General features: G+C 45.9%; 6 protein-coding genes, 1 long non-coding RNA gene, 1 other non-coding gene and 1 pseudogene across 23 annotated transcripts; 6 read left to right on the top strand and 3 right to left on the bottom strand.

Moving 5' to 3' along the window:
• Window positions 1-47,009: 47,009 nt before the first annotated feature.
• LOC131834737 (protein numb homolog) lies at window positions 47,010-47,838 on the top strand (annotated as a pseudogene).
• A 4,133-nt stretch (window positions 47,839-51,971) lies between these two features.
• Window positions 51,972-66,530, top strand: C6H6orf62 (chromosome 6 C6orf62 homolog). 2 transcript variants are annotated; one of them, XM_059179483.1, is made up of 5 exons: window positions 51,972-52,166; window positions 55,763-55,939; window positions 57,420-57,542; window positions 61,939-62,073; window positions 65,120-66,530. In XM_059179483.1, the coding sequence occupies exons 1-5, from the start codon at window positions 52,125-52,127 to the stop codon at window positions 65,243-65,245; spliced, it is 603 nt and encodes a 200-aa protein (XP_059035466.1). In that variant the 5' UTR covers window positions 51,972-52,124; the 3' UTR covers window positions 65,246-66,530. The 2 variants fall into 2 exon arrangements, with proteins under 2 accessions (XP_059035466.1, XP_059035465.1); XM_059179482.1 differs by lacking the exon at window positions 51,972-52,166 and adding an exon at window positions 52,187-53,548.
• A 1,974-nt stretch (window positions 66,531-68,504) lies between these two features.
• ACOT13 (acyl-CoA thioesterase 13) lies at window positions 68,505-82,840 on the bottom strand. Its single transcript, XM_059179484.1, has 3 exons — window positions 82,524-82,840; window positions 71,013-71,197; window positions 68,505-68,761 (listed from the first exon to the last, which is right to left on the bottom strand). The coding sequence occupies exons 1-3, from the start codon at window positions 82,602-82,604 to the stop codon at window positions 68,569-68,571; spliced, it is 459 nt and encodes a 152-aa protein (XP_059035467.1). The 5' UTR covers window positions 82,605-82,840; the 3' UTR covers window positions 68,505-68,568.
• Window positions 82,841-82,958: 118 nt separating this feature from the next.
• On the top strand, window positions 82,959-97,466 carry TDP2 (tyrosyl-DNA phosphodiesterase 2). The gene is made up of 7 exons (XM_059179481.1): window positions 82,959-83,177; window positions 83,259-83,344; window positions 86,817-86,990; window positions 87,681-87,772; window positions 89,190-89,308; window positions 90,810-90,980; window positions 96,400-97,466. The coding sequence occupies exons 1-7, from the start codon at window positions 83,025-83,027 to the stop codon at window positions 96,679-96,681; spliced, it is 1,077 nt and encodes a 358-aa protein (XP_059035464.1). The 5' UTR covers window positions 82,959-83,024; the 3' UTR covers window positions 96,682-97,466.
• A 3,580-nt stretch (window positions 97,467-101,046) lies between these two features.
• Window positions 101,047-195,364, top strand: KIAA0319 (KIAA0319 ortholog). Of its 8 annotated transcripts, none has more exons than XM_059179466.1 (20): window positions 101,047-101,152; window positions 101,189-101,218; window positions 140,093-140,252; window positions 144,521-145,437; window positions 149,055-149,247; window positions 151,925-152,023; window positions 153,164-153,261; window positions 154,339-154,426; window positions 155,953-156,045; window positions 157,988-158,120; window positions 168,682-168,910; window positions 172,776-172,860; window positions 179,048-179,199; window positions 180,987-181,125; window positions 181,752-181,911; window positions 185,128-185,270; window positions 187,019-187,141; window positions 188,298-188,385; window positions 190,260-190,351; window positions 194,135-195,364. In XM_059179466.1, the coding sequence occupies exons 3-20, from the start codon at window positions 140,198-140,200 to the stop codon at window positions 194,311-194,313; spliced, it is 3,066 nt and encodes a 1,021-aa protein (XP_059035449.1). In that variant the 5' UTR covers window positions 101,047-101,152; window positions 101,189-101,218; window positions 140,093-140,197; the 3' UTR covers window positions 194,314-195,364. The 8 variants fall into 8 exon arrangements, with proteins under 8 accessions (XP_059035449.1, XP_059035443.1, XP_059035450.1 ...); XM_059179460.1 differs by having other exon boundaries at window positions 172,737-172,860; XM_059179468.1 differs by having other exon boundaries at window positions 101,050-101,152; window positions 144,521-144,702; window positions 172,737-172,860.
• Window positions 122,147-122,254, top strand: LOC131834970 (U6 spliceosomal RNA). Its single transcript, XR_009355056.1, has one exon. It is a non-coding gene; the product is annotated as a U6 spliceosomal RNA (small nuclear RNA).
• On the bottom strand, window positions 173,482-179,307 carry LOC131834820 (uncharacterized). Of its 2 annotated transcripts, none has more exons than XR_009354960.1 (3): window positions 179,164-179,307; window positions 173,826-173,884; window positions 173,482-173,725 (listed from the first exon to the last, which is right to left on the bottom strand). It is a non-coding gene; the product is annotated as an uncharacterized LOC131834820 (long non-coding RNA). The 2 variants fall into 2 exon arrangements; XR_009354959.1 differs by having other exon boundaries at window positions 173,853-173,884.
• Window positions 195,365-200,070: 4,706 nt separating the features above from the next.
• On the bottom strand, window positions 200,071-225,968 carry ALDH5A1 (aldehyde dehydrogenase 5 family member A1). Of its 2 annotated transcripts, XM_059179476.1 has the most exons (10): window positions 225,594-225,963; window positions 222,048-222,131; window positions 220,883-221,053; window positions 219,392-219,508; window positions 215,606-215,749; window positions 214,228-214,371; window positions 212,051-212,209; window positions 207,866-208,035; window positions 204,639-204,697; window positions 200,071-203,386 (listed from the first exon to the last, which is right to left on the bottom strand). In XM_059179476.1, exons 1-10 carry the CDS (start codon window positions 225,936-225,938, stop codon window positions 203,181-203,183), a joined length of 1,599 nt encoding a protein of 532 aa, XP_059035459.1. In that variant the 5' UTR covers window positions 225,939-225,963; the 3' UTR covers window positions 200,071-203,180. The 2 variants fall into 2 exon arrangements, with proteins under 2 accessions (XP_059035459.1, XP_059035460.1); XM_059179477.1 differs by lacking the exon at window positions 219,392-219,508 and having other exon boundaries at window positions 225,594-225,968.
• Window positions 225,969-226,057: 89 nt separating this feature from the next.
• GPLD1 (glycosylphosphatidylinositol specific phospholipase D1) lies at window positions 226,058-280,815 on the top strand. 6 transcript variants are annotated; one of them, XM_059179470.1, is made up of 28 exons: window positions 226,058-226,210; window positions 228,529-228,717; window positions 228,811-228,900; window positions 229,116-229,198; window positions 233,057-233,112; window positions 245,494-245,572; window positions 247,388-247,485; window positions 247,881-247,991; window positions 248,985-249,033; window positions 249,969-250,023; window positions 259,957-260,064; window positions 260,282-260,309; window positions 260,406-260,545; window positions 262,953-263,039; window positions 264,749-264,869; window positions 266,781-266,920; window positions 268,323-268,509; window positions 270,992-271,102; window positions 272,329-272,403; window positions 272,501-272,657; window positions 273,113-273,254; window positions 273,953-274,058; window positions 274,142-274,235; window positions 276,866-277,042; window positions 277,413-277,573; window positions 278,920-278,946; window positions 279,038-279,088; window positions 280,711-280,815. In XM_059179470.1, exons 2-28 carry the CDS (start codon window positions 228,623-228,625, stop codon window positions 280,795-280,797), a joined length of 2,715 nt encoding a protein of 904 aa, XP_059035453.1. In that variant the 5' UTR covers window positions 226,058-226,210; window positions 228,529-228,622; the 3' UTR covers window positions 280,798-280,815. The 6 variants fall into 6 exon arrangements, with proteins under 6 accessions (XP_059035453.1, XP_059035452.1, XP_059035455.1 ...); XM_059179469.1 differs by having other exon boundaries at window positions 264,746-264,869; XM_059179472.1 differs by lacking the exon at window positions 280,711-280,815 and adding an exon at window positions 279,866-280,674 and having other exon boundaries at window positions 264,746-264,869.
• Window positions 280,816-283,861: the final 3,046 nt, after the last annotated feature.

Here is a 283,861-nt window from a genome sequence, read left to right as displayed (position 1 = left end):
CATCTTGTTCTTCATGAAAGGAATACATTTTTTTAGTTTTTTTTCACTGTAATATTTATTTTTTAATTGTTATGATTATTTCTTTTTTAAAGTTAACATATAATGTATGATTGGTTTCAGAGGTAGAGGTCAGTGATTCATCCATTTTATATAATACCCAGTGCTCATTACATCACATGGCCTCCTTAACGCCCATCCCCCAATTACCCCAACCCCCCTCCCTTCCAGCAACCCTCAGTTTGTTTCCTATGACTAAAGTCTCATAGTTTGTCCCCCTCTCTGATTTCATCTTGTTTTATTTTTTTCTCTCTTCCCCTATGCTCCTCTGTTTTGTTTCTTAAATTCCATGTATCAGTGAGCTCATTTGATAATTATCCTTCTCTAACTTATTTTACTTAGCATAATACCCTCTAATTCCATCTACATCATTGAAAATGGCAAGATTTCATTTTTGATGGCTGACTAGTATTCCATCGTATATCTATTCCTCTTCTTCTTTTTCTTCTTCTTCTTCTTCTTCTTCTTTTAAGATTTTATTTATTTATTTGAGAGAAGGCATGGGGTGGGTGGGAAGGTCAGAGGGAGAAGCAGACCGCTGAGAAAGAAGCCTGATATGGGACTCAATCCTGGGATCCTGACCTGAGCCAAAGGAAGACCTGAACCACTCAGACACCCTATACCACATCTTATTTAACCATTCATCTGTTAATGGACATCTGGGCGCTTTCCATAGTTTGGCTATTGTGGACATTGCTGCTATGAACATTGGGTAGTGTGTGTCCCTTCAGATCACTACGTTTATATCTTTGGGGTAAATACCCAGTAGTGCAATTGCTGGGTCATAGGTTAGCTCTATTTTCAACTTTTTGAGGAACCTCCATGCTGTTTTCCCAGATTGGTTATACCAGTTTGCATTCCCACCAACAGTGTAGGAGGGCTCCCCTTTCTCCACATCCTTGCCACATCTGCCAACATTTTAGCCATTCTGATTGGTGTGAGGTGGGATCTCAGTGTGGTTTTGATTTGTATTTCCCTGATGCCAAGTGATGTGGAGCATTTTTTCATGTGTCTGTTGACCATTTTAGGTCTTCTTGGAGAAATGTCTCTTCATGCCTTTGCCCATTTATTGACTGAATTTTTTTGGTTTTGGGTGTTGAGTTTGGTAAGTTCTTTATAGATTTTGGATACTAGCCCTTTATCTGATAAGACATTTGCAAATATCTTCTCCCATTCTGCCCGTTGTCTTATGGTTTTGCCTACTGTTTCCTTTGTGGGGCAAAAGCTTTTTATCTTGATGAAATCCCAATAGTTCATTTTTGCCTTTTTTTCCCCTTGCCTTTGGAGACATGTCTAGCAAGAAGTTGCCGCGGCCAAGGTGGAAGAGGTTGCTGCCTGTGTGCTCCTCTAAGGTTTTGATGGATTCCTGTCTCATATGTAGGTCTTTCATCCATTTTGAGTCTGTCTTTGTGTGTGGTGTAAGAGTTCAGTTTTTTGTGTATAGTTCAGTTTCATTCTTATGCATGTAGCTGTCATGGCATTTTCCCGACAGCATTTATTGAAGAGACTGTCTTTTTTCTATTGGACATTCCTGCTTTGTCAAAGATTAGTTGACCATAGAGCTGAGGATCCATTTCTGGGTTTTCTCTTCTGTTCATTGATCTGTGTGCCTGTTTTTGTGTCAGTACCATACTGTCTTGATGATTATAGCTTTGTAATAGAGCTTCAAGCTCTATTACAGAACTGTGATGCCACTAGGCTTTGCTTTTCTTTCTCAAGAATGCTTTGGCTATTTGAGGTCTTTTCTGGCTCCATACAAATTTTAGGATTCTTTGTTCCTGCTCTGTGAAAAAAAAGTTGATGGCATTTTGATTGCCTTGAGTGTATAGATTGCTCTAGGTAGCATAGACATTTTCACAATATTTGTTCTTCCAATTCATGAGCATGGAACGTTTTTCCATTTCTTTGTGCCTTCCTGAATTTCTTTCATGAGTGTTCTATAGTTTTCTCAGTACAGATCCTTTTCCTCTGGTTAGGTTTATTCCTAGGTATCTTATAGTTTGGGGAACAGCTGTAAATAAGATTGACTTCTTAATTTTTCTTTCTTCTTGCTCATTGTTAGTGTATAGGAATGCAACTGATTTCTGTGCATTGATTTTATATCCTGCCACTTTGCTGAATTCCTGTATGAGTTCTAACAGTTTTGGAGTGGAGTCTTTTGGGTTTTCCACATAGAGTATCATGTCATCTGTGGAGAGTGAGAGTTTAACTTCTTCTTTGCTAATTCAGATGTCTTTTATCTCCTTTTGTTGTCTGATTGCTGAGGCTAGAACTTCTAGTACTATGTTGAATAGCAGTGGTGATAGTGGACATCCCTGCCATGTTCCTTACCTTAGGGGAAAAGCTCTCAGGTTTTTCCCATTGAGGATGATATTTGCTGTGCGTTTTTCATAGATGGCTTTGATGGTATTGAGTGTGTACCCTTTATCCCTACACTGTGAAGAGTTTTGATCAAGAAAGGGTGCTGTACTTTGTCAAATGCTTTTCTAGCATCTATTGAGAGGATCCTATGGTTCTTGTCCTTTCTTTTATTAATGTATTATATCACATTGATTGATTTGTGGATGTTGAACCACTATTACAGCCCAGGAGTAAATCCAGTTGGTCGTGGTGAATCATCCTTTTAATGTATTGTTGGATCCTGTTGGCTGGTATTTTGATGACAATTTTTGCATTCATGTTCATCAGAGATATTGGTCTGTAATTCTCCTTTTTGGTGGGGTGTTGGTCTGGTTTTGGGATCAAGGTAGTGCTGACCTCATAGGAAGTGTTTGGAAGTTTTCCTTCCATTTCTATTTTTTGAAACAGCTTCAGAAGAACAGGTATTTCTTCTTTTTTTAAATATTTGGAAGAATTCTCCTGGGAAGCCCTCTGGCCCTGGGCTCTTGTTTGTTGGGACATTTTTTTTTTTTAAAGATTTTATTTATTTACCTGACAGACAGAGATCACAAGTAGGCAGAGAGGCAGGCAGAGAGAGAGCGCGGGAAGCTGGCCTCCCGCTGAGCAGAGAGCCTGATGCGGGATTCGATCCCAGGACCCAAGCCAATCATGACCCAAGTCAAAGGCAGAGGCTTTAACCCACTGAGCCACCCAGGCTCCCTGTTGGGACATTTTTGATTACTGCTTAGATTTCCTTGCTGGTGATGGGTCTGTTCAGGTTTTCTATTTCTTACCATTTCAGTTTTGGTAGTTTATATGTCCCTAGGAATGTGTCCATTTCTTCCAGATTGTCAAATTTGTTAGCATATAGTTGCTCATAATATGTTCTTATAATTGTATTTCCATGGTGTTGGTCATGATCTCTCCACTTTCATTCATGATTTTATTTATTTGGGCCCTTTTTCTTTTATTTTTGATAAGTCTGGCCAGGGGTTTATTTCTCTTACTAATTTTTTCAAAGAACTAGTGCCTAGTTTTGTTGATCTGTTCTACTGTCCTTTTGAATTCTATTTCATTGATTTCTGCTCTGATGTTTGTCATTTCTCTTCTCCTCCTTGGTATAGGCTTTATTTGCTATTCTTTTTCCAGCTCCTATAGTGTAAGATTAGGTTGTGAATTTGAGACACTTGTTGTTTCTTGAGAAGGGCTTGTATTGCTATATACTTCCCTTTTAGGACCTCCTTTGCTGCATTGCAAAGGTTTTGAACAGTTGTGTTTTCATTTTCATTTGTTTCCATAAATTTTTAAAATTCTTCCTTAATTTCCTGGTTGACCCATTCATTCTCTAGTAGGATGCTCTTTAGCCTCCATGTATTTGAGTTCTTTCCAAATTTCCTCTCATGATTGAGTTCCAGTTCCAAAGCATTGTGGTCCAAAAATACGCAGGGAATGATCTCAGTTTTTTGGTACTGGTTGAGACCTGATGTGATCTATTCTGGAGAATAGTTCCATGTGAGAAGGTTAATAATTCCAATAGAGAAGAATATATGTATATATACAAAAATAAAATTAAATACAGTGAAAGGATAGATTGTAATGGTAAAATGAAAATTAAAAGACAAGAAAAAACAAAAGAGGAAAAACAACAACAACAAAAAGGAAGGGATATAAACAGACAGGTGAATAGAACAAAGCAATATACTAATTCCTGAGTGTATTTGGGTCAGCTTGTTAGAGAAAACTACATCTCAAAAAATTTTTTAAAGATTTTTATTTATTTATTTGACAGACAGAGATCACAAGTAGGCAGAGAGGCAGGCAGAGAGAGAGGGAAGCAGGCTCCCCACTGAGCAGAGAGCCCAATGTGGGGCTCAATCCCAGGACCCTGAGATCATGACCTGGGCCGAAGGCAGAGGCTTTAACCCACTGAGCCACCCAGGCACCCTACATCTCAAAACTGTAAAGAAAGGAAAACTTACATATATACAAAAATAAAACTAAACACATTGAAAAGGTAAGATGTAACTCTAAAGATGAAAATTAAGACTTTAACCAAAAAAAAAAAAAAAAAGGAAGAAGGTAAAAAGAAAAAAACCCAATATGATCAGGTATGATCAGGCAGGTGAATAGAAGAGAGCCATAGATTTTGGGTGTATTTTGGTCTGTTAGAAGAAATTGCATTCAGGGCGCCTGGGTGGCTCAGTGGGTTAAGCCACTGCCTTCGGCTCAGGTCGTGATCTCAGGGTCCTGGGATCGAGTCCCGCATCGGGCTCTCTGCTCGGCAGGGAACCTGCTTCCCTTTCTCTCTGCCTGCCTCTCTGCCTACTTATGATCTCTTTCTGTCAAATAAATAAATAAATAAAAATCTTTAAAAAAAAAAAAAAAGAAGAAGAAGAAGCTGCATTCCAAAATTGTACAGAAAGAAAAACTTTTGTATATACAAAAATAAAATCAAATACAATGGAGGGAAACTAAGGTCTCCTACTCCCCCACCATCTTGGACTCTTCCGTCAATGTTTATTTATTTACTTATTTTCACAGTCTCTGCACCCAACATGGAGCATGAACTCTTGACCCTGGGATCAAGAGTTGCACTCTGAGTGAGCCAGCCAGGTGCCCCGAAAGAATAATTTTTGAGCAAGTTTTGAAGAGGAGGTCAGAATTTCAGCTTTTGACATCCTACCTCACCAGTCTCAGGAAGTTCTGACTCCTGTGGTAACATGTTTGTGAACACACAACACGACGTGTCCCCGTAACAGGCCTGTCAGAAAATTTGGGGTAAATAAATGTAAACATAATACAGGAGGTACAGGATTTTATTCATGGACACTAGGAAAAAGTGGGAGGCTTATGAAAGATGAATGAAAATAATAGCATATATGAAAAAAAAAAGCAATAAAAATTTTGAGGGAAAGCTTAGGACTAGCTCAAAGGGAAATGGCCAGACTTGAGTTTAGAAGAGGGAAGGAGACCTTCTGGGTGCACAGCTTTCCCAGTGCAGGAACAGGCGTGGTCAATAAACCATATTACATTTCCCAGTTTCCGTATAGCTCTTGGGACTAGGCTTCCAGCAGCAGTGAGAGAACAATTCTAGTCTTTTTGGAGAATTACATCCATTATTATAGGTTTTAGCGTAGTAGAATATCTCAGGCTGCACGTAGCAGACATAAACTGGTTAACTTCAGGATAAGGGGGAGGTGCTGAGATGAGAAGGGAAGAAACTATGGCGGGAGGGGGGACGACTTTAGGGGCTGGACAGCAGGAGTCCTTACCTGTGTCTCCAGGATCCTGCCGTCCATGTGATGATAGTCTCTGCGTCCCGGTGAGGGCTCCTTCAGGCGTTAAGAAATAGAGCACAATCACAAAACCTCACCACCCTTACGGGCCGGAGGGGAAATGGCTATGAATAAACTTAGAGTGCACCTTTTAGTTGAGCCAGGGAAAGATTCTTCAGTCACTGAGCACTAAACCTGTCCGTTCCTTCTCGTCTGCAAAGTAGGATGAGAATAGAGCTGTTTCTCAGGAAGGTGGAACATGGTGACCAGCCCAGAAAGTGAGCCCAGAGTACTGAAAGTGGAAAATGCAGGGATATAATTCAGGTTCTCAGAAGTAGTTGAGGCCAAGGATGCTTTTTGAGGGTCAAGGAGATGTTCTGTGTCTTGACCATGGTGGTGTCTTGATGCGACTCTGTGTAATTACCCAAACTCATAAACTGTGCACTTAAAACAGGTGATTCTATCGTGTGTAAGTTATATTGCAGTAAAGCTAGAAATTGAAGATGCTGCAGTAATAAAGACGCTGCTCTGGTAGGCAGGTCCCTAGGAGAGACACCGCCTGGATGCTGGGGAGAATGTGCATAGAAGGCCCGCACCCAGGGAAGGTTAGGGCCGCCGAGTGTCTCTGCGTTGGAGGATAACAGCCTGGAAGGCAAACAGAGCTTGGCTGAGGGACTGTCAGGTGGCCCAGAGCCCAAGAAAAGTCAGCAAAGTTGGCCTCAGAACACCTGAAACCAAGGAAAGGCATCCTTAAAGCCACATCATTTCATTTCATTGCCGTATAACTTTAATCCCATCTTAACGTCTGTGTCTTTTATGACACATTCCATATATGCCATTTCACTTTAATCAGCACAAAGCCTGCGAGGTGACCAGTGCACTTGCAACCAGAGGGACCGAGAGCAGGGGAGCTGCTGTCAGGACATGTGCCGGGCACCAACTGATCGCCTCGTGGCTCCGGATTCACTGTCCGGTCCCAGAGGGAAGATTTCCAAGTTCCTGGATGACTTCTGCTAATGTCACTCCCCTACTGGTGAGGTCTGGATCCCAGAGAGGAGGAAAATCCCGAGGCACTCTTCCTCGGCACCCACGGAAGCAAAGAGAACGCCAGGGCTGCAGCAGAAGGAGCAGCTCTCACCCCGCTCGTGGAAACACGTTCAGGGCAGACCCGCCTGTGCTGAGATCTGGACCTTGCTGGAGAGGGCATGCCAGAGTCAGAGAAGTCCTGTGGTGCTTCGCCCAAGGAACTTGCTGGAAATCCCTGTGGGCTTGCCTGAAAGCCACCCTCGAGGGCACCAGACGAAGCTGCCCACTGGAAGGTGCCTCCCCGAGGCCAGAGCCATTGTATTGCAATAGTGCCCTGGGGGCGGCCGGGAGGGGACAGGGAACCTTTGGCTGCTGGGTGCCGAGCAGCTCTGTCTGCAGCCGTCCCTCACCAGCACCACCCAGTATCAACAGGAAAACTGGGAATGTAGCATGTAGTTTACTCAGCAAAATTTCCTTCTACATATCAACTACCAGGACCACTGCTGTGCTGACGAGTTGCCTCTCCAGTGACCTCGGGGAGTGCCAGTGTCTGTGCACCTGTGTGCTCACGCAGAGAGATACTTTATCTCCTTTAGAACTCGGTTCTGACTGAGCCCTTCCCTCCAAGAAGTAGGATGAGTCGCTCGTTTTAAATCAGATTGTCTTTGGGGCACCCGGGTGGCTCAGTGGCTTAAGCCTCTGCCTTCGGCTCAGGTCATGATCTCAGGGTTCTGGGATCGAGTCCCACATCGGGCTCTCTGCTCATGGAGAGCCTGCTTCCTCCTCTCTCTCTCTCTGCCTGCCTCTCTGCCTACTTGTGATCTCTCTCTGTCAAATAAATAAATAAAATCTTGAAATAAATAAATAAATCAGATTGTCTTTTCGGTCTCCCTAGAGTGCAGTTTATTGTGTATGACTTATTATGCCCAAGAAACTCGATCCACAAGGCCCAGAGGCTGTCAGGAAACTAGAAGTCCGTCTCAGTCCCCAATAATCTCACTTAGGCACTAGGCGGCTAGTAGGGACATGGCGTGGGACTCCGTAGGCTTGGGGAAGGCCCCAGAAGGTCATCACCCTCGCTGAAACTGCCATCTGAGGAAACGGTGCGGAGTGTGGACTTATCGCATTCTCTCTGCTCCTAAATTTCCTAATATGAGAATGTTGGGAGTTCAGAGTTGATTTTCCAGATCGCCAGGGTTATACTTTAGAAATGAAGATTCACTGGCTTGGTCCCGGAAATCTCTTTAAAGGGAAAGGTACCACCTATGAAGTATTCTTGTTCTGATATTGAATCTGAATTGGAAATCCATTGCCAGTTTAAGGAAATACTGAAGATAGAGAATTATGTTAAACACCATGGGGATGCCATCCACAAAATCCAAAGTGTAGGAAATTCTATAGGACATATAACCTATTGTTTTCCCAACATTTAAATAACAAGATTAAAACAAAAAAAGTAGCAGGAAGGATTTGTAGAGTATAAGAAAAAATATTAACAAATGCAACTTGTGGATCTTGTTTGAATTAACCAACTACAAAAAAGTAATAAGGGAAATCGGAACACTCTGATGATGTTAGGATATTAGGTATAACAGGTATTGTGGGTATCACTCTAATGGTTTTTATCTGTAAATAGTACTTAAAGATTAATGGTCTGATACTCGCTTTGACATAAATCAATGTAGGCAGGAAGGATAAATGTATAAATCAGGAATTCTTAACATGGATACCATGGACATTTGGGGCCAGATAACCCCTTACTGTGGAGCGTCTCTGGCCTCTACTCACTTGATGCCAGGAGCTCCCCTCAGTGGCGAGGAGCAGAAATGCAGACACTGAGCGGCACCTAGCCTGTTCCCTCTACAGAGGGCGAGACTCTTGATCTTGGGGCTGTTAAGTTCTGGCCTGTGTTGAGTACAGAGATTACTTTAAAATTTTAAAAATCTTTATTTTTTTTTTTAAGATTTTGTTAATTTGGGGGCACCTGGGTGGCTCAGTCGTTAAGCATCTGCCTTCGGCTCCGGTCATGATCCCAGGGTCCTGGGATTGAGCCCAGCATGGGGGTCCCTGTTTAGCGTGAAGCCTGCTTCTCCCTTTCCCTCTCCCCCTGCTTGTGTTCCCTCTCTCGCTGTCTCTTTGTTAAATAAATAAATAAAGTCTTTAAAATTTTTAAAGCCTGACCCCACCTCAGGGCTCCATCCCAGGACCCCAAGATCGTGACCTGAGCTGAAGGCAGACGTTCAGCCAGCTGAGTCACCCAGGCAGGCCCAAAATAAAAAATCTTAAAAAAAAATGCAGACATAGACTAATAACCCCTATGGGGAAAATCACAGTTAAGAGCCGTCAGTCTAAATATAACAGTATTGACCTTGTGTTGATAGCCATTGAGTAAATTATGGCATATCCACACAATATTACACACAAAGAATTAGGGAGATCTCTGAAATGGAGAATTCCCACGATATGCCATTAAATGAAAAGAGTGGAATGAGAGTATATATAGCATTCTACCTTTATTGAAGTAAGCAATGAGAATATACATCCGTACTTTTATCTTCATAAAAAAGAAACACAGAAAGGCTCAATCAGGAGCTAATGGAAATGGAATATGGTTATTTAGTGGGAGCGAGGAGGGATGCCTGTGTGACTCAGTCATCTTAAATGTCTGCCTTGGCTCAGGTCATGATCCCAGGGTCCTAGGATCGAGTCCCACGTCGGGCTCATTGCTCAGTGGAGAGCCTGCTTCTTCTGCCTGCCACTCCCTCTGCTTGGGTGCTCGAGCTCTCTCTCTATCTGACAGATAAAAATAAAATGTTAAAAAAATAATAATGATGGGGGAGCGGGGGAGGAGTGAGACTTTTGAACATCGATTTCTGTACTCTTGAACTCTGTAAATATTTCACAAATGGGAAAAATAGACAAAAACTGTATTAGTGATATGGGTATTGAAGTTTTTAGAGGGAAATAAGCCAATATCTGCAGTTTATTTTAAAAATTCTCTCTGCTCAGGGGGGAGCCTGCTTCTCCCTCTCCATCTCCCCATGACGGCTGCTCTGCCTGCTGCTTGTGCTCTCTCTTTATGTCAAATAAATAATATATTTTAAAAATGCTTCAAAACCATAAAATAAGTAGATGGATATGGGGATGTTTAGATGAATGTGGTGAAGCAAATAGAGTAAAATGCTAATGGTGGACTCTAGGGAGTGGGTGTACAGATGCTTCCTGTAAAACCTTTTTCAGCTTACCTGTTTGAAAATTTTATAATAAAATGTTGGAAAAGATGAATGTGGTGAAGCAAATAGAGTAAAATGCTAATGGTGGACTCTAGGGAGTGGGTGTACAGATGCTTCCTGTAAAACCTTTTTCAGCTTACCTGTTTGAAAATTTTATAATAAAATGTTGGAAAAAATTAAGTGAAAAAGAATGAACAAAAGCAAACCCTGAAACAATCCTGTGTGTTAAGTTGGTAACGTAACCACAGAGAAAAGAATTAATTCAATGACATTTTGAACACAGTACTCTGTGGACTCGATGTTTTGTTTCGTTTTGTTTTTTGGGAGAGAATGAGCAGTGGGGTGGGGCCGAGGGAGAGAGAGAAGCCAACACCCTGAGCAGGGAGTCCAATGTGGGGCGCGATCCCAGGACCCAGAGAACATGAGCCGAAGGCAGTCAATTAACCCATTGAGCTACTGAGGTACCCGAGTGGAATGTATTTTAAAGACAAAAAGTTTCAAAGAAGTCTTGGACTTTCTGTATTAGAAATTTCCATTGACTTCATGATAAGCAGATCAGTCAGCTCTCCTGAGTCACGACAAATACCAGGCCAACAGAGTTCTTCCTGAAAGAGCTGTTTGGGTTCAGTTTCCCAATGTTAATAACCTTATTCTCAATAATTTACTGCGTAGTCCTGGCATGTAGGTCCGGAAAGAATTCTTGTATCGCCCACTAGGTGACAGTACTGTCTAACATAACTGAAACAGAAACGCTCTTGCTTCTGACCCGCTGAATACTGTATTGATTTTCTCACCTACTGACGAACTATACTTTCATTAATATCTCTGCAAAGTGCTGTTCTTTAGAATTTGAGCAACAAAAGTAATAGATCCTACTTCTGAATTCAGAATCACTGGATGGGTAGGGACCTCCTGAGGTCAGCCCGTCCATTTACCTCCAAATGTACCCCCCTACTCTACTTTTTCTCTGCCCCAGAAATAGGACGTTTCTCGAAGTTCTGTTCCAACATTTAGCATAAAGTCAAGTGGTTCATTCAGTGATGTTTCCATTCATTCTTCAAAGAGCAAACACTGTCAGAGTAATGACCGTGTTGGCGCTCAGCTGTAGCACTCAGCGTCGTGGCCGGGACGGTTCCTGCAGACACAGTCCTGCTGGCCTCGGGGAGCTTATTGTCCCTCACCCAAAACAGAGGAGTTGCTGTGGCTCCTAGTAGCATGGCTCGCCCTGTACCGCTCCGCTCGAGCAGAGGAACGACCTTACAACCAGAAGACGTGGAGGCCCCAGTGGGGAAGAAAAGACAAGGGAGCTTCACGAGGCGTAGTGAGAGATGCACGGCAGTCAGTAGTCAGCGCTGTGAGGCCCACAGCTAGTGGGTCAGAGTAGTCCCCGTCTCAGATGAAGGGACACTTTCAACTGAGACCTGAAGCTCATGGACCCAGTGGAATGGGGCAGCGGAGGGGATGGAGTGGGGTGCGAAGGGAGGGGCTCTGCAGGTTGCACAAGCTGGAGGCGGAGGGGTACCATCCTACTCTGATCCGTGTCGCCGACACACTCTGGCACAGTTGACTTAAACACCTCCCTCAATCTAATGTTGTCACACGATGTGACCTTGAATCTTCCCACTTCTTTGGGTCTAGGTGTCCTCACTCTGAAGGTAACTGAGCTCCCTCGGGGACATTGTGGGGCGGGAGATGTAAGGATCTCAGGGTCTCAGCTGAGGACCTCTGATCTGTAAGACACAGGCCAAGGAGAGAGCAGCCCAAGAGGCAGGAGAAAGCAGGCGAGCACGGGCTCTAAGAGATGGGTACAGCGGTCACACTGCAGTGGCTTGAGGACAGAGGAGCAGGTGAACCCGTGGAACCAGCAAGCACAGACAACTCTAGAGGAATCCAGCAGGGGAGGGAAGACAAGGGAGAGGGAGAGGCCTGAGCATGTTTACCTGCTGCTAGAGAGGAGCGAGGAGACAGGGAGAGGGTGCAGCGGGCAAGGGAAAGACAGACAAGGCTGGGAAGCCAGTGCGGCAGCTGTGACGGCCGGAGAGCCTGGGAGCTGAACACGGGGACTGGTGGGGGATGCCCAAAGGTGCACTGAGCTCATTAAACACCCAGACTGGATTTTTTTTTTTAAGGGTTTTTTTTGTTTTGTTTTTTGTTTTGTTTTGTTTTGTTTTTTGAGAGAGAGGAAAAGAACAGAGGGAGAGGGAGAAGCAGACTTCTCCCTGAACACAGATCCAGATGTGGGGCTCGATCCCAGGATCCTGAGATCGTGACCTGAGCCGAAGGCAGACACTCAACTGAATGAGCCACCCAGATGCCCCTGGATTTTTTTTTTAAAGACTTTATTTTTTAGAGCAATTTTGAGTTCACAGCAAAATTGGCCGCAGGTACAGACTTTTCCCTAATGCCCTCTCCTCCCATTCCCCGTTGTCAGCATCCAGGATGGGAGTGGTACGTTTGTTACGATTCATGAGGCTACTTTGGTGCATCTTTATCACCCAAAGTCCATAGTTTGTTCACCTGGGGCTTTCCTCGTGGTGGCGTACATTCTCGGGTTTGGACCAATGAGCAGTGATGTGTGTACGTCACACCATACAGAGTATTTTCACTGCCCTAACAGGCTTCTGTGCCCCGCCTGTTCATCACTCCCTTTCCACACCCCCTGGCAACCACTCACCCTTTTGCTGTCTCCATAGCTTGGCCTTTTCCACAGCGTCACTCAGTTGGAAGCAAACAATACGTAGCCTTTTCAGATTGGCTTCTTTCAGTTAGTAATAAGCATTTAAGTTTCCTCCCTGTCTCTTCATGACTCATTTCTTCTCAGTCCTGAATAATATTCCATTGTCTGGATGTGCCAGTTTACTTAGAGTGGGTCTTTTTTAATGAATGTTATTTTTAGGAATCATGAAGTGAAGCAAATAGTGACCAGGTGACCAGAAAGTAAACGCAGAAAGTGCAAATGTTCTGCTTTGAACTTTGTACATACCTGAATAAGAAAAAAAATTGATAAAAAAAATTACAGTACAAAAAAATGTGGGAAAAGTAATACTTTGATACTTTTGTATTGCATGCAAAACATACAATTTAGGAGAAAATATTAAATGGTGCGACTGGGTATGTTCTTTTTTTTTTTTTAAAGGAGGGGCAGGGCAGAGAGGGAGAGAAAGAATCTTGAGCAGGCTCCACAGCCAGCGAGTGGCCCTGTGGGGCTTAATCTCAGGACCTGAGATCACAGTCTAAGCTGAAACCAAGAGCCGGACGCTCAACCTGAGCCCCCCCAGGTGCCCCAGACTGGTTATGAGTCACTTTCCAGTTTTAATCAATTAATTAAAAAAGAAGAAAGGCCAACTTTATTTTTCTTTTTTAGGAAATGTCAGCTTTAAAGATTTTACTCAAATTCAGTAAAATGATGCAAGTATGCACTAAAATTTGTACTTACCAAACACATTTATCACACTTCTCCATTTGCACTATTTGACAGTTTTGAGTTTGAAACACAGATAAAAAAATCCAGGTAGTCCCCCAAAATGACAGAATTGAAGTTGCTCAAATTCTCTCTCCATATATATATATATATATATATATATATATATTTTTTTTTTTTTTTTAAGATTTTTATTTTTTTGAGAGAGAGCACAAGCAAGGGGAGTAGCAGGCAGAGGGAGAAGCAGGCTCCCTGCTGAGCAGGGAGCCTGATGCAGGACTCGATCCTAGGACCTGGGATCATGCATGACCTAAGCCAAAGGCAGACGCTTAACTGACTGAGCCACACAGGTGCCTATATTTATAATTACTGTGCTATCATTTTTTTCCCTCAATTTAGTATTTAAAAGCAAAAATACAATACAGCAAGGGCTGGAGACAGGCACTGTACCCAAAGTGAACTGTGATTCCCCTGGGCACGCGCTCTCCAAACCAGCCGTGTGTGGCTGCGGTGCGTGTGTGTGATGCCAGCCATGTAACTGGGGAGTTCTCTGAATACCCGCTTGGAGAAGACAGTGGTTATTAAAGGAATAATAAGAAGTGCTCATTTCAAGTTTATACATATATTAGGAAACCCCAAGGGTGACTGCTACAGTTGTTTGGAACTAACCAGCGAAAGATTGTTCTGGGGGTGGGTGATATTTTATGTGATGCTGTTTAGAATCGCCAGCCCACGGTGGGGTTCAAAGACCAGCTACCCGGTTTGGACAGCTATGCAGTCCGCTCAGGTGCAGGAGCGGGGGTGTCCTGTAATACCATCCTGTTGCCCTAGGTCGGCCGGGCGGACATGCTTCCCTGGGGCAGAAGGAAAGGCCGAAACGAGGCTTAGCAAGGGGCAGGCTTGCTACGGAGGAGAGGAGAGGTGGGTAGGAGCGATACCCCCTGGGAGAGAGGGGAAACTGATGCAGACTTGTCCCCGTGGGGAACACTTAAGACTCACATACACTGCGAGGAAAGACACATGTGGCGGTACGTGGCACAGAGTTGCAGGAGCCCCCCTCAGCCGCTGACCAGCTGCTCTGGGCCTCAGCACTTCCAAAGCTGAGATTAGAAACAGGCCTCTGAGAACTGAGTGAATAACCCGAGGGGGGTTATTTTTAAATTTTAGTTTTAAGTGATTTCTACCCGCAATGTTGAGTTTGAACTCACGACCCTGAGACCAAGAGTCGCACGCTCCACCGCTCGACTGACTGAGCCAGCCAGGTGGCCCAAATAAGCTGAGTTTCTGAGGCTCTTCTGAGTACACCTAAGCATGGGTGGGCCCTAGAGAGGGGAGCTCCTGACGGGGTGGGTCTACCAGTGTTCCCCGGCGTGAGCCTCCCCACTGGGAAGAGAGTCACTATACCCTCCTCTTGGAGGTTCTCCCTCTGCCCCGGCTGCCTTGGGCTCCTGCCCGGACAGCAGGGCTGGCTTCTGGCAGAGAGCACAAACCACACACATTTTATGTAGAAACTTTGTGTTTGGGATGACTTTCCTCAGAAAGGTCTAGGGATTTGCCAAGAGCCTAGAGCCCCATGAAATGCTCTTAGGGACAATAGAAATGGTTAGAGTTTTTGTGCAGAGAAGAGAGAGGAAGCATGGGATTCAGGACCCGGTGGAGGCTGAAGATTGCTTTTGCCAAAGCTTCCGGTTGCTTTTCTGTTGACTTCCGTGGAGAAGGAAGACACATTGTTACCTTTCTCCAAGTCCAGGTTGGAACGTTTTTCTCTACAGGGATAGATACTAAACATTTTAGGCTTTCTTTATTGCATCCTGTTTGTTTGTTTTTACCACCTTTAAGAAAAGGAAAATCATTCTAAGTCTCAGGCAAGGCAAAAACAGGCCATGACTATGTTTTGCTGACCTTCAGATAGTTGGCACATTTTTTTTCTTTTGTAAGATATTTATTTATTTATTTACTTGACAGATCACAAGTAGGCAGAGAGGCAGGCAGAGAGAGAGGAGGAAGCAGGCTCCCTGCTGAGCAGAGAGCCCGATGCGGGGCTCGATCCCAGGACCCTGAGATCATGACCCGAGCTGAAGGCAGAGGCTTTAACTCACTGAGCCACCCAGGTGCCCTAGTTGGCACATTCTTAAACTGAAGAGAAATCACAAGGAATGAATCTATCAGAGAGAGCAAAGCTACTTCCTAACCTCCCGAGAAAGGCGGTTTTCTTGCAGGAGACTTGATGAAAATTTGAAAAGGTGTGTGAAGGAATCACTTTCTTCCTGCAGGAGTGAAAAAGAAAAGAGAGTTGTCGCGGCAAGCCAGGTACATCTGAGCAGGCGTATGAGACACGAGAAGAGCCACTGCCAGGCTACCCTCCGTGGAGAGGAGAAGCAGGGGACAGGTGTGTCTTATTTGTTTCAGAGATTTGCTAATGCAACTTTTTCCCTTTGGGGAATGTATGGGTTAGATATGAAAGAGATGTATGGAAAACAGGCTGAAAAAGAAATCCAGTGAAAAGAAACCGCATATATCCCCAACTAATGTTTATGTCGGGCTCGAGACCTCGGAGTGTTTAAGAAAATGAGGAACATCAGCGCCAGTCCCCATCGTCTGTGAAGACGGAAAGAGGAGGGAGGCGTCTGAAGGACCAGTGTTGAGTCCAGAGTTTTCTCAGCTCAGGAATTCAAAAGGTGTGGAGGAAAGAGAACGGGGGAGAACCTTCCTCAGAATGAATGCAGTGTGAGAAGACTCGGCGCTGTGCCGTGGGACGAGAACAGGGTTCTCTCCTCCCGCTCGGAAGCCGAAGCTCGCTGATGGGAGCAGCGAGGGCTGGGTCAGGACGGGCGGCATCCTGTGGGCCGGGCCACGGCCAGATGCTCACGGGAGTCCCCGTGTTCTAGAACATTGCTCCTAACTTCAGGATGGTACGGGCAGTGTAAAAACTGAGCACAGGGCCACTCGGAGCAGCTGCTGGGGGCCTCGTTCATGAAGCAGGTCCTGGAGGAGGCCCCGGGGCCGCCACACCTCAGCCCGACCGTCTCTGCTCCTTGTAGGTTCTCAGCACGAGTCAACTGCGTGTGGCAACTAGTACCAGCTCCGTTTCACCCGCACGCGGTTCCCGCAATGGCCTTTGCAGCTCTCTGCTCGGGGTTGCAGGACACAGTTCAGGCTCAGGACCTTTCTGCCAAGCAGGAGCTCAGACGGCCTGAGGTTCTCTGCAAACAGAGAAGAGAGAAATAGCAATGTCAGACCTGCCTGGAGGGTACCGGGGCAGCAGGAGCCGAGGCGTGCCCCGGGGGAGCTGTCTGATGAGCAGAGTACCCCAGGCCGCTAGTCTCGGCTCCTCTAGGTGGACAGCAGGGTGGAGGTGACAGCAGGGAGACTCCGTCCAGGCCTCCCACCCCACCCGGAGTGAAAGGGCTGGTAAAAGCATATTTGGCTTTAAAAAGAAACAGGAAGAGCAGTATTCTCTGCTGCTCTGATCAAATTAGCCTAAATGCTGAGAGACAGCAATAAGCCAGAAAAACAGCCCAGTATGTCTCTTCACCTCCCTGGTAAAGCAACATTTATAGTAATTGCCAAGTTTTAACAAAGGAAAGAACCAAAGCCCGGTAAGAGTGTGTAAGAGCATCAGATGGTAACACAGGGGTTTAAAATGCATCCAAGTGTCTAGAACTATACAAAATAGGATAACATGGGAATTGGCCCAAATCCTCTGAGGCGTCGTGATTAGTCCTTGAGAAATCAGAGGCCACACGAGGAGAAACAAAGGCTGGGCAAAGAAACAGATCTCAAATTTTAGGGGAAAAAAGAAAAAGAAAGTTTAATTCTCAAAATATGAACTCGTATTTGAAATTTAAATTGTTGGTCATATTGTGAGCACAGCACTCCACGAATGGTTCCCAGAGTCGTCTGTAAGAATGACATGGGGACGGAAGGCCACCGTGTCCTGTGAACAGGTCCCTTCAAGCCAGACCGTCTTTAAAAAGGGGGTCGTTGGGACGCCTGGGTGACTCAGTTGGTTAAGCGGCTGCCTTCGGCTCAGGTCATGATCCCGGCGTCCTGGGATCGAGTCCCACATCGGCCTCCTTGCTCGGCAGGGAGCCTGCTTCTCCCTCTGCCTCTAGCCTGCCACTCTGTCTGCCTGTGCTTGCGCTCTGTATCTCTCTTTCTAACAAATAAATAAAATCTAATAAATAAATAAATAAAATAAAATAAAATAAAAAGGGGGTCGTGACGGAGACGCAATTAGAGTGCGACATCAATGGAATAAAACCCATAATTCCAGCAAAGTGATGAGCAAAACCTAGCGTGTTGTCCTTGGGGGCAGGATAAAGAAATGGGGACAGATGAATCAGCAGTCGAAACCATACAAACTGTGTTGTCGGCCTGTCCAGGTGGTGTCTCGTCTCACACATCTGCCCATCATGCACCGTGCGGCGTAGCAACTTCGTCAGGAATTTCCACGTTGGCACAGGAGCTGTGCTCATCATGCTAAAGGTCAGCCTCCAGCTGGGAAGGGGTTCCAGCCCTGTAGACTCACCGCTGTCCCTACAGGCTGCAGTCCCGATGCTGAACCAACGGTTGACATTCTAACTAGAACACATGTGAAGAGATGTTTTTAGGTTTGGGGTTGTTGTTGTCGTTGTTTTAAGATTTTTTATTTATTTGACAGAGAGATAGAGCGAGAGAGGGAAGGGAACACAAGCAGGGGGAGTAGGAGAGGGAGAAGCAGGCTCCCAGCTGAGCAGGGACCTTGCTGCAGAGCTTGATGACCTGAGGAGAAGGCAGATGCTTAATAGCTGAGCCAACAGGTACCCCCAAGATGTTTTTAGGTTAAAAATTTTTTTGTAACAACAACAACAGTTGTTGGAGTGCCCGGGTGGTTCAGTGGGTAGAGCATGTGACTCTTAATTTCAGGGTTGTGGGTTTGAGCCCCAGGTTGGGTGCAGAGATTGCTTAAGAATAAATATCTTTTAAAAAGAGATCACTGAGATTAGAAATAAATAAAAAAGATTTTGTACAAATACAAGAAGGAGGAGACCAGCCTTGGTAGCAACCCATGAAGCAAACAGAAAATGTAGAAGATTGCTTATGCACTATATGAACTAGTTCTGTAGCTCTACAGTGTAATTTTTTAAAAAAGATTTTATTTATTTATTTGAGTTAGGGTTAGGGGTGCCCCCCAGGCACCCCTAAATGTTTTTTTTAAGGTTTTATTTATTTATTTGAGAGAGAGCAGAGTAGAGTGAGTGAACAAGAGATAAGCAGAGTTTCGGCTGAGCAGGGAGCCCTACCTGGGGCTCCATCCCAGGACCCTGGGATCACAGCCTGAGCCAAACACAGATGCTTACCTGAGCCACTAATCTAAAGGCGCCCCTAATCTAAAGGTTTTATACATATTATCTCTGAATATTCAAAAGAACCCGATTAAATGGATATTACTATTACCCTCATTTTTAAAAGGGAGGAACAGAGGAACATGGATACAAAGAGATTAAGGTATTTGTCCAAGGTCACCCAAAGCAGCAAAGCTAGGATTTGTACACTAGTTCACCGTCGAGCTTGAGAGCCAGGGCTCTCATTCTAACTTCTTAATAAATGATCACTTTTGTTTCTGATAATTTGGCTTAACACATTAGCTTTCTAACAATTACACTGTAGGGGCGCCTGGGTGGCTCAGTGGGTTAAAGCCTCTGCCTTCCACTCAGGTCAGGATCCTGGAGTCCTGGAATTGAGCCCTGCATCCAGCTCTCTGCTCAGCAGGGAGCCTGCTTCTCCATTTCTCTCTGCCTGCCTCTCTGCCTACTTGTGATCTCTCTCTCTGTCAAATAAATAAATAAATAAAATCTTAAAAAAAAACCCCAAACATTTAGATTAGTGTTCTATTAATGTTCCCCATCATTGTTCAGTTTGGGACACTGTACTTGTTTCCCTGTGTGTGTGCCTTTTTATTCAATCACATATTTATTGAAAAATAACACCTATATTAAAATCACATATTTATTAAAAATCATATGTATATGAAAATACAGAACTAAAAGACGTAACCAGAAGATAACCCTTGTTCAGTTTCCTTCATAACTTCCATGTATATGTACCAGTGGGCACAATGTTCTGCACCTTTGGTTCCCCCCACCCCGCCCCTGCACGATGTATCTTTCCATAGCAGCACCTGTAGATGTGCTCTATTCATCTTTAAGCCACATGGTATTTCGTTGTGTAGATGTACCCTAATTGATGAGCTTGTCTCCACATCCCACTGAGGTTGTATTCAGGCTTTTGCTTTAGCAGACAATGCTGTCCTGGATTTCCTTAGAGCTCGGACTCCCAGGTTGGACTGACTGCGGTGAAGTCCGGGTACTGTCACTGATTAGCTGTGTGGCCCTGTCTTAGCTTCTCGGAACTATAATCTCCTTAAGTGTAAAATGGCAGTAGTAATTGTGCGGAACTCGTGGGGTTCTTGGGAGGATGAGATGAAATACATCTGGCTCGGTCCCTCATACACGGCAAGCTCTCGACAAAGACAAAATACTGGTATTTTAAAATTTTCCAACTTGATTTACGTTTGAGATTTTCTGCAAGGTGAGTTCTGGGAGTAAAATTGCTAGATCCAAAGGTGTTTATTTAAAACCAGTAGATGGCTCAGCCGGGTAAGGGTCACGATCTAGGGTCTTGGGATCAAGCCCCGTATCGGGCTCTCATCTGAGCCGGGAGCCTGCTTCTCCATGATGTCCCACTCCCCCTGCTGTGTGCTCTTTCGCTCTCTGTCAAATAAATGAATGGAATCTTTAAAAATTAATGAATAAAAATAAAACTGGTTGATAGCACTGCTTTGCCTCCGTGTCAGGTCCTCTGCTTGCCCCTCTAGACAGATACACACCCCCTGTCTCCGCTCTGCTCTGTGCCTTCGGAGGCCGACCTCTGCAGAGCTGCGTCCGTGTCTTCACCAACCGACTTCCAGTCTGGCTTCCTGTGGGAAACAGGTGCGGGATGGCAGAGTGGGGGAAAGGAGCCCCAGGCTTGCTCCCGGACCCTCATGCCTTGTTTCAATCAGACCCCGTCCCCCAGCTCCGCGAGGGTCGCAGCAGCCACTTCCGCTGCCGCTCGGCCTTGGAGCTTCACCAGCCCTCGCAGGGGCCCAGCTCTGAGCACGTCTGTAAACCGTCCATCCTTCCCTGGGACTTCCTTCAGTTACTCTCTCAATGCGCCATCTGGGTGGCGCACTGACCGATCTGCATGCCTGCGAATAAGCTACGACAATACTTGTTTTACCCTTCTTTTGCCAATATTGTCACATATTTTTTAAGATTTTACCTAAAACTCTGCCTTGTTTATTCTCTTCTGCGCACCAGTGCTATTACTTATCTTTTATCACAACCCTTCCTGTTGAACTTCAACTTGAGGAGTACGAATAAAGATTTATTTGTTTATTGGACCGGGAGAGGAGAGAGCACATGCATGTGGGTGGGGCAGGGACAGGGAGAGAGAATCCCAAGCGGACCCCATGCCGAGTGTGGAGCCCCAGCGGGCTCAGCCCCACAACCCTGAAATCCTGACACAAGCCAAAACCATGCCAGACACTCAACTGACTTGGTCACCCAGCCACCCCTAAAGATCGCATGTTTTAAAGTAATCTCTATACCCATCACGGGGCTTGAATTTTCAACACTGAGATCAAGAGTCACGCACTCTATTAACGGAGCCAGCGAGGGGCCTTTGAACTCCAGTTTCTTAAAGGCCGGTCGTGAGTCTTATCTCACTGTACTTCAGCCTGCTGGAGCAGAACGCCACAGACTGGGTGGCTTATACAGATGGAAATTCACTTCTCAGGGACTCAGAGGGTGGCAAGCCCAAGATCAAGTGCAGGCACATTTGGTGTCTGCTGAGAACCTGCTTCCTAATTCATGTGCATCTTCACAAGCTGGAGGGGGCCAAGGGAGCTCTCCGGGCCTGCTGTGGCTGTGGCTGTTGTGATTTAGTGTGGGGGCCTGGCTGACTCCATCAGAAGAGCCTGTGACTCTTGATCTTGGCGTCATCAATTTGGGCCTTGCGTTGGGTGTGGATATTACTAAAAATAAATACTTTACCCAAAAAAAGTATTCAGGGATGCCTAGGTGGCTTGGTCATTAGGTGTCTGCCTTCAGCTCAAGTCATGGTCCCTGGGTCCTGGGATAGAGCCCGGTGTCAGGCTCCCTGCTCAGTGGGGAGTCTCCTTCTTCCTCTGCCTCTGCCCTTACCCGGCTTGTGTTCTCTTACTCACTCTTTCTCTCAAAAATAAATAAACAAATGAATAAGTATTCGTAGATGATTAAAAAAAAAAGTAAGTTCTATACCCAACATGGGCTCAAACATGACCCCAAGATCAAGAGTCCCAACTGGGACTACCAACTGGGCCATTTACCAACTACCAACTGGGCCAACCAGGTGCCCCTCTGGGATCTTTTTATAAGGCATCAGTCACATTCATGGGGACTCCACCCTCATGACCCCATCACCTCCCAAAAGCTGTACCTCCAGATACCATCACTTGGGGGATTAGGTTTCAACATATGAATTTCTGGGGATGCAAACATTCACCCCATAGCAAATATAAACATTTATTTCTTCAGTATTTTATTAGTTCAGTCTTTAGAAGGCCAATTAAGAATATAAGAAAATTCAACCAAAACTGTATTGAAAATTATTGGGAACTTAATACTTTACTCCAAAATATATGCTATTAGGGAGTCACTATATACATTTAGTTAGGAGTGATGGTGACACTGTTGGCGTATTTTTAAAAAAGAAAAAGCCCTTATCTTCAGAGAGTATCCTTATACTTATAAATGAGATGATACGATGTGTATCTAGATTTACTTTAAAACGCTCCAGAAGAAGAAATAACACAATGTGGGGAGCACATGGAACAGGCTCAGGAAATATTGGTAATTGTTTGAAAGCGGATGAGGGGTAGGTGGTGTTTTATATACCCATTCTTTTCCTCTCTTTACCCATTCATTATCTCTGCTGTCCAGTTTCTTTGAAGATTTCCAAAATAAGTAAACAAACAAAATCAAAGGCAACCACAAACAGACAGCTAAAAAATTCAAGTAGGGAGAGGATGGCTAGCGAGATGCACAGTGGGCCTGACCCAGCCTGGCCCCCCCTCAGCATCCACAAGGTCAGCCCTGCCCCACCTAGCAGTGATCAGGACCACCCTCATTTTCAACAACCCTGGGAAGCCGTGGCTCTCCGCATATTATCTGCCCCACTGTGAAGACTCACAATAGCAAAAAATCAGGGAGACTTTCCATTTGGTCCCCAAGAAAGGTGAAAGTATTTGTAATCCTCCTAGGGAGGATCTGACACCGAACTGACTTCCTGGGCGTGACACACAGCGTTATGTTTTGTCTTGCATGTGGACCCTTCGGAGAGCCCACCCACTTCAGCCGGTGATATTTTAGATCTAAAACAGGTATTCTTAGAAATATTTGACAAGTATTTTTGAAAATTTCTGAACTGGATTTAATTCTCCTTGTAGACAAGGTTGACACTATTTTGCAGAAATGGTACGGTGGAGGGGATGGTTTTGGCGACCGCCATGAGTTGAGACTATTACAGACATCGGTGCACGAAATACTGTAAAGAAATCTGAGGTTGGCCTGCAGGGCTCCAGCCCCTGCTGGATCAGCTGTAAAGAATATGAATCCTGGGGCTCCTGGGTGGCTCAGTTGGTTAAGCGTCTGCCTTTAGCTCAGGTCATGGTCTCAGGGTCCTGGGATGGAGCCCCGCATCAAGTTCCTCGCTTAGCAGAGAGTCTGCTTCTCTCTGTCCCTCTCCCCCTCATCCCTGCTTGTGCACACACACACACTCTCTCTCTCTCTCGACAAATAAATAAAATCTTAAAAAAAAAAGAATATGAATCTGGGGCGCCTGGGTGGCTCAGTGGGTTAAGCCGCTGCCTTCGGCGCGGGTCATGATCTCAGGGTCCTGGGATCGAGTCCCGCATCGGGCTCTCTGCTTGGCAGGGAGCCTGCTTCCTCCTCTCTCTCTCTCTGCCTGCCTCTCCATCTACTTGTGATTTCTCTCTGTCAAATAAATAAATAAAATCTTTAAAAAAAAAAAAAAGAATATGAATCGACCTGAAATTCCAATAAATACTACATCAATGACATACGTATTAAAGTGCTAAGCCTGCCTTCTCTTAGATAAAAAATTAGAAAGGCTAAAAAAAAATTAGACTATTCTCAGGTAAAAAAAAAAAAAAAAAAAAAAAGGGAAAGGTCATTTAAGGGTTGCATGCGTTGTTCATCAAAAATAGGAGAGTGTGTTAATTTTTCTCCTTGGATTTAAGTCAAGGTGCCATAGAGAAGTTGTGTAACATTGAGTAGTTCTTTGTGTTTCTGTTTTTTTTTCTAATCTGCATTCCTGTGCCCACCAAAGGCCTCCTCTCCATACTGGCTACTACATTATTTCAGAAATTGATTTAGACATTTCTTTAATTATGTACAACCCCAAATGTTGGTGTTTCAAAGGGATTACACATGTGGCATTCTTTAATTCTTTCTGCTACTTGTCACAGTTGTTATTTGAAGAACCAAGTTTGTATTGCATGAAAACATTATGACCTTTTTCTCTTGGCTAATAGAAGCACCAAATCAACTGGGACAAAAACCATTGATGATCTGCTTTCCCTTTGGTATGACTATGAACATTTAGTCATGACGTTTCAGTTGTGATTTTATGTTCACTTCATATTTGGAAATCTCCCAATATTTATTTGTTTATTTAGAGAGTTGGGGGAGGGGCAGAGGGGGAGAGAATGAATCTGAAGCAGACTCCACGCCCAGTGAGGAGCTCACCGTGGGGCTCGATCCCACCAGCCTGAGACCATGACCTCGATCCCACCAGCCTGAGACCATGACCTGAGCCCAAATCAAGTCAGACACTTAGCCGACTGAACCACCCAGGTGCCCCCTCCCTATATTTTTAAAAGAAAAATGTCAAACTTATATGGCCTACCTACATATTTCTCACATCATTTTTATTTTGAAAAATTATGTATGTACACGAAGATTGAAAGCATAATACTGTGAAAGCCTGCATGCCCATTACCTAGATGCAGCAACTGTCAACATCTTGCCATGTCTGTCTCTGTGCGGGTACTTTTTCTTTTTAACGACCCATGTGTAAGTGTTCGTGACACTTTTGCTCTTTCTGTGCCTTCCTCCTCTGCCTGGCCCTGCTCAGAACCCTTCACCAACCCCCCCCCCCTTTTTTTAAAGACTTCTTTTTAGAGGCACCTGGGTGGCTCAGTGGGTTAAAGCCTCTGCCTTTGACTCAGGTCATGGTCCTGGGGTCCTGGGATCGAGCCCCACATGGGGCTCTCTGCTCAGCGGGGAGCCTGCTTCCTCCTCTCTTTCTGCCTGCCTCTCTGCCTACTTGTGATCTCTCTGTCTGTTGAGTAAATGAATAGAATCTTTTAAAAAAAAAAAAAAAAGATTTTTTTAAAAAAAGTTATTTGAGAGAGAGAGATCACAAGTAGGCAGAGAGGCAGGCAGAGAAAGTGGGGGAAACAGGCTCCCCGCTGAGCAGAGAGCCTAATGCGGGGCTTGATCCCAGGACCCTGAGATCATGACCAGAGCCGAAGGCAGAGGCTTAACCCACTGAGCCACCCAGGTGCCCCGAACTTCCCTTTCTGCTTGGCCCTTGAACATGGGCATTCTAAATGGCCCCAGCTCCTTCATCTCAAACTAAGAACCAGGACATTTTGTCTCAGGCCTATCAGGCACCAGAAGATGGAGAGAAATTGCTTCCTGTGGGAGAACCCATGAGACTGTCTGGCTCATTAACTGCTCACTACTCCTTCCTTCTGTCCTTCCAGTCTTATGTCTTCTGGCCTTCGCATGTTTACTGAGAAACTATACCCAGAACTATTCAGAGGAAGGAATGCAGGTAAAAAGCAAAAGTTATTTTGTGTGTTCGAGGCATAGGGGAAAGATTTGGTGGAGATTACAGCAGAACAAATACAGTCTTTCTTGATTACAAAGTTGCAGGATGTCATTGGTCCATGATAGAGTTCTGTCTCCCTGCCACCCCCAACAGATAATTCAAAGTTGACAATTCGAAACCCCATTAACAGATTAAATACACACAGTGCACATGGATTTTGGTCTTAACGCTTCACAGAGCTAATGAATCTGTTTTGCTCCAAAGGACTGCACCTAATCCTCTTAGCATCAAAAGGGAAAAGCTTGTTCAACTAACTCCCTCTGTTACCCTGAATGAGAGGCCAATGTTCCCTTCCGAACTTCTTTGCCGTTGAGGACTGAAGGTGCAGTTGTACTGAGAAGGAAGCCCTGCAGAGGGGACGTGGCCTTGAGAGTGGGAGAGAGAGGCAGCAGTATGCGGCACTGATGCCTCCATTATAAGGGACAAGAGAGGAGGCCTGCTGAGCCCTGCACTGGGGCGTTTGTTTGTTTGTTTGTTTTTTGTTTTTTGTTTTAAGTAGAATAAGAAATATGGATGTTTAAATCAACAAAATGCAGAAAATAAACTAGCATGTAAGATGACCCTTAATAAGCAATATATGTTTATTATTGGAAAAGACAAGCTTAAAAAAAGGAACTAGCTTAAAAAGCAAGATAGTTTCCTTTTTCATTTTCTGTTATTTCCCAAATATGGCAAAACTGTGGCCGCTGCAGATTTAACAGAAGTAAAACAGCTGATGTTAATAGGAAGTCACAAATGCTTTGGTTTTGGTCTTGGTTGGCTTTTTAAAATAAAACCATTGCCTTTTAAATTTTCCATTCCCTTTTATGTATAGAATACTCTCAAATATCTAGCTTAAGAATCCCATTCGGACCTTTTTAATAATAAAATAATCTTGACCAGGCCGCTTTCTTTTGAATTCACTAAAACAGTTAAGAGGAAGGAATAGTTTAAAAAGGTATATATCCTGGGATTATAATATACTTTTAGTATAACTAAAGACTAAACTAGTTATTAACCTATTATTATAAAATGATAGCACCATTGTAATAATTTATTTCGGTTTGATTATCAAAAGTGTAGCACACAAACGCCTGGGTGGCTCAGTTAGCTCAGTGTCTGTCTTCAGCTGAGGTCATGATCCTAGAGTCCTGGGATCCATTCTCATATTGGGCCCCGTGCTTGGTGGAGAGTCTGCTTCTCCCTCTGCGTGACACTCCCCTGCTTATACTCTCTCTCTCTCTGGCAAATAAATAAATAAAATCTTAAAAAAAAAAAAAAAAGAAAGTCTAGCACAGGTGAAGTCTGAAAAGAAGCCTAGAGTTTAATGATAATATACCAGTGTTGGTTTCTCATATTGGCAGCTGTAGTATAGTAATGTGAAATGTTAACATTGGGGGAAAGTGGATGAGAATTAGTAGGAATTCTATAATCTTTGTGACTTTTTGTAACTATAAAAGTATGCTAAAATAAGCTTATTTAAAAAAAAAATGCCTGATGTGTGATGTTGAGTAAAACAATGGACGTATGGCTAATGATCTGCTCGATATCATCCCAGTGATTACTATAATCATGAAAATTATATCTTAAAAAAGCTTGTTAATTAAAGATTTGACAATTTCCAAGTAAAATCTGTGTTAAAATATTCAGCTCAATTTTTTATTCTAAACTAGCAAGGAACAAATCAAACACAATCAGACTAAGAACAGTTCTCTAATATTTTGGGTACTTAGGACACCAGAAATACTGTCTTTCTTCAGGCTGAAGTAGGTTAGATGAGGCTATTTGAACAAAAGAAGGCTGTTATCTGCCAGTCTCTCCTGTGTTTCTGGTTAATTTGGAAAGAAAAACAAAGAACTGTGGGGAATTGGATGTCCACGTGTTCCTTCTTTTTCCATTTTCCAGTGTTTAGATATTACTGAACTTAGGGCAGTGGTAAGATCCCATTGAGATACAGGACTCTTTCAATAAATAATTCTGTAGCTAGAGCTCTTTGAGGATATCACATGCCTTCTCATTAAATAAACAGAACCACAGAACCCGTGTCCGTTAGGATTCTCATTGGTCCCAGCTCCGTGTTTGACATTCAGTCTCATAGACCAGACAGTGGCAAAGAATGGCCTGTGGGCCACGTCTGGCCTGTTGTCTTTTTTTTTTAATAGTTCATGAGTTCAGAATGGTTTTTACTTTTTTTTTTTAACCTTTCTTAAATGATGGAAGATAAAATGACCAAAAGGACAATATTTCATGACACATGAAATGAAATTCAAACTTCAGCGTCTGTAAATGAAGTTTTATTGGAAGCAGGATGGCCGCTTTCCTCCTGCAAAGCAGAACTGAGTGCCTCTGACAGAGACCGCATGGCTTGCAAAGTCTCAACTATTTACTCTCTGAGACTTTCGAGAAAAAGTGTGTCCATTAGTTGTAGACAACTTCCTCCATGCATGCACACACTCTTCCTCCTTGGTTTTCCAAGCAGTGTTCCCATTTTTTGACTTTCCAACGGAGTGCCTGTGTGGGATCGAAGCAGCAATGGGGCAGGATTGGTCCAGTGAGGAGAGGCCAGAGAGGGTGGCTATCTAGGAGGGGACTGGTAGACACAAACAGGCACGAAGGTAAGAGGTCAAGTACCAGAAGGGCTAATATATGGCCAAAGAGGCTAGGCAGGTCCTGGTGATGTGACGGGAAAGGAGATGCCATGTTAGGAAGTCAACTGAGGAAGAGGAGACATAAGGTATGAGTGGTCTAGGCAAGTCCAGAAGGTCAGAGTTTGCAGGAGCTGCATGAACAAGATCCAAATCCAAGATCTAATCTTAGGGCCATGGGACTGCCCCATTTTACATAGCTCTCTGGGGTTGGACAGCCTTAGGTCCCAAACTACTAGAAACATTCAGAAGAAAGTCTGTGTTTAAAAACACACACCTGAAGAGTGCCTGGGTGTCTCAGTTGGTTGAGCATCTGACTCTTGATCTCAGCTCAGGTCTTGATCACAGGGTGGTGAGTTTAAGCCCCATGTTGGGCTCCACACTGAGTGTGGGCCTACTTACAGACACGGATCTGAGGGCAACTGCACCTTCATACAGATGAAGTCCTTTGATGGATGCTGGATACTAGACTCTGCTGCTAGACTTTTCTTAATATTTAGTCCCACACACTACTGACCATAAGATGCCGACACTTGTATGTGCCAGCACGATGACCGTGAGCCCGAGGCCAGTCCTTCCTTCACTAGGCCATGTATCTAGTTCTGTATCAAAGTGAAAAGCCATCTTTTCACCAATCTCCCAGGCAAGAAAATCTCCCTTGTATGTCACTAGAAGTTCCAAGTGCCTATATTCCAACTCCCATTTAACGAGACAGAAAGTATGCAGTGAACGATTCCAGGGAGAGGAAAAGTGACAGAAAGAAGAAGGTCATTTAAGTTGTGCGGATTCAATCATTCTTCATAGCCAGTGATAACAATAGATCATTTAAAACTGACAAATCAAGTATTATAGAATAAGTATATTTAAAAAATATAAAGATAAATGCTAAAAAGAGCAGAAGGAGGGAAGTCATGTTAATATATTAATTAATATACGAATTTCACTAGTAAGGAGTCATTCATCCTGTCTTAAGGAATAGAGGAGGGTCACCTGGGTGGCTCAGTCAGTAAAGCCTCTGCCTTCAGCTCAGGTCGTGATCCCACAGTCCTGGGATTGAGCCCCGCATCGGGCTCCTTGCTCTGCAGGGCGCCTGCCTCTCTCTCTCCCTCTGCCTCTGCCTCTGATCATGCGCTTTCTTATCATCTCTCTTTCTCTCAAATAAACAAAATCTTTTTTTTAAAAAAGATTTTATTTATTTATTTGACAGACAGAGATCACAAGCAGGCAGAGAGGCAGGCAGAGAGAGAGGGCGGGAAGCAGGCTCCCTGCTGAGCAGAGAGTCAGAGCAGGACCCTGGGATCATGACCTGAGCTGAAGGCAGAGGCTTAACCCACGGAGCCAGCGAGGTGCCCCTCAAATAAATAAAATCTTAAAAAGAAAAAAAAAAAAAAAGAAATGGAGGAATACATGTAATGTAAGTAAATATGTATGTATGTAAATGTATGTAAAATATGAATTCATATTTATAAAAGTAATGACTAAAAACAAAAATACAGATGGGTATTTCCTCATACTTTATTAGGAAAAACACCCACCTACAATACATTCACACCCATACAAGAAAATAAAGTCCATGGAGTGAAAGATTTTAAAAGTTATAAAAAAAACAAACAAAAACACCCCAAACCCCAGAAAACATATACAAAATCTGATGCAGAATCAAGACCAACCGTTTATGTGTATGGGCTAGATTCTCTGTGACAGAGTTACCTGCCACCCTGCTTTCGTGTGGGGGGTATCCCCACCCCTTGGGATAAGTCACTAGTGGCCAGGCCTTTGTCAGCCTCCCTTACCCTAAGAGTAGCCAGGCCTGTGGTCTGTCTGCATGGCCAGTGAGATCTGAGGGCACAGCCGCTGCAGGGCTACTGGGAAATAATATTTTTTCCCCTGATGAGAGGAGCGCCAGGAGGACAAAGGCTTTTACGCCAACTGTTTTCTCCCTTTGAATGTAGCTGAGAGGTTGGGCGCCACAGGAGCCATTTTGAGCTCATGAATCAGCCAGAACGAGGACTGGCAGAGCAGCAGGAAGGAGCCCACGTGCTGAGGCCACCGCTGAGCCGTTGAGGACCTGCCAGCCGCCAAGATGCAGTGACTCATATCTTCACTTCCAACACTCATCTCTTTCTGCGCCTGCCATGCGTGGAGGTCTCCGTTAATGTTGCTTAGCAGAATGTTCCTCTGCAAAGCTTTTAGCCGGTGGCCTTTTGCAGACCACTTAGATCCTTCGTTTGGAGCAGAGGCTAGTGGATTTTGTACTAAAAATCTTCCCAGCAGGGCCTCTGCCAGGCGTTGGAGTATATAAATGGCCCTCCGCTTGTGGGATGGAATCCCAGAACACTGGAAATGGCAGTGCAGGCACAGAAAATGATTCAGGAAGGAGCTTCTTGAGGTCACAGGAAGATCACGTAAACTGCTCCGGACAGCCGAGAATTCTTGATTCTTAGAAGTGCGTAAGCTCCGCAGTCACGGGGTGTTCCGACGGCTAGAGGTCTCTTACTGATTTCTTGTTGACTTCTATTAAATTCATAATCTCTCTAACAGACTCTTTTCCTTCCCCCAGGCCTCTCCTCCCTCCCTGACCCTCACAGTTCTTGACTTCTTAATCAGTCTCAAGCTCCCGCAATTATCCGGACCCCTAGTTCCCAAGATCTCTACACCCTCCCCCTCCGAGCTCCCTGGGAGACTCACCCTCCCTCCTTTCTAAAACACACCGGTTCCTTCTGCTCCTTCCGACACCACCTTGGGGGACTTCCCTTCTTCCCCTCCCTTTCCAACCCCGTTGGGTCCTTCCCTGTTTAGCCGCAAGGGGTCCTTGGATAGCCCCCCATCACCCCCACCGTGCTGCTTCTCCCCCGGGGGCCTCTCTGACCTCGGTGCTCCCTCTCTGTCCAGAGCCTCAACCCACTGCATACTTGGCAATCCGGTTTCCTTCCCCACAGCTACACTGAAACTGTTCTCTTAAAGGTCAACAATGACTTCTTTTTAGCTAAATCCATTATTCTTTTCTGGTTTCTCAATCTCTTGACCTCTCTGGTGCATTTAAAAAAAAAAAAAGAAGATTTTTTTCCTACGTCAACTGCTCTGTTCTTGGCTTCCATCCTGCTAGCTCGGCCGCCGTTCCTTCTCTTTGTATGGCTTCTCCCCGCGTTGCCCTTCCTCTACTGGGTACTCCCTTTTTGCAGCCCTGGGGCCCCAGCCTCTCTTTGCTCTTTCACTCCAAATTCCCATCTTCCCTACAGCTGGTACCTCTGTGCCAGAAAGGACTGTGCCCTTGCTCACTTGGGCATTAGCCCCTCGCTGCTTCCTGTGGGTAAACCCGTGGCGAGCTCACTTGTACTATAATTTGACAGTATCTCTCTTCCCAAACTCCCTCCTCCTTTCCATCGTCCTGCCTTAGGTCATGGCAAGGCCATTTTCTTAGTCTCTGTATTAGTTTGACAGGGTTTCCATAGCAAAACCCCACAGAAACAACAGAGGATGAAGGTAGCTTACAGGACAGAAATGTACTTCCTACAGTTCTAGGGGCTAGAAATCCAAGATCAAGGTGCTGGCAGGTTTGGTTTCTCCTGAGACCTCTCCTTGGTGTGCAGATGGCTGCCTTCTTGCTGTGTCCACACACAGGCTGGTGCTCTCCCTGCTCATAGAAGGGCACCACTCAGGCTGGATTAGAGCCACCCCGGTGACCTCAGTTCACCTTAATTGTGCCTTTAGGGCCTTACTCCAAATGCAGGCACAATCTGGAGTACTGGATGGAGGACTTTAACACACACATAGGGGCACCGATCCCAACCATTACAGGCCCCCCAAGCCAAAAAATGCTACTGTCCTCTGTACTGACCTCTGTCATCTTCTACCCAGACGTTTGGTCTAATGGGCTTTTTCTATGAAATGGTAAGTCCTTCTCTTTGCTACCAGTCACAGTGCTGTCATCAGGCGTAAATCTAGTATAAATTTCCTCACCTAGTCTTTATAAGGCAATCTATCATCGGATCTACCTCACCTTTGATTTCACATTTTTAAAAAAAGATTTATTTATTTATTCTAGAGAGAGCGCACGAGCAGGGGGAGGGGCAGAGGGAGAAGGGGAGAGAGAAGCATCCCCAAGCAGACTCCCCACTGAGTGTGGAGCCTGACGTGGGGCTTGATGGCTTGGTCTCAGGATCCCAAAATCATGACCTGAGCCGAAATCAAGAGTCAGATGCTCAATCAACTAAGCCACTCAGGTGATCCTCTTTTGGCCTTTTTATCAAAGCCATTCAGGTACATAAAAAATAGAAATGATAATATTTTTTTAAAAAAGAAACAAACAAACAGACAAACTCCTCCCCTAACCCCAGGCCCATTGCCCAGATGTAGGCTTCATGTAGTTTCCTTGATCTAGAATATGCTCGAGGAAATCACTCTTCACCGTATCTCTTTTTTCTTGTCTTGCTGGGTACTCCATAGTTCTAAATAATAATATTACACATGCATTTTTAAGCAGCATGCATGTACTCATTTATCATACATTTAGACATCCTGTTCTTTATGAAACATAAGAGTTAGGCTCAGAAACACTGCCCCCGTATCACCTTGCCTCATTCTGCCTCCCAGATTTGATATAGCTACAAATTATTTTTAGGCCTGAACTTTTTTGCTTGCTATCAACATTTGGGAGTATTTCTTAATTCCTTACAAAGTAAAATGAGATGACTAGTTCCCTTGCTCTTCCATTTCTCTTTCTCCTTCTGCTTTTTCACTTTTGTTTAAAGAATTTTTTTGGGGCACCTGGGTAGTTCCGTTGGTTGGGTGTCTGACTCTTGATCTCAGCTTGGGGCTTGGTCTTGGGGTCATGAGTTCAGGCCCTGCAGTGGGCTCCACACTGGGCATGGAGCCTACTTTAAAAAAAAAAAAAAGAAGAAGGAGAAGAAGAAATTTTTTTAAATTATAGTAATTTTATAATTTATTATTATTATTTTAAGTAAACTCTATACCAACATGGGGCTCAAACTCATGGCCCTGGGATCAAGAGTCACGTGCTCCAACGATAGTTTTTATCAGGTAGATCTTTAGCTTCACATTGTCAAGAATGATGACATTTATAATCTGTGTGTGACAGTGTTTAAGAGCTACATATTTATGGGTTTATTCTGAAAGTGTGATGTCAATACACAGGCCTTACAATATTATGACTATGTGAGTATTTGTCCACAATAGAGCCAAATATTGTGCTGGGACTGAATTTTCCCCCCCTAAGATCCATTGTTAACCATCCCTGGACCATTCAAAACACTGTGCTCTTTTTTTTTTTTTTTTTTTTTTTAAGATTTTATTTATTTGACAGAGACACAGCGAGAGAGGGAACACAAGCAGGAGGAAGTGGGAGAGGGAGAAGCAGACTTCCCGCTGAGCAGGGAGCCTGATGCAGGGCTCCATCCTAGGCCACTGGGACCATGACCTGAGTTGAAGGCAGACGCTTAACGACTGAGCCACCCAGGTGCCCCAAAACATTATGCTCTTAACGTCTGCACAAATACATCCTCTTTTCTTTCATTCTACCAATTGCTCAAAAATCTTGCCACATTTTAGTTTGCTTCACATTTGGACATTTTGCTCTTAGCGTTTCTAATTTTTTTTTTCCTTGTTGAGAGGTATGTTTGTTTCCTGGTGATAACAGAGTAGGTGGTTTAAGGCAACATAAGTTTATTTTCCTACAGTTCTGGAAGCCTAAAGTCACAGCATGGGCAGGGCCATGCTCTGTCTGGGCTCTGGGAAGAATCCTTCCTTCTTTCTGGCCTCCAGTGGCTCTGGCAGTCCTGGCATTCCTTGTCTTGCAGCTTCAATGCCCTAGTCCCTGCCTCCCTCTTCACATGGCCTTCTTCCCTGTGACTCTGTGTGTGTCCTCTCTTCTTCATAGAAGGACCACCCTCAATCCAAGATGCCTTCATCTCCAGGTCCTTAACTAGTTCTATCTGCCAAGACCCCATGCTTAAATACTGTCACATTTTGAGGTTCCACGTGGACATGAATTTTACGGGGGTACTGTTCAACTCACGACAAGGGGAAAATAAAATTTTCTCACTATATTATTAATATTTTTGGAGCTCCTGGATGGCTCAGTTGTTTGGATGTCTCACTCTTGGTTTTGGTTCAGGTCATGATTTCATGGGTGGTGGTGGAATCAGTCCTGCCTTGGACTCTGCACTCAGTGAAGAGTCTGCTTGATATTCTCTCCCTCTGCCCCTCTCCCTGCTCATGCATGTGTGCTCTCTCTCCAAAGCAAATAGATATTAAAAAAAAAATACACAGTAACCAAAATATGGGAAGAGCGCAGGTGTCCATGGGCTGATGAATGGATAAAGAAGATGTGATATATATATAGAGATTATATATATACTACACACACACACACACACATGCACACATACAATGGACTATTACTCAGCCACCAAAAAGAATTAAATCTTGCCATTTGCAACAACATGGATGGAGCTAGAGTATAATGCTAAGTGAAATAAGTCAGAGAAAGGCAAATACCATATGATCTCCCTCATATGTGAAATTTAAGAAACAAAAAAGATGAACCTAAAGGAAGGGAAGAAAAAATAAGTTAAGATAAAAATACAAAAGGAGGCAAACCATAAGAGACTCTTAATTGTAGGGAACTAGACTGAGGGTTGCTGGAGGGGCGGTGGGTGGGGGATGGGGTGACTGGGGGATGGGCATTAAGGAGAGCGCTTGAGAGAATGAGCATGGGTGTTCTATGATGAATCACTAAATTCTACCTCTGAAAAACTAATAATACACTATATGTTAACTAATTTGAATTTAAATAAAATCTATAAATAAATAAATAAATAAACAAAAGATATTTTCTGCACCGTGATTTAAGGAAAGAGAAAATTTTGATCCAAAATAAATCCAGGACTTCAAACACAGTCATTGTTTCTTGCCTTGTTTCTTCCTCTCTGTGCTTTGCCTTTGTTTCCTTCCAGACCAGCTTCACGCTCAAGCAAGCTGGCATCTCGTGCTGGCAAGGATGGGTCCCAGCATCTCTCCACATTCATGTCTTCTTCACAGGCTGTGATCCTAGCAGAAATAAAAGTACTGTACTGACAGTTCCAATAAAATACCTGAGGAAGTCTCTCTCTTTTTTTTTTAAGATTTTATTTATTTATTTGACAGAGAGAAATCACAAGTAGATGAAGAGGCAGGCAGAGAGAGAGAGAGAGGGAAGCAGGTTCCCTGCTGAGCAGAGAGCCCGATGTGGGACTCTGAGATCATGACCTGAGCTGAAGGCAGCGGGTCAACCCACTGAGCCCCCAGGCACCCCCTGAGGAAGTCTCTTAACAGACCTTGCTTGGTTCATGTCTGAACAATCCCTGTGGCCCAGGGCATGAAGTGAGCTTACTTGGCCAAACCTGGCTCACCTGCCCACCCCTAAAGCTGAGAGGTAGGATGGCCCTACCCCATGGATGAGGAAAGGATAGTGTCCTAAGAGATTCTGGGTAGGCACAAAAAAACACATGATCCCTTGCAAAGCGGAGAAGAGCTTTATCAATAGCTTGATAGTTCAGCTGTACGTAAAATTCTAGGTTTATAATTTTCTTCCAAAAGGTTGAAAGTAATATTTCATTGTTTTCTTTTATCCCTACATTATGAAAAAAATTTGAAAGTGCAGAAAAATTGGAAGAATTCTATATTGAGCGCCCATATATCTAATCATTGAGATTCTACCATTGACATTGTATTTACTTTATTAAATATCCTTTTATCCATCCCTCTGTTTATCTGTTGATCCATCTTATTTTGTCAGAATTTCCAAATAAGTCACAGACGTCCCTCCTCTTGACTCTCAGACGCTTCAGCATGCATGCATATCATTACCTAGAGTTTAATATTTGTTTACAATTTTTTTCATTTGGGCTAAAATTTATAGACCACAAAATGCAAATATTTGAAGTGTGCCATTCATTGAGTTTTGACAAACCCATATCAAGGTGCAGAACATGACAACTTCCCTCCTGGCCCTTCCCAGTAGAGGTAACCATTGTTCTGATTTTTTCCAACATGGATTCACTATGCTTTCATGTAGATGGACTCATACAGTAGTCACACTTTCGTGTAAGGATTCTTTCATTCAGCATCACGTTTTTGATACTCATCCGTGTTGTAGTCTCTATCCATCCCACTATATGAATGCACAACCACTTATCCATTTTTCTACTGACAGACACATGGGGACTGTTTCCAGTTTTCAGCTATTGTGAAGAAAGCTGCTACACACATTCTTGCACACATCTTTTGGTAGGCATAGTTCCCATTTTTCTTGGACAGATCGCTGGGAGTGGACTTGTAAAGTCGGAGTGCTTTCATTTTATGAGGACCTTCAGATCTTCTGCCAAAACAGTCCTCCTGTTTTAGAGTTCCACCAGCAAAGTATGAGAGTTCCGGTAGCTCCACAACCCTTGCCAACGTTTGTTGTCCGTCTTCCCAATTTCAGCCATATTGTGCATTTCATTTTGATTTTAGTTTTTAGTTCCTAATTTCTAACCATTTCAAGCAGTTTTTCATGTGTGATGTGCTTATTTACCTTTAGGTAGTATCTAATTAAATCTTTCACTCATTTAAAAATGTAGATTATCTGAGGCACCTGGGTGGCTCAGTCGGTTAAGCATCAGACTCTTGGTTATGGCTCAAGTCATGATATCAAGGTTGTGAATTTGAGCCCCACAGAGTCTACTTTCTCTCCCTCTCCCTCTGCTCTTCCCCCCAATCTCTCTCTCTCTCTCTCACACACACACACACTAAATAAATTAATAAATAAAATCTTTAAAGATAAATAAAAAATGAAAACATGGATTATCTTTTTTGAATTGTAGGTCTCTTTTACTTTTTCTTTCTTTTTAAAATATTATATTTATTTGATACAGAGAGATCACAAGTAGGCAGAGAGGCAGGCAGAGAGAGAGGAGGAAGCAGGCCCCCCACTGAGCAGAGAGCCTGATGCAGGACTCGGTCCCAGGACCCTGGGATCATGACCTGAGCTGACCCACTGAGCCACCAGGTACCCCTCTTTAATTTTTTCTTGCAGGGTTCTTTATATATTATGGATTTTAGAACTTGGTCAAGTATATTTTGGAAATTTTTTCCCCCAATCTGTCATTTGACTACTCATTTTCTTAGCAATATCTTTTGATGAACAGAAGTTTTAAAACTGATGAATTTATCAATTCATCCTTTTATGGCTTTTGCTTTCAGTGTTCTTCCTACCCCCAAGTCATGAAGATAGATATTTTCCCATGTTTTCATCCATCTTTTTGTTATAGTTATTATGTTTAGTCAAGAATTCATTCCAGTTTACATGTATGATTTGAGGCAGGGCTCAGGTTTCTTCTTTTTCATCTATATGGATATCCAGTTGTTTTAATATATCTTAAAAATTTTTTTAGTGTTTTCTGATGTCTAATAGTTGCAGATAGCCTGTTACTAGTTTGATTTTTATTCCTTTGAGGCTGACTGATTTCTTCCCTCTTTCAGTGTTCTTCGGATCTTCTTTTTTCCTTGGTACTTCTAATATTACCCTGCCAATCTTTCAGTATCCTCCTTCAATCTGAAGATTCATGGTATCTTAGCTTTGGTAGATTTTCTTCAATGATTTCTATGATAGTTTCTATCCTTGCATTTTCTCCAGGCTCTCTTTCTGAAACATATACTGGTTGTGTTGAGGACTTGGATCAGGCCTCCAGTTCTTTTATATATATATATTTTTTTCCCCACTTTTTGTCTTTCTCTTTTTTTCTCATGTTGTATTTCCACCTTTCTAGAAAAAAATTAAAGTTTAGCAAGCCAATTTTTAATTTCCAAGTACTCTTTCTTGTTCCCTAATTGTTCCTTATTTACGGCATCTTGTTTTTACTTTAGGTATTGTATCTAGAATATCTCCAAAAATATTAATTTGAGGTTTGGAAAATTATTTCTCGGTTACTCAGATTGGTCGCTGTGAGGTCAGCCTTCACGTTTGCTCTTCTGTTTTGTTTTGTTTATTTTTTATGTAGCTGATTTCCCTCCTGTGCCCAGTGATGTGGGGGTGTTTTTTATTTTAAAAAAAGAGAAAATAAGCTGATTTTTTTAGATGTGTTTCCTGTACTATGGCATATAGAGCTGTTTTCCTGCTAGCTAATTACCCAGAAAGCAGAAGAGCCTGACAGGAAGTTCTGTGATCATGAGCAGAGCTTGCTACACAGGGAGGCTTCCTGTTACAGTGAAAAAAGTGGGGAGCCAGAGAGGGTTTTGCTGGGCTGCTGTGCTCACCCCCCAACATCAGCCCATCAGTATTATATAAAAGCTATTGTCTCCTGATTGCCCTTTTCACATTTCTTCCAGCTGTTATAGCTTTTTTCATTAAAAATATTATTTGCTATTCTTTTTAATTGTGTATTGTAAGGGAGGGGAGACAAATGACTGCCTTTAGAACTATGTGTTGACTAAATTATTTCCTGCTCTAAGTTGGCATCTGTCATTGGATTTGGATGGATATCTTTACTCTCCCATGGCTGTGCCAGACTCACGTCCACTTTCATGCCTTCGCTTAATGTGTTCCTTTATTTTTTTTTTTAAGATTTTATTTATTTGACAGACAGAGATCACAAGTAGGCAGAGGCAGGCAGAGAGAGAGGAAGGGAAGCAGGCTCTCTGCTCAGCAAGAATCAAAGAGCAGAGAGCCCGATGCAGGGCTCGATCCCAGGACCCTGAGATCATGACCTGAGCTGAAGGCAGAGGCTTAACCCACTGAGCCACCCAGGCGCCCCTAATGTGTTCCTTTATCCAGAAACTTCCTTCTTCTCTCCCTTTCTCTCCCACCTTCACCTAGTGAAATTCTTCCCATCTTTTGAAGTGAACTTGAGCATATTCCTGATGAATCCCATCTATTTAATTCATCTTTCATTTGCCTCCCTTTTATCTTGTACTATTATCCATGAAATGCCTATTGTTCACAATTCATCTCTTAATTATTCAGTCCAGTATTGTACACTCTCATGTCAAATGTTTTTTTATTATTATGTTGGTAACTATTAAAAAGTCTTTGGGGACAAGAATTTATTTTTTCTGTCCTTCAAAACACATAGCACAATATGCATATATAATAGGTATTCAGTAAGTATTTGTAAGTGGTTAACTTCCCTGCTATTTGCAAGAAAGAAATTACCTAATAGCTTATATTTCTTTCTGCTGGAAACTGTAAAACACATATTTTAATTGAAGGCTGAATTACAGATGCTCCACTTCAGGCAAAAGAAATACTGATTTTTCTCCACTAAGGAAAAAAAATTAAGTTATAAAGCATAAATGTCTGCTGAAATCCATGGCAATAGACAGATCCACTAGAACTGAAGCAGTTGACCTAAGAGTGGTTTGGGAAAAGCAAAATAGCAAAATCTGACTTAAAAATAGACTTTATAAGTTTTACAATTTCCATAATATTGCTAACAGTGTCATCTTCAGGTGAAAAGGAAAGAGGTCTAGTGGTAGAACAAGAACAAATAATAAACAATAATATGCTTCTGGGGGCGCCTGCATAGCAGAGTTGGTTGAGCGTCCAACTCTTGGTTTTGACTCAGGTTGTGATCTCAGGGCTGTGACATTGAGCCCTGTTTTGGACTCTGTGCTCAGTGGGAGTCTGCTTGGGTTTCTCTCTTTCTCCCCCTCTGCTCCCCCTGCCCCACCCCCAATCTGCAAACTCATTCTCTCTCTCTCTCAAATAAATAAACCTTTAAAAAAAAGAAAGGAAGGAAGGAAAGAATGAAAAAAAGAAAGAAAGAATCAAAGAGCAAGTTTCTGATAGTAATTTCTGCTGTTCACCAAATATATCAGCTTCCTCTCCGCGGGGCACATGGTGTGGTCATACTGCCTTGATCCAGGGAAATTAGGGGGAGCAGTGTGACTTGCTTTGACCAAAGAAATGAGAATGGGAGTGATGTCACTTTCAGGTGGAAGACTTCAAAGCCTGTGAGGGAGACGCCATATTCCTGTTTTCTGCTTCTGTGGCAGTGGAAGCATGTGGTATTCCATAATTCTGAATTTCTTAAAGTCCATACTGAACAGTCTTCCTACAGACCTGTTTTGGAAATAGTGTGACTGATAAATCTTTGTGGTTTAAACCACAGAGTATAAATTATTATTGCTGTTCAGGGTCAGTAAAGTCCCGCCTGTGGGCCCGCTGCCTGTTTTGGTGAGATTTGATTGGAACCCAGACATGCGTATTTGCTTATGTCTTGCCTCTGGGTGCTTTCTCGCTGCTCCTGAATTGTCTAATTATGAGACCATACAGCCTGCCAGCTGCATGTAGTTACTACTGCTATTTAAGGAAAAGTGTGTTGACCTTTGGCCTAGTCTATCCTAACTATGGTAGAACTGGAGGTCTTTGGTAAGTTCCCTCATCTGTTTCGTACACAACACAAAAGGTATTGATAGTAGCCAGCCTCCAAGATGGCACCAGTGATCCCCAACTCTGAACACAAGGGTATTCGTGTGTACTTCCTTCCCACCCAATAAAGCTGACTTATGGAGCCATGTGGGAGTCATGGAGGGTGACTTCCAAGTTTGGGTCATAAAAGATAGTGTGGCTTTCATCTCTCTCTCTCTGAGATGACTCACTCTGGGACAAGGCACTCCCATGTCCTGAGGGCACTCAAGAAGTCCTGTGGAAAACCCCACATGGCGAGAACCTGAGCCTCCTGCCAACAGTTCATGAGTCAAGTCCTCAGATGATCGCAGCCTTGACCAGCGTCTTGACAACAACCTCAAGTGTGACCCTGAGCCCAGATCACCCAATGAAGGTACTCCTGAATTCCTGACTCACAGAAATTATGAGATCATAAATGTTTGTAGTTTTAAACCACGAAGTCTGGGGGTGATTTGTTATGCAGAAATAGATCATTATTGCGCTGTTCAAATGAAAAAGGGTACTAGTCTTCCATGCTTATACATAGTATATATTTGCATGTGGAATTTTACACCCACACACACATGCATTATTTATTATTTTATTACTGGACAAAGAATTTGTGGACTTCCGTAATTAGGGTCTGTTGTGTGAATACAGATAAGGTTCCCTTACCTGTGGAAGAAGCTATTACACATGTATATATCTTTTCCATTTCCTTCTCGACACCTGATCTTTGTGGAATAGAAAGTGAAATGTATTCTGAGAAGGAAGGAAAAAGAACTCCTAGGGGCACCTGGGTGGCTCAGTGGGTTATGCCTCTGCCTTTGGCTCAGGTCATACATGATCCCAGGGGTCCTGGGATTGAGCCCCGCATCAGGCTCTCTGCTCAGCAGGGGGCTTGCTTCCCCCCTCTCTCTGCCTGCCTCTCTGCCTGCTTGTGATCTCTCTCTCTCTCTGCCAGGTAAATAAGTAAACTCTTAAAAAAAAAAAAAAAAACAAACTCCTAAAACTACATATTTCTTGATATGGTAGCTGCTCAGATTTGCCTTAAGTTCTTTGTATGTAAGAATAGAGTGGGATAGGGGCGCCTGGGTGGCTCAGTGGGTTAAGCCGCTGCCTTCGGCTCGGGTCATGATCTCGGGGTCCTGGGATGGAGTCCCGCATCGGGCTCTCTGCTCGGCAGAGGTCCTGCTTCCCTCTCTCTCTCTCTCTGCCTGCCTCTCTGCCTACTTGTGATCTCCCTCTGTCAAATAAATAAATAAAATCTTTAAAAAAAAAAAAGGCTTGGTTTATAAAAAAAAACGTAATTTTAAAAAAAAAAGAATAGAGTGGGATAAATGGAGCAAACTCTTCATAGTATTTTACCGTTTTATTTCTAAGGTGATGATACAGAAGTGTCAGAAGCCACATTTTTCCAGTTAACCGCTATAACTTTATATATGCTCCAAACGGAATAGTTCATAATAACACCTGGAATTGTAGGAGTGACATATGGAATGATAGCCAAGGGGCAAACGTCAGTAGGAATCAGGGTTAAAGAAAAACTAAATAAATTTCTTCTCAAGTGGTATTAGCAGATTTGTTTGGAGATCAGTTTGCACATATTTTAAGCCAACATATAAACAAGTGAGCTAAGTAGTATCTTCGGGTAATACTGGTAGGCATAAAGCACAAGAAGTAGAAAATAAAAAACAAAAGCTAGAGAGAGAGAAAGGGAGTGGGTAAAAGATAAAATCTGTGGTGTGGTGTGAGTACTTACAAGCATGTTCCTTGGATTCTCAACCATGGCCCCAATTTGGCAACAATGCTGGTACCCTGGCCTAATCTCGTTTTCCAAGCCTCTGTCTTGCTCTGTCCTTCAGGAAACAAACAGTGCACTCCCAGCCTGCAAACCGGTACTGAGCTCCACAGCTCAGCCTGCGGGGAAATTAGGCTCAGACTAGAGGAGAAATTAAAAGACTTCCTGCTCCCCCACCCCTCCTGCCCCAGCAAAGGCCTCAAAACATAGTTTCTTTTTCCTTTTTATATCATTTTTGTTTAGCAACCTTGTGACTGTTGTGGATGGGAAGGCTGTATGTGCTAGAGGGTTCTCTGCGACTAAGCCCTGTTGGACTGTGCGGTTTTGTTAGTCCTTATTATCATAGTTGTCTTAAGTGATAAACCCATAGGGTTGAAATTGGGAGACCAGGTCGCTGGTGCTGCTGCTTCTAGGACACACAGTGGGGTATCAGAGAGCGTTTTCCAGGCCTGCCTCGTTTAAGCATCGACTTGTCCTGTATCGTGCATATTAATCTTTGTATCATAAATACGGCCAAAAGTCAAGACCATGTCTCATAAACTTAATAGCACTAATGAAGGGACATAATATCTGAGAAGTCCTGAAAAGTCTAGCATGCTTGTTGGTTATAAATACAAGAGGAGATGTTGAGAAAACCAGATCTTTTTCTAAGACAAAGGAAGGTGCGTGCAGACAAGGTGTATTTTAAGGGAAAATCCTCTGGTTCTTTTTAGAAGAGTGAAGAACAGCTGTTAAATTCTTCATTGGCTTTTTTATTGTCCTATATGTAGGTTACATAAGCCTACACTTGAGTAATCACTTCCTGACTTGGAATGAACCCAGGAGGTGAGCCCTTGCCTAGAGGTCAGGAGGTTAGCCTTGGGGCACTCTGGATGCAGGGAGGAAGCTAGCACATAATCTTCATAAACTGTGGTCTTATTCAAAATGTAACCTGCGGTGGTACCTACTTTTCAACTAAAAAAATGTTACACAGTGTATCTAATGGTTCAATGCAAACCCTCCATGGGGAAAATGAAGAAGATATTTTTAATCAAGTTGCCACCGTCATCATCCCACAAATCCCACTCTTTGAAGCAGCCTAACTCAAAGAAGCCATTTCTAACATGATTGAGTGGTTTTTCCATCATTAACGAAGCTAAATTTTAACTGAGTTCTCCTTGACTTTTATCTGAATTTCATCAGAACATTACAGTCATGGCTTTTTAAAAATTTATTTCCTTTGATTATCCTTTGCATTTTACAGCCCTTCTAAATCATAGAGAAGATTGAGCTAGAAGTGTTTTCTTCCTCTGGGACACATTGCTGATATGACATGGCTCATCTCACTGAGACCTGACACAGACCCCCAGCACAGTGTCATAAGAGTCATTTAGCTGTGACCGAGAACCTCCAGTTGTGTCTCATAGTAGCTGATATGGAAAACCTCAATTTTTACGTTGATGTCTGCTCCATCCTGTGTTTTCATGATTCATGATTTCAGCAGCACAAAAACCTTTCAGTGGTTTCTTAGATGAGACACCACAGGCATAAGCAACGACAAAAGAATAAGTAGACAAATTGGACTTCGTCAAACTTTAAAACTTTTGTGCTCCAAAGAACAGCACCGAGAAAGTGAAACAGAGCCCACAGAATGGGAGCAGGTACTTGAAATCATATATCTGATAAGGGGCTTATATGTACAGTGATGAACTCTTGTACCTCAATAATAAAAAGACAACCCAACTTAAAAAAAAATGGGCAAAAATCTCTGAATAGAGGAAAGGACAGATGTTGGCGAGGATGTGGAGAAAGGGGAACTTCCTACACTGTTGGTGGGAACACAAGCTGGTGCAGCCTCTCTGGAAAATAGTGTGGAGATTCCTCAAAAAGTTAAAAATATAGAGCTACTGTATGACCCAACAATTGCACTGCTAGGAATTTACCCAATGTTCATAGCAGCATTATCAACAATAGCCAAATTATGGAAAGAGCCCAGATGTCCATCGACACATGAATAGATAAAGATGTGGTGTATATAAATAATGGAATATTACTCAGCCATCAAAAAATTAAATCTTGCCATTTACAATGAGGTGGATGGAACGTGGAGGGTATTATGCTAAGTAAAATAAGTCGGAGAAAGATAATTATCATATGATCACATTGATATGTGGAATTTGAGAAACAAAAGAGGATCATAGAGGAAGAGAGGAAAAAATAAAACAAGATGAAACCAGAGAGGGAGACAAACCATAAGAGATTGTCAATTATAGGAAACAAACTGAGGGTTGCTGGAGGGGAATAGGGTGTGGGGAGGGGGTAACTGGGTATGGACATTAGGGAGGGCATGTGATGGAATGAGTACTGGGTGTTATGTAAGACGGATCACTGACCTCTACCTCTGAAACCAATAATATATTATATGTTAATTCATTGAATTTAAATTAAAAAATAAATTTAAGGGGCGCCTGGGTGGCTCAGTGGGTTAAAGCCTCTGCCTTCGGCTCAGATCATGATCCCAGGGTCCTGGGATCGAGCCCCACATCAGGCTCTCTGCTCAGTGGGGAGTCTGCTTCCCTTCCTCTCTCTGCCTGCCTCTCTGTCCACTTGTAATCTCTGTCTGTCAAATAAATAAATAAATAAAATTTTTAAAAAAATAAAAAAAGAAGAAATTTCTCCAAAGAAAATAGAAAAATGGCCAACAGCACATGAAAGGATACTTACATCCTCAATCTTTAGGGAAAGGCAAATCAAAACCACCATGAAATACCACTTCGCATATCCCAGGATAGCTAGAATCAAAAAGAGGGATAATAACAAGGGTGTGGAGAAATTGGAGTCCCCGTACGCCACTGGTAGGAATGTAAAATGGTGCCATCACTTTGGAAAACGGTCTGGCAGTTTCTCAAATAGTTAAAGATAGAGTTAACATTTGCCCCAGTAATTTCACTGCTGTCAATTCATTTCTCCCTGAAGAGAACTGGAAACATATGTCTCCACAAAAACTTTTATATAAATATTCACAGCAATATCATTCTTTGTGGCCAAAAAGCAGAGGGAAAAAAGCCTTAAATATCCATCAGCTGGTGAATGGGCAAATGAAAGATGAGTTATCTGAAGAATATGAAAGCACTACTTGGAAAAGATATATGCACCCTATGTTCTTGGCAGCTTTGTTTGCAGTAGCCAGGCTAGCGAGGCAGTCCCAAGCATCCATCCGCGAGTGGATGGACAGAGAGGATGTGGTGTCTGGGATGCCGGGGTGGGTGGCTCAGTCGGCTGAGTGTCTCCCTTTAGCTTGGGTCATGATCTCAGGGTCCTGGGATGGAGCCCCATGTTAAGATCCCTACTTAGCAGGGAGCCTGCTTCTCCCTCTACCTCTACCCCTCCCTCTGCGTGTGCTTTTTCCCTCTCTGTCTCTTTCTCTCTCAAATAAATTAATTAAAAGAAGAAAGTTGTAGTGTATCAATACAGTAGAATACAATTCGGCCTTAATAAAAAGAGAGGTAATCTACCATTGCAGCGACGTTAAGTAAAATGCTCAGATGGAGAAGGACAAATTCTGTATGATTTCACTTATAGGTGAAACAAAGGAACCAACAAAGGGGAAACAAACTCATAGATACAGAGAACAGAGCGGTGGTTTTCAGAAAGGAAGAGGGTTGGGGGCCGGGCGGAATGGGTGGAGGGGCTCAGCTGTATGGTGATGGGTAGACTAGCCTCACGGTGGTGATCGCGTTGTAGTGTCCACAAATATCGAATTACAGTGCTGTACACCTGATTACGTCATGTCGTACACCAGTTTACCTCCACAAAAAAACACGAACTGTCCCGTGGACTCCTACTGGGCATTACAGAGAAATCAAGGGCTGACGTCCGCTACAGCACAACATGCAGGAACCGCTACGCTCAGACGCCAGTCACAAAGGAACACACCCTGTGTGAGTCCGTTCATATGAAATGTGGGAGAAAGCCAGTCTACAGGGACAGAACCCGGACTAGTGGTTGCCTAAGACTGAGGGAGAGGGAGGAGAGCAGTACCTGCTGATGGGCACAGGGTTCCGTGTTTGGGTGATGAAAACGTCCTAAAATTGCGGTGATGATTGGACTACTCTGAAAATACTAAAAACCACCACATTGTACACTTTAAATGGATAAAGTTTATGGTGTGTAAATTATACTTGTAATGTAGCTGTTATTAAAAAAAAAAACACAAAAAACAAAAAACAAAACGTGGGGCGCCTGGGTGGCTCACTGGGTTAAGCCTCTGCCTTCGGCTCAGGTCATGATCTCAGGGTCCTGGGATCGAGCCCCGCATCGGGCGCTCTGCTCAACCGGGAGCCTGCTTCCTCCTCTCTCTCTGCCTGCCTCTCTGCCTGCCCGTGATCTCTGTCTGTCAAATAAATAAAATCTTTAAAAAACAAAACAAAACTCTTGTATAGAGATGACATGGGTCCAAATCAGGGCCAGATCAAGAGGCATGAACCAGGGACCAGTTGTCATGGGGGAGGTGGTAGCACCTGGTGATGATTGGCCGCCAACGAGTGGCGTTGGCTCTGGAGTTGGTTGCAGGGGTCAGACTTGGGGCTTCAGCAGCTTCCCAGAAAGGAGGGTCAGCACAGCTGCTGTCGTGACCCAAGATCCTGCTTCACATCCCTAGATTGGAATATGGCGTACCAGCCACCCTCAGACACCTCACTGAGGACTGAAGAGGAACCCGAGGCTTGGGGACATTATGAAACTTGTCCAGAGTCACACGGCCTATAAAGGGCACAGCCAAGACTCAGAGCCAGCTTGGAGAAATGAAAATGAACAAACTATGGCAAAGTTTTAGGAGAAAGAAAGACGTTTCAGTTCCAGATGCCAGTCATCCATGTCAGGGGCAGACAGACGCAGAAGGGGTTCGTACTGGAAAATGTCCCTTCCCAGCGAAGGACCGTGGCCTGCAGAAGTTGATGAGTCAAGAGGAAGGCACATGGGTGAAGATACTGTGGCAAGACTGAGAGCTGAAAGGCGGTTCTTCCAAGGCTTCTTCAGAACAACTGGAAAGAGAGCAGGGAAGGCGGTCGCGCGGGTATGAGCAGGAGGACCCAGAGTTTTGAATGAAGAAACTACAGACCTCACAGTTGAGCAGACGATAGAAACAGTTTCTCCTGTGTCCCAGATGGGATCTCTGAGAGAGCCTTTGCTGACATGAGTTGAGACAGTACTGCTGGGCGCTGGCTCTGTCCTCGCTTCCTGGCTGTCAAGGACTGGACAGAGGGCTGAGCCCGGCAGTCGGCTCTGCCTTTGCAGCCTGTTTAGGACTGAAGCAGAAGTGGGAGAAGGAATATGGAGTGACTGCTACTTTTGATGCCAGGTACAAGAGAAGGGTCATTCCGTGTCACAGCAGCCACTGAGCAAGTGGTAAGAGAGGAGGAGATTATGAAACAAATCCAAGATGCCAAGAAAGTGCCAGAAGTAGGAGGGGAAGCAGAGAGTACTAGCTCCCCGTGCTCATGGATCCCTACGGCCTTCAGCATGCCCTCCCAGGAGCCCTTCTCTGCCCCAAGGACAGAACCTGTCACAGGGGTAGCATCGCAATCTCTTGCCTTTCAAGCCAGGACACTGACCCAGCCTCCACGTGCCTGCTGCTAAGCTAATCCAAGCAGCATACTAACCCCTAACCCCTCTCCCACCAACCCTTTCACTAGGGACTTACAGAGGACGTTTGAAATTGAGCTTTAAGCAGTCTCTATGGTTTCTGTATTTTGTCTGCACTTAGGCAAGGGCAGGGGCAGGGGTCCAAGGAGCAAAAGGAACTTTGTGTTCCCAATCGTTCTACTTTTCACTAATCCCAAAGGTCCCAAAGAGCATGTCCAGGCAGAATTCTTTGGGAGGTGATTTTGAGAATGGGAAAAAAACCCATTCCTAGAGAAGAGCTGTTTTGCAGTTAGGCTAAAGAAGTCAAGGAAATGTTGTCCTCTATTCCCTTCTGACTCCCGTAGCCCGTTCGAAATCTCTGACAACAGGGAGGCAGAAGTATCTGAACTGGAATCTGTATTCGAAGCATATTTACTGGAATGTAAAACAGTATGGGAAGCAAAATGATCTCCCTTTGTTTTTCAAGCCATTGACCTGCCACTTCTCAGTACTGGCCTGTCTTAGAGGTCAAGAACATGGTGGCCTGTGCTTGGGTTGGGGACAAGGTGCAGGCTATGCAAAATTCCCAGGAGGGCAAACTGTAGCCCAGCAGAGCTACATTTGAGGGGTAAAGTTGAGCTTCCACTTTGAGTAAGAATAAATATTAAGAATATTTATCAAAAAAGCCCAAATCCTTATTTTTATGCGTTAAGAATATTTTAGTTTGCAATAGTAAAATGTTGTAGGAGTTGTAAGTACTCTTGCTAAAGGTAAAAGGGTTAGCCATAAGGAATTGTCCATAAGATTGATTTATCAAAGATGCCTACTGATGGGGCGCCTGGGTGGCTCAGTGGATTAAGCTGCTGCCTTCAGCTCAGGTCATGATCAAGCCCCGCATTGGGCTCTCTGCTCAGCAGGGAGCCTGCTTCCCTTCCTCTCTCTCTCTGCCTACTTGTGATCTCTCTCTCTGTGTCAAATAAATAAATAAAATCTTAAAAAAAAAAAAAAGATGCCTACTGAAGTAAGAAAGGCTGGGTCTTGGAGATGGGATTCCTAGCTTATTTGGAATCATTCATTTTAAGTAGCACACTGCAGCAACAATCATGCCTATGGCCAAAAAAGCCACGAGGTTGGAGTTTCAAAGAAAATCAGGGGCGCCTGTTTGGCGAAGTTGGTTGACCAGCTGCCTCTTGGTTTCTGTTCAGGTTGTGACCTCAGGGTGGTGAGATTGAGCCCCATGTTAGGCTCCATGTTCAGTGTGGAGTCTGCTTGATATTCTTTCTCACTCTTCCTCTGCCCCTCCCACTTATGCACTCTTTAAAATCTTAAAAAGAAGAAGAAAAACAAAAAAAAAAAAAAAAAAGAAAGAAAGAAAGAAAGAAAGAAAGAAAATCAAAGAGCAGTATTATCCTGGTTTTAAAACCTGGGATGAAATTCTGATATCGTTATTTGAACAGAATCAATCCGTAGAGAATATGTATTTTCCTTATATACTGCTGCAGTTTCCTTCTGTTAATCCTCTAACACTGAGATGACAAGGACAATCAGTAGATTGGAGAGCAGATTACTGTTGGATTGTCATGTGAGTCTTGGTAGGTTTTTGCTTTGCCCTTCGGATTTTGTCCCCACAAGTTTTGTGAGGATGGAGATTCTAGTTTTATTAGCTGCGTGTGCATCCATCCCCTGACTTGTGGAGAACAGAACATCGTCTTGCCAGTTGCAGCCCCTGGACCTCTGCTAACTGGAGATCCCATCTCGTTTTTACTTTTGAATCTTGGTCTTACAAGCAAATGTAACCTATATATATTTCTACTGATGAGAATTTATAATCTGCTAGGACAGAAACAAATGTTTGTGGTAGAAAAAAAGACATGAACCAGTGTTAATTTTTTTTAAAATCTTTTTTGGGGGGTAACCAAATGTTAAAAACAAGTCTTCATTTGTGATAATCTACAATTATCATCAGGATGTGACTGCGAAAGTTGACCAGGGAGCCTCTAGCAAAATGTTAGCTTCATCTTTTCAAGATTAGCCGTAATTTGGAAACCGCAGGAATTTCATCCTTCGATTCGGGACAAGAATTTATATCGGAGAGTGGCTCCCAATTATTCTTTTGGCTCACGGGTGTAAAAAAAAAAAAAAAAAAAAAAAAAAAAAGGTTATTGCAGGTAATCTATTTTGATTTTTCCAAGGGAATGGCAGTAATTGGAGGACCCAACAGACTTCTAAATTTGACGGCCGTGAGTAGTTCGTAGCGGAGCACAGCTTTGCTTCTGTCGAGTATTGACCTTGGCTGGTCGTTGACCTACAGCTGCGTTATCAGCGCACCAGGGCTCCAGGGCCTCCCGAGCCAAGGGCGTGCGAGTCAGCGAGCCGCAAACGCGCAGAGGTAGCCGGTCCGTCTCCTCCTAAGACGGTGAGCCACACAGGGGGCCGGGTCTGAGGTCCCGGCGGATCCCAACGGAAACCGCCTCCCGACCCAGGGGGCGCATTCGCGGGTCCCAGCGGCCGCGCGCGCTCCGACGGCCTCGCTGACCTTCCGCAGAGCCGGCGGCCCGCCCGCCCTGCCAGCGCACGTGGCGAGGTGGGGACAGAGCCCCGTGGGACCAGCGCAGGACCCTCCCGGCAGCAGCACGCTGCTGACACCCCAGGCGCTGGAGGTCACCCGTCAGCCGGTCGCGGCAAGATCCTGCGGGCGGTTAAACGTCTAGCGCAGAGGGTGACGCAGAAGGCCCCCCGACCTTCCCACGTGCGCTTTCTCTCGCCCCCCCACCCCCCACCCCGCCCCCGCCTTCGCCTACTCCCCGCCCGCCAGCTCTGCGCGGTCTTCAAGCCAGCCCTATCCGCGGGAACGGCTCAGACCCCGGAAGAGCGACTCCATCCGGGTGCTTTGTCCGAGAGCGAGGGGGGCGTGGCTTTGTGACGAAGGCGCGGGGAGGAGCGAAGAGCCAACTCCCGAGCTGGGACAGCCTGCGGGAGGGGGCGGCGGGCGTACGGGCTGTCCCTTGCCACGCCCCGTGGGCGCCCCGTACTGCCCGAGAGGGGAGTCTCTGGCTTCAAACTGCCTTCTGAGGCGGGAGTTTCAACGAAGACGTCTGGTGTCTAAGGCTCCCCCTTTTCTAAGTCTCTCCATACGCTCTCCCCCTGCCCGTCTCTCCTCTCTGCTTGAACTGGCACGAAACACTCGCCGTCTCCAGCCTCCCCTCCCCCTCGCTGGGCGCAGGTGGTGGCGGCCCGCGCGCCGCGCAGCCGCAGACAGCACTGGGCGGTGCCGCGGAGGGGCGTGTGACGCAGCGGCCGTCGCTGCCATTTTAAGTTGTTTGTTCTTGCTTCCCTTCCCAAACACGACTCTGCCCCGGACCCGGGAGGCGCCCGAGGCCGCCGCCGTTTCCGCAGCCAGCGGTTGGTGGGAACGAGGCTGTGCCGCCGCGGACGCTCACCCTCCGCTTCGGCTTTTGCCCCTCCGGGTCTCCTCGACCTACCTTCCTGAGAGCCGGAACCCGACCGCGGGGGGAAGAGAGACTCGAGAGCAGATGCTTGAACTGAAATAACTTTATTTTGGGGGGTTTGCTTCGCTGACAGACCCCTTAGCGCAGGGCTCCCCTCCCTTCCCTCCCCTCCCCCTCCGCCGCCAGTACCAATCCTACCCCTCTTTCTCCTCCTCCTCTCTCTCTCGCGTCCGCCGCCGCCTCCGCGTCCTTCCCTCCGCCGCCGCCCGGGGCGCCGAGCCAGACTATGGGTCCCAGGTGGGGGCTGAGCGGCGGCAGCAGCGCGGGCGGCCCGGTCACAGTGCGCACTGCAGCGGGGATGGAGGGGCTCAGTTGGCTGGTGGTTTTCTCTTGACATGGCTCCTGCCCGTGCTGCGAGCAGCGCCCCCGCCGCCGCCTCCTTTTCTGCCGCCGCCACCGCTCCGCCCGCCGGCTGCGGCTAGAGGGCCCGCACCCCGCCCGAGAGTCGGTCCGTGAGTCCCGGTCTCCGCGGGGACAGGGAGGGGAGTTCCCCGTCACCCGCCCCCGCCGCCTCAGTTCCATCCCCTGCCCCCTCGGGAAGCACACTAATGACCCCACCCTAAACTATCCAAACTCGGGAAACATGGTCTGTTCAACGTGAGAGCGAGCTAATCCGGAATCCGGGAACTTAAGGGTCTTTTTTTTTTTTTTTTTTTTGGGAGGGGGTGGGCTGGGCATACTTTCAAAAAAGTAATTAATATTAACACAACTATTTTCTTTTCTTCCTACTGGTCCTTCCCATTTACCCTCTCCCGCCTCCTCTACCCGGGCGGGAATGGTTTCCACGATGAAATGAGTGAAAACCCGAGTGATCCTGTGTCTCCCGTGGTGCGAGTGAGTCGCTGCCGCTGAAGGCAAAGGGTGGGGGTGGGACCTGGGGGGGTGGAAGGCAGGTGGTCCCTGGGCACTGCCTGGGATCCGGGAGAAGAACCCGCCACCTTTGCCTCAGCAATGCTCGCAGGAAGATAAGTCGCACTCCCCACGATCTTGAACGGGGGCAGATTCCTAGGGAAGGCTCCCTTGGGGAATGTAGGACTCACTGCAGGGCTGAGGGTGTTGGGATCCCGGGCATTAATCAGGTCTAACCACAGAGCCGGAATAATAATTCTATCGTATTCTATACCCCCTTTCTCTCTGCCATCATGATTTTCCATGGCAGCAGCATTAGCAGCCGCCTGAGGGTGAAAATGTGGGTGATGGGGAAGTTGGTAATGACTCCGCTGTTTTTTCTCATGGCTCCTTTGGGCAACAGCTGTCCGCCCCCGGTATACACTGTAGTTGATTGCAGGGAAACCCTGTACCTCTCCCCTTCCTTCTCTACCGATTTTGCACTTTTCTCTTTGCTCACCACCAAGTGTAATCAATAACAAGCACTGACAGTTCATAGCAATAGTGAAATCTGAAATAACTTAAGAATTAATTAGGTACTACGGCCATGGATCTGGCTGGGTAAAATCCAATTGGATATTTCAGTTTCATTCACCTGCCCTGTTTTGGTGTTTTTTGGGGGGGGGTTTGGGGGTTTTCCTTTTTCCCTTTTTCTTTATAATTTTTTTTTTTTTTTTTAAATTTTGGTATTTGGAAAGCAGGGATCATCACACTTTGCCTTCCCCGTTCCTTCTCATAATCCCTTCTCTAAAGAGGGGTGGGGGTAAATCCATATGGATTTTAAGGATTGGACTGGTGTTAGCTGTGTTTTATTGCACACCTAAATCCTGATAATAGGCTTTTCATTTCCCCCCAAAGCCTTTATTTTGGCATTTAAGCCAGATGTGTTTTCCAAAAAGTTAGTTCCAAGTATTTTCTCCTCTCTTTCTTTCCTTCCTCCCCTTCCTTTTTCCCATAACCCCAAACGTTATTGTCCAAACATGACTGGACAGCAGCTTTTGTTTCTTGACCCTGTAATATGACAGTCTGCTAATATTGCCAGGAGGTGCAGTTTTTGGGTTAACAGTCGTGATTTTTAGCTATTCAATCATATTAGCAGGAAAAAAAATGACTTGTTTCTGTTGTACTTGAGTCTTAAGAAAAAGTGCCCATAGTTTAGTGACAATTTCCAAAGGCTTTAGTACCACCTGTATTTCAAAATGGGGGACCCAAACTCCCGGAAGAAACAAGCTCTGAACAGACTACGTGCTCAGCTTAGAAAGAAAAAAGAATCTCTAGCTGACCAGTTTGACTTCAAGATGTATATTGCCTTTGTATTCAAGGAGAAGGTAATTTAAAATTCTTAATGTGAATTAGCACAAGTGATTTTTGTAAGTGTATATTAAGTTATTTGTTACCCGTAAAATAACTGCTTATTAGGTTAAAGAGTGGTTGACAGAAGTCTACATGTGTGCTTTAACCTGAACCTTCCCGGGTAGTTCTCTGCATGTGTAGTTGTGGTATGACTGCGAAGGGAATGCTCGAGTGCTCCTTGGTTTGGAAATCCTCTGTAAAGCTCGGTAGGGTCCCTTTTTAGGTGACCTGGGGTGAGCAACATTGTAAAACTTCTCATGTAATGTTTCACAAGAAGTTTCATTTATGTGGAGTTACATAGAGAACATAAAGCTGAATTTAAAGACTGTTTATAAAGTGGGATATTTGAAAGTGGTGAATTAGAATCAAAATGTTCACATGCTAAAAGTAAATAGTCTGTTCAGCTTCATGCTAAAAGTACCTTTTCCCGTGGTACATTAGATGAAATACAGTACTGTTAATTTTTAGGAACAGTTACATACTGAAATGGTTTATTTGTGTTTAGAAGTGCAATTTATTAAAATTCAAAAGGACCTGAAGGGGAAATTTAAATTTTGAGGGGGGCTGGCGAACATAATCAGAATTAATTCCACGATTAAATAGCAAGTAATGAGTTGTGAGTAGTCACAGAGGACATGATAAAAGCAGTATATTTCAGCGATCTTTGACGTGAGATTAGGTTATGAATATAAGGAAATACTACTTTGATTTTTGCACCTAAGTTGTGAGCTAATTTCAGGATAGACATACATTCTTGGTGTGGTATGTACTTAATGTTTGGAAGTTTTCCAAGTATTTATCCCACTCTTAACTCTTCTAGAGGTTATTAGTACAGGCATACCTCGGTTTTACTGTGCTTCACCGTATTGTGTGTGCTCTGTGGATATTTTGGTTTTTTACAAATTGAAGGTTTGTGGCAACCCTGGGTTGATTTAAGTCCATCAGTGTCATTTTCCAACAGCATTTGCTCAGTTTATGTCTCTCTGTCACATTTTGGTAATTCTTGAAATGTTTTAGACTTTTTATTGATGTATTTGTGACAGTGACCTATGATCAGTTACTACAACTTACTGAAATCATGGTGGTTAACATTTCTTAGCATTATTTTTCAGTTAAGATATGTATATCATTTTTTTGGACATAATGCTTATTGCACACTTAATAAACTACAGTGTAGGGTAAACATACTTTCTATATGCAAAAGATTAATTCAGCTTCCTATGAGACTGACTTTATTGCTGTGGTCTGGAACTGAATTTGTGGTATCTCCAGGGTATGCCTGTATCTAAGAATGCTCTTAGCAGCTTGAGTATAGCATTGTAAAGGGGTTTCAGACTGGTTTGTATTAAAGTCATTGTTCCAAGATTGGGTAGTACAGGGAATTTATTTCTCCATTTTGTCGTCTTGTTAATATGTTAACTGCAGGAGTGATACGATCAGGTTTTAATTGAAGATATTAGAATGTAAGTTCACTAGAAATCCAAGACCGAGGTGGTGAGATGAGTTCTTTACATTTATATTAAATACCCCAAGTTGTACTGTCTAGTTCTTTTAACACTGTAAAACCCAGTTTTTACTCCATGAATGGACAGTATGCAGACAATTGTCCTGAGTAGTTCATGAGTTTTATAACATAAATTGATGAGCACTTGGTCACAAGTAAATTTGAAACTCAATTTGGTAGACTTTTTTTTTCTTGTTTCATGTATTGACAGTTATTATATAGTATCTAAAAGGAGTAAAGAAACTTGACCCTTTTAAGGAGTTAAAAAATGTTTAATTTATAAAGCTTTGTTAACTGCTGAGATTTTAATTTAGCTGCATATAGAATCAGTTAAATGAAAGTACATCAAGAGTAAGTCCCTTTTTTTTTAGACATTAGGTATGTCTGGTGTTTGTTTCTCATAGTGTTTAAGAAACATTGTTCATAATAAGTTACCTGTTACGGATACCATAATACTATAAAACCATGCAGTAAAACATTCTGATAATAGCCTGTTTGTGTGTGGTTGGGGTAATGGGGCTCAGGGAAGTAAGAGGATCCACCTATTTGAAAATCTATACAAAAATTAACTTGGTTAATAATTTTGCTGAGTTAGTATAAAAGTACCTGATGTTGTAAAGTAAACTGGGTGTTAAAAGACAATGTGCTATTGGTGGGTTAATACACCTTTTCCCCCCCCTTTTAGAAGAAAAAATCAGCACTTTTTGAAGTGTCTGAGGTTATACCAGTTATGACAAATAATTACGAAGAAAATATCCTGAAAGGTGTGCGAGACTCCAGCTACTCCTTGGAAAGTTCCGTAGAGCTTTTACAGAAGGACGTGGTACAGCTCCATGCTCCTCGATACCAGTCTATGAGAAGGGTAAGTTCCGTTTTTCAGTCTCAATTTGGTAAGTTTTTGTGAGTTAAACTTGCTCCCCCCGCCCCCCAAGTATGCATACTTGGTCACAAGTCTCTTGTTGACTTCAAAATCTTGGGGTGCCTGGGTGTCCCAGCAGGTTAAGCCTCTGCCTTCGGCGGTCATGATCTCAGGGTTCTGGGATCGAGTCCCGCATCAGGCTCTCTGCTCAGCGGGGAGCCTGCTTCCCCCTCTTTTCTCTGCCTGTCTCTCTCCCTCTTGTGATCTCTGTCTGTCAAATAAATAAATAAAAAATCTTTAAAAAGTTGACTTCAAAATCTTAAAAAAAAGAAAAAAAAAGTTGGCTTCAGGGGCACCTGGTGGCTCAGTCTGTTAAGCAGCTGCCTTCAGCTCAGGTCTAAAATCTTTTTTCTAAAAAAAAGAAAAAGTTGACTTCAGGGGCGCCTGGGTGGCTCAGTGGGTTAAGCCTCTGCCTTCGGCTCAGGTCATGGTCTCAGCATCCTGGGATCAAGCCCCATATCAGGCTTTCTGCTCAGCAGGGAGCCTGCTTCCTCCTTTCTCTCTGCCTGCCTCTCTGCCTGCTTGTGATTTCTCTCTCTTTGTGTCAAATAAATAAATAAAATCTTTAAAAAAAAAAAAAAAGTTGACTTCAGATAAAACATGGATAAGTTTTCCTCTGTGGTATTAATGCTGATAATGGTGTTTGTTATTGCTGGGAATAATATTTTATATTACTCTTCATTAGATTTTTCTTTTGTGGGGAGAGAACTAACATCATGCTTGTTATAAAAAAGAAGCTTAAAGTAGAAGGAATTATTGTTCCCAGCTTTATAAACTTCTGTAACTCATTGAAAGTTAAAATGAACATACTTGAACAAGACATCCCCATAATTACTGGGATTGGGAAAGGCTGAAGATAACTGTGTACTGGTGTGAAAGAGGTTTATTAACCTTTGAAAATTAATACACTGGACTAGGGTAATAAGGAATAAGAGTGGAAAAATAATTTTCTGTATTAATAAAAATAGCAATTCAGCTGTAATAAGAATGTGAGTAGTAGAAGACCCCTTTGCTTAAATATTAACTAGGTTCTGATTTCGAAAAATGGAAATAAAAATACAGGGACTTCACAAGAAAAAAAAATGAGCTTTCGTTGTAGTTTTCACCATGTGCTGATTAATTTAGGTCGTACTGTGAGGAATATTGGACTGGTTGACTGGGTGGACCCTACAGGATAAAAATTAGAATCAGACCATGAGCTATTCAGGAGATATATATATATATATATATATATGTATATGTATATATATATATGTATATGTATATATACAGTCCTATTACGTTTTGGTATATAAAATGGTGCATAGTGGACCTTTCGTACTTTTGAAATGTTTCTATAGTCAGACCTATAATTCGTGACATGTCTTGTTACAGCTTTGTTTCTTTGAAAGTAATTTTTTTTTTCTTTTTTATCTTTTTGTAGGATGTAATTGGCTGTACTCAGGAGATGGATTTCATTCTTTGGCCTCGGAATGATATTGAAAAAATTGTCTGTCTCCTGTTTTCTAGGTGGAAGGAATCTGATGAGCCTTTTAGGCCTGTTCAGGTATTTTATTCTAAGTGTGGTATGCACTAAGTGAGTAAAAACTCCTGGGATAAAAGCAAACAAATAACTCCTGGGATAGGGCCTAACATAAGAAAAATTTTGGGAATGTGCATTATACTAATCAGTTTTTACTTCATGAGTTACTCCCATCTGTTTGACTATTGTGCTGCAAGAGGAGAAGGCATTGGGGGACAGAATCTCTTGAGAATGAGTGTGTCTTTAAAATAATGGCCAGAGAAAATATTTCAGGGTAGATGTTTGTTGATGTGTAGAAGGGCCTATGAATGAAATTGAGAAGATCTCTCCCCTGTACCATACACACTCCCGAAATAATATATGTAACCATCCGGCTCTCAGAGGAGTCTAGTCTAAGGAATGGCTTAAGAAACCCTTTTCTGGGAGCACCAGGGTGGCGCAGTCACTTAAGGTTGTGATCCCCCAGGGTCCTGGGATCGAGTTCTGCATGGGACTCCCTGTTTAGCAAGGAGTCTGCTTCAGACCCTCCCCACATTCGTGTTCATTCTCTCTCTTGGCTCTCAAATAAAATCTTCAAAAAAAGAAAGAAATAAGGAAAGAAACCCTTTTCCAGGGGTGCCTGGGTGGCTCAGTCGGCTAAGTGTCTGCTTCTTCCTCTCCTTCTACCCCTCCCCCATTCATTCTCTCCCCCCCCCCCCCCAAATAAAGTCTTTTAAAAAATAATTTTCCAAAAGTAGATTTGTGTATAAAACTATACAGGAGAGAAGTAAATCTGGTAGTGGTTCTTAAGTAATCTTCCTTCACATTGACTTCTGACTTGACATTTGATGTATTAGTTTCTAGTTTTTAAGAGCATACGCCCAATATGTATGGGCGTATGCTCTTAAAGTGATCCTAAATTTATTTATAATACTTTATTTGTATAGGAGAGAGTACTGTAATATCCACCAAAATGTTAGTTGTGGTTAGTTCTAGGTCAGGTGTAGCTCATTTTTCTTTTTTGTTCTGTGCATATGTAGGTATGTACATCTATATTTCATAACTCTACAATGATGATACTTTGGTTTATAATCAGAAACCTAAATAAAGACATTTAAAGATCACTTTAAGCATACTATACTACATATTAGAATGCCTGTTTTAGGCTAATTGCTTAGAAACACGAAAGTTAGGGGCGCCTGGGTGGCTCAGTGGGTTAAGCCATTGCCTTTGGCTCAGGTCATGATCTCAGGGTCCTGGGATCGAGTCCCGCATCGATCGGGCTCTCTGCTCAGCGGGGAGCCTTCTTCCCTCTCTCTGCCTGCCTCTGCCTACTTGTGATATCTCTCTGTCAAATAAATAAAATCGTTAAAAAAAAAAAAAGAAATACGAAAGTTATTGAAAAAATTTTGTGTTCATCTGTTACCATGAACCATCTTTATGGTGTTTTTGTGTATGACAGACAAGTTGGTATACTCCCCATGGTAATGTTCCTGCACATCGCTCAAATTACTGTTCCTCCTCCTAAGACTCACTTGACAGAAATAAGTTCTAAAGATAACATATAGCCTAAATAGAGGTTGAAAGTATTATATATTTATATCTGTCTTCAATGGGCACCATCTGGCTCATGTGAACATGCTGGAGAAGGGAAGTTGGATATAAAAAAGCAAGAAGGCAGGAATGGTAAGGAATGTTTATAGCTGCCAGCACACGTATTGCATCTCAACTGTAACTGCTCTCCAGAGGCACTCTTAGGATTTTTATTATTATTATTTTTTAATTCCGAAATCTTCATTGGAAAAATTTTGGTCCATCACTCGTTGTATTTTTTAAAATTTCTAATACTCTATCTTTCCTTCTGAGACATTTGGGATAGTATAATAGTATAATAGTCTTGTCTCAAGTTAAGTTCTAACTTTTGAAATCATGGCTGCTTATTGAGTGTTGCCTGTGCTAGGCTATCTCCTGAATACTTTATATACATTTAATCTTAGTCCTTATAAGAGTTATGTAGATAGGAAGCTCCTTTTCCAAAGGAAGAAACTGAGGCAGAGTTTAGGTAAATAGCCCAAGGTCATGCAGGTAAGTGGCAGTCAAGACATAACTCCTGTAAAGCTTGTGCTCTTAATTTGCTACTCTCTTTGTATTATGAAAGCCTTAAATTACGGGCAGAATGTAAGCACTATGTAGGATAGAGGTAATATGGTGTAATTTTAGAGTCCAGCTATAGGAAAGAAGTACAGTGTAAAAGATGAATTTATTTCCCCAGTAATTTAAAATAAATGAATATCCTGAATGAGAGGCTTGAAATATAAATAATTTAGTTCATAAGGCAAGTGAGAAAAGGAAAAGTAAACTTGAAAACTTTTTTTTTGGTGTTGAAGTATGTGAAATGAGATTTAGTAAGAACCACAGTAAAGGTTGTTTTTCAATAATGAGTTTGTGCTATATTCAGGGTATTAGGGAGTACTGGGAGGTATTAAAATATCTCTTATTTCCTCTGTATCCCTAAATGCTCTTGGCTACAAATTAGTTTTTCATCACACTATTCAAATATTTTGTTATTCTGGGCATTGCTTTCATGCCACTTGAATTAAGAGTTTTCTTTTTGGTGTACTATTCCTTCCCGAATCTTTGTATTTTCACTAGGGAGACAGAGTAGGAGCCAGGGCGGAGAATGAGGGACAAGTAGATTAACCGATGAGCACAGAGCAGAGCCCAACACTGGGGCTAGATCCCAAGACCCTGAGATCGTGATCTGAGCCAAAGTCAGATCCTTAACCAACAGAGCCACCCCTGCAGTATTTTGACTTTGACACAGTAGTGTTTATGTTGGTTCTGTTCCAGGAATGACATTTCCCAAATTACCTTTTCTTAGTGTTTTCCCCAGGGAAAATTACTGTCTTCTTTCAAGGCCTAATCCAAAATCACATGCTAATACTGTCCATAGTGTCCACTGTGTTTGTTATTTCTCCCTTCTTCACATAGCACTTTGAAAATACCGCATTTCAGGGTTTTACAAATGATGACATCTTATTCTAGGAACGATCCGAATCAAGTTAGGTTTTATATTTGCATGTGCTTGTCCTTTTGGCCAATATAAGAGCCCCTTAAGGGTGGAATAACCTTATTCATATTTTTTATTTAGTTCCTTTCATATACAAAGAGTGCAATAAATATTTGTGCAAAGGTACAATTGAATATTATTTACACAATTATATGTAGGGATAGTGTATCTTACGGCTTACAAGAAAAGTTGGGTGTTAAAATTCTAGATAGCAGGAACTGATGAATTTTCTGTTAGTATTTACTGTGGTTTTTGAAATAATGGGAGAATAAAAATGGAGTCAAATGGACAGTTGTTTTTTTTTTTTTATGGTTCAACAATTCTTAAAGAATTGTTGATTCTTTAAGAGTTGTTCCCTGAATTCCCCAGTAGTCTAGTCATTTCACCCAGCATTTGGTCTCTGCAGACATTTTGTGGGAGGATAGAGTTGATCTTCCTACGTTAAGAGTAGAAGAGTGTTCTGATTTGGTAATAGTTCTTCATAACTTAATTTTTTTAGCCTGAGAAATGTGCATAACATTTTAAAAAAATTCGAGGGGTTCATATATCCTCCACCCCATCTCTGTGAGGACTGGAACTGTATTTCAGGTGTGGGCTTTAAAGCCCACTGTTGCATTCATTAACTATTCTGATGGGTTATAACCCATTTATTTTACTGGAGAGGAAGCTGAAGTTTAGAAAAGTTAGGGGATATGTACAAGGTCACATAAGTAGTAAGATGGACAGCTAAGATCCATGATGGGTGTTCTTTGTAAATAGAAAGGAAGCGGATGTTACTGGCTTAAAGTACTAAGTTGGGAGTCTCGAGCCAAATAGGCTTGAAAAGTCTGGTTTTAGGGACGTCTGGGTGTCTCAGTTGGTTAATCATTCAACCCTTTATTTCAGCTCAAGATATTCATCTTGGGGTCCTGAGATTGGACTCTGCAGGGAGTTTGCTTGAGATCTTCTCTCCCTCCCTCGCTCCCTATCCCCCCAATCTTCTCCCCCACCTCCATATGTGCACTCTGTCTCCTTCTCTAAAACAAAAACATTTTACAGAATGGCGTAAAATCATTGAGAATTAGGGTCGAGTCACTCTGATGAAGTTTTTCTTGGTCAAATTCTATAATGAAGTGGTATCCAGTAGAACATTCTGTGATGAAGGAATACATCTCAATATTGACTGTTAAGAATGGTGGCCACTGGCCACATGGGATTATTGAGCATTTGAAATATGGCTAGAGTTACTGAAGAATTCAATTTTAAATTAACGTTTAGTGAATTAAATTTCTGTAGGCACAGTTGACTCCCATGTTGGACAACATAAGGATGCAAGATGTTTCAGGTGGGATAAGGTCTTTGTAGTTACATGTAAATGTATTTCTGCCTTAGGCCAAATTTGAGTTTCATCACGGTGACTATGAAAAACAGTTTCTGCATGTACTGAGCCGCAAGGACAAGACTGGAATTGTTGTCAACAACCCTAACCAGTCGGTGTTTCTCTTCATTGACAGACAGCACTTGCAGGTAAGCCTTGATTAACTACTTAACAACTTGTTTGAAAAGCTTACTTGTTAGCAAACTGTTAACAATTTGTTAATTGTTAACAAATTAACAATATGTTAATTGTGTTTTGCCACTTCAGCACTGCATTAATTTAGAAGTTATTTGAAAACCAAATAGATATCCTGGGCATCACCCTAGAACAGTGGTTCCCAAGTTTTGCTGCATAGTAGAACTACCCGGGAGCTTTTAAATGTCATAATTCTAATAAGCAATAGAGTTCTAAAAATGCCCCTGTAGAGCTTTTCTGATGTACAGTATGGTCAGCAGATCATAACAACAGATTCTTAAATAGGTAGACTCTCGTGCCCTACTCCAGTCCTGGTTGGTCAGAGAATCAGTGTTTCGAACAAAATCCTTAGATAGGTAGTAGCACATTATATTTTGAGAAGGTTTGGCCCTAGACCTTTTAAATAGGAAAATCTAAAGGAGCAAGGTATGTCTGTGTTTAGAAGATCCACGTGTGTTTTAAGTAAGCACTTCCAGTTTAAGCAACCCAGGCATTCCAGATTATTTTTTATTCTCAAGAACGTTTTTTCATTATTATAAACTTGAATATCCTCACTTGGAATTTATAACAGATACCTTGTTACTTAACCTTAAAAATAGCATTTTAATTATCATTCATTCAACAAAGGAGTGCCTACTTACTGTGCCTGGCGCTGTACAACAGTGAAGAAGACAGAAATCCTGTCCACGTGGATTCCTACTCCATTGTGGGGGAGGCAGTAGGGCAGAACAGTATGTAATCGGTGAGCGCTCAGAGGAAATGGGTGCGGGGTTGTAAGCTGTTGTGTGGGAACCCTGATGGTGCCAGCAGAGGAGGCCTCTATGAAGAGGAGTTGAAGTAAAGGCTTTTAGAAGAGTATGTGTGGTGCTAATTTTGCCCCCCCCCCCTTTTTAAAGATTGTATTTATTTGTTTGAAAGAGAGCAAGAACAGGGAGAAGGGCAGAGGGAGGAACAAACTCCCCACTGAGCTGGGGCCTGACATGGGTGGGGGTTGATCCCAGGACCCTGAGATCATGACCTGAGTCAAAGGCAGATAGATGCTTAACCAACTGAGCCACCCAGGTGTCCTTAATTTTGCATTTTAGAGCATGGGTTTCTTTTTACTTAGAGTATGTAAGGCAGTAAGAAAACACAAAGGTGAATCATACTATTGTGTTCAAGGGGCTGAGGACCACTGGGCAAGATTACACACTGACTTTATCTTGTATCTTGCAAGACTGAATCTTGTAAGAAAATGTTAAGTAAATATGTTATAGGTACAAATAAGAGCTGTGGGAATTACAGAAGAAAGTTGACTTCAGTTCGGGGCATTTCATAAAACAGAAAAACCATGACGTGGTTGAGTTTGGGGGTTCTCTTTTCCATTTCTTCTTTACCTTAGCTTTCTTAGTGGTGGATATTTTTAAGTGGCTTTGTTTTTCATTTATAACTACTTGTGTAATTTGAGTAAATTTATTGAGAGAATACTGTATAGCTGGCTATTGACTTATATTATGGAATCCACAGCAAAGACTTTGAGTCTTAGAAGATTTAATAATGACTGTATACTAATGTAGACTTCATTTTCCTACAGATACCTAGATCAATAATATATAGAAATGACAGGTGACTTGAAGGAGTTACTTTGTTTAAATAAGTAGTAAGTTGTCTTCTGTTTATATCTAGGTCAGATGTTTTCTGTGCTTTATGAAGCAAATAGCTTCAGTCCTTTTAATGAAAAGAAAATTGTAAGCTCATAAACTAAATTTGCATTGTAGGTAGGGTGACCAGCAGTCTTTCTGTCTAGAATGCCCTGGTTTTTGCACTGATGTCCCAAGTTCTAAAAACCTCAATCCCCAGGGCAAAGTGGGATGGCTGGTGTCACTTTCATTGTAGATGGATTTGGTCTTCAGTGCTCTTAGGTCCCCCTTCTTTCAGGTTCCTCTCTTGATCTTCGTAAACCGGAGATGTTGCTGTATTTGTGCTATATAGAAGGAGGGAACTGATAGAGTGGCCAGCCCAGAGCCTGCTACGTACCTGAGGCAAAGAGCTTTACAAGTAGGAGCTCACTTAATCCTCACAACATGTGAGCTGTAGGTTTTATTACTCCCTGTTTCATAGGTGAGGAAATCAGGAAACTAAAGAACCTGATCTAGATCATCTAGCAGAGATCTCGTGCCCTTTATTGTAACACAAGATGTGCGAAGAGAGCTAGACCAAATAATTTTGGTGGGCACGTGGGTAGACAGGCACATTGCTGGAGTCTGGATTCTAATCCACATGCAGCCTTCTACTGGCTCTGAAATCTAGGATCAGTAACTTCTGTGAGCATGTTCTTTGTTGAGTAAATGATATGTAAGGTTGTCGGAACATTGAAAATGAAAAAAAAAATGCATCATGTATCAATTCATTACATATATAGACTGCTTTTGCCTTTTTTTAAAGAGGTGTTGTGGTGGAAAGAAGTACTTCGAAGGCGGATCTGGGGATAGCTTCCATTTACTAGCATTCTTTGCCATAAGTCAGATGTGAAATAGTAATGTTGTATCTTTGCTTTCTTCAAGTCCTTTACTCCAGGTTATGCTTCAGTTTTTTCTTTGCTACCTGTTTCATACTGTTTCGTTCACTTCTACCCTGACCACATTTGTTGTCTTTTCTGTAAATAAACATCACTTCACACCTCTTTTTGGATCAGTCTCTGTGAAATGCCTTTAAACCTTTCTTTCCATTAGCAAGTTGTCCATGGTTGACTTTCAGGACCTTAAATTTTTTATTTAGAATAAATTCTCTAAACATTTACTTAGTTTATAATGTTTATTCTTTCTGTATTTTATATGGCAAGGTTTTGTCTTCCTGACCAGATTGAGATCCCTGTGGGAACAGACCATAATTTATTTCCTTATTCTATATGCTTTGTTACTGTGTTCTTAAGTGCTTAATATAATTGTGGGAGATTGATTTATGTGACAGTTGATCACTTATGTTAAAGCCTTATTAAGATTAAAATTATTCCCCTTTCAGACTCCAAAAAACAAAGCTACAATCTTCAAGTTATGCAGCATCTGCCTCTACCTGCCACAGGAACAGCTTACCCACTGGGCAGTTGGCACCATAGAGGACCACCTCCATCCTTATATGCCAGAATAGAGTGCTGACCAGCAAAATGGACAAGATCACAGAGTGCAGCAGCATTTTTTTTCTTGTTTTCTTACACTTTATTCTTTCAGAGTTTAAAGAAAATGGACTCATGCACAGAATACTATGCATTTTGAAACTTGTTCATCCTGGATTTTTTTTTAATTTTTTTTTTTAATTGTGTCTCAGAACTTAAAAAAAAATTAGGTGTCTTCTGCACGGACTGTGTGAAAGAAGATGCTTTGCATATTTGCTGCACTGCATCAGCGTCTTACTAAAATGTGAAATGAAAGGACTCTTGTACACTGAAATGCTTAAAATGTATCTGAAAGCACAAGGTGATACTCATTTTTGATGGTCTTTCCATTTGTGCTGGTTTTTGCCTCTTTGACATCTGTCCTCAGTATTTAGAAGGTGAGAGGTGATGGTAAAAGGTATAAATAACATTTGAAAAAACTTAGCTTTGCTGTAATCACCGTCGTTCCAGAGCACTGTCAGATTCATTCTAATGACCAGAAGTGGTTGTTTAAAAAAAATACGTATAGATACACAACCACGGGAAAGAAATCTTTAAAAAAAAAAAAAAAAAGCAAGCATCTCATTGTAGGCATTCTTGCCTCATGTTTTACTGGGCCATGTTTGTTTCCTGGTACTCATAAATGTATGTATTTTATTTCCAGATCTCTTTCCCCAAGTTACTGTTATAAGAGTATTCTGCTGAATGTGGATACAGTTTATGCTCATTGAGGCAGATCTGGAGTCTGAAGTAGCTAAAGCAGCTATGAAAGTGAGAAACACACTCATAGCTGCAGACACCGTGATAGGTAGAGGACTTGTTTTTTTTTTTGTTTTTTTTTTGTTTTGTTTTGTTTTAAAGAGGAGATTTTTTATTACAAAGAAAATCCAGTGAATTGTGCAGAAATACTGGTTTCTACACCATCCTAAAGGAAAACTTATGAGGGTTTTTGGAGTAGAAAAAAGTTACTAAAGTTGGGATCTTAAATTGTTTAAAAACCATTGAGTGTCAAAGCTCTAAAAGCAGAACTCATATTGTGCAATGAACATAAGGAAAGACTACTGTATAGTTTTTTTTGGTTTTTTTCTTTTTAATGAAGAAAAGCTTTGCTTAAGGGTTGCATACTTTTATGGAGTAAATCTGAATGATCCTACTCCTTTGGAGTAAAACTTAGTGCTTACTGGTTTCCAATTGTATTTAGCTTCTGGTTGGAATTTGAAAAAATGAAAACCTAAATAAAATAGGTGAAAGTTCCCTGACTATTCAGGTGAATACACAAAACTTGAAGTGGTAACTTTTTTTTTCCCAAGTCAATGGGTAGGTGTTACTGATGACCTTGGGGGTTATTTTAGAGTCCACAGCTAAATGGCAAATTCAGAAGGACAGAAATGGCAGGTGGGTTTGTAATTTCAGGACTAAGAATCAAAGACATTTTGTCAGCTTTAACAGTTAGCGGGTTGGCCTTGTTCCTTGCCTCACTGAAGAGAAAATTAAATTTTAAAGTAGGCTCTACACCCAACGTGGGGCTCGAACTCATGACCCCAAAGTCAAGAATCACAGGCTTCACTGAGCCAGCTAGGAGCCCTAGAAAAAAATATTCTTTATTTCAAAGGACTCACGTGTTTTCTCCTCAATTGAAAATTAGAATCTGTTTGAAGCAGTGTCTCTGAATGTTTATTATGGGCAGGTCCTGTTCAAAGCTCTGTTCTTAACAACCGTATGTGGAAAGAGCCACAGATGTTTAGTAACTTGCCCAAGCTCACATCCAGGGTTGGGAAGGATTTAGGACCAGGCTGGCTGGCTCTGCAGAATGCAGGCTTTTAACTGTTCTACTGTATTGTCTTATACATGTTACAAGTCAGGCACTTAAGCAGCCCTTGGTTTTTAAGTTTTTTAGAATAAATTTAGAAAAGATGTAATAGAAAGCTCCTGTATAACCTTTACCCAAGTCTTAGCCACATTTTTTTCCCCACTGTTTTTCTACATATATTTATACATCGCTTCTGAATCATTTGAGAATTTGGTACATCATGCATACATCTTTACTCCTTACCCTCTAGTACTTAGCATATGTCCCAAGTGCAAGGATATTCTTGCATAACCACAATAAAGTTACCAAATTCAGGCAGTTTAATTCTGATAAACCTTTATCTGTTGTCCATTTTCCAGTTCTGTTAATCGTCCTAATACCTCAGGTCGTATCATTCACTATGGGACCCTTGCTGTTGTCAAATCTCTAGCTTCTGTTTGTTTAATGACCTTGACATTTTTGAAGAGTAGGCTAATGTTTAAAAATAGAAAGTGTTCCTCATTTTGCATTTGAATGTTTCTTCAGAGTTAAATTTGGGATTACACAATCTGGCCAGTACCCAATTCAAGTGACCTCACTCCCTTCTCCAGTTAATATCCAGAAATGCACTGTCACTTTGCTCTTGGTTGATGTTAATTTTGATTGGTCAAGGTCGTGTACTGTTTCTGCATTGTATTGTTACTATTTTTCTCCTTGTGACTAGTAGGAATGTAGGCAGCATGGACATGCCCTGCTCTTTTTCAGAGCACCACTGATGATTTTTGATTTTTGCTTAACCAGTCTTTACCGTGATAGCTGCAAAATCGTAATTATCTACCTCTCCCCTCCACACTGAGCAGCATTCTGTCATAAGGAGGAGCTCTCCTGTCTCTGCCACATATTATCTCCCTAAATGATACTTCCTTTGGTTACAATTACAAATTACAAAAAAATTTTTTTCCTTCAATGCTCAGTTTGTTTTCTTGAACACATGCTTACTTTCAAGCACAAGACACCTTAAGGTCAATTTCCCTATCTCATCCTTGCAGTCCTGAAATCAGCCATTTTCTCCAAGCCGCCCAGGTTCCTTTTAGAGGGAAATACTAGAACTTAAGAACTGGGTGCCCACGTTGTGTGCTCACTGCTCCTGGGAAGTCTCTGTCCTTTGAGCAGACAGCAGACAAAGGATAAGCCAGCCTTTAACTGTGGATAGTGTTTCCAAATTCAAGTTGCTTCCTAGATTTCTACTGGGCTTTAGTTTTAAAGTAATCTCATCTCAAAATGGCTTTGCTGTCTTCTTTGCTTTACCTAAGTTTTCAGAAACCCTTTCAGCTAAGAATTTTTTTTGTCCAAGTATCATCTATATAAGATTACAAATAAACCAGAGGTTTAAAATGAAAAATAGAGACCGTCCCGTCCTATGTTCCACTTGGTTCCTATGTCATTTTCCCCAAAGAAAAGAACTATTTCTGGTTGTGCTAGTTTATTTTGAAAGTTACATTTGTTACAAGTCAGCTTTACACTTGGTCTTCATTGTTTGGTGTCTTTGAAGTCAGCCTGCAGGCCTTGGTTTCCCAGGTGTTTAGTGTGTCTGCCTTGTGCCACTAGTTTCCCCGTGGTCTTGTTCATCAGCTCCACAGAGGCAAATGCAAGTGTTTTGCCTTGCTTCAGAACATGCGCTGTTATCACGATGTCTTCTCCTATTTTAGCAGGCGACATGTATCTTGAAGGGAAACAAATTTAAATATAGTTAACAGCAAATAATTTTACTTTTTGAATGTTAAAAAAATTTTAACAGCAATTTTTTATGAGGGGAAATTGTGTGCATCTCTTACACAGCCTTCTTACGTGTTATTTTCCTCTACCAAGTAGTTTAGGAATACTATCGTAAGCTTTCTGTTCTATCAAATGTGGATGGCTGGTCCTGACCAAATTCATCTTCCCCATTCTATAGCCACACAAGTTTTCTTCCATAAATAGGGAAGGCACCCCCCCCTCCCCCCCGCGGCCAAGTTTCCCATCTCATATTTATTTGGGGCTGGTGAAGCCAGCTTTTATTTAGTCTACTTAACTTCCCCAGGTGAAGTATTGCCTGGGCCCTGTACTGTAGGTTCCCCCTTACCTGTGGTCCAGAAGGAAGTAGATGGTCCTCCTGATCTATTTTCACAAGGTCAACAGTAACCTAACACTGCACCCCTGCCTGTCTCTCTCCTCACTTCATCACGTGGGCATTGCATGTCCCGTCCTCACTAGAAGGCTGTGCACAGTGCAAGGGAGTTTGAGAGACCGCACTCATACAGCACCACAGTATATAACACTTGTTCTATTTTATTATCGTTTATCTGTGCCTGGCTTACAAACTTGATCATAGGTATGTGTGTATAGGGAAGAACATATATATGTATATGTTTTGTATATATATTATATAAATATATATAATAGGTTTGGTACTATCTGTGGTTTTGGGCATCCCGGGGGGTCTTGGAATGTAGCCCTGTGGGTAAGAAGGGGACTATTTTATCTGGTCATAACAGTATTTGGGATTCACTCAACTGTACTGGAGTAAATTCTGCACTTTACTGCACTCAAAAACGATTGAATGTAAGAACTATGAGAATTGATAGAGGCCCTTAAACCCTGGTGATGAGCTGCATGTATTTTTTAAGAGACACTTGCCTACCTACCTTAATCGTAAGTTGTCATTTATTTTGGAAATATCAAGAGTAAATCTCTGAGACTGTTTCCCCATTCAAATGAGCCCATTTTTGAAGCTCAGGCACTTCTTGACTGTGACCCGTATCTGACCACACGTGCGTGGAAACTGTGTGTGACTTACTACAAATTCTTCAGGCTCGCGAGAGCAGCAGTAGATCTCAGAAGATCATGCGGTGCCGCGCTCAGCTGGAAGACCTCTGCTCTCAACAGAGGCTCCTGAGGCAAAGTGGAGTCGGCAGCGGGCCTCGCCCCTCACCACCACGGGGACTAAGGTAAGGACTGCAGACCGAGCTCACTCACAATAAGCAGAACCTTTGAGGATCTTAGTTTCAAGAGCATTTCCCTTGCCCTGTGATCTGCTTGTTGCACCTCCATTTATTCCTATGGTAAAGAAGGGCTGAATTTTCTTATGGTCACCTGATGAAAGGCTGAGACTGTATAAAACTCTCATAACTGACGTAATTTCCGTTGCCCTCATGTTGTGTAATACTGGCTTTCCCACCCTGATCCCTGCCCTTCCCCCCAACAAAAGTCATTGTTCCGCTGTGTCCTTGGAAAAAGCAGTTGTCGTGAAAGTGAACCCCTGGGCCTGTGCCCTCTATTGATGGGAGCAGCAGTGGTACTAGTTAATGCTCAAAATGAGTTTTATTACACTTGAAAACAGGTGACCCCTGCAGGTATTTTCAGGGTGGTGAGTGACAGCCTGGCCTCTGGGGGCCTGCTTCCCGATCTCCTAGTTCATGTCTGCAGAGCGTGTTGGCGGTTGCAAGGAGAGAGACAGGATTGCAAAACTGGACATTTGTGTTCGCCTTGTTACAAGGCAATGGCAATGTAGACTTGATGAAAGTTTATCCAGCTTCCCTTTGAATTTTATTCAGGCTTTTTTCTAGGCACTCAGTACAACCCTCATGACGCCTGTACGAGTGGCAGTTGCAAGGCAGTTGTGGACCACATCTGGGCCGTGAGTCTGTGATGCCCCACCCCCACCCTGCCCCTCCGGTGTACAGAATAGGAGCTGAGTGTTTGCTGTTTGGAATGTTTAGGTCATGGCCCCTTTATTCCTGATGCGGCACTTAGCTCCTCTAGTCCTAGATTCTATGGCTGTAGGATCTTTCAGGGCACCTCTATAGCTATACTTCAGGATGACCAGCTCAGGGCATATCCAATTTTATTTATGTTATAAAGGTATTTAGTCTCAGTTGTTTGAAGTGCGTTTTTACATTTAAAAAAGTCACTTGTAGTACCGTCTGGATACGTACGTTATGTTCATATCCACGCTGACTCCCGGCGCTCCCCTTTCAGTGCACAGCAGAGCTATTGTGGATATGTTGTCCACTAAGGTGGCTGTCATACCACCGTGCAGAGTGCCTAATCTGTTGGTGTGGGCGTCTTCTACTTTCATTTCACAAATCACTTTCCCAGGGACAGCAGAGACAAGAGTCACCTAAGTGTAAAAAAAAATTTTTTTCAACATTCTTTGGTATTAAGAAACCCAAACAGCCCATCAAGAATTATCACTGGAGGGGCACCTGGGTGGCTCAGTGGGTTGGAGCCTCTGCCTTCGGCTCAGGTCATGATCTCACGGTCCTGGAATGGAGTCCCGTGTCGGGCTCTCTGCTTAGCGGGAAGCCTGTTTCCTTCTCTCTCTCTGCCTGCCTCTCTGCCTACTTCTCATCTCTCTGTCAAATAAATGAGTGGAATCTTAAAAAAAAAAAAAAAAAAAAGAATTATCACTGGATTAAATGGAGTCACTCCAGGGGCGCCTGGCACGTCTCTTGATCTCTTGGGGTTGTAAGTTCAAGCCCCATGCTGGGTGTAGAAACTGCTTAAAAATAAAATCTTAAATCATCCCAAAAAAGTTAACTAGAGGGACGCCTGGGTGGCTCAGTTGGTTAAGTGGCTGCCTTCGGCTCAGGTCATGATCCCAGCGTCCTGGGATCTAGTCCCACATCGGGCTCCTTGCTCGGCAGGGAGCCTGCTTCTCCCTCTGCCTCTAGCCTGCCACTCTGTCTGCTTGTGCTTGCGCTCTGTATCTCTCTCTCTCTCTGTAACAACAACAAAAAAAAGTTAACTAGAAATTCAAGTAAGTTACAGATATTAGAAATAGCAAGTAAGTTACAAATGATAGACATTAACCCCTATAGAAATTGTTCTTAAAGAAAAAGGAATACTGGGATGCCTGGGTGGCTCAGTCGTTCAGCATCTGCCTTTAGCTCAGGTCATGATCACAGGGTCCTGGGACCGAGCCCACTCTCCTGCTGTGTTCCCTCTCTCACTGTATTTCTCTCTGTCAAATAAATAAAATCTAAAAAAAAAAAAAAAAGACAAGAAAAAGGAATATTTAGGGAAAGAGTAGTTCTGGTTAATCTCCACTCTGCAGAAATTTTGGACCCACAAAGCTGGCGGGTCTATTAACCCATGACAGGTTTAACTTGGATGTTCCCTAGTTGTTGGAGAGTAATTTTTATGATTTTGTAATGAATGGTTTTAACAATTTAAAAAACAGACGAAGAAATTCAGTAATTCAGTGAGTTACTAGAATCAACAAACTTAAACCATAAACCCATTTTTTAATATAAGCTCAACAATAGAATCCGACAGAGGTGAACTGCAGCTTTCAAGGTCCTGCCCGTTTATAGTACTGTAAGGAAAAAGAATTATATGAGTGTCTGGAGCATTAAATGGTTCGAGTCTACCTAACTGCTACCTTAGCATCTTCCTACGCTAGGTGCTGAGCCAGGCCCTAACGTGCGCTACACAATAAGGAAGGGATAATTTCCGTCTCGTAAGTAACTTAAATTCAGAGTGGTTTGTTGTCAGGGTCACCTATGGTGTGGCAGAACTGACAGAACTCTAGGTCTGTCTTCGAGTCTCCCTCAGCAGTAACCGTGAAGTGTCTGGATATGCAGTGTTCTCTAGGCTCCTACCAGGAAGACACCTGAGAATTTCACAAGCCACAACTTCAGCGGTTTTGCTGCGGTTTATCCCCGAGAAGTAAAATGGAACAGAGCCAAACAATATAAATCATCCTGAACAATTTTATGTCCTGTTTTGCTTAATGTACATCAGTGCCAAGTAAATATTAGAACAGGATCAAGTGTATTCATACAATGAATGATCTAACCACAAGATGTCCTCATAAACTAATGGACTTATCAAGCAGGACCAAGGTGTAAGCTCCCCATACTTGGGCACTGAGTACGACAAACGCTGGCCATGTGAAGAATGAAATCCAATCCCTGCTCGTCAGGGCTTCACAACCTGAAGGGAGAGGCGAGCACACGGAGCAGGGACTTCCTAGAGACAGAACAGATCCAAGTCACTAGAAGGGTATCTAATGGAAGTATGTCTTCAGAGAACAGACATTAGGAAGGGCTTCTTGGGGATCGGCAACCAAATCGTGAAGGACTGAGTAAGCCAAGTGAAAATGGGGAAGGCAGCCAGGCAGGGCAGGGGAGAGAACGAAATCGAGCCTCACAGACACCAGAGGCAGTTTGGTGCCATGTAAGCGTGGGGTGTGTTTAGTAGAGGTTAGTTGTTCAAGTCCCGTTGGATTCTCTGACTTCAGCTGGGATGGGTGACAGGAGGAAATACAAACGTTGACTTTCCACTGCAGAATACAGTTTTTGTTTTGTTTTGTTTTAAAGATTTTATTTATTTGACACAGAAAGAGAGATCACAAGCAGGCAGAGAGGCAGGCAGAGAGAGAGAGAGAGAGGGAAGCAGGCTCCCTGCCAAGCAGAGAGCCTGATGCGGGACTCGATCCCAGGACCCTGAGATCATGACCTGAGCCAAAGGCAGAGGCCTTAACCCACTGAGCCACCCAGGCGTCCCCAGAATAGTTTTTAATTCTTTTTCTTTCTCCCAACTTGAAAGGTCAAAGGACACACAAGTATACAAGAGTGGTTTAAAATATACATTGGAAGAGAGAGTGTTTTGACAGTCAGCCTGACATGGCAAGAGAAATGCTTTTATGTGTGGCCATTTCTCATCTCCCTAGATGAAGGGATTCAGCCAGTGGGAGCTAACAAAGGAATGTCCCAGTCATCTGCCCAAAGCTAGTAAGTGATCTTGTTGGGGAAGAAGCCAATGGAGAGCTGACCTCTGTTTGATGAAAAAAAAAAAAAAATTTAAAAAAAAAACTCCGTTTCCATTAAGATAGAGGCTGTAGGGGACACAGTTGTTATTAACTGTGTCATTAACTATGGCCGACTTGGAGTTAGGGATGGCACTCAGCCGCCCCAGGTGTGTGGTCTCCATCCTCACATCTCAGACGTGGACACTTGGATCCTCCTTCAACTCCGACATCTCCGGTTCAACCCCTGTGCAAAATCACCTCCCTTCACACCTCGCCTGGACTGCTGCAGACAACTAGGTCCTGCTCCATTCGGTCTTGTGGGAGGATGTCCGGAAAGCCTTTTGTGATGCAGTGGTTCAGGAATATATTTGCTGTGGCCCCAATGATACAGAGAATTAACTGCCCAGATACTTGCATTCCCGGGATCCCATGGGTCGGGCAGCTGCAGGAGGCTGGCAAGAACCTTTATGGCTCAGCCCAGTCTGACGCATGGGCTCTGTGGTTTATCGCAGAAATTAGATATGTGCACAGACAACCATCCATCCCTTTTCTAGATGGCTTGCAGTGAACTGTGTCTTTCGCGTTCCTCGTGCAGTCAGGGGAGTCTGTGTGACTCGTGCGGCATGCCGCCCTCCTCTCCTCGCCCAAACACCTAAATTCCATCACACGGAACGTACTTGAGGTGAGTCTCCCCCTTCCTCCCCTACCTTTTCAGTAAAGACGGAAGGGATGCCCAGAACCGACAGCAGTGAAGGAGATGGTCCCTAGTAGGAGGTCTGAATGCGCCTGGCACAGAGTCAGTGCTCAAATGTTTGCTCCGTGAGGGACTACGGTCCAACCGGAAGGGCACTGCAGGAGCAGTCCGTGACAAAATGCACGACAAGGGGCGGTACCGGCACCTGACTGACCGGACCGCAGGGGGGAGGAGTCTCTTCTCGGAAGAGCCACCCTGCTGGGCCCCTGGCGGGAGGCACTGACACACGCTTCTGAGCCTCTACTATGGACTTGCCCCCAAGTAGGGAAATCAACAGACGCTCTTGCAGGATCCGCAATAGGCCCCACAGCAAACAGCGTGCACAGTGGAGCCGAGAAAGACAGCAAGCGATGCTGGGGACAGAGGTGGTGGAGGAGCCAAACTAAGATGTCCAAGTCCTCAGGAAGGTAACAAGCCAGCAGAGCTTGTAAGAGAAGGCCAGAAATAAGAGATGTTAGCAAACGACTGCCACGAGAGGCACAACGAAGCCCAAGGAAGAGCGAAGGGGGCTTGAACGAAACAGTGAATGGAATTCAGCCGGCGGAAGTAACATCAGTTCCCTGGAGTGGTGGGGACAGTGACCGATGGGCTAGGAAGGAACATGAACCACCACTAGTTTTTCACAACGGCTGGTAAATGGCAGGTTTTACTGAATCATTCTAAAATATCTATAAATACGGACACTATGAAGACCTCACATTAGTAAGCTTTCTGCCCTACACGTGTGCTCTGCTGCCTTGAGCCTGGAAAAGGGGCTAATGGAGAAGGACCATCCCTATCCCATAGACATTGAGGACCGGGGCAATGTCTGTTCCCATTTCCTGATCTCCTCGCCAGCGCGGGGGGACATACAAACTCCGTAGAATTGTTGCAGGTGATCTAGTTTGGAATCTAGCATTTGAAATATGGAGCCATTTGCAGGAAGGGACGGTGCCTTGCAGGTAAGTAAATATGGTGAGTCAAGGCCCAGCACACAGCTTTGTTGTCCTAGGACAGTGCCATGAATCAAACAGCAACAAAGAAGTTTTAAGTAACCTCTCTTCACTGAGGAACAGCATTCCAGAAATTCCTGCAAGTCCTAGCCCGGTTGAGTAAATGTTATACTGCCTTTATTTTTTTTATAGTGTTCTGTGCTGAATTTTAAAAATATATATATTTAACTTCTATCAAAGCTCTCAGTCACTTTCTGAGATCTTCAGAAAACAGAGGACTTGAATAAAAGGGCTTCTTAGACAAGTGGCAGAACATTTCAGCAGCAGCCATTTCCAAGTGTGCACGGAGTCCTAAACCCTGACTATCTTCCATGGTGGAAGAAATGTAAATTCACCATTTCTTTCAACTGGACCTCCATTCACCACTGCTAAAAGTATTAATGTTCCAGAATATTTACAGTTGCTCTGAACTGATGCCAAATCCCTTTCCCCTATAGTATCAGCAACTTCTGACTTGAGTCCATAATTTCACCAATTATATCTTGACTCCTTAAATCTTAGCATCTAAACCGCCATGTTCCTTCTCTTCATTAGATTTTTAATGACAACAATCATTCATTTTATATGAATTCATTATAATAAACAGTGTAGGGTTGCATTCCCTACCTAGCACTCCTTCACTACTCTGTGTCATTCACTGGCATTCTCCAGTGAATGACATGTATAAATATTCAAATATTTATACATATATAGGGTTTCCCCCTTTTCTTTTTATAAAATTACAAAAACGGGATCACATTCTACATATTACTTTGCAGCTTCCGTTTTTTTCTTCCTAGTAAATCACAACCATGCCTGTAGTTCCAGTCCCAGAACTCTCTCAATGGCTTTGTGCTCTGCCCTACTATTGAATATATTAGATTTATTAAACTCTTGCTTGACATGTGTGTTCTTGCCATATTTTTTACCATTACAAAGTTACTTTTATTTGTAGAAGATCAATCACCAGAATTAGATAGCTGGGGAAAAGGTATGTAAATTTTTAACAAATCTGCCAGATTCCTTTTCAAAAGCAGTAAGAGTGCTTCATTCCCTAATTCCTCATCAATAATGTATATTATTACTCTGAGTTACTCTTTTTACAATGTGATAGGCAAAATAATGTTATCTCACAGTTTAAATGTGTATTAACCAGATTACGAGCCAGGAAGCATGCTTAGTGCCTGACTTTCATGCTTATTGTCTGACACTACATCTCTTGTGTAAACAGCCGGCTGATACACTTTGGCCCACTTACCAAACTTTTTATAGCTCTTCTTACCATATCTGATTTTTAGCTCCTATTCATAGAGAAATCCTTTTCCAGATAATTCTATTTTGACTTTTATTGGGTTTTTCTTTTCCATGAAGAGTTCGTATTAGTAAAGTGCAGAGTGCCTGACACACAGTACATGCTATGAAAATTTCAAGATAAAAATTTCCAATTTTATAAGGTCATCCACATCATTTTGTGACATGCTTCTATGATAATACGTCATTTTTTAAACTGTGACTCCTTTACATGGAGCTACGAGTGATTTCTTTTACCAGTTCCTCTGTAGCTGAACATTTAAGTTATTTCACATGTCTGATATCACGAATAATGTTACAACCAGTATTTTTGTATTTAAGTCTTTGAACAAAGCTTGCTTTATTATTTTCTTGTGCATTTCTTAGACCTAGATGATTTTAATGGCCAATAATGAATTTGGAAATAATCTGTTGTTCTGTCATTGTTGACAAATTTTCTAAATAATAGAAATAATTGTGCTTTTGTGGTCAGTTCAAAGCCTCATGGTTCTTCTAGTAAGTATAAGGTTGGTTTGGTTGTTTGTTTTAAAGATTTTATTTCACAGAGAGAAAGCAAGACGGGGAGGAGTACAAGCAGGGGAAGGGGCAGAGAGAGAGAGAGAAGCAGGCTCCCTGATGAGTAGGGAGCCCGATGCAGGACTCGATCCCAGGACCCCAGGATCAGGACCTGAGCCAAAGGCAGTTGTTTGGCCAACTGAGCCACCCAGGCGCCCAGTATAAGGTTTGTTCTTACCTTCTTACCCATTCCTGTAGTCTCTGAGATTCTAAACCTTAATGAAGGTTTAACTAAAATTAAATCCTAAACCTTAATGCTTCTCTTTAGTCTGTGTTCTTCCTCTTGGGACATCTCATTTCCTTATACATCATCTCGTTTCTGTAAGGATGACTACGCAATTTTACCTCGCTTCACAACTCCACTCCCTTATTTCTGCGTTGGACTCTACATAGCCTTTCCAGACCCTCGCACGGTGCCTCTCACTTGAGCTTCCCAAGATATGTTCCTCCACATGTGTTACTGTGGGACTTAAACATGATAAAGTGAAGCATGTTTACTTATGGCAGAATTAGTCAATGTTTTAATGTATAAAAAGGCTAGATCATCTCCACTTACGTGAAGTACGTAGAGTACTCAAATTCAGAGAGACAGACAGTACATGGTGTTGCCATGGCTGGAGGAAAAGGGAATGGAGTTACTGTTTCATGAAGACGGAGTTCCAGTTTTGCAAGCCGAAGAGTTCTGGAGGCGGATGGTAGTGACAGTCGCACAACAGTATGAATGCAGTTAATACCGAATCGTATACTTTAACATGGTTAAAACGGCAAATTTAATGTTATGTATATTTTGTCGCAATTTTTGTTTTTAAAAAGAGGGGATACGACATCAATGTTTCCTGAACTTTTTTATTCATGGGACTCTCTTTCTCAGGGAACATCTGATGGCACCATGTTCCCTGGATCCCACTTTCCTTCTCTCCTAGGTAATAAACTCCTCGAAGGCAAGGGACTGTGGCTGGTATTTCATGATCTCACAGTACTTGGTTTGTTGACTGATTTAAGGCGATCTAAGAGCAGGACATCTGACTGTTCTAATATATTAGTGTTTTATAAAAGATAGGTTTTGTGGGTGTTTATAAACACTGAGAAACTGGAGATTTTTTGTTTTGTTTTTTTTTTTTGTTTTACAAAGGACAGCCTTAAAATAATAAAGATGTTCTAAGTTAAGATCTTGTGCATTAATTTGACACCCGAAGCAGGACTGAGTGCAAAGTGCCTTCTTCAACAGATCAGTTTTGGAGGAATAGAAAGTCATCATCATTTAGCAGATTTTATATGCTGGTTCTAAACATCTGTCCAAGACCCAAAGCTCCATGGGAATATTATGAACATTTCAAGTGTTATCTTAATTCATTGACTTAAAAAAAAATTTTTTTTTAAATGGGGCACCTGTGTGGCTCAGTCAGCTGAGTGTCTGACTCCTGGTTTTGGTTCAGGTTGTGATCTCAGGGTTGTGGGATCGTGTCCCAGGTTGGGCTCCATGTCTCAGTGTGGAGTCTGCTTAGACTCTCTCCTCTCCCTCTGCCCCTCCCTGCTCCTCAAAAGACAAAAACAAAACAGAACAAAAAGACCTTCAAAAGAATCAGAGGTTAGCACTCAGGACAGAATTGTCTTTTGTATATAATCAAGAAAAAAACAGCACCTCTCTTTTGGCGAGCTGGTTGTCTCTACTGGGGTAGTTAGTAAGGCCACTGTAGGCCTGGATAATGGGGCAGACTTAAAGTGATAGTACTACACAGCTCACTTGCTTCTTACACTCAGTAATAAGAAGAGGGTCACCTAGGTGGCCCAGTCCGTGGAGTGTCTGACTTTTGATCTCAGCCCAGCTCTTGACCTCAAGGTCATGAATTCAGGCCCTACACTAGCCATGGAGCCTACTTAAAAAGAAAAAGGAGAAACATTATTGCTTCTGACTTTTGCAAAGTAGTGATAAGAGCACAGGTGTGTCTGAAAAAGATCATGTATACCCTTATTCCAATTTAGTTTTAACAACATGCTTGCATTAAATGCTTAAAAATAAACATTCTTATCTTGAAAAATCTCTAGTTTCCCATTTAAATAACCAAAGGGACAACTATTTGACATAAAATAATTTCATCAATCAAGGACCGGTGAGGCAACAAACAACACGCTAGTTATTTTAACAGAGAATATAAGTAATTGTTAGAGATTTAGAAAAAAACTCATTTTATCCCATACCAAGACGAAGGGGATAAGAGGAAGTTCCATGATCTGAACAGCCGAAGTTCAGCACAAAGACATGGTTTATACTATGCTATTTATTTAGTTTTAACCCAGGACAGAGAGAATGATTAAAAAGGTTTTTCAATGTCAGCACTGTTGACATGTGCACTGGATGGCTCATTATTGTGGGGAGTCGAGGGCAAGGAGCCTGCGCACGGGAGGACAGTATCTGTGGCCTCACCTAGTAGATGCCCCCCATAGTGCCCTTTCCATCACACTCCAGTCGTCTGCAAACAGATGTCCCACAGGGAACAAAATTACCCCTAGTTGAGAAACACTGGTTTAGGTCATGTTACATTTAAGTTTACAATAGTAGGAAAGGAACCAAATTCACAACTAGCTTTATGCATCACCATAAATATATATTCTAGCCCAAGCAACTGTGCCCACACAAGACACAAACACAGATCCTATTATAGATCAAATTAATACAGAACACCTACAGAGGTACTGACCTGTGCAGTTAGTATGGTAGCCACTAGCCTGATGTCAGTATTGAGCACTTGAAACGGCCAGTATGACTGGGATGTGCTGTTAAGTTTAAAATTCACACTGGAATTCAAGGTTGAAGTCCCCCAAACAAGATACTCTTGTGTGGGTTACATGCTAAAATAATATAATTTCAAATATAATGAGTTGCTTAAAATGTATTAATAAAATTAATTTTACTTCTTTTTGCCTTTTTTATAGTTATATATATGTGTATATATGTACATATACATATATAAATAAAATGATATGTGTGGCTTGCATATGTAGCTTGTGCTACATCTCTACTGGACACTGCTGGGTCTAGAATCACAGGTACCTCTATTCAATCTTACTACAACTTCTGAGAAACTCTGTACATCAGGTTTAACAGGCATATCCTCTTGGAAGACTTGGACCACCAAAGCCAACTCCGGCATAAGTGAAGTTTATGATTGTTAAAGTGAGACTGTTCAAGGTATGAGATTTTTCTCAGACTACTCAAAGGCAAATCCAACTCGCAGCAAGATTATCAGGGGAGGACACACCCAAAATTTGGTTGTTGGAAGTTTAGTAATGAAAATGGCTATTGATGTTTTTAGGGAATTCAGTCTTCCCCTTAGTTCAATACTTCTTTTGTTGCATGTATCTCTCTCAAAAATTACTGTTAAAAAGTAGCATATCCTTGGATTTTACAGTGTTTGCTATTTGAAAACACTGAATACATTTGAGCATGATTTCCTATGTTTTTCACAAAAGCCCTTGGCTATAATGATTGAAATACTGAAAATGTAGCCCAAATGTTGTTTCCAGGAGGAGGACTTTGGTCCAATGGTCTACATTCTTCTTACAAGTGATAGCAGTTGGTCTGTTTAAACTCCACTTTTAAATTATGTATTTGCACAGTTCCCAATACTCTTTCCTAATCAGAAGGAAAACAGGCAAGAGCGCCTGGGTGGCTCTGTCGGTTAAGCATCTGACTCTTGATTTCAGGTCAGGTCATGATCCCGGGGCTGTTAGGTCAAATCCCACCTCCGGCTCTGCACTGGGCATGGAACCTGCTAAATTAAGATTCTCTCTCTCTCCTTCAGTCTCTCCCTGACCCACATGCCTCTCTAAAAGGAAAACAGGCATGCATACTTAAAATATTTAGGAAAAAGCCTAGAAGTTCTTTGGCTGTCAAACGTCTTCCCAATCTGACATAACCAAGGGCTTCTGTTATTCGTGTTTATTTATAAATGATTCCTAGGTAAGACGATTTCTACAAAGACCCTGAAAACTAGGAATCTGGGCTAGTCTGTTCATGTGCCAAGGAGACAAGGGCTATCCCTGCCTGACTCCGAAGCACCCCTCTCTTCCCGGAATCTGGCTTTCCCACCTTGCTGCAATTATTTATTTTCTAATCCTCTAGGCTGCAAGTGCATCTTAAGTGTAGACATTGTCTCTTCCTCTTTTCCTCAGAGCACTACCGGCCTCTGTATGTTGAAAGCCAAGCTTTCAAGTCCTTTCCCGCTCTGAAATCAAGAAAATTGTCTCCACAAGTGAGCATCGCTTCAACATTCCCCGACTGACGACGGTCTGACTTAAGATTTCCCCACTTTATAATGGCGTGACAGCGTTACACATTCAGCAGAAACTTCGAATTTTGAATTTCCATCGTTAACCCAAGCTAGTCACACGCAGCACCACGCTGGCCAGGTGCGGGGCAGCTCCCAGCCGGCCCGGACAGCAGGAGGGCTAGCACCTCTGCTTAAAATGATACTGTAACGAGGGGTGCCTGGGTGCCTCCGAAGCTTAAGCCCGGGACTCCTGGTTTCTACTCAGTCATGCCCCCAGATCTCACGGGAGGTCCGGCCCTGCCTGGGCTCCGGGCCGGGCCTGGAGCCCGCGTGAGGTTCTCTCCCTCTCCCTCTCCCCGGCCTCCGCGCTGGCGTTCTCTAGGAAGGAAGGAAATGATTCTAACCCGAAACAGCCACTCCGTTTCCCCCGTTCCCTGCAGTATTCCACAAACTGAAGAGATACTCAACACCTTGGACAGAACGGGCTTTGCGCCCGATGATTCTGCCCAGCCGCAGGCTACGAAGCGATCGGAGCCCACGGGGCAGGCGAGGCTCAGCGACGGGGCTCGGGTTCTCGCACGCGCGGTCCACGCACCGCGTGTCCACCCGGCAGGGGTGACTCGGAAGGAGCCCCAGCCTGAATCGAGGCCGGTCGGAGCCTCGCAGCACACGTTTCCGTGAAGTACACCGGGCGCCCGAGCTCACACACGGGACGCCCGGACAGCCGCCCTCACCGCTATGGAGCGGCGTCCCCGGGCAGTCCGGCGGCATCGAGCCGGAGATACCCCGCGCCGCGCCTTCCCGAGAAGCCGGCGCTCCCACGGCAGTACCTTTTCCAAAACTCTGTCAAACCCGGGGACACGGGCCATCGCCTTCATCACCTCCAGCACGTTCTGGGTCAAGCGGCTCATCGTGGACCGCTCCGGCTCTGGCCAGGACACAGCGCAAGAAGGAAGCTTGGGTGGAGTCGGGGGGACCCCGAAGTCCGCGAACGGGTAAGGACAGGCAAGGCGAACAGCCGCGACCTCTCCGCCCGCGGGGCGCTCGGCGTCTGCCCCCTCTTGTACGCGCCGCCGGCGGCCCAGCGGCTCGCGCTCGCTCTCACGTCCCGCCCCCACCTGCGTTGTGACCGCGCACGCGCCGTGGCCCCCGGCCCCGCCCCGGCCTGCTCGCCCGCGGCGCAATCCCTCCCCTCGCACTCCGAGGGAGGAGCGCGTTTCCGCCCGCGTGCTGGAGGTGGGCACGCCGGGACGCCGGGCGCCTGCGCAGATCCGGGCTTCGGCGTCCGTCGCGGCGGGGAGGGGGCGGCGCGGGGGCCCCCGGGCGAGCGCATGGAGCGGCCGAGCGGCTCGGAGGCGGAGCCGGCCGAGGGCGAGCCGGAGGTGAAGAAGCGGCGGCTTCTGTGCGTGCAGTTTGCCTCGGTCGCGAACTGCGACCCCGCCGTGGCTCAGTGCTACCTGGCGGAGAACGACTGGGCGATGGAAGTAAGCTTCGTCGCTCGCTCTCCCTCCTCCTCGCCTCGGGCCGGGGCGCGCCCGAGTCTCACGACTGTGTGTGTTTTCCAGAGAGCGCTGAACTCCTTCTTCGAGCCGCCCGCGGAGGACGGCGCCGCCGAGAGCCCCCCTGGCACGGCGGCGGGGCCCGAGTGCTGGTGAGGGGGCGCGCGGCCGGGCGGAGGCGCGGGCCGGGCGGAGGCGCGGCGCTGGGGGCTTCCCCGACGTGCGCGGCGGGCCGGGCCGGCCGGGGCCCCTCCTCGGGCCGGTTGGGGTCGGGACGTGAGCGCTTCGGAGTGGGTGGGGGAGGCAGAGTTCTGGGCTCCGGAGCGGGAGCTTGGAGGACTCCGGCTTCCTGGGGGGGCGGAGGTCGCTCACGCACGCCCTGCCGGCGGCGGCGGCGGCACGGGGGCTCCCGCGCCGCTCGGAATCGGGACGCGTCCACCTCCCCGCGGCTCGACCGCTGCGCATCTTTCCCGGTTCGTCCGCTCCCACCCGCTTTCCTGCCCCGCAGCTTGTTACCGGGCATCCGCCTTTCGCTCTGTCCAGCGGGCGTGCTCTCTTGCTTGCGTCCCTTGTGAAGATACTTAATGATGTAGAAAAGGTTTGGGGTTTGGAGCCCACGGCCGGGAAAGATTTTTTTCTTTTTTTAAAGATTTGATTTATCTCAGAGACCGCGAGAGCGCGCCCGCCTGAGCGGTGGGAGGGGCGGCGGGAGAAACCGACGCGGCGGAGCCGAGAGCCAGGTGCGGGGACGGATCCCAGGACCGTGAGATCTTGACCTGAACCGAAGGCAGCCCCGTAACTGACTGAGCCACTCGGGCGCCCCAGAAAGAATTCTTGAGACCTCTTTGGTGCAAATAATGTGGTTTGATTAAAGCACGGGGACAGGAGGACCCCTGGGCTGTAAGAGCTGTATTGGGAGGAGTGGCCCATTACAGGCTTTCAAGTTGGGAGGGGGTTAGTCTCTCTAAGGTACTTTGGAAGCAGGGTTTCCAGGGCCTCGAGGGGGCTCGCTGTTGTTAGGAAAAGGTCACTTACTACTGTTTAGTAAAAACTCCGTCATGAGACCCTTCAGATGGACATCGGTGGGTCATATGCTTGGGGGATGATTGCCAACATGTACCTTGGGAGAGAGTGGTAGAGATGGAGGAAGTTTCCAAGGGCGTTTTTCTGTGTTGAAATAGACTCACAGGATCCTGGGTGCTGGGCTCATAAGACTTAGCGAAGTATTAACATTAAGGCAGCTGAGTCCCCAGGGGAAGGGCACTCTGCTTCAGGGACTTGTCAATGGGCTGTAGGTAGTAAGGACATTTAATTTTTCTTTCGCCTTTGTTTCCCACATTTATTACCTTTGCCTAGAACCTTTTTTTCGACTCTTTCCATGTTAAGTAGTATTTACCTTAAGGCCCAGCTTAGTCATGACTTGTCTCCAAGAAGCGTTCCCTGATCTCTCAAGTCTGGGTAGGTTTTCCCTTGTGGGTAATCTTGCAGCATCCTGCATGAGCGGCTCACAGTAACTTTGTTTATATTATAATTGCTGTTTAATGTTTTCTGTCTCCCGCTAAACTACTTTTGGCAAAGTTAGTATCTGTTTTGTACATTGTTAAGTCCCCAAAGTCTAGAACAATATTTGGCGTGTAATAAGCTCTTAATAAATATATATAAAGTTCTCCCGGATATATGGGCAGCCTGCAGAGTTAACTGTTCATAGTGAAGACACTTGTCCCTTTGATCTCTTCAGCTGCACCACCGTACAGATGTAATAAGATCATTTCTTTTGGCTCCTTTCCCTGACTAGCCTGTTATTGGGGGACTTGTACCCTCATCCACGGTGACAGAGCTCTGCCTCACCTGTTGAGGTATTTGCCTTGCTCAAGCTGGCCTGTCAGATCCTCTCTCTTGGGATTTCCAGATTGGGAGGAAGCGAGTTCAGTCTGAATCTTCCTGTGGAGCTGGAACAGTAGCGTGAACCTAGTATTTGTGGGGAAGCTGAGAATGGTGCTCTGCAGAAGGAGAATGAAGCCCAGGGAAGTTGAATCAGTGGAGTCAGATCAAGAGAAAGCCTCGGTTGCATTTTCTCCAGGATAGCCGCATTCCCATACCTGGCTCTGTGACATGTTTCTGTTGCCTTCTAAATGCCTCTATTTTGCACATAGGAGCCTGAGTTAATTTCCATCACTTAAAACCTAAATTGTAACCAGGAAAGAGATTGGAACAGAGGCTCTTGATCTCAGGGTGGTGAGTTTAAGCCCTCACTATTTTGGGTGTGGGGCCTACTTTAAAAAAAAAAAAAAAGTACGTGCTGGGAGTGCCTGGCTGGCTCAGTTGGTAGAGCATGCAACTTTTGATGGTAGAGCATGTGACCTTTGATCTTGGGGTTGTAAGTTAAGCCCCATGTTGGGTATAGAGCATATTTAAAAATAAAATCTTAAGAAAGAAAGAAAGAAAGAAAGAAAAAAAAAGACATTGAGACAGAGGAAGTGGATCCCTTGAAATAGTCCCACAGAAAAAATGTGAATCCAGCTGAGTAATGGCTAAAAGGAGGAGTTCCCTAGCTCAGAACTATAAACTGGAACGTTAGTGGCGCAATCGGTAAAGTTTGAATAAGTCTTAAAATTATATGATAATATTGTATAAGTGATAATTTTCTAATGTGCAGTAATGCTAGGTATACGTGTAAGCCTGTCCTTGTTTATAGGAGGTACATACAAAGATATTTCTGCAAACATCTCAGAATAAAAAGAGCAAAGCAGGTAAACGTTAAGGAAGTGAGATGTTAACATTTATGTGGGTGAATGGTGAAAATAATTCTTAATACTGTCTTACTGAAAGTTTGTTATCATTTCCAAATAAGAAGTTAATAAGTTAACTAGATTGATCATGGTGATCACTTTACAATGTATACAAATAGGAAATCATTATGTTGTGCACCTGGAATGAATATAATGTTATATGTCAGTTATATCTCAATAAACTTTTTAATTAAAAAGTTAAATTATTTACATTAAATGTATTAACGTTATAAGTATAAAAACCTATTTCTTAAATTTATGTGTTGTGTATAACTGCTTGTCAGTCACCTTTTAATAATGGTTTCTCCCTCCACTCAAATACCTGCCTTGGCGGGGATGGTGTGGGGTCGGTCAGGACCGTGGCCTGGGGCTTGTGCGTGTGGCCTCTCCAGCATGGTAGCAGCAGGCAGTCAGACTTCTTACGTGATCTCCTGGGAGAGAGTGGTCAAAAACGCTTGAGTGAAAGCTGCAAAGTTTCATATGACCAAGCCTCAGAAGTGCCAGGATTTCCTTTCCGCCGTATTCTGTTGGTCAAGTGAATCAGTAAAGCGCAGAGTCCGGGAGGAGAGGCGTTAGACCTCACCTTCCAGTGAGGGGACTGGTAAAGAATTCGCAGCTGTTACAGTGAGATCTTATTTCACGTGTTTCATACATTTCACGTATGATTTAAAGTGAATCCAAATTTGGAAATCTTACACTGTGTAGTCTAATTTCAGGTTATAGTTTACAAAATTTCTTTCTCCGCAAGATGAGGGCTACAAATAGAAAAAAATAATTTAAAATTAATCAGTTCAGAGATAATTTGCAGAGTTGTGTTTCATTGTGATCTTGCCAGTGTTGACCTAACAAATGAAGAGACAACTGATTCCGTTAGTTCTAAAGCCAGTACATCTGAAGGGATTCAGCAAGAAGACGGCAGCGTGTTCTCTTTCATTACCTGGAATGTTGATGGATTGGATCTAAACAGTCTGCAAGAGAGGGCTCGAGGGGTGTGTTCCTATTTAACTTTGTAAGTATTATTGCTTAGGTTCAATGGTGGCATGATTATGTGGCTTACCTATCTATAAAGAGGGCAATGGTCGAGATTATGGGTTTTGGAATCTGACCTGAGTTCCAGAAGAACGTAAAGAATAGAGAGTGATTGCCTCTGAGAGCAAGAGTCTAGATGAGGTGGGGAGGGAACACTAACTTTTGTTAAAAGGCTTCTAGTACTGTTTCACTTAAACTTTGTATATAATTACTGCTCTGAATATTAAATTACCAGAATGGTCTGTATCTGCTACGTACTAGCTGTATGACCTTCTGTAGTCCCCTGTGAACCACCGGGGTTCTCTGCAGCTCAGTGTCCTTATGGATAATTGTTTCATGAGGATTCGTAACTTGGAAGGCATCTACTGTAGTATAGGACCCTCATAGGCTCTCCATATACTGATTCCTGTTGTCAGGGATTCCAGTTCTTCTCACTTTAAAGTGTTAGGACGTATGTTTTTCTAACTGAATTTGTTCTTACGGTATTTTTAAGTAGCACAGATCTTTTGCATTTTACAGTTACCCAATATCAGTATAAACATTGAATGTTAAGGTGCCCTAGGGGGCAGTAGCTTTATGTTTCTTTTATGTTGTGGTGTTCTGCTAATCTAGGTGTCAGCAAATGAAATAGTATACTTGGTATTTATTATAAATTGATGTTTTGAATTAGGTACAGCCCAGATGTGATATTTCTGCAGGAAGTTATTCCCCCGTATTGTAGCTACCTAAAGAAGAGAGCAAGTAGTTATGAGATGATTACAGGTAACAATTTTCCTGTTACTATCTTTGTCTTTGAAAAACAGTCAATGAAAGAGATAAATCAAGGTTAGCCCATACGAGTACACACAAGAAAAAGCAGAAATAAGAAAAGTTTGAGAAAAGTAAGCCAGATACAGGATAATAGAAAAACCATAAGAGAATATATTATTCAGCTTAATATATGGGAAAAGTATTGGGAATGGATGGTTTTTCAGGAAAATATAAGTTGTCAAAATTTGAGACCTGGAGTAGTTTTTTGGTAAAATTAATTTATTAAAAATTTAAGTGTGATAATTGCATTTTGGTTATACTTTTTCAGAAAGTCTGTCTTTATTTCTTTTAATTGATTTTGGGTTTTTTTCCTAGCTTTTTACCCTGGATAGTTATTTAAAAGGCTCTTCCATCTATTTTGTTTTTACCGAGTGCATTTAATGTACCACACCCTGGCTTCATTCCATAATCATTGGCTAAATCTTGTGTTTTCTTTGACTTTCACTTTTACGTAGTACGTGACTTTAATTTTGATTTATTAATAAATTCTCAGTTGCTAAGGAGAAGGTAATCTCTTTTTCTTTGTAGGACAACTTTTCTGCATTCTCTTGGGGATTCTTTTTGACTCTTTGCTGTTTTAGATTTCTTGTTTTCTGAATACCATGCTATTCCTCCTACTTGGTTTCCTTCCTCATTTTAGTGTGTGTGTGTGTGTGTGAGTGTGTCAGGTTTTTTTGTTTGTTTTGTTTTTCCCTCCCGTTTATTGTGCTGAACATGTGGTAGGAACTTTACTGGAGGATTGTGACCTTCAGTTCTGGAAAATTCTTTCCCTTTCTCCTTTCCTCCTTCTCTGTCCCCCTCCCCCTCCCCCTCCCCCACCTGCTTGCAGATTGTCATTTTTGGAGCCACCTGCGGTCCTCCTTGGCCCTCCCTGTCTCCTCCTCTTTTCCTGGTTTCCCTCTGCTCCAGTAAACCACTTTCCACTTCTTCAGCTATTTTGTTTTCTGGAAAACAGCTGGAAGCTTTTATTCACTGCCCCTCTACTTCTATTCTTTTCTCTAGTTATGATTTTATACCTTTCTAAATTTTTTGTTCATTTACTATAGTTTTTCTGATGCTTGCAGGGTGAGAAGTGAATGCATGTTAGCTTGGCTCAGTGTCTTGGACATTTCTCAGATTTTCTTGATATCATTAACTGTTTTCGGCACTTACGTGAATTCTTTTTTATTTTTGTATTTCTTTGATACATCCAGCTACATTTTAGGAGGAGGAGGTAAACATAGGGACTCAGTTGGCTATCTTCACCTATTTTGAAGATTCAGATCCATTTAAGTATCTGTACCTATTATAAAACCTTCAGTAGGGGAACTTTGTGATAAACTACACTTTTGACTTCTCAGCCTAAATTCTTTCCCATAAACATTTGAAGGTAATGAAGAAGGATATTTCACAGCTATAATGTTGAAGAAATCGAGAGTGAAATTTAAAAGCCAAGAGATTATCCCTTTTCCAAATACAAAAATGATGAGAAACCTTTTGTGTGTGCATGTAAGTAATTTTTTAGAATTTATTTATTTATTTTTTTAACAATGAGTTATTTCTTATAGTTCCATTGTGGCGTCTTTTTCTTTTTTTTCCCTAATTGCCATTAGAGAAAATTTTATCTCTTCTACATCCTTTTAAATAGTCTTAAAGGACATTGTAAATTAAGTTTTTACACAAATACAAATTTGTAAACATATAATCCTGATCTGTTAGATACCTTCCTAAGAATACTCAAAAATCCACCAACAGTTCACATTTGCTTCCTAAAGTGATTCTCCGCCCCCAAATATATTGCATATGGTACTCTGTTATACTCTGTAAGGCTTACAAGAATCAATCAAAAGATCTTCCTCTCCTAGAGTTTACAGATTAGCAAGGGAGAGATTGTAGTATATAGTAACTAAAATAAAGGAAAGGCATAAAATGCCCCTGGAGGAGGTGTGATGATGTGCCGTGGAAGTTTAGAGATAACTTTTAGCTAGATTGCTTTTTGTTTTGTTTCTTTTAATTGAGGCATATTTGGCACAAGGGTATATCCTTTCAGATGTACAATGCAATGATCGGATATCTGTATATGTTGAAAAATGATCACCACAGTAGTCCAGTTAGCAGCTATTGCCATACACGGTCACATAATTTTTTTTCTTGTAATGAGATTAGCTAGGTTGCTTAGTGAAAGTTTCATGAGGGAATTTATATTTGAGTTGAGCCCTGAAAAATATGAAAGATGTAGGCATTAAGTAGAACTACCATGAGCAAACTTCGGCAAATTGCATATTGCGCAATGTGTGTGTATAATATAAAAATATGTGAGAAAGGACATATACAAGTATAAATGAACATCACATTTAGTTGGGTGTAGCGGGCATGAAAAGGAGTAGTGTACCAACAAGAAGTTGGTAAAATAGGTTGGATCCACATTATAGAAGGTCATGAATCCCCAGTATGAAGGAATTTGGACTTGCTTCTGCAGGCTGTTTAAATAGTTAACAGATCCTGCATTGTTAGTATCTTAATTGCAAAATGGTAAATGATTCTCAGTTATTCATTTAACTGACTTTTCTTGAGTACCTGTGTGCCAGGCTCTTGATAATAGCAGAAAGTAAAAGAGCCGTCTTCTCTTTCAAATGACTCATGACTTTGTAGGAGAGAAATAATTATGCTATGGTTCAGTGTAGGGGACTTTAAAGGTAGTCTTTCCAGTATGCTATAGGGATATTGTGGAGGGAGCCACTGATTGCCTGGGGACATTGGGGAAGGACTCGAGTGAAGGTGACATTTGAGGTAGGTCTTGCAGTATTAGTGGGTGCTTGCTAAATAGTCTTCTTCGGGAGCAGGAGTAGCATGTTGCAGCTTGACCTAGAAATATGAGCATAGTGCTGATTATATAGTGCTGCTTTGGTAAATATATACCAATCAGTTGAACAATTGGTTGATTCTGTTATCAAATTTCCTCATTGGTGGTAGTGAATTTTAACAGCTATAATTATTTATCCTGTTGCAGGCAAGTGTGTCGGGAAATGAACTTTGCCTTATGACTTCTCATTTGGAGAGCACCAGAGGGCATGCTAAGGAACGAATGAATCAGTTAAAAATGGTTTTAAAGAAAATGCAAGAGGCTCCAGAGTCAGCTACAGTTATATTTGCGGGAGATACAAATTTAAGGGATCACGAAGTGAGTGACAAAGCCAGTTTTGTGCTTGTGGGCAGATTATTGCTGTGGAAACTAATTTAGGTTTCTTTTGACCAAAACTGTTATAATGTGTAAGCAATCTTGCGGATGCAATTCAGTAAGTACTTGGCCTGTGCCGTAGGCTTGGCACTGGGGAAGTGGAAGCAGGAGGAGCTCTGACACTACTGGGGGAAAACAGAATTATTACATCTGAAACAGACAACACAAAATGGTATGTGTTGATTTAAAAGAGAGGTATAGAGAAAGCAATAGAGAGATAAGGAAAGATTTAAGGTTTTTTGCAGTATCTCGAGTTGGAAGGTGAGGAGAACAGAAAGATTTGGGTATCATAATTTTTCCTACCTCTCTTCTGAGTTTTCTTTTATCTACTTTTTTTTAAACCCCCCTTTCCTGGTACTACCATCTCCAGGACAAAGTCTCTTTCCCCTTAGTTCATTTGAGACATACTGGGATGTTTTTAGGACCTCTGTAAACTTAGATCATATTAAGTGGTAAGCTGGCCTTGCTTTTTCCCCCATCTCTGGTTGAACTCAAATCAGATTAGAAGGGAATTGAAACATTCATTTCATTGCCATGAACTCCCAAGAGTAGAGAAAGAAGTGAAATGAGAAGGAAGCCTGTTGGGACTTCCGAAGTGAAGGCGGCATCCTAAATGCTTCTTCTTTGTGATCTTGTGCTCTTGCACACAGATCATTTCTAAAAATGTCTGACTCTTGGACTGTTTGCAAATCAATGACTTCATGGTAGCTGTTTTGTGGTACCTGGTTGGCTAACCGACCTGCTTATAAAGAAAAATCCTGTTTTTCAACACATGACTGGAAAAACTCGATATCCACATGCAAAAAACAAACAAAAAAACCAGAGGTGCATTTTTGCCTTGTATCCTATATAAAAATGTATTCAGGGGCGCCTGGGTGACTTAAAGTCTTTGCCTTCAGCTCAGGTCATGATTCCAGGGTCCTGGGATTGAGCCCCACATCAGGCTTTCTGCTTAGCGGGGAGCCTGCTTCTCCCTCTCTCTCTGCCTGCCTCTCTGCCTACTTGTGATCTCTGTCTGCCAAATAAATAAATAAAATCTTTAAAAAAAATGTATTCAGAATAGATCAATGACCTGTAAGTAAGAGCTAAAACTATAAAACTCTTAGAAGAAAACAAAGGGGAAAAACTTCATGACTTAGGATTTGTCAACTTCTTGGATATGACACCAAAAGCACGACAACAAAAGAAAAGAGATGAGATGAACTTTATCACAATGAAAAACTTTTGTGCATCAGAGGATATGATCACAGAATGAAAAGGCAGCCCACGGGATGGAAAAAATATTTGTAAATCCTACAGATGACAAGTGAGTAACAATAATATAATTAATATGATATTGATGTTATATGAAGAATTTCTACAAAAAAGAAACAACCTGATTTTAAAATGAGGAAAAGACTTAAGCAGACATTTTTCCAAAGAAGATATACAGATGGCCAACAAGTACAAGAGAAGATGTTCAACATCACTAGTCATTAGAGACATGGAAATCAAAGCCATCATGAGGTATTACATCGGTTAGCATGAATATTAGCAGGATGCCAGAAAAGAATAAGTGTTGGTGAGGATTTGGATTAGAACCCTTGTGCAGTGCTGATGGGACTATCAAGTGGCATCGGTGCCATGTAAAATGATGTGATTCCTCCAAAAACAAACAGTTTCCATATGGTCCAACAGTTCCACTTTGGGTGTGTGCCCAAAACAAAAGCAGGGTCTCGAAGAGGTGTCTTCATGCCTGTGTTCAAAGCAGCAGCATTAGTCACAGTAGCTAAAACATGGTAGCGACCAAAGGGACCATTGACGGATGGATAAACAAACTGTGTTCATGCGATGGAATATCATTCAGCCTTAAACAGGAAGGAAACACTGACAACACGCTCCCGTACGGACAGACCCTGGACAGTACGCTAAATGAAATAAGCCAGTTACAAAAGGACAATTTTATGACTTCTCATGTGAGTTTCCTAAAGTAGTCAAATTTATACAGACAGAGTATAATTGTGGTTACCAGGGGCTGGGGAGGATAGAATGGGTACTTAGCATTTACTGGGTACAGTTCGAGTTTGGGAAAATGGAAAGGTTCTAGAAATGGACGGTGGTGATAGTTGCACAGTTACGTGGATGTACTGAGTGTGATAGAACTGTGCTTTTATGTTGAGCAAGTATTGCAGATTCGGTTCTAGACTACCGTAATGAAGTGCATACTATAGTAAAACAAACGAATTTTTTTAGTTTTCTGTTGCATATAAAATTATGCTCATCCTACTGGAGTCTGTTATAAAGTATTCACGGGCATTATGTCTAAAAAGCAGTATATGTACCTTAATAAAAATGCTTTATTGCTAAAAATGATAACCATCATCTGAGTTGTCAGCAAGTCATGAACTTTTTTGCTGGTAGAGGGTCTTGCCTTGATGTTGATGGCTGCTGGCTGATCAGGGTGGTGGTGCTGAAGAGTGGGAGGGCTGTAGCCATTTCCGGAAACAAGGCAATGAAGTTTGCTACAGTGATTGACTCTTGCTTTCATTACTTCTCTGTGCGGGGCAATGCCATTTGATACCATTTTACGCACAGTAGAACTTCTTTCAAAATTGGAGTCAATTCTTGCAAACCCTGTCCTGCTTTATCAATTAAGTCTACATAATATTCCAAATCCTTTGTTGTCATTTCAACAGTTTTCACCAGGAGTAGATTCCATCTCAAGAAACCACTTTCTTTGCTCATCTGTAAGAATCAACTCTTGGGGTGCCTTGGGTGGCTCAGTGGGTTAAAGCCTCTGCCTTCGGTTCAGGTGATGATTCCAGGGTCCTGGGATTGAGCCCTGCATTGGACTCTGTGCTCAGTGGGGCACCTGCTTCCCTTCCTCTCTCTCTGCCTACTTGTGATCCCTATCTGTCAAATGAATAAATCTTAAAAAAAAAAAAAAAAAAAAGAATCAACTCTTAATCATTTCAAGTTTTACCATCAGATTGTAGTTCTACTTCTAATTTTCTTGCTATTTCTACACATGTGCAGTGACTTCCTCTGCTGAAGTCCTGAACCCCTCGAAGTCATCCTTGAGGGTTGGGAGTCACCTTCCAAGCTCCTGCTAATGTGGTATTTTGACCACTTCCCATGAATCATGAATGTTCTGAATGACATCTAGTATGTTGAATCCTTTCTAGGTTTTTTAACATTTTTGCCCAGAATTATTCTTGCATCAGAAGAATCACTATAGATGGCAGCTGTATTATGAAATGTGCTTTTTAAATAGTAAGACTTGAAAGTGGAAATGACTCCTTGTTTCATGGGCTGCATAGTGGATGTTTTGTCAGCTGGCGCAAAGACAACATCTCCTTATCCATCTACACTAGCTCGTGGGTGCATTGACCAGGTGCATAGTCAGTGAGCAGCAACATTTCGAAAGGAGTTTTTTGTTTTGTTTTGTTTTGTCTTCCTGAGCAGTAGGTCTCAACAGTGGCCCTAAAATAATCAGTCATATTTTAAACAGATAAGCTGTCATCAGGCTTTGTTGTTCCACATATAGAACACGGTAGATTTAGGGGCACCTGGGTGGTTCAGTTAGGTAAGTGTCTGCCTTCAGCTCAGGTCATGATCTCAGGGTCCTGGGATTGAGCCCCGCATCAAGCTCTGTGCTCAGTGGGGAGTCTGTTTCTCTTTCAGTCTCTCTCTCTCTGTGCTCGCTCTGTCTTGCTCATTCTCTCTCTCAGATAAATCTTAAAAAAAAAAAAAGATTTAGCATCATCCTTTTTTATTATTAAGCTTTTATTTTAATTCCAGTATAGTTAACATGCAGTGTTACATGAGTTTCAGGTATAAAAGACAGTGGTTCAACAATTTCATACAGAATTAGCATCATTCTTAAGGGCCCTAGGAGAGCCCTTTCAACTTGAAAGTCAGCAGCTGCATTGGCCCCTAACAAGAGAGCCAGCCTGCCCTTTGAAGCTCTAAAGCCAGGCACTGACTTCTCTCTAGCTGGAAAGCCTTAAATGGCATCTTCCAAGAGAAGAGCTGCCTCATCTACATGGGAAACCAGTTGTTTCCTGCAGCCACCTTTGTTAACCCTGTCAGCTCCATCTTCTGGAGAACTTGCTGCGGCTTCTCCATCAGCACCTGCTGCTTTGCCTTGTACTTCGTGTTATAGGGATGGCTTCTTAAACCTCATGAACCAACCTCTCCTGGCTTCAGATTTTCCTTCTGCGGCTTCCTCACCTCTCTCAGCCTTCATAGAATTGAATTAGAGCCTGGTTCTGGATTAGGCTTTGACCTAAGGGAATGTGTGGCTGGTGTGATCCCGTATCTAGGTCCTTCTGACTCTCCATATCAACAGTAATGCTGTGTCACTATCATTCATGTGTTCACTGCAGTGATACCTTTAATTTCCTTCCAGAACTTTGCCTTTGTATTCACAATTTGGCCTATCTTGGCTTTAGATACACGTTCCTCTCTAAGCTTGATCATTTCCAGCTTTCAATTTAAAGTGGGAGACAAGTGACTCAATTTCAATATTGTGTCTTGGGTTAGGGAGACCTATGGTGGGGAGGAGAGGGGGGAAAGGCTGGTGCGTGGAGCAGTCAGAACATACATTTATTAAGTTCACTGTCACTTGGGCACAAGTACAATAGTAGCACCAAAGATCCCGATCACAGATGACTGTAATGAATACAGAAATAGTAAGAGTTTGAAATGTAAGGGTTACCGAAATGGGACACAGAGACACAAAGTGAGCAGATACTGTCGGAGCGATGGCACCAGTAGACTTGCTAAGTGTGGCGTTGTCACAGACCTCCAGCTTGTGAAAAACACAATGTCTGTGGAGTGCAGTAAGAGGAGGTATGCCTGTATTATACCACAATAAAATGGTGTTAAAATCCTGGAGTGTGAAGAGGGAGAAGGAAGATTTCATAGTAAATTTCAAATGAAACTCTGAAGGCAGTTAATCTTATTTGATCATAGAAATGCTGTACGTCTACATTTATAGACTAAAGTAGAGTAATAGTTTTGCCTACCTTTCACTTGGATTCATTTTTAAAAAATGAATAGCAATAATAGAAGCTGCGGATTTTCAGCCTTCTAAGTTTTATCTACTACCTAGAGTTAGGAATCTGTTTATGGCAGAAGAGAAGGACAAGTTCCAGACCTCTCTGGCTGTTTAGATACTTTTATATTACCTACTTACAGTACTTTTATATTACCTACCATACACCAAAATGCTTTTTATAATATATTTAATATTAATACATAATCTCGCATTGGTACATTAATTTGTGACATTCTGATTTGAAATGTTGCACTTAGACATAATACTGAAACTTTTTTCTGTTAGGAGAAAAAGGACTAAAAGTTTTCTTTTTCTTTTCAGGTCACTAAGTGTGGTGGTTTACCCAGCAACATTTTGGATGTCTGGGAGTTCTTGGGCAAACCTAAGCATTGCCAGTATACATGGGATACACAAATGAACTCTAACCTTGGAATATCTGCTGCCTGTAAGCTTCGTTTTGATCGAATATTTTTCAGGACAGCAGCCGAAAGTGGCCATATTGTTCCCCAAAGTTTGGACCTCCTTGGATTGGAAAAACTGGACTGTGGTAGATTTCCTAGTGATCACTGGGGGCTTCTGTGCAACTTAGATGTGATCTTGTGAAATGCTTTGCAAATGTAATTTCTACCTGTCTGGAAAGGTAGGTTATATGGAGGAATTAATATACTACGTCATTGTAACAGAAGAAAATACTACTGTGATTCTTACTTTGTGGAATGCATCCTCAAATTTCAGAGCTAAATATTGATGTTGATTTAAACTAAAGCGTACAGAGTATGAGACTTCTTCAGAAAGGCCGCCAAGACCATCAGAGCTTCTGATACTGCCCAGAGCTGCCAGCTGGTTCTCAAGCAGGGCCACGTTGTCTCTGGGCTAGCCTTTATATTCTGTTTTTAAAATCAGGCACCAAATAGTTTATATCTAAGTAAATCTTTAAAAATAAGACGATATTGTGCTTGGAGGATTGGATCTTCCAATTCAGATAATCTTAAGTGAAAAAGCCATGATTATGTGCATTTAAGTAGGTGGCAACTATCCTATAGCAGACTTCATTTTTGTCAGCTAACAGCACATGAGCGGTAAGCTGTAAATGAAATCTTCTGATTTGAAATGCCTTCACTATTTAAAGTTCATGTTTGTCAACATGTTGCTCTTCATTTTGCCAAAATCAGGCTTGATAATGATTAAAGTTGGTGTTATAGCTGCATTGGACTTTTTTCCTAACAGAAAATAAATGTTTAAAGAGGAATAGCCTTTTAGACTTACTTCTTATACAGTTGAATTATTTTACAGGAGAGGGATAAGGAGCACATTTCAGTGTGCTTTAAGGAAATTTTTTTCCCTCGTAAAAGGAATGTACTTTAAATAAAGAATTTTACTTGTTTATAGTTGGTTTTAGTATGCTTTTATGCCCACGATGGGATTGAAGTTTTTACCTGCTTCTTGTTTCTGGTCCACTGCTCTGACTCACTTTTGTATGGAAGAAAACAGCTTCTATGAAGCTTCTCAACCCACCAAGAACTACCAAGCATACATTGATATCCTCAGTATAAAAAAAGGAAAGCTGGGGAGAATAATTAGAATGAGAAGTGACAGAGCCTCATTTTCATCAGGGATGTCAAAATTAACAGCTAAGACACTAAAAAAAAAGACAAGCTGAATTTATATATAATCCCTTTATAGTCACAATGGAAAGGAGATTTGTATATACTTATTTAATCATTTCAAATGAGAATGCTAATATCTTAGCCTACATTATGGAGGCAATAGTTAATTTATATAGGAAAAGGATGTTTTTGGCATAAATTATTTATTCACTTGGAAGAATAATTGTTGAAAGAACATACCTTACATCATATTACAAAAAAAATTGAGCAAAAGGCTAATTATAAAAAATAGAATATATAGTACTGTGTATTAGATTAAGTGATTATTGTTTGAAAACTTTGAAAGGAGCATCATTTCTTTTTTTTTTTAAGATTTTATTTATTTATTTGACAGAGAGAGATCACAAGCAGGCAGAGAGGCAGGCAGAGAGGAGGAAGCAGGCTCCCTGCTGAGCAGAGAGCCCGATGCGGGACTCGATCCCAGGACTCTGAGATCATGACCTGAGCCGAAGGCAGCGGCTTAACCCACTGAGCCACCCAGGCGCCCCGGAGCATCATTTATTTTTTAAGATTTTATTTACTTATTTGAGAGAGAGAGATAGTGAGAGAGAGCACAAGCAGGGAGGGGAGGGAGAAGCAGGCTCCCACTAAGCAGGAAGCCTGATGCGGGGCTTGATTCCAGGACCCTAGGATTATGACCTGAGCTGAAGGCAGATGCTTAACTCATTGAGCCACCCAGGTACACCAAAAGCATCATTTCTTTTCTATGACTCAAAGCATTCAAGTGAAGTAACTTCCTGTTTACTGTTTATAATAGCAAAATCTAAGAAATCAGGTTTGGTTTTTTATTTAAGATTTTATTTGAGAGAGCAAGCTTAAGCAGTGGGAAGCGGTAGAGGGAGAAGCAGGCTCCCGACTGAGTGGGGTGCACAATTCAGGACTCAATCCCAGGACCATGACCCGAGTGGAAAGCAGATGCCGAAGTGGAAGGCAACCAACTGAGACACCCCGATGTCTAAAGAAATCAGTTTTAACTGATGTGAATGGGAACAATTAAATCACTTTTTTAAAAAGTTTACTTATTTATTTTTAAACAATCTCTACGCTCAGTGTGGAGCTTGAACTCACAATCCCAAGATCAAGAGTCGCACATTCCTCTGACAGCCTGCCAGGGGACCCACAAGTTAATTTTCTTTTTTAAGTAGGCTCCATGCCCAGCTTGGAGTTGCATGAAGGACTTGAATTCCCAGCCCTGAGATGGAGAACTGGCATGAGAGCAAGAGTGGGACACTTCATAGACGGAGCCACCCAGGCACCCTTAAACAATTCCCAATGAATGCAAGAATTAAGAACCTATTTATTAGCAATATCTTGAATTTTTTTACTTTGGCTCTCGAATTTTTCCAGAATACTAGCTCTGAGTACCTTACTTCCCTTGGGGAAATGCCAACTCAGAATCTTGTATTTATTTCAATAGACTAAACACCACCATTGCCACCGATGTCGAATATACTTGAAGCTTGCTAGACCTTGGTAATTCTGGTCTTTGTACAGTCTGTTAGACAAATGTTCCATCCAACAGCATATAAACAAGAGCAGATGAAGTAGAAGAGCTATACTAAGGAAACATACTTTTACCCTTAATAATTATAGTCTCTGACATGTAGCCAGACCTCAATAGATGCCATTAAATGCTGAAGAGAAGTGAAGGATAGTATCCTAACATTAGTGTCCTAGGGAGGCCCACTAACGTTTTTATGCAGTGCCAAAATAGATTCTAAATTTACATATGTATCAAAACAGGTATTCATTGTAATGGCACTGACTTAAAAGATGTTAAAAGTTGAACGTTCTGGGTTAAACCCATGCATATTAAAGATCTTTGGGAACAAGCCTGTTGGCTCAGTCAGATTATTGGTACAGTGAGAGGGCACTCAGGGTATTGTCAGGTGGAATGTCAGGTGAGAGGAGAAAGGGCGTAAGGTGTGGGTTCCCATTGAAGTGGGTTCCCAGGTGTGGGTTCTGTGAAGGGTCTTGGTATCAGAAATCGGTCCCTGTTGGTTACTGTTTCAGAGGCAGATTGGAAAAGAAAGGGGGTTAACTAGAGATTGGGTTCTTTCGTGAGCAGAAGAGAGTGTAGTAACCAGTGTGCATGGGTTGCAAAACAGGTGGTGTCTGGGGTAAGAAAGCAAGTCATTTATAGAGAGGATTGTTATGTCATTTATGGGGTGACATAAATGACATAGGAGGTGAGTTTCTTAAGGTTCTTCTGACATCTGGGGAAGTCATCCTGATTGCATGACTTTCGGAGAGACCATATTTCCTCTTAACTTGGCTCTGGCTTTATCTGTGTCTTCCCAGCCTGGTCAATGGCACGATTGCTTTTTTAATTTTTGGTCCAATCTGATTTCCATTCTTTCACCCCTGGATAGCTTTCTCTTGCAGCGTTCATTATTGAATTCCCACAGTGGTCCTAAATGAGTGCAATTATCTCCACTGTGTAACTGAGGAAACCGAAGTTTAGCAGGGTTATGTAAGTCGTCCAAGGCCTATCCGCCCCCATCAAGAAGCCTAGGAGGGGCTTGCTTGTGGGGCCTGCGTGACTCAGTGCCGTATGTCCCCCCGCCTTGGTAATGTGCTAGGAATGAATGCCCGAGGAACGCGCTGGCTTCTTTTTCCAATCTCTATTTAAGCCCCCCTCTTTTCCAATCTGCCTCTGCAACAGTAACCAACAGGGACCAATTTCTGATCCCAAGACCTTCACAGAATCCCGTGTTACCCTACCTAGACATTTGAGCATCTTTATTGTACAAAAACAGAATAAATGCAAGAAAGGGTCTTCTTCCTCGTGAATTTTTTGCGATTCCGATCATCACCTTCCCATAAACGCAAATGTAGCCTAAACACGGTGGGCACCTAATTAACTTAGAATGCGTGGAGTTGGCCGGGCCCCTCCCAGCACCCGCGAACCTAAATCAAAAAGTATCACGTGCTCAAGACATAGTAGGGCCCAAAGTGGCTCCCGCCGGAGGAGTGGGACCTGTGCATGTGGGGTACCTTCCCTTCAGGGGACACATTCTTAAAGGGTCTTTAACCCAGGTGGTGTGCTCTTGGCTTCCTTGAGCCACTCTGACCCGGGCATATGAAAGGGGGCTCATCCCCCGGGGCCGTCTAGGATCATGGCGACAGGGACGGGGTTGGCGAAGGAGAGGAGGTGGGCATACAGACCGCCTCCCCGTGCGAACGCGGTGTGCAAAGTCGCGGGCACCTGGGTGCCGGCGGCTGGGCAGGGACCGCGGCCCGCCCCTCCCAGGGGCGCGTGCGCGCGCGTCGCCGTGGTAACCGCGCCGCGAAAAGGCGCTGAATCACGGGCGCGCGCTGCCCCGGCTCCCGCGGAAGCTGCTGCAGGGGGCCGGGCGGGGGTCCGTCCCGGGCCGGGCGTCCTCGCCGGACAGCGGCGGAGCCCCGTGGGCCCGGGGCTGGGCGTAGACGGGGCGCCAGAGCGGCGGCCGGGCTCGCGTTCGCGGCTGGAGGTAAGCGCGCCGCGGTCGCCTCCGCCGGTCCCGGGTGCGGACCGGAGTCGCTGCGGCGGGGCTCTGACCGGGGCGGGGGGGAGCGGCCGGGGGCTTCCGTCGGCGGGCGGCCCCTCCCGTGAGGCGGCAGCCGCGCGCGCCTGCGTGGGGGGAGCGCGTGGGGGGAGCGCGTGGGCGCGCGCGCGGCAGCGGCTGACGCGGCCGAGGAGCCGGTGCGACGGCGGGGGATGCCGCCCGCGAGCGCGGCCGGGCCGGGAATGCCCGGCGTCCGTGGGGCCGGCAGCCCGCGGGCGGAGCGACGCGAAGCGGGGGCGGCGGGGAGCGGGCCCCGCCCGAGGCACAGAGCCCGGCGCCCTGAGTTTCCGAGGTGAGTTGCTCGGGGCTCTCGCGGGCGGGCGGAGCGTCCGAGGCGCGGCGGGGGCGCGGCCGGGTCGGGCGGCGGCGGGGGCCCTCCCGTGTCTCCCGGCCTCGCGAGCGGCGATCCGTCGCCTGTGGAACCGCGTTCTCTAAACTTGGCGGAGTCCTGTTGGTGGGACGTTTGCCGGCCTCGGCGGCCTCGCCGGAACCTGCCCTTAAAACCGCTTCACGGCTTCTCTGGCTTCGCTGGGCGCTTGCTCCGCGGAGCGGGACGAATCACGGCGTCGCGGGCGGAGCGCGCCGGCCGGGGGTCGGGGGTCGTCGCTCACGGGCGAGCGGCCGCGGACGCGACGGACCCGCTCCCGGCCGGCCTCGGCCCGGCTGCTTCCACCCGCGCTGCGGGCGGCGTAGACAGCGCCGGCGTGAAAAGTCGAGGGAGTGTACGGTCGTGGGAAAAGCGAATGGTACACAGCCGCCTTCTCAAAAGCAAAACAAAACAAAACAACAACAACCCCCCAAAAACAAAACAAAAACAAAAACCAAGGATTTCGGAGACGAACGTCAGTATTGATTCCTTTATTCCTGAAATGCACGTTCCGTGTCTGAGCACCGCACACTCGTCAGACAAGAAGACCACGGTCCTGGGGCCCCCTGAAGTGGTGGCAAATACAGCACCTTGTTTTGTGTCTAATATCTTACAACCCTTTTCATATAAATGAGGAAAACTGGAGATAATCGAGTCACGGAGGGAAGAGTCCTAGAGAAAGCGGAATTTTTCTGTCACCGAGACGCGGATGGGAACGTGGATCGAGGCTTTCTGCAGCCGCAGGAGACTCCTCGCACTTGGCCGCGCATAATGCCCGTGCGGGGACATCATTTTCTTCCAGAAAAACAAAAATAATTCAGCCAAAATCTTTATGTATTAAAAATAGTCAAAAGAGAGTTTCAGTAACTTCTCAACGTGAAAGAGTGGATTGGCTGTCAGATTTTCATGACTTTTATATATTTTTTATTTTTATTTTATTTTATTTTTTTAAAAGATTTTATTTATTTATTTGACAGAGAGAGATCACAAGTAGGCAGAGAGGCAGGCAGAGAGAGAGAGAGAGGGGGGAGCAGGCTCCCTGCTGAGCAGAGAGCCCGATGCGGGACTCGATCCCAGGACCCTGAGATCATGACCTGAGCCAAAGCCAGCAGCTTAACCCACTGAGCCACCCAGGCGCCCCTTTTCTTGACTTTTAATTGTTTTGTAGCCACGCAGAGAAAACGCGTGCTCTTTAAATAAATATGCAGAACCAGGCCTGACTCTTCCATGTTGGGGTGATGTAGATTTCCACGTCAGGTGACCTGGGTTTGGTCGTGGTCCTGCCACTCTGTGGCTCTGTCACATTTGGCAAATTCCCTAGTCTCTCTAAGCTTCATTTTCTTTATCTGTAAAATAAGGATAATAATAGGACTTACTGATAGAATTCCTCTAAGAATTAAACCGAAGTTCTATGTAGAAGGCGCTGTAACCCTTCAATAAAAGTTGTGATCATTCTTGAAATAAGTTTCTTTTCAGGAAGTATGTTCTGTCTTCAAAATAACTTGGCAGTAAAAGTAGAATTATTTTGATGTGACAAAACCTTGTCTGATTTATAATGTCAAACCATCATAAAGTACATAATTTTTCCTCGTATTATTAAAACAACAACAATGCTAAACATAATCACAACCTTAAAGGCATGTAATTCCAGATAAGTGTATTTAATACTACAAGGAAGAGTTTTACTTTAGTAGGCCTAGAGTAATTAGTAATTTCTTGTTCTGTTTGTTGTGTTTTTTTTTTTTTTAGTCTGTATTTTTAGACACTATTCATGTGAATTCAACAGTGAGAAATTATTTTGTTTATTTCTACTAAGTGGTAAAAAGGGTTAGGTCAACATAACACCTACTTTTGCATCATTTTTCAGAATCTTTCAACAATAGATGCTTGAGTTTCAGAGCAAAGCTTCTCACAGAAATAAAAGGCAGGTAGATAAAGATACAGTATTGGAGTTTTAGCTCTGTTCCCTTCCAAATTACGTTGGTAGAATTACATTGGCAGTTAGAAAGCTTTTCTATGTCCAAACAGCTGCATGTTCTTTTCCTGAAGTTCAAAAAAAAGGGGGGGGGGATTCTAGTAAACATCTATTTAATTTAAACAGTGTAGCTAGAGTAAGGGCATAATTCAGACCTCAACATGAATTTTTTAAAGGTGGAGTCTTTCCATGCCATAATTGAAAGCACAAGAATTATGAGAATGGAGGAGAAATGAACAAATTAACTCCAGTTAATTTATGGAGTTAATTTGTTACCTTTGTTAATTCATAAATTTGTTATTGAATTTGTTAATTTGTTAAATCTGTTGCCACCCTCAGATTTGATGTATTCCATTTTTCAGTATGTTTCTTCATGAGGTGAGGAGCACACATTGTTCCTTTCTGGGATGAGGAGGACCCTGCTCTTCTAGGATTGTGACTAGCAGCATACCTTAGCATTTCCTTTGGCTTTTGTCCTGCCTTCTGGTCGATGTAACATACTTGTCTTTTAAAAGAGCTATCATCTTCACCATCTCTCTCAAGTGTATTTGTACTTATCAGGAAGTTGAAATATCGTCGGTTAGTTCAGTATCTTCAATTTTCTTGTCCTAAAAGACTTGAAACCTCCAAATTTTAGGTGCCCATGCTTCATATGTTGCTGGAGTAAAAAACTTCTCTAGTCGTAGCCCTGAGATCCCCACTCCCTGTCATATATGTTTATGAGTCTGATGATTAACTAGTCTTCACCCTTTTGCATTGGACCTACCTGGCTGCCTCCTTCCCTTTTTAAAAGATTTTATTTATTTGACAGAGAGAGATGCAGCGAGAGAGGGAACACAAGCAGGGGGAGTGGGAGAGGGAGAAGCAGGCTTCCCGCTGAGCAGGGAGCCCAATGCGGGTCTTGATCCCAGGAACCTGGGATCATGACCTGAGCCGAAGGTGGACACCCCATGACTGAGCCACCCAGGAGCCCCACAGCCTGTTTTATCCATTGCCACACTGCACCTGCTCTTCCAAATCTGGAGAAATTTTTTGACCTTATTATTCTAGTCTTCTTCCACTCAGTTGACCAGTCACACTTTTTTTTTTTTAAGATTTATTTATTTTAGAGAGAAAGAGATAGAGATAGATTTTGCACTGCTTCTGCCTAGAAGTTTAGCTGTGTGTTAATAAAAGATCTGTTGTTGCTCTGTATGCATGTGCTCCACTTAGCCTGGGTTTGGAAGGCCCTGGGTTGTCCAAGCAGAGTCCCTGTGAGGAGGCATGCCTTGGCAGGCCAGGTTGCTTTCTAGCTCACTATGGCATGCCTCGGACTTCTAGCCCCTGTGCATTAGTCTTTCTAAGCTGCAGTGACACGTGTGAGGGGCTCCGTAATATTTCATGATGTCAGTAGACGTCCACCGTCTTTCCTGCCACACCAGTTTGCTGTTGCCGCAGAACATAATAGCGCACACTCTGGGGCTTAAGACAATACCTATTTATGAGCATGAATTAGGGTCTCCCTAGACCCACAACAGGTTACCAGCAGAGCTCATTCTCATCTGGCGGCTGTGGGGAGGACCCTGCAGCCCAGCTCAGTCAGGCTGTTGGCAGAAGCAACTGGACTGAGATCCGCCTTTCCTGCCAGCCGTCCTGTGGTTACTCTCAGCTTCTGGAGGAGCTCTCAGGTTCTTTCTAGATGCTCCCTTCATCATCAGAGCCAGCAGCAGAATGTTCTGTTGTGCTCAGTGTCTTCTCTCTGACTTCCCTTTCTGTTAGCGGAGGGAGATCACTGTTTTAAAGGCTCTAATGATAGGTTTGGATCACTCCGATGGGCTCCCTGTCTTCAAGCCAGCCGATGAGTAAGCTTCATTATATCTGCAGAATTGTCCTTGCCGGGAATCCTCATGTCCTCGTGGGAATAACACCCAGGGGTGAGGGTCATGAGGCCACCTTCGAATTTTCCCGTCACCCTTGCTGATTACTGTTTGCCTGTTTTCCTGACGGTGCACAGAGCCACAGTCAGCCTTCTGTTTCCGTCTTCACTGTGCTGCTCCTTCTTTGGTTTTGGTAGGTCTGGTAAGATCATTTGTACTTCTTTAGTCATCCTCTGTGGATTACCATTTCTCTGGAATACAGGTTATACCTCAGAAGAAGAGACTGCAGCAGGTGCAATAAGACCTCATGTTCTAGAACTCCCCTGGAGAGGAGCAGTGTGTGTTACGGGGAGTGTGTGTGTGTGTGTGTGTGTCGTGTCGTGTCGTGTCATGTCGTGTCGTGTCCTGCCTGGCCATTCGTCTGTTGGAAGGAGGGTCCCCATGCTGGTCTGCCAGGCTCATCCTCGGCTCATCCTCGGCAAACCTGCCTTGTTTGTATATTCCCAGCATTGAGCGCTGGATTCATTTATAACAGGCATTAAATTAAGCTTTTTGGGGAACACTTTTTAATTCCATGGAACTTGAATATTTTGTGTTCATCGGCCTTGTATTTCATAGTATCTAATTCCTTAATTGTCCCAACTTATTTCTGGCTCTGCATTTGAAACCAGATTGTGTTCCCTCCTTCTCCTTCATTTTTTTCCCTATTGACATTATTTTGTTAGTCTTTTGAACATTCAGGTAAATCTTCCTCTCATGTGTAACATAGAGTCGCCACAATAGCATTTATTACATCATAATTCCCATCCCTTTGTGTTTGGGTTGCGTTGTTGTTGTTCCTAGTTACAGAGTGAGCCATAATAAAATGTCATTTTAGTTCCTATATTTTAGATGGTTTTTGCCTTATAATGAGTATTAGAATCTACCTTTGCTTTTTCTTCTAATTCCCCAAATATCCTTATATAGTTTTGCCTGTTTATTTTTTGCAAATGAGTCTTACTTAGTACTAGAAAGCATTCTGCAGAGTTTTAATTCATACTCTATTCCTTTGCGACCGTCTTTGACATCCCTTACCCTCCTAGGGCGAACCACGTCTCACCCCGCACTCACTCTGCCATCATCTCTGTCAGTACAGCCTGTGTAATTCTGCAGAAAAAGAGACGGGTTCTCTGTCCCATCTTTGTCATGCTGCTGGCCACGCCTGGGAATGGGATCTCTCACATTCGTGCCTGTCAAGCTGTGTATCTGTCTGCCCTGCACAGAGGCGCTGCTGCTTCGAGGAACTTTGCTGGTCGTCAGCAGCCTGGCCGTACTAACCCTGATGTGGGTGTTTGTTGCATTAACGCGGTGGATTTAATAACGCGGAAACATCTTCTGCTCCACTCCCACCATCTCACCAGTACGGTTCTTAGAAAGCTGACAGATGGCGGGGAGGTGGGGGGGGTTGGTGCTTGCTCTCTGCCTGTATTTTCTCCACCTTGTTCCCTGATCTGCCCTCGGAGGGCCCCACAGAATCTGCTCTCTCCCCATTCCACACCAGTGCCCTTCCTGTGTTTAAAACCCAAACCCAACACTGGCTGGATCGTGTTTCCCTTAAATCTGTTTGATCTCCTAATAGGGCGTCCTTTATCCTGTAATTGTAAGGCATTATCTCAGTTGCCAGTAAAATCCTCTGTGTTGCTTGGCAGAGGTTTTCTTGAACTTATTTTACCTTATCAGCTTCCAGTGGAGAAAGTCAGGGTGTAGACTGTGGTACTGAAACGCTGCCAAGTTTTACAGTCTCAGCTTAGCCCCTAGCTGAGTGTATTATCTACATCTCCTTCCGACTCCCTTGTTTGCTCGTGAGGATGGGGGGCCTGTGTGCCCCCAGAGACGCAGCAGCAGCACCGTGAATGGCCTGCAGGGGCTCCCTGAGTGGCGTCTTCTCCACCCCTCTCTCCAGGCCCGTGCAGGTCCGGGGTGACTCCGGGACTGTTCCTCACCTGCTGGGTCGAGGGAGACTGCTGGGAGTGAGAAAGATCAGGGCTTCCTTTTATCTTCTGTGTTCCCGACCCGTTGAAAACTTCAGGACTCGTTTTAGAGAAATTGGAAACTGACTTCTTTAGCCAATTCATCCAAAATGTTTGTACACCTGTTGAGGGTTAGAATTTCTTACCTCTCAGATGGTTATGGGGAGGCTCGGCTCAGATGCTATGAAGTATATAAAATTACCTTGTGACCGTAAGCACTATTGTCAGTGGCTATTCTGTTAATGATGGTGACGATAAATACTATAAACCATTTATTTCCTTGTTAGAAGGATAGACTGATAGCTGACAGTACTCTACTTTCTTTCTTTTGCAATCATAGGGAATAAGTGAACAATTATTTGCTTAATGCCAGAAAGTTAAATTTTTATTTTTTAAATTTTTTTGGAGTTTGTATTTCTAAGTAATCTCTACGTACAACGTGGGGCTTAAGCTCATGACTCTGAGATCAAGAGTCACACACTCCACCGACTGAGCCAGCCAGGTGCCCCCAGAAAGTTAAATTCCTTTTTTTTTTTTTTTAAGATTTTTTCTTTTTAATTTACTTGATACAGAGGGAGCGAGAGAGTGTGTGCACGTGTAAGCAGTGGAGCCACAGAGGGAGAGGGAGAAGCAGGCTCCCCGCGGAGCAGAGAGCCCAATGAGGGACTCAATCCCAGGACCCTGAGACCATGACCCAAGCTGAGGGCAGATGCCCAACCCACTGAGCCACCCAGGTGCCCCAGAAAGTTAAATTCTAAAGGAAAACCTTTTGGCTAGCTGGTCATAGACTTGCTGATAAATAGAATTAAAAATCTGAACAGTCTCCAAATGGATGAATGGTTTGCCAGATTCAGAAGTTTAGTAACGAAGAGAAGGAAAAATACTTCTCTACCCTTCAAGATCTTAAACCTAGACTAAAAATTAAATTGACAAGAGACAGATTAACAGGAGAAAAAAAATCCAGGTTTTATTACATGTGCACATGGAAGCTCAGTGATAAAACTGAGACCTGAAGAAGTGACTAAGGCTGGCAGCTTTTATATTTTTTAGACAAAGAGACAGTAAATCCTTGAGAAATTGATAGGACAAAGAAAAACTTAACTCTGGAAGCTTTGATTAGTAAGGAATTCTAAGCAGAATTCGGGCTGAGATAGTCAACTACTCAGCAGTAACAAGAGGGGTTCATACAGCCTTCTAGGCTCTGAATTTCCTGTCTCTGGTGCTGAGGCTGTCTCCTTACCTCCCGGTTCAGAGGGGTGCCTTTCTCGTGGGAGATCTATTTCCTGCTTTCTGGGGGATGGAGAAACGTCTGAGTGTCCTGATTATACAGGCTGTCTCTTAAATAACTTTTATTTAAAATAATCAACATGACAGTCCACCCTTGGACCCTACAGTAATTCCCAGCTATGTTCAGAATTGGACACAAAGCAGATCCGCTTTCTCTGACACACAAAGCACTGAGCCCCGGTCCCCAGCTGTCATCGAGGACTGATGGGGCTGTCCTGTACACCTGTTGGCCCACTCTTGCTAGGTGCTCGGAAGGTGCTGGTTTAATTATTATAGTGCAGGACAAAACATTTACTTGGGTAGCAGTGATGGCCCCATTAGGTAGGGATTGAATTCAGGAAGAAATAAAAGTGCTGAACAATTGAAAACTAAGCTAGTTCCATAATTGAGGGAGATTATTTAAAGCCCCATAATGTACACTCAAGGTTTTACGTGCTGGAATTTTTCTTTTTAATGTAGGAGCAGAGTCTGCAAGAATATAAAACTGGTGTTATTTACAGTGTGAGGGCTGGGAGGCAATGTCTTAACTTAGCAGAGTTTAGGAAAGATGGTAAAATACTCTAGCAGCTGGCCAATGGATGCATAAATAAATACGAATATAAATGTCTTTTTACCTTTTATTTTTTACCTTTCACCTTGGCTCTGTGTTGGCATGCGGACATGACAGAAAGCCCTTGGCATCTGAAGGCCAGAGTTCCTCTCTCTTCTCGCCGTGAGGAATTCGGCTTTTTTTACCCCTACACTTAGAAAATGCTCTCTGCTCTTGGTACTCATGGGTTAGGACAAGGGGGCAAATTGCAGGAAGCCTGTCTTTTGAGAAGTACAAAGGATGGTGTTCCAGGTTGGACTGTGTCCCCCCAAAAGATAGGGTGAAGAGTTCACCTCTCTCCCGGTGGAATGTGACCTTATTTGCAAACAGAGCCTTTGCAGAGGTCATGGAGTTCAGATGAGGTCAGCAGGGTGGGCCCTTACTCCCTCGCACTGATGTCCCTGTAAGGGAGATGTGGATGTAAGTGCGTTAAGGCACAGGGAGGACACCGTGGGACAACAGAGGCAGAGCCAGGAGTGATGTCACTGTAAGCCAAGGGATGGGAGGGACTGCCACCCAGCACCGGGAGCTGGTGGGGAGCAAGGAAGGATTCTGCCCGGGCTCCGATTTCAGACTGCTGGAACGGCGTCTGAAATCCTCTAGAACGGCGATGGGACGGATTTCTCTTGCTTTAAGGCACCTAGTTTGTTGCATGTTATTACAGCAGCCCCAGGAAACTGACACAGACAGTGAAACGCAAGGATCGTATTAAAGAAGTACGTACTTTCTTGAGTACCTAATGGGGACATAGAAATAAGAAGTGTTCTGGACCTTGGCTTTTAATAACAGCCTGCGGGGTGATTTTACATTTCGTAAGTTCTGTATGAATCATATATGATGTATTAGAATTAAACAATTTAAAGAAGAGAACTCGAGGCTAGGAGATAGGAAAAGAGAAGGTTACTTTAAAAAATTATTGCTTTGAAAGCAAAAAAAAAAAAATGAAAATGCATGACATTTGCAACCAGTGCTTCCTGTAGAACAAGTTAGATTTTATAAAGACAACAATCTGCTAATTTATCTATGTAGGAAGTTTAGGTTTTTAGGAAGCTGGATGCCACTGTATGGTGTTTTCATTGCTTATGTTACCGATGCCTTCTAGCATGCCTGTCCCCCCCTCCCACTATTCTGGTGAACTTTTATGCTGTTTTTCGTGGTTTTTAAGACATTTTTAAAAAAGATTTTTATTTATTTATTTGACAGAGATTACAAGTAGGCAGAGCTCACAAGAGAGAGGAAGGGAAGCAGGCTCCCCGCTGAGCACAGAGCCCAATGTGGGACTCAATCCCAAGACCCTGAGATCATGACCTGAGCTGAAGGCAGAGGCTTTAACCCACTGAGCCACCCAGGCGCCTCTATTTAAGACATTTTGAATAGTGAGTATAAATGACCCACCCAATTGAATGTTCCTCTTCTATGTCATCTGTGGGTTTTAACTAATAGTTTGTCAGATAATTTTATGGATTTTTAAAAATTTGACAGCAAGCACAAGCAGGGGGAGCAATAGGCAGAGGCAGAGGGAGAAGCAGATTCCCCCCTGAGCAGGGAGCCCAATGCAGGACTCAATCCCAGGACCGTGGGATCATGACCTGAGTTGAAGGCAGATGCTTAACTGACTGAGCCATCCAGGCACCCCAGTTTTATGTATTTTAAGACCATGACATTGGTCCCTGAACTGGAACGAGCAGATAACATTGCTGGAAGTAGTGGCCTTTTGCTCTAGTAACAGAGTAGCCAGAATTACCATGGTCCTGGATGGAAACCCCAGTTTTCAGGCTATATATCCTGTTGGCATCTTAGTTCTGCCAGGACCACAGCTCCTGACTTAGGAAGGCCCTTTGCTGTGGATCCCTCCCTGTATCATTGAGTCCTTCATCATGATCTGTTTATCAGGCAATGATCATGTCTGCAGGAAGGTGGGAGGGAAGGAAATACGTTCACGCAGACCTGACCGCCCTCCCTCCTAATTTATCCTCACACCCTTCCGTCTGTGGCTATGACTGAGCTCTAAATCCCCAGCAGACATTTTGAGCAGGAAGTCACTACGGCCAGCCGGCAGGGGCCTCTCTCGGTGCATTTCTCCACCACGCACGTAGGGTATCCTTTCATAGCCTGTCACCCTGCCATGCCTATGGCATTCTTTCCATCTAGCAGCCTCCTAACAGTAGCCAGTTAAAGAGAAGAGAAAGTCCTCTTTTGTCACTGAAGATACTTCACTGTTAGATTATAGAAAATTTAGAAAACAGAAAAGTAGAAAGAAGAGAGAGACAATTGCATTCTGCTCTCCTGCCCTGCGCTCATGAATTGGTCATTGCTTCCCTTCTGAAGTGCTCTCCATCTGTAATTTCTAGAAATCCCCTTTATTGCCTTCCTGAAAATCAAAACTTTTATCTTAGAAGCTTCCTAGAGCCTCTTTTTTTCTTCCTCTGGAATCTCTCTTTTTCTCTATAAGTCCGCATGGTTTGCTAAGACTAATTGTACCATCAAACCTGAAGACTCTGTGTATCTTGGGACGAACTCTATCTGGGCCTCCCACTGGAATATAAACTCGAGGGAACCGCATCGGCAGAGCCTAGAATACTGCCTTGTGTATGGAGGTGCACAATACACTTTTAAAAATTCTATTTTTACAGACTTTTTATTTGACAGAGAGAAAGAAAGAGAGCACAAGCAGGGGGCGTGGCAGAGGGAGAGAAGCAGGCTCCTCACTGAGCAGAGAGCCTGATACGGTGCTCGATCCCAGGAGCCTGAGATCATGACCTGAGCTGAAGGCAGACGCTTAACCAACTGCTCACCCATGTGCCCCAATACACTTTCTTTTAAATAACAGCTACATTGAAATTCACGAAATTCACTCTTTCAAAGTATATTATCAGTAGTTTCTATATGTTCCCAGATATATACAGCTCATCCTAATTTCAGAAACCTTCATCACCTCATTAAAAAAAACCTCGGACCCAGTAAGCAGTCCCTCCTATCAGTCCCTGGTCCCACTGATTTACTATCTATTTGTATGGATTTGCCTGTTCTGGACACTTGATACAAACGAGATCACATGGTATGTGTGAGACCTCTTGTGACTGGCTGTTTGCACTTGACACAGTGTTGTTTGGATTCATCCTCCTGTCTCTTTATTGCCTGTAACATTCCCTTGTCTGGATATACCACTGGATACCACATTCTGTTTACCCATTCTTTCTTTTAAGATTTTATTTGTCTAAGAGTGTGTGAAGGGGGGTGGGAGTACAGAGAGACAGAGAGAGTCTTGAGCCGACTCCCTGCTGAGCACAGAGCTCCCCCCACCCCGCCCCCGTGGGACTCGATCTCCTGACCCTGAGATCATGACCGGAGCCAAAACCAGGAGTGACTCGCTTAACCAACTGCCCCTGTCTATCCATTCTTGAGTTGTGCACACTTGGGTAATTTCTACTTTCTGGTTACTGTGAATAACGCTACTATGAACATTCCTGCACAGGTTTTTTTGTGGGCATATATTTCCAATTCTGTCGGGAGCCAGTACAGGAGGCCCACTATAAGAGCTGTAAGGGACTGAATATGATTGGCTGTTCTTTTAGGTCCGCTCACGCGGGAGGTGCATGCGCACTGCATGAACACAGCATGGCCATGTATGGTTATGTTTGGTGATCATGCTCTGATTGGTTAACACTGCCTGCATAAAAACCCATGCGCCTGGGGTTAGAGGAGGAGGAAGAAAAAGCGACTAATAAAAAAGGTTCGCCGCTACGTGAGTGTCCGAGTCGTTCTTGCTGGCGAGAGCGACAAGTGGTGCCGAAACCTGGGAATCTCATCGTGAGAGACGCACGGAGTCGGCGACGATCAGGTAAAGAGTGCACCTATTTCTGTCTAGTGACGGGAAAGTTCCTCAAGTCGAGGACGAGCATAGAAAGCTTTCCGGTATGGGAAACGAGATGGCCACATATAAAATGCTGGGGCCGCTTTCTGATATCCTTAAAGCAATTGGTACTCCTTTAAAAAATAAAACAGCTCGTTTGTTTTTGAGGGAAGTGGGACAAACGGCTCCCTGGTTTTTGGAGGAAGGGATATTAAACATCCCTTAGTGGGAGCATTTAGGAGAAGACCTTAGATGCGATCCGCGCACTACGCCGGGAACCCTGGCCATTTGGTCTTTAGTGAAAGTTTGTTTGCAATCCCCACGAGAGCCCATACGCCAGGCGGTGCAACTGGGAGGGGAGATCTTAGAACAAGTGAAAGAGGAATCTTGTAAAGGCTCCTTGAAGGACACTAGCTCTGAGAGTGAAAGCTCAAATGGACACTCAGACAGTGAGGGATCTAGCTCGAGTGATGATGAAAGGAGCAGAGGAGGGAAATCGCCCAAAAGCCAAAAGGTGAGCAAGATGCAAAAGGAGCTTGCAAAAAAGGAGGAAGAGCTAAAGAAGGTTATGGCGCAGCTCAAAATGCAGGGGGAAGTTATGGCGCAGCTGAAATTAAAAGCGGAAGAAGGAGCTATGGCACAGTTACAAATAAAGACGGAAGTGGTAGATAACTTAGGTCCTATGCCTACGCGCCCAGCCCCAACAGCGCCACCTTAAGAGGGGCCTCCTCCGTATAAACCTTGCTGCACCAAGGCCTGCTATTGTGTGAGCTGCACCGCACGAGTGGCTGCCATAGTAGCCTCTCAGGAGTTTGGGTGGGAACAGGATTCTCATTCAGTCCTAAAATCCCCACTTACTCTAACTCCACCTTTTTTGGCTATAATTATACCTACCAAGACCCAGCGCAAGGCGCGTCAGCTCACCTTCTAGATAGGTGGCTGCTCTGCAACGCTGCACAGGCATGTACAGGCTTGGAAAGCCTTCACTTTATTAATGGGTCTACATGGCGTAACTGTACGTACAACTATCACATAGGCTCTCGATTTGAAACAAATGTTACTTGCAATTGCACCTCAGCTAAGCACATAAGTTACTCACCAATGCCCGTCTGTGTTAGAGTTCCCTTTCTCTTCATAGTTTTTAATGCTTCTACTATTAACAAGTCATCTAGTCTCTCTTGTGAGTCCCAGAATTGTCTGCTATCAGAATGTTGGAACGCCACGGTGGGACACTTGGCAGCCAAGATACCGACATACATCCCTATGCCGGTGCAAGTGAACTCCGATAACTTGCCTGTGTTGCTACGGCATAAAAGAGATTTTGGGATAACAGCGGCCATCATTGCGGCTATTGCAGCATCTGCCGCCGCCGCCACTGCTGCTGCAGTAGCATTGACAACGTCAGTACAGACAGCAGCTGTGCTAAACAACAACGTCACAGGAATGTCTAGTAGCCTCTCAGGAGTTTGGGTGGGAACAGGATTCTCATTCAATCCTAATGTCTAGAGAGGTTAGCTGCTAAGGATAAGTTGTTATGAGCTATAGGGGTGATACAAAGTCCGGCCATATTATGTATGCATCCACCTTTTTTGGCTATAATTATACCTACCAAGACCCAGCGCAAGGCGCAAGAACAAATGATTTACAATAAGGATCCCAGCATGCAAATGTCCGTTAATTTGCTCTTTGGTCAGTATGTATCTTCTTTGAGGAATGTCTGCTCGGATCCTGTGCCCATTTTTTTTTTTTTAATTGGACTATTTGTCTTTGAACTGTGGAGTTGTAATTCTGAGTAGAAGTCCTTCATTAAATATATGGTCTGTAAATATTTCCTGCCATCTGTCAGTTGTGTGTTGATGTTCTCTATAGTATGATTTGAAACATAAATGTTTAAAATTTTGGTGAAATCTATTTTGTCTGGTTTTCCTTTTGTTATATGTGCCTTTGCTACCTTACCTAATAAACCATTTCCTAATCCAAGGTCACAAAGATACATATGTTTTCTCCCAAGAGTTTTTATAGACTTCACTTTTAAAGTTTTGGTATTTGATTCAAGTTAACTTTTTTATATGGTGTGAGGTAGGGGTCCAATTTCATTCTTTTGCATGTGACTATCCAGTTTCCCCAGAACTATTTATTGAAAAAACTATTCTTTCCTTATTCAGTTGTTCCACCTTTGTTGAATATTAGCTGACCAGAAATATAAGGGTTTATTTCTGGATTCCCAGTTCTATCCCACTAATCTATGTGTCTTTCTTTATGCCCATGCTATATAGTCCTGATTACTATGGATTTGTAGTGAGCTTTGAAATTGGGAAGTGTTAATCCTTCAATCTTGTTCTTTTTCTTTCCCCCAGATTTTTTGGCTGTTCTGGGTACCTCTGTATTTCTGTAGGAATGTTACAACCAGTTTCTGCAAAAAAGACAGTCACGACTTTGACAGGAATTGCATTGAATCTGTAGATCAGTTTGGGGACTGTTGTTATAATCATATTCAGTACTTCAAACCATAAAAGAGGTTGTCTTTCCATTCATTTAGGTTTTCTTTAATTTCTTTAAAATACTTTGTAGTTTTCAGGGTGCTTGAATGGCTCAGTCGGTTAAGCAGCTACCTTCAGCTCAGGTCATGGTCCCAGGGTCCTAGGATCAAACCCCACATCTGGCTCCCAGCTCTGTGGAGAGCCTGCTTCTCCCTCTTGCTCTGCCTACCTTTACTCTCTGTGTCAAATAAATAAATAAACATTTAAAAAATAAAATAAAATATTTTGTAGCTTTCACAGTGCAGATTTTATACTTTGTTAAATTTATTACCAAATATATATTCATTATGATGTTATGGTAAATGGAATTTTATTATTTTTATTTATTTTTTCTTATTTTTATTTTTGCTTGTTTATTGCTATAGAAATACAATTGACTTATAAATTGATCTTCTATCTTGCAACCTTGCTGAACTCTAATAGTATTTCATAGACTCCTTAGGATTTTCTCAATGTGAGATTGTGTCATCTGCAAATAGAATTATTTTTACTTCTTTCTAATATGGATGCTTTTATTTTACTTTCTTGCTAATGTCCCACCCAGAACCTCAGGTACAGTGTGGCATAGAAGGAGGGAGAGTAAAAACATCCTAATCTTGTTCCTGATCTTAGAGGAAAGGTCTGTCACCGTTAAGTATGGTATTACTGATTAGTCTCTATAGATTCCATTTATCAAGTTGAGGAATCAATAGATATCTGAGAATGAACACATTTGTATAGAATCATTTCTGTATTGTTTATATTTTTTGCTTTTGGGGTCTTGTTAATAAACCTATTCCTAATCAAAAGTTATAAAGATATTTATGTTTATATTTTCTTTTAATCTTAAAACTTTGTGTCTCACAGTTAGATCTGTAACTCATCTAAGATTTATTTTGTATGTGGAATGAGTTGACATGGTAGCTTTATCATTTCTCTGGAAAGCACCGTTTTTATTCTTATTCTCCTCGGTGGACAATTTGTTGGAGATGTAAAGGGAGACAGGACTTGCTACAGGATGGTGCACTGTCCAGCTCTCAAGGCTGAGCCCAACCTTGAGTAGGACAGGACCATGTGGCCAAACCCTAAAAGTTCACTGTTCCTTCCCTGTTGAAGGACATCAGGAGGGAGCCAAGGCTTCATGTCCAACCTCCAAGTCTCACTTGAATGTATTTCAGGGGTTCTAAACTGCAGTCAGAATCCTAAGTTCCAGGAAAGTCTGAGAAACCTAATTTTAACATTTCCATCTCTACTCTGTGAAGGGATGTAGGAAGCTGTGGGAATGGATTCGGAGTGTCTGGGTTTGTCCATTTATCTTCTAAGGCTAAGGGTCAACTTCTGTTCTTCTTCTTTTTTTTTTTTCCGACTATTTTGCCTTCTTCATTGCAGTGTTTCTCATAGATCAGGTCATTCATCTGTTTCTCGGATTCCCTTTTTCTTCCATCTGTTCAAATGTCCTGCCTGCCTTCTCCCTCTCTTTTAATTTTTTACTAGGAATATTGGAAATGGGGAATAGATCTGTGTGCAGTCTGCCATTTTGAACAAGGAAGTTTTCTTTTTACTCTTAGCTTGCCAGAGTTCTTTTAATGAAGGTGATTTCCCCCCAGAAAGATAAATGTGAAAGTATTTGCTGCCTGTGCTGTGTCTCTGCACAGTCCTTGGAATAACGGTGACCCTTGTCTCCAGGATCTGCCTCTTTACAGAGATCAGATACTTTGAACAGCAAGGACGGAACGGTCCTTCTGTTCTTTCCAGCCATGAAATGAATCCCTGGGTATTTGGTCTGTTACTACAGCATCCTGGTTCTCTCCAGCTTTGATGATAACCTAGGCGTGTTAAGTAGTAGCTGTGATTAGAAAGCCTAAGACAAGCACCTGTCCCCCACACGTCTCCCATACCACCCTCTGCCAGAGACTCCTTTGGTGCCCAGGAATCTCCTTATGAAATTGCTAGCCTCCTCAGAAAGAATAAGACCTAAAGGCTTCCTGACCCACAAACTACAGTGGCCTCCCCCCGCCTCCCTAACCTTATGTCCCCGTGCTTACCCTTCTCTCTGGGCTGCCTTTCTTGCTGTCGCTGGAACCTGGGCAAGTTCCTTCCTTAATGCGTGTACATTCATATCCTCTGCTTTCAGATGCCCACGGGATTCATTCTCTCATCTCTTCTCTTCGATCAGATAAGACTTTCTAAGTTCATTAATTCTTCAGCACTGCCTCGTCTAGTCTGCTACTTAACCTGTCGATTTTTTTTTTTTTTTAAGTAATCTCTTCACTTAATGACATGGGACTGAAACTCACGACCCCAAGATCAAGAGTCACTCACTCAACTGACTGAGATACCCAGGTGCCCTCATCCATTGAGGTTTAGAGTTTTTCTCATTGTTGTTGTTACTGGTTTTCATTTTTAAGATTTTATTTACTTATTTGAGAGAGGAAGAGAGATCAGAGCAGGGAGCAGAGGGCAGAGGGAGAGGGACAAGCAGACTCCCCACTGCATGAATAGCCCGACACAGGGCTCAATCGTAGGACACTGAGATCATGACCTGAGTCGAAGTTGGGTGCTTTACCGACTGAGGCACACAGCTGCCCCCACATTGAGCTTTTTTTTTTTTTTTTAAAGATTTTATTTATTTGACAGACAGAGATCACAAGTAGACAGAGAGGCAAGCAGAGAGAGAGGAGGAAGCAGGCTCCCCACTGAGCAGAGAGCCTGATGTGGGGCTCGATCCCAGGACCCTAGGACCATGACCCAAGCTGAAGGCAGAGGCTTTAACCCACTGAGCCACCCAGGTGCCCCCACACTGAGCTTTTGATAGCAAAGATGATATCTTCTTATTTTTTGGAATTTATGCCTGGCTATTTTTCAAATCTGTCAAGGTCTTTTCGCTGTACAAATCTTACACCTTATTATTAGATGTTATTTCCTTAAGCATTTTTAGCATCTTATTTTCTGTTTCTCTGTGCCAGAATTCTGTTGTCTGAAAATCACAGAAACCTAATTCTCTTGTTGTTTTTTTCTGTTGCCTTTCTTGAGGGTGCCTATGTTTTGAAATTTTGAATCCTAAGTTCTGGTTTGCCTGCTCTTGGGAGATCAAACTTGGAATGAAAAGTTGAGCCCAAATCTGTGGTTGCCAATTCTAAAAAGAAAAATTTTTCTTCATACAGAGCCGTGGGGCTGAATTTTTTTTCTTATTCATCCTTTCACCTGCATGGATCTTTCTCAAAGGTTTCTGGCTCCATGGGGCACTCTGTTTCCAACCTTGGACTTATATGTGCCCGGGGCTCTGGCTGTGCTCTTTCTCTGTCATCAAACTCAGGTCTCTGGGCTCTAGAAATCTACAGTCTCTGTGGCAGCCTCTGCGTCAGGGTTGGTTTTCCGCCCTGCTTTCTAGCCGCCTGTTTGCTTTAGTGCTTATTCTCTGGGAGAGCAGATAGGGGTTTAACGGTGTTTTGCATCGCATTTTCCCTGGCAACTTCAGTAGTTTATTGGCTCGCCGCCTTGCTAGACCCAGAAATCCAGACTTCCCCACACGTGTATGGTGTTGTGTTTTCCGTTCACAGTTCATGTCTTTCATGCAATATTGTGTCACTGACTATGTGGTAATACGTGAATATTATATATTCATGGGATATTCAGTAGTACTTAACCATACCTTCATATAGGACATTTGAGATTCCAATTTACTATTTATTGTTACATTGTTTTTTAGTTATGATGACTAATTTTATTTAAAATACTGCTTTTTAATTATCAATTAAAGTATCAATCCTTAAAAACATCAAGATAAATTGAACTTTTACAGTGTTTGAATATAATGAATTTTTAAGAATGCCTTGAGGGGTGCCTGGGGAACTCAGTTAGTTAAGCATTCGACTCTTGGTTTTGGCTCAGGTCGTGATCTCAGGGTCATGAGGTCGAGCCCCATGTGGGGCTGTGTGCTCAGGAAGAAGTCTGCTTAAGGATTCTCTCTCTTCTTCTCTGTCCCTCCTCCTGCCTGCTCATTCTCTAAAATAAATAAATAAATATCTTGGAAAAAGGGGTGCCTGGGTGGCTCAGATAGTTAAGGGTCTGCCTTTGGCTTGGGTTGTAATCTCTAGGTCCTGGGATCAAGCCCCCTGTTGGGCTCTCTGCTCAGTGGAGAGTCTGCTTCTCCCTCTGCCTCTTGCCCTGCTTCTGCTGTCTCTGTCTCTGTATATCTCTCAAATGAATTAAAAAAAAAAAAAACTTTTTAAAAAATACCTTGAGGGATGCCTGCGTGGCTCAGTTGGTTAAGGTCTGTCTTTGGGTTACGTCATGATCCGGGGGTCCTGGGATCAAGTCCCACGTTGAGCTCCTTGATCAGTGGGGAGCCTGCTTCTCTCTCTGCCTGTTTTGCCTATTCTGCCTGTAGCTCTCCTTGCTTCTGTTCTCTTTCTGATGAATACATAAAAATATTTTTAAAAAAGTCTTAAAAAAATAAAATAAAATAAAAAACCAAAAAACCTTGAGAGAATCATGCTGGATCTTTTATGTCAACTGATAGGGCTTAAAAGGGCCCCTGGGTGGCACAATCAGTTAAGCATTTGACTCTTGTCTTCAGCTCAGGTCATGATCTCAAGCTTGAGAGATTGAACCTCATTTGGGGCTCCTTGCTCAGCGCAGAGTCGGCTGAAGATCCTTTCTCCCTCTTCTTCTGCTTGCACTTGTGCTCTCACTCAAGTAAGTAAATAAATCTTTAAAAAAAAAAAAATCTTCACAGGCATCTGGGTTGCTCAGTCCCTAAGCGTCTGCCTTCAGCTCAGGTTGTGATTCCAGGGCCCTGGGATCAAGCCCGGGATCTGGCTCTCTGCTCAGCGGGGAGCCTGCTTCTCCCTCTCCCGCTGCTTGTTCTTCTCTCACGGTCTCTCACTCTGTCAAATAAATAACTAAAATCTAAAAAAAAAAAAAAAATTCTTCCATCTTATACCACTTTTTGTAAAACCTGGTATCCGAACAGTGTTTCAGGAGAGTGTAAGGCTCCAGGAGACGCAGGGAATGAGCACACACCACAGCAGACAGCGGCGTCTGCAGAGTCTGGGAGGCCCTTCATTCTGCGGTGCTTTTCTTGGACTCCCTCCGACAACGCGCGCCGCGCTTGGAAGCTGATCATCGTACCAGGAGAAACTGGTGTTTTTTATCCTGTTCCTTCTTGTGTGAAGAGGGAGTCCCTCTCTGATACACTGAATGTAAATGGAGGAAAAATCTGTGATATAGCCAGGAGGGATGCTGTAGGGAGGGCGAGTGTGTGCGCACCGTGTAAAGATGCGGAAGATAGTTCGAGATGGAAAACTCAAGAGGGAAAGCTAAGAACTGTCTTTTAAAAGGCGAGTACCAGAAAGCAGAGCTGTGGGCGTTGACAGAGGCCGGCCGCTCCTTCCGAGTGGCCCTGGGCATGGGGAGGGAGGCTGTTCGGGCTGCTCTCTGCCTTCAAAGTGGATTGACAAGTCTAAGACGGAACGTCACATTACCTAGAATAAAGGTATATAAAAGCATACTCTGTGAGAAGTCTTGCTCCACCCACGTCTCCCCCCACTTCCAGTTCCTTTTCCCACCCTCCACATCTGCCACTTCTCTTGGTTTCTGTTATGTGCTTCCATGATTTCTTTTTGCAAATACAAGCAAGCAGGAATCCTGTCTTCTTCCGAAAGGTGACTTACTATAGACCCTGACCTTGCTTGCTTGCTTCATTTAGTATCCAGAGATCTTCTGATAATATCAGTGTGTGTGCATAACATACATGCTAGTGTGTGTGTATATATGTATACATGTGTGTATGTATGCATGTGGTCTATAATGTGCACTGCAGCCATATATACATAATACATACACTTGTGGATCTATGCGTATACATTCTATATTATGTTATACATAATAGTATATATACATGTATGTATCCATATACTGTTTGTATATATGTGTGTGTATATAAAATTCTCTTTTATAACTGCATAGTATTCCATTACCAGGCTAGATCATAATTTGTTAACTACTTTCCTGTCAGTTGACATTGACATTTGGGTTGTTTCCAACCTTTTGTTATTATTAACAGTGCTGCAATACCATATGTCATTTTGCATGTATGCAAATAAACAAAGTAGAATTAGATACATAATGTAAAATAATTAAACCCATGTTAAAAATTCATAGTAATTTGAGGGACGCCTGGGTGGCTCAGTTGGTTGGACGACTGCCTTCAGCTCAGATCATGATCCTGGAGTCCTGGGATCGAGTCCCGCATCGGACTCCCAGCTCCATGGGGAGTCTGCTTCTCTCTCACTGTCTCTCTCTCAAGTAAATAAATAAAATCTTTTAAAAAAAATTCATAGTAATTTGAATTTTAAAGTTAGGCATTGCAGTTAACTCTTGCTTATTCAAGGAGAGTGCTCTATTCAGCAGCACATATACTAAAAGTAAAACAATACAGAGATGATGATCGTGGCCCCTGCACAGGACTGACAGGCAAACTCACTCATTCAAGGAAAGAGTTACTGTCGCTCTCAGCCCGCAAGAACGACTCGGAGACTCACGTAGCGGCGAACCTTCTTCTTTAATCGCTTTTTTCTTCTTCCTCTCTACCCTCGGCGCATGCGTTTTTATACAGGCAGTGTTAACCAATCAAAATGCAGTGCTCATGCACCTCCCGTGAGAGTGGACCTAAATGAACAGCCAATCATATTCAGTCCCTTACAGCTCTTAGAGTAGGCCTCCTGTACTGGCTCCCGACATCTCCCCCTTTTTTATTTATTTATAATGGCTGAGATTGTGCCTGTCTTAGGTTGCCAATCCTCAGCACACATGCTTACCCGTCATCGGGTACTCTCCCTGGTTGAAGAGCCCCTGTCTTAGGTTGCTATGGTGTGGGATCAGTCTTACCCGTCTTTGACTACCGATCTAGCATGCTTAGCCATATCTGGGGGGAGGTACCAGCCTCAAGAGCCATCATGGCTTGAACCATGAGGTGTTGTTGTCGTTGATTATAATTATAGCCAAAAAAGGTGGAGTTAGAGTAAGTGGGGATTTTAGGACTGAATGAGAATCCTGTTCCCACCCAAACTCCTGAGAGGCTACTATGGCAGCCACTTGTGCGGTGCAGCTCGCACAATAGCAGGCCTTGGTGCAGCAAGGTTTATACGGAGGAGGCCCCTCGTAAGGTGGCGCTGTTGGGGCTGGGCGCATGGGCACAGGATCTAAGTTATCTACCACTTCCGTCTTTGTTTGTAACTGCGCCATAGCTCCTTCTTTCACTTTTAATTTCAGCTGCGCCATAACTTACCCCTGCATTTTGAGCTGCGCCATAGCCTTCTTTAGCTTTTCCTCCTTTTTTGCAAGCTCCTTTTGCATCTTGCTCACCTTTTGGCTTTTGGGCGATTTCCCTCCTCTGCTCCTTTCCAAAAACCAGGGAGCCGTTTGTCCCACTTCTCTCAAAAACAAACGAGCTGCTTTATTTTTTAAAGGAGTACCAATTGCTTTAAGGATATCAGAAAGCGGCCCCAGCATTTTATATGTGACCATCTCGTTTCCCATACCGGAAAGCTTTACTCTCGTCCTTATCCTAGGAACTTTGCAGCCATCTCGTTTCCCATCCCGGAAAGCTTTCTACGCTCGTCCTCGACTTGAGGAACTTTCCCTGTCACTAGACAGAAATAGGTGCACTCTTTACCTGATCGTCGCCTAACTCCGCGCATCTCTTCTGCAGGAGTTCCCGGGTTTCAGCACCACTTGTCGCTCTCAGCCCGCAAGAACGACTCGGAGACTAACGTAGTGGGGAACCTTCTTTAATCGCTTTTTTCTTTCTCCTCTCTACCCTCGGCGCATGCGTTTTTATACAGGCAGTGCTAACCAATCAAAATGCAGTGCTCATGCACCTCCCGCGAGAGTGGACCTAAATGAACAGCCAATCATATTCAGTCCCTTACAGCTCTTAGAGTAGGCCTCCTGTACTGGCTCCCGACAAGTTACCATTCATTCATGCATGTGTCTATTCAGTACATCTGAGCTCCTAGCATGTCCTAACCTCTCCTCTAGTTTCTGGGGTGAGCGTGGCAACCAGCCCAAGTCCCTGCCCCTGTAGTTTACAGTATGATGTGTGGAAACTGGGTTTTGAGATGCCTAGGGATGATGGCACCCTGAGGTCGCTTGGCAGAGAGGAAGAGTGATAGAAAGAGACTGGCAGGTAACACAAGCCCATTCTGCTAGACCTAGTTGCTTAGATTTTCTATTATTATTCCTTTTATAACTGAGAAGAAAACTCTATTAGCTGTTTGTTTGTTTTTTAAGTGCAGAGAGACGTAAGGCAGCACACAGTAGTGAAAAGAACATATTGTCTGGTATCAGCCACACTTGAACTGGGTTCCAGTTCTTCAGGACATCTTTGTATTCCTGAGCCTCTGTTTTACCGTCTATGAAATGGGGATGATGATGATGTAATGGGGAGTTAGAGCACCAAACTAATGCATGTACAATCTTGGGGACATGATGAAATAAATAGTAGTTTCCATAGTGTGAATTGTTTTTTGAATACAGCGTGTGACTTTTGGCGATAGTGTGGCCTCAGGACACCTCCTAAGGAGGGAGCCATGACTTTGGCTTGGAGCTGGCTGTCGACAGTGTTGGGGAGAGAGTATGGGGACACTGATGGACATCAGAAGGAAGCCTGGGAGGAGGAGGGCAGACGGAGAGCTGGTGTGACCAGTTTGCTGTCTAGTCCTGAGGTGTCTGTCCTGTCCAGGCATTTTTAACACCAGCTCCTGTCACTTCTGAACAAGCCCGTGTGACATGTACACAATCCCTCCTAGTCATGGGAGGCCGGCCAGTGGCCACTGGGGTGCTTCTTCCTTGACCTGAGTTCATGGGTGACAGCTCGTGCAGTGACTTCTTCCAGGATCAAAAGCAAACTCCACTGCTGTGAGATGGGTGACTGTGGGCAAACCTTACCAAAAAACAAGACCCTTAGGAAGTAAATATCAGGAATGTTGAATTCTGGCTGTCACATACCAGGTTTTATTTTTTCATACACTCAGCTCCAGCTGAGATGAAACCTGTCAGCTGGCTTTGAAAAAATATTTCAGAGAACCATGGTCACTGTATGTCTTTGCACTTGGGACTGCTGAATTTAAAAAGTTGAAAATTAAAATATGAAAACATCTTTTTTCCCCCCATGGTCTGGGTTTCTAAGTCTTTCCCTCACTCTGGTTCTCCCTTTCTCTTGGAAGATGGTAACCCCTTGTGCTCCGTGTTTTGTTCATAAGCCGCTCATGCCTACGTTAAACGATCTCATACATCAGTGGGGATTCGGGATGATGATGGGTCAAGCTGTTACTACCGTGAGTAAAGAATCCATGTCACCTCTTTCTCTGGACAGTGTGGCATGTGGACCTTTCTTCTGGAGAGGGACGTATGCTAGTCGTGTTTCTGATCAGCTGCCCAGTGCAGCCTAAGCATTTTCTCGCAGCTAGAGTTGTCTGATAAAATACAGTGTAAATATGTCCTAAATATTGCATGATAGAAAAAATGATTTACCCAAATTTCGCATTTAATTGGGAATCCTGTATGCTTATTTGTTAAGTCCGACTGCCCTATTCATCCCCTTCCCTCTGTGTGTCACATCCATTTCCTGAGTGTAACCTCACGTGGGCTCTCTGTTGCTGTTGGATTTACTGTGGCTCTTGATGCCAAGCGGATCTAAGCCTCCAGTGACCAAGAATAATAGCAAGAATATTTATTTATAAGATAATTAAAAACATTCAGGGGACTCAAAGGGTACAAAAGGCTATTTGCTAAAAAAAAAAAAAGAGAAAAAGTCTCTGTCCCTGCCCTCTAGGGAGGGCACAATAAATATTAATGGTTTCTTGTATATTCCTCCAGAGGGTAATTCATTTTCAAGCAAATTCATATTTATATTTCCTCCCAACCCATTCTCTTTTTGCATGAATAGTAAAAGCATAATCGCCATTCTGTATTTTCTTTCTTCATGTCACAATAGACCTTGCTCAATGCCAGCACGCTAAGCATCTTCTCTTTCTTCACAAATGGAGGGGGTTTCACGATAGGAGTAGACTGTAATTTAGTTAACCGATTCTCTGCTTATGGAAGTTTGGCAGCTTCCAGCCTGTTGGCTAGGACTAGGATTGTACCCAGGAGTAACTTACTGTGCATATGATTTCCTGAGCACCCAGGCTTGTCTGTGCCACAAATCCACACCAGTGGGATTGCTGGGAGTTCACGGTGCCACCTGCCCTCCGGAGAGGCTGCACCAATTACATTTCCATCAGCGGGGACTGAGAATGCCTGGGGGCGTTGGAGGGGGCAGACTCTCACCAACAGAAGAACATGGGAAGGTTTTCTCACATATGACCATCACGTAGGTGGAAAAAATGAGATCTCTTAGTTTTAGTTTATATCCTCTTTTTATTCCTGATTTTGAGCATATTTGGGGGTATTTAAAAAGCATTTATATTTTCTTTTCTGTGTTCTGTCTGTTGATGGACTTTTTCCATTGGTTTGAGGCCATTCCTGTTTACTAGGGAAATTAGTCTTCGTAATGTGAGTTGCAAATATTTTGCCCACTTTGTTGTTGACACTGACTTTATATATGGTGATGTTTCTATGAAAATTTTTGTTTATATCCCTACCTTTTATTAATGGATCAATTTATTCCTATTTTTTGTTATGGCTTCTGAGTTCACATCGTTCCTAAGCCTTCCTCACTTGAAGATTATATAGTTATATGATTATATAGTTATATAATTATATGTAGTCTCCTATTGTTTTTCTTTAAAAACAAAAGCTTTATTGAGTGATAGCTCGTGTAGCATACAGTTCATCAATTGAAACGGTGCAGCTCAGTAACTTCTTCTGTATTCACAAAGATGTGCAACCATCACCACAGTCTGTTTTAGAACTTTTTTGTTACCTCAGAGGAAATCCTGTACATGTTAGAATTCACTCCTCATTTTACTCCAGTCTCCCAAACCAGGCAGCCATTCACTTACCTTCTGTCCATATGGATGTCCCTTCTGCTTATTCTGTATAAACGGAATGATCTAATTGGAATTAGATGTGACGGAATGATCTAACTGGCTTCTCGCATTTAGCATAACACTTTAATTTTTTAGCATAATGTCACCAAGGTTCATCTGTCTCGTAGGATAGACCCATACTTCATTTCTTTTTATTGATGAATAATGCTCCACCTGTGGATAGAGCATGCTATCCAGTTTTCAGTTGGTGGGCAATTCAGATGGTTTCTACTCTTTGGCTGTGGTGCTTAATGATTCCATGCCCACTTGTTCACAAATTTTTATGCGGACACGTGTTTTCATTTCATTTCATTTCTCTTGGGATGCGTACACAGGAGTAGAATTGCCGGATCATATGGTAAGTGTGTTTAACTGTGATAGGGGCTGACAGACTGTTTTCCAGAATGGCCATGTCACTTTACATGCACCAGGAATGTGTGAGAGTTTCTGTCTTTCCATATCTGCGATGGTTTTTATTGTTTGCTTTTTTGAGAAGAGTTGTGCTATTAGGTGTGAAGTAGTATCTCTTTGTCCTCTTGATGTGCATTTCCCTGATAGCTAATGATGTTAACCATGGTTTCATGTGCTTATTGGCCATTTATGTATTTTCTTGGGACAACTGTCTGGTCAGATCCTTGTCTATTGGAAAAATTGTCTTTTTATTATAGAATTATAATAGTTATTTATGTATTCTAGATACAGTTTCCTTATTAGATATGTAATTTATAAAAATTTTATCCCATTCTATGGATTTTCTTTTTGCTTTCTTAATGGTGTCTTTTTAATCACAAAAGATTTTAAATTTTGAGGTCCATTTTATCTATATTTTTCTTTTTTTGTTTGTTTTGGTGTCATATTTAAGAAACCATTGCTTAGTCCAAGGTCATAAAGATTTACACCTTTGCTTTCTTCTAGTAGGTTTATAGTTTTAGCTCTTACATTTCAGTTTTTGGTTCATTTTGAGTTGATTTTTTTGTATATGCTAGGAGGTAGAGGTCAAATTTCATTATTCTGCATATTGATACCTGGTCGTGGCAGTGCATTTGTTGGAAAGACTGTTCTTTTCACACTGAACTATCCTGATATCTTTGTCAAAAGCCAATCCCGTGGTTTATTAGAGTGCTTTTATGGTTGTTTTTTATGTTTGGAATTTATTTTAGTATAAGGTGTGAGGCAGACATACAACTACTATTTTTTTTAAAGTGGCTAACCATTTTTCCCATATCATTTACTTTAATAATTAATCTTTTTTCCATTGATTTGAGATGCCATTTTTTTAATCATGTCCTTTAGTCTTGTAACTGTTTGCCTATTGCTGAGTGTCTGTTCTATTCAGGTATCTATTGTTGTACCTATACCAGTCTGTTTTAATGATTGTCACTTTATAGTATGTTTCACTCTCTGGTAGGACTAATTTCCCCTTATTTCTCTTCTCTTTCAAAAAATTCTTTCCTCCCCTTCTTGTTTATTCTTCTATGGGAACTTTGTAACCCGCTCTGTCTAGTTTCCCATTCCCCCAATTAAAATTTCTGCCAGCATCATTCTTATTGGAAACATAGAAATAAATGGGTTAATTTAGGAAAAATTGACATTTCTGATGTTGAGCTTATCTATCCAAGAACACCTATTCATGTTTTTCTGCATTTATTTATTGTGTTTCCCACAGCTTCCCATTTTTAAGTCTTAAAGTGGGCAAATACCTTGGTGAATTCATTCCTGGGTCTTCTGCTTTTTATTATTTTGTTTGTTTGCTGTTGTTGCTGTACTTTTTTGTTATATTATTTATGTTCTTTTCTTTTTTTAAAGATTTTTTTGAAGATTGTATTTATTTGAGAGAAACAGAGAGAACACAAGCTGGGGAGGACAGAGGGAGAGGGAGAAGCAGACTTCCCATTGAGCAGGGAGCTCAATGTGGGACTGGATCCCAGGACCCTAATCATGACCTGATCTGAAGGCAGATGTTTATCTGACTGAGCCACCCAGGCAACCCATTTATATTCTTTTCTCGTTGCTATATTCTCCCATTATTTCTTTTTCTTCTTTTTAAAAAATTCACATACAATATATTATTTGCTTCAAGGGTACAGGTCTGTGAATCATCAGTCTTACATAATTCACAGCACTCACCATAGCACACCCTCCCCAATGTCTATCACCCAACCACCCAATCCCTCGCTGCTCCCCAGCAGCCCTCAGTTTGTTTCCTGAGATGGAGAGTTTCTCCCACCAACAGTGTAGGAGGGTTCCCCTTTTTGTGCATCCTTGCCAGCAACTGTTGTTTCCTGACTTGTTAATTTTAGCCATTCTGACTGGTAAGAAGTGGTATCTCTCTGGTTTTGATTTGTATTTCCCTGAGGTCGAGTAATGTTTATTAGCACTTTTTCATGTGTCTATTGGCCATTTGGATGTCTTCTTTGCAGAAATGTCTGTTTCCCATTATTTTTTCTAACTGGTTATTATGAATGGTGAAAATTCTAAGAAAAACTAGATACAACTTAATCTTCTGATTTTTTAAAATTTAATCTTTGGCTTTTCGAGGTTTAAAAATAGATAATTATGTGTCTTCTTTCTACTATATAGTCATCTGGTTCACTGTGGGGGAATGCAAAGTTATTTGTTATGTATACCAGCAGTCCTGAAATCGAGTGTTGCTTAAGTGTTTTTAACTAAAATATCCATATTTTTATTTAAAATATGTGCTTACAGTAAATAGTAGCTTTTTAAAAAACTAAAATCATTAATGTTAATTGGTGAGAAATTTTAAAATTAGAAATCAGAATATATTAACTTAAGTTTTAAGATTGACCTCTTTCCTCAAGAAGTTTATAATTTAGTTGGAGAGAAAATACACAGGGCGCCTGGGTGGCTCAGCTGGTTAAGCGACTGCCTTCAGCTCAGGTCATGATCCCGGAGTCCTGGGACTGAGTCCCATTTCAGGCTTCCAGCTCCATGGGGAGTCTGCTTCTCCCTCTGACCTCCCCTCTCATGCTCTCTCACTCTCTCTCTCTCTCTCTCAAATAAATAAACAAATAAATAAAATTTAAAAAAATACACATATGTCTGAAAAAATTGATTGCCCCCATAAAGAAGCATATGCTACCTAGCATCTACGTGGTTTCAGAATTCTATCAGCCACTTTAAAAAATTACTGAAAGTTCTCATAAAGTTTTGGTCTTGTATAGTATTTGGAATCTTTTTTTTAAAGGTTTTATTTATTTGAGAGAGAGAGTGAGTGAGAGAGAAAGAGAGCACAAGTGAGGGGAGAGGTAGAGGCAGAGGGAAAAGCAGGCTCCCCACCAGCAGGGAGCCCAGTGCAGGGCTCAATCCCAGGACTCTGGGATCATGACCTGAGCTGAAAGCAGATGCGTGGCTCGGTTAGTTAAGGTGCCCATATTTGAAATCTTCTGATAAAGTTAATTCATATATTGGACCAGAAAATGGAGGCTGCCCTCTGGACCAGCCCGCATTACAGATCTACACCTAAGTTACAGAAAGCACCTGTCAAAGAATCCTAACGCATGCCAATGGCAGTCCTCCAACTCCGCTTTGGCTAACTTACCTCACCTAAGAAGTAGAACCTGCTAGCTGTAGGAGGAGATGCAGGACTTCCCAGCCAGATTCCCAGCTTTCATGCCCTTTTATGCATCGCTGCTTCTAATATTCAGTAAAACTGGCTCTTGCCCAAAATCTCTCAGGAAGGATGTTCCATTGCTTTGGGGAACTGTACTCCTCCAATCCATGGATTGGTTTTTTTTTCCTTGAATAAAGGACTTCAGATTTGTTGCCAAGTTGTATTATTTTTGTCCTTTGACATTCCATAAAGCAGCTATTTCTGTGTCTCTGCTGTGAGCTTATCTGCACCTAAGCATTTTATAACCCATAAACTGAACAACAACAAAAAAACCTGAGTAATGTTACTTATTAACTAGCATGACGTCTAGGTCCTTATAGTAGTTCAAGATAGGCAGTGGCTTAAAGGAGATAAAATTTTATTTCTCCTCAGAAAAACTCAAAGGTTGGCAGCCCAGGCTGCTCTGGCAACTCCACGTTCATGCCTTCTGGCTAACATTCTCGAGGTTTCTTCATGGTTGCAGAGGGCTGGCCATGGGAGTACTTTGTCCTTTGCCCATGCTTGGGCTCACCTTGTTCCTACATCTCATTCATTCTCTGATCCTATTCCTGAGCCTTACTTAACCTCATCTCTGCATCGTCACTATCATCCAGAGAGAAAGGCTTCCAGCATGGTCTAGCAGTCATGGACACCAAACACTCAGAGAAGGAAGGAACAGAATGAGGCCAGAAATATCAAAGGTCAGAAATAACTGTCTAGGAGCACCTGGCTGGCTCAATCAGTAGAACTCGTGATTCTTGATCTCGGGGTTGTAAGTTCCAGCTCCGTGTTGGGGGTAGAGATTACTTAAAAATAAAACCTTAGGAGAGGAGAAAGATGGCAGAAGACTAGGGGACCCGGTTTCAACCAGTTCCCAGAATTGAGCTGGATACCTACCAGGCCATTCTGAACACCCACAAAATCAGCCCGAGATGTAAAAAGATATATTTGGATCCCTACAAACAAAATATCTCTGGCTGTTGTTCTCAAGGTATGAAGTGGAGAGCTGTGATTCTGCGGGCAGATACTGGAAGATAAACGGAAGGGGGCAGGAGCTGCCGTAGGCACCTGAGCCAGGAAGGTGAGATGACACAGGAGCACAAAAGCCTCCTGGGCTGGGGACCAGGCGCAGACCAGCAGCCGTGGGGAAAGGAGTTTAGGACAGACCCCCAGACTGAAACCTGGAGCTGTGGAGGCTTGCGTGCGAACTGGGGGCGACTGGTGGTTTTAGAAGCACAAAGAACAGAGACATACCCAGACCCGGAAGTGAGGGCTGAGAGTGCGGCTGTGGGATGCACAACCCAGGACCCTGTGGTTCTTAGCAGCACAGACAGAAGTGGAGTCAGCGTGGCCTGGAGAGCTCACTGAAGGTCAGACTTCAGTCTCTCTGTTCTGAGATGGAGGATTGGATACAATCACTTCTGCTCTGACTCTCGGAAGAGATACGGAAAGCCACGGGGAAAGCCACTAGAGAACAAAAGCCCCCCAAAACCAGTTTTCATGGGTGCCTGGGTGGCTCAGTCACTAAGCGTCTGCTTTTAGCTCAGGTCATGATACCAGGGTCCTGGGATTGAGCCCCACATTGGGCTCCCTGCCTCTCACATTCCCTCTGCTTGTGTTCCCTCTGTCACTATGTCTCTCTCTGTCAAATAAAAGAACAAAAAACAAAAAATCGGTTTCACTGAGCCTGTCCACCCGCCCCCCACCACAAGGGGCAGGGCAACTCTGCCCAGACAGGGTTGCCTGAGTAACAGTGCAGCAGGCCCCTCCCCCAGAAGACAAGCTGGAAGAGCAAGAGGCAGACAGCCCCAAAGTCCTTATAAAACAGATGCATCTTGCTTGGGTTGCGGTCAGTAGTTTGGACTGTGCATTCCCTCAACCACCTCTCAACAGAATGACTAAGAGGAGGAACCTCCAACAAAGGAAAGAACCGGAAAAAGTGGCGTTTCCCCCAGAACTACTGGATATGGATATAACCAAGATGTCAGAAATTGACTTCAGAGTAACAGTTATCAAGGAGATATCTAGGCTTGAGAAAAATATTAATGACAATATAGAATCTCTAAGGGCAGAAATGAGAGATAATCAGGCCGAACTTAAAAATGTGATGAATGAAATGCAGTCTAAGCTGGATATGCTGACTTCCAGGGTAAACGAGGCAGAAGAACAAATTTGTGAGATAGAGGATAAGATGATAGAAAAGATGGAAATCAAGCCGGTGTGGGAAAAACAAATTAAAACCCAAGGAAGCAAACAGAGAGATTAGTGACAGAATGAAATGTTCCAGTATCAGAATTATTGGTATCCCTGAGGGAGTGGAGAGAGAGAGAGGGAGAGAGAGATCTAGAAGATATATTTGAGCAAACTGTAGCTGAGAACTTCCCTAACCTGGGGAAGAAAATAAGCATCCGTGTCCTAGAGGCAGAGAGGACCTCTCCCAAGATGAATGAGAACAAACCACTGCCATGACATATACTAACACATTTGTAAATCTTAGAACCAAGGAAATAATCTGAAAGCAGTGAGAGGGAAGAGATTTCTTTCGTACAAAAAGAAAAGGGAATCCTCTTACATGTTGGTGGGAATGCAAGTTGGTGCAGCCACTTTGGAAAACAGTGTGGAGGTTCCTCAAAAAGTTAAAAATAGAGCTACCCTATGACCCAGCAATTGCACTACTTGGTATTTACCCCAGGTACAGACATAGTGAAAAGATGGACCATATGTACCCCAATGTTCATAGCAGCAATGTCCACAATAGCCAAACTGTGGAAGGAGCTGAGATGCCCTTCAACAGACGAATGGATACAGAAGAGATGTGGTCCATATATACATTGGAGTATTACTCAGCCATCAGAAAGGATGAAGACCCAGCCTTTGCATCAACGCGGATGGAACTGGAGGGGATTACACTGAGTGAAATAAGTCAAGCAGAGAAAGACAATTATCGTATGGTTTCACTTATTTGTGGAGCATAAGGAATAGCAAGGGGGACATTAGGAGAAGGAAGGGGAAAATGAAGGGGGAAGCCAGAGGGGGAGATGAACGATGAGAGACTATGCACTCTGGGACTCAAACTGAGGGTTTTGAGGGTCGGGAGGATGGATGAGCCCGGTGATGGGTATTAAGGAGGACACAGTTGGCGTGGAGCACTGGGCGTTATCCGCAAACGGTGAATCATGGAACACAACATCAAGAACTAATGATGTACTGGGGTGCCTGAGTGGCTCAGTGGGTTAAGCCTCTGCGTTCGGTTCAGGTCATGATCTTAGGGTCCTGGGATCGAGCTCCGCATTGGGCTCTCTGCTCAGTGGAGAGCCTGCTTCCCCCCCTCTCTGCCTGCTGCTCTGCCTACTTGTGATCTCTGTCAAATAAATAAATAAAATCTTTTTTTAAAAAAAAACTAATGATGTCCTGTTTGGGGACTAACATAATAAAAATAATGTATGTGAGAAAAAAGTAAAAATAAAATCTTAAAAGACAAAAAGAAGAAAAAGAAATATCCATTCTATTCTTTTAAAATAGCTACCATGTTGGAATCACCATGTTGAAATACTAAGCTTTCCTTAAAAATGAAAATTATAATTGTATCTTATGAATGCAAAGGTAAGATGTGTTTGGTTTAGGAAAAAGAAAGAAAATATAGTTAAGAAAGGAAGAGGAAAATTATTCTCACCAATTTTCACCTTGGGAGGGGCATTTCTTTCAGATCTTTAGGTGTATTAAGTTGATCCATCCAGAGTTTTTTTAAGGTTATGTGGGTTTGTACTATTTATAATGTTTTGAACTTGTTACACCTTCTTTTAAAAGTCCTATTTTATCACTATACAACCTAACCTTTGACAGAAATTTTTTTGGAAGGTATCCTTTACTGAAGACATAAAACAACGGGAAGGTGGCAAAAGGCAAGCAGCAGGAGAGAGCACAGACAGAAGTGGAGTCAGCGTGGGAACTGGCAATTCAGAGACTGAATAAATCAGTGAGTCTTGTCAAGGAACCTGGAGAGGAATGTGCTTACTTCGCAGGACACAGATGTGGCCGGGGCTGCTGCAGGGCGGGCTGTGCCCGACTCTGAAACTCGGTCTCCTTTCGTGTGAAATGGAGATAGTAAGAACTAGAGAGGGTTGTTCTGTGGGTCAAGTGGGAAGATATGTCAAAACATAACTTAGCCCACAACGTACTACCTATGTATTTAAAAATGCAAAACTTACAACGTGTCAGAGCTGAAAAGACTTGGTAACAGCTGGTCCATGTGCCTGTTAATGTTGAGGAAATGGAGACCCATTGTTTGCTCATATTAATGTACTAAACAAAGAGCCCCTTAGCTGTGGTACTGAGACTAGGAAACAGCCTTGTTACTGAGAACCTCTTGCTCTGAGAAAATGGCAATGGACTGCCATCCAGGTACCGCGTAATTGTGAAAGTATATTGTGCAAGTGTATCTGCCGAAGTGCTGAGGGGTTGGAAATTTGGCACACCGTCTGCTTGCCAGGCGGTGAACCTTTGGAGTAGTGCTGCCCAGAGCAGTGCCTTGTCTTAATTTGGCCAAAGGTACCCAAAGGTCCGGTGGAGGACTGGCCTTTATCCATGGGATTCTTGACCAGCTCTACCTGCCTGGCCAGCACTGGTATCATCTAGGGCAGCATCCTGGGCAGCTGACTGAATGCTGTTCCCGGAGACCCAGCTGCCCTTCTCTTGCCTTTCGGGTAGAGAGTGGTCAGTTACTGCTGACAGGTAGAGAGTGGTCAGTTACTGCTGACGGGTAGAGAGTGGTCAGTTACTGCTGACGGGAGATGGTCAGTCTTCTCTCTCTCCTCTTGCCGTCTCAGACCACACTTTCCTTGCTGGACAGAAAGGAAGTTACTGGTGGCAAGTTGTTCGCACGATCGGGTTTTCTTCTTCTGGGGTCTTCGGTGGGAAGCTTATGGGACTCTTACTGAATGCTGACCTTCCCCGCTTCACTTTCTGGAAGTCTGTGTTCTGAGGTCCTCTCTTGTTGTGACCCGGAGGAGTGTTAGCCATCTCCTGACTTGTCCTTAGATCACCCGCACTCCTTTCTGGTTTCTTAGTCTATGTCATCTCAGTAACACAAGGCCCTTTGAGGCCCTCGTTGGCCTCCCCTGGGCCTGGGCCAGTGATGGTTGCAGGGTGGGCAGCAGACTTATTCTAAGGGGTCGATGCAGAGCTTGTCAGCAAAGCCGAACAGGAAGCATTCTTGTGGTTTGAGTTGTTTCCTGATGAAGACTCAAAAGCAAATTCTGGCAGTTCCAAAACCTTCCTTCCGTAGAATGCTGTATTCAGTTTTGTTTGCAGACTCCTTGTCCTTTCCGGGTGCATCTGGTAAAGTAAATTTGTTTTAAGGACCCACAAATGGAGGCTGAGGCCATCACAAATCTAACCCCAAGTCAGCCTGCACTCATGGAAACATCTGTCAGGGACACCCAACATATGCCCGTCGCGGTCAACAGCTTTAGTGAGCCTACCTGACCCTAGAAAATAGTTCCTGCTAGCCTTATAAGGAATCCCCCGTCTCCTAGCCAGTCATGCCCTCTTCTTTTGTTGCTTCTTCTGATACCTGTAGGAGCAGGAAAATTTTCCTTCTAGCCTCCTAGATTCTTTGGCTGCTCTAATAATCGAATTGACACAAGGCAGATCAACAGGAGAAAAACTAATTTCATATGCGTGGGAGCCCCACAAAAATATGAGAATGTGAGACCCAAAAGCAAGCCAGGTAGTTAAGGCTTATATATAACATCCGGAGTTAAGGAAGAGAGGAACAGTTTAGGGATGCACAGTGGAGAAAGGCCATTGACAGGAAAGAAGAGTATGTTTGGAAAACAAAGTTTGTGCTGTTTTACAGATAACTTTCTTAGGTAAAAAGCTGTCTCTAGTAATAGCTCTCTTCCTGGAAGCAACTGCCTTTCCAAAGTATATGTAGGCAGTTGTGGGGAGGTATAGACCTTTTCCTGAATCTTCTGGGCATTGATGACCTTTAGCTCAAAATAGTCTTCACGTCAAAATGGCATGCTTTGGGATGACCAGTTCTCCCCTTCACACTCTACAGGCTCACTTTGCCCACAGCCCTCGGGGAGAGTGCCCAGTGATGGCGAGACACAGCATGCCCCCAACCCGTGGATTGTTTTCCCTCAGACTCACTTTGGACTTATTCTAGCTTTGTCATTTGAACCTCTCCTGTCCCCTAGATTACCACATCGGTCCTGAATAATGGCCAGGAAGCCTGGGTTGGAGCATGTCCCACTCTTTGTTATTCCTCCCCCTTCCTCCTACACTCCAAAATTTCTAAATGTTCTGGGTTGCTTCTAGAACGGATGGTGCAAGGGGGGAAGCAAGGAGTCTTGTAGTCTCCTAAAAGGCCAGGTCTGTGGGTAAAAGGGGAGGGAACTAAGGTGTGAGTGGGAAAAGAATGGTTTTCAGCGCAACTACAGTCTCCTTGATGAGAACATAGCAACCTGCACCCACAGCAAGGTTCCGACACACTCATGAGGAAACCTCTACCCAGGTGCGCTTACTCCCGGAAGCCTTTGACGTACTCGAAATAGCAAGTACCTGTGTCACTAGCCTCTTGCTCAGCCATACACCCCAACAGTTAAAACCTGAAGTAGAGAAGACCCCTTAACTGATGCTCTACCTGAGGCCTGTTGTTCTTATTTCTGAGGCATTGACAAAGATGTTTTGCGGTGACTGGAACGTTCCAGGCCAGAAAAGCTCTAAGTGATGTAATGCCTAGAAGTCCCTACCCCACACCCACACATTCCCTTTCCTGCTCATGATCGTGTGCTGAACACCATGACCATGTGCTGAACATCTGCCCATCCCTGTCTATGACCACACGCTGTCTGCTCTCTTGGAAACACCACCTTCCTTCAGGGGGAAATAACCCCCTGAAGCTCTCGCCCTGTGAAGAGGCATCTCTTCTGCTGGTGGAGAGGTCAGTTGGTAAGGCTTAAGCCTGCCACCTCCACCTGCTGCCGACACCCAAAATAAACCTCTTCCATTCTCTTTTCCAAACCTTTCTCTCCTGACTGGCTTCTCTTGCGGTACGTTTACCTGAGTTTGTTCAGCAGCCTTGTTGGAAAGCTCAGCCAGGAACTCTGCTTTCTATTTGTTCAGCATCCTTGAGATTGCCTGGGAGGGGACAGTGGAAGCAGGACAGCAGGCCTTACCCTTATTTTTCCCGAGTTAGTGATGACCAGTAACGCTAGTACTGGTTTGTCAGCCTTGGGCAAATTAGTGAACTTTTTTTTTTTTTTTTTGAGATTTTACCTATTTATTTAACAGACAGAGAGAACACAAAGGAGGGGGGAGGGGCAAAGGGAGAGGAAGAAGCAGCCTCCCTGCTCAGGGAGCCTGACAGGGGACTCAATCCCAGGACCCTGAGAACATGACCTGAGCCGAATTCAGACTCTTAACCAACTGAGCCATCCATGCTCCCCTCAGTGAAATTTTTAAGCTTCAATTTCATCCTTTTTTTTTTTTTTCTCCCCAGAGACGGAGGTGGGGGGAAGGGCAGAAAGAGAGGGAGAGAGAAAATCTCAAGCAGACTCCATGCCCAGTATGGAGCTTATCATGGGATTTGATCTCATGACCCTGAGATCATGACCTAAGCCAAAGGTCAAGAGTTGGATGCTTAACTGACTGAGCTACCCAGGCACCCCTCATCATTTTTTTTCAGAGATTTTATTTATTTATTTGTCAGAGAGAGAGAACGTGTGCGAGAGCACACAAACGGGGAACAGCAGGCAGAGGAGGAAGCAGGCTCCCCACTGAGCAAGAACCCCATTGCAGGGCTCGATCCCAGCACCCTGGAATCATGACCTGAGCCAAAGGCAGAAGCTTAACTGACTGAGCCACCCATGCATTGAAATCCCTCATCATTTTTAAAGCAGAGATAATAATACTGCCTGGGTTGTTATGAAGATCACACTGAAGAAAGTGCCAGACAAAAAGTGCCAATATTACTACATTTTTTTTGACACTATGATGGTAGTGATTATAAGAGGGCTTATTATTTTAAATACCACTAGGGAAGAAGAAAATTTCTATCAGTTACCCATAGCACATCATTTTCTTGTCAGAAAGTTTCTTCACATTGAAACAGATTTATTTGGACAGATTTTTATAATAAATCATCCTCGTACATTGGTAAAAAGGAACTATAGGTGATTATAAATTAATGTATTCTTAAATTTCCCTATAATCTTGATCTACTGCTTCTGAGTCATTTGTTAAGGTGGTTAGTGCTATCAGAGTTTTTCCCACACAACATTGCCTTTGTATCATCATGAGCACTGGGGATGCAATATTTCTTAGAAGAGTGCTTCATACTGTCTTTCTCCCAAGCCAAGATTACCAGTTCTGCATAATCAATATGTACGCACAAACACTGGCGTCTGTTTCCTGCCCAGTGCTTGGCCAACTTAAGACATCCTGATTCCAGGGGTACTACAAGTATGAAAATATGTAACTGGTAGAATTGACAAAATATAGTACTATCATTGATTTCGTCTTATTTCATAGGTTTGGGTTTGTAAGGGCAGCAAGTGTTGGGGATGAAAAATTTCCTCTGCCATTTAAGGTCCTTCTAGCTGGACTAAGAGTCAAATTGACAGGAAGCAGATTAACAGGAGGAAGTCAAATTTAATAGTGTACATATGGGGAATCCACACAGGCATGGAAATTCCAAAGACAGTCAGGCAGTATGAGGTTTATATGATGAGCTAAAGAGGGGAAGGGATCGGAGAATACCAAGGGAGAAAGACCACTAGCAGGAAAGTGAAAGAAGGTATTTGGAAACCACAGGTGCCCTATAATGTAGAGAAGTTTCTTAGGTGAAGAGGAATCTTTGTTAATAACTCTCTTCCTGGGGTGCCTGGTGGCTCAGTTGTTGAGCACCTTGATTTCAGCTTGGGTCATGATCCCAGGGTTAAACCCCACATCAGGCTCTGTGCTCACTGCGGAGTCTGCATGAGGTTCTCTCCCTCTCCCTCTGCCCCTTCCCCTGCTCACACACATGTGTGTTTGTGTACATGTGTTTGCTCCCTTTCTCTCCCAAATAAATCAGTAAATCTTAAAAAAAAAAAAAAATAGCTGTCTTCCTGGTACAAGTAGGCAGTTGAGAGGAGATCGAGTTTCTCCTGAGTCTGCTGGGTTTGGATTGCTTTTAACTCAAAATAGTGTTCATGCACAAGTGGCCCATTTTGGGGCTGCCTGCCCTTGGACCCTACAAAAACATGAAAGCCTCTGCCTCATCCCAGGAAGTGTCCTTTCTGTTTGTACAAACTTAGAGTGGACGGTTTGCCTGGAATGTGACCCTGAGGTGTTTTTTTTTTTTTTTTTTAAAGATTTTATTTATTTATTTGACAGACAGAGATCACAAGCAGGTAGAGAGGCAGGCAGAGAGAGAGAGAGGAGGAAGCAGGCTCCCTGCTGAGCAGAGAGCCCGATGTGGGACTCGATCCCAGGACCCTGAGATCATGACCTGAGCCGAAGGCAGAGGCTTAACCCTCTGAGCCACCCAGGTGCCCTGGAATGTGACCCTGCGGTGTTAACAGGACAGGCTTCCCAGTGAGATGGATAAGTCATAGAAATTATCTTGCGTGTTTCCTCATTTACCTATTCTTTTTCTTTTTTTCTCATTTACTTATTCTTCTTCCTGTCTGCTTTCTGATTTTCCTTTGAAGTTCCTGAGTTCAAATCTGGTTCCTAAGAAACATCAAAGGAAGCCTGCACCAGAGGCCTCCCAGGGTCTTCTTGGAAGCTGGACTCCATCCACTGTGTGAGACGGAATGGCACTCCCCACTAGTGTGCTCTCCTCTTTACTGCTGCTGGCCGCTGTTGCAGGTAGGAAACCGTCATCCTGGAGACCCTAGCATTTCACACGAGCTTCCTGTCTTTGGCTTAAACAACTCAGATCAGAAACAAAACCTAGGGGATGAACCTAGGGGAAGGGAAAGAGGAATAAAGTAAGATGAAATCAGAGAAAGAGACAAACCATAAGAGACTCTTAATCATAGGAAACAAATTGAGGGTTGCTGGAGGGATTGGGGGTGGTGGGATGGAGTAACTGGAGGATGGGCATGAAGGAAGACACATGATGTAATGAACACTGCGTATTAAGTAAGACGGATGACTCTTCAGAAAGTAATAAACAACGAAACAACTCAGATCAATCTGAAATGAAGGTGCTATGTGTTTGCTTCCCAACAGGATTATTTTACATGTAAAAGGCATAAAGGCCAACCTCATGCACCAGTGGTTTTCTGGAAATGGGAATTTAAATTGTTTTTTATTATCATGATGATTTTTTTTTTTAAAGACTTTATTTATTTATTTGACAGAGGGAAACCACAAGTAGGCAGAGAGGCAGGCAGAAAGAGAAGAGGAAGCAGGCCTCCCATTGAGCAGAGAGCCTGATGTGGGGCCCGATCCCAGGACCCTGGGCTCATGACCTAGCTGATGGCAGAGGCTTTAACCCACTGAGCCATGAAGGCACACCTGTCATGAAGATTTTTGAAAACATAAAGTCACAGTTTGTATATACTAAGAAAACTGTATATATTTATTTAAAATAATTGCATAGTAGATCTTTTTGGAAAGCAAATGACCACACTCTTTTATCATAAATCTTTATTTTCATATGTTCTGCTCTGCTTGCTCAGTGTGGACATACCCGTGACAGGAAATACTGGTGAGTTGCAGTGCTGGTGCTCAGTGTCCTGGCTAGGCCAGCTAGGGCCCTGGGCCAGCTAGGGCCCCTTTGAATTTACCGAGGACTGAGAGTAGAGATGCGTGGGGATTATCCAAGTGTGGTGAAGCCATAATGAGGCAAACCTGTGTTAAAACAGAAATTCAACTGAGTAAATTTAAAGATCTAATTAGCTTTATTCAAGGATTCGTGACCTGGGCAGCATTCCGTCAAGAAGGTAGAAAGGAGCTTGAAGGAGCTGTACAAAATGGAATGATTTTACAGGGAGAAGTAGGCAAGGTCACTTTCCCTCAGGGGAAGTCAGAGGGTCTTACCATGCAAATGACCTCAGGTGTACGATCTACACGGTCCAGACTGAGGAGTTTCAGTTGCATTTGTGGAAGAAGAGGCAGAATCTGCAGTTACAAATAGGTCATCTCAGTGGAGCTTAACATAAGTGATTCCATTTGGGGCCTGTTTCTTTTTAACACTGAGAGTGATCTTTGTTAAAATGCAGTTTCCTCTGCTCCAGACCTATGGAACCAGAACACCTAGCAGGTGTGGCTCAGGGGTCTGAAGCAACAAAACCATTAGAAGCACTGTTGTAGCGCATGGAGGGGCCCCCTCAGAAAACCGTGCCACTGGAGAAGCCCTGTCATTGCCCCAGAGATTACTAATATTTGAACACTTTTTTCCCCCTCCCAAATCCCCACTTTTTCATTCCTTTATGCCTTTTTCTTGTGATTTTTCCATTAATTTAAAATTCCTGAGGGCGCCTGGGTGGCTCAGTGGGTTAAGCCGCTGCCTTTGGCTCAGGTCATGATCTCAGGGTCCTGGGATCGAGTCCCGCATCGGGCTCTCTGCTCAGCAGGGAGCCTGCTTCCCCCCCCTCTCTCTGCCTGCCTCTATGCCTACTTGTGATCTCTCTCTGTCAAATAAATAAATAAAAAATCTTATAAAAAAATAATAACTCATAAAATTCCTGAATTACTTTATTAGTAACATTATGTGCAGTTTGCCTGTCTTCCCTCTCTATCCGCTCTACCTTTAACAAAACGCTAGCCAGTGATTTTACTGATTTGTCAGCAATCATGGAGTGACTATGGTCCTAGATTGGGCGGGGACAATGGTAGAGGGTACGAACATGGGTGAGTCTTCTCTGGTCTCTTCAAGAGCTTTCGTGGAGTGAGTCTGAGAGAGTCTGAAGTAATTATGGCCACTTGGCCCGACAGAAGCATGGTTTAGTTGTTAGAAACCCTCTCAGACTTCTTCACTGAGCACTAAGACCTCTGCGTTAGGTACTTCTGTCTATACAGATCATTCAGGTGATGTTTTTGCAAAACAAAGGGATTATGTTCTCCCAGAAGTGTATGGCAGTTTCCGCCTGATTGAAAACTGCTTTAAGCTCTTCCAAGCCAGTTCTCCGTAGCCACTAGAACAGTTTGCTTTAGGAGCAAAGCCTGCCTTTTGGATAGTGGTTTCTGACACAGTTTTATAAGTTGGTTTTGAGCTGCCTGGTGGCCAACACCAGAAATGAAACAAGGCCATTTCTGTGGCTCGCACTGTCCAAAAGAAGGTGACCTCACCATTTTTCCAGGGAAATGAAGCATATCTTACCATGTGTGTTTGAAAGAAGTTTCTAGCTTGGGTCTTCATTGAAAGGCCACTCAGGGATGTAGTGGTATCTTTTCAAATAAAGGCAGTATTTTTGAGAGTACAGGTGGGAGTCAGAGATTAACTATCTGCTGTATACCCTTCATCACTTGGTTTTCATTAGAGATGTTTTTTATGTTCAGCTGGAGGTCTTTTTTCCCTCTCTAGATCTGAAATTAAGCTTTTTGTTAGAAAATAAAAGGCTGAAACTACTAAATAGATTTGCATTCGAGAAAATATCCTTCCAGTTGAATTAAAATAGTTTGTTGCTAGCTTATTCGTTTGGAAAGATACATATCTATTACATCTAATTCCTCTTAAATTGGACCGATTAGACTTTCCTATAGAGTCAGTGTTTGACACTGAACAATTCTTAAAAGTGTATAATGATGCTCATGTGTACACAGGTAAAAATAAAAGGGACTCCATTTCTCTTCCCTCCAGTTAGAAGCTCTCTCTGATTGTCATTATGAGGAAAGTAACAGTAGTTTAAAAAATGGTCAGTGACGAGCCCTCACAAGTAAAGAGACCTCTACCAATAAAGAATAAAAGTGACTTTGCCTTTGGCTTTCGGAGAATGAGGGACTGCAGCAGAAGGTTCTTAAAGTGCCACTTGCTGTCACTGCGTCTCATGGGCCTGCACCACTGCATTTGCAGAACACAGCTGGGGGTGGGGGATAGCGTTGCCCTCACACCTGCCCAGTTTGCTAACTGGAAATATTTATAGCTATTTAGGATCTGATTAGAGCTAGTTGCTGCAGAGGTGCCTGGGTGGCTCAGTTGGTTAAGCAGCTGTTTTCAGCTCAGGTCATGATCCTGGTCTCAGGGTCCTGGGATTGAGCCCCACTTCTTTGTCTCCCTCTGCTGCTCCTCCTGCTTGTGCTCTCTCTCTTCCTCTCTCTGCTAAATAAAAATCTTTAAAGGAAAACCCAGTGATGGGTATTAAGGAGGGCAGGTATTGCATGGAGCACTGGGTGTTATACATAAATAATGAATCATGGAACACATCAGTGTACTAATATGTACTATATGGTGACTAACATAATAAAAAATAATAATTATTTAAAAATTCTAGAGGGGGAGGAAAAAAAAGAAAACCAAAAGACTAGTTGTTACAGACCTGTGCTGAGGACAAGTTTTTCCTCTCCTTTGGTATTTCCCTGTCAGTTGAGCTATCATCAGAATAACCTGTGAGATTAAAAAAAAAAAAGAATCAGGGACATCTGGGTGGCTCAGTCATTAAGCACCTGGCTTTGGCTCTGGTCATGATCCCAGAGTCCTGGGATCGAGCCCCACGTGGGGTGGGCTCCCTGCTCAGCGGGAAGCCTGCTTCTGCCTCTCCCACTCCCCCTGCTTGTACTCCCTCTCTCGCTGTGTCTCTCTCTGTCAAATAAAGAAATAAAATCCTTTAAAGAAATCAGTTTAACAGCAGCAATAATGTGATATCCCTAAAGTAAACCTTTATAACTGAATTTTGGGTGAGGAGCAAAATATTGTAAATAATAGAAGAGCAGTACACAGATGGCAAAGGATGCTTCTGGGCCCCCGTGAGAGAACATGGAGAGAAAGGATGGAGCATCCAGTGGGCAGGTGGGCAAGCGCCAGGACAGGTGCAGAGTGGGGGGTAGGGACAGGAGGACATGTGGATGGGTGTGGCAATGGGGGGACTGTGAGGTACGGCAGGGGAATTTCTGCTGGAAATGCTGGTTGTTTATGGGCTGGCCAGACACGACTTGGCTCCTTTCCTCATCAGAGACTGTGTCCTTTGCAGGTTGTGCCTGTGGCCCGTGCAGCGAGGGGAGGACATTCGCCAATGCCGTCATTTCACCAAACCTGGAAACTACCCGAATCGCATGGGTGCCTCAGAGCAGCCCCGTGGCGGACTGCACGGCTGCGTGCTGTGACCTGGCCCGCTGTGACCTGGCCTGGTGGTTTGAGGGCCGCTGCTACCTGGTGAGCTGCCCGCGCCCCGAGAGCTGCGAGCCCAGGGAGGTGGGCTCCGTCCGGTCCTACCTCACCTTCGTGCACAGGCCGGCCCGCGGGCCCTCGAGGCTGCTCCGCTACAGGGAGATGGTGCTCCGCAGGAGGTCCCCCTCGGGACTCTGGGGGGACTCGCCTAAGGGTCTCAGAAAGGACTTGTCTCCTCTGGGCCCCGCTCTCCGCCTGAGAAGGGCGTCAGAGTACCCCGATGACTACAGGGACCCTGAGCTAGACCCCTTCCAGCCCCTCAGCAAGCAGGAGCCCAGAGGCAGTGCCGAGTACACCAACTGGGGCCTGTTCCCGGGCGGCCCCTCCACTGGAGACAACCTGCCCTGGGCCACCGAGGAGCAGGAGGTCCCTGAGTGGGGCCCAGAGGAGGAGATGGAGTATTCCAATGACTACAGGGATCCTGAGCAGGACCCCTTCCAGCCCCTCAGCCAGCAGGAGCCCAGAGGCAGTGCTGAGTACACCGACTGGGGCCCGTTCCCCAGCGGCCCCTCTGCTGGAGACGGCCTGCCCAGGGCCGCCGAGGAGCAGGAGGATCCTGTGCTCCATCCGCTGAATGGGTCAGCACGGACCCCAGCCCCAAAACAGTCCTCAGAGAGCAGGACGTCGCCGTCCTGGGTGACAGATCCACCTTCCAGAGAGGCCTTGGGAAAGGAGACTGTTCAGCTCCAGGATGCACCCAGCAGTGACTCTGGGGAAGAGGTGGGCCGGGTAGCTTAGGGTGGGCTGTGCGTGGAGGGGCTGTGCGGGCGGGAGGCTGGGGGCTGGACGCATCAGAATGTAGCCCTCTGGGCCTCTGGGAGCCAGACGCATCTTGTTCCTCTGCAGTCCTTTTGCAGTATTATCAGTTACCTGCAAATGGTAAAGTTGAACAATAGCTCAAATACAAGAAAGTCTAGAACCAGAGAACTGGGAGAACCTATAGACAGTAGTTTATTTTACACTGAAATACAAATTTTGCCCTACATTCTAATTAAGTTTTTTTGAACTGAAAGGAGTTGTAAATAATCCTTGAATTAGTGTTGATAAACATTAGATCTGCAGCATAAGAAATATAATTTTATTCTCCTAAAGTAGGAAGTTTGGAATTAATGACAAAAACAAAGATTTCTCTCACCAAAAAAATATTTAAAATAACACAATTGTATTAAATAAAGGTCCCCAGAAAATTCCATGGGGTAAAGAATAGTCTTTTCAACAGACAGTACTAGGACAACTGGATATTCTGGTACAAAAACTGAATTTAGATCCCTACCTTGCCCCCCACCTCCAACATCTCTCCTTGTCTTCAGTAGAATGGCTTCCTTATTTAATTACCTTAACATCATTGATCTTTAGGAAAATGCAAATTAGAGCCACAGTGAGATACCCCTTCCCCTGGGTAGCTAGAATTTAAAAGAAAAAGAACAAGTATTAGTAAGGATGGAGAAATGAGAACACTCAGGCACTGCTGGGAGAATAAAATGGTACAGGCCCTTGGGAAGTCATCCAGCAGTTCTTCAGGAAGATAAACTTAATGGGGCACCCAGGCAGCTCAGTTGGCCGAATATCCTGATCTCAAGGTAGTAAGATCAAGCCCCACCAGAGGCCCTATGCTGAGCCTGGATTCTGCTTAGGATTCTGATTCCGTCTCCCTCCACCTTGCTCAGCCTCTGCTGCATCTGTCAGGGACCACAGGACCACAGATGCAGCCCATCCGCTCTCTCTGTCTCTAAAACAAAACAAAACAAACAAAAACCTTAAAAAAAAAAAAAAAGATAAACCTAGAGTCACTGTATGACCCAGCCATTCAACCTCTAAGTCTTTACGCAATAGGATTGAAAACATTTGTGCATACAAGGACACGTAGCAGCATTATTCCTAAAATAGTGTGACCAAATAGAACATATTCAAGAACTTTGAAACAAATGCAGATTAAATTTGTAGAGGATAAATGATATTTCCTGCAGTTTTGTTTTTAAGTAGGCAAGATCAGACAGACACCTGCACAAGAAGTTGTTTAGAAAGTAATTAAGAGGGGCCCCTGGGTGCCTCAGTGGGTTAAAGCCTCTGCCTTCGGCTCAGGTCATGATCTCGGGGTCCTGGGATTGAGCCCCTCGTGGGCTCAATCTTGGGCTCCCCTCGGTGGGGAGCCTGCTTCCCTCTCTGTCTCTGCCTGCCTTTCTGCCTGTTTGTGATCTATGTCAAATAAATAAAATCTTTTTAAAAAGTAAGTAATTAAGAATAGAAAAAAGAAATGGGGCATTTGAGACTCTTGTTGTTGGGGCCAGGCTATAAGCCGAAGGCCGAAATCGAAATGGGGGGTGGGGGTACCCACTGCTTCCACAGAGAATCCGTTTTCTTTGGGTGGCATACGTCAAGGAGGACCTGCGTGCTGTTGGCCTAGTCAGGAGCTCTGTGTGGAGGTCACGGAGACGGCCCAGGAGTGCGTGAGGAACTGGCGAGGTCTTCCAGCCTAGGGAGGCGCCATAAGCAGGAAGGAAGTGGTCTGCACTGGAGGCAGGAGTGGACTTGTCCCCTCAGCCATGACCTGGTGGTGGCTGTGAACCCTTCGAGAGGTACCTTAATGTTTCCCTCCACTGTCTGCGGACTCCGTTCTTTATTTCAAGTTGGTGGTAATTTTTCAGGACTCTCTAAAACTAAACAGAACTGGTTTATCTTTACAGAGGCTGTGGGGTCTCCCGATTGGATGGGGGGGCCACCAAAGTGGAGCAGGCTGGTCCGGTGGAGGCCAGGGCCTGGGCAGGGACGAAGTCACACGAGCAGAGCAGAGGGGGTGGATGTTTACTGAATGCCCTGCAGGGGAGCAGGGGGCAGGGCAGCCAAGCAGTGTGGTCTGCCAAGAGCCAGTGCAAGGGGCTGTAGCTACGGGGGAGGGTGGGGAGGGCATGGGGAGGTGTGGGGACGGATGCAATTTTCCCTTTCTGGTACCCGTGTTCATGTGTTCGTAGCCTGCTGGTTACCTGGCCTTATGGATGTTTCTGGGTGGGTCGCCTTGGAACCTGTCTATTCAGCTGGGGGTTGGGGGGTCACTGTGGGCCCTCCTACCTTACTCAGGGTTCCGTTGTTCCCGGAATTTGCTGTGGACGGTTTTACCAGTTGTCTGGTCCTACCTGGCGCTTTAGGAGCCACGGTGTCTGGTAACCAGTGAATATTCGCAGTGACGCCAGTGACCAGGTGTCCAGTCACAGGAGGTGTGCTGGGTCCGCACGTCCCTCAGCTGCAGCAGGGTCACCAGCATGCGATTTCTGTGGACACCACTGGCCCCTTCCCTGGTGCACGTCGGACTTAGAGCTCTGCTCTCTGTGACTTCTCGTCACACCTTCCCCCCTGGGTCTCGTGCGTTCCTAGCCTGACTTCCACTTCCTTAGCCCTGTGGTCCCTGACAGATGCAGCTCAGAAGCATTTTATTATCCTATGATAAAACTTTCCTCTCAGGCACATCGTATATAATTTAAAAACTCTAAGTTAGCTGGGGTGCCTGGGTGGCTTAGTCAGTTAAGTGTCTGACACTAGGTTTCAGCTCAGGTCATGATGTTGGGTTGTGGGATTGAGCCCCGCATCAGGCTCTATGCTTAGTGGAATCTGCTTCTCTCTCTCTCCCGCTGTCCCTCCCCCACTCAAATAATTAAATAAATCTTTAAAAAAAAAACCTTCTAAGTTGGCTAACTAGAACTATAACTTCCAGTTACAGTTTATACACAATAGAGGGTACAAATAGAGATTATTTACTCTAGAAGCCTGGTTGTTGAATTACCAGATTGCCTTCAGTTTTTGCCTTACTGCCTAGTTTAGAAGCCCACCACAGTTATTTTCTCTCTTTCATCTCGAGTGATTGCCTGTGTATATTCACTTGTAATAACTGTCTACCCCACAGTTTTCTTACATTTTTTAAAATAGATAGCAGAGAGAATATTTGAAGGAGTTGGTCTAGGGATGCCTGGGGGGCTCAGTCAGTTAAGCATCCACCTCTTGGTTTCAGCTCAGGTCATGATCTCAGGGTCCCGAGATCGAGCCCTGTGTCAGGCTCTGCACTCAGTGGGGAATCTACTAGAGATTCTTTCTCTTCTCCCCACCCCCATGCACACACACATGCACATACACTTGTTCTGTCTCATAAATTAATCTTTTTTTAAAAAAGACAGAGATGGTCTAGAGTTCTAACATTCTGTGATAGTAGACATGGTATTTTGAAAACCATTTATATAAAAGGTCCGTGACATTGTGTTGCTCAACGAGGTCAACCATTTTATTATTTTGTTTTTGTTTTTGTTTTTTCTTTCTTTCTTAACAGTTTGTCTTTGTGATTCATCTCCTAGGTTCTAATGCCTTCCCGTCATCCTTCTCCAGCCAGACTGGAGTTCAGCCCAGCCTCCACAGAGGAGAGCCCACTTCTCACAGTCCCCACAAGGAGCCCGGATCATGGCGCCCCAACCCGTCCCGCTAGCCTCACCCCTGCTGAGCCCTCCCCGTCAGAGCAACCTGCATCTCCGACCACTGCTCCCCAGACAGGTAACTGTGGGAACAATACAGCTGGAAGAAAAGTAGCAAACCATGCTGTTGAATTACACTAGGGCGACAGTTAAGGTTCGCTCGTTCCCTCCCAGCGCGTCGACAAGCCTGTCTCCTGTGCTAGAAACAGTGCTCCACACCAGCCACGAAAACACGAACTTTGTCTTTTCCCTCAGTGATCTGTAAGGCAGCAAATGCGAGTGACAGGCGAATAGCTGGTTTTCACATCCTGTGGTAAGTGCTGTGTCAGGTGTGATGGGGGCGGAGGGAGACGCCCCGCCTGACCTTCCAGAAGGGCCAGGAAAGCCTTTCCAGAGGCAGTGACGCTGGATAGAACAAGCCAGCTGACATGGGGTTGGCATGGTGTTTGGGACAGGGCAGCGATGTGTTAAAGCAATAATGATGGTTCTAGTGGGTGGGAACCCACCGAGCGCGGGGCACTGGAACATTTTTGGGAGCGCTGTCAGGAGGTCAGTCTGGCTGGAGCTGGGCGTGTGAGTGAGAGGGAAGGGCACAGTGTGCATCCGGAGTGGTGAGCAGGGTAAGACTTGGAAAGACCTGTAATGTGTACTAAGGAATTTATGCTTTATCGGGTAAGTGTGGGCAATCTCTGAATGAGTTTAAGCAGGAAAATGAAATAATAAGATTTGTTTTCAAGAAAATAACATGGAGTTGATTGGAGACAAGAAGATCCATTAGGACCGGGGGTGGGGGGGAGTGGTCACAAGGACAGGGAGAAAAAAGCAGCCCGAAGAGCTCTCATGGGGCTGGAATCACTAGGATTTGGTGAGGGGCTCACTGGCCGGACCCCAGGACTCTGAGATCAGGGAGTGTGTGGGAGCGGAAGCTAGATGAGCAGCGGGCTGAAGATGGAGGACCAGGCGTCATCAGCACAGGGGTGATGACTGAAGGCTTAGGGCACACGTGGGACCTTCCGGGCATGGTGGTGGGAGAGCTCGAGAGAGGCCTGGGCAGGAACTTGGAAGACGTCATTACATCAGGAGCCGGAGTGCCAGAAGGAGTCTGCTGAGCTGGCTGAGTGGTCTTGCCAGAGAGGCCGGACATGAGGAGGAGGGCATGGGCTGAGGGAAGGAGCAAGATTTCCATGTAGGAAGGTGTCATGAAAGAGCCAGGGCTCGCAGAGACCATGGGCAGCACTGTGGAGCTCCCGTTAGAGTTACTAACGAAGGCGATGCTGGAGACCTGCTTCCCAAGCCGTTCTGTGGGGATGACCCTCTCTGCCGTGTTGATTTACTTTGATCCTGAGCTAGGGTACAGAGAAAGGGAATAGCAGAAGAGAGGCTGTGTGGTGATTAGGGAGAAGGAAACCAGCCTGGGAAGTAGGATCCTTGGGTTCTCATAGGACCTGTTCAGGGAGGTGTTACAAGCTCAGAAGAAGTGATCATTTTAAAGTCCTTGGAGCCGAGCTTGGCACAGTGTAATCTGGTATGTGTGTTTGTTGAAATAAATACATTTAAATTAATTAGTGGTGGATCTCTTATTGTTAACTATTTGTATAACTTTGAGCAATTACTTGACCTTTATAGGGCTTGTAAAATGATAGGTTGGACCAGTGTCCCCTCTGGGTCCACAGTTGCTGAATTTCAAGGCAAAGAGTTGGGAGAAAGGAGCCCGAGACACCCAGGAGGCCCCTGCCGCTGGCCTAGGAAGGTACTGGAAGGACAGGGTACCGACTGTGAGAACAGGAGCAGGCTTAAGCGAGCCACCTGGCTCCCCAGCATCTCCAAGGAGCTGGGACGTCTTGAGTACTCCGCTTAAAAAACAGAAGAAACCAAAGCAAAACTCTGCTTTTCTCTGGGTAATGTCTTGACATGTCTCAACTGCATTTCATAAGCGAGACTGAAGCCAACTGAACATAGCAGTGTCCTGCTGCTTCTAGGGAAGGAGAATGAATGTGGTCCTGAGGGGTGTTTTCATGGTAAGTGCTTTGGACGAGCATGAATGGCCCATGGCCTGAGCTAGAATCACCTTTTTATGGAGGCTGACTGGGTTTTCTCTTGGAAAGCTTCCAAAAGCAAAGGTGTCAGTGGTAATTCACGAGGCCACTGTCAGAAATGAACAGCGTGTGACTTATGATAGAGAAACACGATTACACTCAGTTTTTAAATAAAAATAGCACATACCAGGGAGTCAAGAAGTGCTGACGGTAAGTGAGAAAAGAGAGTCAACCCACACAGGACCCTTGTTTCCCAGCACTGTGCTCAGTCAACCTAAATCATACTTTCTTCACCATGTCAGTGCCCGTGGGTGAATGAAAATTGACAAAATCTGGCCTGCGATGGAATATAGGTCATGGTATGGTGACTAGCCAGAGGAAGGTTATGTCTTAGATAAAATCAGAGAGAGAACGATTACAAAAATATGTTCTGTTTATCTTATCTAAAAAAAAATCTAGGGGCACCTGGGTGGCTTAGTTAGTTAAGCATCTATCTTCAGCTCAGGAAATGATCTCAGTGTTCTGTGTTCTGGGATTGAGCCCCAGGTCAGGCTGCCTGCTCAGTGGGGAGCTGCTGCTCCCTCTGCCTCTCCTCGCTGTCTCTCGTGAATAAATAAAATCTTAAAAAAATGAGTAAATAAGTGACACATCTGTCGTCGGGCGGTAATATAACATCATTATTGTGTGTAAAGGACTGTACTCTTTCCAATCAACTTGCAGTGAAAGAACTCTCGGTGTGGGCCGGCGAGAATCGAATCGTGACTTTGCCGGAGCACGAGGTGGACCTGAAGGCTTCTGTCGTGCCCGCGCCGCCTGCAGGTGAGAGCTTGCTTCCCCTCGGTGACAGCGGAGCCGGGGCAGCCTCCGCCCGTCTTCGAGGGTTACTCACAGCAGCGCGGCAAGAGGTCGCCACCAAGGGCCAGAGGGTGCGGACGAGGCTTCGGTGCTCATAAGCACTCGACCCTACGGAAGGAGCTGCAAGTGGGGGGGAAACGTGGGAACGGACCCCAGGAACGAGCCTTCGTCGGTCAGGACGCAAAGTCACGCGTTGCTGAGGATGCGAGGCAAGGGGCGTGTTAGAGCAGGAGGGATGTCCCCGTCCCGGAGTGTGACCTGCGGTGATCCCCTGCAGCTGGGAAGATTGCACCGTGAGGAGACGGGCAGTGTGCCCGGAGCTCTGCTGACAGATGGGACAGCGCTGCCCACGGGGCTCTGAGGTTCTCAGGACACCCCACGCAGCTCTACAAAACACGTTGCTCAAAATGCCCTTTCTTCAGCTTGAGCAACGCTCTCCCCTTCAGCAAACATGGGTGCTGTGCCCTGACCCATCCGAGGTATTCTTTCTTAGGGTATGTTCGCTCTTGTCCTGTTGAACGCTTCTCATCCAGCCTTGTTCCTTCGCGTCCCCCCAGTCACATATGGGCGGCCTCAGCGCAGAGGTGGCATTTGGCATTTGCCTTGAAAGCCGTTGGCTGAGGCCCTTCCCCCCTGAACTGCTAGTGTCGTGGGGAGACAGCTCCATCTTCATGCAGGAGGCTTAGTCCGTGTTCGTGTCCTTAAACCCCCGCAACAGACGCTACAAATGGAGATCTCCTTGCCTTTCATTAAAAGGAGGAGAAGTACAGTGGGTTACACTGTGTGGAAGTGTCCGTGTAGACAGTCACCCTGAAAGGAAAGCTGTCAAATGCTGCGTGTGAGATCGGGGACACGATTTTCTTTTTTTCACTTCCTGCATTTCATGAGTTTTCCATTAGCTGTATGTTCTTCTAATGAAACAGGAATTTTACCTTAAAAGGATAGGAAGCCTTGCTCTCCCTTACCAGGATGAGCGCGGACGGCCGCGTTCAGAGTCTCGGTTCCCCTCCTGCCGGAGTCGGGGCTGCCCGCCTTTTCCCTCCAGATGGCCTACAGCGACCTTTCCGAATCTGTGACTACTCTTATTTCTTTTTTCGCTCTCAGAAACCACCTACAGCTATGAATGGAGTTTAGTAAGCCACCCTGGAGACTACCAAGATGAAATAAAAGACAGACACACGCAAACTCTTAATCTCTCTCACGTGAGTAACTGGACACTGGTTGTCCCTGAGGTCCCCCCAGAGAACTCTGTTACCGCTTTAGCTGTCGAACCTGAAATTTGTTTTAGGACTAAGGTCAGAAGAAGGTGATAAATGAATGAAGTTCCAACCGTGTAGACAGACAGAGCGAGAGGAGGACAGGAGATTTCCAGCTAGCTGGAGTTGACTTGAGTGACTTGGGTATCGGCTTGGAGAAAAGCGGCCAGGTGTGCCCAGGGGTCTCGGGTGAGGCTGCAAAGGCTGCCTTCCAAGTCCCATTCTCTCTAGTTCTCTCTCTCTCTTTCTTTTTTTAAATTTCAAAGATTTTATTTATTTATCAGAGAGAGCAAGAGAGAGCGCGTGAGCAGAGGGGAGGGGCAAAGGGAGAGGGAGAAGGAGACTCCCCACTGAGCAGGGAGCCCGACCCGGGGCTCCATCCCAGAACCCTGAGATCCTGACCTGCGCTGAAGGCAGACGCTTCTCTGACTGAGCCCCTCAGATGCCCCAGCCCTGTTCTTTGCAGTGGTGGAGACATTCCGGTTTTCTCTGCTTCCCAAGCAGGCACATTTCTGAGCTGCCAGTGATCCCATCCCAGCTCACGAACTCCCTGTGAGATGCTGCTCCAGGAGGTCAGCCCCTCCCTGAAGAAACCCGCCCCCTCCTGGCCCAGGAGGTTGAATAAACTGACTGAGGTGCCGGGGTCTGGTTTCCCACCCGATGATTATCTCTTCTCTGTTCCCGAGGCCACACAGCGGTGGGGGCAGCGGGAGCTCCCCTCTCCCCGCGTCACGGAGCCCGGCTGCCCCGAGTGTGGCACCCAGACCACTGACTGCCAAGCACACGAGTTCACCAGCTGTTGCCCTCGGCTCCTCTGGCCCCTGAGCGACTGTGACGAGGCCGCGGGCCTTTCTGGGTGATCTTCGAGCCGGGGGCAGTGTGTGCACGGCCCCGAGGGGACACACCCCAGCCCCTGCGCTCTGCTCCCGGGACAATGGCTGCTGCGAGGTGTTCGGACTTCCTAGGCCGCGGACCTGTCCTGTCTTTCGCGTGTTCACCTGCGTCACTTTCTGTGTGTTGCAGCTGTCGGCAGGACTTTATGCCTTCAAAGTAGCAGTTTCTAGTGACAGTGCCTTTGGAGAAGGATTTGTCAATGTCACCGTTAAGCCAGGTAAGCCTGCGGCAGAGGATGGCCTCGTGCTGTGCGGCTTCATCTCCATTCCGGGTGCCCGAATAACTTCGCAATCTATTTCCAATTCTTATATTTGGATTCTCCTTTGCTCTTTTGTTTTCCTTTCTGAGTTCTGTGTAATTCTTAGTCCTTGCTTAACCCTGCTGGTCCAGGTTGCCAGGTTACCGCTGGCCTGAGGGTAGCGATCTGCGGGCCCTTTGCCTTCTCTGCGGCTGCCTCTGTTTCCCTTCCCAGTGACCCAGCCTTGCCTTCCGCAGGGGTGCGGTGCGGCTTTCAGACTCCGTCAGCTGAGCACCCCCCCCCCCCGCCCCGGGGCAGTGAGCACTCAGGCCGTGGCCCGCCCACAGGGCAGCGCATTTGTATGAACTAGACACAGGGGCCCTTAGTCCGGGTGGGCACAGCCTGCACAGCCTGCACACCCGAGGAGGCCCACGCTCTGCCTGCTCTGTCTCCCAGCCAGCCCTCGGGCTTTGCACATTCCGCCTGAGCACTTTCTCGGGCGGAGCGCGGTTTTGGGGTGGGGTGGGGGGACCTGCGGTCGAAGAGTTAAGCCCCAGGTGACGGCTGCAGGAGCTGGAACCGTACTCCACTCCTCGCCTACAGCTACCACTCATGGTCTGTGATGGCACCTGCGTTATTAATACCCACGGCCCCGAGCCTGCGCTTGCCTGCGGAAATGTAAATCTTCAGACAAGCCCCTAAAACTTAACAGGAAGGTTCCAGAACTTTGGGAAATAATCTCCACAGTTGAGGTCTGTAGGATAAATGCCTTTTTCTTTCTTCTTCTTCTTTTTTTTTAAGATTTTATTTATTGGGACGCCTGTATGGCTTAGTCGGTTAAGCGTCTGCCTTCAGCTCAGGTCTTGGTCCCAGGGTCCTGGGATCGAGTTCCACATCAGGCTCCCTGCTCAGCAAGGAGTCTGTTTGTTCCTCTCCCCTAACCCCTTCCCTCTGTGTGTGCTCACTCTGACAAATAAGTACAATAAAATAAGATAAAATAGAAAACAAAGATTTTATTTATTTGAGAGAGAGAGAGAGTGAAAGCGCAAGAGAGACTGGGCAGAGGGAGGAGCAGACTCCTTGCGGAATGGGAAGCCCCATGCAGACTCGATCCTGGGACCCCGGGATCATGACCCGAACCTAAGGCAGATGTTTAAGCGACTGAGCCACCCAGGCGCCCCAGGACAAACCTTCTTACAGGATGTTTAAAACCAACTGCTATTTATTTTATTTTATTTATTTTTAAAAAGATTTTATTTATTTGACAGAGAGAGCAAGATCACAAGTAGGCAGAGAGGCAGGGGGGAGGGGGGTATCAGGCTCCCTGCTGAGCAGATCTTCCAATGCGGGGCTCGATCCCAGGACCCTGAGATCATGACCTGAGCCAAGGCAGAGGCTTAACCCACTGAGCCACCCAGGTGCCCCTATAACCAACTTCTAAAACGCAGATGATTTAACAGGGTTATGATCTGTGCTCAGTCAGTGTCCTTTTCTCTCCCACACAGCCAGAAGAGTCAACCTGCCCCCTACCGCGGTGGTGTCTCCCCAGACGCAAGCACTCACCCTGCCTCTGACGTCAGCCTTCATTGATGGCAGCCGTGGGTATCTGTGACACTCAGGGCTTCTCTGCCCTGCATGCTGCAAGGTTTCATGGTGCTGGGAGGGCTCACACACCCGTGCGGACGCAGGGGCGTCTCTGTCATTGGGCGTGTGGCTCACAGCCCTTGGGCCCCTTCGTCACAGCCCCTGCCCCGTGCTCACCTTGCAGTCAGCAGTGTCCCAGCCGTCCATGGAGACTTCAGGGCCTAGCTGTTGATCTGGAAGTAAAGCAATTCTTAGAGAATCTCCTTTTAATGAGGTATATGTGATGAACAACGGGAAAATCACTTAAACAGAAGAATGGTTGCCTTCGTCTAGGGTGGGCAGTGCTTGTTCCTTCAGTCGGACATCATTCCTTCTCCTCTGTGTGCGAGGGGCTGCGTCTGACTCCTGGCGTCCATGCACATGAGAGTGGATGAAAACACTCCCTGTGTTTGACAGTATGTTAGTATAGACAGATGCAGATCTATGACCGTGTATCACAAGATATGTTCAATCTCAGTGTACCTGGTCTTTGCATTCATGTACATTTAACCACAAAGCTACTACCACACCCTGTGGCATGCAGAGTAGTTGCATTGGTCAGTAGGAGAAAGGTACCTGTCCACTGCTGGGGCTGCTCCGCTTCTCAGTCTGCAGACACACAGAAGTCACACTGACGTGATCATCTGCGCCCATTCAGATATAAAGAGCCTCCTTACATTTCCTCCTTACAGCATGGAAACAAAGCATAGTTTAGATGAAAATATTTACATGAGGAAGTGTAGCATGTTTTGATTTCTCTAATGCTGGACGGTTTAGGTACAGGAAACTGTGATGATTAATCTGTCACTTGAACTAGTTTGTTCTTTAACTGAGTTAGATGCAGCTGACTCCCTTCCAGCTCTGTCTCTGTGACTCTGTGTAACACTCCTTTTTTGCTCTCTCCTAAAGCGGAAATGGGAAGTTTTCTTGTGGATATTCCTTTTCTGTGGATTTACACTTTAATGATGTCGGTAGGAAAGGTGTATTATATTTATATGTAAGCATCTCTTAATTCTTTTTTTTCTTAGAGATTTTATTTATCTGTTTGACAGACAGAGATCACAAGCAGGCAGGTAGAGAGAGAGGGGGAAGCAGGCTCCCTGCTGAGCAGAGAGCCTGATGCAGGACTCAATTCCAGGACCCTGAGATCATGACCTGAGCCAAGGGCAGAGGCTTTACCCACTGTGCCACCCAGGCACCCCACATCTCTTAATTCTTTATCAGTCTGTCAGTTCAGATATCTTTGGGAAATGCTAGAAAGTTATCACATACGTTGTTGAGATGGGTAGAAGTAGCATTTCAGTGTGGGACATCTGCTTGACTCCTTAAAAAAGCAAGAGCGCCTGGCACTGTGGCTTTTGTTTTTTGTTTTGTTTTTGTTTTTTTGTTTTAGTTCACAACTGAATGAAAACAGCCTCACTCAAGTCTGATGGAAATTCAGGAGGAATATAGTGATGACAGTTTAGGGAGAACTATCTATGTAATTAGATAATTTCATGCAAAAACAAATTTAAGCATGAAGTTGATAAATTACAAAATTTATGTTTAACTGTTGTTGCATTTCATTCTAGCCTTCACTTATTTTTTAAATTATTTTTATTAACATTCAATGTATTACTAGCCCCAGGGGTACAGGTCTGTGAATCATCAAGCTTACACAGTTCACAGCACTCACCATAGCACACACCCTCCCCAGTGTCCATCAGCCCAGCCACTCTATCCCTAGCCCCCCAGCCCCCAAGCAACCCTCAGTGTGTTTTGTGAGATTAAGAGTCTCTTATGGTTTGTCTCCCTCCTGATTCCATCTTGTTTCATTTTATTCTTTCCTACGCCCCACATCCCCCTGCCCTGACTCTCAAATTCCTCATATCGGAGAGATCATATGATTAGCCTTCACTTATTTTTAAATCTTTCTAGAAAGTACAGATGACACTAAAATCGTGAGTTATCGCTGGGAAGAAATTAGTGGCCCCTCCCGAGAGGAGAAGACCCCAGCTGACTCCCCTGTACTCCGTCTGTCTAACCTCATCCCCGGAAACTACACTTTCAGGCAAGTGGTTTCCCTACCTTTGCTGTGCTTTCCAAACTTGTGTTGTGGCTGTTTGCTTAAACTGATGCCTCTACCCTACGCTGGGCTTCTTTTCATTGTGACCAAGAGGTCAAGGCCTCTTGACCTTGGAGTTTCCTTGGGAGTTTTGGTTGACACCCACTTTCAACTGACATGCTCGTGGATGACTCTGGATTAGAAGTGCCTGTTTGTTGCAAACATCTGGTTTTGGTTGTCAGGAATGTCCATGGATGGCATCTTTTTGCTGTGATGTTATGTGACAGAAATTGTGTATCTTCAAAGTGAGGCAGGGTTGTATGATTCATGTGTTTCTTAATCTTTTTCTTTTCATAACTTTTAAAGATACAACTGAAGTGTAATAAAATGTGCATGTTTAAGGTATAATACTTGATGAGTTTTGACATGAGGATAACCATCATCACAAGATAAGAAACATGTCCCTCAACCTGGAAGTCTCATGCCCCTTGGGTTTCCGTCTCTCTCTCCACTCTGTCCTTGGGCAACCCCGAACTGCTTTCTGTCAGTTTAAATTATTTTGTACTGTCTAGAATTTTACATAAATGGAATCATGTGATATGTACTCCTTTTTACCCGTGTTGTCTTCCCCTCTGCAAATGATTGCGATTCATTTGTGTTGTCTCTATCGAGTCTGTTCCTGTTTATTGCGGAGCACTATTCCTATCTGTGGGTGCCACAATTTACTTATCCTTCCAACCAGTATGGACATCTGGGCTGTTTGCAGCTTCAAACTACTACAAATAAAGCTGCCACTGACCTTTAAGTCTTCACATGGACAGATATTTTCATTTTTGTGGGGTAAATTGTGGAGTAGTGGGAAGGTCCGGTTCTAAGGTGAGTTTGTGTTCTAAGAAATTGCCAAACTCTTTCCCAAGGTGGGTGCACCAAAGTACATTCCCACCTTCAGTATATGAACGTTCCAGTGTCCACGTCCTCACCAATACTTGCTCTAGTCAGTCTTTTTAATTTTATTTAATTTAATGAGTGGTAGTATCTCATTATGGTTTTAATTTGCATTTTCCTGATGACAAATGATATTAAGCATATTTTCAGCTGCTTACTGGTCATTCATATATTTATTTTGTGAAGTATCCCTTTCCTATTTTATTTTTTTAAATGTTCCCTTTATTTTTTTAAGTGAACTGCCTCAACATGGAGCTCAAACTCATAACCCTAAGGCTAAGGATCGCACATGCTCCATCAACTGAGCCACCAGGTGCCCCTCCTTTCTTTATTTAAAAAATTGCATTGTTTTAAGAGTCTTTATACATTTCTTTTTTAAAGGTTTTTATTTATTTATTTGACACAGAGAGATTGTGCACACAAGTAGGGGAAGCAGCAGCAGAGGGAGAGGAAGAAGATGTCTTCCTGCTGAGCAGGGAGCCCAGCATGTGGCTCGATCCCAGCGCTCTGGGCTCATAACCTTAGCCAAAGGCAGAGGCTTAATCGGCTGAGCCTCCCAGGCGTCCCAAGTCTTTATACATTCTGAAACAAGCTCATTATTTTATATATGTGTTGTGGATATTTCCTGCCAGTATGTGATTTTTTATTTTAATTTTTTAATGTTTCAATAGCTTCTCAACCTTTTGGCTAAGATCAACTGTATTTTCTTAATCTTCAAAAGAGCAGGAATTTTATGTTTTGATGAAGTCTAATTCATCAGTTTTTTTTCTTTTTCATGCTTTTTGTGTTCTAATTAAGTAATCTTTGCCTGTCCTAAGATAGTAAAGATTTCCTCCTATGTTTTTTTGTAGAACTTCTATAGTTCTCGGTTTTTATATTTAGATCTGTGATGTCTTTTGAGTTACTTTTATGTGTTGTGTGGTATTTTTGAATGTTTAATCAACTTTGCATTCATGGGGTAAATGGTATTTGCTCATGATATCCTTTTTATATAGCATTGGATTAAATTTGCTAATATTTTGGTAAGGATTTTTTGTGTACATGAGAGATATTGGTTAATGCCGTTCTCTCTCTTTTTTTGCAATGTCTGTCAACTTTGGGTATGAGGATCACACTGGCCTAATGAGACAAGGCGACCAGTGATCGATCCTCTTCTACTTTCTGAAACATTTGTGAACAGCTGGTAGTGTTTCTTCCTTGAATGTCTGACAGAATTCCCAGTGAAATCACTGCGTCTGGAGTTTTCTTTCCGGGAAAGTTTTGGATAGGAAATGCAATTTTTAAAATAGTTGTATGGCTATTTATATTTTCTGTTGCTTTTTTTTTCTTGTGTAGGTTTTTGGTAAGTTGTATTTTGCAAGAAATTTGTTCCATCTAATTTGTCAAATTTGTTGGCACAAAGGGTTTTATAGTATTTTCGTATTATCCTTTCATACCCATTAGATCTGTGGTGATAACCCCCTTTTCATTTACTTTATTGGTGACCTATGTTATCTCTTTGTTCTGTTCAATCTCATTATGAATTTTGTTAATTTTGTTTATCTTTCCAAAAAACCCCTAACCAGAGCTGTGTTAATTTTGTCTACTTTCTAAGTTGTTGGTTTCTGCTCATATCTTTATTATTTCTTTACTTCTATTAACTTTTGATTCACTTTGTTCTTCTAAGTTCTTAGAGTAGAATCTTGGATCATTCATATTAGATCTTTCTTAAATGTCTGTAAAGCTTTTAAGACTTTAATTTTCTTCTAAGTACTCGTTAATTGCATCCTACATATTTTGACTTAACTATATTTTTAAGGTCTCATATACCCATTGAAGAATCTACTGGTTTCAGAGCAGTCCACCTGTCCATGCGTCCATATATTTATGAATCTCCCAAAGTCTGCGTAGGTTTAGAAACTCCCAAGCATCTGACTGGATTCATCTTTGACTAAACAGTTCACAGAGGTGCTCTGGTGTGTTTTACGTTGTACATGTGTCATGAAAACGTTTGTTTTGGTTTATTCGAAATCTCAGCGTAAGAAGTAGTTTACCCCATTAGGATGGCCATTATTTTTAAAACATGGAAAATAAGCGTTGGTGAGGATGTGGTGTCATGGGAGCCCTTAGGCGCTGCTGGTGGGAAGGTAAAATGGTGCACCCGTGTGGAGAGTAGCGTGTCAGCTCCTCACACACCCACCGTGGAATTAACCGTGTCTGCAATCTTGCTTCTAGGTGTGTACGCAGCGGGACTGGCAGCAGGGGCTCCGACAGATGCTTGTACACTCGTTGTCTGTTTGGGTTGTTAGAACAAAAATATTGTAAATTGGGTGGCTTCTAAGTGACAGAAATTTGTTTCTCATGGGCAGAACAAGGGCAGGCTGGGCAGTACAAGATCAAGGTGCTGGCGGATTAGGTGTGTGGTGAAGGCCCATTTCCTGGTTTACAGGTAGCCAGCTTCTCCCTACGCCCTCACATGGCAGGAGGGGTGGGGTGTCTCCGAGGTCTCTTACAAGGGCGCTAATCCATTCTCTACCCTCATGACCTAATCACCTCTCGAAGGCCCCACTCCAAGTATCGGTCACATTAGGGATTAGGTTTCATCATAAGAATTTAAACAGGGGGGACACAGATATTCAGTCTGTAACTTCACCAATGTTCACCCCACTTTATGAGGTGCTTTTGATTCTTTTTTAAAATTTCAACATTTTATTTAAATTCTAGTTAGCTAACATATAATGTAATATGGGTTTTAGGAGTAAAATTCATTGATTCATCACTTACATGTAACACCTAGTGCTCATTACGTCACGTGCCCTCCTTAATGCCCATCAGCCGGTTACCCCGTCCTCCGCATTCTGCCCTCCAGCAACCCTCAGTTTGTTCTCTGCAGTTCAGAGTCCCCCATGGTTTGCCTCCCTCTCTCTTAATTTTTTTTTTCTTCCTTCCCCTATGTCCATCTGTTTTGTTTCTTAAATTCCACAGAGGAGTGAAATCATATGATTTTGTCTTTCTCTGACTTATTTAACTTAGCGTAGTACTTTCTAGCTCCATCCATGTCATTGCAAGTGGCAAGAATTCATCCTTTCTGATGGCTGAGTGATATTCCATTGTATGTACCACATCTGCTTTATCCTTTCATCAGCCAGTGGACATTTGGGCTGCTTCCGTAATTTGGCTATTGTTGATAATATTGCTATAAGCAATGGGGTGCATGTGCCCCTTTGAATTAGTATTTTTGTATCCTTTGGATAAATACCTGTACAGTTGCACAGGTGCAGTTGCTGGGTCATAGGGCAGCTCTATTTTTAACTTTTTGAGGAACCTCCATGCTGTTTTCCAGAATGGTTGCACCAGCTTGCATTCCCGACAACAGTGTAGGAGGTTTCCCCTTTCTCTGCATCCTCGCCAGCATCTGTCATTTCCTGACTTGTTAAATTTAGCCATTCTGACTGGTGTGGGGTGATATCTCACTGTGGTTTTGCTTTGTATTTCCCTGATGCCGAGTGATGTGGAGCATTTTTTCATGTGTCTGTTGGCCATCTGGATGTCTTCTTTGCTGAAATGTCTGTTCATGTCCTCTGCCCATTTCTTGATTGAATTATTTGTTCTTTAGGTGTTTGATCAGTTCTTTATAGATTTTGCATATTAGCCCTTTATCTGATATGTCATTTGCAAATATCTTCTTTCATGCCATAGGTTTCTTAGTCTTGTTGACTTTTTCCTTTGCTGTGCAGAAGTTTTTATCTTGATGAAATCCCAATAGTTCATTTTTGCTTTTGTTTCCCTTGCCTCCAGAGACGTGCCTAGTGACAAGTTGCTCTGGCCAAGGTCACAGAGGTTGCTGCCTGTGCTCTCTAGGATTTTGATGGATTCCTATCTCACATTTAGGTGTTTCATCCATTTTGAGTTTATTTTTGTGTGTGGTGTAAGAAAGTGGTCCAGTTTCATTCTTCTGCACGCAGCTGGCAATTTTTACACCACCATTTGTTGAAGAGACTGTCCTTTTATACTCAATATTCTTTCCTGCCTTGTTGAAGATTAGTGGACCATAGAGTTGAGGACCCACTTCTGGGGTCTCTATTCTGTTCCACTGATCTGTCTGCTTTTGTGCCAATACCATACTGTTTTGATGATTACAGCTTCGTAATAGAGCTTGAAGTCCAGAATTGTGATGCCACTAGGCTTTTCTTTCCTTTCTCAAGAATGCTTTGGCTACTCGGGGTCTCTTGTGGTTCCATACAAGTTTTAGGATTATTTGTTCTAGCTCTGTGAAAAATGCTGTGGTATTTTAATGGGGATTGCATTAAATGTGTAGATTGCTTTGGGTAGTATAGACATATTAAAAATATTTGTTCTTTCAATCCATGACCATAGAATGTTTTTCCATTTCTTTCTGTCATCTTTGATTTCTTTTATATATGTTCTATCATTTTCAGAGTATAGGTCTTTTACCCATTTGGTGGTTAGGTTTATTACTAGGTATCTTATGGTTTTTGTTGCAACTGTAAATGGTATTGACTCTTTAATTTCTCTTTCTGCTGCTTCATTATTGTTGTATAGAAATGTGACAGCGTCTGCGTGCTGATTTCTCTTTTATAGTGCCTGTTCTTTTGTGTAGTGGGGTCTTTTTCTGGTTTTTCTACCAGGGTAATGCTGGCCTCAGAGAGTAAGTTTGGAAGTTTTCTCTTTTTTCTATTTTTTGGAACAGTTTGAGAAGAATAGGTATTAAACCTTCTTTAAATGTTTGGTAGAATTCCTCTGGGAAGCCTGGATTTTTTTTTGTTGGGAGATTTTTGATTACTGCTTCAATTTCCTTGCTGGTTATGTGTCTGTTCAAGTTTTCTGTTTCTTCCTGTTTCAGTTTTGGTAGTTTGTAAGTTTCTGGGAGTTTATCCATTTCTTCCAGGTTGTTCAGTTTGTTGGCATATAGTTTTTCACAACATGCTCTTATACTTTTTTTGTATTTCTTTGGAATTGGTTGTTATTTCTCCCCTCTCATTTGTGATTTTATTTAATTGGACATTTTCTCTTTTGTTTTTGTTAAGTCTGGCTAGGGGTTTATCTATTTTATTAGTTATTTCAAAGAAGCAGATCCTGGTTTAATTGATTTTTTTTTCTCTTTCTTTCTTTTTTTCTTTCTTGTTTTAAGTTTCTATAACATTTATTTCTGCTCTAATCTTTTTACTTCTCTTCTCTTGGGGGATTTAGGCTTTATTTGCTCTTCCTTTTCTGGGTTCTTTAGGTGTGAAGTTAGGTTGTATATTTGAGATTTTTCTTGCTTCTTAGAGGAAGACCTGCATTATTATATATTTCCCTCTTAGGACTGCCTTTGCTACGTCCCAAAGGTTTTGGACTGTCATGTTTTTATTTTCATTCATTTCCATGTATTTTATTTATTTCTTCTTTAATTTCCTGGTTATCCCATTCATTCTTTAGTACGATGTTCTTTAACTTCTGTGTATTTGTGGTCTTTCCCAATTTTTTCTTGTGGTTGACTTTAAGTTTCATAGTATTGTGGTCTGAAAATATGCATGGTGTGATCTCAATCTTCTTGTATTTCTTGAGGGTTGATTTGTGACCTAGTATGTGATCTATTCTGGAGAATGTTCCATGTGCACTCAAGACGAATGTGTATCCTGCTGCTTTAGGATACAGTATTCTGAATATATCTGTTAAGTACATGTGGTTCTCTGTGTCATTCAAAGCCATTGTTTCCTTGTTGATCTGCTTAGATTATTTGTCCATTGATTTAAGTGGACAAAGTCCAAACACTACTTAGTGCCGGCAAGGCTCTATTATTATTGTATTGTTATCAATGAGTTTATGTTTATTATTAATTGCTATATGTATTTGGGGCTCCTAAGTTGGTATCATTAATATTTACAGTTGTTAGATCTTCTTGATGGTAGACCCTTTAATTATGATATAATGCCCTTCTTCATCTCTTGTTATAGTCTTTGTTTTAGAATCTCGTTTGTCTGATACAAGTATTGCTACTCTGGCTTTCCTCTGATGTCCATTAGCATGATACATGGTTTTCCATCCCCTCACTTTAAATCTGGAGGTGTCTTTGGGTCTAAAATGTGTCTCTTATAGAAAGTATATAGATGAGTCTTGTTTTTCATCCATTCTGATACTCTATTTCTCTTTATTGGAACATTTAGTCCATTTACATTCAGAGTGATTATTGGGAGATATGCAGTAAATGACTTGTAGAGTCATTGTTTCTGGAGATTTTCTCTGCTCCTTTCTAGTTTTTGTTGTTTTTGGTCTTTCTTTCCCACTGTTGCTTTTGATCTTTCTTTCCCACTCAAAAAAGTCCCATTTGATATTTCTTGTAGGTCTGGTTTATCGTTCATGAACTCTTTTAGTTTTCATTCATGTGGGGAACTCTTTAACCTCTCCTTCTGTGCTGAATGACAGCCTTGCTGGATAAAGTATTCTTGGCTGCGTATTTTTCCCATTCAGCATGTTGAATGTATCATGCTGCTCTCTTCTGGCCTGTCAAGTTTCTGTGGTTAGATCTGCTGCTAACCATATTTGTCTTCCCTTATATGTTAGGGGATTTCTTTTCCCTTGCTGTTTTTAGGATTTTTTCCTTATCTCTGTATTTTGCAAATTTTACTGTGATATATCTTAGTGTTGGCCTGCTCTTGTTGATTTTGATGGGAGTTCTCTGTGCCTCCTGGATCGGATGTCTTTTTCTTTCCACAGATTAGGGGAGTTTTCAGCTATAATTTGCTCAGATAAACCTTGTGTCCCCTTCCCACTCTTCTTCTTAGGGGACTCCTATGATGTGAAATGATATTGTGCTTCATGGAGTTGCTGAGCTCTGTATGTCTACATTCATGATTTAATATATTTATTTCCCTCTTCTTTTCAGCTTCAGTATTTTCCATAATTTTGTCTTTTATGTGACCTATTCTCTCCTCTGCTTTTTCCATCTTTGTGGTCATTTCATCTAGTCAGTTTTGCATCTCAGTTATAGCATTTTTTATTTTGGCCTGATTAGTTTTTAGGTCTTTTATCTCTGTGGTAAGGGATTCCCTGATATATTCTGTGCTTTTCTCAAGCCCAGCTAGTATCCTTATGATTTTTGTTTTCAATTCTGGATCAGGCATATTGTTTGTATCTATATTGATTAGATTGTGGCCGTGTCCTTTTTTTTGTTCTTATTTTTGGGATGAATTCCTCTGTCTTGGCATTTTTGGCTAGGTCTGTATCTTCTTCTTTGTGTTAGGAAAGCCTGTTATGTTTCCTGCTCCTGAGAGTAATGGCTTTGTAAGAAGAGGTCATGTACTGTCAGGGCCTGGTGCTTCAGGAAGTGTGTCTGGTCTGTGCTACATGCACTCTGCAGCTGCATTTTGGCTGCTCTTTCCCTTAGGTCAGCCCTCTGCTGAGTTTTTCCTTGCCGGCACTAAGGAGTGTTTGGACTTTGTCCAGTGTGTGTCAAGTTTTAACTAGGTATGCTTTGGTCTGCTTGTTTAAAAAGGCCAGATCCTGTTTCCACTAGAGCTGCAGCTTTGCAGAGCTCTGATCAGTGGACTTGGTGCACGTGGGGAATTTGTGCTGGTTTTCTGCGGGAGAAGCCTGTTGCCCTGACTCTTAGGCATACTTGTCTTAGCATTGAAGCACCTGCAGAGGGCAGGGGGTGGGGCTTTGTGTAAGTGGCTCCAGCCGCCCCTGGCAGTGGGGGGGTGGGAGATGAGGAGGGGGTCACTCTGTTGCTCACTGAAATCTAGTGGTGCTGTTGGGTAGAGGAAAAAAATGGAATCCACCCTTTCCCTTGGTCCCCGACAGGTGAATTTGTGCCCCACTGTTCAGTAAGCCCACACAGAAGAATGAAGAATCTCCCCTCATGTGCCAGGTGTCCCTCAGATCTCTGCCTTCACCGTGTCTGCGTCAGAGCTCTCTGCCCACCTAGTGGCACATTGCTTCTATGTTTTACTTCTTGCACCTGGCAGAGTTTCAAAACTCCAAATTTTTGAGACTCAGCACTGCCTGGACCCACGATGATCCTCTGGAGGGGGGTCTTGGGGCACTGGGGCTGGTAGGGGTTTGTCCCAGGAGGGCAGTTGCAGGAATGTACAGGTGCTTGGGGTTTAGGATAAAGCACAGCAAAGAGCTGGCATCCAGGTTAGCTGCCATCAGCAGGTGCCTCTGCCCCTGTGCTAATGAGTGGGGCAGTGCAGTGGTACCCACCATCACTTTGTCCCCAAATGCACTCCAAGAAGGGGAGCTGTCCCTCCCAGTGCGATGCAGGGGGTCCTCAGACCACACTGCCCACTCCTGGGCCTCTGCCCTCCTCCATAGGAGCACCGCTGTGCTCCCAGGCTGTAGGCAGACTTCTAAAACTTCAGTCTTCGAGCTCCGTTGATTGTAAAAACTCACAATAAGCAGCCTCTCTTGTTTTCTCAGTAACTGGCTTTGGGGAAGCATTTTTCGTGTTCAATCCCCTGTGTGCTGCGTGCGCACGCTCTCTCTCTCTCGCCCCCCATTCTGTGATCAGGGCTCCCTACCCTCTGCAGCACCCCCGACTCTTTTCTCCCCCACATCACATCTCTGCACCTCCTACCTTCCAAGATGTGACCTCTCTTCTCCCTCTTGTTGGGCAGTTTGTTCTCTCAGCCCTCAGATCGATTTCCTGGGTGTTGAGAATGATTTGATATTTACCTAGCTGTGTTCCAGTGCCAAGGCAAGCATAAGGTACCCTTACCCCTATGCCATCTTAACTCCTCCCCATTTCATTTTTATTTAATTCATCGTCTGGTTGAGGCAAGCTACTGCTGCTGTCCCCCATTTAACCATGAAGAAATTCCCTTAGGGGCCCGGGATGTGTCTTGACAGCCTGGCTGAAGAGAAGAGTTCTCAGATGCTTGGTTTGCTGTCAGAGCCAGAACCAGAGTTCAGATCTCGGTTGTATGGAGCATGTGGGATAGTGTAAAGGGACGCACAGAACGCACAGGCCCCGCGCACAGACCTCACTTCACATAGGGCCTGTGTTCTTCCCATAGCTCCATTATCATATTCCTGTTAACACCTGTGTAGAATTCATCACTGTTCATAATTGGCATCTTTACCCCAGACGGATGAAGTGACCATATTTCCTGATCTGTGACCTCATCAGTAGTGAGTTTACCACAGGAGGTCCTCAAGGAGTGTCTGTAGGGAGTGTTCTGAAAACATGATTGTATTAAGTCCTCTAGAAAAGTATAAAAATATTCAAAAGCTTTGTAGATGAAAATTGATGAGTGATGTACTGTCTCCATGTGCTCAGACCTGAAGGCAGGACCCAAACCCAACACATTCTTTGTCTCAGGTACTAGAGGGAGGCTCCCGTGTTGGTTGAGGAAGACTTCTTCATCTGGCATCTCCAAGACTAGTCAGGAACCCATATAAGAGAAAACTCCATCATGTGACTGTATTACTAGCAAAAAATAAAATAAACCAACAGCAGCAGATTAAAAACTAAAAAACCAAAACCCTCAGGTGCTCTGTTCTTTCTTAGTCTCATCCTCAAATTTCTGTTTACACCTCTGCTGAGTTTTCCAAGTAACGTATTGTGGGCAGACTAAATGGACCATTTGTCTTAAGACTTGGCATCTTCTTGGAACATGATGGCTTCCTCTTCTTTTTGTAGACTGACTGTTGCAGACTCGGATGGAGCCACTAACTCCACAACTGCAGCCCTCATAGTCAACAGTGCTGTGGACCATCCTCCAGTTGCTAATGCAGGACCAGATCAGACCATAACTTTGCCCCAAAACTCCATCACTTTGAATGGAAACCAGAGCAGTGACGATCACCAGATTGTCCTCTATGAGTGGTCCCTGGGTCCAGGGAATGAGAGCAAAGAGGTGGACATGCAGGCAAGTTCTCTATCCTGCCTTTAGACTTTTACTTGTCTGTCCATCCACCCACCCACCCACCCACCTACCCATCTACCTACCTACCCATCCATCCATCCATTCATCTGCCCACCCACCTACACATCTATCCAACCACTTGCCCACCCACCCACCCATCCATCCATTCATCCATCTAGCCATCCATCCACCCACCCATCCCATCCATCCATTCATCCACCCACCTACCCATCTATGAACCCACCCATCCATCCATCCATCCACCCACCCACCAATCTATCCAACCATCCATCCATCTATTCACCCACCACCCATCCATCCATTCATCCATCCATCCATCCACCCACCCACTACCCATCCATCGATCTAGCTATCCACCCATCCACCTACCTACTCATCTAACCAACCATCCATCCATCTGTACATCTGTCCATCCATTTAAAACTGTTTACACATCTATCTACCTTCCTATCTACTTAAATTATTGTTACGTGGTATAGATCCAGAAAATATGTTTTATAAGATTGTTTGATTACAGCTGTTAGAAGAGCACCTAAAAGTCATAGATTCCAAATGAACATCCTTCCCCCTCACCTATTCTCTATTAGCACAGAATAGAAACTAAGTGGATCCTGTGTTGATAGCTTGATCTTGAGGCTAGTTTGGAGCAAGTCTGACCCAACATTTGCTACAGAAATAATATTATTTTTTTTTCAGAAATATTATTTTATTATTAGGAGAAAATTTAGAAATAATCCAACATAAACTTTATCATCAGGGAATTTTCCTTATTTTGTTTCTCACATTATTAGAAACTTCATTTCTAAAATAGATCCAGAAGTTTCTGGGTCTAGTGATTTCTTTTTAAGAGCTTTTAGTATCTAAATTTTAATTTGCTCAAATCTTAAAAATATTTGTCTAAAGACATACTACCTATCATAGACACTTTTGCCATGAGTGGTATGTGTGCACATAACTGTGTATAAGCTATTTGCTTCTTCTTTTGGTGATGGCCAGACTATTTGGGTTTTTTTGCTAACCACCTTGCTATTTTTAAGTTGTTCTATTATTTGAAAGTTTTCATTTTATTCTTTTTTTGGTTATTTTATGTGTGTGTATGTGTGTGTGTGTGTGTGTGTGTGTGTGTCTGTGTATATCTAAGCCCTACACCTGGGCTTGAACTCATGACTCAAAGAGCAAGAGTCTCATGCTCTATTGACCGAGCCAGTCAGGCACCCCTTTTCTTTGTATTTTAATTCCAGGTAACATACAGCGTTATGTTAGTTTCAGGTTATTATTTGGAAGTTTAATGGGAAAAAGGTAGAATGTTATATTGCCACCTTGTACTTCTCCAAATTCCATCTCATCTGTCCAACATCAGTTTTCTTGTTAAAATTTTAGATGAAGTCAGATATTCCACGAACGCTTACCTACTTTACTTTCTGATGTTTCTGGACAGTATTTTGCAATTACGATGAATTTAAAATGACTGGTTGGGTTTATGGAACTTGAGGGCCATGTTGTAGTGTCCACCTCTGCCTAAGGGTTGTGGTATGTGTTGTTTGCTTCTATTGGGCTACGAATTCTGATTCAGAGGGCTTTGATTGCAAAACAGAAGGATGGGATATTTTGTATTTCCTTGGTTAAAAGAATAGTCCAGCGGCACCTGACTGGCTCATTTGGAAGAGCGTGTGACTCTTAATCCTCAAGGTTGTCCGTTAGAGCCCTTCATTGGGTGTGGAGATTACTTATAAATAAAATTTTTTAAAAACCAGAGTTTTCTTTCCTTTAGTTCTTGAGAATTGTGTGCCCAAAGTTCACCCCCCAGAATTCATCCATGTCTGCCTGACATGTGTCTGAGCTGCTCCACACCTACCCTTCTGCAGCAGACACTCTAAGATTATCCACAGTAGCAAGGTCATTGCCTTGTGACTGATCGACGATGATGTTAAAAGGAGTGATCTTTTTATTAGCTGGGGCAGTCACCAAGATGACTCTGTAAACTGGAGTCTTGGTCTAAACATCATGCAGGGCGTCCTGCTGAGACTTGGGGGAAGTTCACTGCTATTACCTGGAGGGTATGGTGGCTTTGAGGGTGTTTGGGGATGTGTGTGAGTCTGCCCGCTTCCCATTTGCCACAACATTCCCTGTACTGTGTGCATAAGCATTTATGTAACCATATTAATTGTGAAGTAAGTACTAGGAAATTATAATTTCATGGAGTTTTTCATAGCAAAATACTTTGCTTTATTTCAAAGTAAGGAAAATCACCTTCTCTAAGTTCTTAAAAGCGTGTATTTCAAGATTCACAAGTTCCCCTTATGATAACGCAATTGATTTTCTATCAGTTTTCTTTTTCAATTTTCCATTAAAACCTTTAGCAAATATATGCAGATACATTTATCTTTAGACAATCTTGGGATTTCTAAAAATAAATAAATAATAATAGGATTTACAATTAAAAATCCTTTCCATGATGCCATGAATCTCAAACATAAGCAGTAATTGGAAATGTTACCAACAGCAACACAATAGCAACAAAGGGAAAGGTTATTAACCTGGAGACAAGTGTAGCTATTATATACTCAATTGAAAAAAATCTTATTGAAAAATTTTATTGTCTTAAGAGTTTGAAAAAAATATTTTTACTTATAATAGTAATTCATGAATTGCTTCTTATAGTTAAAAAAAATTAACTTCTAGGCGCCTGGGTGGCTCAGTGGGTTAAAGCCTCTGCCTACCACCCAGATCATGATTCCAGGGTTCTGGGATCGAGCCCCGCATCGGGCTCTCTGCTCAGTGAGAAGCCTGCTTCCTACTCTCTCTCTGCCAGCCTCTTTGCCTACTTGTGATCTCGGTTTGTCAAATAAATAAATAAAATCTTAAAAAAAAAGTTAACTCCTGATAAAGTACAAATACACCTTGATCGTACCCCAGTCTCCTTATGGAGGTGATTACTTTTATCAGTTTAATGTTTATCCTTACAAAATCTTTTCTATGTGTTCTGTGTATATGCATATGTATGCATAGAAATATCTGTCACCCTATATGCATTTTTCTGAAACTTTCTCTTTTTGCTTGATATGTCTTTGACATCTTTGCATTTCATTATTTATAAGCTATAGACATTTTTTTTTCTTTAAGTAGGCTCCACACCTAGCATGGAGTCCCACTCCATTTCAGTATGTATAAATCTACCTTATTCTTTTAAACTTTCCCCAAACTAGTATTGTAGTGTATTATGGTGAGTCTGGCCATGTCCTGTTGATGAACATTTACTTATGTATGTATGTATGTATGTACATATGCATGCGTGCATTTATTTAAAGAGAGAGAGAGAAACTCAAGCAGATTCCCTGATGAGTATGGAGCCCAACACAGGGCTTGATCTCATGACTCTGAGATCCTGACCTGAGCCAAAATCAAGAATCGGACACTTAACTGAGCCACCCAGGTGCCCCACTGTTACTGACCAGTTAGACTGTTTCCACTGTCAAGGCTTCTGCCGGCATCCGGGTGTGAGGCCCCTGTGTGCACGGGCATTCTCTAGGATAGGTGGTTAGAAGTAGAATCCCTGGGGAGAGTGTGCTCATTTACCATGGCACTGGATGTTGCCACATGAGCCTCCAAAAGTCCAGATCAATTCATATTGCTTCAGCAGCATAGGAGGATACACACCGACCTTTAGTTTGCATTTTCCTGGGGCACACACATTTCTTTTTGAGGCAGGATCTCCATATTTAACAAAAGCATTCGCTTTTCATTACATTATGCTACTTACTTTTTAAAACTATTTTTTTCTTTTTCATCTCTATGTGCTATTACTTAGGGCATCAAGACACCATACCTTCACTTGTCTACCCTGCAGGAAGGAGTCTATACATTCCAGCTGACAGTGACGGATTCTGCAAAGCAGCAGTCCACGGCTGTGGTCGCTGTGACTGTCCAGCCCGGTGGGTGAGCTGGAAGAGGGCTGTGGCCCCAGAGATTAAGGCAGAAATGACACCTGGGTTTCTGGGCTTCAGACAAGCCAAATTTGGAGGCAAATTCTCTAAATCTCTTTATCAGAAAATCAGGGCTGGAGGAGCTGGATCTTAATACAAAGCCAGGTTTCTATTGTGGTTCGGAATCTTGTGTTAACTGTGTCTTGAAACCATGGCATGGAGACCCAGACGGACATCCTCAGGGACCCTCGAGGACTCCACTTGCCAGGTAGACAGTCCCCTACGTGTCCCACTCTGCTGCAGACCTCCAGGCCCTTCTTGAAGATTCTGATCATGATGTGTGGCCTGGTAGCTCCATGGTTTGTAGCCAGATGGACACTTGACTCCAGGTCAGCTCCCAGTTCATTAATGGTTTCATGAAAACCCAGGGCTCTGCCTTCCTGCAGATTTAAATAACCTTAAGGGTAGTTAGGTTTTTGCTTGACAGTGCTCTTTGCTTTAGAACTTTTCTAGAAGATGCTGCTAATGCTGGTCACTGTCCAATATACTGGCAACTGAAAATATATTCAACTTATAGGCGATACGTTTATTTATTTTATTTATTCAGTTAATATGTAGTAAGGGCTAGTGGTTAGACCCAGGGATGTGGAATTAAACAAGAAGGACTTGGTCTCCGTCCTCCCAGGGCTCATAGAGAAGTCCACTGAAAAACCACAAGATCGGGGCGCCTGGGTGGCTCAGTGGGTTAAAGCCTCTGTCTTCGGCTCAGGTCATGATCCCAGGGTCTTGGGATTGAGCCCCGCATCCTGCTCTCTGCTCAGCAGGGAGCCTGCTTCCTTTCCTCTTTCTGCCTGCTTCTCTGCCCAATTGTGATCTGTCAAATAAATAAATAAAATCTTAAACAAACCACAAGATCCGTGCATTTCTAGGGGATGAACACAGAACTGCTGCAGCCCACAAAAGGACACACCTACCTGGGCTTAAGGCACCTGCAGTCTTACCTGAGCTCAGGTCTGCAGCTGGCCAGGTGAATCTGGGGAGAGAAGGGGAAGGGGAAGAGGTTTTTAGGCAAAGCAAACAACGTATAAAACCATGGAATGAAAGGGAGTTCGGTAGTTGAAGGAATGAGGAAGAGTGTGGTGGGAAAGAGAAAGCAGTGAGGATGAGGGAGTGTGAGGCACGGGGATCAGAAGGCCAAGAGATTCTGTGGAGAGAGGCAGGGGCTCACGTCAAGGGCTTTGTGTTGGTGGTCGCGTGAGTGTTGTATCCGAAGGGCAAGAGAAACTAGGGACCATTGAGCTCTGCTGAACAGCGAGGCTCGGACGTGGTCCAGATACTGAGTATTAGCTGCTTCAGTGTTGGACTCTGCGACTTTCTTTTTGACAGAAAATTTGACCATTTCAGTTCCGGTATCAATATCAGCAATACTTCGTATCTTTTACTTTTTTTAATCTTTCTGTTAAGATTTAATTTTTTATTTTTTTAGAGATTTTATTTATTTACTTGACAGAGAGAGAAATCACAAGTAGACAGAGAGGCAAGTGGAGGTCAGGGAGCAGTCTCCTCGCTGAGCAGAGAGCCTGATGTGGGGCTTGATCCCAGGACCCTGAGATCATGACCCAAGCTGAAGGCAGTGGCCCAACCTACAAAGCCACCCAGGCACCCCTAAGATTTTATTTTATTTTATTTTATTTTTAATATTTTATTTATTTATTTGACAGACAAAGATCACAAGTAGACAGAGAGGCAGGCAGAGAGAGAGGAGAAGCAGGCTCCCTGCTGAGCAGAGAGCCCGATGTGGGGCTCGATCCCAGGACCCTGAGATCATGACCTGAGCTGAAGGCAGAGGCTTAACCCACTGAGCCACCCAGGTGCCCCAAGATTTTATTTTTGAGTAATCTTTATACCAAATGTGGGACTTGAACTTCAACCCTGAGGTCAAGAGTCACGTGCTCTACCAACGGGGCCAGCTCGGCGTCCCTTCTGTCATTTACTGTTGTTCAACATTTAACTGAAATGGTTTGAGCATTTATTATTTACCAGGCCCTGTGTTAGGCACTGGGGCTACAAAGACAAAAGGGAGTAAGTTCTGCTTGAAAAAGCAACTGTCGACTCACTTCCTTCCAATTCCTGCCTGCCTCCCCCCACTCTGTCCCCAGTCCTCCTCCTCTGCATCTGTCCATGCTGTTCCTTTTCCTTCTCTCTTGACTCTGTGACTTTCGAGTCTTTTCTTTATTTATTTGTTTGTTGGAGGGAGAGAGAAAGTGCACATGCACACAGATGCATGAGGAGGGGGCAGCTGAACTCAAGCAGACTCCCCACTCAGTGCGGAATCTGATGTGATAGGGGGTTCAATCTCACAACGCCAAGATCATGCCCTAAGCCAAAATCGAGAGTCGAACACTTAGCCGACTGAACCACCCAGGCATCCCTTGAGGTCTTTTAAGAAAACCAAACATGTATGTATTAGGGAACAATATTTCCTGCTGTCTGGATCCCCCATCTCACCCCAAGACACTGAAGTCCTCAGTTAGCCAAGAGCCTGTAGTGTTTCTCCCCAGGACGCTGCACACTCTAGTAGCCCCCTGATCCAAGTAAGAATAATTTGCTTCAATCAAGAAATCAGGGGATCACAGGCTTCATGCAAAGAGATAATAGTGTTTCACATCATTTCTATAATTCTAGAAAGCAACAGACCTCTGGTGGCTGTGCCTGGATCCGACAAGGAGCTGATCTTCTCGGTGGAGAGCACCACACAGAATGGCAGCAGGAGCATAGATGACCAGGGCATCGCCCTCTCCCACTGGGAGCACGTCAGGTAGGCTGTCTTACCACTGAGCCATCGAGGTCACGCCCCAGGCCCAAGGCTAACATTGCCTGCTCTCTGGAGGGTCCAGATGAAACACTCACCTCAAGCACCCTAGGGAGTCAGGAGCACTGTTGCTGATTGTTGCTGAAGAGTAGATGGAGTGTGGATGGACAGGATAGATGTTCACTGGCAGTAGGGGGAGGTGGTGCCACGCCAGGCAGATGGGGCCGTTTGGGTGTGGGTGCCTTCGTGACACACAAGGGGCTGGGAGACACGTGTGAGGCCCTCATGGGGCCTCCTGTCTGCCCGCACTCAGATCATCTGCTCCGCTTGTCAGAGCCTGCTGAGGTCACTAGCCTAGGTTTTCCCGGACAGTAAGGGGGGAGCCGCGTCTTTCTGACGACAGGGCCCACGACCTTAATGACCACACTGTAATTCCCAGGAGGAGACCCCTGGTGTGGCCCCTCCCCTACTCTCCCATACTCTCTGTCAAGACAGATGAGGGTTTAACCTAATTTCATTGAGAGGAAATGGGAGTAGTTTCTAAGAGATCATTTCACTGAGAGCTCAATTTAAAAACAAAAACAAAACGGTGGGGCACCTGGGTGGCTCAGTCAGTTAAACGTCCGACTCTTGGTTTCAGCTCAGGCCATGATCTCAGGGAGCTGAGATCGAGCCCCACGTCGGGCTCCTCATTCAGTGTGGAGTCTGCTTGAGGTTTTCCCTCTCCCTTTGACCCCCTCCCTGCCTGTGCGCTTTCTCTTTCTCTAAATAAATAGATAAATACATTCTTAAAAAAAAAAAAAACAAAACAAAAAACCCCCAAATCCTCTTCCTAGGAATCCTGCAGGCTCAGTCTGAAGTAGGCATTACTTATGACCTGTAACCTGAACTAGAGCATATAAGTGGATAAAAAGTCATCTTAGAACTCCCTAGAGGCTATGTTTTAGCTACAAAATGGGGGCTTTTATAAGGACACGGATACCGTGCCTGTCGTAGTCAGAACCCCGTGCCCACTCTGTCTGTTGTCTGCCTCTCTGTTCCACAGCGGCCACGACGCTGGGCAGGTGGACGATCGCGATGGGGCCATAGCCACCGCGCAGGCGCTCCAGGTGGGTGCCCACCACTCCCGTGTGACTGTGACGGACCCCCAGGGGCTGAGCGGCACAAGTACCTTCACCGTGGCCGTGAGGAAGGGTGAGTCCTGGCACTGCGGCAGGCGGGCGCCTTCTGCTTTCCCGTCTCACAGGACCTTCAGGCACGGCCGTGCAGGAGCGTTGCTGTTGATCGGTTCGCAGCACACGGCGAGCTGAGGTCGGCCGAGAAAACGCTGTTCTTCCTCTGCACACACTGGCGGTGTCCAGCCTCCGTCTGCGGAGAAACCGCATTTCCTTTGTGTGTCGAGTGAGCCTTCTGTGGCCTCACACTCCTTCTGTGACCGCTGGCCTTGAGACGTGACGGCCCTATGCTCTCTCCTCCCTGGGAGTCGAAGAGCAGAGATGTTTTCGAGTTCCATATTGTTTCTTAACTTTTGTCTAGTCTCATGCCACTCTGCTTGAGGACCATTGTTCCAGACATTTCCATGTCCTCTGTGTCACTGTGCAAGGCTCATGGCAGCTCGCAAATGCTGGGTGCTGGCAGGAAGGGATGCATGTGCGGATGAACGCAGGGTCATGACGTGCGGACGCACAGAGCTGTCCGAGGGTGCGCTGGACAGAGAAAGTCGAGGACGGCAGAGCAGCCCCATGCAGGGGAGCTGGGAAGGGCCTGAGCTTCTGAAGGCTTGAGTGTCGGACCAAGGAGGCGGGGCCTTCATCCGCTGGCCAGGCGGGAGAGGCTGGAGCAGTTTTATTAGCAAAGGACATAGACGGGGATGTTTTCAGATGTTTTATGGTGGACGTTTTCAACCGTATGTGAAAGCAGAGAAACTAGGCTCAGTGGACCTTTATGTCCCCGTCACCCAGCTTCAACAGCTGTGAGCAGTTTGCCAGTCTTGTTTCATCTAGCCGCTCATATTTTCTTTGAGTTTGGTTGGAGTATTTTAAAGCAAACCCTCGCACCATGTCATTTTACCTGAGAGGGTTAGAATTTTACAAAAGGTTTGATGGGAAGGTCGGTCAGCAGCAGGGAGGGCAGAGGGGAAGGATTGACCAGAAAGACATCTTGGAGCTGAAGTCCCAGGACTTGAGGCCTCAGTGGTTCTGCGGGGGAGAGAGACGGTGAGTGTCTCGGTGACTCAGGGCCAGTGACTTCAGCGCACGGGTGGGCGGGGGCGCCGTGCTCTGGCCTCCGTCCAGAGAAGAGCGGCTGCGGGTTTGCAGGGGCCTTGAGTTTGGCCGTAGTGGATTTGCGGCGATGGACAGCCCGGAGAGTGCCTGGGGAGCCTCCTGACAGTGTTCAAGATGGGGGAGACATAAGCAGGGAAGGGAGTGGCTGCTTTCGTCCAGCCTGGAAGTGAGAGAAGGCCTCGTAATCATTTCTCACAGAAGGAGTTTCGGGCTTGTGCAGTCTGCTGCAGTCTGTTTCTTTGGTTTTCAGCCTCCCCGTGGTCCACAGCAGAACTAAGCGTCCTTAACACCAGGTTCTCCCCACAAGTGGTCCCAGAAGGGGCGTGTGGTGAACAGTTTGGAAACTCTGCTAATGGTACCAGGTACCTCTGCTCTAACCTCTGGGCTATTTTCTCTGGAGGAAAGTGACCGGTGATTGGCGGGGTGCTCCTTGCTCCCTTGGATCAGCGTCTGGATATCCTCACCCCATGACTTTTGCTTGACTTGCAAGGGGTCACGTAGGGTCCCAGAGGGCACCTGAACAGGCAGGAGTTCCCTCACAGCAGTTTCCCTTGTCCTCACAGTGGAGCTGTGTCTTATTCTGGCCTCCCTTGCACCCCATTCTCTCTGGGCCCCCCCTTTCCAGGTGATTATATCAGAAATGGCTCTTACCTTGTTCATGCTTGTTTAACACCCCGTCGGAGGAGTGAAGCCCTGATTATTTTTGACTCAAGTTTCAATGACTTAAGAGGTGTGGCACTTGTAGAAATAAGTATTTCTGGGGCCAGATAGTGTGGACCAGGACATAATGATTCAGAATATATTTTAAACTAAAATATTTTCACTTTCTGGACACTGATAAGGAAGGTCATTGTCTCTTTTTCAAAAAGAGGAAAACTGTCATGGTATTAGAAACCTCCCCAGGGTACAGGCTGCAAAATTACAACCACCCGTAAACCCAGCTTTAAGGAAGTCTCTACATGAGGGAAGCAGTGCCTCTCGGACACTGTGGATCTACACCTGTGCAAGGGGGCGCCATCGCAGGTGGTCTATGGTCCACTTCTGCCACCTGCTTGTCACATCCATCTCTTTGCTTTCATTTTTGCTGTCTTTGACGCAGCAAGCAACAGCCCTCCCAGAGCTCACGCTGGTGGCCACCGTGTGCTTGTGCTGCCCAGTAACAGCATTACCTTGGATGGCTCAAGGTCTACCGATGACCAGGGAGTTGTGTCCTACCTGTGGGTCCGGGACGGCCAGAGCCCAGCTGCTGGGGTGAGTGCTTGACCAGAGTTGTCCCACTGCCATCGTGCGGAATCAGTCTGCTCCAGGGGCTATGAGGAAAGACCACAGACTGGGTGGCTTCCATGACAGGCAGACATGTCTCCCAGTCCTGGAGGCCGTGAAGGTCCAAAGTTAAGGCTCAGGATGATTTGGCTGCTAGTCAGAGTTCTCACAGGTGACTTCCTTCTCGCTGTGTCCCCACATGGCAGAGAGGGAGGGCCCTCTGGGGTGTCTCCTTCAAGGACTTTAATCCCGTGGAATCAGGGCCCCACCCTGTGACCTCGTGTAACCCTAACTACCTCCTCATGGGCCCTGATTCGAACACAGTCAGCCACGCCAGTGGCTGGGGCTTCAGCAGATGAGTGTGAAGGCCTGGGCACAGCTCAGTGCTCGGCAGCTTTTCTGTTGGGGCCTCATCTCCCTTTCCGTGCTCCCCACGAAGGTGTTTATGCTTCTTGGTTTCCTCGGAGGCCTGGAGGCAGCAAGCTGCTCTTAGATTCAAACAAAGGCTGAAGCCCTCTCTGATGTTTTCCCACTGGACTTTGGGTCGGGTAGGAAACCATAGCCCAGGGGACTTGGACGTGGAGTCTCCGCTGGGACTCATTATGCTCCTCGGCTTCCCCGCTGTTCCTGTTTGGGTCCGAGTGGGTTCTCTCCTTTTCTCCTCATCGTGCCGGATAGATCAGTTGGCCGAGGACTGCCATTCCCATTTCATAAGTACAGGGGGCGTGATGCAGAGATGAAACATGGCTTGGACAAGGTCAACCTAGTCATGCTTAATCAGACCAGACAGACCCAAGTTTTTGCTCCTGGCAGACATTTCTCCCCATTAGATCCCTCCACTCCTTAGGCTATAAATGTAGGCGCATTTTCATTCCTGCTGTTGCTAAGGACTTCGGAGTTGCAGATGTACTCTTGGACATGCACCAAAGAAGTGGTCGTGGGGTCTGGGGGAGCAGTGCCTGCAAGCCTCAGTCAGCCAGGCGTCTGACCCTTGATTTTGGCTCAGGTCATGATCTCAGGGTTGGGAGATTGGGCCCCTTGTCGGGCTCCATGCTCAGCAGAGTCTGCTTCTCTGCCTCTCGGTCTGCCCTACCCCCTGCTTCACATGCATGCCCTCATCGTCTCTCTCAAATAAGTAAATCTTAAAAAAAAATAAAGGAAATTGTCACAAGGAGGGAACTGAACGTGCTTTACGCTTTCCTAAGCACCTCTGGAATGAGTGCTCTTCAGCTAGAAGGGGGATTAGCTCCTCAGGATGAAGGTTCTCCGTTCAGAGCACGCATTATCTTTGCTTAGGGTCCCCTTCTCTTAGCAAGTGCAGCCCAGGGGCATCCAGGGTTCTTCTCTAATTCTTCGGAGCTGGGAGCCCCCAGGAGCAGAAATACTCTCCTTGGGCTCTTGGGGCATTTGAGAAGGTAAATGTGATACATTAGGAGGGAACCCAAGGTGAGACTATTATAAAACTGTGTTAGGGGTGCTTGACCCTCATGTCAACGGTTTTTCCCTCTGTTGGAGGAACTGAACGATCTGGTTATGGCCGAACGGCCCTCTGTAAGCGCAGCACAGACGTCCCGGCTGAGGAATCTGAGCACCCTGGTGCTTTCTGTGGGAGAGTCGCTGAGGAGCCCCTCTCTTCAGCTGCCCCGCCAGCCATCTCCCTCTTCAGCCTGCCCCTTACAGTCATGCACACATGAAAGAGATGGGCCCCCGAGGTCTGGGATCAGCAGTGGGCCCGAAGTTGGGAGCGTTGGCTGGCGACTGACGTTATTTTGCAGGATGTCATTGGCCGCTCCGACCACAGCGCAGCCCTGCAGCTTACCAATCTGGTGGAGGGCGTCTACACGTTCCGCTTGCAAGTCGTTGATGGTCAGGGGGCCTTGGACACGGACACAGCCACTGTGGAAGTGCGGCCAGGTGTGCCTGGGCTGACGTGCTGGTCTATAATCTGGGCGGCCTGCTTTCGGGCTCTTTGCAGTGGACAGGAGCTTCCCAGGTGGGGTGGCCCCCGGGGCTGGCTTTGGCTCCTGGCCAGAGCCACGGCATGGTTTTCCCTCCTGTTCGCTGTTTACTCCCAAAAGACTCAGCCTCCAAACCACAATGGTGAGCTGGGATCTCGTGTCACTTCTGTGTTCCTGTCAGAACATGAGGTGGCCACGGGAGCTTCAGTGTGGGAGCACAGAGGGGGGCAGCTCCGGCGAGGGGCCCCCATATTTCCCATGTCACTGTGGCTAGAGCAGCAGCTGCCACCGCAGAGCCCAAGGGAAAAGTGTGCAGTGCCCAAATCTCAAGGTAGCCCACAGGCTGTTTAGGTGCCCCTGATTATCTTCCGGGAAGAAATGAATAGACACAGACTTGGGTAGAACAAGGAGAAAGCACTCTCAGACAGCAGCCGCTGTACTGTTTGGTAAACTGAGTCCAACCTTAGTCCTAAGAAGTTACCGGGGATCATTTTAAACTCTTTAAACCCTTGTGCAGGCCTCGCTCCTTACATTGTCCATCATGATTTCCAAGCGGAAACCCCATGTGCTGTCTTTTCCCAGACCCCAGGAAGAGTGCGCTGGTGGAGCTGATCCTGCAGGTGGGCGTGGGCCGGCTGATTGAGCAGCAGAAGGACACCCTCGTGAGGCGGCTGGCGGCCCTGCTGAACGTGCTGGACTCAGATGTTAAGGTTCAGAAGATCCAGGCCCACTCAGACCTCAGGTGTGCACCGTACGCCTGTCTGGCAGGATCCTGTTTGTTTCCTTTGCTTGTTGTTTTGCACACACTTGTATCTCATCCATACATTCTTCTGCTCAAAGGGCAGCCGGAAGGGCAGTGTCATTCCAGGTCCCTCCTACAAGTCTCAGTAAATGTTGACTGAGCATGTACCAGATGAAGGAGTTAGCAAACATTAGCTGGAACTGGTCATTTAACTCTGCTGTCGTTGGAGGTCATGCGGATGGCTGACACAGAGCGTGTCTCACAGCCAGCTTCATCTCTGTCCCACGTTCCAAGTCTGAGGCTTCTCTCAGCCTGAGAGGAGCCTTGCTTACCACTGCTGTCTTCTGAGAGTCTAGGAGGCTAAACCTCCGGCCTTTATTTCTTATAAGATTTATCTATTTAATTATGCTTTTATTTTTGAATGCTTGTCCAGTCTATGAGTAGTGGGGAAGGTGGGAGAAGAGAAAGAATATGGGAAAGAAAACCTCCCATTCGCAGAAAACCCGTCAGTTAGGTCAGCCACTCTGTTTGAGTTGTTTTCTGGGCAACTGAAGTTGACTTAGAAAAATACCAAGTTAAAGGAAAATTGTATTTTTTCATAGAACTCTATCAAAACAAATCACACATTTCCCTTACTTACAAAATATTAAACATTGAACAGAACAAGTCTGAAAGTCAACAAAACCAGAGGCTATTTCTTTGAAAAATCAATGGAATTGATAAACCTTTAGCTGCACTGACCAGGAAAATCAATGGAATTTATAAACCTTTAGCTGTACTGACCAAGAAAATAGAGAAGACTCAAATTAGTAAAATCAGGAATGAAAGGGGATAACCCTACCAACCAGATAGAAATAAAAAGAATTATTCTATGAGCAATTGCATGTCAGCAAATTAGTTAACCTGGATGAAATGGATGCAGTCCTAGAAAGAAGCAACTAGACCAACTGACTCCAGAAGAAATGAAAAATCTTAATGGACCTGTAGCAAGTGAAGAGATTAAATTAGGAATCAGTAACTTCCTACCAAGCCCAGGACCAGATGGCTTCACTGGTGAATTCTACCAAACATTTAAAGATTTACCACCACTTACATAAGTTCTTCGAAAACATAGAAGAGGAGGGAATACTTTCTAACTCATTCTGGGAGGCCAGTTTTTACTCTGATATGAAAACCAGACAGAAGGGCACCTGGGGGGCTCAGTCAGTGAAATGTCTGCCTTCAGCTTGGGTTGTGACCCCAGGGGTACTGGGTCGAGCCCCACACTGGGCTCCATGTTCAGTAGGGAGTCTGCTTTTCCCCCTGCCTCTGCCCCTCTCCCCTGCTCGTTCTCTCAAGTATATAAAAATCTTTAAAAAAAAAAAAAAACAACTAAAAATAAAACCAGAGTCATTCCCAAGTGTAAAAAAAAAACTACTGACCAATATCCCTTATGAATGTAGAAGCAGAAATGCTCAAAAAAATACTTAGAAACTGCGTGCAGCAACGTATTAAAAGAAGTAGACACATGGCCAAGTGGGATTTTTTCCAGGCATGCAGGGGAGGTCAATAAATGTAATAAACCCTTTTGTCCTGTAATAAAGGATAAAAGCCATACGATCATCTTAGTAGGCACAGAAAAAAGCATTTGATAAAATCCAGCAGTCTTTCATGCTACAAACACTTATAGGTTCCTCAAAAGCTGTGTCTCCTCAAAAGCTACATTTACATCCTGACCCCTACTACCTGTGTGAACCTCTGCAGAAACAGGGTTTCTGCAGACGGAGATAGTTGAGATCAGGTCATACTGCTGTAGGGTGGGTGCTTCACCCAGTGTGACTGTGTCCTTATAAGAAGAGACTCAGACGCACAGGGAGATGATCACGTGACAACGGAGGCAGAGGTGGGGTGGATGCCTCGGCAAGCACAGATCTGCGCCCACCATCAAGAGCCACGAGAGGGGTGTGGGACATGTTCTCCTCTAGCACCTGCAGAGACAGGATGGCCCTGACAGCACCTTGATTTTGAGCTTCAAGGCCCAGAACTACAAATAAACTTCTGTTGTGATACGCTCTCCAGTTCATGGTACTTCTAATGGCAACCTTGAAAACCAGTACAGATTTGAATAGGAAGGTCTCCAGAGAAGACTTAGGAATGGCTAATCAGCACATGAAAAGGTGCTCTGGATCCTGAGCTATTGGGAAATGCAAAGTGAAACCCCTTTGAGAAGCACCTCACACCCACTGGGATGGCTCTAATCCAGAAGACGAACCAGAACAAACGCTGGTGAGCATGTGGAAAAATCGGAACCCTCTGCATTGCTGGTGGGAATGCAGAGCTGGGCAGCCGATGTAGAAACCAGTGCTGAGTAATTACTGTGCAGCCCGGCAACTCCACTCCTAGGTCCGTACCCAAGAGAAACGATCAGTGTGTGTTTGCACACAAACTTGCACACCAACATTTACACATTCAGCCGAATCCGTACAGCCCAAAAGGGGAGACAGTGTGAATGTCATCAGTGGCTGAATGGGTAAATTCAGTGAGGAATGTCGGTACAACGGACTAGGGTTTGGCATCAAGGGGAAGGAAGTCATGGTGCATAGAACGACACGGATAAACTGTGAACACCGCATGCTCGCTGGAAGAAGCAGGACACGGCGCGCCTCATGTGTGTGTCATTTATAGCAAACACAGCAGAGCGCCTCGTGCATGTCATGTGTAGCAAATGCACAGTCAGACCGGGAGAAATGGAGAATGATTTGTTGCCAGAATCCAGAGAGAGGAGGGCATGGAGGTTCACTCCTTCATGGGCGCAGGGTTCTGTCCGGAGGGGATGACGATGTTCTGGAGTCACATGGCGGCCATGGTGGCCCAATGCAGTGAATATGCGAACGCCGCTGAGTAGTACCATTTAGAAGGGCAAGTGCCAGTGCAAGTAAATTCTATCTCAGTCCAAGATAAAAGTTGATGTTGCCCTGTGGATGGCTGAGTCTCTTTCCACACATCAGCATATTGCCCCGTTAATCTAGAGATGTGTCTGTCACCCGGTGACTAGACAGCTCTGGGAATGAGGAGTCTGTCTTCGTGTCTTCCATGGCCTACGAGAGATGACCTGTGTCCTTGCCAACCCACCCAGCTGGGGCAATCAAGACCCTCACTGGGCAGAGGGCCAGGGCAGACCTGTCCTTTTGGCCGCCATCTGACCGCGTGGCTGTCCTCTCCCCTTGTCTTCTGCAGCACCGTCATTGTGTTTTATGTCCAGAGTGGGCCGCCTTTCAAGGTTCTCAAAGCTGCTGACGTGGTCCGAAATTTGCACAGACGGCTCTCAAAAGAGAAGGCTGATTTCTTGCTTTTTAAAGTCTTGAGGATCGACACAGCAGGTATGTCTCCTTTGGGAATGTCTCCTATGGGAATTCCTATGGGAATTCTTTTAGGGGCCAAGTAATATAAATATTGTCTGTCTATTCAGAACTGGGTGGCGCTGAGCAAAACATCCCATCAAATTCACTGCATTGAGAATCTTACAGAAACCTAAATGCCCATTGAGGTTGAAGTGGCAGATTTCTCAGGGGAGGAGATCTAAGATCTGTTTGCAGTCTGACAGGACAGAGGTGAGGTCACATCGTCTTTTTGGACTGACTGGGCATGAAGTCCAATATTGATTTAATTAGAAATTAAATATTGAACTTCATTCCTCCAAGAATATGCCTATGGGATAATTCCTCTGGGAATATTGTAAAAGCATCAGACTCAGCCTTGCCAGGCATGGCTAAGCTCCACTGGCATGGAAAGAGGAGTGAGGTGTGACCATTTTCACATTAGTGTCCAGAAACATGTTGTACGTTTAGTTCTACGGTGGGCTTCCTCCAACATGTTTGCCAACTGCTCTTTGTTTCTGGGGGAAGCAAGACCAACAGTGGTCATGGGTGGGTTTTTAAAACTATACTCCAGATAACGGTCATTGTCAGAAATTTCATATTTAAGCATTCAGGACAGTGGTAAAGAGAGTGTTACAGGCCGGAGAAGCTGTGTTCATACAGTTTATCCACTGGACCGCACACTGGTGTGACAGTGGTGTCTCGTAGACCTCTGGACATGCAGGGTGACTTCGAGTGCCTTCCGCTGTGTCTCCGTCTAAGCCCCTTGCTTGCTCACCTGTCCTGGCACAAAAGTGATTCATGGGTGTAGTCAGAAATGTGGTCTTGGTCCAAGTTCTCAGTCACGACCTTATAAGGAACATGAATCCCTCATGATGTTGAAGCGGCCGTTCCAGCGAGCGCTGCGGACCGTGAGCATCATGAGAGACACGCGATGCTGGGCAGTACGGTGTAGCTTGTGTCGGACGTCCGTCCGGAACCGACATGCGCAAGGCTAACATACACTAACGTAATTTTTTAAATAGTCCCCTTTTTCTAACTACAGAAGTAATGCCTTATTTATTATAGGAAATTTGGAATCCAGAAAGGCAAAAAACTTAAACAATTCTCTAGGTCCTTGGGCCTAGAATCCCCACCCTCCAAACCTAACTCTTGTTAGTATCTGATGCATTTCCTTCCAGTTCGTCCATCTCTGGAAACATGTGATACAATCATAATGGATAAATATTTTTAATCTGTTTTTTAACCTCAAATCAAATCTCGATAAATTTTTTCAAATCTTTGACGATTTCTTCCTCAGTAGGGTACTTACGGCTGCAGAGCCCTCCATCCTGGGTATGGTCAGGCTGTCCTCTACTCGGGGACTTAAGGCGGATTATAAATAATGCTCTAAGTGTAGACAAATCCTTGTGTATATCCCCAATTATTTTCTTAGAATGTATAAATTCTTAGCATGTATCTTTCTTAGGCCAGAGGCCATCTTTCTTGGTCACACTTGGACCAGTGTGAGGTCCAGGGAAAAATGTATTGGCTACATTTTTAAGGCTTTTGTCACCTGGTGTGGATTTTTTTTTTCTGCCATTTGCTTCCTGATGGGAGAGAACCCCTGGGCCCCCTCTAGGCCATAGAGTCTCTTGACTCGGCAAGATGTGTCTGTTGGGGCCGAGCTAATGCAGAACCACATCAGGCAGAAGTTAGGCCTCGCTTCTGCCCGCCGTGGCGCTGGCCTCATCTGCGCCCACCTCTTGCAGGCTGCCTTCTGCGGTGCTCAGGCCACGGCCACTGTGACCCCATCACGAAGCGCTGCGTGTGCTCCCAGCTGTGGATGGAGAACCTGATTCAGCGTTACCTCCAGGATGGGGAGAGCAACTGTGGTGAGTCCGGGGCAGGGACAGCTGTGGCCGAGGAGTGTGAGGACACGGCCTTTTGCAATACCAGAAAAATCTGCCCCACTCTGCCACTGTAAACCTTCTGCTCTCCTCACCTGAAGCCAAGGAGGAGAGACTTAAGATCCTCCCCACACCTACCATGCCTGTGGACCTAGGCTTTTCCGTAAAACTTTTTGATAAGGAAACCCCCCCTGGGCAGAGCACAATTGGCTAACTGCCCCAGCATTGCCGAGAGCTTGCTTTGTGCCCCTGGGGCCGTTTTCTGGGTCCCCCCTGCCTTGCCATGGGCTCCGTTGGCCTTCTGGTGAAGTGTTTCCTGGTGTGGGCCTGTTGGACGTGGATGAACAGCAGAATCAGGCCCATTCCTCCGGGATGTCTGCCCGGGCTGCACCAACAATGGGAGCCTCCGTCTCCGCTGGCCCCACCGGTGCCCTGATGTGTCCTCTGGGGAGGAATCCATTTTAATGCCAGTCTATTTCCAAGAGTAATTTTGTTGCCTTAGGAATCCGGGTTGGACGTATATGGCTGAGAAATCTGAAAATAGCCAGCCCTTGGATCGTTTTTCCAAGGAGCAGATATTTAATGGAGTTAAACCTTTGTCTTTGGGCCCTTGGTTTCTCTGTCCCGAATTGCTGTTGCAAAGCTTTTTACACTGGATTTGTACAAGAATGTGGGAGGAATACAGATCAGGTAGTTTCTGAATTACTGTCTGGCTCTGAAAAGTGTCTTCATGTCCTAGGCAGCCAGACAGATATTTTGTTTGCCTGTTTAAAAACTGAGCCAGAGCTATTTTGGTGGGGAGAGCTGTGTTGTTTGTGATTATGGAATTAATATTTTGGTGTGTCATACATGGTTATTCACAGCATACATTTTAAATAATTTGGTTTTGACAATTCTGTCCTTAAGTCAGCATGAGATATACCCCAGGATGTCCCCGACCCAGTTGGACAAAAGTAGGGTACTTTTAAGTTGTTCCTGATTTGTTTATATTGTACCTTGTTTATGCCCTGTAGCCAGACCAGTGAGTCCACAGATGGCCTTTGGCCGTAAGAACTCGCTAATCTACGTCGTGAAACACGGAAATAAAGTTGTTTTGTCAACAGTGTGTAACTGTGTCTGCTCTGGCTTTCTTGTTTTCCAGAGTGGAGTGTGTTCTACGTGGCAGCGTTGGCTCTCACTGTCCTCGGGCTGACTGGGGGCATGCCCTGGCTTTGCCTCTACTGCAGGAGGTACATGGCCGCTCCTTATTTCATGGCCCTGGGATAAGACACACCAGGAAATGGGACTCGACAGCTGTAGTAGCCTTTGCTTGGGTTTGTTAAGCTACTGAACCATTTGACAATCACTTTTACATGAAGACAAACTAGGCTTTCAGAGTCATTTATAAGGGGGCCTGGCTGACTCAGTTGGTGAAGCATGGGACTCTAGTTCTCAGGGTCATGAGTTCAAGACCCACGTTGGGTGTGGGCAGGATAAATGCAATAATCCCAGAGGCCGCTTTTCCTTATGCAGCTTTCCTCTTCCCTGCAAGGCTCAGGGACTCTGTATCAAGTCTAGTGTTATTTTCTTTGTCTCACCTTTGTTCACTGAGACACTCCTGGAGTAGCCCATCAGCCCTCAGGAGAGGGAGGAGTTCTAGAAGGGTACAGTGCAAATTTAGATTTTGCTTCTTGTATGTGATGCAACAGTGGACTCTATCTCAATCCTATTGAATAAATGCAAAACTTTAATCCAGGCAGTAGGATCACGGAAGAGGAGTTTTGCTTTAGGTGTTTCCTTCTTCCTTTTTTGGGGGTGCTGACCTCCGAGAAGCCTCTGAGCTGCCTCCTGGTCTGAATCTTCAAGAACCCTGTGCCCAGCCCTCTGTGAGGAGATTTGTAGGGACAGTGATTTCTCTAGTCCTGGGAAGACGTCCTACACAAAACACCACCATCCTACACAAAACATTAAGTGCTCTCCAAAGAAGATAATGATTAAAAAAAAATGATGTGATCATAATTAATAGTTATATTTTGAAACTGCTCATATTATCGTCTCGGTTTTATTTGTGATTGCTTTCCCTGTGGTGATCCCAATAGTGAATCGCAGAAGGCTGGGGAGGGGGAGCACAGGCACTCAGAGGCCTAAATCCCAGGAAGCTTTCTAGAGCCATTTGGGACCATGAGCACCCTGCTGTGCTTCACTTCCAAAGTTCTGCAAAAATAAAAATAAATGAAAAATTTAAAAAATACACATTTTGCAGTTATGTGGCCATACATATTAAGCAGATGACCGTGATGATGAAGAAAGTGTTTGCCTGTGACCATTTTAAGTATTAGTAAGTGATATTAAGCATCTGCCATTCTCTCTCAGCTGTGTGCTCGCTACACTACTCAGTCCTCCCAGCAGCCGTACAAAAGGGGACTGTTTTTACTCCCATTTTACCGGTGGGAACCTGCAGTCACAGCTGGTGAGCACTCAGTCAAGGCTTAGGGGCCCATGCTCTTAGTCACCTGCCTGTGGAAAACTGTCCTCAGCATAACCTCCCCACGGCTTTGAGGTACGTTTTCATATAATCCCCTGAAGCTCGGGATGACACACAAAGGACCAGCCCAGTTGTTCTCATGCGTTGTGGAAAATGAAATCCTGGGTTGTTGCCACTTAATTTGGGGAATCTGCTCTATTTCTGGTTGGTTGATTTGTTACCCCCAGTTGCTAGTTTCCATCATCTTTGCACCTTTGGATCTTCTAGGCCAGTATAGGTTCAGGGGGCTGGTGTGGGCATCCAGGTTCCTCCAAGTGGAGAATCACTCACGGGAAAGCTCGCTGTGCCAGCCCGAAGGTGCTGAGAGGACGGCCCTCGGGGGCCCCGGCCCGTCAGCCCCGGGCTTAGCCGGGAGCCCGCAGGTGGGTGGGCACCGGGGGTGTGGCTGTGCTGCTCCTGTGTGTGTTCAGGACCCGCGGGGTGCCTCAGGTGCCGGAACGCAGACCTGGCCCTGTGCGCCCCGCGTTCCCACTGGTGCTGAGCCCTGCGTTCTGAAGGCCGAGCGTTTCCTCTACTGTGTTAACTCCTGGCTCCCGGTTCCCTAAGACTCTGAGTCGAGCTTTTTGTTGTTCCTTTCAGACGAAAAAGGATTAAAATAAGAAAGAAAACCAAGTATACCATCCTGGACAGTGTGGACGAGCAGGAGAGCATGGAGCTGAGGCCCAAGCGCGGTAAGACGGCCTGCGGGGTACTCCCCGGGGCCTTGAGTGGACTGGGGGCAGGCACCCCTGAGTGCTGCCTTGGTGGGAGGCACAACGAGGGGCCCGAGCCGGCAAGTTAATGGGGAATGAACAGTGAGTCTGAGCTTCTGGGAAGAAAAACCTACATCTAGCCCATGGACAGGCAATGGGAAGGCATAGTAGTATCTAAATTCCATGAGATTTTGGTGACGCACGTAGAGGCCTTACCGGGTGAGAGACGGAGAGGCCTCGCATCCGCTGAGCCCCCATCGAATGCCTGCAGGCAAAGACTGCTTTTCCAGCAGGTTTTTCTCTTGTGGTTGGGGTGTGGGGCGTGACAGCGTTCCACACCAGCTTGCCTCTGAACACTGTGCCCTGCGGGTCTGCTCCCCGAGAGATGCGCCCAGATGACAGGCAGGCTCTAGCTTGGAGCCTTGCCCTTAGCGGACTAGCCAGACGCAGGTGAACCCTGGCTTCCACACAGCACTGTCGCCACAAAACGCACAGACCCTGATGCTCCGAGCCACCTCCCGGCCACCCCACGAGCTTTCCGGCTCTCCTTCATTAAGAACCCTTCCTGGCCCTCGGAGGCTGCTTAGCACTCACTTGTACGGGTCCTTCATAATCTGCATTTGTAACTACATTCTCACAGAGGGACATAATCACTTTCCAAGTCGTGAGATGTAAAACGTTGTCTGTAGTAAATGCTGAGTGCCTGCCCTCCGCGCAGACACCAAGCAAGGCCCAGGGAGGGGCACAGAATCCCGGCCAGAGAGGGTGATCCCGCAGCAGCCTGGATGGGATTGGCCGAGCACCGATGTCCGAGTGGCTGACGTCCGGGGAGTGTGGCCAGGGGCTCTGGCAGGGAAACGGACACGAGGACACACCTGATGAGTGCACCTGTGCGCTCGCCTCTCATCACATCATGGGACACCAGCTTCATACAGCGGCTTTAGACCTAAGAGCTCAGAGTGCTTAATTTTTTTTAAAAGATGATTTATTTATTTATTTGACACAGAGACCAAAAGAGGGAATATAAGCAGGGGGAGTGGGAGAGGGAGAAGCAGGCTTCCTGCTGAGCAGGAGTCCAATGCAGGGCTCAAGTCGATCCTAGGACTTTGGGATCATGACCCAAGCCAAAGGCAGATGTTTAACCAGCAAGCCACCCAGGTGCCCATTCTTAAACCAGTTTTGAAAGAAAGAGTGGTTAGTGTGTACAAGTCCTTAAGAGTTTCATTCATCACAGCCTTTAGGTCAAAACAAAGTACTGGGGTGCTCAGGTGGCTCAGTCAGTTGGTTAAGTATCTGACGACTCCTTGTTTTGGCTTAGGTCATGATCTCATAGTCGTGGGATTGAGCCCCACATCAGGCTCTGGGCTCAGCTTGGAGTCCGGTTTTTCTCTCTCCCTCTCCCTCCTGATCGTGAGTGCTCTCTCTCTCTCTCTCATAAATAAATAAAATCTAAAAAACAAAACAAAAACACAACAAAGGAAGTACTGACATCATGCATTAGACCATCTGTGAAGGGGGGGATCTTCTTCCCTATGAAAACACTTTCATGACATGGAAATGCTCAGCCATGGGGATGTTTAGGCATTAGTTCAGCTAAAATGCACATGGGTGGCCTCGTTAACCTCTGGAGACCCCTATTACTAAATTACTACTTGCTCTAATATTAGTTAGTGATCCTTCTTTAGCTATGGTGTGAGTACAACCTGAAAGCCACACACTTGTGTCAACCTCAAGCCCCGAGGCCATCATTGCGATCTGGTTCCACTGTCCTTCACGCATAGCAGGTGGTGAATAAATGTTCGAATATAAAAATAAGTATAAATCTAGCCTTTAATATATAACCATAGAGCAAAGATACCTCACCTGCCACCAGTGCCGAGTTGCCAAAAAGAAAGTTTATATTAGAATTAATTTTATCTATGTTTAGTTATTGTTGTTTGTATTTTTGGATAGAATGCTTTAATTAATCAGTACCACTGGAAATTTACATTTTTCTTACATGAACTGTGTTTACATAAGACAGTGCAAAACTCCCTCCCTTTAGCAGTAAAATGGCTCTTTTGCAAATCTGCAGGGACTTATTTCTGACATAAGAGCAAAACAGCTTAACTGCCATTTGCAGAAAAGTGATCTCAGACCCACAAAATTAATGAAGTAGAGTCAACTTCCAAAAACACACAGAAAAGCTTTAAGGAAAATAGCTATCTCTAGAATTCTCTGCTATAAAATAAAGGTTGAATAGCTACCTCAAGTTTAACTATGGTTTCAAAAATTTTAGGAATACCTTGAGTCAAAGAAATTCGGGAAGGAAGTTGATCATTTTCATTTGAGTATTTTTTCCTACCATTGCTAAGTTCCCCAACACCGTTTAGGGTCCAAATGACAGAAATTACTCTCAGTATCTTCTAGGCTTTCTTTTCTTCGGCCAGTTGCCCCATTTGTTGTGTAAACTTCAAACTGCTAAGTTTCCAACACATTCAGCATTTAAATCTTCAGGGCTTATCATTATAAACACAGATATTCCTACTTGAACAGAAATAAATGAACTTTTCACCAGTCAGCATGGAAAACTAACCATCCCGGGCCCTCGGGAGCATGACCCAATCCAAAGGCAGATGGTTAACAAATGAGCGACCCAGGCGCCCCTCAGCGCACTTTCAGGTTGCATTATGTCACCCCCTTTCTCCTAGAGTAACCTCGTCCTTCTCATGTCCCAACCCCCATTCTTCTTCCTGCCGGCCTCTAAACCTATTGTTGGTGCCTTGTTCCCACTTGAACCACCCTCTCGCCTAGTCTCTTGTCCCCTCTCCCTAACACTCTCATGACCCCTTCAGACCCTCAGGATCTCAGAACACTAACTAACTGTTTCAGACGTACTACATCCTGCTCCAAGCACATTACCCGTTTAATCCCAGGGCGGCCAGCAGCTCTGAGACATATACTGTGATGATCCCCAATTCACAGTGGAGGAAACTGAGACATAGGAAAGTTAGCCACTGTCCAGGAGTTACCGAGCCAGCGAGGGCCCGGGGCAGGTAGGGCCAGGCCACCTGCTTCTCCCAGTATTTCTGGTGCCCCTCGGCACACTTCACACCCTCCCTGGTTCTCCTCTCCAAATCCCGGCCTGAAGCAATGCCAGCCGATCGGTGTGCGCTTATCTGTTCTTGATCCCTGTGAGGTTGATTTTTCAACATTTCTTGGCTATTTTGAACCCTCTTCTCATGAGTCTTTGTCTTAAACCCTTAGCTAGATACTATAAATTCTCTGAGAGCAGAGGTCACGTCTTCCACCACTTCTGTCTCTTAGTTTGACCACAGGCAATCACATATTCTACCCAAAATATTATGATGGAACCGAATCGTAAAACCCTAACAGTTCTCACTTAGTGAGCGCCTCCTGAGTGCTAGCTGCTGGGCCTCAGCTTCACTAGCACTGTTTCACGGAGTCCACACCCTGAACCCATGGAGTGTGTGCCTGCCGTCTCCCAGTGTTGATGGTGCTGGAGACTGAAAGCCCAGAGAGGTTAGGTATCTTGTCCAGCACCACACAGCTAGCCGGTAAGTGTCAAAGCTTGGGCTTAAGCTCAGGGCTGACTCCAAAGCCCCTGTTGCTGCTCACCAAGGCCTCCAACCCCTGCCGTGTTGTGAGTGTTGCTTTGAAGGTGCAGAGAGCACAGCTGGGTACATGGGACCTACGACCAGAACAGCAGCTGGGAGTGAAAAGGCCATTTCCCCCAAGATGCATCTGTCTGCTTCTCCCCAGGTATTAAACACCGAAGCACGGAGCACAACTCCAGCCTGATGGTGTCCGAGTCGGAGTTTGACAGTGATCAGGACACCATCTTCAGCGAAGAGAGGATGGAGAGAGGGAATCCAAAGGTTTCCGTGAATGGGTCCCTCAGACATGGCGCTCCCTTCAGCTATTGCTCAAAGGACAGATAAAGAAGCAGCTGTAAACTCAAAGGTTACCCACAGAAATCCCTGAATCCAGGACCAGTGAATGGGAGTTAACACACAGAGCTGACTCCCATGAGAATCCTACATTAAGGTCCTTTCTCAGCAGGCTGGATGTGTGTCCCCGTGTTTAAAAGATCTGTTTTCTTGGAGAGTTTGAGATATGAAACAAAACATTAATGTTGCTCTTTTAGCAGAGATGCTTGCTGATAGGAATACAGTTTGGGTGAGATACAAGGTATGTACTTAAAAGAGTTTGTGCTTTGTAGCTGGCACAGTGTTTATATTACCTTTGTGAAAGTAAGGATGGACACCTGTGTCTATCTGCAGACCTCTAGATAAGTTAAACACATTTAGAGAAGGCTCATTTCTCTTGGGAGCTGTGATTGCCTTCAAGGACGACTTTCCAGACATGGTTTCTGTGGTCGGGCCCCCACAGTCCCAAGGCTGCTGTGTCTGTTAACAATAGCTTATTGGAGGTGTGAGTTGTCTTCTGTGTAGCAAGTTTTCTGTGCTGACCAAACACCCGAACAGAATAGAAACCCCCAGGACCTTTATTCTTGGCTATGGCCAACCACTGTTTCTGTGTCCTCTGTGGACAGCAGCTCCTGGGAATCCGAGAGCTGAATAAGAATCACAGGACGAGGACCAGAGGCACCGAAAGGGATGTGTTGGCTTAATGACCTGTAGGTTGAAAGTAGAAGGTTGCACGGCAACATTCCTTACCTTTTCTTTCTTCTAGACAAAAAAACTACCCTGAAGCCTCTCCTAGCCCCAGTGTACATTAGACATGATAAAAGTGATTATTAACTGTTGGAGTATTTATTGAGTATGTCCACAGGCCGTTCATTTGGATTGCCATAGATAGGAATAATGACTCAGCAACTTCGTACATAGTCTCAGAATCAGAAATATAGTCTGTCTTAATTAGAATGGTATGTTCATGATCATTGGCCTACAAGTTCTGTCCGTGGTAACAAATTGACATAGACATTCACTTCATATGTTTAAAAAATATATTAAACTTTTTTTAACCAAATCTTATTTGAAATGTATGGGGGGGGAAAAAAAACTATCCCCAGTCACAGAACGCCACAGAGCAGTGACCTGGGGTGAACCGTAGCCTACGGAGGTGGCTGGCTCATAGTGGTTCTCTACCCAGCCTTAAGGTGGGTTCTCTACCCTGCCAAGATGGGCGGCCCGGGAGGGGCCCATTGGCATTCTTTGGAGAGATTAGAGTAGAGGTGGGGCCCATCACAGATCTGAACCCGTGTTGTGGCCTCAGGCGGGAACACACCTGAAGAGTATCCTGGTGCACAAGTTTCTGTGAAACTGGGATGGCTTTACCACGATTAAGTGGAAAAGCAAGAGGATTAAACGACCGGCGTTAAACCATCAGTGTGGGAACGAATGAGAAGAGAGTCCCTGTGGGTCCCTGAACAGAGTGAAGCTTGTACTTTCTGGGGAATGACAGAACTAAACAGTGTGTAAGACTGTTTTATTTAAAAAAATAATTTCTTTGCTTAGGTTTCCTCTTTCCGCATTGTTAGTTCAGTCTGCTCTCTGGGATGGGTGATGTTTTTTACACCAGAATTTATCTTCATAAACTTAATATCTGGAGTGCCTCGTGAGCAGAGTTGGGGGTTTTGTGCACCACCAGGCCTTTCTGGCCTCAAGGACTGCAGAAGAGGAGGTGGATGGAGTGCAGTGGTGAAGGCGGGGGCGAGCGCGCGCTCAGTGTTTATGTGCATAATTCACGTACTAGAGATGCCCAGCGGGTCCTTACAGTCAGCCTTGGAAAGTAGATGTGATTATTCTCATGTTGCAGGGAATGACCTGGAGTCCCAGAGAGGTTAAGTACCTTGTGCAAGGTGACAGCCAAAGAGTGCAAAAACTGAATGCAGGGTTTTTAAGCTGTCAAGCCCCTGCTTTTCACCCTCCTCCCTGACTACACAAGGACCTCCCGCCCTCAGCTGGTGGACAGCAAATTCTGGCAGGCCTTTTGGACCATTTGTTCCTAGGACTCAGAGGACTTCCTTCAGACAGTGGAGAACACAGGACACAGAGAAGCCTCCCTCGTCCCTCCTGCGGAATCACGCCCTGAGCCGTGGCTCTGGGTTGCTGAGTGCTGCTTCTGCCTCCCCTGGCCTCGCTTCCCGCACAGGTGCACGCGGACCTCAGGGGCACAGGAGCTGTCTGCCCTCCCGTGGCGCATCCCCAGGGCCAGGGGGCGGGGAAGGTTCTCCAGCAGCTTGGAAGGAGAGGGCTGCCCATGAGACCCTAACAGTCAGTGCAAGAGGATGTGACCCCGGGGCTAAGAGGCCAGCTATGTTTGTGATGGAAGACCCCACAAGGCGCGCAGCACTGGAGGCTCGCCAGCTGGAGGACGGGGGTCCCAGACGGTCCAGGCCGCCCTGTGCTGTACGTTATTTCCCGGGTCAGACCAGGTCTTAATGGCAGGAAAGCATGTAGGAGACTAGAACAGTTGTATTTCTGTAACGCCGCCTCGGAGCTGGGGGCTTACTTCATGCCTCCTGTGGGGGGCTCCCCTCGGTGGGAGTTGGCCAGCTGGCCCGCGACCTGTCCTGTGCAGCCCATGCACCAGTGGTGGTTTTCACGCTTCCAAATGTTTGGAGAAGTTATAAGGCTGTTGTGAGACTTTGGTGTGCGCCAAGAAAGCCATGGCGGAAGGTGCGCCCCTCGCTCCTGCTTCTGTGGACATCAGAAGAGCGGGTCCTGGCCCTTCCCAGAACCATGTGTCCAGGCCCACAGCACTTCCTACCTCCCTCAACGCACTCAGCTCGCAGTCTGCTTGAGAGTCTCTCTCTGTCCCTTCCCCTTGCATGTCCGCTCCCTCTTTCTCTCTCCATAATAAATACATCTTTGCCAACAAAACAATGCTAGTCATTCCAGCAGGGGTGCTGGTGGGGGTTGGCAGTGTTCTGTTTCTTGCTCTGGGTGCTGGTGATGAGGTGTCCTCAGCTTGTGAAGATTCCATAAATTAATCACTTACTCACTTAGGTACTCTTTCTGGCATGCGTGTTACAGTGAATGAAATTTTAAAATTTTTAAATTTAAATTCAATTTAAATTTAAATTGTTAATTGTTAACTTATACTGCATTATTAGTTGCAGGGGTGGAATGTAACAATTCATCAGTTGCACATAACGCCCAGTGCTCATTACATCCAGTGCCCTTCTTCATGCCTGTCACCCAATAGTAAGAAACCTTGCTGAGTGATTTCACTTCCAAAGCCAACTACATATAAAGGGAGAGCACTGGAGGATTTCCTTGGTGGTGGTGGTGGGACAGTTCTGTATCTTGATTGTGGCGGTGGTGACACAAACCTTCCTACTGATGGGGTTAAGTTGGGTAACGTACACATTCACAAAAGGAGTGTACAGGGCACTGGGAACGCTGGCCTGTATCAGCAGGATGATACTGATGTCAGTTGCCTGGTAGGAGTTATGTACGGTGGTGAGCACTGGGGGAAGAGGAATGGAGGGCATAGAGGAATCCACGGCTTCCGCAACCTCCCATGAGCTTGTAAGTACTTCAAGATCAAAAGTTGGAAGATGCTGAGGGGAAACAGCCAGCTTCGTGATCAACAGTGCCATACTAAAAGTTCTTCCATTAAAGTCAGCAACAACGACAACCAGGATTTCTCCAACGGAGCAGTCTCTCTTTTTGAGGTGAGTTTAGGGAATGGCCAAATTTCTTGTATTTGAAGCCTACTTAGTACTGTCACCTCTGTCCTGAAGGTGACAAGCCCAGAGTTGCAGGCCCGAGGTCTTAGCACAACAGGAAGAAATCACACAGTCTTGCCTAATCTGACACAACACCTGTGAAAACCATGTCCCCTGCATCACTAGGACAGGAGATTTGTCTGTGACCTGCACTGTGGCAAGTCCTTCCTAGTTAGCTGAAAAAAGGGATGGATGATAAGTAAATCATCAGACTGCCAATTTCCAAACACATTTCCACTCATTTATACATATCCCCTGAAAACAGAATATGCTGGTAGCCTTTCAGTGCCCTTAGATGAAGCAGGACCTGCTGTTTTTCCAGAGAGGTTTCCCAGACTTCATCAATGAAAACCAGGCTAATTTGCTTTTCAATTTGTTGCAGGCTAAACTAAGAATGAAACTGTAGCATTTACATTTACTGATAGAGAATGGAAGAAATAGGAGGAAGATGAAAGTAACACTTGCTTTAAAGCAGAGGCCTAGGCCCAGTATGTAAAGAACCCTCAAGTTGAGAGGTAAGTGGATAACCTGGTAATCAAGTAATTTTAAAAATCAACAGCAGGTTCAGCAGAACAGTAGGCATCGTCGACATAGAGCAGGCCTTCCTGGGTTCTTTGATTCCCACATTCAGTGCCCTTCATGCATTTTCTGACCCTGTCCCATTGTAGAGGAAGAGCAGTGTGAAATGCAGATTCTGGCGTCTTGAGAGTCTGACCGGCCTCCGTCCTGCATGTGGAAGGAGCTAGTGTGCTTCCATTCAGACATTCCTTTCAAGGTTTCTCACCCATATAAATCTGTTGGAGTTTTTGGCTTCTCCTTTCAACTGGTTATAATGTCCTTACCAGCTTCCTCAATAATGAGTTAAATAAAATACTTACCATAGGTTCCTTTTTTAAAAAACCAAACCAGGTGAAAAGAAATGCATGAACTCAGTGGAATGGCAGAGGGAAACACATATCCAGTGGCACAGTTCTTTCTTCCAGTGAAAAGCTTAATAATAAAATAAAAATAAAGAGCACTGAGTGAAAATATAGGATACATTGTTAAAATAACTAACAGTGGTTATATCCAAATAGTAGGATTTCAGGGAATTTCTTCCTCATACTTCTCTTTATCAGAAAAAACTCAAACTGGAGGAAAAGTACATAATGGACAACAGTGGAGTGAGTAGAAATTTGAGAAAGCTGGAGAATGCCCCTTTCTCACACTTACAAACCATGTAAATTTTCAGTCTGATTCAGCGAACATTTGCTGAGCACAAACCATGGGACAGATCTTTGTGAAGATGCTAGGGTACAGAATTTCACACGCAGGCTCCTGGCCCACGGCGTTCACTGACCAGCAGCTCTCTGGGGAGGGAGCACTATTTACACCTGCAGGAGAGGAAGAATAATTTCCCTTCTGCCCTTCTGAGTTCTTGGCTAAATAAAAGCTAGAGGAAAAAAAAAAAAAAAAAAACAAGAGCGTATTACCATGTATGCCTCAGGTGTACAGGAGAGATGCCCAGGAAAGAATGAGGAACTCAGAGAAGCAGCTTGAAACTCTGGCTGATGTAGCGTCCTCAACAAAGAGCAGTACATTTGTGGAGAAAAGACAGGACAGAGGAAAGCATTTGAAGGCTTTCAAGGGCTGAGACAAAAGCCAGTTGGTAAAATCTGTCCTGTAGATTCCTTTAGTGTCTCTCCAGGCCCACAGCGTCTAGAGTTGTCACTGGGGATCAACATTTATCCTTCCTACTGCAGGGGTGGGGGCACCTGTGTAAATTAGGTCCTGCTTTTAAGAAAGTAGGAGGAGGGCAGAGAGCTTTTCTGGTATCTGTTTCTTTTAGACATCTTCAGCTCATGGTAATTGCTATACCAAAGCAGCATACTTTGGGATAGCATATTCTGCTGTTCTTTATGCATATGTGAACTGGGCTAATAGTATCCAGTATAAACAGAAATGATGAACTGGAAAGGAGGAAACCACAACCAAAAAACCTTAACACAGAAACGGGAAATTCTGTTAATGTAACATTTATTAATTATACACACACACGCACAACTCTGCTGACGAGACTGATACACATACACAATTATCAAAAACTGGAAAACAGTTCTAGGCACGTTTAAAAAGCAGAACATTCCCCTACTTCCCACTACACTTATTCCCAAGTTTAATCCTACAAAATAAAGCACACACACAAAGTCACAGCATCAATATTATTCAAGTAAAAAGCTAACATAGCTGCACATGAATGATTAAAACCCTGGGCTGCAGCCTTTGGAGAAGGCAGGCCTGTGGCAAAATCTAAAACTAACAGTTTAACAGTAAAACCAGATTTATTTGCATTGTGCTTCTGATGCTTATTTTCACAGTCTCTCCCTAAGAATAAAGGAGAAAAGAGAACAACGCCTGACATAAAATCATGTTTGAAAGCCACTCAGAGGGGTAAGTGCAGATAAGCTATTTCAACGAGAATCCCTGCCTAGCTGGGGAAAATGAATGGAGTAGTTTTCTCGAGGCCAACAGACTCCTGTTATCCAGGTAATTTCTGATCACAGGATCATTGCTGGCAAGTTCTTGGTGAGAACTCGTTGGACCAATGCCCAGAAAAGTACCTTTTACACAGGTGTTCAATGAAATAAAACAGTGCCTGATAAACGCAGGAAGATTAGATCTCCCTCAGCATCAGGTTGGCAAGCTTTTTCTGTAAGCGGCGAGTCCATACTGTGGGCTTTGCAGGCCGTACTGTCGGTCTGTGTTGCCAGTACTCAACTCTGCCGAGAGACCAGCCGCAGATCCGATGTTGAATGAATGGGCATGGCTGTGTTTCACCGCAGCTTTATGGATGGAATCTGAAGTTGGAATTTCTTTAATTTTGTGATATGAAATACCGTCCTTTTGATTTTGCCCCCAATCATTTGGAAATACAAACCTATTCTTAGCTCTGGGCTACACAGAAACAGGTGGTGGGTTAGGTCTGGCTTGTGAGCTCTTGTCTGCCAACCGCTGCCTGACTTCACCACACAGGGTCACCTTATTGGAAAATACCCGCCCCCCCGAAATGTTCAGTTAGAGACACTTTTCTTCTTCCCACAACCCAGAACAGTTTTACTCAACAGGAACCTAGTTCCTTCTCAAATCACTTTAAATACATAATTAAAGACATTGCAGTGAGTCTCTGGACCTCGATTTATGGACCCAGGGGGGCCAAATAATAAGCAAGAAAGCTCCAGTCTGCCGCCCAGACAAGGAATCCACTGGCTTACCAAGCTATCCACATATGTGAATGCATTCTCCTAACACCTCCTGGTGTCTGTGTTCCAGACTTCTAACCAATAATGTTATAGCATCTTTATTGTTGAAACAGATGGATACATCCAAATCTTAAGTAATTAGAAAGTTATAGAAAATCACCTAAAACTATAAAAGAAAGAAACCATCAGTATGCTGCACATGTGATTCTGGACAGGGTGTGGCTGAGATACGTCGGCCCGAGGCGGAGGTCAGCTTGTCTCTCCTGTGGGAATCGGGAGACGGCTGGTGTGAGGCAGGCTAACAGAAGGGAGCGCCAGGACCAGAAGTGAGTTCCTCTGTGCCCACAGGCATTCCAGACAGTGACTTAACCTCGGCTCCCCAGGGGTACAGGGAACGATGCTAACTAGCAGGGGGCAGGGAGGGGACCCCCGTCCCCAGCACACCTGCCCTCAAGCTGTCCTTCCAATGCCCAGAATATCCACGGAGTGACAGTGGACCCCACACATGGTGGGAAAGGAAAGCTCCATCAATGCTTATTCAGCCTGATTCCTTTTCCTCAGTGTCTGAGTGCGGACGGGAGATGTGTCCAGATAAAGCTTAGAATTTTCCGGATCAGAGTTCCTCTTTCAGAGTGACAGGAAACACCAGTCATTGTTGTTTTAAATAACGAACTGTAAAAACTCTTACTGGATAAAGGGTACCTGCCATTCGAGGCCTCACACCCCTTCCGCTAGGTGGATGGGCCCTTATGGAAATCTGTTTTCCTCCCAGGTTCGCTGTGGGGAGAGGTTTGTCCTCCTGGAGGTGAGGGAGCAGCACCCCGAGAGGACGGGAAGAGAGGCTGCCGGGGACCTCCTCGTCTCAGGTAGGAGAGCGGGTGGGCACCGGCCTCCCCCATCTTGGCAAAGCCACAGCTCGATGCCCAAGGAGGGCTATGCTGCTACTACTAACGGCCCTGTACTTACACTGATTTTGTTTTTGCAAATATTTCGCTTTCTGCCCATCGAGCTAAGTAAGGCATACCCGGAATCTCCAGTCCATAGGAGGAACAGGGGTGCTGAAGGCAGGTCTACGCGAACAAAGCTACCGGGGTGGGGGGGTGGTGCTGAAGCGGGACGTGGCTCTGCTTTAGGCTTAGGCTCGCTTCCTAAAAGAAACAAATTGAGATGAAACGCGGGATGGAAATGAAAACATGATCTTTAAGTCGTATATTTAGGACGAAGCCTTCAACTTAAAAAATGGTCCAGGGGCCTGGCAGTCTCAGTCGGCAGAGCCTGCTACTCTTCATCTCGGGGTCATGAGTTCCAGCCCCATGCTGGGTGTAGAGACTACTAAGACAAAATCCAAGACAAAAATCTAAGAAAAAAAAAAGGTCCAGGAAAAGGGAAAGGTGCTCCTTCACTGCCCACAGAAACACAGGCAGTTCTGGGCTGTTTCAGAGGTCTGAGTACTTCAGCCCGTGCGCCCAGACCTCTGAACGCGCAGCGGGGTCTGCAGTGCTGAGTCGCCAGGTGGCGGGGCTGCTGTGCCCGGCCCGGCCGGCCTGCGTGTCGTGCCCGGGGCTCTTCCCTGCAGACCTATGGTAGGAACGCGGGGCCCCCAGGCCGCCCAGGTAGTGATGGAGCCTTCGTGATGGGCCCCGGGGCCCTGCTGGCGGGGGACAGCCGCCACAGGCACAGGGCATCCGTGGGTCCTGAGTCAGGTCCGCGGAGGGGTGGGATTCACCTCTGCTTGAGATGATGCGCACTGGATGAGACTTTAAAAATGCCTAATCCCAGTCACCTACAAGTTAACTTAAAATAATGGATGGCATGTCCCCATAATATGGAGGCTAGCTTCCTTTTTTATTTCTGAAAGAACTAGCAAACCCTACAAGCCCCCGAAACACACGTATTTGAGTTCCAGATACTCATCAATGCCGTACTTGGAACCCTCTCGCCCGAGGCCCGACTGCTTCACGCCCCCGAAGGGGCACTCCACAGACGAGATCAGTCCTTCGTTGACGCCAACCATGCCCACTTCCAGCTGCTCTGCTACTCTCCAGATCTGGGCCGGGTCTTGAGAGTAGAAATAACCTGTCATGGGGATAGGGGACATACATAGGACAGCCATTAAAGACATGCCATCTAACGCCAAGGAAGCCACGGGCCATGGGGTATCTCGTCGGGCCTGGAATCCCACTGCTCCCACAGGGCTCTAAGCTGGTCCTGTCCGTGTCTTCATCTCAGACCCGGGGGTCTCTCGCTCTGCTCCCCTCCCCCTCTCATGAGGGACGGCTTCACCCTGCAGGACGGCAGCCGGAGCCTCCCCAGGTCCTGCCGCCAGGGCCGTCTCTCGCGCACACTCTGCCACCCAGCGAGACTGTCCTCGTGCGGGGTTTGCCCTACCCTTCCAAGGACTCCCTGCTGTTTACAAAATAAGGTTCGAGTCTTCTGGGTACTTGACCGCCCCCCCCCCCCCCCCGGTGTGGACTCGGGCAGCGTTTTCAGCGTCGCCTTCCCTCACGCCATTCGCCAACCATCTCTGAACTCCGGGACCAAACCGTCCTCGTCCTTTCCGCGTTTCTTCTTAACTGCCACGGTCCCCTCCTCCCAGAACCTCTCTGCTCCACCTCTGCATGATCGGAACGCGGCCCGTCACTGAGGACCTGGTGCGGGTGCAGCTCCCCTCGTCCCATCGTGAAGGGAGGGAGCCCGGAGCGCAGTGTCCCAGAGGCTCTGCCGCACCCCTCTCACCCGGGCCCTAGAACAACTCTCTAGGTGCTGTGGGGGACCCCCCCCCCGGGGCATCTTGCTCCGTACGCCCCTCACTGTGGACACCGAATGTCAACGTCCAGCCGGTGTGTGCGTCTAGTGATGTCAGGGTGACGGGGTAGTGCTGCGGCCGCCCTGACCATCTCCAGATGAAGAGGACGGCGGCCACTGGGGCTCTGTCTGCACACATGCCCCGTGCCTCTTCCACCATCCCCAGTGCTCTGCCACTGCCCTCAGTCCGGGCCAGGCTGCCCGGAGCCAGGTGGAATGCAAGATAAAAGACTTGGAATTTGCAGGCATCCAGCCTCAGAGGACAAGGGACTTGTGGGGAGTGGGCTGCCCCACGAGCTGCCCTACTCTTCTCCTGAACGCCCTCCGCTCTCCCAGGGAGCTCCCAAACACAGAAGGACCAGGTGGCAGACCGTGAACTTGCACAAACCACCTTGTGCCCTGGAAAGTAACAGAACACACCCGACAAGGGCGTCTCCTCAAAACCCAGGGTGATGTTTCTAAGGCACACCCGGCACCAGCTGGAGAAACGGGAACCTCGCACAGCACGGGGAGGACCCCCTACCTGCCAGCCCCACATCGGTTGCGTTAGCGATCGCCACGGCCTCCTCCTCCGTGTCGAACCTGCCAGAGAGAAACACGTGGTCAGCAGAATCTGTTGGCCAGAGGAAGGAAAAGCAGCCGTCTCTCCTCCTGAGCAGTTTCCCAAACAGCGGCAGAGGGTGAAGGGCAGTTCTGCACAGAGACCCCAGGGCAGGGGAGAGAGGACGGCGGCCCACGGCTCCCCACGCCGGCTCCTCTCTCCCACGAGAACAAGAGGCAAGCAGGCCTGCGGAACACAGTGTATCCGGAACGTCTGACCTTGCGTCTCCCAAAAGGATGACAGCTCTGCTCCCTGCAGAGGCCACGTAACAATCAGCAACCACCCAAGAAGCAGGCATCATGCCATCATGCCGCGGAAAGGCATCCAGAAGGGGAGGGCCGGGGCTCTCCGCGTGCAGCGCTGGGGTCCTGCTCCTGCCTGAAACGAGCATCGGTCCTTCCAAAGCCCTACGAGGTCCCTTCCAGCTTTATCGCTTTCTTTCTTGAACAATGTCTGAGAAGCATTCTCCTGGGGCAGAGGGCTCTTAGGCCCCCATTCTTAAATTCAGAGATCTGCTCGCTGTGGACGCCAGGCGTCTCTCTGAAGGCACCAGGCAGAGGCAGCGGAGTCGCCTTGGGCCCCCGTCTACCCAAGAGGAAGGGTAGGAGAGAAGAGGGCTCCAGGGGGAGACCAAGGAGGGGCACCCCAGGAGGATCACTTGTCCCGAGGCAGAGCAGCCGCATCTCCGGGGCTTGTTGACTTGCAGACGGACAACAAGCTGTCCTGCCCGCCGGAGCACAGGAAGTCAGTCCCGGCTGAGGCTCCTACGCCCCTTCCTCCCACAGCACTGACTGGGGCATTGCTGAGGATTTTCACCTCCTGCCAACACTGGGCTTGTGCGCCCGCCACCCTGTGCCCACAGCAGAGGGGTGGTAAGAGCAGAGCCCACTAGTGACCACCGGTCCTCCTCCTCGACCTCACTCTTTAACTAAGTCACAGCAACCATGATGCCAGCAGGCACTGGGCGTAGTGCTTTATGCACACCACGTTAACGAAAACTTCTGCAGAGCAAGCACCAGTCCTGTTCCTTTCCCAGGAGAGGTCCCTGGGGCTCCTCTTGGGGGGGACCCTGGGGCTCCGAGAAGTCGATCCGTCCAAGTGCACAGAGGTAGGATGCAGCAAAGACTGAATCGACACCCGGGACAACTCCAAAGCCTGCACCCCTCACCACCAACTGCATCCTCTAGGCTCCTTGAAAGTGTCAAGTTCACGTGCTAGGTAAAACAACTGTTATGAGGACAAAGACTAAAGTTCTTCCAGTGCTCCATTTCTGGTGGGCTAATATGTAAATTGCATTGGCAAGATGGTAACAAAGCCGGGAAACTGTATAAGAGAGACTTCTGCCCCAGACAAGATGGCCTGGGGAGTGCCAGGGGCCAGCTCTCCCTGAGAACTGGATGCTGGAGGAGAGAGAAAGAATCTGCTCAAAAACCCTCAGTCAGCAACTAACACCCAAAACAAGACGCTTCTGGAGGCTGAGAAGGTGGTGGAATCCTCAAAGAATGATGGCCTCAAGTGGGAGAGGGCTGGGGGCCACCCATGGAGGGGTGAGAAGGGCCAGGACGCTGGCAGCCTGCACCTCCCCACTGTGCCTGCAAATTCAGGTGCTGCTGCCTTCAGACCTGGGTCCCTGGACCAGTGGTTCAAGTCTACGGGCAGAAAAGCAGCAGGGCCACCAGCTCAGGGTGGGGGGACCAGGCAGCACTCGCGCCCAGCCGGCTTGGTGAGTCAGCCCAAACGGATGCAACAGCATGAACCAGAGGCCTCTTCCCTCGAACGCCTCTCACCTCTTGTTACACCAGAGGAAACAACAAAATACCCCAGGAAGCCAAACCCCAGGAATACCCAGGGCACGGGCAGTTGTGCTGAGACTGGGTCTTCATACTAGAAGCTTCCTTCCCGAGGCTCAAATGTATCGGAAGCAGCCCAGGCTAAGGTCTAAGCTTTTTACCGCAACTCCAAGGCAGACACTTCCAGTCAGGGCTGCCGAGAGTTCCAGGAGCTCCAGACGAGGCCACATGGGAAATGACAAGACACCGGAGGAGCTCTGACAAGGAGAAGGATGACATACCGAATGAGCCACACCGCAGGAGGCGGAAACAGAGCAACAGAATAAAACACAAGAAACGGATAAGCATCCACAGCAACATAAGGGAGAATAACGAAGCGGGAAGAACCCACGATGGGGAAGAACGATCTGGAGAGATGAGGGACGGCAGAGTAGCCGAAGGCGTGTGGTGGGCCGGCAGGGTAGCAGCATGCGTGCCTCTGAGGACCGGGGGGCTCGGCTGCGGGCGGAGGGGACCGGGGGTCTCAGAAGGCTTCGGGAATGGATGAAGACGTGCGACGAAGAGACAGGTATGAAGAGAAGTGGGGGGTGACACAGACGTGTCACCGTCACAGACTTCCTAGAAGGTCGCAGCAGAATGAAAGGAGGGGAGAGAAGTATCTGGAGAAACGATGACCAAGGACTTCCCAGGACTAGACAGACAGCTCGGATACGAGAGGAAGTCGACGGGACCGCGGCCCGGAGACGCGCCTGATGGCCTCACCCGTGAGGCCTCAGGATGTCAGAGACCGTGAGAAATCCCAGCAGCTTCCAAGAGAAAAAGGAACAAGAGCCAGACAGACACCAGCTTCCTCGGTAACAACCCCGGAAACAAGTAGATAAGTAGTGATGTCGTCACAGCGCTGAACCGAGAATCTTATCCAGGTGAGCTATGACCAGCCTCTGGAAGTGAGACAGAGCATCACCTAAGAACCACCGACTCCCTCGAAAGAAGTCTTTTTGAGGATGTGCTCCACTGAGGAGAAAACAGACTTTAGCCCAAAGCCAGACGAAAGAAGGTGAAGGAAAGAATTTCTATTTAGGGATCTAAATAGGTAATAATATTGTTATATGTTATATGCTATGTGTTACATGTTATATATGTTATGTATGTTATATATGCTAATGTTGTTATATGTTATATATGTTCTTTCTGAGAACCATGAATAGTTCTTGGCTCTTCAGCTGACATAACAGAGCTCCGCTCTGCAGCTCCCCCTCCCACCCCGGGCCTCAAGACAGCACTCCAGCTGTGTTCCCTTCCCGGGGCCCTTCTTCTGCCCAACCCTCTCCAGTCTTCCCACCAGCGAGGTGATCTTACTTGATAACGGGCGCCAGAGGCCCAAACGTCTCTTCATGGGCGCACAGCATATCCCCGGTGACGTTGCTGAGCAGGGTGGGCTCAAAGAAATTTTTTCCAAGCTGGTGTCGCTTCCCGCCGGTCACAATGGTGGCCCCTTTGGAAACTGCATCACTCACGTGTGTCTCTACCTGTGTGAAGAGAAAAAGAGAAGCTTGGGAAAGCTGGCTTGAAGATACTGTGGGGATGATAGTCTCTCGGAGTGTTAAATCTACAGAAAATGGCTTTTTTTCTTTTCTTAAAAAATAGGTTGAGAATGACATGCCCTGTGCCACCTTCCTCTGCCCTTAGATTCTCCACTGTCTGATCCTGTAATTCATTGAGGGTCTGGTATGGCCTGATGTCCTTCTGGGCCCGACACTCTGGTTTTCTTGGGATTTGTTCTTCACCCTCTAGAGTCAGCTCCGGGTTCTTGGGCACCATGCTGTCCCCTCAGGACAGCATTCCTCCTGTTCTAATACATTCTCCTCATGGGGCTGTTTTGAGAAAGGTTCACTACTTCCTGAGTTTTCCAAGGCATGTCTGATGTCTTACCTGCTACTGGTTGGTGATGGATTGGTGATCCAAAATCATCCTGCTTCAGAACTCTTGCGCACATGCCTCTATTTCTAGTGTTGCTGATCAAAGTCATGTTCAAAGACAGTTCTTACTCCTTGGCGGGTTCCTGTCTCCCCCAACCCCCACCCCAAGCGTTTAGGATCTTCTTCTATGTTCCTGACATTCTGGTGTTTCAGCAGAATGTGGCTGGGCTTTTTTCCTTTCATTCCACTAGGTAGAATAGTTAAGTCTTTCCCTCTGAAGAGTGATTTCCCCTTGCTCTGAGTTTTCATGTTATTTATTTGCTAATGCCACTGCTTCCCTCTCAGTTCCTTCTGGAGCTCCTGTTGCTGAAACGGATATCCCCCTCGGCACAGATTAATTACTTTCTTTTCAAATTGCTATCATACTTTTCATCTCTTTGTCTTCTGCTTTAAATTCTAAGAGTTCTTCTTGATTCTGTCTTCCATCTTCATCTACTGATTTTTTAAAAAGATTTGACCGTCATGTGTTTAATTTCTAAAAACTTTCTCGTTCTCATTGCCTCATCTTCACAGAACCTGCTTTTGTTTTACTGATGCTGCACAAACCACACAGAGAACACTGCTCGGTTCTCAGGAAATTCCTTTCTGTTCCCAGACTCATCTCTTCCTTGAGGGTCAACTGTTCCTCTTACGCGCTGAGAGTTTGCCCTAAAGGCGTCATGATTCCGCACTGTTCACCTCCCTCATGAAGGCCTGGTTCGGTTAATTTAAGTGGGTCACATGGGTGGCCTTTGCGGTTTCCATTCTCTCCCCTGAACAAGAGGGCCAATGGCAAGCTCAGGTTTATTCTGACTCGGGAGGCTTCACTTCAGGGACAGCCCCCTTCCCCAAGGGGCAAAGGCAAGGAAGCCCGGCTCTGTCACACCCACCCCGACTCTTGAAGCTGGAGCCCAGCCCAGAGCAAATGCCTCTGTTGTCCTGTGTGTACTGGTGGTGCTTGCGAGGACGAGTGATATAGGAACAACTCCGGAAACTGTGCAAAAGTACAACCAGTTGGCGCTATGGCTCCCCTACTCCCCTGCCTACTCAAGACCACAGCCAGTTCTAGATAGGCCCACCCTAAAAAATGGCACCCACTTCCCCTGGGGCATGCCTTGTCTGCGCGGACTTGTGTTAACACCATCTCTTCTGCCTTCAGAAGTCCACAACCTCTGGTCCACTGGAGCCGTCCACTCTTCTCCATTCTCAGCGGAATATTCTATGGCACTTCAGGAAAGGTAAATACAGGCTCGGGCACATTCTACCATCCAGACACACCCTCTCTAAACCCCTGCCTCTACAGGTGCCGAGTCCAGTGTGTGCAACTAATCCCCATTAGCCACAGTGGCTTACTTCGCATGATTTACAGCTCCAAAAATAACTACATTTAACATATTTTAACAAGGCCCACTACTTTGCCCCCAAATAGACTATACGCTTTGCCCTTTTCTGGTCATATTAAATGTCATATGCAGTTTCTTCCTCTGGAATTTCCCCTGTGACCATTTGTATACTAAAGCCAACACAGCTGATTTTTTTCAGAGGAGGTATTGTCTCTAAACCCTCTAAAAATAAATTTTTTGCAGTCCTTGCTTGAAGTGCTGGGAAATGGCGCCCTCTAGAGGGCAATGTTTGCACCTTCACTTGGGCAACAACCACAAAATCTTGACAACCGTGGTCTCCCAGGCTGGCAAATGAGCAAGAGCTGGGGCACTTAAAAAAGAAAAGAAAAAAAACAACCATTGCTGAGGCCCTGCCCACACCCAGTCTCCTCGGGTAGGACCCAGCATCTGGAGCTGCAAAAGGCACGGAATGGGTTGGGAACCAGCCCTCTGGGCCTTTGAACCACAGCTAATACAGACCCAAATCGTGGGCCCCAGCCAATCAAGTCACAGGGTCCAAAGTCCCTTCGAGTGCTGGTGGTACCCATGGACACTCTAATGCATGTTCTCTATTAGGGAAATCCCAGGGCAACAGCTACAGGGCTCTGACCAGCCTCGATGCTCCCCTTGGCTCTCACTGGCTGGGGCAACAGACATGGGTTCAGCTGGCCTGTCTGCCCACTGAGGCCAGGCAGCCCTGGAGTCTTGGTCCTCAGGCGGCCAACAAACACCAGGCAGGGTGTGCATCCCAGCTGGGGGCTCTAGTTTAATTTTGGCTCCTCGGGTGACACCCAGAAGGCTGGCTGTGTCACCCGTCCTTCTTCACACACAGTCCAGCCTCCAGCTTGTCTGCTGTAATGAGTCCACTAAAATCCTTTCCATGAGTAGAGACTTATCTAAGGAACATACGGGGTGTTCATATTTTTTGTTTTGTTTTTGTTCTGGGTGTTTATATTATAAGAAAGTTCCTCGTAAGCAACTCTAAAAAGGATTATGTTACTTCCCCCTTTATTTACTCAATTCCAGTGTAGTTAACACACGCGCTGGGTTAGTTCCAGGTGTGCGAGACAGTGATTCCGCAATTATTGTACACAATTATTCCACATCTCACTTTTCCGCCTCCCACCAGTTAATTCTCTGTAGTTAAGAGTCTGATTTTTTTGTTGTTTGTATCTTTTTTCTTTGTTTCTTAAATTCCACACATGAGAAATCATATGGTATTTGTCTTTCTCTGACTAATATACCTCACATCATATTCTCTAGATCCGTCCATGTTACTGCGGTGCAGGATTTCATTCTTTTTATGGCTGAGTAATTTTCCACTGTATGTATATGCCACATCCTCTTTTTTTTTTTTTTTTTTTAAGATTTTATTTATTTATATGACAGACTGAGATCACAAGTAGGCAGAGAGGCAGGTAGAGGGTCATGGGGAAGCAGGCTCCCCGCTGAGCAGACAGCCCAATGCGGGGCTCGATCGCAGGACCCTGAGATCATGATCTGAGCCGAAGGCAGAGGCTTTAACCCACTGAGCCACCCAGGCGCCTCCCACATCTTCTTTATTAAAAAGGACTATGTTTTAAAACAGGAGATTATGTTTTAAAACCTCAAGGACAAAAGTCTCACATAGCTAGTGGTCTGTCTAGACTGTGACTTTCTATGAACAAAGAGATTCTTCCTGAAAGCAATTTCCCTTTCCTGCCATCTGTAAATCCTGGGTGCAGCTTCTGCTATTCCGTGTCTCCCTACCAGGATGCTTTTGTCAAGGATTCTTTTAGGAAGGGCATTTTTTTGTCAACAGAGGCCAGCATTTCAGCTGAAACATCCATGACTTCAAAAATAAAAACAGTCTTCCTTTCCTTTTGGGTATTCAAAAAATTAAAGACCTTCGTCTTTCAAGATCCTAATTCCTAGGGCAGCTGGGGATAAGATCATCATCACAATCACAGAAAATTTAGGGAGGACCGTAGAAGATCTAACGTGATAGATCTCATGGGCACTCAGTCTACACCCAGAGCTGGGAAAGTTTAGAGGCAGATGAAGCCACCTGCTTTATACTTCTGGGCAGAAATTCACTTTCCCCTGAGTTCTCCATTGTTGCCAAAACAGCCTTGCTGGGCCCCTTACCAAAGTGTCCTTTGCTAGTTAAGCCTTTGATATCAAAACCAGGAAATTTACTTTAACAAAAAATCAAATGAACTTACCTTTTCTACTGCCTTTTCATCAATTAATGGGCCTTGAGTAGTTCTCTCCTCAAATCCATTGCCCACACGCAGATTTGTTTGGATCGCCTCAGCAAATTTCTTCACGAAGGAATCATGGATACCCCTTTGCACCAAGAAACGGTTTGAGCAAACACAAGTCTAGATGTGGGTGTGGGGGGGAACAAAACAGAAAAACCCAAGTTCACAGGACAGTTCGTCAGAGGCTGTTGACCCGACCCAAGAAGTGTGACTGCTGCTACCTCTCTGAATATGAGAACCCTTCCCCAGGTGGGCCCCATCCTGTGTCCAACCTGCCACATTCCTCCCCATGTGGGTGGGGCCCCCAAGATAAACGTAGGAAGTGTGCATTCCTCTCCAGCCTTCTCCATGTCTGCCACACCTTGTGGTTAAACGAGTACGTGAGTACAAATATCTGTGCAAAAAAGAGAAAGCCACCTGACCAAGTTTTGCCCCAGCGGCCCAAGTGAGCCACCATGAAACAGAGGCAAGAAAAAAAAAAAGAATTAAAAACCCTGTAGCTCCATGAGAGACAGGGATGCAGCAGTAACAGAGCCGGGGCAGGATGGAAGGCGATCAAAGGCTGATTTAGATCCATTAGCTTATTAAATTGTTCAGGGTTTCGCTGAATCCAGCATTTTGAAAATGGACACAATACCATTCATCCATGTCAGCCTAAATTATTGAAAATACTCTTGCTTATTTTTTTCTAATTAAACCTAATATATATATATATATATATATATTTAAATATGTATTTATTTTAGAGAAAGAGAGAGAGCATGTGTGAGCAGGGGGAGAGGAAGAGGGAGAGAGAAAAAATCCTCAAGCAGACTCCAGACACGGGGCTCCATCCCAGGATCCTGAGATCATGACCGGAGCTGAAATCAAGAGCTGGTCACTCAACCAAATGAGCCACCCTAATATATTTAAATTATAGACCTAATATTTTTAGACCTAATATTTTTAAATTATAAAATATAACGTATTATAGGAAATGCAGTTATCACTGATAGATTTTCTTCTTGTCTTTTTTCTTAATCATGTATTTTCCTAGTAGAAACTATAGGTAAATAGATACCTATAGATAGAATTTTGTGTCCTACGCATTTTTATTGGCTTCAAGCAACATACCTCGAAGTGGTAGCTTTAGGAATGTAGCTCTGAAGTTACACCCATTAGCGTTTTATGTTTCTAAAAGGAAACACGGGTATTTCTGAAACCACCAAGCTTATTTAAGGTTATATAAAAGGGGAAAAATTAATTACTGAAAGTCAAAAGATGGATGAAAACTACCCGATACAGAGTATTATACAACATTCTACCTTTTTTTCCCCCTAATATAACCTTTCAGGAGTTTTTATTCTGTCTCTGGAATGCATTTAAAACTACTTATTGATGGTCTGCTGAGAGAAAGTACTTAAGACTATTTTGTAAGAAGTCCAGTTCCTGGCAACAGCTTGGAGAAAAACTGGGAGATGGGACCCCAGTCCACTGGGCTGTGACTGTGACCCAAGGATCTAGGACTTCCAAGTCAACCAGTCTCTCCAGAGTTCCATTTCCTCATCTGTGAAATGCGAGGTCTGTATCAGGTCACTTTGAAGGTCATGCCAGATGTGCTCAGCCAGGATTTCCTATGGAGATGTGAACTTGAGCCACCCCTCTCCAATGACAGCCTGGACACCCCCTGGACATACTGTACCATGTGCCTATCAGGCCACCTCCATCTCAGGGACAGGGAGACCCAGGCAAAAGCGTTTTGAGTTTTTTCAAGAACAATCTCAACATTTTCCTGCCTTCTTTTCCTTAAGACTATGGGCCTCAGGCCCTAGCTATGTCTGAGGAGTTGATGTCTGTGGGCTGTTCTGTGTCTGAGGGGATGATTTTACCTGTTCAGAGAAAAGCCCAAAGAGGTTAAACTACAAAAATAACCATATTCAAAGGGCAGGAAGACGAAGTCTGTCCAGGGATTACACCTTATTTCTCTTTGGACCCTCTGAGCCTAGAACGTTGCTGGCAAAGAGGGCCCTCACTAAATATTTGCTGAAAGCGAGCAAAAAAAGAATGACAGAAGAACCTGCAAGTTTCCTTCCAGGAGGTGATTAGGCAGTAAGAACTTTGTGAAGCACACACACCCTGAAAAATGCTGCAGGTCTCACCTGTCCAGAGTTCCTGAATTTGGACGCCATGGCCCCTGCTACAGCCTGGTCCACGTTGGCGCTGTCGAAGACGATGAATGGGGCGTGGCCGCCCAGCTCCATGGAGACCCTCTTCACGGAGCCCGCGGCGTGGTGCAGCAGCACCTGCGGGCAGACCCCAGACCTGGTGAGCCGGATCCGACGACCCAGCCACCTGCCTAAGCCTTTGTTTCAAATTCTGACCCGGCAGGGAAATGGCCAGGCGCTCAGCAGGGTCTGTGGGATGACTTAGTTTGCACACGAACAGGAGGAAATAGAAACATGCATTTGTACATGTGTACAATGTGTACAATTTGTGCATTTGTACAATGGAAGATTACAAGAAACTAAAGGTAGTTACAGACGGAGGGAGGGAGTCGGGGCAGGGACGAGCCTTCTGAACCTAAGTGTGTTTACACGGTCTGGATCCTTGAGCCACGTAAGCACACTGCCTATTAAAAATTATATAATCATAATATAGGGAAGATAATAGAGTCATCCAGAAGCCTACACCCTTCGCTTACCACTGACAGAAGTTTAAAGTCTACCGATCCAGAATTTGGCGACACACACAGCTTCATATAGATGTACTTTTTTTTTTTTTTTTTAAAGAAAACAGAATGGTAGATTTAAACAGTTTTGTAACCTGCTTTATCTTCCCAATCAACCACATATCTGGAACATCTTAACATGTTCATAACACCTTATACCTTCTTCCTGCAGGGTAACACTCATGATAGCACATGTGTTTCTAGAACATTCCCTCAGATGCCTGCATAAAACTCCACGCATTTATTTATTCAGCCCCCATCTGTGGGAAATTTAGGTTTCCAATTCCTTGCTATTCACAATAATGCTGCAATTATTCTCAGTATAAGTTTGTAGAAATAGAATTGCCAGCTCCGTGCACAATTATAAAGCTTTTTAAGGAAACAGACTTTTCTGTTTCTGTAAGTACCTTTATACTAAATACAATTTTGGCTCCCTTCTAAGAGGTCCATTTCAACATCAGCTGTGTGTTTAATTCTAGACTGTGAAAGGAACATGCATTCCAGAACTGAGGAGTACAAGGGAGAGCTCTCAGCCACTTCACATGCAACAAATAATGGGAACTCATGGCTCCCCAACGCCTCGGGATTGTCAGAGAGGAACCTCTGTCATGTCACGGTAAGGGACACCATCCAAAAAGTCTCCGGACGGTGATCAGATGTTACTTTATCCCACAGACCTCCTAACTCCCCACTGCAAATCTCCCTAAGAAGGGTGATGCAGATGAACTAGTATTTTCATATGCCATAGGAGAGAAAATACTAGGATGACGTCTGTGTTAAGTCAGTGAAGTCTGATTTAAGTCACGTACCTTTCCAGTCGCTGTTGAGCCAGTAAAGGATATTTTGGACACTAGAGGATCAGTACAAAGTGCTTCCCCTACTTCCTTTGCCTTCTTTCTAGAGCAGGGAATAACATTGTACACACCTGGGGGAATGCCAGCCTGGTTTGCAAGCTATAAAGAGAAACAGCAAACAGGGGGCAGCAAATGATCAAACTGGAAAAACAGAAAAAGAGAAATAGATGTTTTAATCCAAAACGTAACGTGGGGTGAAAAAAAAACAAAGCTGACTTTGGGGACAGAATAAGAATACATTTGGAACTACTCAGAATTGAAATAAGATCCTTATTCATGCTAAAGTGATACTAAATGTGTTGTTACACAATTAAATATTTTATAGCATGAATTTCAATGCCACGTTTTAAAAAAAATTATTTTAACTAAATTTTTAATGCCACTTCGGTTAAAACAAACAAAACATAACAACCCTTGGATTTATTTCCCGGGAAAAGTCAGGAGAGAGTTCCAGAAGTTTTGGGTTCACCTGTAGAAGGACCGAAGGGAGAGGGTGCACCCAGAGCACTGCCTGATGGGGGGAAGCGGTCAGGCCGTCCCGCAGGGGACCCCGGGGCAGTGGTGATGACCGGGAGGCATCGTGGGGGGATTGTGCACATGCCGCAGGCCAGGGAGAAACGGAGCCAGTGCGCGGACCCACCGCTGCCTGGGCCGGAAACCTGCGCTCTTTCCACAGCGGCCCTCTTTGGATGGGGCATATTGGCATTACCATAACTTCCGAATTTTGTAAAAATGCGCACTGTGCAAATCTGGGGATTCTGGGAAGACGGCGGGAACAGTGGAGTGTTGCAGAGTAATTTCATCTTGTGAAAATAGGGCAGTTACGGGGCCAAACCAAAGCATCAGAGACAACATTCCCAAGACAGGATGTGGTGGGGGCCCAGGACAGTTGTGTTTTACTGCAGCGCAGGCCGACTTCAGGTCTGACCGCCCGGGCATCCACTTAAATGCGTGTGTGGGGCACACACTGCCGGCCACGCCGCTAAGATGAGGAGCCAGGCAGCCCTCCCTCTGAAGTTTTGGAAAATGGAGTGTTTGGCAACTGGCTTTTTTGCCTGACCAGGGGGTGTGGACACGCTGGTGACAGCTGGGAGCAGCAGCACCTGCGGGAGAAGCTGTAGAGGAAGCCATCTGACGAGTCCAGAGAACCGCCCTGGAACCGGGGCAGGCCGGCCTCAACGGCCCACGGACTGCCCAGCCCAAGAGCAGGTGCGGGAGGGACTCCTTAGGGAAGAAGCGGGGGGACTCAAGCAACAGCACCGAACCTCGACAGGGGGGGGCAGGACCACAGGGAGGAGCACAGGGAACCCTGTGGTAGAGGAGGAGCAGGGCCGCAGGGAGGAGTGCTGGAACGTGGTGGGGTGGGCAGGCTTGGTTCAAGCCGGGAAGGGAATGCAGCCAGGAAATCTCAGAGCAAGGAAACAAGACACTCATGAAGTTAGGGAATGGGCCTCCTGCCAAAAGCTTTGGAAAACTAGGTATAAAAATGAAGCAGGGGCGCCTGGGTGGCTGAGTTGGTTAACCAACTGTCTTCAGCTCAGGTCATGATCCTGGAGTCCCAAGATCGAGTCCCACATCAGGCTCCCAGCTCCGCAGGAAGCTTGCTTCTCCCTCTCACCTTCTCCGGTCTCGTGCTCTCGCACTCTCTCTTTCGCGCGTGCGCACTCTCTCAAATAAGTAAAATCTTTTAAAAAAGAATGAAGTAAATGCTCAGAAAAATACACAAATCAAATCCCATAGGACATTATTAACAGAGGAAAATAAGAAAGAGCAGAAAGCATCCTCGTGGACAAAAGCATTCCAGGAAGACAGGCCCACAAAATAGATCAAAGCCGTAACTTACTATGAAGGGAAAAAATGTGCCAGATACAAAAGAACAACATGAATCAGAATTAGAGAAATTCTGGAAATGAGGTAAGGGAACGCAGGAGAGATTAGAAATACGAGGAAAAACTAATTTCAGAAGTGATAAGCAGCGGTGCTTGGGTAGCTCAGAGGAGCTCACCTCTTGATCTCTGGGTTGTGAGTTTGAGCCCCACGCTGCGTATAAAGCTTACTTAAAAATAAAATCCTTAAAAAAAAAAAACGAGCAGCAGGGACCAGCAGCCCTGCCAGTGTCATGACAACAGGGACAACTGGCTGCGCCTCCTGGTAAAGGGACACAAGGAGACCAATCCGAAGTCTGACAAAGTCTGGAGGCGGCTTGGAGGTTCTTACAAACGTGATCCTGCGCCTTTCTGAGCAACACAGATGTGTGTTTCCAGATCAACCTCGTAAGCAGAAGGGTCTGCTGTTCACAGACCGACTCCGGACACTAGGATTTGTAGCAAGCGCACCGCTCACTCTGTTTCTGTGTCCGCCTCAGGAGTCTAGTAATGAGTTCCTTTACACACGTCACACAGATTTTAGAATTATTTCAAGGTAAACTGTAACGGCTCATCTAAAAGAAGCCTTCCATGCGGTTAATGTTTCCATAGGACTAAAATGTCCAATTTGCCTCTGAAATAAGGTGCCGTTGGGGGAAGTGCCCTGAAGGACAGGAGCTTCTAGTCACTGGGTCTGGAGCTGCACCCAGTCTCTGACAGCCCAGAACAGCAAACACGGCAAATGCCTCTGCCTTCTGGAAGCTTCTCCAGCTGACCACAGGGCCAAAGACAGGGGTACAAGGACCCAAATAAGGAGGAGGTCCCGGCACAGGCAGGATTGAGGTGACGAGGCCAGAAACTGACCCCACGCTCAGCATGGCTCTCACGGAAGCCCTCCCTGCCGAGAACCTTCCCTGGGGGCCTCCTTGGCCCCGGCACCCTAGAGGCGCTGGCATTCAGCAGTGAACCCAACAGATACAAGCCTCCGTGGGCCCTGCATGCCAGTGAGTGAGACAGCGGCACGTCAGGTGCACGGAGCTCAGCGGGAAGAATAAAGTAGAGAAGGGATTGGGAGCACAGGAGTCCGAGGCTGTGATTTTCCAAGCAGAGCCTCCCTGGAAAGGTGGCATTTGGGGAAGAGCTTTCTGGAAGAAGAAAAGGCAGGTATAGAGCTGAGTCGGGGTGACCCTGCTGCGGTCTGAGGAGCGGCAGAGGCCCGACTGGGTGCAGCTAAAGGGTATGGGATTTCGGAGTGGCAGGCAGGGTGAGGGCAGAGGGGGGCTAAGGCTCCGGGGGGTGGAATCTTACAGGGCCTCGGAAGCCAAGGTAGGAAGTCTGGGTTTCACTCTGAGGGACAAGAGAAGCCACAGGAGGGTTTTAAACAAGAGTGGCGAGAGCTGACTGAATGCCGACTGACCTGGAAGAGGGAGAGGTTAAGAAGAGGTTCCATAAGTGTGAGAAATACCCACATTTTAGTCATCCTCCTGCTGACTTAGTAAAAGTGATGGACAGATGGTGTTTTTAGGGCAGCCTAAAATATACATTGGCTCTATGTCAGGAAGTCCCCCATCCATTGTTTTTTCCTAAAACATCTGATTTGGGGGCACTGAGGGGGCTCAATCAGTTGAGCATCTGCTCTTGATCTCATGGTCGTGAGTTCAAGTCTCCTGCACTGGGCTCTGCACTGGGTGTGGAACCTACTTAAAAACTTAAAATAAAATATCAGACTTAAAATGACTGCTGCTAAATGAAAGCACACAGCACATCCAGCATGAGATGCAGCCAAAGGAGGCTTCGAGTCAGCTTCTTTCCAGCCTGGATAAATGACCCCGCTCGGACTTGGCCGGCTGTGCGCAAACCTGGGGGAGAGGCTCACCTCGGCCAGGGCCAGGGCGGAGAAGGGCGTGTGCTCGGCCGGTTTTACCACCACGGTGCAGCCAGCTGCCAGGGCGGCCCCCACCTTCCGGGTGATCATGGCACTGGGGAAATTCCACTGGGGTCAGAAGAACAGAGAAAGTGTGAGACCGGGTAGACTGCTCTGTAGCTCAGAACAAGGCAGGTCACGGAGTCGGTCAACAAACTGCACTGCACAAACAGACTCTCAAAGTGGTGCTCCTGGTCTTACACTCAGAGCCCCAGACACCTGTCACCTCTGGAGCCACAGGCTCAAAAAGACAGGAAACGTCCCCAGAATCTGAAACAGTACCAGACCATCCGTACTGGGAGTTGGCGACCTTTCTCAGTAAAAGGCCAGATGGTAAATATGCAGACTCTGTGGGCTGTACAGTTTCTATCCCAGTGAGTCCGTGGTTCCAGTGTGGAGGTGGCCACAGTAAGTACAGGAATGGGCATGGCTGGCTCCCAATAAAACTTTAATTACAGCATCAGCAGTAGGCTGGATTAGGCCGAGAGCTGTAGTTCACTGACCCTTTGGGAGAAAATATTAGCCAAGGTAATTTTGAAAAAGGCAGATGATGTAGGACTTCCTTCTCTCTATTTATGGATAGGTATTTGTAGATATCTCCATATCTACATGAACAGCATTCTAAAAAATTTTGACAAATCCTTGTCTTGTGCTCATGCTGTGCGAGGAGGCGGTTTTAAATCATCATTAATGAAATCCTCGTCCCAACCCGCTGAGGCCCTTATTGAACTGGGGAATAATGAGGACATTATTTCAGGGGAACCGAGAGCCACCAAGTCCCTTGCCCCAGGTCACACAGCTGGTGCACAGGGGGCTCTGAGTCACACCGAGTCAGGCGAGGCTCAGGGGGTGTCCGTCTGCACCTCTGCTGGGCCAGGACAGCCGCCCTGAGACCCTCCGGCACCCGAGAGGAGTGGACGTGGGACGTCGTGGACAGTGGCCACACGAGGCTGGCCACCAGGAGAGAGCAGGGTGTCCCCAGCGTGCTGCGGCTCCAGCCGGGGACACGCAGTGCTATATCTGGAAAGCTTTCCACCTGCAGAACCCGGGCCAGCACACTGATGACACCCTACTGTTGATGATGACCATCGATTAAGCATAAAATGGCCCATTAAATGTGTCATAGCTTCAGTCTTTAAAAAAAAAAAATCTTTTTCGATGTGCCAGGCATGGCCTCGAAGCAGCCTTTACACCTGGTCCGAACAGGCCTGGGTCCTGCTGTGGGTCGTCCCGCCTCTGCAGGTGTGAGCAGGCCGGCATTCCCACGCACCACTCCCACAGCCTGGTATCCCAGAGGACCGGCAGACAGCAAAGGAACGGGGAACCGGGACAGGTGACACAGCCAACAGGGCAGCACACCTCCTCACAAGGAGGAAGGCGGTATCGTCCCAGTCCCACTCCATCTCCTACCCCGGGGCCCCACCTGTCTGCCCATCCTCGTACCGGGGTGATGACTGCGGCCACCCCGAGGGGCTGCTTGAGGACCAGGGCCCGCCGGTCTCTCGTGGGGGTGTAGATGATGTCTCCGTAGATGCGACGGGCTTCCTCTGAAAACCACTCCAGGAAAAGGGCAGAATAGATAACTTCCCCCTGCGCCTCCTTCAGTGGCTTCCCCTGAATCAGAAAAGGACACATTGGCTGCCTTCTCAGGACAAAGGCAGAACTCTGGCAGGCTGTGCACAGAGCAGACACTCTCCCCTTAAAAAACCCCGGGGCTGGGGCACTTGGGTGGCTCAGTGGGTTAAGGCCTTTGCCTTTGGCTCAGGTCATGATCCCAATGTCCTGGGATCAAATCCCACATTGGGCTCTGTGCTCAGTGGGGAGCCTGCTTCCCCATCTCTCTCTGCCTGCTTCTGCCTACTTGTGATCTCTCTCTCAAATAAATAAAATCTTAAAAAAAAAAATCATAAAAACAAAAAAACAAAACCCCGGGGCTATTGAGAAATGCATGACCCCAGCAGGAGCCTGGGAAAGCAGGAGGACAGGTGCAGGCAGAAAGCCAGACCACAGGCTGTCTGCATCCCCGACGCCCCACTTGCTTCTCCTTCTGACATCTCCTCAGTGTTGGGACCCTGCCGGAAAGCCACGATTACAGCTACGGACAAACTTCTGGCATGTTCTTAAACGTACAAACATGGCGTGTGAAAAAAGTCAACCACACCAATCACAGAGAAAAAATCTAGAATGGTGGGAAAGCATTATTCACACAGTTTCACTCAAAATCTATTTCTTCAGTATTAGTATTACTGCTATTCCCACTGGCAACCACCAGTCTGTTCTCTGTTTGTAAAAGTCATTCTCTCTTTTTTTCTTTCTTTTTTGTTTCTTAAATCCCCCGTATGAGTGAAATCCTACAGTATCTGTCTTCCTCAGAATGACTGACTTCAGTTAGTGGAATGGGCTCTAGCTCCATGCATGTTTCTCGAATATCATTCAAGGGTAGAACATCCAAACTGTTGGGCAGATGTGAGGCCTGGCACAAGAGTTAGTTGATATCACATCATCAGGCCATGAATTCCCGTTTTCTTTAGCGGCGGGCTTGCCCCTGCTCGAGCCTGAGCATCCTGGGACAGTTTCTTAGGGGAGAAAGTTAGGGCCCTGAACTTACGCTTTCGGCTGTAATTATCCTGGCAAGGTCATCCTTATTTTGTATCATTAAGTCGTACCATTTCCGAAGCAAAGAACTCCTCTCCTGGGGAGGAAAGAAAAAGAGCAACAGAGCTACTAAATAACCTTCTGTGTCCTCAAACGGTTGGTGTGTGTGCTCTCAGGCTCAGGGAGACACACACTGACCTGTCTTCTGCTTTTTTAAGTTGGGGCGGAAGCGACGTGTCTGTGACATGTTAGTTACAGGTATGCAGGCCTTTCTTTGAGAAGCGATAAGGAAGGTTCCATTTCAAGTTGCATCTGAAGGGGTGTATTGAGTCATAAGCTGTGAAAAAAGACTCATGTTGAACAGCACAGACAATAACTTCCCCACACGCAGCTCTAGGTCCTTGCTCGCCCTGTGCACGAGCAGCGAGGCATCTGATGAGTCCAGGCCAGTGCTTACTCTGCGGGAGAGACAAAAGGCTGAGCTCTAGAGGGCCTGGCCTGCAGCGAGAAAGCAAAGATCTGAGCCCAGGGCCTGCTCCACACACAGCCCACCCTTCGCCTGGGAGAGGAGAGGAGAACACGGAACCGTGGGAGAACGGCAGGCATGCAAAGCAGATTTGGCTTCCTGGTGGGAAACACGATGTCCGGGCCGAACCCCGGAAATCAGGGAGGCCAGCAGGCCCTGCTCAGGATGCACGGCCTGTGTCGTGCGCTAACGGTGTTTGTCCCCAACAGATCTGTCACCATTCCAGCCCTCAGTAACTCAGACAGCGACAGACGGGGTCTTTCCAGATATGACCGAGGCAAGCGAGTTACCGTGAAGTTCAACTTTTAATAAATTTAAAGTTAAATTTTTTTTTTAAGTTTTATTAATCTAAAATTAGGGTGTGCCCTACTCCAACATATAAAAGGGGGGTCCTTGTAAAAAGGCGACTTTGGACACACACAGGAATGCACAGGGGGAAGATGATATTGGGGGGTCACTGGGAAAAGACAGTCACCTACAAGTCAAGGACAGAGGTCGGGGCCGATCCAGCCCTCGACTTGGGATCTCGATCCTGCAGAACCGAGTATGTTTCTGTTGTTGAAACCGTCAGGTCTGGGATATTTTGTGATGACACCCCAGGAAAGCTACTACAGTCTGTGCGGAGCTGTGAGAGCACGCGGGTCTCCAACAGGGAGGCGCTCGGGGTCTGGGGCTCAGGGCCCCCTGAGCAGGGGTGTGTGGTGGATGGTGGACTCGGAGCCTCTCAGCCGAGCTCCTCATCCGTACCCTGGCTCAAGTCTGCCTCCGAGAGCTACTGAAAGTACTAGATAAAGCACCTGGAAAGCACCAAGAGCAGCACTTGGCCGTGGAGGGCACCTGGGGGCCCTCAGAGCCTGCCTCGTCCTAATCCCTGGAACCTGTGCATCTGCTCCCTCCCACCAGAGGGCACTCAGCAGATGTGATCACTGAAGGATCTGGAGGTGAAGAGGGCTGGAATCGCCCAGGTGTGCCCAGTGGAATCAGGAGGCTGGTTTAAGAGAGAGGCACGAGGGTCTGCGTCAGACAAGGCGCGTGCTCCCAGGAGCAGAGAGGGTGGACGGAGCGGGACGCGGGGAAGGAAAGGAAGCCCCTAGCGATTCCAGAAGGAACACAGCTCTGCCAACACATTTGGGACTTCCGACCCCCAGGACAGTATGAGAATAAATCTGCATTGTCGGAAGCCACTAAACTGGTGTTAATTTGTTACAGGGCCAAACGTAAGGAACAGCTGAGCGCACAGTGGTAAGTATCTGGCTGCTGCTTTCCCCCGAGATCCCCTAAGAGTTCACAAGGTGCGAAACGAGGTCCTAAAAACACGCAAAAAGAAAGACGTGAGACAATGAAAACCATGTCCCCGGTGGGCGACGGACCCACACTGCAGCTCAGGGAAGCAGGGAGGCGGCAGGGTGCGTGCTCTGACCTCGCAAGGGCAGACGTAACCCTGGGGCTAGACCTGGAGGAGGAGGCCTGAGAGGGAACACAAACCAGCAGCGGGCAGGGTGGAGACAGGCCTGGGCCTGGGAGAGGAGGGCAAGAGGGGAGGGTCCGGGCTGCCTCACAGAGGAGCTCCACCAGAGCCCACCTTTCCCTGCAGCATAGGTGGACCCGCCTCACTCAGGTATGCGGAGGCCCCTCGCACTCCTCAGCAGGACCCTGCCAGGTCTTTCCCAGGAGGAAGGTTCTCTGAGAAGACTCAAGCCTCCCCAGGACAGGCTGACGCCACATTCACGGTCCAGAGGCGTGGATGTCAGGTGGGTGATGTGACCACAGGCGGACAGCGTCCGTGAGCGGTCCCAGCACCAGCCCTGGGGCCCCGAACAACCACTGAAGCCGAGCCTGGCCGGAAGAGCTTCCCGCACACCTGTCCCACCACCAGGTTCTCCTCCCCTCCCCCATCTCAGCCAGTGGTTCCTCCTTCCTATTGCTCTGGCCCGAAGCCCTGGCTGACCCCCTTTCTCTCACCCCAACATCACCAGGGCCTCCAGCTGACTCTCCAGTCCCAGCAGATCTTTTTTGCAGAGGGCCCTGGTTCAAGCCACCTTCCGCTCTCACCTCCGTCCCAGCCAGCAGCCCCCCGCCGGGCCTCTGCCCAACCATGCCCCTCCTTCAGCCTGCTCTCCATGCCAGGGCCCACATACCCTTTCCAACGCAAACCTGGTCACAGCTCTGCTCGAAGCCCTGGAGTGGTGCCCCGCGTCCCTCAAGGTAAAACCCCAGTCCTTAAGACGGCTACACACCCCACGGGACCCAGCCCTGCCTCCCCTTGTTACTACAGCCTTCAGAACTGCCGCGGACTCCGTGCCGTTCTACAAGTGGGTCAGGCATGCTCCTGACTCGGCCGAATTCCCGCCGCTCTTTCATCTCTGCAGCTGCGGTCTTCAAGGAGGCCACCCTGACCTGTGGGCAGAATCGTGCCCCACCCTCCAGCCACAGGTTGAAGTCCTAACCTCCAAACACGGTCTTGGAAGGGGTTATTGTGGTTAAATGTGGTCATAGATGAGGGTCTTAATCCGGTATGACCGGTGTCTTTACCAGAAGAGGTGAAGACAGGGGAAGGTGCCGAGGGAAGGTCGTGCGCAGAGGGCCGTCCACAAGCCAAGCAGATGTTAACCGCACTCGCTCTATTCAGGACGAAACCCGGAGAATGGTCGTCGGCCTGCACAAGGCCTGATTTCTCGACGAGCCTTCCTGTGTTAGACTAGCAGCCAGGGAGAGCGCTCTGTGTGTGCGCCCAGGTGCCCTCCACCGTCAGGCCCCTCTCCTGCTCACGAGAGCCGCAGCTCGCTGGTAATTTCATGTTAAGCGCACAGCTTCTGCTCCCCCCTACTGGACATTTCAGAGGCTGGAGGGCGGCGCCTGTCCCTAACCCCTGGCATAGTGCTTGTGACAAAACAGAAGCTCCAGACTGACTTTTGGATCACCTCTGTCCTGTTCCTAGGACTTTCTGCCTGATGAATCCCGGTGGATCGAGGAGGGGGAGCCGACACAGTTGGTTTCTCTATGGGGCAACCCGGGGGCCCTGTGCGCGCTCACCTTGGCCGAGACGCCCCTCCAGCTGCAGAAGGCCTCGTAGGCGGCGCGCACCGCGGCGCGGGTCTCGGGCACCCCGTAGTCGGCCACCAAGCCCAGCTCGGCGCCGCTGGCCGGGTCGTGCACGGGGAAGGCGGCGGCGGCCGGGAGCCAGCGGCCGCCCACGAAGCCGTCGGTGCGCAGCAGCGCCGCGGACAGGCCCGCCAGGCCCCCGGCGGAGCGGCCGGGCTGCGCCGAGGCGAGCGCGGGCGCGGCGGGCACCGAGCCGCGGGGGCGCAGGCCGAGGCCCGCAGGCGCCGGCGGGAGGCGCGGGGCCCGGCAGCTCCGCAACCGCAGCCAGGTCGCCATGGCCCCGCAGGCGGCGGCAGGAAGCAGGCAAGCGAGCGCGCGCCCGAGTGCAAGGGTCGGGGCGGGGGGAGGAGCGAGGTGGCGGCGGGAACGCGCCGGAGACGCGGGGACGCGGACTGGAGGCGGCGTAGGGGACGCGGAGCAGCGCCCTCTCCCGCGTCCTTGGCGCCGCAACTGGTCCTCGGCGCGCCGCCTCTCTCTCCGGCAGACGTGCGAAAGCTCCCCGGAGATGCACCTGCGGGCCTCACCCTGCCGCTCTCGAGTGCTCATTTGTAATTATTCCCTAGCTCCCCATCTGCTGCAAGCCAACCGCTCCTTCCCCGCCCCCCTCCCCAAATCTGTACGCCCTGCCGCTGGAATTTGTCCTGGGTCTGTGGATGCGCTGGTAGCGTCTGCCCCAGCTGCTAAGGGCATGATCCCCGCTCTTCATCGCCGCAGCTCCCGCGCACTTGGGATCTGGGCTGAGGGTTCTCTGCCCCGGCCAAGCGTGGCTCAGTGTGCTGACGCCTGGGTGTTTTTCTGGGAGTGTGTTTACGTATTTTCTCCATTTATTGGGAGCAAGGACCCCTCCCCCCGCCCCCGATGTGCCACAGAGCTTCCGGAGAGACACCGGCTTGGCCCCAAACTCAGAATCTGTTGTTCACAAGCTCTGTGTGACCTTCGACAAATTACTTAACTTCAGTTCTTTTTCATGTAGAAAGTTCTCTGTTTTATTGTGAGATAACCTATAATTAATTGCTTAGCAGAGTTGCTACATTAAGTTCACAACGTTCAAAGTTCTCGTAGCTGCCCTAGAACAAGCCACTAGTTAAGTTAGGCCTCCAACTAGTCAGTGGGACTGTTTGTCAGAATTGAGTCAGCCGAGGCATACCTGCAAGTGACATGCGCCTGAGAATCTGGACGCAGGAGGGGAGTCGCAGCTTTAGTGAGGACACAGATGCGTATTTAGCAGGGCTGTCTTTGGCATCTGTAGGTTCGGGTCCAGCCCATTTCTATGCATTGATTTAGGATCACTAGTCTCCGCATCTCTCTTCTTCTCCGTTGCTGCTTCATTGAGTCTCTTGCTGTCTTTTCCGGAGCTGTGGGCTCTTCCACTTTCTCTGGGACGTTGAGTTCTTATTTGCAAAATGTAGAGGCAGTAACTTTAAGTTTTGACTTCGTTTTTTTGTTTGTTTTGTTTTTTTGCTGAGCCGGCGTCACTCAGTCCCACATCTAGCAGAAGTGGGAACAGTGGTGTTCAATCTGTGCGTGTGTGTGTTGGCTCTTTCCTTCTGTATTCTAGTGAAGGAATTGGGGGAGAGAGGAGCTCCTGGAGGGGAGGATGCTGCCAGGTGGGTTATCACTGAGGATGGGGAGCCTGGCGTCGTTCCCCTTGCTGCCTGCAGAGGGCGCCCTGCTGCTGTGACAACTGTAGCCGCCTCTGGATCCCAAACCAGTCTGCTTATCTTCTTAAGGTTCTATTTCAAACTGGGTGCAGTCCCTTTTCCAGCTGACTTCTCAAAAACGCCACTGCCTAGGGTCCATATATGGTCACCCTAGCAAACTTGTCTGTAAGCGTTCTTTGCTTTCTTCAAAAAAGGGCCCCTAGTACTTTTGGAGGCACACAAAACTGTTGCATTTCTTTTAAAAATCAGGGGGGAAATAAAAGAACTTTTAGGCCAACAGAGACGTATACTCTGACTTATTTTCAAGAAAGGGACCACAAAAACCAAAGTGCCTAAGTCCTAGGAAAGTCATGACATTGGCCTCCCCTTCTCTCTGACGGCCTTGTGCCCTCTGGGAGCCCCCTTTCAGAGTGGGAACAACCTCCCCTCCCCCAGTTCCTGTCTTGCTGAAGGCTCCAATGCCTCCCAGAGCCTGGCTGGGTGTGATGGCTCAGTGAGGCCTATGAGGACAAGACCATTGGCTTTGGGGACCTTTCCTCTTCACCCGGCCTTGACCTGGGCACTTCCACCTCTACTCCCAGCCTTCTCCATGAGCTCCGCCATAAGGGGGAGATTAGACCCATGTATATAAAACACCCTGTTAGCCAAAGTTCATGGCCTCTGGCCTAAAACAGTCAGGAGAAGCTGGGCCCAGTGCCCTCAGGATTGGGAGAGAGCCATGGGCTTCTTTTCTTTGGGGCTTACAAGTGGCCAAGCTAAGGTTACAGAACAAACTTGGCAGACACCTAAGGTCCCAAATCATCCTATCTTCTCCTATTCTTCTCTTCCATTTGCTCACCTGAGCATGAGTACGGTTTCCTCCCACGCTTTCAGGATCTCCTTTCTTGCCTTTCACATGCAATCTGTATAATTTGAGCTGTAAGATCACCATCATTTCATGAAGAGCTTCTCCGCATTTTTCCCATGGATTAAGTGCTGCAGACTAGATATCTACTTCTTGACGGTTATATTCTGAGAGTAGCATTTTCTGAATCCTTGTCACTTGGTCTTAAATCTGTCCCGTGTCTCCCCGCCCCCCCTGCCACGGAATCAGCGTCTTTGCTTGGGGAGCAGGAATCTGAGCGTGCAGCAAGCTCGAGATAAGGGCCGTAAGAGCAGCCAGAAGCGAGAGACCAGAAGGCTTGCTCTTGCGTAATCCCATGCAGGTGTTGGTATCTGTTGCCCAATCCGGAACGAGAAGCCAGCGCCAGCTGATCATCATAAAAGCTCTCCCAGCGACTGTGGCTTCGGAGGCCAGGGATGCCGGGCCCCCTGATCCACGTGTGCGAAAGATGCCCGAGGGATCTGCCCTCTGAGCTGAGGTGGCCCAGCATGCGGACCCTCCATCTAGGCAGGTGAGTCTCTCTGTCTCTCTTTTTCTTTTTTTGAAGAAATTAACGCTTACAGACAAGTTTGCTAGGGTAACCATACTCCTTTCGTGTTAACAGGAAATCTGGAGGACACCCGGGTCAGAAAGTAGCCATGCCCCCTGCTCAGGACATTCACATTTCGGCTGATGGCTTTTTCCCCTCTCCCAGGTGGAGTTTGTTTGCTGTTCTGGTGAAGTTAAACAGTAGTTAAACAGTTGACTGGGAGGTGTTATTATTTTGAAATGAGGCTTGGCTTCCCATGTCTGTGACCTGCTTAGAGGGAAAGCAGTGGATCTGGGCCCGGGTTTCAGGCCAGTTGCCACAGCTCTGAGCACTTTGTGTCCCCGAGGAGCAGCGAGTAACGAGGGCATGTCTGTTCGCAGGTTCTGGCTTGGCCTGCTGATCGCGCTGGGCTCCCTCTGCCCGGCAGGCTCGCCCTGCGGCATCTCCACGCACATCGAGATAGGTGAGTGCCTGCACCTGGCCATGGGATGCAGGATGCTAAGCCTGTCAGAGGGCGTTCAGGGAGAGATGTGGAGTCCGTGCCACGGATTGGTAACGAGCTTCCAGGACTGCAGTGAGCAGGGACCGGAGGCGGGTGGGTTCCATGTAGAGGCGGGCAGGAGGCTCGGGAACAACGCCTGGTTGATGATCCGGTCCCAGGCTGTTCCTCCGGGTGGGCGAACAGGAGGAGCTGGAGGAACTCGCGGCCGCCGTGCAGCAGGACGATAGCACGGGAGAGGAGGAAGATGGGTGGAACTCGCTGGGACTAAGGAATGTGTTTTTGTTGTTTTATATTTCCAAGTATGCGTACAAAGCCACTGTGGCCACGGGAGTGGGTCCCCTGAGTCAAGATTTTGGCTTCAGGGAGGGCAAGGAAGTGAGGGAGTCTGACCACTGGCATTAGAGGAGCCCGGGGTGATGACAGGAGCTGGGGAGGGCAGGTTTGGGGCTGAAGGCCCAGTAGCAGGTACAGGCACATGGTGGATTTGGTTCTTGAAGTGTATTTGTAATATATATTTATTATATGTATAGTTTTTAAAATATTTATTTGACAGGGAGAGATCACAAGTACGCAGAGCAGCAGGCGGGGGGGGGGGGGGGTGGCGCGGGAGAGAAGCAGGCTCCCCGCCGAGCAGAGAGCCCGATGCGGGGCTCGATCCCAGGACCTGAGATCATGGCCTGAGCTGAAGGCAGAGGCTTTAACCCACTGAGCCACCCAGGCGCCTCTGTAATATATGTATATATTTTAAAAGATTTTATTTATTTGACAGAGACACACTGAGGGGGAAACACAAGCAGGGGGAGGAAGAGGAGAAGCAGGTTCCGCACTGAGCAGGGAGCCCGATGTGGGGCTCGATCCCAGGACCCTGGCATCATGAGCTGCACCAAAGGCAGACATTTAACTGACTGGGCCACCTAGGCACCCCATTTGTAATTTTTTTTAACTCATGGAAAATGTAAGCCAATTTGTAATGCCATTAGAAACATTTATATTCTATAACAGTTTTCAGATTGATTTCAACTATATCTGATGTCTGGGTTTTCTTTTAGATAAAAACAAGAATATTTTATAGTTAGGCCCCCTGGCCAGAAGGTACCAGTCAGAACAAGATCACAAATAAGGTGTGTAAACTTCCCAGTACCAAATAGACCAAGGTATTTATTGAGTTCTGGTGGGCAAGAATCTATGATCCCAGAATTTTGCCTCCTGAAAGGGCAGGAGAGGTCACTGAGCCCGGTCCCTGTACTTCACATACAAGGAAATCAATCTGGAGTCTCCCAGCTCGCTCGTTCGAGGGCTGGCCTAGGATTACAGCTCCTGAGAGCCAGGCCAGTGCTCTTTCCAAACACATTCATTGCTAAGAGGTAGTCAGGACACAATAGAAAGGAGAATTAGACCCAGCTCCTAATACCAGCTCTGCTGTACACTACGTGACTCAGAGCAGTTCATTCTTGGTGTGTTCCTCTTCTGTAAAGCAGCCAAACATCTCCATGAATTTGAAAGTTTTGTTCAAGCGTGGGTTCTTTGAGATTGAAATTGCTAAAACTAAAAGTGGGCTGAGAACAAGTATAAATGAAAATAGTCAAGAATAAGTATAAATGGAAAGTTTTTAATCTTTGGAATTTTTTAAATAAGATTTTATTTATTTACTTGACAGGTCACAGTAGGCAGAGAGGCAGGTAGAGAGAGAGAGAGGAGGAAGCAGGCTCCCTGCTGAGCAGAGAGCCTGATGAGGGGCTTGATCCCAGGACCTCAAGGCCACAACCCGAGCCGAAGGCAGAGGCTTAGCCCTCTGAGCCACCCAGGTGCCCCAATCTTGAGAATTTAAACCCAGATGAAATATGAAATCTTTTTTTTTTTTTTTTAAAGATTTTATTTATTTGACAGGCAGATGTCACAAGTAGGCAGAGAGTCCGGCGGAGAGAGAGGAGGAAGCAGGCTCCCTGCCGAGCAGAGAGACCAACTTGGGGCTTGATCCCAGGACCCTGGGATCATGACCTGAGCCGAAGGCAGAGGCCTTAACCCACTGAGCCACACAGGTGCCCCTGAAATATGAAATCATATAACTGCTTGCCTTTTTTCAGTGGGTGCCAAAGATCCTAATAGATTATGCTGGATATATGTTTCGTATATATTAATCTATTAATACAATATTAAACATAGTAGTATATTATATATAAATATCTATTAAACATGTTTATAAGATTTATTAAATGCAAACATATTATCAGTCTATATATTATGAATATATAAATATCAACACATTACCATTGACTATAACACATTACCATTCAATATATATTGAATATATTAAAATGTAAACAATATTTAATAAAAATATATAACAAATATATGAATATATCTATTAAATATAAATATAAAATTAAATATATACATTATATTACCTATTCTATATATGATATGAATATATAAATATTAATATATTATCAATATATTAAATACATTAACATAAAACTTCGTTTATGTGAACATAATTGAAGACCATTCGTAACCAGCACAGATTTTGAGGAGTCGTATGTGAGAGACAAAACTCCAACATCTGCCAGTTATTTAGAGGATTTTGTAAGTTTCTTGGTTCACATTGTCACTCCTTACATAAAGCCTGTCGGGAGGCGGATGGTTCTGTGAGTTAGTTGGGATGTTGTGCGGTGGTTTGCAGCTGGAAATCCCCCAGTCCTGTGTACAGGTTACTGGTGTGGGCTGGGAGCCTGTGGCTTCTCGTGTTATGCTTAGAGGAGTGGCTCTATTTTTGTATGATTTACAAAGCTGGATGTGATTCACAACAGGAGTAAGGTGTCCCCTTCGAATGTGCCTTCACAAGGCATGTTTGTCTTAGAGATTCTAGGAAGATTCAGGGTGTGTGTGTCTGTGTTGGTGTGTGGGTGGAGCAGGTGACCTGGGATGATTTTTTTTTTTTTTTTTTGGTCCATCTACTGTGGCCCAACTGATGATAAAACATTTGAGAGTAATTGACTCATCCGTGGTTTTTGGCCATGTGTCCTATTTCCTGCTGAGGGTCCTTTACCTCGGTGGGTTGTTGAGGCAAAATAAAATGAAGACACCGGCTATTTACTGAGCTCCTACCGTGTGTCAGCTACTGTGCTCATCACCTCACATGTATTTTGTGTGACCCTCTCAGCACATCTGTAAGGTGGGAATTATTGACTTCCTTTTACCTGGGAGGGAACTGAGCCCTAGCTTTAGCAGGGCGTTGGTGCCAGATAAGCAGAAGCTTCAAATCACCATACAAACTTGATTTGTGTTTTAGCAATATAAATGTCATCTGAATCTTATCATGCCTAACGAAAGTGGCTAGTGAGTACACACTTAATTTTCGTTTCTCCTTTCCTTGACAGAGTAACAAAATTATTTCCCTTTTCCTTTATTTTTTTTAAAGATTTTTATTGATTTATTAGAGCACGAGCTGGGGGAGAAGCAGAGGCAGAGGGAGAAGCAGACTCCTTGCTGAGCAGGGAACCCAGTGTGGGGCTTGATCCTAGGACCCTGGGACCATGACCAGAGCTGAAGGCAGACGCTTAACTGACTGGGCCACCTGGAGGCCCTTATTTAAGAGAGAGGGAGAGAGAGGAGGGGCAGAGAGGGAGGGAGAGTCTTAAGCAGACTCCATGCTGAACATGGAGCCTGACTTGGGGCTTGATCCCACAACCTGAGAGGAAACCAAGAGTGTAATACACAACCGACTGCACCACCCCTACACCCCCATTTTCTTTTAAAATATATTGAATAAGTTCTGTTTCAGCTACAATTGAATTTAATTGATTTACTTATTTCTCTCAGGACACAGAGCTCTGGAGTTTCTCCACCTTCAGGATGGGAGAGTTAACTACAAAGAGGTATGAAGTTTAATTTTTTTCCTCATTCCTTGTGCATTAACTCTCTTCCATTGGTGCCAAAATAAAGGTCCTAACAGATATTTAGGCAATAATTTTAGGAGTCAATTTTTTTCTTGATAAAACATTGATCTTTAGGGTTATAAAAGGTGTATGTCCCATCTAGTACCTCTTGAACATATATATATTATATATATATACATACAATACATATACTTGAATATACATTATATATATTTCTATTATATAACATATATAGAGTTTATACTTGAACATACATACTATATATTATATAATTAAAATATTTTAATACTATTATATATTTATTTTTGTATGTATAACATATATAACTTATATGTAATTATATGCATTATATATAACTTAAATAGTATCACTAGAATATTTTAATGATGAATCAAGATTTGAAGAATTGAGAGAGAACTTTTTAAAAATGGTACATCTTTTTGCTTTTACAAAGAGAGGTCATGCCTGAGATAAATTATTTTTCCTCTTGACTGTAATCCTATAAAAATTGCACCAGCACAAGGAGCAGGGAATGTTTATTCAGAAGTTTGCTTTGAGATGCTGGTCTGTGTCTCCTCCCACTGTATTCTTGGCAAGACAATCCGATGGCTTTCTTGTACTTATCCTCAACTTGGTTCTGTTCTGACGCTATACACTCGTTCTAGGCTAAATAATGTTTTGTGCAAAGATGATTCTTTTTTTTTTTTTTTTTTTATTATTTTTTTATTTATTTTTTTTTTTTTTAAAGATTTTATTTATTTATTTGACAGAGAACACAAGTAGGCAGAGAGGCAGGCAGAGAGAGAGAGAGAAGCAGACTCTGCACTGAGCAGAGAGCCCGATGCGGGGCTCGATCCCAGGACCCTGGGATCATGACCTGGGCCGAAGGCAGAAGCTTTAACCCGCTGAGCCACCCAGGCGCCCCTGCAAAGATGATTCTTAATACTTATATTTGGTAATAGAGATTAATATTCCTGGTGACATCAGAATTGAATCAAATTATTACCAGTAAGTCTCTGTAATTCAGTACGGAAAGCAGGATGGCAAGATATCTGAAATCTGTCATATTGTCAAACCACTTTTAGACATTAGTTTCAGCTTTCTTACTTGGCAATTGAATAGTGTTTGATTATCTTCATTGACCCTGGGATGAGGAGAGGAGCAAGAACCTGCTGAGTTCATCATGTGAACAATGAGTCGTGAGCGTGTGCAGAGCAATTATCTCATGGAGATACGCTGTATCATTAACTTAATTTGAAATGTGTGACCTGGACACCTCTCCTTCCCCTCTGTATCGGGTCCTAATGCAGATACTGATGTCATCATTGGAAATGACTACGTGCCCTGAGTGCTTACACTCCACCTTCAGTTTCTGAGGGTCGCACTGCCTTACCTCTTATGATACACCCGATGCCTTTTCATGATGCAGTTTGTATCTCTGTATGTGGGACTTGTTGTAGTGTCTCTTTCTCCCCATTCGCACCTGCTCTTTGGGGACTTCTGGACTCCCTGGGGTCTGAATTTTGTTGGTTCTGGAATTATCTTTTGTTAATATATCCAGAGTTGACTGCTCTTTGAAGCCTTTGACTTACACAAAGAGAATAACGCATGAAGCTGAGAAAATCAGAGTATTAATTTATAAGAACTGTCAGAAGCAAGTTCACCTCATGTTGGTGGTCATTATTGCCCTGATACTTTTTTCCTATCCTTTTCTTATTTAGTCTTCAAGTGTAGTTGACAGATACTGCTATATTGCATATGTACAACACAGTAACTCAACACTTCCGCACATTGCTGTGTGCTCACCACTGAGAAGTGTGGTCGCCACCTGTCACCATGTGTTATCACAATATCACTCATGGTGTCCCCTGTGCTGTACTTTTTGTTTCCATGACTTATAACCGGAAGCTTGTACCTTAAATTCCTTCGCCTATTTTGCTGATTCCTTCCCTACCCTCCACCTTCCCTCTGGTAACCAGCAGTTTCTTCTCTGTATTTAAAAGGCTGTTTGTTCATGTATTTCTTAGATTCCACATGCACATGAATTCATACGGTATTTGTCTTTCTGGGACTTACTTCATTTAGCATAATAACCTCTAGGTCCATCTGTGTTGTCACAGATTTTATTCTATTCTATTCTATTTTATTCCTGAGTAGTAGTCCTCGTGTGTGTGTGTGTGTGTGTGTGTGTGTGTGTGTGTGTGTGTGTGTAATCACATCTCCTCTCTCCATTCACATATCTATGGATACCTGCATTGTTTCTATAGTTTGACTATAAAATCAGGTGCATGTATCTTTCTTAATTAGTGTTCTTATTTTCTTGGGTAAATACCCAGCAATGGAATTACTGGATCCTCTGGTATTTCTATTTTTAATTTTTCGAGAAGCGTCCATACTAAGTTTATAGTGCCTGCACCAGTTTACATACCCACCAACAGTGTACAACAATTCCTTTTTCTCCACATCGTCATCAACACTTATTTCTTGTCTTTTTGATATTAGCCATCCTGACAAATGTAAGGTGATAATCTCATTGTGGCTTTGGTTTGCATCTCCCCACTGATGAGTAATGTTGAACTTTTTTTCATATGTGTATTGGCCATCTGTCCTCAAGTCATCTGTTTCTTATGGGATTGCTAAAGGGTGTGTGTATGTTTGTGTGTGTGTGTGTGTGTGTGTGTGTGTGTGTGTGTGCGTGCGCACGCACAGTTATAGAAGTTCTTTCTAAAGTTTGGATATTAAACTTTTATTGGATGTATCATTTGAAGATATCTTCCTCCATTCAGTAAGTTACTTTGTTGTTCTGTTGTGTTCTTTTGTCTTTTTTTTTTTCCTGTGCAAAATCTTATTATTTTGGCATAGTTGCAGTAGTTTATTTTTCTTTTGCTTCCTTTGCCTCAAGAGACCTATCCATAAATATGTTGCTAAAGCCAATGTCCTATTTTTCTTCTACCTGTATTTTCTTCTAGAATTTTTATGGTTTCAGGTCTCACATTCAGATCTTTAATCTATTTTATTTTTGTGTTTGGTTTAAGAAAATGGCCCAGTTTCATTCTTCAGCATGTTGCTGTCCAGTTTTCCCAGCAACATTTCTTGAAAACACTCTTTTTCTCATTGTATATTATGACTCTTTTTTCATAGATTAATTGACTAAGTGAGGGTTTATTTCTGGGCTTTCTATTCCATTCCGTTCATCTATGTGTCTGTTTTGGTGCCAATACCATACATTTTCATTACTGTAGCTTTGTAGTGTATCTTGAATTCTGGGGTTGTGATATCTCCAGTTTTGTCCTCCTTTCTCGCGATTTCTTTGGCTATTTGGGGTCTTTTGTTATTCCATACAAATTTTAGTATTGTTTGTTCTAGTTCTGTGAAAAATGCCATTGGTATTTTTATGGAAATTGCATTAAACTGTAGATTGCTTTGGGTAATATGGACGTTTCCACAATATTAATCCTTCAAATCCATGAGTACAGAAATTCTTTCCATTTGTTTGTGTCATGTTCAGCTTCTTTCTTCAATATCTTACAGTTTTCAGAGTATAGGTTTTTCACGTCCTTGGTTAAATTTATTCCTCGATACTTTATAGTTCTTGGTGCAATTGTAAATGAGATTGTTTTCCTAATTTTTCTTTTTGCTCTGTCATTATGAACAAATAGAATTGCCACAAATTTCTACATACTAATTTTGTATCCTGCCACTTTACTGAATACCTTTATTCTAATAGCTTCTTCGGTAGTCTTTAGGGTTTTCTATATATAGTATCATGTCGTCTGCAAAGAGTGACCAATTTACTTCTTTCTTACCAGTTTGGATGCCTTTTGTTTTCTTGTCTGATAGTAGCAGTTAGGACTTCCAGTACTCTGTTGAATAAAAGTGGTGAGAGCAGACATCCTTGTCTTGTGTCTGACCTTAGGAGAAAGGCTCTCAGTTTTTCCCCCATTGAGAAGGATGTTAGCTCTGGGTTTTTCATGGAAACCTTTATTATGTTGAAGCATGGTTCTTCTAAATCCACTTTACTGACAGTTTTATCACAAAGGTACTGTATCAGATTCTTTTTCTAGAGCTCTTTAGATAATCTTAATGTGATATGTCACATTGATTTAAGAATATTGAACTACCCTTGAATCCCAGGAATAAATCCCACTTGATCATGGTCAATGGTCCTTTTAACACACTATTGAATTTGGTTTGGTAATAAGTGTTGAGGATTTCTGCATCTGTAGTCGTCAGGGATACTGGCCTGTAGTTCCCTTTTTTTAGTGTTGTCTTTGTCTGGTTTTGGAATCAGGGTAAAGCTGGCCTTGTGAAATGGATTTGGAAGTTTTCCTTCCTGTTCTATTTTTTTGAATAGTTTGAGAATAGGGATGAATTCTTCTTTAAATGTTTGGTAGTACTTCACCTGTGAAGCCATTTGGTCCTGGCCTTGTTTTTTTTTTAAAGATTTATTTATTTATTTATTTGACAAACAGATCACAAGTAGGCAGAGAGGCAGGCAGAGAGAGAGGAGGAAGCAGGCTCCCCGCTGTGCAGAGAGCCTGATGCAGGGCTCGATCCCAGGACCCTGGGATCATGACCTGAGCCGAAGGCAGAGGCTTTAACCCACTGAGCCACCTAGGCACCCCTGGACTTTTGTTGAGGAATTTTTTGATTACAGATTCAGTTTTTTTTACTAATAACTGGTCTGTTCATATTTTCTTTTTCTTCTTGGTTCAGTTTTGGCAGATTGTATGTTTCTAGGAATTTATCCCTCTTTTCTAGTTTCTCCAATTTGTTACGTAACGTTTCATAGTATTGTTTAATAATTCTTTGTATTTCCGTGGTGTTGGTTGTTATTTCACCTTTTCTGATTTTATCGAGTGCTTGCTCTTTCTTGAGGAGTCCGGCTAAATGTTTATCAGTCGTGTTTATCTTCTCAAAGAACTAACTCTTGGTTTCATTGATAAAAAATAATTTTGTTCACTTATTTCCACTCTAAACTTTATTATCTCCTTTCTTCTACTTACTTTGGGCTTTGTTGGTTATTCTCTTTCTAGTTCCTTTGGATAAAGATTTGATTGCTTTTTTGAGACTTTTCTTGTTTCTTATAATAGGCCTGTACTACTGTAAGCTTCCTTCCTATCCCAAAGATTTTTTTTTTTTTTAAAGTAGGTTCTATACCCCACATGGGGCTTCAACTCATGACCCTGAGACCTTAGAGTCCTGTGCTCTACCAACCAGGCCAGCCAGGTGTCCCCACAAGGATTTTCAGTCATTTGTGTGTCTTTATGTGTTGTTTCATTTCCTCTTTGACTTCATCATTGACCATCCAATGTCACTAGCATGTCGTTTAGTGTCCTTTTGTTTCTCCCTTAGGTTTTTTTTTTTTTTTTTATAGTTGATTACTAGTTTCCTACTGTGATGGTTGGATTCACTATATAGATTTAATTTCTATAAAAATAGACATAATTTGCTATTTTAACCGTGAAATCCTACAACGGTAGTTATTTGGTTGGTGCTGTCTTCTCTACCCCGCTTCCTCCTGCCTGCAGGAGAGATTTGTCCTTTTGTGACTAGAGAACTGAGAGATGCTCGCTGTAAAACACTCAGACAACGGATGTTGACGCTTGGCTTTATATCATTCTAGACATTGTTTTTTAATTTATTAGTACTTCCCCCCAAATTACACTCTACACACTGTGCAACTTGCTACTTTTCATTGAATATATTGGTGATATCTTTCCATGTCAAAAAAGATGTTGAGAATCAATTAGAACAATTACATATTTTTCTATTACTGTACTGTATTGTAATTTATTCAGCCCATTTTATATTTTAACTTTTTACTTGGAAGTAATTAAAAACCCATAGAAAAGCTGGACAGTTAGGCAATCTCTATACACCCTTTGCCATATTCCTGTAGGTCCTCTATTGGCATATTTGGCCTTTCCTCCTCTCTGTTGTCCCCCAAGGGAAGGAGGTAGAACAGGAAAGGAATGAAGGTCTTTATTTGGTGTCTCAGAATTGCACTTCAGGGGAGCACAGATTCCAGAGTAACCAGAAAAGTGTCCAACTCATGCAGGGAAAGCAAGGGGATTTTACGAGAAGGAAGAGAGAATTACAGGATTTACATAAAGCAGAGAAGAAAAGAATGCTGCTGTATTGGTGCTGACCAGTGGAACCACTTGTGATGACTGTCTTACCGATTATCGCCGCTATCAAGCCAACGTCCTGCTGTGTATTTATTGACTCTGCTGTCCTCATCTGATCCAGATGCCAGGTGCTCTGTTGAAATCTTATGAGCCAACCGCTTGTCAAAGAATTGCTGCTTCCGGCCCAGTTCAGTGTGTTAGTTGGAATGAAAATGGAGTCTCTCATGGCCGGAGATTTCATGCAATTCCACACTATTTATACACACTGATTTCTTTTCCCCTGGACAATTCTAGAGAATTCCTGGTGTAGTGCCCATTATCCTTCAACTTATGATCGTGTATTTCCTAAAAACGAGGACACTCCTGTGGAGCCACAGCACAATAATCACAGTCCGGAAACCAACATTGAGTAACACTCTCCCTCTCCCCCAGTCCTCAGGCTTTATTAAAATCTCTCCAGTTGTCTCAGTAATGAATCTTCTTTCTGGTTCCAGGACTGCTCCAGGACCATGTGATCTAGAACAGTTCCTCAGGCCTCCCTTGTCTTTAATGACCTTGATATTTTGGAAAGGGCACAGTCCAATAACAGTCAAATGCACCCTAGTTTGGTTTCATGTGCTAATTCCTCCTTGCAGGTTACTTTTTTTTTTTTTTTTAAGATTTTATTTATTTATTTGACAGAGAGAGAGATCACAAGTCGGCGGAGAGTCCGGCAGAGAGAGAGAGAGAGAAGCAGGCTCCCGCCGAGCAAAGAGCCCGATGCGGGGCTCAATCCCAGGACCCTGAGATCATGACCCGAGCCGAAGGCAGCGGCCCAATCCACTGAGCCACCCAGGCGCCCCCCCCCCCGTTTTTTTTTTTTTTAAAGATTTGGTTTATTTACTTGAGAGCGCATGTGGGTGAGCACAAGGGGTTGGGAGGGGCAGAGGGAGAAGGAGAAGCAGACTTCTGTCTGAGCTGGGAGCCCGATGCGGGGCTCAGTCCTAGGACCCCGAGATCATGACCTGAGCTGAAAGCAGACGCTTAACTGACCGAGGCACCCGGCGCCCCATGCAGGTTCTCTTTTGACAGAAACTCACAGAACACAGAAGCGATGCTGTATTCTTATTGCTTCGTACCAGCAGGTTCATGAGGTCAAGTGTACTGTTTTGGTGATGCTGAATTTTTCCTTTCTAAGATTTTCATTGGGTGGTTCTTTAATATTCCTTTCCTGAGATTATTTTGGTGGTGGTGGGTGGGGGTTGTTTCAAGTATGTTTGTAACTAAAGTATTTTATGATGGCTGCTTTAAAGTATTTGCCAGGTAATTCTAAAATCTCTACCATTTCAGTGTTGGCCTCTATTGGCATCTCCTTTCATTCCTTCTGAGATCCCTGGTTCTTGGTGTGATAAGTGATCTTTGATTAAAACCTGGACATTTCAGGCATTAGGTTATGAGACTCTGGATCTTACTGAAACCTTTTTTTTTTTTTTTTTTTTTAAGATTTTATTATTTGTCAGAGGGAGAGTGAGCACAGGCAGACAGAGAGGCAGGCAGAGGCAGAGGGAGAAGCAGGCTCCCTGCAGAGCAAGGAGCCCGATGTAGGACTCGATCCCAGGACACTGGGATCATTACCTGAGCCGAAGGCAGCTGCTTAACCAACTGAGCCCACCCAGGCGTCCCTGAAACCTTTTGTTTTAGCTGACTTCTTCTGACACCTCTTTGGGAAGGGAACAGAATGGGGAGGGTCACCCACCTCCTGACTCTCCTGACTGCCAACTCAGGATAGAAGTCAAGGTTCCCTCTGAACCTCCACGGACACCTCTCTGGCTGGGAGGGGTAGAAGTGCCCAATTATTGCTTTTCTCTGTGGCCTCTACAGATACTGGGCGGCGGGGGGGGGGGGGGGGGGGGGTGGCGTGTCTCCTCGTGGTGGTGAACTTCCTGCCCTCCCCAGGGCCTCTTCTGAGCCCACCCAGGGGGGATGGAGAGAGGCGCCCTGTTACTGCAGTTGGGACCCGAGGCCCAGGCTCTCCCCATGGTCTCCACTGACACGGAGGGCTAGGGACGGGGGACAGGTGAAAGTCCTGGTGAGGGTAGGGCCTCAATGTTTTCTGTGATGTTCGGTTGGAGTAAAAGGTGGTTGTCTTAAAGTTTTCTGTCTTGCTAGGCTGCCCTTTTCCTGGTCTTAGGGTTAGAGAAAGCAGGCTTTTGTTGTGGCTTTGTGTGTGTGTGTGTGTGTGTGTGTGTGTGTGTGTGTGTGTTTGGTTTATGCCCATTAGAGTTTCTAGGTTGGCATGCTTTCCTAGTATCCAGTTTGGGATCTCTGAGGCAACAAGAAAGCCCAGAGGATTGACCCCAGTGTCTTCTTCTGGCCCTGAGCTCCCAGACAGCTCCACTCTCACGGGCTTCTTATGCTCATTTTGTGTACAATGCCCGGGGTTAGCTTAGCAAGAGGAATAGGTACATCTGTTCCCTCTTCCTGGGAACAGAAGTCCTAGTGATGTTAATTTCTATCACCTGGTTGAGAGGATGTCTTCACATTTTTACAACGGAAAGTTAATATTTTCTGCTTTTTAATTAGCAAGTAAATATTTTGTGGGGAGAGATCTTGATGTAAATATCCTGTTTCTCATGAAGTTTTAGCCACTGGTTGTAGCATCTCTTTCTAATTTTTGCCTGAAATAATTATTATGATGGTTGCCAAATTGTTTATCTGATTCCATCACTCTTCCTACATTTCTTGGCTTTCTACTGTTACAGAGCCATTCCTTCTTCCCCATTCATATATGCACATTCATGGATTTTTATTTCATCGTTTATGTTACATTATCATTCATCGTGACGCTGACATTGTCCCAGATTCTGCTTCAAGTTGGCTTTTGCGTCTGTTTATCTGCCTATTTATTTAAAACCGTGAGTTCATGCAAGAATATTTCCAGTTAGGGGCCTGCGCCACAGGAATCCTTCTAGCCTTCTCTGTGCCCGCATCTGTGGCCCCTTTCTCCAACACTGAGAAGCCCGGCCGTCATTCTCAGTATATCCTTTGTGCTCAGCCTCCTCGTTTGTGACCAGTGTCCCCAACCACGTGTGGCAAAACCTTCAGTTCTGACACGGCTACCCGAGTCCTTCTGGCCCAGAAACCAAGGGGGGAAAAAAAAACGAAACAGAAAAGACCTCTACAACAGAGGAAGGCTTAATATTCTCTGTTGCTCGTGTACTTCATTGAAATTTCTTTTTATTAAAAAACACATTTATTAGAGTGCACAAGCAGGAGGAGCAGAGGGAGAGGGAGAAGCAGACTTACAATTTTTTTTTCATTTTTGTTCATTTGGTAGGTGGAAAATGGTGTTTTTGTTACTTTATTGGCATTTTAGTTAATGAGGTTAAGTATACTTTCAGGTGTTTATCAACTATTTCTATTACGTCTTCTGTGAATCACTTACGTGTTTTGCTCATTTCTGCACATTTTGCTCATTTCTGTACATTCGATGCGTAAGGATGATTTCTTAAACTTACCTGCCCCATCATGTGTCAAATGATTCAGTTATTTTTCTCTTCAGTTTGCTTCTCATGCTCTTCACCGTGCAGAATGCTCCAATTTTTGTGTCGTTAAGTGCATCATTCTATTCTCTTATGGCTTCTGCCTGTACGCCTTCCTTAGGAAAATCATTCCCACTCAAGATTATGCTGTTATTCCTTTTAGTTTTGTCCTGCTCATTCTGTGGCTTCCTGTTCTGCCTTTAACTCTTTGATTCACGTTGTATATATTTTGGCCTAAAGCCCGTGAGCCGTCTGGGAACCTCTTGTTGGTCATGTTAATTTCACGTCCGTGTCCCGTCGGCCACGCTGGGTCCCGCCAGGAAGGGAACCCCCACCGCCGGGGCTGTGCCGACCCCACCGGCTGGGGACTCCATCTTCATTCATGCCACTGTACGTGGTGTGGGCTTGAGTCTGTTTTCTTGCTCTTTGTTCTGTTTCCTTGATCTCTTTTGATTCCAACATCCTATTGCTCTTATTTCTGTAGCTTAGAAATACATTTTTCCCTCTAAGGGAGCCATCGTCCCCCAGTACTTCGTCCCCACCCACAGCAGCTTCCTATTTTGCTGACACATTTACTTTTCAGAGTTTACTTCAGATTATTTTTCAGTGTTACATAGTAGCATCTTCTTCACCTAGAAATGCAGATTCAACAAGTTTTAATCATATAAAGTGGCCAAGACCAAAGCAAGGTAAATAGTCAATAAAGTTAATTATTATTTTTAAGTGACCAAAGTGCAACTTGCAAGCTATCTTTAGAGAAAAAGGAGACGCCACTGGCTTATGTAATTGATGACGCTTGGAGCAGAGCTGCCCGCAGAGGTGGGTGGTGGTCTCTCTCCACGTGGGGGGACACAGGCCTCCAGCGTTCAGCCTGAAAACCCCCAAGGGAAAGCTCTCGATCAGACGTGCATCTTTGAGCCACACACTGTGGCGGCCATGGGGATTCTTCAGTCCTTATGAATAAATTACAAAGTTTAAGGTGGGGCACCTGTGGCTTCGGTCGGGCATTTGGCTTCGGCTCAGGTCAGGATCTCAGGACCCTGGGATCGAGCCCCACCATTGGCTCGCTGCTCAGCGGGGGAGCCCCTTCCCTTCCTTGCCCTCTCCCGCTCCCGCCTGCTCGTGCTCTCTGGCTCTCCGCTCTCTCACACTCTTTTTCTCAAATAAAATCTTAAAGCTTAGGGGCACCTGGTTGGCTCAGTTGGAAGAACATGCAGCTCTTAATCTCAGGGTTATGAGTTTGAGCCCCAGGTTGTGCGGGGGGGGGGGGGGGGGAGGATAGAGATTAGTTAAATAAATACTTTAAAAAAAGGCTGAGGCTGCACATTTTTACTTTGGCAATCCGAGTTCATCTGCGGATCCTGGAAACCCCTCGGCTAGTTGATGCTGAGCGCCCCGCAGACCTGGAGAACTGGGTGTTGATGGTCTCTGAGCTCTGGAAGAGCAGGCTCGGGGCAGAGCGTCCAGGAAGGGCTCCCAGAGCCTGGCGCAGAGCTGGCCCGCAGGGTTCCCGGTGGCAGCCCCGGGCCCCTGCCCCGCCTGCGAGCTGAGGAAGGAGAAGGGGAGAGGGGGCTGCGTGTGGAGTCTGGGAACTGTGGCCACAGCTGCGCCGCCTGAAGGGGGTCAGAATGGAATGAGTGAGCCAGTCAACCAAGGAGAACATTGAAATATAATGACTTTTCTTTTCTTTTTTTTTCTTTTTAAGATTTTACATATTTGAGAGAGAGAGAGAAAGACATAGGGCTGGGAGGGAGAGGGAGGGACAAGTGGGGGGAACAGCAGAGGGAGAGGGAGAAGCAGGCTTCCCGCTGAGCAGGGAGCCCCACGTGGGACTCGATTCCAGGACCCTGGGATCATGACCTGAGCCGAAGGCAGAGGCTTCACTGACTGAGCCACCCAGCCACCCTGAAGTATAATGTTCTTTTACCATCTACTTTTACTACAATTTTAAAAGGTAAAGGAGTTTTTAAACCCCCCTAAGAGCCCCAAAGACATCATCTGACCGTGAAATACAGGTAACAACTATAAACTTATATGTGAATAGATCAGTTTATAAATATATATATATATAGTTGACCCTTGAACCAACACTGGGATTAGGGGCGCTGATCCCCAGGCAGTCAGAAACCCAAATGTAACTTTTGACTCCCTCCAGACTTAACTACTAATGTGGACCGGAAGCCTTACACTTACTTTGGAGGTTATATGAATTATATCCTATATCCTTCTAATAAAGCATACAAAGAAAATACATTTCTACTACTCCACTATATTTAGTGAAAAAATCTGCATCTGCATGGACTCATGTGGTTCAGATCTGTGTTCAGGGGTCAGCGGTGTAACTGTATGTGTGTGTGTGTGTGTGTGTGTGTACATCGTGTTTGTGTTTGTGTGTGTGTATGTGTTCTATGCCAATGCACTCACTTTTCACTGGATCGCTGAAAATCTCTCCACAAACCAGTCAGTGAGCGAGCCTTGCAGAAATCCTGCTTTGCTAGTGGCCAGAGAAAGGAGCTGAAATCAAATGAGTGATTTTTGGTCCTTTTTGGTCAGCCTGTGTTTGCTTGGACAGAACCTGAGGTTCTCTGTTGTAGGGCATCGTCTTGGATCATGCCCGAGTTTTTACTACGTGCCTACTTACTCCTTCCTCCTGTCCCCTCCCCAGGCTGCTGCCTCTTGCCCCTAATCTCTGTTTTCCTCTTCACCAGCTGTTACTTAAGCACCAGGATGCGTACCAGGCTGGAGCCGTGTTCCCTGATGCCTTCTACCCCAGCATCTGCGAGAGAGGTAAGCTCGAGTCTCACAGACCCAGTGATGCCGCTTCCTCTTGGTTAACAGGAGCAGCTAGGACAGAACTCCAACAGCGTGTTTCCGTTGTCCTTGGTCACTGACTTGGTTCACATAACTACATTTTTCACTTAACCAAACCTTAACTACTTAAGCGTAAAATTCTGAACATTTTCACGATCCTGTGTGTCCTTAATTTACTAGTTTGTGGCAGAAGAGAAAAGATCTTGAAAGCGGTGGGAGGGTCTGGGTTCGCGTTCCTGCTGTGCTAGTAGCCTGTGACCGTTAGGAAGTGTTTCCACGCCTGGGACATGATCATCATAATGCCTCCCTTGCCTCTACCGGACTTTGTTGGTGTTAATGCATATTATTTTGTCAAGTGGTGTGCAGATCTAAGGCAGTGGAGTCAGTGACCTGGGCTTGGGGGGAGTATCAGGACCCCGTGGGCGTGGAAGGTGCGCTCTGACAGAGAATCGGGGGGTGTTTTGTAGGAGCTACGGGCCTGGTGTAAGAAATCTGCAGGAACGGTGCAGGGAGGGGAGAAGGCCCCTGTGGGGGCCAGGCCTTCAGTCAGGGACTGCAGCCGGCCCCCGGGACCCTGAGTCAGGGATCTGGGGGAACGAATACCCCCACTTCCCTTCCTTTTCCCTGATCTCGTCTCTGTTCTCCACATTGGCTGGACCCAACCCAACCAAAGCTGGGGGGCAAAGGGGCCAGTCGGGCTGGTCCCTTCAGGGGCACCGTGCAGGGCAGAGCAGGTTGGACAAAGGGTCTGGAGGGACAAATGAAAGACATCCAGTATATTGGTCATCACGGAAACCATATTTGGAGTCTCAGGGTCATGGCCATTATCCCAGTGTTTTGTTTTTTAAGATTTTATTTATTTGTGTGTGTGAGAGAGAGAGCGAGCGCACAAGCAGGGGGAGAGGCATAGCCAGAGGGAGAAGCAGGCTTCCTGGGCAGGCTTCCTTTGGCCTCCGTCACTAGGATTACAGAGGGAACAAAAACTTTGCTTAATCTGGCAATTTGGTGAAGGGGAGGTTTATCCAAAGAACTGCTATTACCCTTAATTTGGGATTTTTACTGAATTCTGTAAAATAGGAATTGTAAGTTTTATCTTGAAAACTTTAGAGCAGATCAAATTTCTAGTTTTGGTGTCTTTGAAAATCATTTCAAGAAAAGCCAATGGTTAGAATGTTTTTACTTTAGGGGTACCTGGGTAGCTCAGTGGGTTAAGCCTCTGCCTTTGGCTCAGGTCATGATCTCAGGGTCCTGGGATCGAGCCCCGCATCGGGCTCTCTGCTCAGTGGAGAGCCTACTTCCTCCTCTCTCTCTCTCTCTGCCTGCCTCTCTGCCTACTTGTGATCTCTCTCCCTCTGGCAAATAAATAAAATCTTAGAAAAAAAAAAGAATGTTTTGACTTTAGTGGCAGCAAAACTATTTCAACAGAAGGATCTAAACTCTGGTGTTTTGGTTTCCGTGGCCCCTCGTGACATTTGACAGCCCCCTCCCACCCCCCTGCCCCCCACCTGCACTGCCCCCCACCAACTCCAGCACCCTCCACCCACTACCCTGCACAGCCGTGTTCTCCTTCCCTTTAGCACAGAAATGGAAAACCCTTCCAACCCCCCAGCAGCCCCCGTGATTCCAGATGCTGGGAGCCAGTCCCAGCTTTCTCTCTCCCTCCCAGCTGGCCCTTCTGTTCTAGAGGCTTCCTCTGAACATCAACGGAAGAACACAGGAGGCTGGAAGGGAAGGAAGAGACGTCTCCAGCTTTTCTGGACAGACTCCCGACACCTGCTTTTGTCTCACCAGGAAAGTTCCACGATGTGTCCGAGAGCACGCACTGGACCCCCTTCCTGAACGCCAGCGTCCATTATATCCGAGAGAACTACCCGCTTCCCTGGGAGAAGGTAGGCATGGCCGGCCCTCTAGAGCCGAGAAGAAATTCCGCTCCAGACCCCCACCCCTAGTCTGCACCCAGTCGCCCCCCCCAGGCTCCGGGCTGCTCACCCTTGTACCTTCATTGCCAAGCCCAGGATGCAGTTGGTTAAGACCTGAACAAACTACTCGGAGAAGTGCAGGAGGTCACCTGGCCGCCTCTGTGCCAAGAGTAATTCCTCTGAAAGCACTTCCCAGGCACCCCGAAACTTCTCCACAAGTCCTTGGGTTTTGTCACTAGAAACTGCAGAGTACCAGCCTCTGTATTGCTGTGAAGGCTCAGGGATGGAACTCTCCTTATTAGACACCATAATCGGACTTTTACAAAATAACCCCAGCGCCGTCCCTCTCATTTGCTCGTTGGCAGGACACGGAGAAACTGGTGGCTTTCCTGTTCGGCGTTACCTCTCACATGGCGGCGGACGTGAGCTGGCACAGCCTGGGCATCGAGCAGGGGTTCCTTCGCACCATGGGCGCCGTGAGTGCGCGTGGGCGGCTCGAGGGGAGGGTCCCGTCCTGCCCGGGAGGAAGCCCGGGAAGGAGACCTCGAGGTCACGCAGGGCCATGTGGACGCAAGCGGGACTTCCTGCCCCAGCAGCCCTCCGTCTCCAGCTCCTCCTCCCCACCCCGCTTCTTCCCGGGCTCCCTGCACGGTCGGCCCGCGGGCAGGACCCCGACGTGCACCGAAGTCAGCCGTCAGTGTGCTGTCCTGTGCCCTCGCAAAACAGCATTTGTGAAATTTCACGCTCCGGGCAAGTCGCGTGTCTTAATAAGGACACGAAGAGCTTCTCCTCGGGAGGAACCGCTCCACGTGTTTGTTCTTTTAAAATTTTCCTTTCTAACATGCAAAAATGTGTTCTTATTTGCGTGTGGCTGACACAGCGTCGCGTGAGCTCCAGGTGGGCGGCGTGGCGATCCTCCAGCTGTGTGCAGCCGTGTTCGCCCCCCACCACACCACCCCCCACCCCCCGTCACCGCCCAGCCCCCCACACGGCCAGTCCCGGTCCTCCCTGGGCTGTGCCTTCACTCCCGTGACTCAGTCACTCCATAACCTCCCTCTCCCGTGTGCCCATTTCGCCCATCTCCCCATGCTGGCTTCCCCCCCCCCCCCATTTTCTATATGAAAATGCCAGGGCCCTGAACCGAAATGGCGCCCTTGTTTCTGGAAGCCTCCCTGGTACCCAGTTGTCATTGGACCCATTCTGTGCAGAGCTTACCCTTGGACTCACTGGAGACTGTGTCTCTATCCCCAGCGGTGCAAAGGTTTGCAAGAGCTTTGCCTCCAGGCGCTAATATGTGGCTCAGCTGCCACTGTAAATTTGTAACAAAAAAATAAAATTATCATTTTTTTAAAAAATCAAGTGCATCTGTTATGGGCCCTTTGCACTGACCGGGTTAGGCGTTTACCTCCTTCCCCCGGCGCGGCTGCGGGGTGGGCTTTGGGCTACAATCGGTTTTCTCTCTTTCTCAGGTTGACTTTCACGGCTCCTATTCCGAAGCGCATTCGGCGGGCGATTTCGGTACTGTCTACGTTTGCCAAGTTTGTTTTGCCATGGTTCCGTCTCCCTTGTCCTAGAGTCACTACTGTACCTTAAATCTGTATTACAACCCCCCGCCCCTTGTTGAAAAACCTCTCTCCTTAACTGAGACCATCTCATGCTGCATTAGGACTGGCTGTGTTGTTCTCTTGAGCAAAAGTCTCATTTTCATACTCTATGAGGTGCGTATTCAGTCACTTTGGGAAATGGCTAATAACCAGGCAGGTGTCTAGACAGCAAGAGAGAGAAGCTTCCGGGAGTGGCTGCTGGCAGAGACGTGCGCAGATTGTGGTGGGCTCCCACAGTATCTTTCTCTCGTTTGTGTGTGTCAACTTCAACTTATACTAAAAAACCAAGTATTTAAAGTAAAATACATATTTTTAATCACAGCTTGCCAGTCCATATACTACCTAGCTTTCTATTTTAATACTTCATTAAGAGTACAGCATATCATTTGCCATAGAGATGTATTTCCGAAAAGTTGTATGTCTTTATAAAAAAAAAAATTACAGTTCATCATTGGCATATGTCCTAATTTAGTAAAGCTTTACCCTTATATTAGCTTAAAATTCATTACCTAAGATTGCCCTTACTTTAACTTGGTACCTCTGTCTTTTTCCTGCCATGAATTATTGAGATAGCCAAAGTAGACGGTGAATGGGATTTTAAAAGAAATTTTATGGTTCATCTTTCCTTCAAGTGAAAAACTTTTGGTTATCTGGGTGTTTCTTAATTCACAAGTCTCACTGGCTAAGCTATGAATGATCACTTTTTCTTTGAGATCTGCTTTTACCTAAAACAGTGAGCAGAACATGCGGGCAAGGTAGTGAACTCATCGCCTGACTGTGCAGATCTGTGGAAAGAAGCCGAGTGTCGTCGCTGACCCACCAAATGTAAATATTTTTCTCGTGCTTTAGGAGGAGATGTGTTGAGCCAGTTCGAGTTCAATTTTAATTACCTCGCACGGCGCTGGTAAGAACAACTATGCTTACACGTGTGTTCCCTAAATGGCGCTTAGAAGCTGGACCCTTTTTATCCCCGAAGAAAATGCAGCCTACGATGCATTCAGGCATCAAAAATTTATAAATTTTGAAAAGCAAAACTGCAGATGAGGACAGTTTAAGATGCTTTGAACTTGTGACTGACACCATATCCAGTCCATATTTACAAAAAAAAGATCACGTGCTCCCATGTAGCTAACACTTAGCTCACAGCCAAGCCTTCTGGGTGTCTTCTAAGCGCCTCCAGTTCTCTCCCACCGAGAACATTCTCTCCCGTTCTTCTAAACCGCTCCTGTGGGATTCCTGTTAATCGTTTTGTTGCTTCTCTTTAGAGCTGAATACATATGGATGTGTCCCCATACAAAATGGGATGTGGTTTTAATCTTCAGATAAATAGAATCTGGTTCCGAGGTCCGGTCACCTGTGTCTGTTGGGCCATGGTAGATTTCCCTGCTGTGTGGCTGTCTGACACCGGGATGGGCCACATGGTCCTCCACTCCTGCGGGGACGGAGGTGTTAGTGCGGAGCGTGTGTGTTTGCTCTACCGGCGGTGTTGCTGTGAACATCTCCTACGTTTGTGCACCACAGGGGGGGTCTCTCACCCTCAGCCCCAGATACAGAACTGGGAGGGAGTCCTGGGGCGGGACGCGAAGTCGGCATCAGAGCCGAGGCTTTCAGAACGGCCTTCCCAGCGGACCCTGTCCTCGGGCGTATGTGGGAGATCTACTTCCCCTGCGTTCTCCGGGACTTGGTCTTGTCCAACTTAAAATACAGTCTGTTTGGTGTGTCCTGGTCTCTTACTGAAGTTTTCATTTGCATTTCCTAGTGATTAATGAGGCTGAAAGTTCCTGTGTTTGATACTCCGTGAACATCTTGTTTAGCTTTTAGCCTAGTTTTCTGTTGGTTGGTTTGGCCTTTTTACTTACTGGTGAGTGGTCCTTATATATTAGGGCTTCCAATCTTTGGTTGGTTTATCATTTATTTGTTACAAATATCTTTTTATACTTTGGGACTTTTTTTTAACTTATGATGTATCTTAATAAACAGAACTTAATTTTCATGTAGTTGACTCTACCTTTTCCTTTGTAATTTGTACTTTTGATATCTTATTTAAGAAATCCTTCCCTACCTTTTGGGGATGAGGTCATTCTCCTCCTTGGCCTTCAAAAGCTTTTATGGTATTATTTTTTTAAACTTTGTCTTTCCCTTACCTGGAGTTAACTTTTTGTATGTTCTGAGAAAGAATCTGATTTTCTTTCTGTAGATGTAACGTAGATAGTCCCCAAATCAGGACACTTATCCACAGTCTCCCCTTTCCTCACTGGTCTGTAAGGCCCTCTCTGTCAGAAAACTTAATATGTATTTGGGTCCATTTGTGGGCTTTCTATTCTGTTGTATTGATCTACTTGTCCATGAGCAATACTGTTTTTTTTTTTTTTTTTTTAAATTACAGTGGCTTTATAATACATCTTGACATCTAGTAGGGCTGGTCTCTCAGCCTATCCTTTTTCTTCAGACATACCTTGCCAATTCTTTTGCCTTGGCTCTTTCAAATAAAGTGAGAAGAGCAAGTTGCCATGTTCTAAGAAAGATCTTGTTGGGGTTTTGATTAGAATTGTATTGAATCTAGAGATCCATTGGAAGAGCATTAACTTTGAAATATTGAGTCTTCTCACTATGCTATATATTTTATTTAAGCCCCCTTTAGTGACTTTAACTAAACTTGTCTAAGTTTTTCCCTTCAAGGTCTTACATGTTTTGTTCAATTTTGTTGCAGAGACTTTTTATTTGCCACCATAAATGGTAACTTTCAGTACCAGTTTTATTTTCTAGTTGATTGTTGCTGTGTAGGATGCAAGTGACTTTCTCACTTTGATTTTTGCTTCTAGCAACATTTCTAAAATCCCTCATTCATTCTAATGTTTCCAGAGATGTTTTTGAATTTACTGTATACTCACAGTGCATCATCAACAAATTGTGACCATTTTACTTTTCCTTTCTCAGTCTTTAGCCTGTGTGATGCAGCAGAAAGAAGAAAGTTATAAAGTTTTCAGTACAATAGAAGTGGCGATACTGAGCATACTTACCTTGTTTGTGACCTTAAAGAGAATGCTTTCAAAATTTCATCAGACACAGTGTTTGCCCTGAGTTTTTGTGAATATCCTTAATCAGCTTAAGGCAGTTTCCCACTATTTCAGTTTGCTGGTAGTTTTTATTATGAATTAACTTCGTGTGTATTGAACTCTTACTCTACATCTGTTGAAATAGTTCCCTCTTTTTTAATCTGTTAATATAGCAATTGTACTAATCTATATGCCAATATTTAATCAAGTTGAATTCCTGGCACAAAACCAACTTTGCAATAGTATATTTCCTTTTTAATATTTGTTGCATCTATCGCTGCCTGGGATTTTGTATTTTTATTTATGGGTGGGTTTGTGCTATCATTTTCTTTTCTTCTCTCCTTGTTTGGTTTTGGTATCAAGGTTATGCTAGTTTCATGATATCAGGAGGAAAGTTCTTTTCTGTTCTCTGAAAGTCTCTGTAAGATCAACACTTTGCTTGAATGTTTGGTAGAATTTGAAAAGCAATGTAGGCCTGCTGTTCTCTCTACAGGGACTTCTTAAAAACTTCAGTCATGGTTATAGGACTACACAGTTTTTCAATTTCTTCTTAAGGTGTTCTGTTTTTCTAGGGCTTTTCCATTTCATCTAAATGTTTAAAGATTGTGCCTTGAAGTTGTTCTTAATATTTTACTGTCTATTTTCCTTATTTGTACTCGTGTTCCCTTGTTATCTTGATCCTGACATTTCTTGCATATTTCAACAATTAGTCTCATCTAATATATTTCAGTTTCACTATTGTAAAGAATGGGTTTGGGTTTATTGATCCTCACTATTATGTGTTCATTTTCTCTTTCATTACTTTTTACTCACATATTTATTTTCTTTAGGTTCTTATGAAATTTGTGGAGTCTTTTTTTTTTTTTTTAAGTTTTTAAATTTAATTCCAGTGTAGTTAAAATGCAGTGTCACATTAGTTTTGGGTGTACAATACAGTGATTCAGCAATTCTGTTACTCAGTGCTCATCAAAAGTGTGTTCTTAATGGCCTCCACCTGTTTCACCCAGCCCCACCCATCCCCCTCAGTTTGTCCTGTACAGTGAAGAGTCTCTTTCTTGGTTTGCCCCTCTCTCTCTCTCTCTCTTTCCTCCTCCTTTGTTCATTTTTTTTTCTTAAGTTTCACATATGAGTGAGATCATATGGCTTTTGTCTCTTTCACTTAGCATTATACTAACTCCATCCATGTTACAAATAGCAAGATTTCATTTTTTTATGGCCAAGTAATATTCCATTGTCTGTCTATACCCCTTTTTCCATTCATCAGTCAATGGACATTGGGCTGCTTCCATAACTTGGCAATTGTAAATAAATGTTGCTATAAACACGGGGTGCATGTATCCCTTTGAATTAGTGTTTTTGTGTTTTGGAGGTAAATACTCAGTAGTGCAATTGCTCGGTCATAAGGCAGTTCTAGTTTTAACCTTTTGAGACACCCCCATCCCGTTTCCCACAGGAGCTGCACCAGTTTGCATTCCCACCAACAGTGCACAAGGGTTCCTTTTTCTCCACATCCTCCTTAGTACTTGTTGTTTGTGGGGTTTTTTTTCTTCTCATTCTAAGAGGTGCGAGGTGGTAGTTCATTGTGGTGTTGATTTGCATTTCCCTGATGATGACTGATACTGAACATCTTTTCATGTGTCTGTTGGCCATTTGTATGTCTTCTCTGGAGACATGTCCAATGTCTCTGCCCATATTTAATTGGATTATTTGGGGGTTTTTTGTATTGACTTATATTAGTTTTTTATGTATTTTGGATACTAGCCCTTTATCATATATGTCATTTGCAATTATCTTCTCCCATTCCATATGATATTTTTTAGCTTTTCTGATTGTTCCCTTCACTGTGCAGAGCCTTTTATTTTGATGAAGTCCTATTAGTTTGTTTCTGCTTCTATGTCCCTTGTCTCAAGAAACATACTTAGAAAAATGTTGCTATGGCTGACAGAGAAATTACTGCCTTTACTCCCTTCTAGGATTTTTTTTAAAGATTTTATTTATTTATTTGACAGACAGAGATTGTAAGTAGGCAGAGAGGCAGGCAGAGAGAGAGGAGGAAGCAGGCTCCCTGCTGAGCAGAGAGCCCGATGCGGGGCTCGATCCCAGGACCCTGGGATCATGACCCGAGCCGAAGGCAGTGGCTTAACCACTGAGCCACCCAGGCGCCCCCCTTCTAGGATTTTTATAGTTTCAGATCTCACATTTAGGTTTTTAATCCATTTTCAATTTATTTTTGTGTATGGTGTAAGAATGTGGTCCAGTTTCATTTTTTTTGCATGTAGCTGTCTGAACATCCCAGCACCATTTATTGAAGAGGCGGCCTTTTTCCCATTGGACATTCTTTCCTACTTTGTAGAAGATTAATGAACATATAATTGTGGGTTCATTTCTGGGTTTTCTATTCTGTTGCATTGACTAATGTGTCTGTTTTGTGCCAAGATCATACTGTTTTGAACTTGAAATCTGGAATTGTGATGCCTCCAGCTTTGCTTTCCTTTTTCAGGATTGCTTTGGCTATTTGGGGTCTTTTGTTCTAGCACTTGAAACATGCCATTGGTATTTTGATAGGGATTACCTTTTTTTTTTTTTTTTAAAGTAGGCTCCATGCCCAGAGTGGAACCCAAAAGGGGTTTGAACTCATTACCCTGAGATCAAGACCTGAGCTGAGATCAGGAGTTGGACACTTAAAGACCTGAGTAGCCCAGGTATCCTGATTAGGATTGCATTAAATGTGAGGATGGCCTTGAGTAGTATCTACATGTCAACAATATTCTTCCAATCCATGAACCTGGGATGTCTTTTTTTTTTTTTTTTTAAGATTTTAAAATAGATTTTGTCAGAGAGAGCACAAGCAGGCAGAGGCGAAGTGAGAAGCAACACCCCCCCCCCCCCCCCCCCCCCGTTGGACAAGGAGCTGAAGGCAGAGTCTTAACCGACTGAGCCACCCAAGCCTCCCTGGAATGTCTGTTCATTTCTTGGTATCATCTTCAGTTGTTGTTTTTTTAAATCAGTGTTTTATAGTTTTCAGAGCACAGGTTTTTCACCTCTTTATTTCTAGATATTTTATTGGTTTTGGTGCAGTTCTAAATGGGATTGTTAACTTCTCTTTCTGCTACTTCATTATTCATATATGAAAATTCAACAGAATTTTATACATTGACGTTTGTGTCCTATGATCTTAGTGAATCCATTTACCAACTCTGACAGTTTTTTGTGGAGTCTTTAGGTTTTTCATATAAAGTATTGTGTCATCTGCAAATAGTAAAAATGTTACTTCTTCCTTATCAATTTGGGTGCCTTTTGTTTCCTTTTTTTTTTAAAGATTTTATTTATTTATTTGTCAGAGAGAGCACAAGCAGGGGGAGTGTCAGGCAGGTGGGGAAGCAGAATCCCTGTGATGTAAGGAGCCAGATCGGGGACTTGATCCAGGATCTGGGATCATGACCTGAGCCCATGGTGAATGGTTAACTGACTGAGTCACCCAAGTGCCAGGCCTTTAGTTTCTTTTTGTTGTCCGATTGCTGTAGCTAGGACTTCAAGTACTATGTTAAATAACAGTGGTGAAAGTGGACATACTCGTCTTATTCCTGAACTTAAAGAATCTCCGTTTCTCACCATTGAGTATGATGTTCACTGTGGATTTTTCATATATGGTCTTTGTTATGTTGAGGCACGTTCTCTCTAAACGTACTTTGTAGAAGTTTTTTGTTTTTAAATCATGACTGGATGTTGTACTTTGTCAAATGCTTTTCCTGTATCTGTTCAAATGATCTTCTTAATGGTGTAATTTGTGTTGAATGATTTGTGAATATTGAACTACCCTTTCAATCCAGGAATATGGTGAATTTTTAAAAAATGTATTACTGAATTTGGTTTGCTGGTACCTTGTCAAGGAATTTTGCATCCATGTTCATGACACATACTGGCTTATAGTTCTCTTTTTTTGTGGTGTCTTTATCTGGTTTTGATATCAGGGTAATGCTGGCCTCATAGAATGAATTTGGAAGTTTTCCTTCGTCTTCTATTTTTTGGAATAGTTTGAGAAGAATGGGTATTAACTCTTTAAATATTTGGTAGAATTTGCCTGTGAAGCCATCTGGTCCTGGAGTTTTGTTTGTTGGGAGTTTTTGATGACTGATTCAATTTCATTGCTGGTAATCAGTCTGTTCAAATTTTCTACTTCTTTCAGTTTTGGTAGTTTATATATTCCTAGGAATTTATCCATTTCTTCTAGGTAGTCCATCTTGTTGGCATGTAGCTTTTCATAATATTCTGCTACAGTTTTTTTGTCTTTTGGGGGGGTTTGTTTATTTAAAATCTCTTTCTTCTGGTGTGTCTGGCTAAAGGTTTATCAATTTTAATTGTCTCAAAAAACAAGCTCATGGCTTCATTGATCTGTTCTCTTGGTGTTTAGTTTCTACATCATTTATTTCTGCTCTACTCTTTATCATTTCCTTCCTTTTACTGGTTTGGGTTTGGTTTGTTCTTTTTCTGGCTCCTTTAGGCATAAGGTTAGGTTGTTTACTTGAGATTTTTCTTGGTCCTTGAGGTAGGGCCTTTATTGCTGTAAACTCTCCTCTTTTAGAACCCCTGTTGCTGAATCCCAAAGGTTTTGGACGGTGAGACTGTTTGCGTTTTCGTTTGTTTCAGTGTGAACTATAATTTCTTTTCTGATTTCCCAGTTGACCCACTCATTCTTCGGTAGCTTGTTATTTAACTAACTCTGTGCATTTGAGTTCTTTCCACTTTTTGTAATTTCTAGTTTCATAGCACTTGTGGTCAGAGAGGATGCATGGTATGACTTTGGTCTTTTTGAATTTGTCGAGGCTTGTTGTTTGGTAAGGAGGTAGTGATCTGTTCTGGAGAGTGTTCCATGTGCACTGGAAAAGAATGTGCATTCTGCCATTTCAGGATAGAATGTTCTGATTACATCTGTTAGATCCATCTGATCCAAGGTGTCAGTCCAAGCCATTGCTGATGTTCTGTTCGGATGATCTGTCCGTTGATGTGAGTGGGTGTTCAAGTCCCCTGCTGTTACTGTGTTAGAATCAGCCACTTCCTTTCTGCTGGTTACTACTTACATGCTCAGTTGCTCCTGTAGTGGGAGCCATAAATATTTACAGTTGTTATACCTTCTTGTTGGATGGGGACCTTTTTGATTATGATTTGTCTCTTGTTATAGTGTTTTATTTTTTATTTTTTAGTGTTTGTTTTAAAGTCTATTTGTCCAATATAAGTATTGCTACCCTAGCTTTGTTTTGACATAGGTTTGCATGATAAATGCGTGTCCAACCCCTCACTCTCAGTCTGCGGGTGTCTTTCACCTTATGAGTCTCTTGTAAGCAGCCTACAGGTGAATCTTGTTTTTTTCTTTTTTTAACCTATCCCCGTCACCCCATGTCTCAGACTTTTCCTTCGCCTTGATCTGGCCTCTTCTCTACATTTACTTGTGGAGTTTCCTCTGCCAGGTGTGTGTGTGTGTGTGCGTGTGTGTGTTTTAGTTATTTTAGTACTGTCTATCCTCTCGTGTGTGTGTGTGTGTGTGTGTGAGTGTGTACACGCATGTGTATGTGTTTTAATTATTTATTTTAGTAATGTCTATCCTCAATGTAGGGCTTGAACCCACAAGCCTGAGATCAAGAGGCCCTCGCTCTTCTGACTGAGCTACCCAGGTGCCACTCTTCTGTTGGCTTTTGAGTTGTTTTCTGGGTTCTTTGCATGATGTGAGTGTTGTCGAGTTTTATCCAGGAGCCAAGCTCCATCTCGGGCCCTCCTACTTTGCTGACTTTGCCAGCGATCTCCCGTTGAGTCCTGATCTAAGGTCTAGCATATCATCAACTCTTGTAAATATCCCATCTGTGCTTGAAGAGGATGTTCTCCAGTTTTTGACCTAATGTTACAATATCCTTATTAATGTAAGCTTATTAATTTACTGTTAAAGCTATAAATAAAATGGCCTTTTTATATTAGGTTGATGTAATAATTACTCAGAGAAAAATTTGTTAAAAAATTTCCCCCAGCGATGGTGAATTTTTTTTTCCATTTCTCCTTGAGGTTCTTTCAACTTGCTATGTATATGTTTTGAAGATATGTTGTTAGATACATTCAAGTGTAAAAATCTTACATCTTTCTGGTGAGTTGGCCCTTTTCCTCGTGGCGTAGTGACCCTCCTCATCTCTGATGAATGAGTTACCTTCAGGTGTCCTTTAGCAACTTTTTTTTTTTTTTTTAAAGATTTTATTTATTTATTTGACAGAGAGAAATCACAAGTAGTCGGAGAGGCAGGCAGAGAGAGAGAGGAGGAAGCAGGCTCCCTGCTGAGCAGAGAGCCTGATGCAGGACTCGATCCCAGGACCCTGAGATCATGACCTGAGCTGAAGGCAGCGGCTTAACCCACTGAGCCACCCAGGGGCCCCCTCCTTTAGCAACTCTTACGGGAGTTCAGCTGGTTCTCCTGGTCACGTCCCATGCTGCTCGAAGTGCTCATGGCTGGACATAGACTCGCATTTCTTCAGTGAGAATTTCTCTGGACTTCTGCAGGCTGCCTCGAGGCATGTGAACCTAGGACCACGTTGCATTACATTCAGCTCTTGAAGTTTTCCTGATTACAGAAACATCATGAATGCAGGAAAGGACATTTGCAGGACTGGTAGTAGTTACCAGTGGTCGGGGGAGATCTGTTTTTCCCCTGCTCGATTGATTGTCAGGATGAAGCCCAATTTCTTTGCTGTCCTTTTAGTTGGCTGGGTTTGTTTCTCGCTGAAACTCCTGCAGAGGCTGTAGCTGTTAGTGCAGCGGCTCTTCTGAAACAGACTGCTGTGGCTGGTTCCTACGCTTCAGCCCATGTCTCTGGCATGTGCGCAGCCATCGGAAAATCTCCAAGGGCTTAGAGCACAGGCTGGCTTCCACACTTGCTTACCTCTTCAAGCTTCCAGATTCCATTTGTTTTGGACCTTTGGAAAATTTGCACTTTCTTGCTAGTGGGGTGATTCATCTAAAAAAATATTCTTGTTATTTTGTCTAGCCTGAAGCTATTTTCGTTGGGAGGACACTCTGGTGTGCTTATAAATTAAAAAGTAGACATCGCCATAGATTCTGTCTTATAAATATACTAGAATCGGGTTTTGTTTGGTTGTGATTTCTGTGCGATACAGTCTAAGGCTTCAGAAATGAAGCCGGAAGCTGGTTCAGCATTCGTCTCACGTATGTGTCTCTTCTTCCAGCTGAAGTAACGGCAGCTGTCAGCTGGCAGCCTGACTTAGGTGCTTTTTACCATACGCTGTGTGCTCTGAAGCTGGGGTGGGGGTGAGGAGCCATCAGGTCCTGATCTCAGGGTCGTGAGATCGAGCCCCGTCTCGGCTTCTGCCCTGGGCATGTAGCCTGCTTGAGGTTCTTTCTCCATCTCTCCCTGCTCTCTCTCTCTCAAAAATTAATAATAATAACTTTTGAGCACAGTTCAGTCCTCCAAGGAATAAAATGTTGTTCCTTGAACTGTGAATTCACAAGACAAAACATCCATTTTCTACTTCTCTGAGTGCGCCTCTGACTGTCGGATTGGGGTGTCCGTTGTTGGTTTGCATCCTGCGCTGTAGTGCGCTGTGACATCCGCTGGGACTGTGGCAGTACCAGCCACCTGGGCTTGTGGGTAGCATTAAATACAGAGTCCATGAGGGCCCCTTGCATAGTGCCGGGCACGGAACAGTCCTGCAGTAAATGGTCATTGCTTTGGCTGCCGATATTCCCTTTAATTTCAGAATCTTATTTCATTCCAATGCTTTTCTCAGGTACGTGCCCGTTGAAGATCTGCTGGAAATTTACAAGCAACTCTATGGCCGAGAAGTCATCACCAGAAGTGCAATCATTGACTGTTCATACCTTCAGTTCTTGGAAATGTAGGTGTGACCCAGAGGAAAATTTGTAGCTGAGCGTAGTGTGACTTCCTTAGTGCACTTTTTGACGTTTTAGTTTCCTGAGTTGGATTTCTGGATTCCTGCTTTCTCCGAAGGCAGTCGCGTGAGAGCAGACACCTGTGGATGGGGCCTGTTGTTGATTTGCTTCCTTCTTTGTCCAAACCTCACTCAACAGGCACAATTTTTGTTCATGTTGCAGGTACGGAGAGATGTTAGCTATTTCCAAGGTAAAGGCTTCATTCTTCAGAACCTTCATTTAAAGGATTATAAGGATACCAGAAAAAGCACTTACTGATACATTTTCTTTTTTGTGTGTGCCATAGCTTTATCCCACGTATTCCAGAAAGTCTCCATTTTTGGTGGAACAGTTCCAAGAGTATTTCCTGGGGGGACTGGACGACATGGCGTTTTGGTCCACTAATATCTACCGTCTGACGAGCTTCATGCTGGAGAACGGGACCAGGTGAGACACCGGCCCACGTCTCCCGCCGGCCGCTCCTGCCCTGTACCTCCCTCTCCTGGTGCTGCTGTCAGGTTTCCACCTGATCAGATGACAAGGTCTCACGACGTGTCAGCCTCTCTTAAGTATGCAACCTGCCCCGGCACTGAGTGGGCATGGCGGGCGGGTCTGGAGAGGGAGCCGCGGAGGCAGCACCCTGTGTAGGAAAGGGCAGGGTGCGAAGCCTGAGCAGCAGCCGTGGAGTGGGAGAGGGTTGTCGGGCTCCGTCTGCACCAGGCGGCTCTTCCAGGTCGAGGGGCCTAAATCCGAGTGGCTTCGGGATATTGTGTGTGGGATGATGCTCTTCGGCCTTGAGAACATCCGCCAGTACACAGAGGCTGTTAACCGTAACTGCATGCCGGGATCTGAAACAAAATCGCCTTGCATGACCAACTCGGTATTAGGCCGTGAGTGTTAAACCTGTTTTAAACAGTTGGTAAACAGGAAACAGTCCCATATAAATACTTTTTAAAAAAGATTTTATTTATTTATTTGACAGACAGGGATCAAAGAAGACAGGCAGGCAGAGAGAGAGAAGGGAGCCGGCCCCCTGCTGAGGGGAGCCCCATGTCGGACTGAGGCTCCATCCCTGGACTCCTGGGAAGGCCGAAGGCAGAGGCTTTAACCCACTGAGCCACCCAGGTGCCCCTAAATACTATTTTTTAACAGTGAAATAAGCCTCCTGTGACATCCCCAGGCTCTCCTTCTGTGGCCGGGATTTTAAGCACACAGGACGCTAGGGGATGAGTCTCGGAATTTGCAAGACCTGCCTCTCACTGCTGAGTTATCCCGAGCAAGTAGCTGAACCTCCCTAAGCTTTGTGTTCTCCTCTGTGACATGGGGACAGTAACAGTCGTCACAGGGCTGTCGGGAGGAGCACGCGAGGTCACTCAGGCAAACGGGTTAGCGTGTAGGCGGCACTGGAAGCACGTCGATGCGGGTGTTGTTATTACGGAAGGAAGTGAAGTCTGCATTGGTCACGTGAGAGTGAACGGCTTGTACTTACTTGCTGTCTCCAGCCCGTAGGTCACGATCCTCGAGTGGAGAACAGCGCTAGTGTTCGTTTCGGTTAGGTCGTCCAAATAGCTACAGGCAGCAAGACGTTACTCTTTAATTGGGGAGCCGTTTTTGTCTCTCCATGTCTGTTCTAATTTGTCAAGGCGGAAAATTCCATGAGTTGGCTGCATCTTTGCACAGGGGAGGATTCGTCAGCATTTGTGGAACTGAATGGGAACTTTGGAAAAAGCTCCAAAGGAGGCCACAGATTCATGAGGGAAAGAAGCAGGGTACATAGTTTCATGTTATACGCATTTGTTACCTAACTGATAATTGTCTTCCAAAGCAATGTGTTGCTTGAAACTCCTAGTGTGTCTTCCTAAAGAAACAGTGAAGGAATGGCGGTCACATTCCCAGCCGGGCTCTCCATAATTCAGAGAAAATTCACAGGGGCGCCTGGGTGGCTCAGCCAGTTCAGCGTCTGACTTCCGCTCAGGTCATGATCCTGGAGTCCTCATGTCGGGCTCCCTGCTCAGTGGGCAGCCTGCTTCTCCCTCTGCTGCAGCTCCCCTGCTTGTGCGCTCCTGCTCTCTCTCCCTGTCAGATAAATAAATAAAATCTTAACAAGAACAACAGCAAAGATTACCCGTAACTGCAGTGCTCTTATTTATTGCAAGGCTGCCGTCCTGATCCTCGTGGCAGAGTCTGAGGAATTCCCATCCTAATCCTGATGGGAATTTGAGGAAGAAACTTTTCCTAAGCTTGAAGCTGGTCCCCAGAAAGATTTTGACAGAAATTTGCCTTCAGCCTCTCCCGACCTCATTTTCTGAACTCCTGCCCCCACGGGGCGGGCCCCGCGCTGCCCGGCCTCCCTCCGCGATCGCCGTCCACTCTTCTAATGGCGTCCGCCCGCCCTTAGTGCTTTTCCCGGAGGCGATGGAAAGTTCACCTCTTATGTCCTCTCAGTGGCCTTGTCCATTCACAAATCTTTGTTTTTAAAGGAATGAGATTGAGAGACTAAGACCTCTTTGAGCAGAAATGGGCGTGATTGGGCAGAGAGGGGCACAGTTAGGAATCCGTTTCTGTCTTGAGCTTCTGGACGGTTCATGTCTGCCTGGGGCTGCTCAGCAGGGGAGGGGGGTGCTGTGAGTCGGGCTGACCCGAGCGTGAGGCTGCCTGTGTCACCATCCTGCTGCCTGCAGTCATCGGCCGTCATCAGTTAGGACCCGAGCTCCTCACCTGCCACGTCTGGCTCTGCAGTGAGCCCCGGAGCCTTCACAGCCGGAGGCAGTGTGACGTGCACCGCGATTCTCAGTAAGACTGACGCTTGCCAGGGAGGTAAGAAAATGTCTGATTTCTTTGCCTCTCTCCCTAGCGACTGCAGCCTGCCTGAGAACCCTCTGTTCATCACATGCGTCCAGGCAGGTGGGCCATGCGGCAGCCAGCCAGCCAGCAGCCAGGGGTAAGTGGATTCCAGAACCTTCCTAGAGAAAGGACATTTCAGGGCACCTGGGGGGGGATCTCAGTGGGTTAAGCATCTGCCCTCTGCTCAGGTTATGATCTCAGGGTCCTGGGATCCAGCCCTGCATCAGGCCCCCTGCTCAGGGAATAAATAAAATCTTTTAAAAAAGAAAAAGGAAAAATGCATATTCCCAGAATCACGACCTCGATGGTATGCAGGAATGGAGGTAAAGACTGCAGCGGTAAGGTGCTCGCTAACCAACAAAAATGGCATTTAATAGCATTCGTCGTAGTATTGCTATTACAGTATTATTACTCATCATTGTTACGATGCGTAACTTTTACCCAGATCCCACCCCGAGAAAGTCCCAGTCTAGGAGATGGGATGGGGGGGGGGGGTTCAGGCCGTTGCCGCGGCGGAGGGCCAGATGCCTGACTTGTATCCTGAGAGGCGGGATTCCTGCCGGGCCGTGGGCCAGCCGCAGGCGCCTAAAAGCTGGATTAATACCACAAAAACCGAGACAGCAGCATTTCCTGCGCTGTCGCTGCCAGGAGCCGATGTGGGCACCGAGGGCTCGTCGCCAGCAGGACAGAGCGCAGTCCTGCTGTGCTGGGGTGCGTGGGCGCCCAGCAGAGCTCCTGATGCTCTCGGGTGTTAGGGGGGCCAGGGGTGCGCAGTGGCGCGTCCCAGCCCTGTTCTAAGGGGGGCGCTCGGTGGGCGAGCAGTGTTTCGGTGGAGATGCTTCAGGGTGAGCGAGGGTTAGACGCTCCCGCGGTCCTAGCGGTGAAGGGTCCTAAGGCCAGAAAGAGCATCAAGCTTCAGGAGAACAGACGACAGGCAGGTTCTCTTAAGCCCCTCCCTTTCCCGTTCTTTTCCCTTCTTTCTCTCCCTCTCTCTCCCTCCTTCCTCTGACTGACTTGAGAGCGTTTACATGGGGCTCCCAGTCCCCTGACTGTCGGGTCCCTCCCTGGCTGCCTGACACGCGTCCCCTTCACTCACTCCTGCTGTGGGGGCTTCGCTTCAGTCGCTGGGGAAGCCGGTCGGGCTCCTCCAGGCACCTGGTTTGTACTCTCGTTAGAATGCACAAATTTGAACATATACTTTTAACGTAGGATTCAGTCTAGCACGTCGGAAGTCTGTACACTGCACACCAGTTTCCCAAAGAGCTACACACTATTTTGTGACCACGTGTGTGAAATACTGAAATGCCTTTGTTTTTGTTTTGTTTTCTTTGTTTTGTGTGTAGGGATCTAGAAGAAATAACACTTTTTAAAATAAAAGATTTTATTTATTTATTTGACATCACAAGTAGGCAGAGAGGCAGGCAGAGAGAGAGGGAGAAGCAGGCTCCCCACTGAGCAGAGAGCCCGATGTGGGGCTCAATCCCAGGACCCTGAGATCATGACCTGAGCCTAAGGCAGAGGCTTAACCCACTGAGCCACCCAGGTGCCCCAAAATCACACATTTTAATGCAATAGGACTTTGGGGCTCTGGGAAGTATTTTCAGTAAGGACAGGCTTTTATACCTTGGAAACATTGGACTGAAACTCCATGCAATGTCCCATGAAGGTGTTTCTCTTTGAGCTCCCAGAAACTTGAATGTTACGGTCTCTGAGCTGCGATCGACTAGACGTAACCTTCAGCCCCATCACTGGGGGGCCCGCCGTTCTTCAGTCTGACGCATTTTGTTTGTTCTCACTTTTCAGCAGTTCACGAGTACAGAAAAATGATTTCCATAGGAATTTGACTGCATCCTTAAGTAAAGATGTCAGGAAAAATATCAACCACACCAGCAGAGGCGTGTTCTTTAGTGTGGATTCGTGGACCTCGGTAAGCATCTTGTGTGTCCGGGGTGTGCGGGGACAGGGACACGCTTCCCCCCGGATCTCGTCCTATAGACTCACCGGCTCTTCTCATTCACTGAGAGTCGCCTGTGCCTGCGTCAGGCCACAAACGTCCTTGGCTGCCAAATCTGGTTTTTTCCGAGATGTTCTGAGATGTGGGTCTGGACCTCTGCGGCCTTGGGCGGGGCTGGTGGAGCCCGAGGTACCCCTGGGGCACCCGGGCCAGTCCTGCTTTGTCCTTAGGCCAGCTGTGTCAGCAGCATGGTAGGCGGACTGCGCAGAGCCCCCACGGGGGATGCTGCGGGTGAAATCCGGCCCTGCGATCCCCCATTAAGAGTCGGACACTCGACTGGGGGTTTCAGATAAAAGGGAAATGGACTCTGACCGTTAGCAAATCTGTTCAATTGGGGTGATACATACACCAATGATCATATGTGAATAGAATGCAAGTAACACATGGGTGGGGAGTCTTTTACCTGTAAGAGAAAGCTTAACAGCTTTGCTGTCAATCAGAGAAGGCTTCACGGCAGAGGTGACATTTGCATTAGGCCCTGAAGAGTTGGTAGTATTTCATCAGTGAGCGCGTATCTCTTGCGGAAGTTTGGGGGTATTTGGAGATGTGAGTAATCTTGTTTGACTAGAAAACAAGGCAGCAGGCGGGAGAGGTCTGGGCAGGGAAGCCGGCATAGGATTGCGAAGGATCTTAACATCTGGAGAAGGGTCACATGACAGCATCTCCCTGGGGCCTCTGGGAGTTGGACCGGCAGGGCAGGCCTGCTGTGTGGGTGCACCGTCGCCCTGAGAAGGGCCCTACACTTGGCTTAATGCTCCTGCTGCCGTAAATTCCTTAATAACTTGGCAGCGCCTGGGAGGCTCAGTCAATTGAGCGTTGGACTCTGGGTTTGGACTCAGGTCATTGTATTCGCATCGTGGAATCGAGCCCCGCACGGGGCTCTGCGCTCAGGGTGGGGTCCGCCTCCGGCCCTTCCTCCCTCCCACTCCTCCTTGCTCACACTGTCTTTCTCTCCAATAAATAAATGAAATCTTTAGAAAAAATTCTTAATAACTTCCGAGCCTGGGGCTCCGCGTTTTCATCTTGCACGGGCTCTGCGCGTTCTGTAGCCCATCGTGACCGGGGGCCCTAGCACGGCACGTACTGTGTTGTCCTGTAGTTCCTTGGATCTGTGTCCTCCGTGAAGGGGGGAGTCCTGCAGGAGAGGGGCTTTCCATGGGCCAGGCCTGTCCTAGCACCTGGCACATAGTAGGAGCTGCGTCAATGCTTCCTGGACGTGTGAGCTGGGCGCAGGGGCATGAGGGTGCGGGCAGCACTGGTTCTAGACAAAATGAACGTTTAAGCCATTTTGATTCATTACATTGATCTGATTATGTGCTGCGGGTTCCTAGAGACTCTCCTGACTTTGGTCCAGGTAAAGGCCCAGCTCTCTCTCCGTTACCCGTGCGGGCACGGCTGTGAGGGTCATAACCGCCCACCCTCCCAGCACAGGGGGTCACGATTTCCCTCCCTAACTGCTCATCCCAAGGGATTGATCTTTTTTTTTTTTTAAATATTTATTTATTTGTTAGAGAGCATGAGAGCAAGCAAGCACAAGCAGCGGGAGAGGTAGGCAGAGGGGAAGCAGACTCCCCGCCAAGCAAGGAGCCCGACGTGGGGCTTGATCCCAGGACCCTGAGATCATGACTTGAGCCAAAGGCAGTGGCTTAACCCACTGAGCCACTCAGGCATCCGAGATCTTACTTTGTGATAGGAATCGAGGCTTTATTTTTTAGCTCTTGTCCAAATGGGTTTCCTTTAGAAAGTCTAATACTTTTGATGGGAAATATTAGTTTTGTTGACGATGCCACGTGTCTTTTATCTATAATGTTTTTGTGTTTCCAGGATTCCCTCACTTTTATGTACCAGGCTTTGGAGAGGAACATCCGGACAATGTTCACGGGCAGCTCCCAGCGGTCCTACAAGCATGTGTCCAGCCCCTTGGCGTCTTACTTCCTGTCTTTTCCCTACACAAGACTCGGCTGGTAGGTAGGAGTTTCTCCCGCTCCTGAAAGCTGGTGTCGGTACGAAGTTCAGTCATTTGACAGATGGTTTCGGTGGCACCTGTTGGCCCCTTAAATCCCAGTCAGCTCCTCAACAAAAACATAACATAGTGGCCAAGTTACTTTAAGATGAAACTGCCTCCTTAAAGTGGGTCAAGATGGGTTTAAGTGCAGGAAGCTTTCTCTTTACTGAAAATTACCATGATGCAGTGTCACAGAACGATCGCAAGGCTTCGATGTTCTAAAGACGTGATGTTACAGACTTTGGGGAATGGCATGACACCCAGAAGCAGATAAGCCGCTAGTACAGTGATCAGGGTCTCTTCGCTTCATGTGAGAAAAGCCTAGCACCCCTCCCCCCCAATAATTGTAGAAGTAGAACGTTGGGGAGTTCTCCGATTTTCACAATCAACCCGAACGGAGCCCAAGGATATGGAGGTTTTGGGGAAACCTGTTTTTTCAGCCACACTTCCTAGGTTGAAATGACATTGTTCCCCTTGGAGCAGTTTGCTGACAGGCCATCTTTTTTGGGCCCCTGAGGCATTCAGCCCCAGCACAGGTGACGGCAGGTGCATGCTGTGTTTATTGGCCCGTCCCCGTGCATGGTGGCTCTTCTTCCTGACACAGCCGAAGAGGGTCTCTGGCTGGGCCCGGGTGGGGGTGTGCAGAGGTCCCTCCCCAGCATCCAGCCCCGGGAGCCCAGGAACGGTCTGGTCCCTCTCACCAGGTGGTAGCCCCTTTAGGAACGACTTTCCTCTTTTATCTCTGGTTGCTTCTGTGGCCATAAGAACTAGAGTAAGTACGTGATTTCTGGTCCTGCTAGCTGCCCCAACAAAGACACTTGAACTTTTGCTCTCTAACCGGTAGGTCATCGACCCAGACTTAGAAACATCCACAAAATACGTTAGGCATTTCTTCTCTTCACAGTGCAAGGAACCGCGGGCAGCCGTGGCAGCAGTACCACGGGGTGCTTAACGCACGTGGGTCTCCGGCTCCTTTCTCTTCCGTTTGTTTCCTGCCCCGCCCGAAAGCAGCCGGGGCCCTTGGCTGGGTGCAGACTTCCTGGCTGTCCCCTGTGAGCCTAGGGTCATGCGTGGTGGCTGTAGGTTTGCACAGAACGTGATGCTTCGTGCAGATGCTTTTCCCCTGCTCGGGTCATACGGTTCAGAAATGCCCAGAGCCCTTAACGTGTCCAGTGTTGCTGCTCTTGTGTTTCAGTCCCACAGACAAGATAGCGGCAGGAGGGGTGTTCTCCACGCTCACGCGGGGGTAAAATTCAACAAGGGAGAGTTCAAGCCGTGGGCTCTAGAGAGAAGCAGGCGACCGTCTGCGGGGAGCATGGCTCTCCGCAGACACGGGGCGGGCCTCTCTCTCCCTCCCCCAGGGCACTGACTTCGGCTGACCTCAACCAGGATGGGTACGGGGACCTGGTGGTGGGCGCCCCCGGCTACAGCCGCCCCGGCCACCCCCAGGTGGGCCGCGTGTACCTCCTCTACGGCAACGAGCTGGGGCTGCCCCCTATCGACCTGGATCTCGACCGGGAGGCCCACGTGACCCTGGAGGGTTTCCAGGTGAGGTGTCCATCCCCGGGTCCCCCTTCTCATGTCCGTGCGCCGCGCTCCTCAGAGCAAGCGGCCAGCGCCGAGGGTGACGGGAGCAGCCGTGCTGGTGGCCTCCCTCTGCGGACACCTGTCCTGTTTAAAAGCCTCCTCTCCTCACCGGAACGTGGGTCCCTACCTGCCCGAAACACACCTGCCCTTCCTTCAGGGCTGCCCTGAGTCGATTTCTTGGTGCTACCGGCCGCTCCCGATTTTTTGAAGCCTCTCTTGTTTTATATGTGAGTTTTTATTTTGTAAGAATGTTCGATCCACAGAAAAGCCGTAAAGACAGAACAGAGTTCCCAAACACCTTCCCCCCAGTTTCCCCTAAGGTGGTGGCTTACGTAACCCTGGTTGCAACGTGTCGGAATTAAGAAACCGACACGGGTGTGTGACTCTTGCCCAAACCCCAGACCTCACTCAGATGTCATTCCTTGGTTTCAAGTGGTGAAAAGCGTCCCCAGGAAAACCCCACAGCGACCGTGGGAGAAATGCTCTGCGTGGGGTCAGGGTCAGGGCCTCCCAGCGCACCACAGACCGGGAAGGGTTTCGTCGGGAGTGACTGGCATCAGTGCTCATGAGGGCAGGAGGGAGGGCAGGTGTCTGTGACCGGTGACAGGCGAGTGCGGGGGCCTTGGTGCGACGGCGTGTTCCGGGAGCCAGCAGCAGGGCACGGAACGCTGGACTGCGGGTCAGACGATGGTTCTGCTGTGGGGAAACCGCTAAAGCTTTGCTATGGAGGTCATGCTGGAAGAACAAAGCTAGACGACCTGCGTGCACAGGCCTCGCCCCGCGGAAGGTGCGGGGTCACCGACTGGCCGGGGGAGCCCTGAGTCCGATAGGCGATCCTCCGCTGGCAGCCACGTGTGAGGTTCCACTATCTAGGAGGGGCAGTGTTTTTTGGAATCTTCTGCCACCCCATGAGAACATTCCAAAATAAGTCTACCCATTCCAGGTGCTCCTTACTTTTTTTTTTTTTTTTTACGAGAGAGAGAGAGAGAGAGAGAGAGAGAGAGAGAGAGAGAACACACAAGCAGGGGGAGCAGCAGGCAGCGGGAGAAGCAGGCTCCCGGCTGAGGAGCCCAGTATGAGGCTCGATCCCAGGACCCTGGGACCACGACCTGAGCTAAAGGCAGACACTCAACCAACTGAGCCCCCAGGCGCCCCTGCTCCTCTGCACGAAGCCGAGCCCCTCTCAGACTGTTGGGTAAAACCTAATCCTCTGGGCTCCTGCAGACCGGGAGTGAGGGCGGTCCGCTCCCTCAGACGGGGACCAGGAAGGAGGCAGCTCTGTGCTCTCTTCCCAAAGACCGTGGGTAACGTGGCCGGTGGCCGGCTGACGGTGTGGGCCAGGGGTAGAGCCTGGTCCTTAGCCGCGGCCTGTGCTTAGCCTGGCTGTGGCTCCGAGGGAGGACGGAGGAGATCCCGTGCCTGTCGAGGAACCACGGGTTAACCCGAGGGAGGCCTTGGGGTGCAGCTGGCGATGATGAAACGCGGCTGGCCTCAGCCGGCCGGCGCCCCTGCTTGCCTTGTGGCCGGAGCAGCCCTTTCTGGTTTATCGGGTTCCCGCCTCGCAGGAGGAGACGGTCTCCGTAGAGGCCATTGCACACAGGTGTGGCACGATTGGCCAATCTATAACTGATGCGGGTTCTGGGGCGTGTGTGTGCGTGCGGGGCAAACCTCCACTTGTGCAAGACCATTCATTGTTCCGTCCGTTGTGAAAGATCAGGAGGACTGGGCGAGTGGCTTTGGTCGCGGCCGATTCTAGAGAGCAGGAGAGGGAAGATGGAGAAAACCCACCTCGGAAGCAAGGGTCCCCGACCGGGCTGGGTTTCCCATCTGTAACCACGCGAGCGGGGATAATAAACGGACCTGCCCCTGTGTGGGTCGGGCCGAGCGCGGCGTCCACAGAATTCTCTGCGCCGATGGGACCGCTCTGCGGCTATGCATCCCGTGGGAGGGCCGTGGGCTGCAGGGGCTTTGAGGACCCGAAATGCACCCAGTGCAACCGAAGAGCTGAGTTGTTGGTTTAATGTGACTTCAGCTAATTCAGCCACGTTTAGCTGGTGGCCCCCACGTTGCACGGGGTGGCTCTAGAACGTTCCGAATGCTCCTCCCGCGGTGGCCGTGCTTGCTGGTGTACGGGGTTCTCATTTTGGACACTTTCCAAAGGGAGTCTGGCCCTTCGTGGGGGACCATTTTTGAAAAACCTAGAACTTGTGAGAACGGACCCTTTTCTTTCTGGCACCTCGTCTTCCCCTCCAAGCAGACGTGCCTGAAACCCTGTTGGGGCCGAGCCCCGCAGTGGGGGAAGCGCAGATGTGTTCTGATCGCTGCGGAGTTGGCCCTTGGCCCTCGGCTTCCAGGTCGGGTGCCCGGGTCGCCTGGACCCCAGGGAGTCTCATGTTCTTCTGAAGGCTGTGGCTCAGCCCGGAGCTCACTGGTGCCCCTTCAGCCTTCAGGTCGGTTTGGCTCGGCCTTGGCCGTGCTGGACTTCAACAAGGACGGCGTGCCGGACCTGGCCGTGGGCGCGCCGTCGGGGGGCTCCGAGAAGCTTGCCTACACGGTAAGGCCGCCGCTGCGGGGGGAGACGGGGCGTCGGGGAGGGGCAGGCCGGGGCCGGGTGGAGCCCCCGTGAACAGCAGCAGCCGGCTGTGCCGGGCCGACATTTGTGGGGAGATGATCTCGGGCCCCCCACTTGGGGGTCCTTGACGTGACCTTGGGTTGCCTGGCAGTGCCTAGTTCCTGCCTCCCTGGCCTCCATTTGGCCTCCTGCGTTTCCTGGTGACCCCAGAAGTTGTACTCTTCCCCCTCCCCTCCCGGCTCCTGAAGGGTAGTGAGGGGATGGGGGTTCCAGGACCTCGAGAGCCCCCCATCATCGCAGCAGAGCGGTGACCTCCCTGGTCCCTGTTTCCTGCAGCACAGGCTCTGGTCTCTGTGACGAGATGAGAGGCAGGGCACCAGCTTCAGCACCCTGTGTGACCCCAAAAGTCAGAGGCCCTTCATCACTCTCTGCCTGCCACAAGCTCGCCTTCGTGCCCGTGTCCTCACTCTGCGCTCCTAGACTGTGAGCCGGATGTCGCCTCTGGGCCCACAGGTCCCCTCCCTCGAGGACATGGCTCAGAGGATCCTTCCCCCTGGAAGGTCTTCTCACCCTTTTCCTTTAGGAGCAACACGGTACCCGCTGTCACCAGCCTCTGGTCTAGGCCACACTTGCCTGTCCCACACTGCAGCCTCCACCCTTACTCCAGTACCTTCCACGCCGTGGTGTCACTGTCCATGGGCCGCTTTTCGGGAGGACAGAGTGTGTCTTACTTACTGTGGTCTTCCCCGCCCTTGGCTTGTGGCGGAACGTAGATGCTTCCCGAGTGAGGACACAGGCCAGCAAGTTACAAGACAGGAGCTGGTTTGGGGCAGAGCCTGATGGTGCACATGCATCTGCCGTGGACACTGGCCGCATGGTGTATTTCGAGGAATCGTGGGCCAGGTCAGGAAGGCCTCGCACAGGGAGGCAGGCGGTTGTCCAGCTGGCGCACTGAGCAGGTGTGCACGGCGGGCAAGGACAGGAGTGACCGTTTCAGCATTGGGGACTTCAATGCTGATGCGAGTGGCAGTTGCAAAAAACACCTCAGCCCAGCAGTGCACACACAGGACCAGTTTGTCTGTTGCTGAGCCCTGGCCGTGGGGACTCGGGGGATTTAGGTCCTCATCGCCCTGTCTCTTCTGCGGCGACCTGAGTTTCCCGGGTCACCAGCCCTGCCTCTGACCGCCCCATGGCTTGCCTTCCCCTAGGGTGCGGTGTACATCTACTTCGGTTCCAGACGAGGAAGAATGTCTTCCGGCCCTAACGTCACCATCTCCTGCCAGGTACGGGGACCCCCTCGCGGCCAGACCTGTGGGCCAGACTTTGCCGCCTCCGGCCGTCCGCCTCTGAGCAGGACGTGCTCTCCGGCTTCCCCTGCAGGACACGTACTGTAACTTGGGCTGGACGCTCCTGGCTGCAGACCTGAATGGAGACGGCGAGCCCGATCTGGTCATGGGCTCCCCTTTCGCGCCGGGCGGAGGGAAACAGAAGGGCATGGTGGCTGCGTTTTATTCCGATCCCAGCTGGAGCCACAAAGGTCGTGCTTGAGTGGCGGGGAGGGAGGGCCGAGACCTCTCTGCGCTCGTGCCTGGGCCTTCTGACTTTCCCCTCCCTCCACTCTCATTCCGTCTGAATTTTCTGATCGCGCTTCCTCTTGCAGCTAAGATCCCTGAGCACGGACCTTTATCATCCAGGCGATAGAGTCCCTGGATAGACAAAAAGGGGCCCAACGTCCAGGGCCAGATGCAGAGGGGCCAGCAGGTTGTTGGCGGAGGCTTTCCGCAGAAGGCATCCCGGTGATGCCCCGACCTGCGGCGGGGAGGGGGCTGGGGGGAACCCCAGACGCGGGCTCCAGACACCTACTTCTCCTATCAAGTGTGGGCTCCATGTCTGACACTGGGGCCCCCTGGGAGCAGCTGGGGGTACACAGGAGCTCTGGCAGACTCTGCCCGCCCAGCCACGGAAGGTAAAAGGCGCCGGTTGTCTCTGTAGAAGAGCTGGGCGTGGAGGCGGCCAACTGGACGGTGCGGGGCGAGGCGGACTTCTCCTGGCTCGGCTACGCGCTCCACGGGCTCCGCGTGAGCAACAGAAGCGTGCTGCTGGTCGGGAGCCCAACTTGGAGGAACACTCAAGGGTGAGCCCTCCTGTGGGGGCCCGGGGACCCAGGGGACCCAGGGGCGTGAGGGGCAGGTGGCTGCTGCTGCAGGAGCCTGCCGGGGTGTGCAGAGGGGCCGAGTCCCGTGTCCACCCCCCCCCCACCCCCCAGCAAGGAGCAGCTATGGCTGTGCAGCAAGAGCTTCTCCTTAGAAGCTGGAACGTGAGCGAGGGAGGAGGGAGAGTCGCCTGGACTCCCGTGACCTGGTGCCAGAAGCCACAGGAACGCCTCTTCTCCCGGTTTGAACCAGGGATCCGAGGTCGACGTCGGTGGCGTTGATCTTGGAGACCTCTCTCCTCCCTGTGCCCATCCTTGGTGTCTTTGTTCTTAAGAGGACACCAGTCCCATTGGATTAGGGCCCCACCCCAGGGACCCAGCGTAACAATTGCCTCTTTGAAAACCCGCTCTCCAGATGCGTGCATTCTGAGGTGTGGGGTTAGGATCCAACACGTGGGCTCTGGCGGAACAGACCGAGCGCGTGGCTGCGGGTCTCCCTGTGGCCGCTCTCAGGGCGGCGAGCCTTGCGTGGGGGGTCTTCGTACTGGGATCCCGGACAGCCAGCGCTGCGGCCCCGAGGACCACAGGGCTGGGGCCGGGCAGGGGCAGGGGAGCTCCTCTTTGCTGGGGCCGGAATACGTGGCCAGCTCCCCCCGCCGCCCGGGTGTGCTTCGTTCCAGACTGGCCCCCCAGTCCCGCGCTCGCGACGAGAAGCAGAGCCTCGGACGGGTGTACGGCTTTCTGCCCCCAAACTGCCAAAGCTCCTTTACCATTTCCGGAGACAAGGTACAGCCGCCGCTCCCCCCGCAGCAGCCGGGGCACCCCGCCGTCTCTGGGGCCGCACAGTGTTGACTGATGGCCCTTCACAGGCGATGGAGAAGCTGGGGGCCTCCCTGTCCAGTGGCCACGTGCTGGTGAACGGGACCCGGAAACAGGTGTTGCTGGTGGGAGCCCCGACTCGAGGTAGGTCCCGCACTGACCCTGTCCTATGGGGAGAACGTTGTGACATCTGGAGCCAGGCAGACCTGATTGCGGATATTTCCTTTTCTCATAACCTGGGGGTTAGGAGAACCTCCTGGGGGAGGTTACTTAACCTCCTGGAACATTAGTATCATCATCTGCAAATGCGGATTGTAATCCACCTCAGAGAGTTGTTGAAAATCCCTCCTGACAGTCACCTACTGTGTTTTTAAATCTCCTGTCCCGCTGAGCTTAGAACGAGAGGGAGGCTCAGAAAATCCTGAAGTCAGACTAGGTCTTCCAAGGACATATGTTAACAAGCCATTATCTTATTTACTTCATGGGAAGGAGTTTAAGAAGCCAACAAAAACTCACTCCCTTCGGGCCCCTGGGTGGCTCAGCTGGTTAAGCATCTGCCTTTGGGCTCCAGTCATGATCCTGAGGTCCTGGGATCGGGTCCTGAATCGGGGAGCCTCCCTCTCCCTCTGCTCACACTCACTTGCTCGCTCTCAGTAAGTAAAATCTTAAAAACAAAACAAAACCAAACCTACTCCCTTGAAGATGATCAAAGTGAATCATGCTTATTGTAGAAATTTGTGAAAATACAGACTTAACTAGAAATCGCCCCTTCTCCAAATATTTAAAAACTTAAGCCCATACTATATATATGTGTGTGTATACGTTTTCATACATAATTTTTACATGAGACTTGAGCGTGTCCTCATGGTACTGATTCTACAGTGTGGTTTTCAATCCCGATCGCATTTGCTCCCATGTGCACTTGTCAACTTTTACCACCATCCTGTTGCTGAAATTCAGGCTGCTCCTGAATAAGGGCTCTCTCTCGAACGTGGATGCACGGAAAACTCTGCCTCCTGAATAGTTTTTAAAACAGCCTCCTGGAGGAAGAACTGGGCCGAAGGGGCTACCAGGAAGGCTCTTCTTACATATTGTCAAGTTACTTTTCAGGAAGATGTTTGTGTCACACAACATTAGAATAATAAGCAGAGTGGGTTGGCTACAGGAATGGCAACATTTTTTCTCTTCTTTCTATCATCTTAACGAGGCTCCACACCCAGCGTGGGGCTTGAACTCAGGACCCTGGAGATCAAGGGGTGCGTGCTCTGGGGATGGCGCCAGCCAGCCACCCCAGAATGACGAGATCTTCTCACTGCGTGATTAAGGACACAGCACTGCAACCCCGGAGACTTGCTGACTTAGCCTTGGAGTAGTTGGGGTTTCTCGCCCTTTCACAGAGACGAGCTGGTGATTTCCAAACTCTGGCAACACCTGTCAGTGGTTTTATTTGTTTCACTTCTCTTTCCACTGCAGTGCTTGCAGACTCTGTTTTAATGTTTTTCCTGTCTTAGTATTTTCTGGTTTCAGAATACTATATGAAATATAAAAAGATTGATTTAGAGATCTGTACTATATACAAATTAGTCATATTTATTTTTATTTGAGAGAGAGAGAGAGAGAAAGGGAGGGACAAGCAGGCTCCCCACTGAGCACAGAGCCAAGTGTGGGGCTCGACCCCAGGACCCTGAGATCTCGACCTGAGAGGAAACCAAGAGTTGGCAGCTTGTCCGGCTGAGCCCCCCCAATGCCCCCACAGATCAACTGTTTCGAGACCATTCTCATGCACCTGCGATAGTAAGAAATCATACAGAGATCCATGTCCCATTTTATCCAGTTTTTTCCCCAGGTAATACTCGCAAACCACAGTATGTCACAACCAGGCTGTTGACACTGATACAATCCACCACTTGAATCTTATTCAGATTTTCCTATTTCACTTGCATTTTGCTTAGATTTCACCCGCATAATTTGTGAGTCCTGGTACGAAACAAAAATGCAGAGCGCTCTGCTGGGAAAAAAAAGTTTCTTCCCCTCAGGCAGTTCTGAGCTTCCCATAGACAAGCACCCTGAAGCTTTCACATCCAAGGTGGTTCCTTTTTAAGATTTTGAGAGAGCAAGGGAGCGAGAGCAGCAGGGAGCACAAGTCGGGAGGAGAGGGAGCAGACTCCCCGCTGAGCAGGGAGCCCGATGCGAGGCTCCAACCCAGGACCCCGGCACTGTGACCAGAGCGGAAGGCAGACGCTTTACTGACTGAGCCACCCAGGGCCCCTCTGTTGCAAGATTAATCAGATTTTCACGTTGGTGACTAGAGTGTGTTAAGCCAAGTATGGGGCCTGGTGTGACTGTTCTGCACAGGTTGAATTTGTGTCCCAACAACGTGGCTCCCTTTGGGCACCGCACCTGTTCTCAAACCTGAAATCAGGCAGTTCCATCCTCATTTTCAATCCGTGTGGATTTTCTCATGGTACCTGCATTTTATTATAATCCCCAAATCCCAGTTTTGCGAAGGTAGGAGGTCCCTGAAAGGACTGTAGGGACCTAGTGTTAGAACTGAGACGCTTGTGCGGGTCAGAGCTGTCAGATGGGGGGGCCCTGAGCGCGGCTCTCGCTTGGGCCTCCGTGCCCCAGCCAGCAGGACCTTCCCGCTACAAATGCCCGCCCTGTGCGGTTCTGCGCCGTCGGGTCACCGGAGTGTGGAAGGCGGACGCAAGGCTGGGACTGTCTTCTCTTCGTTCCTGGGAGGGCAGCAGACAGTGTGCCCTGGTTTATTTCAGACGACGTGTCCAAAATGGCATTCCTGACCATGACCTTGCACCAAGGCGGAAGCGCTCGGATGTACGAGCTGACCCCCGACACCCAACCTTCTCTGCTCAGCACCTTCAGCGGGGACCGCCGCTTCTCTCGATTTGGCGGAGTTCTGCACTTCAGTGACCTGGACGGCGATGGCTTAGGTGGGAAAGGCCTCTGGCTCAGAATCGAATCCCTTTGCTCAACAGACCAGTCCCCCAACTGGATCGTGTAGCCTCTGCCCCCATCTCGGACAGCTCAGTGGCCCGACGGCCTTTACAGCTGTTCTGAGTCCGGCAGGACCAGAGCCGAGTGAGCTGGACTTCCTGAAGGCGGTAACACGAGAGCCGCCCACATCCGTGGTCACGGATGGAGGATAAACTCGGAAAGCCCGCCTCGGCTGGGCGGGAGCGCAGGGCAGAGCCCGGGAAGGACGCACTAATCCGGCTTGTGGGAGGCTGGCCAGGACCCCGCAGGGGCAGTGGAAAGGACGACAGCGAGGGGACCTCCTTCCTTCTGGTCTCTTGCTTGCAGATGAAGTCCTCGTGGCAGCCCCCCTGAGGATAACCGATGTCACCTCGGGACTGATGGGCGGGGAAGACGGCCGTGTTTATGTGTATAATGGCAAAGACATCACCTTTGGTGACATGACAGGCAAATGCAAATCGTGGATGGCTCCGTGTCCTGAAGAAAAGGTGAGGTGTTCGTGCCGTGCTGGGAAAGGCGGGGGCCCACGATGCCTTGTCATGTCCACTGCGGATCCCGGAGTTTTGACCGGGACTGTTTGCGGTCAGGACACAGTCACTGCTTCTGTAGGCCAAGGGGCCCTGCTTCGTGCAGGTCTGCAGCGCTTGTCCCTGTGGCTCAAGTCTAGCTGACATGGTGGCCCGCTGGTTCTGGTCGCACCCTGCCACCACTGGGAGCCCACAGCAGAGGAAAATAGGCTCGGGCCACTGCACTCTTTAAAATGCACACTTTAATTTCCGTTTCACTGCCTTTTTAAAAAAGATTTTTATTTGAGAGAATATAGAGAGAGAGCGCAGGGGTTAGAGGGAGAAGCAGGCTCCCCACTGCGCAGCCTGATGTGGGGCTCGATCCCAGGACCCTGGGATCATGAGCTGAACTGAAGGCAGAGGCTTAACTGCCGAGCCACCCAGGTGCCCGTTTCACTGCTTTTATTCCTTTTCTCAGGTGGGGTTCCTTAAGTTGCCTGAGCATAAACCACCATTAAAAAAAAAAAAACTATTTACTTGCAAAATTAAAATTTATTGTAAAATTGTAGAAAATATGGTACAAAATTTCATTTTAAAAATTCAAAAATCATCTACCTAGAATTGCACTCTGCAGAAATAATTAACCTTTCGATGTGCATCCTTCTGGTATATTTTCCTGACCTCGATGGCTAGCGCTTACTGTGCGTCTACTCTGCGCCTGGCACTGTGCTGAGCACGGCACAGCTCTCCCTCCCTCCCCGGCCGCCTCTCTGGTACGTCGGCACTACGCCCGAGGAGGACACCGCAGATCCGAGGTCGCAGTGCTCAGAAATGAAAGGACAGGGACCTGCCCCGAAGTGCACTCGTCGCCATTACGCTGTGGGGGTCTATCTTATTAACTGAGCTGCTGTACGTGATTTCGCAACGTGCTTCTCTCTCACCTGGCTTGTTTCCGCTCGCTCCTCCATTCTCCTACAGCGCCTTTCCCGGCCGCCCCCGGTTTTATCTGCGGATAAGCCAGCGTTTACGTGAACGGCAGCAGCTGTTATTAGTTCAAGGCCATTTCACTCCAGTGTTATGAACAAGACACAAAGGGAATTATACTGTGAGCGAATTTATAAGTGAATCATAAATCAGGATATATGTGACTGCGTCTACTTTGTGCTAAGTTCCTGTAGGGGACTTTCTGGTGTGTGAGGGCAGCACCCGGGCCGGGCCCGTCCCGAGTGCACAAGCGCGCGTGTGGGGAGTCCGTCAGACCGCCCGCCAGTGACCGGTCCCCTTCTCCCCCGGCAGTGACCGGTCCCCTTCTCCCCTTTTCCTTTCAGGCCCAGTACGTACTGGTTTCTCCCGAGGTAAGTACTTCCTGTAGGAATGAAGGAAAACCACCAAGTGCTCTTTCCCTTAATCTAAACTGACGAAATCCGGTGTGTGTTCCTACTACAGGCAAGTTCAAGGTTCGGGAGCTCTGTGGTCACCGTGAGGTCTAAAGACAAGGTGAGTGTGAAGACGGCGCTCCTGAAGTTTCCGTGCTAAGCGGGGGTGGGATGGTCTCATTTCGTCGTTCAGCTTTGTCTGAAACACACACACACACACAGTCCCATCGCTTTCCGGTTTCATCCCTGAGGGCAGGACCTAGTGAATTCCAGCCTGTGGGCCGCCTCGAGTCTGTATAGCTCGTGAACTAAGAAGGATTCGTTTAGATGGTGGGAAAAAAAGGATATTTCATGACACACGAAATTTATATGAAGTTTAAATTTCAGTGTCCGTAGTCTCCTTCGGCCACGGCCACGCACGTCGGTGGCTGCTGTCCCGCGAAGCCTCGTGTTCGAATACTGACTTGGGCCTTCAGGGGAGTGTGGGCAATCCCTTGCCACGTCAGCCGCCCACTGTTAGTGTTTCCTTCCAGACTGCTCTGTCCCCGTAGGCCTCTCGGGGCACACTGTGCGCACGGGCCCTCTCCCACTGGTCATGCTTCACGATCGCGCCACCCCCCCACCCCGGGGCAGACCCAGGTGGGGCCAGCTGCTTGCCGGCTGCAGGGGACTGTCCCGACGCACTGTCTTGTTCCGTTCACTTTTCCCAGATATTTACTCCATTATTTCTCCATTATTTCCAACTTATTTACTATCGTGAGCATTCTTGCACAGCTCTATTTTTATATAACTGTGCAAATATCCCTGCTGCTATTTTTGGAAGATTGCTAAGCAGAGGGCCTGCACGCTTTGACTGTAATGGACACAGCAGTGAAAGGGTTTATCTTTCACTCTGCAGCTAGACCACTGAACCCAGCCATTCGGTTATGTTAGAATCGGACTCGCACAGAACCGTGCAGGCTCTGAGACCAAGCCCCACCTTTGAGAAGCACACGGTCCACATGCACAGGAAGGAGAGGAAAATGCCCATCAGGGCAGGACTAAGGGCTAAAGAGAGCGGACAGGACCAGCTGGGGCACAGCTGGCCCCGTTCTGGCGCTGGGGGACACTGCCCTCTGGTGGCCCACAGTTCAAGTGGCCCTTGCCTGACTCCATTTCCAGGCAAGACTGAACAAAATGTAGGGTTACCCAGAACAAAAGATGGCTTACTAAATTTATGGGAGCATTCTCAAAAGGTCTGGTGACAGATTACATCGTAAGCTTGGCTTACACTTAAAATTCATTTTCCCAAAAGTTAGATATTCTCAAGAACCCGTGAATCATACATGACTCCCAGAAGCTGCAGGGGAGCTGTAGATTGTAAGGAGCCGGCAGTCGACTCTTTGCTGTTTAACAGTGCAAGTTCGCCTTTGTCAGAAGAGTTCACCGAGGTGGACACTCCAGTTAGTTGGCCCAGCTCCCTGGGACTGCGGCGTGAAGCCCCGAGTCCAGGTCCGCTGCGGAGCGGACACGGACAGTCCGAGGCAGAGGAGCGCGGCCGCTCCCTGACCTCCCGCGGTGGGCCAGTTCGCGCCCGGGCCGGGGTCGGGACTCAGCCTGCACCTGAGCCGCCTCCGTCCCCACCTCTGAACCCTCCTGTTACCCCACGCCCCCATCTCTGTGCCACCGGAGCACAGCAGGTGCCTGGACTCGGGCAGGGACGTCACGGGCGTGATGAACAAGACTGTCTCGTGTCCTCTACAGAACCAAGTGGTCGTCGCTGCTGGCAGGAGCTCTTTGGGAGCCCGACTCTCCGGGGCCCTGCACGTCTACAGCCTCGGCCTCGAGTAAAGACCTCGCCGCCTCTTCCTCCTCTGCGTCCCCTCTCTGGGCCGAGTCCTCGCCAGGGTGAGCGCTCTGGCGGACAAAGGGGCGGATCCTGCTAGAAGTGGGGCTGCTGGAGTGGAGACAGGCCTGGGAGGGACGACGACACCGTGGACGACGACAGACGCTCTGCTGCCTCGTGTCCCTTCCCAGGTTTCCTCCCTTGCTTCCCGGGTACGGAAACTTACTGCCAGCCTCTGGCCTGCGGCCCGACCGCGGCCCTCTCCACACCATACCCGCGTGCTGCTGATGCCTAGAAAGGCTTCTCTGTACTGAGCTTGCTCTGAGGAAAATCTGTCCCAGTTTCTCCTAAAACGTCCTTTAAAGTTGGTGACTCATTCCAGTCCGAGCGGAACAGAAAGCCCAGCGCACAGGGCAGAGCGGGCAGAGCAGCAGCGGGTGCGGGAGAGCCTCGCCGCTGCAGTCCCCTGCTGGAAGCCAGTGGGCCCTTAGGAGAACTGCGGCGTGTCCGGGGTTCCACGCAGTAAACGACTAATCCAAAACAAAAACCTCCCGCTAGTGCCCTCACCTGCTTTTGTAGAAGCGGCTGTTCTTAACAGCTGAACCCAGTGACTCCACTGGTTCTGTGTCCTCCCAAGAGAAGCCCTCGCCGCACTGGGCTGGCACAAGCCGTGCCCATAAAACTCGCCCCGCAGAGCTCCGGGTGGAGGCCACCGCGCGAGAGCGAGCAGAGAGAGGCATGTCTTGGCTTCCTCGGTTCCGGGGCTGACTGGTGACGGGTGGAGCGTACGTCGGCCAGGCCTGCAGGTGGGGACACTGGGGGGAAGGCATCTGCCACAGGCTCTGGCTTCACTAAACACGTGAAGGCGTTCTTAGGGATCCTGTAGCCGTCACGGAGGAACCATTCTTCCTCCTGGCACTAACAGTAGAGAAAAGTAACTGATGACCAGATCCCTTTTTAACTTCCCTAGAGGCAGCGCTGAGACTGGTTCAAAGACAGGAATCCAGCTGAGGAGTCCAAGTAGAAATCAAGGCAGCGCTGTGAGTTAACGCTGAGCAGAAGGGCAGGGCCGAGCGGGAGCAACGGGCGTACACCAGAGCGCACCTCCGGACCACGGCGGGGACTGTCGTCCTTCCTACGCACAGGTGCTAGCCGCTGCGTCCCTAGGAACAGCACGAGGTGCAGAGAAACCATTTGGTTTCATTTGGGGGACAATGAGCGGTAGCTCAACTCGTGTGAAATAACTATGTTTAGTTGAAGTTTACTTTTAGGGGCCAGAATTCCTTAACTAGTTTCACTTACACGTTGGGAAGTCTGTTCTCTCCCCGCCGAGGCTGGAGCAGGGGCTGCTGCCTCAGCTGAGGGAGGGGCCGGTGCTGACGCACGGCCGTCACCTACCCACGGACGGACACTTCTCTCAGTGTCTAAACACACCAGACCAAACCAGGTTCTCACACAGGATCTTATCCAGGATACTTAACCTGCGTAATCCTGTACTCAGAAGTGCGAAGTGGTATTCCTACTCCTGAAGGTCAACCCGGATGGCAGAGACGTATACGCCGGCCTGTAGAGTCTGTGCGTTATCCCCATAGGTGGGTCACGTTTTCACTCTAAGTATTAACTATAGTTCTAAACACAGACTCTGAAATGGTCAACAACAAACAGAAATACCTTGTAGGGTTGCAGTCTCATTAACACAACTCTGCACTTAATTCCATGATCTTTATTTCAAAGATATCAAAACATATGTACGTATTTGCAATTTTTCTATTACAAAACTTGCTTTAAGATCAAAATGGTTTCATGCCTTTGAAACAGAGAAACCTATAGGAATTTGGAGTAAGTCTGGCAATGAGCTCAGATCTCTGATACCCTGTCCCCGTACTATCCCTCAGACCACCTCCATAGGTATTACTAAAATAGGGAAAGTAAATCCTGAGATTAAAGTATATTAAATATTATAGCTCCAAAAATAAAGCTATGTACAACTCCTGGAATAACGAGACCAACAGCTTTTTATTTGGTGGTTATTTCTCACAGTCTGTGCCATCGTCTGCCACATTTCCTTAGAGGCCTTCCAGAAACAGTCTAGTAAGAATCTCATGCCTTGACCTGGTTAAACAGGGGCTGAGAGTGCTTGCTCAGTCACATAACGAAACACTTGTGCTCAATCATTTTTAAGTCAGTTTAAAATCGCCTAACTTCTTAGCTAAGAAGCATCCTGCTATCCACAAAGCATAGCGAGTGACATTTTGAAATCCTCCTTGATCTAACCACCTTCAAGAACTTTATAAACCACCCATCACTTCCCTGCATCAGACTTAAGAGGTAGTTACGTTTCCCTTTGATAGAGGAAACAGGACTCCTGAAAAAAATATTTTACTCAAGTCCACAAACTAAGTCACACCAAAAGGAAAAAGGCCAAAATTCTATTTCTGTGCCTGACTGGAGTCCAGCCCCTTGGGCTTGCAGTTTTTCCCGTCACAGTGAAGTCCCATTTCTAACCTATGTCCAGTGATTCCCGAAGATCAAGAACAGCAGCAGTGCTCTGAGGTATGGCAGAGTGTCCCATGAAGTTAGAAGACTATCAAAGATCCTTTGTTTTGAAAGTCATCGCACACATCTATGATGCTAGAGAGAGCCTCACTCCGACACCCACACCTCAAAGTGAAGCGTGCCCCTGACCCACGGGGAGGTGCCACGTGGGCCACTCCACGCTGAGACCAACCCCGCCTGGGTCATCGTAATACCAGCTTCTAGTGGCTGCTTCTAACCACACAGGAGAGCAGGGAAACTACTTAACAACTCTGTTCTCGCTCAAATCAGCGACTGGAACAGCATTTTTATTCTCTTCACCGAACCACTTGGTGAATGGACTCCCAAACTTCCTCCTGTGCCACCCTATTACGGCATCAGGTAACCCCAACACTGTCCGCGCACGGGCTTTACTACTATTACGTCTGTAGTAGCAGAGCAGCTCTGGCCACGCTTCTGGTTTTGAGAAGCCCCCCGTCAAGCTCTGAGGTGTAGGAACACAGATTGACTGGGCTCCATACGCTTTCTTTTTTG

Source organism: Mustela lutreola, chromosome 6 (genome assembly GCF_030435805.1).
Source record: "Mustela lutreola isolate mMusLut2 chromosome 6, mMusLut2.pri, whole genome shotgun sequence".
NCBI classification, from domain to species: Eukaryota; Metazoa; Chordata; class Mammalia; order Carnivora; family Mustelidae; genus Mustela; species Mustela lutreola.
The sequence above is the reverse complement of the archived record's forward strand: the minus strand, read 5'-3'. Positions and strand labels throughout refer to the sequence as shown.

Excerpts from the sequence above, each read along its gene's own strand:
- KIAA0319 (XM_059179460.1), top strand. The coding sequence starts at position 140,198 with ATGGCACTCCCCACTAGTGTGCTCTCCTCTTTACTGCTGCTGGCCGCT. Across the intron at positions 156,046-157,987 it reads AGCCTTCATTGATGGCAGCC|AAAGTACAGATGACACTAAA; the intron begins GTGGGTATCTGT and ends AAATCTTTCTAG. Across the intron at positions 158,121-168,681 it reads CCCGGAAACTACACTTTCAG|ACTGACTGTTGCAGACTCGG; the intron begins GCAAGTGGTTTC and ends TTCTTTTTGTAG.
- ACOT13 (XM_059179484.1), bottom strand. The coding sequence starts at position 82,604 with ATGAGCCGCTTGACCCAGAACGTGCTGGAGGTGATGAAGGCGATGGCC. Across the intron at positions 71,198-82,523 it reads TTGACAGAGTTTTGGAAAAG|GTGACTCTTGTCTCTGCTGT; the intron begins GTACTGCCGTGG and ends TTTTACACTTAG. Across the intron at positions 68,762-71,012 it reads AGCGTGGATATGAACATAAC|ATACATGTCGCCTGCTAAAA; the intron begins GTACGTATCCAG and ends TTTCCCTTCAAG.
- C6H6orf62 (XM_059179482.1), top strand. The coding sequence starts at position 53,420 with ATGGGGGACCCAAACTCCCGGAAGAAACAAGCTCTGAACAGACTACGT. Across the intron at positions 55,940-57,419 it reads GATACCAGTCTATGAGAAGG|GATGTAATTGGCTGTACTCA; the intron begins GTAAGTTCCGTT and ends ATCTTTTTGTAG. Across the intron at positions 57,543-61,938 it reads AGCCTTTTAGGCCTGTTCAG|GCCAAATTTGAGTTTCATCA; the intron begins GTATTTTATTCT and ends TTTCTGCCTTAG.
- GPLD1 (XM_059179469.1), top strand. The coding sequence starts at position 228,623 with ATGCCGGGCCCCCTGATCCACGTGTGCGAAAGATGCCCGAGGGATCTG. Across the intron at positions 245,573-247,387 it reads CCCCAGCATCTGCGAGAGAG|GAAAGTTCCACGATGTGTCC; the intron begins GTAAGCTCGAGT and ends TTGTCTCACCAG. Across the intron at positions 274,236-276,865 it reads GGTGGGAGCCCCGACTCGAG|ACGACGTGTCCAAAATGGCA; the intron begins GTAGGTCCCGCA and ends GGTTTATTTCAG.
- TDP2 (XM_059179481.1), top strand. The coding sequence starts at position 83,025 with ATGGAGCGGCCGAGCGGCTCGGAGGCGGAGCCGGCCGAGGGCGAGCCG. Across the intron at positions 83,345-86,816 it reads GCGGCGGGGCCCGAGTGCTG|TGTTGACCTAACAAATGAAG; the intron begins GTGAGGGGGCGC and ends TGATCTTGCCAG. Across the intron at positions 90,981-96,399 it reads CAAATTTAAGGGATCACGAA|GTCACTAAGTGTGGTGGTTT; the intron begins GTGAGTGACAAA and ends TTTTCTTTTCAG.
- ALDH5A1 (XM_059179476.1), bottom strand. The coding sequence starts at position 225,938 with ATGGCGACCTGGCTGCGGTTGCGGAGCTGCCGGGCCCCGCGCCTCCCG. Across the intron at positions 222,132-225,593 it reads GGAGGGGCGTCTCGGCCAAG|GAGAGGAGTTCTTTGCTTCG; the intron begins GTGAGCGCGCAC and ends TTTCCTCCCCAG. Across the intron at positions 212,210-214,227 it reads AATTCAGGAACTCTGGACAG|ACTTGTGTTTGCTCAAACCG; the intron begins GTGAGACCTGCA and ends ACCCACATCTAG.